This window comes from Salmo trutta, chromosome 13 (assembly GCF_901001165.1).
Source record: "Salmo trutta chromosome 13, fSalTru1.1, whole genome shotgun sequence".
In the NCBI taxonomy this organism is placed as follows: domain Eukaryota; kingdom Metazoa; phylum Chordata; class Actinopteri; order Salmoniformes; family Salmonidae; genus Salmo; species Salmo trutta.
Genome location: NC_042969.1, coordinates 14,316,806 through 14,605,163, shown reverse-complemented (window position 1 = coordinate 14,605,163; position 288,358 = coordinate 14,316,806). Strand labels below are relative to the sequence as shown.

Here is a 288,358-nt window from a genome sequence, read left to right as displayed (position 1 = left end):
TTCATTTTGCATTGTTTTTTTCACTTGTGTTTATTATCTATTTCACTTGCTTTGGCAGTGTAAACATATATTTCCCGTGCCAATAAAGCCCTTCAATTGAAATTGAAGTGGAGAGAGAGAGATAGGAGAGTGAGGGGGTTGATTCGAGACAACAGCAATGAAGAGGAGAATTGACTGAGCAGAATCAATAACGCAGCTATTTTCACCCACACATAAAGAAACTGTTTGACATCAACTGGGAGGACGAGGAGCAGTAGGATGCTACTCACTGAAATTGAGAAAGGCCTTTCTCTTGTGTCGTTCCTGTGTTAGCTGATCAGCACACATGAGCTCATCAAACTCCCGCCTGGACACATGTTTCAGAATGTCCTGTAAAAGGGGAACGGCCATGAGGGGAACACAGATTCAGAGTAAGAGAACGCAAGGCAAGGCTCTGGGTCTGTGGGGATTCTCGTTTTCCGGGTTACACTACATGTGATCTATTTTCTGGGGGAACAGTGAAAGGAGGAGACGGGTTTGTCTAACCTGTACATCCAGGTCCAGTCTGTAGTTGAGGTCTCCACACCAGAAGAGATGTGTGAAGCGCAGGCTCACGTCAAAGGCACTGAGCTGCCGGTCACCCAGGGACAACAGCCTGAGGATGTCCGCAAAGTTCTGGTTCCTCCTGACAGGACCACAAGCACAGGGACATTTAGGGACACACATAGATATGCTGCACGCATACAGTAGAAACATTCACACACTGTACAGCCCAGGCATGTCACGCTGTACACATCAATCTGATGACATCTGTGTTGAAAACCCAGATGTTCTACCAGTCAACCAACACCCAAATGATGTACCAAACAGCTGGACATAGGAAGTGGTTGTGCATACAGTGTCCATACCTGACTACCTTCTCACTGCCAGAGGTCTGATGGCAGTTAACAAAGCCAAAAGAGGTATTGTTGAAGAGGAAGGAGACCCCAACAGCACCCTTATTTCCTGGAAACGGATCCATTTGAAAGGTTAAACAGTGATTAAAAACACATTTCATTCCTCTTAATCATGCTCTGATGTCTTTGGAAGTTGGACACCGCGTGGTTTTCTGAGAGAAGGAGGAGGAGGGTGTGGTGTTATGGGTAACGACCCAAGTAGGGGCCTGGCATCATACCCAGTGTGTTCCCCAGGCCAGTCTTCACACTGGCTGTGTTCACATGGCTGATGCGACTCTCGTGCTCTGGCTTCACAAACACTGCCAGCCTCATGTTCCACAGGGACTGTACTGCCACCTGCAGGACACATCACCACAGTACACTATAACAGAGCAATTCTATTTTTCCTTTATTTCTATTTATTTTTTAAAACCTTTATTTAACTAGGCAAGTCAGTTAAGAACAAATTCTTATTTACAATGACGGCCTAGGAACAGTGGGTTAACTGCCTTGTTTAGGGGCAGAAGGACAGATTTTTACCTTGTCAGCTCAGGGATTCAATCTAGCAACCTTTCGATTACTGGCCAAACGCTCCAATAACTAGGCTACCTGCCGCCCCAATCAAGACATAGGCATAGACATATGTCTACAGTACTGCAGTGTAAACAAGACTAAAGTAATAATAACATATACTGTGTCTTGATTTTTCATGAAAGTATCGTAATCATAGACATTTGTTTTCAGAAGTTGTATTTCTTGTCCAACTCCAGTAAGTATCTGGTAAATGAATGATTACTCATCGTCAACATGTTGTTTTGTTATTTTATAGACATACAGTTTATACACCCTGTTTTATGTACCTCTGGTCGACAACGTGCACATACAGAGAGCATGGGCAAGCAGCACCTGACTTGGAACAGGAGCTCACCGGAGCTGAGTACCAGCACCGCAAAAGTTCTACTGCTTGAGCTCCTGTTCCTCTTCTAGAATGTTAGCTCAAATGTATTGTGCAGTTTCTGCACCTAAATATAAACAGTACCCAAAATGAGTACAGGCACCTATTTCAGTCCAAGTCAAGCACAATGTACAGTAAATGAACACCAATCATTATCACAGGATGAATGGGTGAAAGAAAACGTACATCAAACAAATATCCCATAAGGCAGGGTTCCCCAATTTGGCTCACGGGTGGTTTTATTTGGCCCAGGGGTGGTTTTATTTGGCCCCCAGAAGTTTTCTAAGCAAAGAAAACAGAACAATTTTTTTATCATTTTTTCTTTTCATTGTTGGACATAAAAGACTGGAAAAAAACCAGGAAATCAGCTCCAAGTGATTTTTATTTAAGAAATCTATTTCCAAGTATTCCCATCCATAATAGAGAGACAAGTTACCATACACTAATGTCGGCAAGGTTTGAAATGATTATGTTTTAGTCCAACATTATATCTGTTTGGGCTTTTGTAGTCAATTTGCAGTCTACAAATTATTAGTAATTATGTTCCGGCCCCCCCACCATCCGCTGAAGAAAAATAAAGGCCCTGTGGCTGAATCTAGTTGATGATCCCTGTCATAAGGTGAGTAAGGACATACTGCAGACAGAGTGACTGAAAGCTGGGAGAAAGGGAAAACAAGGTAGAGAGAGAGAGAGAGACAGACGGAGAGATGGCGACAGAGCCGCACATACAGTAGAGAGCGAGAAAGAGAGAGAGAGCGAGAGAGAGAGAGCGAGGCAGAGAGAGAAAACTGAGAGAGATGCCGATAAATGGAGACCAAGAGAGGGAAAACTGATGCTCACCTGTTTGTACTCTAAGTGAGTGTAGCTGTGTAGGGTAGCCTTGACGTGCTCGGTCCACTCCTTCTCCCCTTGAGAGTTCTCCTGGGTACCCAGGGCGTAGATGTCATGAGGCAGCAGAGCTGTGGACTCATCTGGGGTTCGACCCAGACCACAACACGTCACCCAGGACTGCAGACTGCGAGGGGGAGGGGAGCCACCTGAACACACAGGCATTAAGATCATTAGTGAGGGGCTAACATAGACCAACATCTAGTGCTCACGTTTCCAATAAGATAATTATGTCTCTCCAGTGTAATAACCCTGTAATAACTTAGCTAGCCGTAGCTAGCGCTACCAGTGATAGTATTGATGTCACACAGTAATAGTGAAAAACATTGCTCTAGGACAGTGAGGTGCCATAGGGGTCTTAGTTACCCATGTTCCAGCTGCCCACAAACACAGAGATGACGTCAGGTTCACTCAGACGGGAGTGCCTGGTCTTCATCAGCTGTAGCAGCTGGCAGAACGCCTCCCGTTTCTGGAGGGAAGAGAGAGTCAATATAAAAACTACAATGGAATCCAATGGATAGAAACACATACAAATCAGATGGGGCACAAAGTACATGAGGATGGCTGGGATAGATCCCCCCCCCCCGACTGTAATTTGGAGAATTGATTTCCTATAATCTAGAGTCATAATCACTATGCTTAAAGGAATGTGAGTCTTAATCAGTACATTGCTTGTTTTTCTGAAGTCCAGCAACCTTGCCAGCAGGCATACCCAGCTAAGATAGTTAGACAAGCTACTCTAACTTGATTGATAGCCTGAAATGGCTTCTTGGCAGCTAGTTATGAGGTCGGGAGATTGGGAACCTATCTGGGCTAGCTAAAGACAACTTCATAAAATTGCTAGGTGGCTGGTAGTATTACAGAGAAACAACAACAACAACAAAACATTAAAGTCCATATTATTTTGGACAGGACCAATTTAAGAGGGGCCCTGCATACAGCTGAATGTAGAACTTTATTCACCCTTGCACTCTCAAACATGAGCTCCCGTGGTTTGTTGTGATGACTGTCCACAACCATGCACAGCTTGGCTGGGCTGCTCTGGAACTTGACTAGCTGCAGAACTGAAAAATAGGTGAAGCATTTAAGATCACTGAACTTGATCAAACTCAGTCAAGTAACATTAGATGTCGTTGTCGTGCTCCTACTCCGCTCATGTGAGACCGTCTCCACTCCAAATGACCCGGCCTTCCTGTCAAACAGCAGCACTCCTGTGTCCACATCCAATGACACTGTCTGTCTGCCGTAACGCACCATCTTAATCTAGACACAGACAGAAGCACATACACACACACGCAGACAGAAGCACACACACACACACACACACAGAAGCACACACACACAGACACAAACACACACACACACAGAAACACACACACACACACACAGACATAAACACACACACACAGACATAAACACACACACACACACAGACATAAACACACACACACACACAGACATAAACACACACACACACACACACACAGACATAAACACACACACACACACAGACATAAACACACACACACACAGACAGAAACACACACACAGATGATGAAAAATAGGAATCACTGTACCTCAAAGATGATCAAAATATGACAAATCAGCTGGTATGCCTCCTTAAAAGTATGAAGTGGCCCTTGTCGCTCTCTCTCACCTGAAAGGAGTGGACAGGTATGAGCCTGGAATGGCTCTTGGCTACAGGGACTGGGGCAGGGACAGGGGCTGGAGCAGGAGCAGGGGCTGGAGCAGGAGCTGGAGCAGGGGCTGGAGCAAGAGCGGGCTCAGGTGGAGGGGCAGGCTGCACAGCCAGGTTGTGATTGGTCACAGCATCTTGAAGAGCTTTCAGCACCTGCACAGTCAGAGCATAGAGAGCGTCAGATTGTATAGACCAGTGGTCCCCAACCTGTTTCGGTTCCTGTACCGCCAACTGAATTTTCCTCTGCCCTGAGTACCCCTGAAGTACCCCCCCATGTGCATTTTACCAGTCATGAGTCTTCTCAAGTACCCTCTATTGATAAGCCAAGTACGCCCAGGGGTCCTAGTACCCCTGGTTGGGAACCACTGGTCTAGACCACGAAACTAAGACTGATATGTATTGGGGGGGTAGTATGTGAGTACATACCCTCTTCTCCAGGGAGGAGAGCAGGCTGACCAGGACAGAGATCTTACACAGCAGGCTGTCCAACTCCATGTCTGGACCTCTACCCATGTTCTGAAAGGAGGTACATTAATATAGTAAGCAGCTGTGTGCTATGTGGAATACAGATGGACATACACTAAGTGTGCAAAGCATTAGGAACACCTTCCTAATATTGAGTTGCACCCCCTTTTGCCCTCAGAATCTACTTCCGGCGCTGACAGAGATGGCCGCCTCGCTTCGCGTTCCTAGGAACTATGCAGTACTTTGTTTGTTTTATGTGTTACTTCTTACATTGTTACCCCAGGTAATCTTAGGTTTTATTACATACAGTCGGGAGGAACTATTGGATATAAGAGCAACGTCAACTCACCAACATTACGACCAGGAATACGACTTTCCCGAAACAGATCCTCTGTTTGGCCTACCACCCAGGACAACGGATCGGATCCCAGCCGGCGACCCAAAACAACGACGCCGTAGAAGAAAGAGCGGTCTTCTGGTCAGGCTCCGTAGACGGGCACATCACGCACCGCTCTTGAGCATACTACTCGCCAATATCCAGTCTCTTGACAACAAGATAGACGAAATCCGAGCAAGGGTAGCATTCCGGAGAGACATCCAAGACTGTAACGTTCTTTGTTTCAAGGAAACATGGCTCACTCGAGACACGCTATCTGAGTCGGTACAGCCCACCTGGTTTCTTCATGCATCGCGCCGACAGAAACAAGCATCTCTCTGGTAAGAAGAAGGGCGGGGGTGTATGCCTTATGATTAACGAGACGTGGTGTGATCATAACAATATACAGGAACTCAAGTCCTTTTGTTCACCTGACTTAGAATTCCTCACTATCAAATGCCGACCGCATTATCTACCAAGAGAATTCTCTTCGATCATAATCACAGTCGTGTATATCCCCCCCAAGCAGACACATCGACGGCCCTGAAAGAACTTCATTGGACTATGTAAACTGGAAACCACATATCCTGAGGCTGCATTTATTGTAGCTGGGGATTTAAATTAACAAGGCTAATCTGAAAACAAGGCTCCCCAAATTCTATCAGCATATCGATTGTGCTACCAGGGGTAGCAAAACCTGGATCATTGTTATTCTAACTTCCGCGACGCATATAAGGCCCTCCCCCGCCCTCCCATCGGAAAAGCTGACCACGACTCCATTTTGTTGCTCCCAGCCTATAGACAGAACCTAAAACAGGAAGCTCCCGCCCTCAGGTCTGTTCAACGCTGGTCCGACCAATCGGATTCCACGCTTCAAGATTGCTTCGATCACGTGGACTGGGATATGTTCCGCATTGCGTCGAACAACAACATTGACGAATACACTGATTCGGTGTGCGAGTTCATTAACAAGTGCATCGGTGATGTTGTACCCACAGCGTCTATTAAAACATTCCCCAACCAGAAACCGTGGATTGATGGCAGCATTCGCGCAAAACTGAAAGCACGAACCACTGCTTTTAATCAGGGCAAGGTGACCGGAAACATGAGCGAATACAAACAGTGTAGCTATTCCCTCCGCAAGGCAATACAACAAGCTAAGCGTCAGTATAGAGACAAAGTGTCGCAATTCAACGGCTCAGACACAAGAGGTATGTGGCAGGGTCTACAGTCAATCACGGACTACAAAAGAAAAACCAGCCCCGTCGCGGATCACGATGCCTTGCTCCGAGACAGACTGAACAACTTTTTTGCTGGCTTTGAGGACAATACAGTGCCACTGACACGGCCCGCTACCAAAACCTGCGGGCTCTCCTTCACTGTAGCCAACGTGAGTAAAACATTTAAACGTGTTAACCCTCGCAACGCTGCAGGACCAGACGGCGTCCCCGGCCGCGTCCTCAGAGCATGCGCAGACCAGCTGGCTGGTGTGTTTACAGACATATTCAATCAATCCTTATCCCAGTCTGCTGTCCCCACATGCTTCAAGAGGGCCATTGTTTCTGTTCCCAAGAAAGCTAAGGTAACTGAACTAAATGACTACCGCCCATAGCACTCCCTTCCATCATCATGAAGAGCTCCACCCTACCTGACACCCTAGACCCACTCCAATTTGCTTACCGCCACAATAGGTCCACAGACGACGCAATCGCCATCACACTGCACACTGCCCTAACCCATCTGGACAAGAGGAATACCTATGTAAGAATGCTGTTCATCGATTACAGCTCAGCATTTAACACCATAGTACCCTCCAAACTCGTCATTAACTTCTCTAGGATAGGGGGCAGTATTTTGACGTCCGGATGAAATGCGTGCCCAAATTAAACTGCCTGCTACTCAGGTCCAGAAGGTAGGATATGCATATTATTAGTAGATTTGGATAGAAAACACTCTGACGTTTCTAAAACTGTTTGAATGATGTCTGTGAGTATAACAGAACTCATATGGCAGGCAAAAACCTGAGAAAAATCTAACCAGGAAGTGTGGAAATCTGAGGTTTGTAGTTTTTCAAGTGATTCCCTATCCAGTATACAGTGACTTAGGGTTCATTTTGCACTTCCTAAGGCTTCCACTAGATGTCAACAGTCTTTAGAACGTTGTTTCATGCTTCTACTGTGAATATGGAGCGAACAAGAGGGCCTGGAAGTTGATGAGTGAGAAAATGACATGAGCTCAGAGGCGCGCACTCATGTGAGAGTTAGCTGTGTTCCTTTTCTTTTCTGAAGACATTGGAATTGTCCGGTTGGAATATTGCTGAAGATTTATGTTAAAAACGTCCTAAAGATTGATGCTATACATCGTTTGACATATTTCCAAGAACGTAAATATAACTTTTTTTGACTTTTCGTCGTGACATTTGCGCACGCTTCCTGCATTTGGAGTAGTGGACTGAACGCGCGAACAAAAGGAGGTATTTGGACATAAACAAACATTTATTGTGGACCTGGGATTCCTGGGAGTGCATTCTGATGAAGATCATCAAAGGTAAGTGAATATTTATAATATTATTTCTGAGTTTTGTTGACACAAAATGGCGGGTTTGGTTTCGTGTCTGAATGCTGTACTCAGATTATTGCAAAATTTGCTTTCGCCATAAAGCTTTTTTGAAATCTGACACAGTGGTTGCATTAAGGAGAAGTGTATCTATAATTCCTTAAAGAACTGTTGAATATTTTATCAACGTTTATGATGAGTATTTCTGTAAATTGATGTGCTCATTCACCGGAAGTTATGGGAGGCAAAACATTTCTGAACATTACACGCCAATGTAAAATGGGGTTTTTGGATATAAATATGAACTTTATCGAGCAAAACATACATGTATTGTGTAACATGAAGTCCTATGAGTGCCATCTGATGAAGATCATCAAAGGTTAGTGATTCATTTTAGCTGTATTTCTAGTTTTTGTGACGCCTCTCCTTGCTTGGAAAATGGTTGTGTGGTTTTTCTGGTTTAGGTGCTGTCCTAACATAATCTAACGTTATGCTTTCGCCGTAAAGCCTTTTTGAAATCAGACAATGTGGTTTGATTAATGAGAAGTGTATCTTAAAAATGGGATATAATAGTTGTATGTTTGAGAAATTTGAATTATTGTTGTTTTTGTTGTTTTGAATTTGCAGCCCTGCTATTTTACTGGCTGTTGAATAGTGTGTCCCGCAGGTGGGACGCTAGCGTCCCACATAACCCAGAGAGGTTCAGCTCGAGACCCTGGGTCTCAACCCCGCCCTGTGCAACTGGGTCCTGGACTTCCTGACGGGCCGCCCCCAGGTGGTGAGGGTAGGAAACAACATCTCCACCCCGCTGATCCTCAACACTGGGTCCCCACAAGGGTGCGTTCTCAGCCCTCTACTGTACTCCCTGTTCACCCATGACTGCGTGGCCATGCACGCCTCCAACTCAATCATCAAGTTTGCAGACGACACTACAGTGGTAGGCTTGATTACCAACAACGACGAGACGGCCTACAGGGAGGAGGTGAGGGCCCTCGGAGTGTGGTGTCAGGAAAATAACCTCACACTCAATGTCAACAAAACAAAGGAGATGATCATGGACTTCAGGAAACAGCAGAGGGAGCAGCCCCCTATCTACATTGACGGGACAGTAGTGGAGAGGGTGGAGAGTTTTAAGTTCCTCGGCGTACACATCACAGACAAACTGAAATGTCCATCCACACAGACAGCATGGTGAAGAAGGCGCAGCAGCGCCTCTTCAACCTCAGGAGGCTGAAGAAATTTGGCTTGTCACCAAAAACACTCACAAACTTTTACAGATGCAGAATCGAGAGCATACTGTCGGGCTGTATCACCGCCTGGTACGGCAGCTGCTCCGCCCATAACCGGAAGGCTCTCCAGAGGGTAGTGAGGTCTGCACAATGCATCACCGGGTGCAAACTACCTGCCCTCCAGGACACCTACACCACCCGATGTCACAGGAAGGCCAAAAAGATCATTAAGGACAACAACCACCCGAGCCACTGCCTGTTCACCCCGCTATCATCCAGAAGGCGAGGTCAGTACAGGTGCATCAAAGCTGGGACCGAGAGACTGAAAAACAGCTTCTATCTCAAGGCCATCAGACTGTTAAACAGCCATCACTAACATTGAGTGGCTGCTGCCAACATACTGACTCAACTCCAGCCACTTTAATAATGGTAAAATTGATGTAATCAATTTATCACTTGCCACTTTATATTATTTATATTAGATAATGTTTACATAACCTACATTATTCATCTCATATGTATATACTGTATGCTATACCATCTACTGCATCTTGCCATCTTGATGTAATGTATCACCAGCCACTTTAAACAATGTCACTTCATATAATGTTTTCATACCCTGCATTGCTCATCTCATATGTATATACTGTACTCTATACCATCTACTGCATCTTGCCATCTTGATGTAATGTATCACTAGCCACTTTAAACAATGCTGCTTTATATGTTTTCATACCCTACAATACTCATCTCATATGTATATACTGTACCCTATACCATCTACTGCATCTTGCCAATGCCGTTCGGCCATCACTCATTTATATATTTTTATGTACATATTCGTATTCATTCCTTTACACTTATGTGTATAAAGTAGTAGTTGTGAAATTGTTAGGTTATATTACTTGTTAGATATTACTGCATGGTCGAAACTAGAAGCATTTCGCTACACTTGCATTAACACCTGCTAACCATGTGTATGTGACAAATAAATTTGATTTGATTTGAACAGCCTCAATTCGTCAGGGCATGGACTCTACAAGGTGTGGAAAGCGTTCCACAGGGATGCTGGCCCATGTTGACTCCAATGCTTCCCACGGTTGTGTCAAGTTGGCTGGATGTCCTTTGGGTGGTGGATCATTCTTGATACACATGGGAAACTGTTGCGTGTGAAACACCCAGCAACGTTGCAGTTCGTGACACAAACTGGTGCACCTGGCACCAACCACCATACCCCGTTCAAAGGCACTTAAATCTTTTGTCTTTCCCATTCACCCTCTGAATGGCACGCATTCTCCACATGTCATTATGAAAAGAAACTGGAAGCGGTTTGATATTCAAGGTTTTTTACATGATGTATCTAGCATTGAATGGAATAGAATGGAATTAATCCCTGATGTTGAACTAGCCTTTTCTTACTTCCACAACGCATTCCAGGATGTATGCAAAAGGCATGCCCCTTTTAAAACATTCAGGATTAAGGGCAGAGAGAACCCTTGGTTTACTAAGGAACTTACAACAATCATAAGGGAACGAAATGCTATGTGGGCTAAAGCAAGAGGGACTGGTTTGGCAGATGGTTGGATGGCTTTTAAACGTCTTCAAAATATGGGTGTGGCTATGATCCGTAAATTAAAAGCAGACCACTACCTGAAATCTACTTCACAAAATGTAAATAATCCATCCAAATTTTGGCAAGTAGTGAAAGGTTTGGAGTGCAGAAAAGATACACAGCTTCCTAAACAATTGTTGGTCGACACTTATATTGTAACTGAGAGAACCTCCATTCTGAAAGCCTTGAACCAGCATTTTTTAGATGAGGGCAGTTTATTTGAAAAGGTCAAAGGTATAATTGAGCCCCCTATAAATTTACCTGACACCCCTGTGTACTCCTTCACCAGGTTTTCCTTTTCATCCTTCTCTGTTTCAGAAGTGTGTAAAGCCCTGAAAGAAATTGATTTTAAAAAAATCTCCTGGCCCTGATGAACTAGACCCCCGCCTCCTACACCTAGCCGCTGACATCATTGCTCCCCCCTAGCCACTTTTTAACATGTATTTTTAACCTTACGCTTGATATTAAGGAAATCCCCAAGTTATGGAAATCTGCTTTTGTACTGCCTCTCCTGAAAGGTGGAGATCCCTCGCTACTTGACAACTATCGACCCATTTCAAAATTGTCTGTACTATCAAAGGTACTGGAGTCCTTAGTTAGTAGGCAGCTAAATACCTACTTCCAAGAAAACAATATCTTAAATGGAATGCAATCAGGTTTTAGGTCTGGCCACAGCACTGTTTCAGCAACATTGAAGGTTTTAAATGACATCCACTGTGCTCTTGATAAGAAGCTACATTGTGTGTCTGTTTTTATTGATTTGTCGAAGGCTTTTGACACCGTGGACCATGCTGTGTTAGTGCAAAGGTTAAAATGTTGTGGAATTACTGGTCATGCTCTAGATTGGTTTATAAATTACCTATCAAATCGTACACAATGTGTAATGGCGGATGGTTGCAAATCTGAGTCCATAGAGGTGTGCTCAGGTGTTCCGCAAGGTTCTATTTTGGGCCCACTGTTGTTCATTTTGTATATCAACAACATTGGGGATCTTATTGAAACAGCGGATGTTCGTTTTTATGCAGATGATACTGTTCTTTATTCAAGGGGTAGTAGTTTATCTTTAGCTTTTGAAAATGCCCAAAGAGCATTTAACATCATACAACAGAATCTGTATGATTTAAAGCTGATTCTAAATTCGGGTAAAACAAAATGCATGGTATGCCAGGCATGTTACAAATCATATCATTGCTACATTGGCTGGACATAATATAGAGCAAGTTAAAGTGTACAAATATTTGGGTGTGTGGGTTGATGATAAGCTGAGCTTCACTGTGCATGTAGAGAACTTGATAAGGAAGCTCAAGCTGAAAATAGGTTTTTATTACTGGCATAAGGCTTGTTTTTCTTTTGAGGCCAGGAAGGAGCTGGTACGATTTACATTACTGTTGGTTTTAGATTTTAGTGATGTTATATATATGCAGGCCTCAGCCACTACCCTGAGAGCACTTGATTCAGTGTATCATGCAGCCCTCAGGTTCATTACAAATCAGAAACGTCTAACACATCATTGTGATCTCTACAGCGCTGTTGGCTGGACGTCATTGACCTTGCGTAGGCTTAAACACTGGTATAGACTGATTTATAAGGCCATATTGGGTAAAATGCCATTTTATCTCTGGTCTTTTTTAGTTAGGTCAGTAAAATAAGTAGCAATTACGGTCCCATTCTGATTTGTTTCTAACAGTACCAACAAATTAGAACAGGTCATGGTAGAAATCGTTTTAGTAAGTTAGCACTGTGGTCCTGGAATTCTCTTTTGAACATTTTAAAATGTGATGATCTAGTTTCGTTGGCGGAGTTCAAACACTTGATCGATGTATATATTATAGAAGAGTGTAATTGTTTTTAGGCCAGCTGTTTTTAGTCAAGATGTTTGTATTTTTAAATGTAATATGTTTTTGTTGTACTGTATGTGTGTTTAGAGTTTTGTTTAATGTTGCGTGAGTGTATGTAATTTGGTTTGTCTGAAACGTTGTTCCCCTTGCTGCTATTGGACCAGGTCTCTCTTGGAAAAGAGATATTTATCTCAATGAGAATAAACCTGTATAAATAAAGGTATAAATAAAGGTAAAATGTTTAAAAAAATTAAAACATACACAATCCATGTCTCAATGGTCTCAAGGCTGAAACATCCTTCTTTAACCTGTCTCCTGCCCGTCATCTACAATGATTGAAGTGGATTTAACAAGTGACGTCAATAAAAGATCACAGCTTTCACCTGGATTCACTTGGTCAGTCTTGGTCAAGGAAAGAGCAGGTGTCCTTAATGTTTTTTACTCTCAGTGTACTGTGTATTCTACCCCATGAAGGGGAACATAGAGAATTTGTATTTTCAATTGGTGCACTAGAGGGCGTAACAAAGCAGATTTCCATTATTTTTTGGCTTCTTAGTTTGCAGGTCCCCTGTGGACCATAGCAGAGTAGACAGAGGGTTACAGACAAGGTATGACTGACGGGCAGGACAGACAGGACAGACAGGACAGGACAGACAGGGTAGGACAGACATGACAGGACAGACAGGGAAAGATAGACAGGGCAGGACAGACAGGGCAGGACAGACATATAAGGACAGACAAGTTAGGACAGACAGGACAGGTCAAACAGGATATATCACAGAAGGGATGTACCTGTGGCTTGGCGGAGGTTAAAGGGCAGATGGGATGGTCAAACACTTTGGCCAGCGTCTCCAAACTGGACATGATCAGGTCAATCTCACTGTGGATCAGAGAATCCGTTTCATTATCTCCTCATGATAACCAACAAAGCCATCACATCCCAAACACCAGATCACTTTAACTGTAATAACATGGTGAAACCCACCTGTTGAGCCCCTGGCATGCGGTGCCCAGGGTGTGGTGTAGATGGCGTAGGCCTGTTGCTCCTCTACGTAGACCCTCCACATCCAGAGGCAGCTCACTGCGCAGATACTCACTGAGCAGCCCAACCACCTCACCTGCCATGCTGTGAAACCAGGGGACCATAAACACCACTCAAGCAAGTTGAAAAGAGATGCCACAGGAAAGTGCTAAAGTACTTTCATCTCTAAATCCCCAGACCAATATTACACATTTTGTACATCTATATACTCATGGTGTGTGATGGGGACTTCTGTACCTGGATGTGTTGAGCTCCTGTAGCCTGTGGAGGAAGAGGAGGTGTGGGGACGGGGTCACTGGGAGTCCAGCGGGGGGAGCTATACTGACCGAGACTGGGAATGGGCTGGGACTCCACACCAGCCCTGGCTTCTCATCATCACCTGAGCTCTCATCCCCAGGCTCCATGTCCCTCCCCACAGGGTACAGCAGAGGGGTGACCAGACCCTTATGGGGGTGCTGGTACCCCAACACCAGGTCCCCCAGTGTACGGAAACAGTTCACCTGCACCCCCTGAGAAGTCTGTGGGGAAACATACACACAGACATACACTGAGTGTACAAAACATTAAGAACACCTTCCTAATATTGAGTTTCACCCCCTTTTGCCCTCAGAACAGCCTCAATTCATCAGGGCGTGGACTCCACAAGGTGTCAAGTGTTCCACAGGGATGCTGGCCCATGTTGACTCCAATGCTTCCCACAGTTGGGTTAAGTTGGCTGGATGTCCTTTGGGGGGTGTATCATTCTTGATACACACTGGAAACTGTTGAGCGTGAAAGCCCCAGCAGCATTGCAGTTCTTGACACAAACAGATGCCTCACAAATCCTCAACTGGCAGCTTCATTAAATAGTACCCACAAAACACCAGTCTCAATGTCAACAGTGAATTGGCGACTCCGGGATGCTGGCCTTCTAGGCAGCGTTCCTCTGTCCAGTGTCTGTGTTCTTTTTCCCATCTTAATATTTTCTTTATATTGGCCAGTCTGAGATATGGCTTTTTCTTTGCAACTCTGCCTAGAAGCTGCCAGTTGAGGACTTGTGCGGCATCTGTTTCTCAAACTAGACACTCTAATGTACTTGTCTTCTTGCTCAGTTGTGCACCGGGGCCTCCCACTCCTCTTTCTATTCTGGCTAGGGCCAGTTTGCACTGTTCTGTGAAGGGAGTAGTACACAGTGTTGTACGAGATCTTTAGTTTCATGGCAATTTCTCGCATGGAATAGCCTTCATTTCTCAGAACAAGAATAGACTGATGAGTTTCATTAGAAAGTTCTTTGTTTCTGGTCATTTTGAGCCTGTAATCGAACACACAAATGCTGATGCTCCAGATACTCAACTACTCTAAAGAAGGCCGGTTTTATTGCTTCTTTAATTAGAACAACAGTTTTCAGCTGTGCTAACATAATTGCTAAAGTGTTTTCTAATGATCAATTAGCCTTTTAAAATGATAAACTTGGATTAGCTAACACAATGTGGCATTGGAATACAGGGGTGATAGTTGCTGATAATGGGCCTCTGCACGCCTATGTAGATATTCCATTAAAAACAGCCGTTTCCAGCTACAATTGTCATTTACAACATGAACAATGTCTACACTGTATTTCTGATCAATTTGATGTTATTTAATGGACCCCAAAAAAAAAATTCTTTAAAAAACAAGGACATTTATATATTTAAGCATTAAGGCCCGAGGGGATGTGGTATATGCCCAATATACCACCACTAAGGGCTGCTCTTATGCTCGACGCAACGCAGAGTGCCTGGACACAGCCCTTAGCCGTGGTACGTTGGTCATCTATCACAAACACCCGAGGTGCCTTATTGCTATTATAAACTGTTTACCAATGTAATTATAACACTAAAAATAAGTGTTTTGTCATACCTGTGGTATACGGTCTGATATGCCACGACTGTCAGCCAATCAGCATTCAGGGCTCAAACCACCCAGTTTATAAATATATATATATAGAACCTACACAACACAGGTAATCATCTTGTTCTTAAACTGTTTGTAAAAGCTCCTAAAGCTTGGAAGACTGTCTCAAATATGCAGTGCATCTGTTCAGAGTCAGCATATGTTGTTCTAACATTATCCACAAAAGAAAAATGGCTGTGGATGTTTTGAATGTGACTGCATGTCTCCAGAGCTCCTCGTGTCTGGCAGCCAAATGACCTGGATATACTCAGAAGGGGCATTTTGTCACGTCCTGACCAGTAAAAGTGGTTATTTGTTATTGTAGTTTGGTCAGGACGTGGCAGGGGGTGTTTGTTTTATGTGTTTCAGGGTTTTTTAGTTAATGTTCTATGTTAGTATATTTCTATGTTCGTTCTAGTTTTTCTATTTCTATGTTTAGTTTATTGGGTTGACCTTCAATTGGAGGCAGCTATTCCTCGTTGCCTCTAATTGAAGGTCCTATTTAGTAGGGGTGTTTTTCCATGAGTTTTTGTAGGTAGTTATTCCGTGTGTAGCTGTGTGCCTTACAGGACTGTCGTTAGTTTTTCTTGTTTTGTTTAGTGTTCACGTTTATTAAAATAAAAGAAGAAGATGAGCACTGCACCCGTTGCGCCTTGGTCCACTTTTTATGACGCACCTGACAGAACTACCCACCACCAACGGACCAAGCAGCGGGCCCAGGAGGAGCAAGGATCCTGGGCCAGGGAAAGAAGGGAGTGGAGGACGTCATGGACATGGGAGGAGGTAATGGCAGGGGACAAGACCCTGCCATGGAAACAGGTGGAGACAACAAGGGAGGAGCGGCGACAGTATGAAGAGCGAGCCCAACGACGGAAGCACGAGAGGCACCCCCCAAAAAACAATGGGGGGGGGGGGGCACACGGGTAGTTTGGCTGGGCCAAGGTTGAGCCCTAAGCCAACTCCCCGTGCTTATTATGGGGAGCAGCGGATCATGAGAGCGCCGGTCTATGCGGAAGTGCACACGATCTCGCCCATGCGCACACACAGTCCGGTGCGAGCAATCGCAGCCCCTCGCAAGTGCTGTGCTAGAGTTGGCATCCAGCCAGGTAGGAGTATACCTGCGCAGCACATCTGGCCACCAGTGCGTCTCCTAAGCCCCTACCCTGCGCCTGCTCTACGCACGGCAGCCATCAGGCCTCTGCACAGCCCAGTTCGCCCTGTGCCAGAACTCCGCCCGTGCAGGGCTTCTGTGACTACCCAGCCAGGACGGGTGGTGCAGGCTGTGCGCTCCAGACCTCCAGTGCTTGTTCATGGCCTGGTGTATCCAGTTCCTGCTCCTCGTATTAGCTTTAAGGTGCGTGTCCCTAGTCTGGCGCCTCCAAAGCCAGCACCACGCACCAGGCCTCCAGTGCGTCAGCCCAGTCCAGTACGTCCTGTTCCTGCTCCTCGCACTAGCCTTGAGGTGCGTGTCTCCAGTCTGGTACCTCCAGTACCAGCCCGACGCACTAGGCCTCCAGTGCGCCAGCCCAGTCCAGTTCGTCCTGCTCCTGCTCCTCGCACTAGCCCTGTGGTGCGCGTCCCTAGTCTGGTGTCTCCAAAGCCAGCCCCACGCACCAGGCCTTTAGTGCGCAGTCCCCGTCTAGAGCTTCCGGCGACAGTGCCCCGTCTAGAGCTTCCGGCGACAGTGCCCCGTCCAGTGCTTCCGGCGACGTCCCACAGTCCGGAACCGACAGAGACGGCCCACAGTCCGGAACCGACAGAGACGGCCCACAGTCTGGAACCGACAGAGACGGCCCATAGTCCGGAACCGGCGCAGCCAGAGTCGCCCTCCAGTCCGGAACTGGCTCAGCCAGAGTCGCCCTCCAGTCCGGAACCGGCGCAGCCAGACACGCCCTCCAGTCCGGAGTTCCCAGAGTCGCCCTCCAGTCCGAGGTCTCCAGCAATGCGCATCAGCCCGAGGTATCCAGCGATGCGCCTCAGCTCGAGGTCTTCAGTGATGCGCCTTAGCCCTGAGCCTTCAGCTGGGGTGGACAGGTTAGGTTGAGGACTAAGGCCGGAGCCTGAGCAACCTCCATAGTAGGAAAATTGGGGAGGGGGGGGGTGTAGCACAAGAACCGTCGGTGACGGTGGCCACCCTCTCTTCCCTCCCTTTAGTTTGGGATTATTTTGTTTTGGGGTTTATTTTTGTGTTTTTTGTTTGAGGTGCATCCAGGGTCTGCACCTTTGGCGGGTGGTACTGTCACGTCCTGACCATTAAAAGGGGTTATTTGTTATTGTAGTTTGGTCAGGACGTGGCAGGGGGTGTTTGTTTTATGTGTTTCGGGGTTTTTTGGTTAATGTTCTATGTTAGCATATTTCTATGTTCGTTCTAGTTTTTCTATTTCTATGTTTAGTTTATTGGGTTGACCTTCAATTGGCAGCTGTTCCTCGTTGCCTCTAATTGAAGGTCCTATTTAGTAGGGGTGTTTTTCCATGGGTTTTTGTGGGTAGTTGTTCCGTGTGTAGCTGTGTGCCTTACAGGACAGTTTTTTCATCGTTGTTTTTGTTTAAGTGTTTGTTTTGGTTTTCTTCGTACTAAAGAAGATGAGCATACACATTCCCGCTGCATTTTGGTCCACTCCATACGACGAACGTGACACATTTGGAATAGAGGTGCTACTCTCCTAGATCCTGGAGGTGCCAAACAGAAGCCACGGCCCCTCACCTCTGTTTGAATGGCCAGTACAAGAACCACATCAAACACACACCGTCCAGCGGGCTGCAGAAACCCCTACTATCCCCACAGGCCAGGAGATGATGTCACAACCAACCACCCACGTCCTGGTCACTGCCAAGGTTGGCTGCCATGAGTCACAGTGTTCCAGCAGTTTACTAGCCGACCTCTGTGTCCTGAGCCAGTCTACCGTACACACCTGCTGCCCGATATAAACAACACTCCAACAGACAGACGCCTCAGACATGTACAGTAAACACGGAGGGGGAAACACACGTTCACCAGCCATAGACAAACACATTAAGGTACCAGTCAAAGACACAAAGAGTGTTTACACTAAATGCACTCATAAAACCCACAATGCTGCGGGCACAGACCTATTAGATGTCACGGACAAACTCAGACAGAGAGCCAACGGGGCGCTCACTGCAACACCGCAAAACCCAAAAAACATTTTCATGTACGTCTTCATTTTAGAAATGTTTGTTTTCCTCGTGTGGTTTGATTTTTTTGGTGGGGGGCAGACATTACCTGCCCCAGCTGCCAGCGACTTCAAATTATTGATGCATTTTTTCGAGGAGCTCTTGAAAAGTGATTATAAAGTAAATAAGGACTGAATTACACAAGGAGACAAAAATGGCCTCTCTTTTTGCTCAAAATAGCCTTCTCTTTAAAATAACCCTCTCAGAAAAACAAGGAAGCAACCTCAGTAATCCCTACGTGGTAATGGTTTCAAAGCCAACAAGACAATATGCTTATTGGAGACTTTAGTGACTTCAGGGGAAAACAAATGAAGCTGCGATACAGTATGTGGATGAAAGCCCTGATCTGAAAAGAAAGTATTTGAGCTGTTGTCTTTGGACTTGCGCACCTAGTCACGGTGAAGGAATGTACAGGCTGCCTATAACGTTTTAGTTTTTGTGTGTTTTGGTCCTGATAATAATTAGGACCAGACACTGCGGCTCTTGAAATGAGTCGTCCCCAATAGTTACTGTGTCTAATACACACACATATAACTGCCACACACAAACCGATCCCAGCCACCCCTATCCTCTGCCCAGCTAACCCTCAACACACACATCCCTGTCCATGACACATGCACACACACACTCAAAGCACAAACAGACCCAACCCCCTTTGGAGCACTGGTCAATGACCCAGTGCATGGGTAGCGCAGGAATCGCTGACACACACACACACACAATTTCTTCTCTGTGCAGCTGAGGTCATGCTCGGAGCATGTGGCAACATGGCAGAAAGAGATGCCGTTCAAACAACAAGGTCTGTAGTAGAATGAGCCCAGTATGTGAACACAAGATGCTTCCTGTTTCCATTAAAACAGACAACACAACTCTGTTGTCGTAGAGTAACGATAACAACTACAGTATTGTACTACACATTCTTTCTCGATAGTGGTTGCTACAAGAGGATACTGTTGCGCTTGTACATGTAGGCTACAGTATATTAACTTATTTACCAGGCACGTGCACAGATAAGGGTCTACCTGTGCCCGAGAACTTGCGCCTTTGCCCTCCCACTCGCCAAGTGAGTTTTGTCCTTGTCTTGCTTCTTGCTAGCTTGATGATAGTTGTTTGTGCCCTTATGGTACTGTACATAATTAAATAATTTATATATACAGTCCCAGTCAATAGTTTGGACACTCCTACTCATTCAAGGGGTTTTCTTTAATTTGACTATTTTCTACATTGTAGAATAATAGTGAAGACATCAAAACTATGAACAGCTGATGTTGAGATGTGTCTGTTACTTGAACTCCGTGAAGCATTTATTTGGGCTGCAATTTCTGATGCTGGTAACTCTAATGAACTTATCCTCTGCAGCAGAGGTAACTCTGGGTCTTCCTTTCCTGTGGCGGTCCTCATGAGAGCCAGTTTCATCACAGCGCTAGATGGTTTTTGGGACTGCACTTTTCCGGTTTGATTGACCTTCATGTCTTAAAGTGATGATGGACTGTTGTTTCTCTTTGCTTATTTGAGCTGTTCTTGCCATAATATGTACTTGGTCTTTTACCAAATATGGCTATCTTCTGTATACCACCCCTACACAACTGATTGGCTCAAACGTATTAAGGAAAGAAATTCCACAAATAAACATTTAACAAGGCACACCTGTTAATTGAAATGCATTCCAGGTGACTACCGCGTGCAGCTGATTGAGAGAATGCCAAGAGTGTGCAAAGCTGTCAAGGCAAAGGGTGGCTACTTTGACGAATCTCAAATATAAAATATACTTTGATTTGTTTAACACTTTTTTGGTTACTACATGATTCCATAAGTGTTATTTCATAGTTTTGATGTCTTCACTATGATTCTACAATGTAGGACCAAGTTTGGGACACCCTGATCTAGAGTGTTTTCCCAACCCTGGTCCTCCAGTACCCACAACAGAACACCTTTTTCATCAAAGCCCTGAACAAACACACCTCATTCAACTCATTGAGGGCTTGACGATTAGTTGACAGGTTGAATCAGGTGTGTTTGTCCAGGGTTACAATAAAACATGTCCACTGTTACTCGAGGACCAGAGTTGGGAAACACCTCTATACTCTAGCTAACCACCATATACTAAAATATCCACAGCCAGCCATAAATCACATGAGTTAGAAGTTTATGAATATTATATTGTGAAGTTATTACTTAAGAGGATTGAAGATCAATCACAATCAAGATTTTTAAAATCTGATTTACATCAACAAGCAATTCGCTACATCCGCAATAACACCTGCTAAACATGTGTATGTGACCAATCAAATTTGATTCGATTTTGATCAACGATCAGCAGATAGCCCACCCTCTTTTATCAATGTCAATCATGTCTTTAGGAGGCACTGTAACTTGCTTGCTTACAATTTGCGACGAGTGTGTGCTGTTGTAGAAATAAATAGGCCGATGCTCAAAATGTAAATAACAAAATCACAACAGAAGCAGTTAGTATGTTATGAATTTTGAGATATGAATGATGAAATTCATCAGGGCGGTGCCGGTAGGCGCCCTTATTCATTTTGAGCACCTGCCCCCTGACAGGTCTGTGCACGGCCCTGTTAGTTCAGGGATTCTTTAAAGACAGGACAATCTCAACTTTTTCCCACAAATATTTGTCTTAATTTTAATTGTGTTAATATTAACACAGTTTGAAATAAATATTTGTCATAAATTTGCAACTAACTGGATTCATGTCAACTTTGTCAGACACCATAAAAGGCTAATTCCGTTAGCATTTTGGCACATTTTTTTTTTTTTTTTTTACATAAAACAACAATCATGCCTCCTGAGTGGCGCAGTGGTCTAAGGCACTGCGTCGCAGTGCTAGCTGTGTAACTAGAGATTCTGGGTTCGAGTCCAGGCTCTGTCGCAGCCGGCCGCAACCGGGAGACCAATGGGGCGGCGGACAATTGGCCCAGCATCGTCCAAGTTAGGGGAGGGTTTGGCAGGCAGGGATGTCCTTGTCTGATTGCGCACTAGCGACTCCTGTGGCGGGCCGGGCGCAGTGCACGCCGATATGGTTGCAAGGTGTACGGTGTTTCCTCCGACACATTGGTGCGGCTGGCTTCCGGGTTAAGTGGGCATTGTGTCAAGAAGCAGTGCGGCTTGGTTGGGCTGTGTTTCGGAGGACGCACGGCTCTCAACCGTCGCCTCTCCCGAGTCCGTGCGGGAGTTGCAACGATGAGACAAAACTGTAACTACCAATTGGATACCATGAAATTGCGGAGAAAAAGGGAAAACTTTTTTTTAAATAAATAAATACAAACACAAATAAAAAAATTCAACAACATTCATAAAGCAAACATTATCACACAGCAAATACTTCAAAAGTGTGAGCATTTGTTGCAGAACAGCAATTTTTTTTAATGAATATTGACCCCAAAATGTTATTTTGATGGGGTTAGCCATCAGTGATGGATTTAACAAGCCACTGACGGAATTGACAACGATACTCAAAATATTTTCACCCCTAAAAATGAAAGTTCAATACAAACATTTCTAAAACATGGAAAATGATTCATTTGAAAATCCCCAATAAAAGCATGACCATTCTATCAGATCATTCAACATAAATAAATCTGACGGAGTTAACAACTCATTCAAGTCATATACACAGTAGCAATTTCATATTTCCTCAGTTGCTTTATGATTCTAAAACCTTATTAAATCTAACATATTTGAACCAAAATTCATATTATATCTTGGTCTATCTGGCAGATGGAGTTGACAGTTTATGGTTGTGATAATGGTGATTTCAATATTGTTTGTTTAAATCTATCAAAAGGAGAGAACTTTACAGACCGTGAGCAGTCTTGCGGCACTACAATGAGGGGTCCTTATGGTGTAGCTGCCCCTGCTTATTCCTGATTCATTTAGGATTTTAGACATATTGACCAAATCTCCGGACACATCGTTTAGGAATCTGAGACTTGAGAGAAATGTTCTTTAAAGTCCCAGAGGGTTATTGCAAGAAACTACATAAGATAATTGTTCAGTTTATATCTATTATTGACAGTTTATAGAATTCTAAACACTTTTTTGAAGGGTTTAAAATTGGGATCCTTTGCTCCAGACAAAGGCATTTCCAGGCATACTGTAGAGCTGACATGGAAATGAATAATATAGAAAGTATTTAGAAAATTCCCAAAACAGATCTTTTCCCTTATAAAATTCTCCTAAAATATTTTTTAAGCTCAAATACATATATTTTTTGGAACTATAAAAACAAAGTTTCCCTGTCGGACAAGGATTGCCCTGACTTTCAATGTGAGTGGGGTATGGAAACTCCAACATGAACTTTAATGATGGTCACTCACCTGAACAGCTAATAGGCCATATTCATCAGGAAGAATACGATAAGTGTGAACGTGCCGTTGGAACCTGAAAAGGGGAAAATAACACTTATAAAGGTACTATGAACTCCAAGAAGAACCACTACAGCACAATACCACTGCCGTGGGACAGAAATAAACATTCAAAGGCAAAACACGCTTTAAAGTAACAACAAAATAAGGAAGAGCAGATGTGCTGCCCTTGTTAAAAATACTGCAACTTTATAAACAAGACGCCAATTTGTTGATGGTGTGACTCATTTAGGTGGTTATTTTAGCAACTTCACAGTCCACTGCAGTAGCATGAGACTACATGACTACCCACACACCTACTGTTTTTACACACCACTGTTTACACAAGCTACAGCTACACAAACTGTCCTGAGGGGTGTCACTCGCCTGAAACACATGTGGGCTTCATGTTCCACAATAATCACTTGGTAGTAAAATCATACCACTAGTCTTTGTCATGTACCCAATAGATAGCTAACTTTTGCTCTACTACCTCACACGACCTTGAGACACAGGACAGTAAATGCCTGTAACTCCCCCTCTGTTAATAACCCTCTGTTGAAAGCCCCTTGTTGAAAGCTCCTTGTTGAAAGCCCTCTGTTGAAAGCCTTCTGTTGAAAGCCCTTTGTTGAAAGCCCCTTGTTGAAATCCCCTTGTTGAAAGCCCCCTGTTGAAAGCCTTCTGTTGAAAGCCCTTTGTTGAAAGCCCCTTGTTGAAAGCCCTTTGTTGAAAGCCCCTTGTTGAAATCCCCTTGTTGAAAGCCCCTTGTTGAAAGCCCTTTGTTGAAAGCCTTCTGTTGAAAGCCCCTTGTTGAAATCCCTCTGTTGAAAGCCTTCTTTTGAAAGCCCTTTGTTGAAAGCTCCTTGTTGAAAGCTCCTTGTTGAAAGCCCTCTATTGAAAGCCTTCTGTTGAAAGCCCTTTGTTGAAAGCCCCTTGTTGAAATCCCCTTGTTGAAAGCCCCTTGTTGAAAGCCCTTTGTTGAAAGCCTTCTGTTGAAAGCCCTTTGTTGAAAGCCCCTTGTTGAAATCCCTCTGTTGAAAGCCCTTTGTTGAAAGCTCCTTGTTGAAAGCTCTTTGTTGAAAGCCCTCTGTTGAAAGCCTTCTGTTGAAAGCCCTTTGTTGAAAGCCCCTTGTTGAAATCCCTCTGTTGAAAGCCCTTTGTTGAAAGCTCCTTGTTGAAAGCTCTTTGTTGAAAGCCCTCTGTTGAAAGCCTTCTGTTGAAAGCCCTTTGTTGAAAGCCCCTTGTTGAAATCCCCTTGTTGAAAGCCCCTTGTTGAAAGCCCCTTGATGAAAGACACTTGTTGAAACCCCCTTGCTGAAAGCTCTTCGTTGAAAGCCCCTTGTTGAAAGCCCCTTGTTGAAATCCCCTTGTTGAAAGCCCCTTGTTGAAAGCCCCTTGTTGAAAGCCCCCTGTTGAAAGCTTGAACTTGTGATGCCTGGTAGAAAAGCACACGTACAATTCATCTAAAAGGAATGCATATTTCCCAGTAATGAAGTTAGAGAATATGCAAAGAAACAGTAGACCTGTATTTATGTGGAGATTAGATTAGATTTAGACGGTGTCTGAATTACATCTAGACACCGTTGCCCTAGAGAACACAAAAAACAATATATACCTCGGCCTAAACATCAATGCCACACGTAACTGCCACAAAGCTATGAACGATCTGAGAGACAAGGCTAGAAGGGCCTTTTATGCCATCAAAAGGAACATCAAACATCATTAGCGTACAGTAGGCCTGTATTAATGTGGAGAGTGTGGGAGAGTGTGGGAGAGAGGGTGGGAGAGGGGGGGGGCATCAAATTCGACATACCAATTAGGATCTGGCTTCAAATATTTTTCAGTTATAGAACCCATTGCCCTTTATGGTTGTGAGGTCTGGGGTCCGCTCACCAACCAAGAATTCACAAAATAGGACAAACACCAAATTGAGACTCTTGCAGACGCATGCAGAATTCTGCAAAAATATCCTCTGTGTACAACGTAAAATAACAAATAATGCTTGCAGAGCAGAATTAGGCCGATACCCACTAATTATCAAAATCCAGAAGAGACATTAAATTCTACAACCACCTAAAAGGATGTGATTCCCAAACCTTCCATAACAAAGCCATCACCTACAGAGAGATGAACCTGGAGAAGTGTCCCCTAAGCAAGCTGGTCCTAGGGCTCTGTTCACAAACACAAACACACCCCACAGAGCCCCAGGACAGCAACACAATAATTGTTTTATTTAACCTATATTAAACAAGGGAAATACATTAAGAACAAATTCTTATTTACAAGGACCGCCTATTAGACCCAACCAAATCATGAGAAAACAAAAAGATTTGAAAGACTAAACAAAAACACTGAGCAAACTCGAATGCTATTTGGCCTTAAACAGAGAGTACACAGTGGCAGAATACCTGACCATTGTGACTGTCCCAAACGTTGACTATGTACAGACTCAATGAGCATAACCTTGCTATTGAGAAAGGCCGCCGTGTGCAGACCTGGCAGACCCATATCTACTGGGTGAAATACCACAATGTGCCATCACAGCAGCAAGATTTGTGACCTGTTGCCACAAGAAAAGGGCAACCAGTGAAGAACAAACACCATGGTAAATACAACCCATATTTATGTTTATTTATTTTCCCTTTTGTACTTTAACTATTTGCACATTGTTACAACACTGTATATAGACATAATATGACATTTTGAATGTCTTTATTCTTTTGGAACTTCTGTGAGTGTAACTTTTACTGTACATTTTTATTGTTTATTTCACTTTGTTTATTATCTAGTTCACTTGCTTTGGCAATGCTAACATATGTTTCCCATGCCAATAAAGCCCTTGAATTTAATTGAATTGAGAGAGAGGGAGTGAACGAGCGAGGGAGAGAGAGAGAGGGAGTGAGAAAGAAAGATGGAGTGAGCGAGCAGCATGAGCAGCAGTGGGGCTCAGCTTTCAGGAATGTGTCTGGCTCAGGGCTGCTTTGCACAGAGAGCCATGTGGTCACAGCAGCTCCCTCCCTCTTCCAGGGGCCCCAAGGAAGACTGAATGGAGGAGCGAGGAGACGAGAGGAGAGGGGGGCAGGGAGTCCTAACCAGGGTTACACACACACACACACACACTGGCCAGGCTGGGTTGGGCTGTATCAGGACAGGGCAGCCTGACTGTTCTTGGGCTGAGCCACAGCCTTCTCCCTGCCCACCGGCCCAGCTCCGAGTGAGACTGATGGAGATGACAGAGAGACAGGCTGCTGAATACAATACAGACATTGAGACAGTCATTGAGACAGTCTATAAAACTTGGGAATATGAGGTTAGTTCCCCTTCCACTGACTTGTAGGGGAAAGTTACCAGTGTCTGAGCAGGTGTGGGTGTCTGACTGCAAGCACCACTGGGTTCATAATGACCATACACACTCAGAGATGGAAAAGAAGTGTGTGTGTGAGTGTGTGTGTGTGAGTGTGTGTGTGTGTGTGTGTGTGTGTGTGTGTGTGTGTGTGTGTGTGTGTGTGTGTGTGTGAGTGTGTGTGTAAGTGTGTGTGTGTGTGTGTGTGTGTGTGTGTGTGTGTGTGTGTGTGTGTGTGTGTGTGTGTGTGTGTGTGTGTGTGTGTGTACTCACAGCAGACAGAGGGCGTAGGCTCCAGGCACAGACTCACTGTCCCTGACAAGGAAGCTGCCGTCCCTCCCAGCCCGGGCCAGCAGGTCCTCTGCATGCACACGGCTGATGTCACGGTGGTACCACGCCGCCATTGCCATGACATCCGACGGTGTTGTTGTCCACCTGTCAGTCAGTGGAGTGTCTGTCTTTCCAACAGGGTAACCCACAGTAAGGTAGAAGGTCAGAGGCGACACACACAGTCTGTCTCAGACACCTGTGTCATGGCACCATGGGACCCTCCAATCAGGAGCTCACGTTGTGCTGTCCTCTTGAGTGTTCACAGCTTCTCCAGCATCCTGGTCCTAATTAGTAAGGTCAACTCAGGAACAACAACAGCAGCCCTCCTCATTTACTACAGGCACCCCCTCCGGGGTCTTACTGGGTTACGCGTCCTGTTGAGGATTGTTGCCGTTGTAGAGTCAGAGTGAGTAACCCTCCCACAGATTTCTGTGTGTGTCCAGATTCCAGAACTACAGTTGCTTCCTCTTGATGAACTTTGGCCCACCTTGCTGTTAGTTCCCCCTCAGAAAGACACCGTCTCAGTGTGCAGGCTGCTGCCAGCCGGATGTTCGTCTCAGGCAGACAGAGCCCATTGTGGAGGAGAGAGAGAGAGAGAGAGAGAGAGAGAGAGAGAGCGAGAGAGAGAGAGAGAGAGAGAGAGAGAGAGAGAGAGAGAGAGAGAGGAGCAATGGTGCGTAAAGCCAACCACCCCTGGGGGCACTGACAGCAGTGCCTGTAGCCTCACCACAAACACCAGCAATGCTCCTGCCTGCTGTCCCCTCAAAAGCCCTGCATGCAAACAACACAGAAAAGAAGAACCAAAAGCAGTCAGTCAGCCACACAAACAAACCCTGCTGCACAGCCTGCTGTGGTGGATAGAAGTCAGCGCCCAGGCAGCCGTGCAAGAGAAACCAGACAAATTCAAATAATTTCCCAGTTGTTTTGCCATATAAGGGAAAGGGGGAACACCCTACAGAGAGTTCATCTGATGGTTGCAGTTCTCTCTAGATTTCAGTCTCTCTCTCTCCCTCTCTGTTTTCAGACGTAGATTCCAGAGGGTGGGTGGGGGGTGTTGGTGGGGGATGTCCAGGGTCCCTGGTCGGTCCTGTGCTGAGAGTGTTTTGGGGAGGTCCCATCCCCCTGGGGTAGTGTGTTCCGTATCTCTTTGGAGTATCGTCAGAAGAGGATGGGAAGGGGCAGTAGAGGACGAGAGGACTAGCCCTGTTAAAGCACAACGCGGGCAGCACAGACAGAGGAAGTGACTCCCCGCTCCAGATGTGAGTAAGAAGGAAGAGAGAGAGAAAAATCTGACGCAGCAGCCAAAATAATTCCTGCGAGTGACTATACTTCATTAACAAACGCCAGCAGACTCCTTTCTCTGGGCCCACCCCTCCCTCCTCCTCCTCCCCCCTCATTCTCCTCCATCTTTTTCCTGAATTTTCAAAGACCAAACACAGCCCCGCCGTGCACACTGAGGTGGGTTGCTTGGCACAGCCACTGTCTGTCTCACTTGTGCGTTCTTGTCCTCTTTTCCAGACTTTTTTCCATTGTGCTGGCTAGCTTTACCACTCTCTCTTTATCCCTCCACCCGTCTCCTTCTCTTCCCCTCTCTCTTTCTCTTGCCCTCTCTCTCTTTCTCTTCCCCTCTCCTTCTCCTTCCCCTCTCTCTTTCTCCTCCCCCTCTCTCTTTCCCCTGCCCCTTCTCCATGTCACTCTCCCTAACTTCCCTGCCTTCTCTCCCTCCTTTCTCAGCAGAAAAGCAGCCTCCATATGAATTTGATCATCCCTTACTTTCTGAATCTTATTTTTGTCCTCCACAACAATGTCCCTCCTCTACTCCCAGGGTATTGTTTGTGGTCAGTTTTTCGGCTCCAGCTGTGCTGCCTCTTACTACTCAGCAGAAATTGTCCGCCCTCTCAACTCCTCTGTTTATTACAGGCTTAATGCCATCTCACCACTTTCTAAAGGCCATAAACCAGTCATTGTTGTGCCTCCATGTGGCTGTGTCTAATTATTTTAAATATATATTTTTATAACCTTTATTTAACTGGCAAGTCAGTTAAGAAAAAAATATTATTTACAATGACGGCTTAGGAAAGGTGGGTTAGATGTTTAACTTGTCAGCTCGGTGTTCGATCCAGCAACCTTTCGGTTACTGGCCCAATGCTCTAACCACTAGGTTACCTGCTGCCCCTTATAGGTCAGTGACTGCTGAGCCCCGGGTGTTCCCTGGGTGTTTTGTTCTTCCAGCTATGTTGTGTTCCTCAACAGATGCAGTAGGGCCAGATGAGGGTAGTGGTTTAACACCCCTGTCATCCCCATGGCCCCTGCAGACTGTATAGTAAACCACTTTTCCTATCAAATTTGATTGATCATACATTTTCAAGTTGGGACAACCCAGGTTTTGTTTCGAGCTCATTCGTCCTAACAATTTCACTCACATTGGGAGTTGGGTTCATTCAGCACACAATTAGCATTTTGTACAGTAGGTAGTCATTTCAATGACTGTGAAAATTAAGGTTAATTCCCGCAAACACACAGCATGGTCTGACCCTGTCTGGTCCAGTCCTGTCTGGTCCTGTCCAGTCTAGTCCGGTCCTATCCAGTCCTGTCTGGTCCTATCCTTTCTGGTCCTGTCTGGTCCTGTCTGACCATGTCTTATTGTTACCTTGGGCTCATCCATCACCTGTCGCTGTCCGTTCAATTACCTGGGCTAATATGTTTAGGGAAACACTGGATTACACAGGAATCTATGACAACCAACCTGCCCTTTCTGGTAACTTAGTTATCTACTTTCACATTCTATAATGGCTCTAAGTTCTGCACTGATGGAGGAAGCCTGTCTACCATATCAGCTCGACGGATGTATCAGGGCTTGCAAACTAACACAAATTACAGAGGGGAATCCAGCTGCTAGCTACCCAGAAATGTGAGCATACCAGACAAACTAAATAACTTCTATGCTCGCTTCGAGGCAAACAACACTGAACCTTGCATGACAGCACCAGCTATTCCAGACGACTGTGTGATCTCGCTCTCCGACTGTGTGATCTCGCTCTTGCGAATGTAAACATGTTAACATTCGCAAGGCCTCAGGGCCAGACGGAATACCGAGCATGGGCTGACCAGCTGGCAAGTGTCTTCACTGATATTTTCAAACTATCCCTGACCCGGTCTGTAATACCAACTTGTTTTAAGCAGATCACCACTGTACCCGTGCCCAAGAATGCCAAGGTAACCTGCCTAAATGAGTATCGCCCAGTAGTACTCACATATATAACCATGAAATGCTTTGAAAGGCTGGTCATGGCTCACATCAACACCATCATCCCAGACTCCCTGGACCCACTCTAATGTGCATACCACCCCAACAGATCCACAGATGAGTATCTCTTGCACTCCACACTGCCCTCACCCACCTGGACAAAAGGAATACCTATGTAAGAATGTTGTTTATTGACTACAGCTCACCATTCAACACCATAATCCCCTCCAAGCTCATCACCAAGCATAGGACCCTGGGACTGAACACCTCCCTCAAAAGATCCTCAAAAAGATCTTCAGCTGTACCATTAAGAGCATCTTGACTGGCTGCATCGCCGCTTGGTACCGCAACTGCAAGGCACAGATGGTGGTGAGTACAGCCCAGTACATCACTGGGGCCGAGCTCCCTGCCATCTAGGACCTCTATACTAGGCGGTGTCAGAGGAAGGCCCAAAAAAAGACTCCAGCCACCCAAGCCATAGACTGTTCTCTCTGTTACCGCACGGCAAGCGGTACCAGTGCACCAAGTCTGGAACCAACAGAACCCTGAACAGCTTCTACCCCCAAGTGATAAGACTGCTAAACAAGACTGCTAAATAGCTAATCAAATGGCTACCCGGACTGCCTGCATTTCACCTTTTTTGCACTAGCTCTCTTGCAATGACTCTATGCACAAATACGGGACTCTACCCATGCACTCACACGTACTTACACTGACATCCTACAACACACATACACACTCACTACATATGCCTGTAACAGGGTGGAGGTGCCTCTATTTTAGCATTTGCTGTTGTCCTCTGAATTGTAGAAGTGTCTCTGCACTTCCTGTTCCTACAAAACGGTGGTGCATTTCCTGGAGCGGGAATAGGGAAAGACAGCGACAGACTGCTGCTGTCTCCCAAGTTCCACACCAGACCTAGAGTCTTTTATACAGTCTCGGTGTGTTTGTGTTAATGTGCTAGCTGTAAGTATCCGGAGTACACTTGGGTTTGGCTGTGTGGACTTGGAGACAAGTCAGCAATGTCATTCTTGTGTTTTTAATCTATTTGTGTCTATTGCTACATTTAAGGTCTTGCCTGTTTATTGCATGTGCGCTTTAGTCTGTGAAGACCTTTTGATATTTAATCCTTATTGAATACTGTGAGCTTTGCTGTTTTACACTAGGATCTGGTTTGCTGTGTTTTCCACCTGTTTGCTGTGCTGACTAAGATACTTCTTCTGACATTGCATGCAACTACTCAATTATTGCAGTAGCCATTTTGTACTGAAGACTGAGACACACTGTAACTTGCCTTTTTGGTATGATTCCAAGCCCACCCAGTACAGCCCCGTTTGTACGTTTTCACCTGATATCTTTATAATCAAATTATATTTTTGATAATCCTGTGTTGAGTTTCTATACCGGTACGCAGTTCAAGTCTCTATTGATCCTGCCTTATCCTAAAACCTGTGGTGGTTACATTTGGTGTACTAGACATTTCTGTGTAAAATCCCCCACGTTACATGCCCACACACACGTAACATACTGACACCACACACACACAAACACTTTCACACTCACCACATACGCTGCTGCTACTGCATCTATCCTGTTGCCTAGTTACCCCTGCTATTTGTATTTAGCTACCTCAATGACCTCGTACCACTGCACATCAACTCGGTACTGGTACTCCCTGTATACAGCCATGTTATTTTTACTCCTTATTCACTGTGTATTTATTCCTCATGTCACTATTTCTATTTTTTGGATAGATTTTCTACATATTTTTCTTTAACTCTGCATTGTTGGAAAAGGGCCCGTCAGTAAGCATTTCAATCAATCAAGCAATCAATCAAATGTATTTATAAAGCCCTTTTCACATCAGCAGATGTCACAAAGTGCTGTACAGAAAGCCAGCCTAAAACCCCAAACTGCAAGCAATGCAGATGTAGAAGCACATTGTCTAGGAAACACTCCCTAGAAAAGCAGGAATCTAGGAAGAAACCTAGAGAGGAGCCAGACTCTGAGGGGTGGCCAGTCCTCTTCTGGATGTGCCGGGTGGAGATTATAACACAGCAGGGTCAAATAATAATCACAGTGGTTGTAGAGGGTTCATTAGGTCAGTACCTCAGGAGTAAATGTCAGTTGGTTTTTCATATCTGTGCATTCAGAGGTCGAGACAGCAGGTGTACAGAGAGAGAGAGAGAGAGAGAGAGAGAGAGTCGAAAACAGAAGGTCTGGGACAAGGTAGCACGTCCGGTGAACAGGTCAGGGTTCCCTAGCCGCAGGCAGAACAGGAGAAACGGCACGACCAGGTAGACAGGGGACAGCCACGAGTCATCAGACCAGGTAGTCCTGAGGCATGATCCTAGGGCTCAGGTCCTCCGGGAGGGGAGAGATGGATAGAGAGAGAGAGAGAGAGAGAATTAGAGGGAGCATACTTAAATTCACAGAGGACAACAGATAAGACAGGAGAATTACACCAGATATAACAGACTGACCCTAGCACCCCGGAACATAGACTATTTCAGCATAGATACTGGAGACTGAGACTGAGGCAGGGGTGGGTCGGGGGACACTGTGGCCCCGTCCAACGATATCCCCGGACAGGGCCAACCAGGCAGGATATAACCCCACCCACTTTGCCAAAGCACAGCCCCCACACCACTAGAGGGATGTCAACAGACCACCAACTTACTACCCTGAGACAAGGCCGAGTATAGCCCACGAAGATCTCCCCCATAGCACGAACCCGAGGGGGCGCCAACCCGGACAGGAAGATCACGTCAGTGACTCAACCCACTCAAGTGACGCACCCCTCCTAGGGACGGCATGGAAGGGCACTTATAAGCCAGTGACTCAGCCACCGTAATATGGTCAGAGGCAGGGAATTTCAGGGGAAAGACGGGAGCTGGCCAGGCAGAGACAGCAAGGGCGGTTTGTCACTCCAGTGCCTTGCCGTTCACCTTCACACCCCTGGGCCAGACTACACTCAATCCTAGTTCAGTAAAGACTTAAAGGTCGAGACCGAGTCTGCGTCTCTCACATTGATAGGCAGACCATTCCATAAAAATAGAGCTCTATAGGAGAAAGCCCTGCCTCCAGCTGTTTGCTTCGAAATTCTAGGGACAATAAGGAGACCTGCGTCTTGTGACCGTAGCGTACGTGTAGGTATGTAGGGCAGGACCAAATCGGAGAGATGGGTAGGAGCAAGTCCATGTAATGCTTTGTAGGTTAGCAGTAAAACCCTTGAAATCAGCCTTAGCCTTAACAGGAAGTCAATGTAGAGAGGCTAGCACTGGAGTAATATCATCAAATGTTTTGGGGGGTTCTAGTCAAGATTCTAGCAGCCGTGTTTAGCACTAACTGAAGTTTATTTTGTGCTTTATCTGGTTAGCCGGAGAGTAGAGCATTGCAGTAGTCTAATCTAGAAGTGACAAAAGCATGGATTAACTGTTCTGCATCATCCAACTGATGACACTGTTACATCAACACATCTTTGATCTGTTCCAAAGTCAGACTTAATCCATTGGAAATACAAAAAAGAAAAAAGAAAAGAGGAAGCAGGGCAGAGGAAAGGTCAGAAAGAGAAAGGGGGAGAGAGAGAGTGAGGGAGATAGAAGGGGAACCTTGGTTACCAACCAAGTGTTTCTGGATCCAATGGTTATGTTAATACCCATGGTATTTCCCAAGAAATGTGGTCCCTGGAAATGCGTCTGTCCTAGTAGATCTCATAGCACTGTTCTACATAAAGATAGGGACATCACTCTTTTGCCCTGGAATTTCTCCAAGCCTGCTAATCCTAATCTGACCATTTAGTGACCCTATATATCTCATAGCTAATACCTGCCTGCCCATCACCACTGAGAAAGCATGGGAGGACACAGAAACACGTGGACATCATGGCTGACGTACGTTGCTCAGTACTGGTGCTTTAGTTGGGGGTATGACTACACATTGTATTGATATAGATGAGTATAGTGCAATATAAAGTCAATACAGAATCCTACACCACAACTGTTTGAACTGGTCATTTTGATAGATATGATACAATTTTCAAAATGTACATATTTCTGTTTTATCCATACACATTAGTCTCCTTACATATCGATCAGTGCCCTGTCCTTCACTCTCCATCACAGGAGGTTGGTGTAACCTTAATTGATGCCATTCCATTCGCTCTGTTCCAGACATCATTATGAGCCGTCCTGCCCTCAGCAGCCTCCACTGCTCTCCATGTCACTTGTTGTGGCTTTTATGATCCTGCAAGGTGTGATGATTTGGTGTGTTATAACTGGTCTCGGCAGTGGTCTGGGACATTGATTAAGTTACTTTTTGTCGATATATATATATATAAAGTTTTCAACCACATGGAGCGCAAATGGGAGCGAGCTTAGCTGCAAGGGGATTAGATGAAGACATACTTTGTGATCTCCTTCCTTCAGCTGAAATTGGCAGACAAATACCTCGTAAACTCATTATATGACCAAGGGAGAGGCCTGAAAATACAACTTTAGTGTTGGATGTTCCTGGACAAAGCTTTTTTCTGTGTACCTTAATCACTCTTTAACTCTTTTTCTTGGCACCAGCTAAAAATAGGAGATAAATATGAAATACATATTGATTGAATTGATTTCATAATACAATTCTTGTAATGCATGCTTACAACACAAAGTATGGACCGTACAGTACCAAAAACACATTGTGATGGCATCCCAGTCCATCCATTCAGTGCACTTCAATTAACGGTGTCTAAAAGCAGCACTGAGTCCAGTTAAGCCCAGTGTGAATGAGGATAGGCGATTTTCTATACACTTATAGCAACTTAGGCTTTCCTTGCGAAGTGGAGAATCAAGCTGCCATAAGTGCGAGGCGTAAGAGGCTTATCAATAAGACGCAGCCAATGATTTCACACTAACAATGCTATTCTGGCGTCTCAAGTCCAAACGATGTCTCTCATCGATAAAGAAATCACACACTGGATATTACGATATCAATATCTGGACTTGCCCACCTTGCTTTATTGGAATGGAATGGAAGGAACATTTGTCTTAACCTTTCATTACATTTAATTTATCAAGGGTCTTTAAAACTGATACTAGGCACAGAGTATTATCAAAAAAACTGTTGTAGAATAGGGAGGATTTTACCAACTTCTTTGAATGTACAGAACATGTGGTGCCCATTTGAAATATATGAATCTGTCACCTGTATTGGTAGTGGTTGTAGAATGTTTAAAATGGCAGCCTCAGTCAGGTTTAGACATACACAGAGTTAACTCGGGCCGAGCTCATTTTAAGCAGATTTTAACATATTCAAATTGCACTGGCCAATTTCATTTAGGCATTAGCAAAATCTCCTACAGTAGCTTTACTCCTTGTCATTTGGTTAATGCCACTTATGGAGTATACTTCAGATAAACAAGGAAGGATCTTTAAGTGTGTCTATGTACATGAAGTTGTCTTGAATTTGTTAGGACAGCCATGGGGAAGAGGATGGATTTAGAAGTGAAATGTCTTAATCTGAACTCAACTCAGATTAGGGGACCAATGCATTGTTATGGTAATCTAATCTCCCAGTGATTAGCTACACTGGTTTAGATTCATACACTTAGACAAAAGGTGCTATCTAGAACCTAAAAGGGCTAATCGGCTGTCGAAATAGGAGAACCCATTGAAGAACCCTTTTTGGTTCTAGGTAGAACCCTTTTGGGTTCCATGTGGTTTCTACATGGAACCCAAAAGGGTTCTACCTGGAACCAAAAAGGGTTATCCTATGGGGACAGCCGAAGAACCCCTTTGGAACCATTTTTTCTAAAACTGTATTATGATATCAACATCAATAAAATAAATATATTTCCGAAGGTAGTATTCACTTTGCCACAGACCAATAGACACTAAGATACAGGAATGAGGAAGTGTTTGTTCCTCTTATTTAGTGCACACAGAGCAGATGCACTCTAAAAAGAAAAAGGTTCCTGGAAAAGCCCCCCCCCCCCCCCCCCCCCAAGGGAGAAACCTTACCTTAAATTGAGGAGATATTAAACATTTTCAGTTAAGTGCCTGCACCTGTTGATTTCTCAAATTCAAATCCACATTTTTCAGTTTGGCAGTTAGGTTCCTGCAAGAACCCCCAAGAACTAAGAAGGTTCCTCGACTAACCCCAACTCCTATGGGGTTCTTGGAAGTACCTTTTGGGGGCATTTTTCAGTGTCAATAACCCTAATGTTCTTCAAAGAACTTAAAGGATCTTAGGAGAACTATTGTTTGAACCCCTCATTTTTTGTGTGTTCATTGTTCTTCATCATCGTTGAATGATTGACTATACGGCAGATGCATTGTCACAGGCCCACAATGTGGTTACGATTTGGATATATTTGACTGTTTTCACTGCCTAACATTTAGAAGTAGTCCCTTTTCAGGTTTAGAAGAAGTGACTGCTAAATGCTAACCTCCGTTCGTATAAACGGATAGCATAGCTAGCTTAGAGAAATCCGTGATGGTAGTCAAAGTCATTTTTAACTGTAATGCAGTTGATTGGTGACGATGATGTGAACATGTATCGTGGTTGACATCCATACAAGCATTATACTCCAATTTTTACCTCAACATAGTGAGAAATACACACACTGTATAAACAATAGCCTAAATGTAGGCAAATTTTGCTGGGGGGGCAATGAGGCAACTCTTTCACCCACGGCATCTTTTCCCCACACGTTTCCATGGCATATCCATTGTTCTGTTTGAATTCCATTTACCTCTTCACTGTATCTATATCATCACCCTCATATGGAGAGTCATACTGAAATCAATGGAAAAAATAACCTAATCATGCTCACTGAAGGCCCAGTAGAACCCAAAATGAACTTTTTTAGTGGAATAAGCTTCCTTTTTTTGTGTTGTGTGACTTTAATTCATACCTGATTGAAACTCAAGATATAGCTGTTGCTTTTTCTGCCGCAGTGTCTTTCCTGAAGTGCCAGGTGTCTTTCAAAGAGCTGTGCAGTACGTATAAATAGAATCATTCTATTCTTTGCTACAGTAATATGTTCAGTAGTAGAAGGGGTAGTGAGGCCACTGAACATCTCAACCTGCCCTCATGATCCGGCGCCGTAATCCCCAGCAGGTGTCCTTCTGCCTGGTTACATTTAAGAAAATCCCAGCCTTTCTTGCCCATGAACGGCAGCAGGCAGTGGCAGGCCATCTGTTGATAAGCAACTTCTTGCTAAGGTTAGGGTTAAATTTAGGTTAAGAATAAGGGTTATGGAAAGGGTTAAGGTTAGGGCTAGGGTTCAAATCAAATCCAAATCAAATTTTATTGGTCACATACACATGTTTAGCAGATGTTAATGTGAGTGTAGCGAAATGCTTGTGCTCCTAGTTCCGACCATGCAGTAATATCTAACAAGTAATCCAGCAATTTTACAACAACTACCTTTTACACACTAGAGTAAAGGAATGAATAAGAATATGCACATATAAATATATGGATGAGCGATGGCCGAACGGCATAGGCAAGATGCAGTAGATGGTATAGAGTACAGTATATACACTGCTCAAAAAAATAAAGGGAACACTTAAACAACACTATGTAACTCCAAGTCAATCACACTTCTGTGAAATCAAACTGTCCACTTAGGAAGCAACACTGATTGACAATAAATTTCACATGCTGTTGTGCAAATGGAATAGACAACAGGTGGAAATTATAGGCAATTAGCAAGACACCCCCAATAAAGGAGTGCTTCTGCAGGTGGGGACCACAGACCACTTCTCAGTTCCTATGCTTCCTGGCTGATGTTTTGGTCACTTTTGAATGCTGGCGGTGCTTTCACTCTAGTGGTAGCATGAGACGGAGTCTACAACCCACACAAGTGGCTCAGGTAGTGCAGCTCATCCAGGATGGCACATCAATGCGAGCTGTGGCAAGAAGGTTTGCTGTGTCTGTCAGCGTAGTGTCCAGAGCATGGAGGCGCTACCAGGAGACAGGCCAGTACGTCAGGAGACGTGGAGGAGGCCGTAGGAGGGCAACAACCCAGCAGCAGGACCGATACCTCCGCCTTTGTACAAGGAGGAGCAGGAGGAGCACTGCCAGAGCCCTGCAAAATGACCGCCAGCAGGCCACAAATGTGCATGTGTCTGCTCAAACGGTCAGAAACAGACTCCATGAGGGTGGTATGAGGGCCCGACGTCCACAGGTGGGGGTTGTGCTTACAGCCCAACACCGTGCAGGACGTTTGGCATTTGCCAGAGAACACCAAGATTGGCAAATTCGCCACTGGCACCCTGTGCTCTTCACAGATGAAAGCAGGTTCACACTGAGCACGTGGCAGACGTGACAGAGTCTGGAGACGCCGTGGAGAACGTTCTGCTGCCTGCAACATCCTCCAGCATGACCGGTTTGGCGGTGGGTCAGTCATGGTGTGGGGTGGCATTTCTTTGGGGGGCCGCACAGCCCTCCATGTGCTTGCCAGAGGTAGCCTGACTGCCATTAGGTACCGAGATGAGATCCTCAGACCCCTTGTGAGACCATATGCTGGTGCGGTTGGCCCTGGGTTCCTCCTAATGCAAGACAATACTAGACCTCATGTGGATGGAGTGTGTCAGCAGTTCCTGCAAGAGGAAGGCATTGATGCTATGGTCTGGCCCGCCCGTTCCCCAGACCTGAATCCAATTGAGCACATCTGGGACATCATGTCTCGCTCCATCCACCAACGCCACGTTGCACCACAGACTGTCCAGGAGTTGGCGGATGCTTTAGTCTAGGTCTGGGAGGAGATCCCTCAGGAGACCATCCGTCACCTCATCAGGAGCATGCCCAGGTGTTGTAGGGAGGTCATACAGGCACGTGGAGGCCACACACACTACTGAGCCTCATTTTGACTTGTTTTAAGGACATTACATCAAAGTTGGATCAGCCTGTAGTGTGGTCCAAATCCAGACCTCCATGGGTTGATAAATTGGATTTCCATTGATTATTTTTGTGTGATTTTGTTGACAGCACATTCAACTATGTAAAGAAAAAAGTATTTCATAAGATTATTTCATTCATTCAGATCTAGGATGTGTTATTTTAGTGTTCCCTTTATTTTTTGAGCAGTATACATATGAGATGAGTAATGTAGGGTATGTAAACATTATATAAAGTGGAAATGTTTAAAGTGACTAGTGATACATTTATTACATCCAATTTTTAATTATTAAAGTGGCTAGAGATTTGAGTCAGTTTGTTGGCAGCAGCCACTCAATGTTAGTGATGGCTGTTTAACAGTCTGATGGCCTTGAGATAGAAGCTGTTTTTCAGTCTCTCGGTCCCAGCTTTGATGCACCTGTACTGACCTTGCCTTCTCGATGATAACGGGGTGAACAGGCAGTGGCTCGGGTGGTTGTTGTCCTTGATGATCTTTTTGGCCTTCCTGTGACATTGGGTGGTGTAGGTGTCCTGGAGGGCAGGTAGTTTGCCCCCGGTGATGCGTTGTGCAGACCACACTACCCTCTGGAGAGCCTTACGGTTGTGGGCGGAGCAGTTGCCATACCAGGCGGTGATACAGCCCGACAGGATGCTCTTGATTGTGCATCTGTAAAAGTTTGTGAGTGTTTTTGGTGACAAGCCAAATTTCTTCAGCCTCCTGAGGTTGAAGAAGCGCTGCTGCGCCTTCTTCACCACGCTGTCTGTGTGGGTGGACATTTCAGTTTGTCCATGATGTGTACGCCGAGGAACTTAAAACTTTCCACCTTCTCCACTACTGTCCCGTCGATGTGGATAGGGGGCTGCTCCCTCTACTGTTTCCTGAAGTCCATGATCATCTCCTTTGTTTTGTTGACATTGAGTGTGAGGTTATTTTCCTGACACCACACTCCGAGGGCCCTCACCTCCTCCCTATAGAACGTCTCGTTGTTGTTGGTAATCAAGCCTACCACTGCAGTGTTGTCTGCAAACTTGATGATTGAGTTGGAGGCGTGCATGGCCACGCAGTCATGGGTGAACAGGGAGTACAGGAGAGGGCTGACGCACCCTTGTGGGGCCCCAGTGTTGAGGATCAGCGGGGTGGAGATGTTGTTTCCTACCCTCACCACCTGGGGGCGGCCCGTCAGAAAGTCCAGGACCCAGTTGCACAGGGCGGGGTCGAGAACCAGGGTCTCGAGCTTAATGACGAGTTTGGAGTGTACTATGGTGTTAAATGCTGAGCTGTAGTCGATGAACAGCATTCATACATTGGTATTCCTCTTGTCCAGATGGGTTAGGGCAGTGTGCAGTGTGATTGCGATTGCATTGTCTGTAGACCTATTGGAGCGGTAAGCAAATTGGAGTGCGTCTAGGGTGTCAGGTAGGGTGGAGGTGATATGATCCTTGACTAGTCTCTCAAAGCACTTCATTCTGATGGAAGTGAGTGCTACGGGGCGACAGTCGTTTAGCTCAGTTACCTTCGCTTTCTTGGGAACAGGAACAATGGTGGCCCTCTTGAAGCATGTGGGGACAGCAGACTGGGATAGGGATTGATTGAATATGTCCGTAAACACACCAGCCAGCTGGTCTGAGCATGCTCTGAGGACATGGCCGGGGATGCCGTCTGGGCCGGCAGCCTTGCAAGGGTTTACACGTTTAAATGTTTTACTCACGTTGGCTGCGGTGAAGGAGAGCCCGCAGGTTTTGGTAGCGGGCCGTGTCGGTGGAACTGTATTGTCCTCAAAGCGAGCAAAGAAGTTGTTTAGGATAAGGGTTAAGTTTAGGGTTAGGATAAGGGTTAAGGTCAAGGCTAGGGCTTGTAGATAGTTAAAATATTATTGATTGTCTGTATAGCATCTACAGATGGACCAGTGGCGACCCACCTGTTTTGAGCTCTACCTGCTTAGCAAAAAAAAAAAAATACAATTCCAGTCAAAAGTTGGGACACACCTACTCATTCAAGGGTTTTTCTATATTTTTACTATTTTCTACATTGTAGAATAATAGTGAAGACATCAGAACTATGAAATAACACACATGGAATCATGTAGTAAGCAAAAAAAGTGTTAAACAAATCAAAATATATTTTAGATTTTAGATTCTTCCAAGTAGCCGCCCTTTGCCTTGATGACAGCTTTGCACACTCTTGGCATTCTCTCAACCTGCTTCACCTGGAATACTTTTGCAACAATCTTGAAGGAGTTCCCACATATGATGAGCACTTGTTTCCTGCTTTTCCTTCATCTTGCGGTCCAACTCATCCCAAACCATCTCAATTGGTTTGAGGTCGGGTGATTGTGGAGGCCAGGTCATCTGATGCAGCACACCATCACCTGCCTTGGTCAAATAGCCCTTACACAGCCTGGAGGTGCGTTTTGTCCCACTAATCGCAAACTAGATGGGATGGTGTATCGCTGCAGAATGCTGTGGTAGCCATGCTAGTTAAGGGTGCCTTGAATTTTAAATAAATCACTGACAGTGTCACCAGCAAAGCACACCCACACCATCACACCTCCTCCTCCACGCTTCATGGTGGGAAACACACATGCGGAGATCATCCTTTCACCTACTCTGTGTCTCACATAATCACAGCGGTTGGAAACAAAAATCTCAAATTTGGACTCATCAGACCAAAGGACAGATTTCCTCCGGTCTAATGTCCATTGCTCGTGTTTCTTGGTGTTCTTTAGTAGTGGTTTCTTTGCAGCAATTCGACCATGAAGGTCCTCATGAGACCAAGTTACATCATAGCGCTTGATGGTTTTGTCTCCGTGCTGCTGTGTGGTTTGTTGGTGCTTTGTTGCTACTTTGCTACCTGCTAACTTTATGTTTTTACATCAATTTTTTTAATCAAAATCTTCATTTTACACATTTACCAACACCTTACGTTTTTTTTTCCCTCGCTCAACTTTTTTCATTAAACTTTTTCACCCTAGACGCTTTATCTGGACGTGGTTCTACAGGACCTCCACCAGCCAAAGCTAAGTAGTAACATTAACATTAACACTATGCCATCTAATTGCAGTCGCTGTACTCATAATACACATGAAAACTATCACCTTGTGGTGAGGATAGTGCTGCAAGCCCAGCTTCAAATGCAATCGTTAGGCAAGGGTAATTTCATTGTAGGAAAAGACGAAAGAGCGTCTGTGCCACCAGTAAGTACAGATAGTAGAATAAATCCCCGCGCACAGTCCCCGCAGCCGGACAATTTTCTCAAGGCTTCTGGAAGGAAATACGTTTGGAATGCTCAACCGGTGTTGCTCATTCAGCCGACAGAAACTTTCGAAGGCCGAGCCTTCTCTGGTCTCTCCTCCACCCGTTACGGGGTCTGAGACGCCGAAGCCTCCCACCATAAGCTCTGACAAATTGAAAACCCTAGTCATTGGCGACTCCATTACCCGCAGTATTAGACTTAAAAAGAATCATCCAGCAATCATACTCTGTTTACCAGGGGGCAGGGCTACCGGCGTAAAGGTTAATCTGAAGAGGATGCTGGTTAAGGCTAAAACTGGCGAGTGTAGACAGAATAGGGATGTTGTTATCCACGTCGGCACCAATGATGCTTGGATGAAACAGTCCGAGGTCACCAAGCACAACATAGCTTCAGCCTGTAAATTAGCTAGAAAGATGTGTCAGCATTGTGTCTGGTCCCCTCCCAGTTAGGGGGAGTGATGGTGTCGATAGCAGAGTCTCACAACTCAATCGCAGGTTGAAAACTGTTTTCTGCCCCTCCCAAAATGTGTAGATAATTGGCCTTCTTTCTGGGACTCATCCACAAACAGGACCAAGCCTGGCCTGCTGAGGAGTGACGAACTCCATCCTAGCTGGAGGGGTGCACTCATCTTATCTATGAACATAGACAGGGCTCTAACTCCTCTAGCTCCACAATGAGATAGGGTGCAGGCCAGGCAGCAGGCTGTCAGCCAGCCTGCCAGCTTAGTGGAGTCTGCCACTAGCATAGTCAGTGTACTCAGCTCAGCTATCCCCATTGAGACCGTGTCTGTGCCTCGATCTAGGTTGGGCAAAACTAAACATGGCGGTGTTTACTTTAGCAATCTTACTGGAATAAAGACCTCCTCCATTCCTGCCATTATTGAAAGGGATTGTGATATCTCACATCTCAAAATAGGGCTACTTAATGTTAGATCCCTCACTTCCAAGGTTGTTATAGTCAATGAACTAATCACTGATCATAATCTTGATTTGATTCGCCTGACTGAATTTACTGTGTTAAATGAGGCCTCTCCTCCTGGTTACATTAGTGACCATATCCCCCGCACATCCCGCAAAGGCAGAGGTGTCGCTAACATTTACGATAGCAAATGTAAATTTACAAACAAAAAAATGACAGCGTTTTCGTCTTTTGAGCATCTAGTCATGAATTCTATGCAGCCTACTCAATCACTTTATATAGTGTAACGATGTAAGCTGAGAGTCGGGAAGCAAGTTCAGGGAGTGAGTGTTTTAATAAATAAATGAAACAAACACGTAACACAAACAACGCACAGACATGACCCAGGAACAGAAACAATGACGACTGGGGAAGGAGGTCAAGGAGGTGAGTCCAGGTGAGTGTCATTATGTGCAGACGTGCGTAACGATGGTGACAGGTGTGCACCATAACGAGCAGCCTGGTGATCTAGAGGCCAGAGAGGGAGCCCACATGACAGTACCTCCTCCCCGAAGCGCAGCTCCAGCCGCAAGATGCCGACCAAGATGACGATCCTGGGGATCAGGAGCGGACTGGTCACCTCTGCTAAGGCGCGGGAACCAGTCAATCCAGCTGAGGCGCAGGAGCATGGCGACCTAGAGCGCCAGAGAGAGAGCATCCTTGACAGTACCCCCTCCCCGGCGCGTTGGGCTCCAGCCGCAGGACGCCAACCACAGGGACGATCCCGGGGATCCAGAGCGGAGCGGACCGGTCGCCTCCGTTGAGGTGCAGAAACCTGATGAGCTGGCTGAGACCTCCCGGTTGCCTCGGTCGAGGCATGGAAATCTGTTCACCCAGCTGAGGCATAGGAGCCTATCGAGCCCACTGAGGCATGGTAAGCAATCGAACCAGCTGAGGCATGGCAGCCTATTGAACCCACTGAGGCATGGCAGCCTGTCGAGCCAGCTGAGGCATGGCAGCCTATTGAACCCGCTGAGGCATGGCAGCCTGTCGAGCCAGCTGAGGTATGGGAGCCTATCGATCTCGCTGAGGTATGGAAACCCGTCGAACCCGCCGAGGCATGGGAATCCGACAAACCGGCTGAGACCTCCCAGGTAGCTCCGGGCTCCAACACCCGGACCCAACATCACCTCCAACACACACAACAACAACAAACTCCCTGATGCTTCCCTTTGTTGAGTCGTCATTCTGTAACGATGTACGCTGAGAGTCGGGAAGCAAGTTCAGGGAGTGAGTGTTTTAATAAATAAATGAAACAAACAGGTAGCACAAACAACACACAGACATGACCCCAGGAACACAAATAATGATGACTGGGGAAGAAACCAAAGGGAACAACATATAAAGGGCAGGTAGAGAGTCCAGGTGAGTGTCATTATGTGCGTAACGATGTTGACATGGCCGAAGAGGGAGCACACGTGACATATAGCTACTGTTTACAGGCCTCCTGGGCCGTATACAGCGTTCCTCACTGAGTTTCTTGAATTCCTATCGGACCTTCTAGTCATGGCAGATAATATTCCAATTTTTGGTGTCTTTAATATTCACATGGAAAGTCCACAGACACACTCCAAAAGGCTTTCGGAGCCATCATCGACTTAGTGGGTTTTGTCCAACATGTCTCCGGATCTACTCACTGCCACAGTCATACCCTGGACCTAGTTTTGTCCAGTGGGATAAATATTGTGGATTTAACGTTTTTCCTCATAACCACCATCTTATTACGTTTGCAATCGCAACAAATAATCTGCTTAGACCCCAACCAAGGATCATCAAAAGCCGTGTTATAAATTCTCGACAACCCAAAGATTCCTAGATGCCTTTCCAGACTCCCTCCACCTACCCAAGGACGTCGGCAAACAACAATTGGTTAACCACCTAACTGAGGAACTAAATGTAACTTTGCGTAATACCCTAGATGCAGTTTCACCCCTAAAAACCACTAGATGCAGTCGCACCCCCAAGAAACTAGCTCCCTGGTATACAGCAAATACCCAAGCCCTAAAGCAAGCTTCCAGAAAATTGGAGCGGAAGTGGCGCTCCACTAAACTGGAAGTCTTCCGACTAGCTTGGAAAGACAGTACCGTGCAATATCGAAGTGCCCTCTCTGCTGCTTGATCATCCTATTTTTCCAACCTAATTGAGGAGAATAAGAACAATTCAAAATGTATTTTTGATACTGTCGCAAAGCAAACTAAATAGCAGCATTCCCCAAGAGAGGATGGCTTTCAGCAGTGATGAATTCATGATCTTCTTTGATGAAAAGATCATGATCGTTAGAAAGTAAATTATTGAATCTGCATATCTCTCCAAAGCTCAGTTGTCCTGAGTCTGTACCACACTGCCAGGACCTAGGATCAATGGAAACACTCAAGTTTTTTAATCCTATACCTCTTGACACGTTCATGAAAATAGTCATGGCCTCTGAACCTTCAAGCTACATACTGGACCCTATTCCAACTAAACTACTGAAAGAGCTGCTTCCTTTGCTTGACCCTCCTATGTTGAACATAATAAACGGCTTCCTATCCACCAAACTTACTAAAAGGGGCAGTAATAAAGCCTCTCTTGAAAGAGCCAAACCTTGACCCAGAAAATGTAAAAAAAACGATTGGCCTATATCGAATCTCCCATTCCTCTCAAAAATGTTTTTCAAACTGTTGCGTAGCAACTCACCGCCTTCCTTTAGACAAACAATGTATACAAAATGCTTCAGTCTGGTTTTAGACCCCATCATAGCACTGAGACTGCACTCATAAAGGTGTTAAATTACCTTTTAATGGCGTCAGACAAAGGCTCTACATCTGTCCTCGTGCTCCTAGACCTTAGTGCTGGTTTTGACACCATCGATCACCACATTCTCTTGGAGAGATTGGAAATCCTAATTGGTCTAGATGGACAAATTCTGGCCTGGTTTAGATCTTATCTGTCGGAAAGATATCAGTTCGTCTCTGTGGATGGTTTGTCCTCTGGTAAATCAGTTGTAAGTTTCAGTGTTCTTCAAGGGTCCCTTTTAGGACAACTATTGTTTTCACTATATATTTTACCTCTTGGGGATGTCATTCAGAAACATATTGTTAACTTTCACTGCTATGAGGACGATACACAGCTGTACATTTCGATGAAACATGGTGAAGCCCCAAAATTGCCCTCCCTGGAAGCCTGTGTTTCAGACATGTAACCTTAATTTAACTTGGCAAGTCAGTTAAGAACAAATTCTTATTTTCAATGACTGCCTACACCGGCCAAACCTGGACAACGTTGGGCCAATTGTGCACCGCCTGGCCAGTTGTGATACAGCCTGAATTCGAACCAGGGTGTCTATACTGATGCCTCAAGCACTGAGATGCAGTGGATGACGGAAAATGTTTTACTTTTAAACTCGGACAAAACAGAGATGCGAATTCTAGGTTCCAAAAAACAAAGAGATCTTCTGTTGGATCTGACAATTAATCTTGATGGTTTTACTGTCATCTCAAATAAAACTGTGAAGGACCTCGGCGTTACTCTGGACCCTGATCTCTCTTTTGACGAACATATCAAGAATATTTCAAGGACAGCGTTTTTCCAACTTCGTATCATTGCAAAAATCAGAAACCTTTTATCCAAAAATGATGCAGAAAGGTAATGTGTTGATGTAACAGTGTCATCAGTTGGATGATGCAGAACAGTTAATCCATGCTTTTGTCACTTCTAGATTAGACTACTGCAATGCTCTACTCTCCGGCTACCCAGATAAATCACAAAATAAACTTCAGTTAGTGCTAAACACGGCTGCTAGAATCTTGACTAGAAGCAGCAAAAAATATCAAATTACTCCAGTGCTAGCCTCTCTGGCTTCCTGTTAAGGCTCGGGCTGATTTCAAGGTTTTACTGCTAACCTACAAAGCATTACATGAGCTTGCTCCTACCTATCCCTCCGATTTGGTCCTTCCATACATACTTACACATACGCTACGGTCACAAGACGCAGGTCTCCTTACTGTCCCTAGAATTTCTAAGCAAACAGCTGGAGGCAGGGCTTTCTCCTATAGAGCTCCATTTTTATGGAATGGTCTGCCTATCAATGTGAGAGACACAGACTCAGTCCCAACTTTTATGTTTTTAATGAAGACTCATCTCTTCAGTAGGTCATATGATTGAGTGTAGTCTGGCCCAGGGGTGCGAAGGTGAACGGAAAAGCACTGGAGCGACGAACCGCCCTCGCTGTCTCTGCCTGGCCGGTTCCCATCTCTCCACTGGGATTCTCTGTTTCTGACCCTATTATGGGGGCTTAGTCACTGGCTTACTAGTGCTCTTCCATGCCGTCCCTAGGGGGGTGCGTCACTTGAGTGGGTTGAGTCACTGACTTTGGAACCCCCTCGGGTTCGTACCATGGGGGAGATCTTTGTGAGCTATACTCAGCATTGTCTCAGGGTAGTGAGTTGGTGGTTTGTGGATATCCCTATAGTAGTGTGGGGGCTGTGGGTGGGGTTATATCCCACCTGGTTGGCCCTGTCCGGGGTTATCGTTGGACGGGACCACAGTGTAGCTGTGGAGCCAGGCTAGTAACCATCACCCTCTGCCTTCTTCCTGTGGTGTAGCTGTGGAGCCAGGCTAGTAACCATCACCCTCAGTCTTCTTCCTGTGGTGTAGCTGTGGAGCCAGGCTAGTAACCATCATCCTCTGCCTTCTTCCTGTGGTGTAGCTGTGGAGCCAGGCTAGTAACCATCACCCTCTGTCTTCTACCTGTGGGGTAGCTGTGGAGCCAGGCTAGTAACCATCACCCTCTGTCTTCTTCCTGTGGTGGAGCTGTGGAGCAAGGCTAGTAACCATCACCCTCTGTCTTCTTCCTGTGGTGGAGCTGTGGAGCCAGGCTAGTAACCATCACCCTCTGTTTTCTACCTGTGGTGTAGCTGTGGAGCCAGGCTAGTAACCATCACCCTCTGCCTTCTTCCTGTGGTGTAGCTGTGGAGCCAGGCTAGTAACCATCACCCTCTGCCTTCTTCCTGTGGTGTAGCTGTGGAGCCAGGCTAGTAACCATCACCCTCTGCCTTCTTCCTGTGGTGTAGCTGTGGAGCCAGGCTAGTAACCATCACCCTATGCCTTCTTCCTGTGGTGTAGCTGTGTAGCCAGGCTAGTAACCATCACCCTCTGCCTTCTTCCTGTGGTGTAGCTGTGGAGCCAGGCTAGTAACCATCACCCTCTGCCTTCTTCCTGTGGTGTAGCTGTGGAGCCAGGCTAGTAACCATCACCCTCTGCCTTCTACCTGTGGTGTAGCTGTGGAGCCAGGCTAGTAACCATCACCCTCTGCCTTCTTCCTGTGGTGTAGCTGTGGAGCCAGGCTAGTAACCATCACCATCTGCCTTCTTCCTGTGGTGTAGCTGTGTAGCCAGGCTAGTAACCATCATCCTCTGCCTTCTTCCTGTGGTGTAGCTGTGGAGCCAGGCTAGTAACCATCACCCTCTGTCTTCTACCTGTGGTGTAGCTGTGGAGCCAGGCTAGTAACCATCATCCTCTGCCTTCTTCCTGTGGTGTAGCTGTGGAGCCAGGCTAGTAACCATCACCCTCTGCCTTCTTCCTGTGGTGTAGCTGTGGAGCCAGGCTAGTAACCATCACCCTCTGCCTTCTTCCTGTGGTGTAGCTGTGGAGCCAGGCTAGTAACCATCACCCTCTGCCTTCTTCCTGTGGTGTAGCTGTGGAGCCAGGCTAGTAACCATCACCATCTGCCTTCTTCCTGTGGTGTAGCTGTGTAGCCAGGCTAGTAACCATCATCCTCTGCCTTCTTCCTGTGGTGTAGCTGTGGAGCCAGGCTAGTAACCATCAGCCTCTGCCTTCTTCCTGTGGTGTAGCTGTGGAGCCAGGCTAGTAACCATCACCCTCTGCCTTCTTCCTGTGGTGTAGCTGTGTAGCCAGGCTAGTAACCATCACCCTCTGCCTTCTACCTGTGGTGTAGCTGTGGAGCCAGGCTAGTAACCATCACCCTCTGTCTTCTACCTGTGGTGTAGCTGTGGAGCCAGGCTAGTAACCATCACCCTCTGTCTTCTACCTGTGGTGGAGCTGTGGAGCCAGGCTAGTAACCATCACCCTCTGTCTTCTACCTGTGTTGTAGCTGTGGAGCCAGGCTAGTAACCATCACCCTCTGCCTTCTTCCTGTGGTGTAGCTGTGGAGCCAGGCTAGTAACCATCACCCTCTGCCTTCTTCCTGTGGTGTAGCTGTGGAGCCAGGCTAGTAACCATCACCCTCTGCCTTCTTCCTGTGGTGTAGCTGTGGAGCCAGGCTAGTAACCATCACCCTCTGTCTTCTACCTGTGGTGTAGCTGTGGAGCCAGTCTAGTAACCATCACCCTCTGCCTTCTTCCTGTGGTGTAGCTGTGGAGCCAGGCTAGTAACCATCACCCTCTGTCTTCTACCTGTGGTGGAGCTGTGGAGCCAGGCTAGTAACCATCACCCTCTGCCTTCTTCCTGTGGTGTAGCTGTGGAGCCAGGCTAGTAACCATCACCCTCTGCCTTCTTCCTGTGGTGTAGCTGTGGAGCCAGGCTAGTAACCATCACCCTCTGCCTTCTTCCTGTGGTGTAGCTGTGGAGCCAGGCTAGTAACCATCACCCTCTGTCTTCTACCTGTGGTGTAGCTGTGGAGCCAGTCTAGGAACCATCACCCTCTGCCTTCTTCCTGTGGTGTAGCTGTGGAGCCAGGCTAGTAACCATCACCCTCTGTCTTCTACCTGTGGTGTAGCTGTGGAGCCAGTCTAGTAACCATCACCCTCTGCTTTCTTCCTGTGGTATAGCTGTGGAGCCAGGCTAGTAACCATCATCCTCTGCCTTCTTCCTGTGGTGTAGCTAGGCTAGTAACCTTGGACACAGTTCAATGTCAGACAGATTGTAGGAGCTTTGTGTGATCTACTCGATCAAAGGCTTTGGACATATCAGCAAGTAACACCCTCACCATTGTTGTTTTTTTGGAGTCTAGCTGTCAGCCAGGAGTGTGTGGCTTTCACAAGGGCAGTAGTAGTGCTGGACTTTGGTAGGTATGCATACTGATTCGTGCATTCAGATAAAACTGTTGGCATGAGTTTTTTTTATGAAGATCTTCTGGATTTTTCCAAGGCATGACGTTAGAGAGATGGGACTCCAGTCACTCGTTGTACATGGGTTTGACATTTTAGGTATGGGACACACAGGTGTCCTACAACAAGGTGGGACACCTGTGTGTCAGGGTGCTATGGTCAGTCAGTTATATCTCAGTTAAGAACAAATTCTTATTTACAACGACGGCCTACCCCAACCAAATCCGGACGACGCTGGGCCAATTGCGCACCGCCCTATGAGACTCCCAATCACAGCCGGATGTGATGCAGCCTGGATTCAAACCAGCGAAAACTTCAAGAACTTTGTAGTAGCAAAAACCATCAAGCACCATGATGAAACTGGCTGTCATGAGGACTACCACAGCAAAGGAAGACCCAGATTCACTTCTGCTGCAGAGGATAAGTTCATTAGAGTTATCTGCACCTCAGATTGCAGCCCAAATAAATGCTTCACAGAGTTTGAGTAACAGACACATCTCAACATCAACTGTTCAGAGGAGATTTCATGAATTTCTGCAATGAAACCACTAATGAAGGACCAATAAGAAGAAGAGACTTGCTTGGGCCAAGAAACACAAACAATGGACATTAGACCGGTGGAAATCTGTCCTTGATGAGTCCAAATTTGAGAATTTTGGTTCCAACCGTCGTGTATTCGTGACACGCAGAGTAGGTGAACGGATGATCTCCGCATGTGTGATTCCCACCGTGAATCATGGAGGAGGACGTGTGATGGTGTGGGGGTGCTTTGCTAATACACTGTCTGTGTTTTATTTAGAATTGAAGGCACACTTAACCAGCATGACTACCACAGCATTCTGCAGCGATACACCATCCCATCTGGTTTGCGCTTAGTGAGACTATCATTTGTTTTTCAATAGGACAATGACCCAAAACACAACTCCAGGCTGTCTAAGGGCTATTTGACCAAGAAGGAGAGTGATAGAGTGCTGCATCAGATGACCTGGCCTCCACAATCACCCGACATCACCCCAATTGAGAAGTTTTGGGATGAGTTGGACCGCAGAGTGAAGGAAAATCAGCCAACAAGTGCTCAGCATATGTGGGAACTCCTTCAAGGCTGTTGGAAAATCATTCCAGGTGATGCTGGTTGAGAGAATGCCAAGAGTGTGCAAATCTGTCATCAAGGCAAAAGGTGGCTACTTTGAAGAATCTAACATCTAAAATGTATTTAGATTTGTTTAACACTTTTTTGCTTACTACACAATTTCATATGTGTTATTTCGTAGTTAAAATGTCTTCACTATTATTCTACAATGTAGAAAATAGTAAAAATATAGAAAACCCTTGAATGAGTAGGTGTGTCCGAACTTTTGACTGGTACTGTATATTGTGAAGGAAAATGTTATGTTTGTGCTTTTCTAATAACCAATTTGACTGGGTTCATGCAAGTGACTGATTTATCGTGCCTGGGAGGAATCCTCACTATCAGTATAAGCAATTTGCCAGTATGCCCAGAACATTGTTTTGAGAACCAAAAGAGGTGTCTCAGTTTCAAGGTCTCAGCTTGGAGAGAAGAAGTCTCGTGAGGTATTGGTCGGTCACGTGCATGAACCAAACGTTAATGATGAATTAATTATGAATTATGAATCATGTAAATCATGCAAATATAACTTGTCTGTGTAAGCAGTATATAAGAGAACTAACGGGACTGCCCCGGCGGAGCTCCCAACTATTGTGTACTATTGTCACGCCTGCTCCCACTCTTCCCCTCTGGCCCTCGAGGGCGCCAGGCTCCCCAGCATTGTGCACTCCTGCCACCATCAGTACGCACACCTGCCTTCCCCCCGTCACGTGCATCAGCGTATTATTGGACTCACCTGGACTCAATCACCTGTTTATTACCTCCCCTATATTTGTCAGTTCCCCATCTCTGTTCCCCGCTGCTGCATTGATTGTCGTTTGTCATTATGTATCTGTGTTCTGACGTTGTTTCTGTCTTGCTCTTTGTCTGTTCCTAATTAAATGTCAACTCCCCATACCTGCTTCTCGTCTCCGGCATCGGGCCTTACAGAATGCAGCAGCCATCATACGAAGCATCGAGGAGTGCTGACATTCTGGTTGGTGGTGACGTTGGGTCCGGGGCCCAACACCGATGGAACCGGTGGTGCCTAAGCCAGCTCGTCGGTCACCACCGGTTGGCTCGGAAGGGGCCACCCCACATCAGGCCTCAGCCGGATCATCAGATTTTTATGCCCAGCTGGCTCGTCAGGCTGGTACGCCTCCGATGGATCATCGGGCTCCCATGCCTCAGCCGGATCGTCAGGCTCCTATGCCTCACCCGGCTCGCCAGGCTCTCACGCCTCTGTCGGTTCGTCTGGGTTTCACACCCAGACGGCTTGTCCTGCGCCCGTGCCTCGGCCTGCCCGTCAGGATCGCCCAGGTGGGACGCCGGGTGGTGCTCCTAGAGAGCTCCTATTGTCACGCCTGCTCCTGCTCTTCCCCCCTGGCGCTCGAGAGCTCCCCATACCTGCTTCTCGTCTCCGGCGTCAGGGCTTACAACTATGGTGCATTAAGTTTGTTGGAACCTTTCTAGCTTGCTGATAATAAAGAATTATTAATTTAATATTGACTTCATGTGTCCCTGGTGGTAATTTCCACGACAATATAGTATATGTATACATATTTTTGTTGTTGTTGCCTGTTTGCATTGTTATTTTGGCATAAATACGTGTCACATATTAGTTTGCAAACAATGTAGAAAAAAAACAAACATCATTGAGTTAATAAAGCCCCATACAAACATGGTCTCTTTCTTTCTTGAGTAAAGCAGCTCCAAAATGCAGGTTTTTCAGCCTAGCTCAGTGCTTTCTGTGGTGAGGCAGCCAGCGGAAATTCGCGGTGTAGGGGTTGGTAATGTTCTCTTGTTGTGCCGTGATTGGCTCAGTGTTCTGTCACTCATGGGGACTCTATGTCACCGCAAAATCTACAGAGAGAGCTCGAAGATTCAAGCCCCTTGGATGCTGCCATAGTGTTACATTAGAAGTGTCCATCCAAGAAGGCTCAAGGTCATTGGCCACAGATAAAATGATGTCAAATCACGTTATATGTACCGTAGCTTTGATTGGACTGATCATGTCAACATCATACTTTCAAAATCTTAGTTAGCAAGCTAGCAGTCATCATCATGAATCAAGTCTACAATCTACTGGCAAATCGTTTTCAATCCTTGAATTATGAAGAAAAATTATTAAGAAGAATTATCGATATAACATATCGGTGCTCATCAGCCATTGGACATAAGCATTACTCAACAAGTTGGAAATCACAAATTCAACAATGAGTGGTTTGGAAGGAATCAGTGGCTAACTGCAAGCATTGCAAAGCAATCACTAGCCTGCTATTCAGTGGAGTGGGTGTGTGGTGCAAGTCTGGGTTTAAGGGTCTCTTTTCCAAGCTTAAACGGAGAAACATGCAACATTGGCCATGCTGTCAATCCAGCATGACTTCTGCCACTTTCAAAACAACTAGAAACTCGGAACTGGGAAATGTCAGACTTCAGTGAGTTCAAGTCAACTGGGAACTCGGGAAAAAATTAGCTCCATTCGGGACAACAAGTTTCGAACGGTCATCCGACTCGGAATTCCAAGCCGGGAATTCGGGCCTCTTTCTAGATCTCCGACATGAAGATCACTGACGTCATGATTCAACCTTGTTTTTTCCGAGTTTCAAGTTGTCTTGAAAGCACCATAAATCCAGAAAACGCCAGACTTCGATGACAAAGTTTGATGACAAAATTTGCCAAGAAGGACCATGTCACGGCTGTGATAAGGAGCGGACCAAGATGCAGCGTTTGTGTTCCACATATTTATTATATTCGTGAAACGTAATGCAAATACAGAAAACTTGAAATACCAAAACAACAAACCGTGACGCAGCGAGGGAAAAAACACACTAATCAAAGGATAATCACCCACAAACAACATGCAGACACATCCCTACTAAATATGACCTCCAATTAGAGGCAACGAGGACCAGCTGCCTCCAATTGAAGGTCAACCCAATAAACCCCAACCTAGAAATAGACAAACTAGAACTACACCATAGAAAGAGAAAACATAGAACAAACACAAAAACACCCCTTGTCACGCCCTGACCACTCTACCATAGAAAATAACAACTTATATTGGTCAGGACGTGACAGGCCACCTCACCACCTTCCTGTTCAAGTGAGCACAGCACAACAAGGTGAGTCCAAAAGTGTCTTGTATGCTGCTGAATAAATGATGTAATATGCCAGGGAGATATGTACAGTGTAGCTAAGAAAGTAATACTAAGTGCATGTTGTGTAGTAAGCTGTTAGTAGCCCATGTGCCTCACCCTAATAATTTCCTCCCTTTTCCCCTCATAATTTAGCCTACTGTTCTGACTTGGTGGTGTGCATGTAACCTATAGCCTATATTAGAGAAATGTCATCATCAAATATTGTAAGAGCCTTCATTGTCTACCTATACGGCCATTTATTTATCCTACAGTTCTGACTTGGTATACAGGGAGAATACTGTAAGAATGGCCCATGTTCTGAATTCTGTCGCTGTAAATTTCAGAAGTGCAGGACAAATAGTTATATTGAATATGTCCGTCCTAGCTCGTTCATTAATGTCATATTTGAAATTACGGATTGCCTCTTATCTGCTTGTCATCCCCTTACGCCGTAGTTTGTACATCTCAATTGTCAGTAGAAACCACATTTGTTTAAGCAAATGTGGATTAAAGGCAGTTAATGAGTTAATGAGGCTGAACAAACTGTTTTGCTACCAGACAAGGCTTCGCTAATAGCCAGATGTATCAGTGGTAAAGTGTTGAGACTCTTCTGTTGGGACAGCTTTATGTAGGCCCTAACAGTTTGTGGGCACCGTTTGTCACCGTTATAGTGCAGTTAATGTATTGTTTCGTGTTGTGTTGTGTAGTGGCTTTGCTAGCATGGATCTAAAACATTTTGAGGCAGTTTTCCCCACCAACATTTCCGAAAATCACCACTGAGATGGACAATCCATTTAAAGTGTTGCCTTTAAACAAAGCCAGACTGAACAACATTCCACCTTTTAGTGGAATAAACAGACCATTCACATGAGAGATCATTGTTGCTAGTTGGGTTTACTAGCCATCCAGAAATGCCGGTGAGCCATTTGCATGTGGAGACAGAAATGTGCATAATGAAAGAGTTAACATAACATAACCACATGAAAACGTTAATTGGGCAATCTCCACTTGCTACATCCATTTTTGGACTTGTAAATTAATGATATATACACTACATCGCCAAAAGTATGTGAGCACCTGCTCGTCGAACAACTCATTCCAAAATCATGGGCATTAATATGGAGTTGGTCCCCCCCTTTGCTTCTATAACATCTTCCACTCTTATGGGAAGGCTTTCCATTAGATGTTGGAACATTGCGGGGACTTGCTTCCATTCAACCACAAGAGCGTTAGTGAGGTCGGGTACTGATGTTGGGCGATTAGGCCTGGCTCGCATCCCAAAGGTGTTCGATGGGGTTGAAGTCAGGGCTCTGTGTAGGGCAGACAAGTTCTTCCACAACGTTCTCGACAAACCATTTCTGTATGGACCTCGCTTTCTGCACGGGGACATTGTCATGCTGAAACAGGAAAGAGCCCAAACTGTTGCCACAAAGTTGGAAGCATAGAATCGTCTAGGAAGGGGCCTCCCGAGTGGCGCAGTGGTCTAAGGCACTGCATCGCAGTGCTAGCTGTGCCACTAGAGATTCTGGGTTCGAGTCTAGGCTCTGTCCCAGCCGGCTGCGACCAGAAGACTCATTGGTCGGTGCACAATTGGCCCAGCGCCGTCCGGGTTAGGGGAGGGTTTGGCCGGCAGGGATGTCCTTGTCCCATTGCGCACTAGCGAGTCCTGTGGTGGGCTGGGCACAGTGCATGCTGACACGGTCGCCAGGTGTACGGTGTTTCCTCCGACACATTGGTGCGGCCGCCTTCCGGCTAAGGCGGGCATTGTATCAAGAAGCCGTGTTGCTTGGTTGGGTTGGTTTTGGAGGACGCATGGCTCTCGACCTTCGCCTCTCCTGAGTCCGTACGGGACTTGCAATGATGAGACAAGACTACCAATTGGATACCCCGAAAAAGGGGTAAAAAAAATAATATATATATTAAGAATCATCTAGGATGTCATTGTAGGCTGTAGCATTAAGATTTTCCTTCACTGGAACTAAGGGGCCTTGACCGAACCATGAAAAACAGCCCCAGACCAGTATTCCTCCTCCACCAAACTTTACAGTTAGCACTATGTATTTGGGCAGGTAGCGTTCTCCTGGCATCCGCCAAATCCAGAATAGCCATTCAGACTGCCAGATGGTGAAGTGTGATTCATCACTCCAGAGAACACTTTTCCACTGCTCCAGAGTCCAATGGCGGTGAGCTTTACACCACTCCAGCTGACGCTTGGTATTGCGTATGGTGATCTTAGACTTGTGTGCAGCTGCTGGGCCATGGAAATCCATTTTATGAAGCTCCCGACAAACAGTGCTAACGTTGCTTCCAGAGGCAGTTTGGAACTCGACAGTGAGTGTTGCAACTGAAGACAGACCATTTTTACTCACTACATGCTTCAGCACTCGGTGGTCCCGTTCTGTGAGCTTGTGTGGCCTACCACCGGCGTCTGAGCCGTTGTTTCTCCTAGATGTTTCCACTTCACAATAACAGCACTTACAGTTGACCGGGGCAGCTCTAGCAGGGCAGAAATTTGACCAACTTGTCACACCCTAATCTGTTTCACCTGTGTTTCACCTTTGTGCTTGTCTCCACCCCCCACCAGGTGTCTCCTATCTTCCGCCATTATCCCCTGTGTATTTATACCTGCGTTTTCTGTTTGTCTGTTGCCAGTTCCTCTTGTCCCACCAGCGTGTTCCCTTGTTGCATGTGTGCTAGTTTTTCCTAGTCTTCCCAGTTCTGAAATTTTTGCCTGTCCTGATCCTGCCTGCAGTCCTCTACCTGCCTGACTGATTTGGATTACGACTCTTTGCCTGCCATGACCTACCGATTGCCTGCCCGCCTGTACCTGCTTAACTCTGATTTGGATTATGACTCTTTTGCCTGCCCCTTGTACTGTAATAAACTCTGAGACTCGTACTATCCACCTCCTATGTCTACATCTAGGTCTTTGCCAGAGCCATGATAGAACTGACTTGTTGGAAAGGTGGCATCCTATGACAGTGCCACACTGAAAGTCACTGAACTCTTCAACAAGGCTATTCTACTGCATGGCTGTGTGTTCGATTTTATACACCTGTCAGCAACGGGTGTGGCTGAAATAGCCAAATCCACTAATTAGAAGGGGTGTCCACATACTTTGTATATATATTGTACCCATTGATTATTGAAGAATATAACTTATAAATGCCTCATGAGCTTAGTTCAACTGTCGTACCCAATTAGAACCGAAAATATAAGCATGTTTTACTCCAATGTTTGTAAACATTGTGAATGTAAACAAACACTGTACTGTATAGCCTGAAAACATGTTTAAAACTATCATTTGATATATTGGATGGTCAGCCCTTGCATCCATAGATCTGTCTATCAATTTGAGAGGGGTTACATTTGTCCAGGCCCAGCCCTTAGCTTTTTACCAAAACAGAGGAGGGGAGGTTGTTTCCACTGTTGATTTCCCTTTACGTGACAGCTACCATTAGATTCAGACATGTCCACTAAGCGGCTTATTATGAGTCGGAGACAGACAGACAGACAGACAGACAGACAGACAGACAGACAGACAGACAGACAGACAGACAGACAGACAGACAGACAGACAGACAGACAGACAGACAGATACAGACAGACAGACAGGCAGAGAAGCAGATACAGACAGACAGATACAGAGAAACAGATAGGCAATACAGACAGACAGATAAATACAGACAGGCAGGCAGGCCTGGAAGATACAGACAGACAGGCAGGCAGGCAGGCAGGCAGGCAGGCAGGCAGGCAGACAGACAGACATACAGGCAGATACAGGCAGACAGACAGACAGGCAGACACAGACAGACAGGAAGACAGAAAGATACAGACAGACAGACAGACAGACAGACAGACAGACAGACAGACAGACAGACAGACAGACAGACAGACAGACAGACACGTGGCTTGTATGCCTCACATACACACACTGGGGGAGAGAGCAAAGCCAGTTGTGTGGTGGCATCCCCCAATGGTATTGTTATCCTTCTGTACTGACTCATAGTGCAAGCCAAGGCACCACAATGAATACAAGCCCAAAATGGACCCAGACAGGATAACATGCCCACAGACGTGTAGACTGACAAAGGACAAGACCTTTGTCTGGGAGCAGGACCCCGATGTCTTGCTCCCAGACAAACTAAACAACTTCTTTGCTCGCTTTGAGGACAAAACAGAGCCCCTGACACGGCCCGCTACCAAAACCTGCGGACTCTCCTTCACCGCAGCCAACGTGAGTTAAACGGCCTACAGGGAGGAGGTGAGGGCCCTTGGAGTGTGGTTTCAGGAAAACAACCTCACACTCAACGTCAACAAAACAAAGGAGATGATCGTGGACTTCAGGAAACAGCAGAGGGAGCACCCCCCTATCCACATCAACGGGACAGTAGTGGAGAAGGTGGAAAGTTCTAAGTTCCTCGGCGTACACATCACAGACAAACTGAAATGGTCCACCCACACAGATAGTGTGGTGAAGAAGGCGGAACAGAGACTGAAAAACAGCTTCTATCGCAAGGCCATCAGACTGTTAAACAGCCATCACAAACATTGTGTGGCTGCTGCCAACATACTGACTCAAATCTCTAGCCACTTTAATCATTAAAAATTGGATGTAATAAATGTATCACTAGTCACTTTAAAGAATGCCACTTTATATAATGATTACATACTCTACATTACTCATCTCAGATGTATATACTGTACGCCATCGCTCATCCATATATTTAAATGTACATATTATTATTCATTCCTTACACTTGTTTGTATTAGGTAGTTATTGTGAAATTGTTAGATTACTTGTTAGATATTACTGCATGGTCGGAACTAGAAGCACAAGCATTTCGCTACACTCGCATTAACATCTGCTAACCATGTGTATGTGACCAATAAAATTTGATTTGATTTGATCATATTCCCTTTAATCCAACCAAACAGCCCCACTCCTTACACCCACCTATTCAACAACAAGTTACTCAGGATTTAATCCTTTTAAGTCACCTTCTCTGCTTATTTGTAACCCTGTTGTAGCCCAAAAAACGCTGCCAGCTAATGAATTAATAGGATATGGCCTAAAAGTAGCGTCTTATAACGGCAGGGGAAGCCAAGGGGAGGGTGGCGAGGTTGAGAGGTCGAGGTATAAAGGTGGAGGACGGAAGGTAGTAGATGCTAAAACTCGCTACGCAGGCACAGTGTGACGGATTACAGGGACAGCAACACCAGACAACAGACACAGTCAAGACACTGAGGTGAGTACAATGCAAGACCTGCGGACCCTGCTTCACATCAACACCATAGCCTACTGGGGAAAGATGACATCATGCATGGAGGATCATATCGTGCATGACATCTTATCTTGTGAACATCTCAGAAAACTGTATCTGCATCTAATTTATATCTTAAGTGATAACTATCATGCTGATTCTAGGAATGACTGATTAGGAGATGGATGGACGTGCCAATGTAGCCTTTACTGCAAGGTTTGAAAATGGGTTTCAGTGTGAGCAAGCTTTTGTTCCAGCCCTGCTCAGGTTAGGGATGCACTGGAACAAAGACCTACACTCTGAAGCTGCCCAGGGCTGGAATTGCCCACCTTGCTTTGTTGTCATGGAATGGAAGGAACATTTGTCTTAACCTTTCATTACAGATATCATTTATCAAGGGTCTTTAAAACTGATACTAGGCACAGAGTATTATCAAAAAACTGTTGTAGAACAGGGTGGATTTTACCAACTTCTTTGAATGTAGAGGACATGTGATGTGCCCATTTTGAAATATATTCATCTGTCACCTGTATTGACAATGGCAGCCTCGGTCAGAAATAGACAGTGCAGAGAGTTATCTCGGACCGAGCTCATTTTAAGCATATTTACATTGCAGTAGCCAATTTCATTTAGGCATTAGCTAAATCTGGTTGTAAGTAAGAGTAGGAACAAACCACCCACTGTACACAGACGTCAATTTATGATTTACATTTGGTTGAGTTGTCAACTAAACGTGAATTAAATGTGAAATCAACAACAAATGTCACCGTGCCATTGGATTTAGGTTAAAAGTTGGGTGAAAAAAAAGATGAAATTCCCTTGTCTACTTGTTGTAAATCCAATCAGATTTCCACGTTGATTTAAGATCATCCCCAAAAAACATTTTTTGTTGAAATGATGTGGAAACAACATTTATTCAAGCAGTTTTTGCCCAGTGGGTAATTTGTCTTTGATTTGATCTGTCTAATTACCAGCCTAGCTAATCAGATTAAGGGACCAATGCATCATGTTTATCTCCCACTGATTAGTTACACTGGTTTAGACTAATCAAATCAAATACAATTTTTTTTTTTTTCTGCTGAAATAGTCCAGCTTCCACCATATAATTAATTTGCAACCAGGGAGGACTCTTATCTTGTTTGGAAGAGTGTTTCTTGTTATTGTATCCTAATGCAGTTCATTAAACTGTATTTTCTACCTCTACAGACAACCTCATCCAATTAACCACAGACATGGCAAAGTGAGTATCTTTTAAATTCACCAATCACCTACCAACAATGGCTAATTTCTACAGATATATAGAGGCAGCGTTTATTTTCAGAACATACTAAACCATAGACTGTGGCACAGAACAGAGAGACGCTAGATTATGAATATCTATTAGGGCAGCAGGTAGCCAAGCGGTTAAGAGCGAGTAATCCAAACGTCGCTGGTTTGAATCCCAGAGCCGACTAGGTGAAAAATCTGTCGATGTGCCCTTGAGCAAAGCACTTAACCCTAATTGCTCCTGTAAGTCGCTCTGGATAAGAGAGTCTGCCAAATGACTAAAATGTCAATGTAATTACTTTGCTACCTTTAGCACATTGCCTGTGTCATGTAAGGATGGGTGATACTTCTAAGGTTAAGAGGATCCAGAAAGAACCTGATTAGGACGGATCATCTCTGGATTAGATCCGGAATAGAGCAGTTTAGAATTAACAGCATACACGAGCAAAGATGTGAGCAAATAGGCAAGCGATGCATGCTATATTGATTGATAAACTGATATAAGGGATTAGGCGAGGTAAAAAAGGATATTAGGAATATTGAACTGATAGGATTATATTATGAGATACCATATGAAAAAACATTTGTGAGAAAATGTTTATGCTACGCAAGTCATTGTGGAGTCACCCTCAGCAGTGTCTCTATTGTGACCAGATCAAAGGTCAGGTTCCCCTTCAGACAGACCTGTGGTTGCCTCATTGTTACGTGAAGATAGCTGGCTGTACCAGTCACGCCAGTGGCTCCCATGCCACCCTGGGTACTAATCAATCCAGGGCCTCAGTGGGAAGAGGAAGGGATGGAGGGAGGGGGAGTAGAGGCCTTGTCTTTTAATTAAACTGGAGCTGACAGCAGGCCAGTTAGGGTAGGTCACTAAGCAAAGTACTGGGATGGCTCAGTAAGGATAGCAATCACAAAAAGTGCAGTGAGTTTTAAGACTGTAAAGACCCACTGCCACTAGGGACGATAACTAACTAATACTACTAAGTGGAATTAGACGGAGGGCATATGGGAGCAGGCTATGGAAGATTCTAATGATGACAGGGTTTAGGTTAAGACATCATGTGTCCTACAATGGATGGAGGACACAATGAATAGTTATATTGCATGATACAGATTTGTTGAATCCAATCTAGTGTCTAAAGTTCATATCACCCTCTCTCTGTAGGATCTACAAGAAGACCAGCGGCAACGGATCGGTAAGGACCCCCTCTGATATCATAACTGTGAGACACACTGGTCGGGGCCTGCTCTGATGCACTTATCGCATACCAGAGCAGGAATCCATAGGCTTCCTCTAACCGAGCCAATTTACAAACGGCACTGCGATTCCTCAGGCTCCATCAAGATAACTGAGATTAGGCCTATCTATATGGTGTTGATTACAGATAGGAAGTAACCTCTCTCTCTCCCTTTCTCCTTTTCCCAGATTGCTCTCTACCTGGGGAAGAGAGACTTCGTGGACCATGTGGAGACTGTTGATATCGTCGGTGTGTTTATAAAGTTATCTCTGAACATCTTTGCACTTTACTAATCTAAGAGTAGTGTGTGTGTGTGTGTGTGTGTGTGTGTGTGTGTGTGTGTGTGTGTGTGTGTGTGTGTGTGTGTGTGTGTGTGTGTGTGTGTGTGTGTGTGTGTGTGTGTGTGTGTATGTGTGTGTGTTTTTCATACATATATCTTCTCTTGCAGATGGGGTGGTCAAGGTTGACCCCGCTGAACTTGAAGGAAGGAAAGGTAACATTTAGTTGATTTCACTGTGTCTATTGAACTGGGAAAGATGCATGAAGTCAAATTCAGCCCATCAAGGTTCAATCTTGATATCAAAGATCTATCTCTAATCTCGTTGCAGTATGGGTGTATCTAGCATGCTCCTTCCGTTATGGTAGTGACGACCTAGATCTGATCGGGATGAACTACAGAAAAGACATCTGGATAAAGAGGCAGCAGATCTACCCTGTTGTTGGCACCAAACCAGCCAACACCCCTATGCAGGAGGCCCTCCTGAAGAAATGTGAGGACCAAGGCCATGCCTTCACTTTCAATGTGAGTTTCACTGTGTGTTTCCTTCCGTCTCATCCTTCACACGGCATCATACAAAAATATATTATGTCTGTGCATTGCTCACTGTTCAGCCACACAAAGTGTAATCTCGGTCCGTGCTCTTAGCTGGTGTTGCAAAAGACATCAAAGACTTTTGTCACAATGGACATTCCCATTAATGGCCCAGTGCAGTCCAAAACTTGATTTTCCTGTGTTTTATATATATTTTATATATACACTGTGAAGTTGGAATAATACTGTGAAATTGGTAAAATTATGATAATGCCTTTTAGTGTAAGACTCCCTGAAATTTCAGCATGTTTTGGTGGGAGGGAGTTTTGGCCTGCCTGGTGACATCAGCAGTAAATTAAATAAATGAAGTAAATGAGTTAATAGACCAATAAGAAAGACAGTTCCATACCTCTTTGCCAATAACAGATAGTTTTCAGTTTTCCACTCCCTACTAAGACCACTCCCAGACAAGATTAGCAAGATTCTTGCTTGAGAAATTGCTATTTGCTAAGACCATTTTAATTGAAAACAATCACAGTAAGGTACTTAATTGTTACCCAGAAATGATATGATATTGAGATAAAAACGGCTACATTGGACCTTTGAAGGAAATGGACATCCTAGCCTGTTGGTTTGTATCTATCCACACCTGATCACTTCTTACTTCCTGTCCATTTCAGATTGATAACAACCTACCGTGCTCAGTCGGCCTTCAGCCAGCACCAGAGGATGTCGGCAAGGTACGTTTTTCTCCTCCGCTCTCTCTCTAATCTTCTCTCTATTTCTTATTTTTCTTTTTCACCCTCTCGATTTTAACATTTCATCAAAGACAAATCACTCCTTTGTTTCCTACCTCTGCAGGCTTGTGGTGTCGACTATGAGGTGAAAGCCTACATCGCCAATGAGGCAGACGACCCCGATGAGAAAATTAACAAGAAGTGTGTATTAGTGGAATTCCACTACTGTGCATACCATTTGCTGTTGCTAGTAATCAGATGATTGTGTGTTCTGATGGTTTTCTCCCTCTCTTCCTCTCTCCTGTCAGGGACACTTGCCGTCTGATCATCCGGAAGATCCAGTTTGCCCCAGGAACAATACCTGCTGGACCCCAGGCTGACATCAGCAAGAACTTCATGATGTCTGACAAGCTAGTCCACCTGGAGGCCTCTATAGAGAAGGAGGTAGGCCTGTAACCCTTCCATTGATTAGACTTGTATCCTGTCAGCATAGGAGAACGTTGATTACTGTGCTGGTTTTCTATTGATGGATCATTCTGTATGATACCTGTTTATTTGAACATGTTTGCTTTCCTTTGGTGACTTTCAGCTCTATTTCCATGGAGACCCAATCCCTGTAAAAGTCAAAATCAACAATGAAACCGCAAAGGTGGTGAAGAAAATTAAAATAACAAGTGAGTCAACATAAAAGTGGTTGTGATGTGAGTTCTCTGTCCTGATTGGCTTCGTTGGTAGAGCATGGCGCTTGCAACACCAGGATTGTGGGTTTGATTCATGGGGCCACCCATACGTAAAATGTATGCACGCATGACTGTAAGTCGCTTTGGAGAAAAATGTCTGCATATATATATTATTCTCTGTCATGATTGCGTGTGTGTGTGTTTCAACTCTTGTTTCTGACCAACACACATCTTTCTGACCAGTTGACCAGACAACAGAGGTGCTGCTTTACCAAACAGACAAATATACCAAGACTGTTCTGAATGAGGAATTTGCGTAAGTCAAGAACACATTCATTCCATTTCTACTGTAATGTCGAATTACCAAACCTTATGTCTATAACCCAATACTGAAGTCAAACAATAAAGTATATTTTGATTCTCACTGTTGGTGAATCACAATGTCCTGTTTGTGTGGTCGTCCTGCACAGGGAGGAAGTAAAAGGAGAATCCACCCTGGAGAAGACGTTCACGGTGATCCCTCTGCTGTCCAACAACAAAGAGAAGCGTGGTCTGGCCGTGGACGGCAGACTAAAGGATGAAGATACCAACCTGGCTTCTACCACACTGTGAGTCAGTGAGTTACCCAAGACATACACTACCGTTCAAAAGTTTGGGGTCACTTAGAAATGCCTTTGTTTTTGAAAGAAATGCACATTTTTTGACCATTACAATAACATCAAATTGATCAGAAATACAGTGTAGACATTGTTAATGTTGTAAATGACTACTGTAGCTGGAAACGGCAGATTTTTTATGGAATATCTACATAGGCGTACAGAGGCCCATTATCAGCAACCTTCACTCCTGTGTTCCAATGGCACGTTGTGTTAGCTAATCCAAGTTTATCATTTTAAAAAGCTAATTGATCATTAGAAAACACTTTAGCAATTATGTTAGCACAGCTGAAAACTGTTGTTCTAATTAAAGAAGGAATAAAACTGTCCTTCTTTAAACTAGTTGAGTATCTGGAGCATCAGTACTTGTGGGTTCGATTACAGGTTCAAAATGACCAGAAACAAATAATTTTCTTCTGAAACTCGTCAGTATATATTTTTTTTGAGAAATTAAGGCTATTCCATGTGTGAAATTGCCAAGAAACTGAAGATCTCGTACAACGCTGTGTACTGTACTACTCCCTTCACAGAACAGCGCCAACTGGCTCTATCCAGAATAGAAAGAGGAGTGGGAGACCCGGTGCACAACTGAGCAAGAGGACAAGTACATTAGAGTGTCTAGTTTGAGAAACAGATGCTTCACAAGTCCTCAACTGGCAACTTCATTAAATAGTACCCGCAAAACACCAGTCTCAACGTCAACGGTGAAGAGGCTACTCTGGAATGCTGGCCTTCTAGGCAGAGTTCCTCTATCCAGTGTCTGTGTTCTTTTCTTTTTATTGGCCAGTTTTGTAACTCTGCCTAGAAGGCCAGCATCCCGGAGTTGCCTCTTCACTGTTGATATTGAGACTGGTGTTTTGCGGGTACTATTTAATGAAGCTGCCAGTTGAGGACTTGTGAGGCATCTGTTTCTCAAACTATACACTCTAATGTACTTGTCCTCTTGCTCAGCTGTGCACCGGGGCCTCCCACTCCTCTTTCTATTCTGGTTAGCCAGTTTGCTCTGTTCTGTGAAGGGAGTAGTACACAGCATTGTATGAGATCTTCAGCTTCTTGGCAATTTCTCGCATGGCTCGCCTTCAGTCCTCAGAACAAGAATATACTGATGAGTTTCAGAAGAAAGTGCTTTGTTTCTGGCCATTTTGAGCCTGTAATCGAACCCACAAATGCTGATGCTCCAGATACTCAATTAGTCTAAAGAAGGCCAGTTTTATTCCTTCTTTAATCAAAACAACAGTTTTCAGCTGTGCTAACATAATTGCAAAAGTGTTTTCTAATGATCAATTAGACTTTTAAAATGATAAACTTGGATTAGCTAACACAACGTGCCATTGGAACACAGGAGTGATGGTTGTTGATAATGGACCTCTGTACGCCTATGTAGATATTCCATAAAAAAATAATCTGTTTCCAGCTACAATAGTCATTTACAACATTAACAATGTCTACACTGTATGTCAGATGAATTTGATGTTATTTTAATGGACAAAAAATATGCTTTTCTTTCAAAAACAGGGACATTTCTAAGTGACTCCAAACCTTTGAACGGTAGTGTACCTCCACCACACCCCGCTCTCCTTCTGTAGATGATGATAAAAACCCTTTTCTACATCATCATCTATTGTCAAAAAGCCTGAGGTAACCCATCCCTGTCCTGTCCTCCCCTCTCCTAGCATTCGTCCTGGCATGGATAAAGGAATGCAGGGAATCTTAGTCGATTACAAAATCAAGGTGAACCTCTTGGTCTCCAGTGGAGGCCTCTTGGGAGGCCTAACAGCCAGGTAAGAACAGGAGTTGATATATGACATATGCACTTTATTATATGACATATACACAGAGTACACACAGGAAACTGTTGAGCGTGAGAAACACAGCAGCGTTGCAGTACTTTACACAAACCAGTGTGCCTGGCACCTACTACCATACCCCGTTCAAAGGCACTTACATTTTTTGTCTTGCACATTCACCCTCTGAATGGCATACATACACAATCCATATCTCAATTGCTTCAAGGCTTAAAAATCCTTCTTTAACCTGTCTCCTCCCCTTCATCTACACTGATTGAAGTGGATTTAACTAGTGTCATCAATAACAGATTATAGTTTTCACCTGGTCAGTTTAAGTCATGGAAAGAGCAGGTGTTCTTAATGTTTTGTCACTCAGTGTACATGAATGTCAGCATGGTTTTGTTGGAGAAACATGATTATGTTGCCCACTGATAATGCACATTTTGTTTCGCCACAGTGATGTCGGAGTAGAATTACCTTTGGTATTGATGTCTCCCAAACCTGCAGATGTGTAAGTACAACTCTACTACCTGGTTAATCAGTGTGAAATGGGGGATTCATACGTGATGATATTCTGGCATGCGTGCCAATTTCAGTTTTCCATTGAGTCTATAGTTTCTAATTGTTTCCATAAGAATGTTGATCTTATGTGTGTTTGTGCATTTCTTAAACTGCAGCCCAGTGGAGTAAACGCTTCGGTAGTGCAGGTGAGGTCACTCTCAATGTCACGTTTTCGGCCCAATATTCACTTCTTCAAGGGATACAAAAGCATTATTATTTGGTAATAGTGGGAAAGGGTTGAAATAGTTTCAGTTAAAGAAACATTTTCCATTGTCGCTCATTGGATATACTGTCAAGGTATAGAAATAGCTCTTAAAGAAGTGCACAATGTCAACACACTGTATCCTCTTGATATGCTTGTGTATTGTGCTACAGAATGATCATACACTTGGATACATATGCCAATTAGGATGATATAGAGATACCACTGTCATGGCCACGGGAAGATGTTTTGGATTGGGTAATAATAGTTCATAAATATTTTATTTTAATTTAACCAGGCAAGTCAGTTAAGAACAAATTCTTATTTCACAATGACAGACAACCCCGGGCCAATTGCGCACCACCCTATGGGACTCCCGATCACGGCCAGTTGTGATACAGCCCAGGATCGAACCAGGTTCTGTAGTGTCGCCTCTAGCACTGAGATGCAGTGCCTTAGAATGCTGCGCCACTCGGGAGGAGATGCTGCAGCACCCTCAACACCCCTACTTTCCACGGCTATGACTACTGTAGTACAATGCACAAGATATCATGGTTTGATAGTGGACTCAAAAGAGAGAAAAGCTATTGAACAGAACAACCACATATTCAAGCAATTCCTTGTCAGATAGCTGATGTGATGTTGTGTTTGTCCATGTCTCCCCCTCTAGAACGGATATAAAATTTGAGTAGATTCCCCAACAGAAGATGCAGAAGGATGATGAGTAAGAGAAACAGCAACAGACTCGCTGAAAGGCCAACTGACACCAAAGAAACTAAGCACCAATAAGGCCAACTGACACCAAAGAAACTAAGCACCAATAACATATAGCAGAGACCCAAGAAGATCACAACAATATACATTTATTTCTCTCTTCCTTAGACCCTTCGTCAACATTACACCTACTGATGAGGGCACACTGGGATGGCATCATATAGCAGATAGATGAGAGGGCTCTGAGTCCCCTTGAACGAAACACAATTAATTACTAGCCACCATAGGTCCAAAAGTAATTTCTATAGTTTAAATTGTTTTGCTTTTTACAAGTGAACTCTACAATAAAGAGTATATAACAGCTATTTATTTTTTTGCACACATGATGGTATCTCAAAAGGAACTGTAGCAGCATTTGAGTGTTATATGAACAGATGGGCAGCAGTGGGTGGGGAGATGGCTGTGGGGAACCCTGATTGTGGCAGCAGTGGGTGGGGAGATGGCTGTGGGGAACCCTGATTGTGGCAGCAGTGGGTGGGGAGATGGCTGTGGGGAACCCTGATTGTGGCAGCAGTGGGTGGGGAGATGGCTGTGGGGAACCCTGATTGTGGCACTCTACATTGCAGCCATTTAGCAAACACGCCTATCCAGAGCGACTTACAGCAGTGAGTACATACATTTTCATGCTGGTCCACCGTGGGAATCGAACCCTCAACCCTGGCATTGCAAGCGCCATGCTATACCAGCTGAGCTACACAGGACCATGTCTAATGCAACAACAAAAAAATAAAAAGATGTTCACCTCCTACTTCCTGTGTCAAATCTTTATGTGTATCTCCTCACTGTCTTCTGTTAGTTCACCGCTTCTTTCCTCTGATTACGATAAGCAATTCCCCACAGCCATCAAAGCCATTCCAAACACATGACAATCTGCAACCAACAAAGGATGTTGGGCCAATTGCAGAAGTCTTTCAATGCAATAAACTCTTGCATTTTGTCAACCTCAAACAAACAATGTCTGAACACAATCAACCACACCCCCCAAACAATTATCAAGACAGCATGGGGTTTCAAATGGGTCTGAAACAAATGACAAGCACAAGCACAAACCGGAACGCGGTGATTTTATATCTTTCACACTAATTAGGGCCCCTGGGAAACGTGGACCAAAACTATGGTTCCTAGCGTGTCACACATGGACAATGGCTAATGCAGTCACATAGGCCCACAGATGAATAATTCTGAACATTTAAACCATTAGCTATGTGTTACATTTTACAACATAAGATATAACTTGCAACAAAGCAGATTGTAGCACCATCACTTGTCCATTGTTGCTTGCACCGAGGGTCAGGATAAAGAGGAGTCTGTGATGGTAGAAATGACATTTTTGGAAAAAGTGGAGCCCTGCCTTTTGGCTGATCCATTTGTGGTTTCAGGGTGGGTGAAAACAAGAGTTGGATGCTGTGGAATCAGTAAAAGTAACCAAAAGTGCTCTTGTGATAATTGTTTGTGTTTCTGCTGGCTAGAGGGAGCAGGCACTCCGCGTTAAACGAATGGGGACAAGAGATGTGAATTGTTTTGCTCTCAAGAAAAGGGTGCCATTGAAAGGAATGATTACTGGGGTAGCGGTAAATGTACCCAGTGTTTGTGATGCTCGTTGTTTGGTGAGACGTAGACAGGGTGGCACGAGACATTGTCTGTCCTTTTAAGTTTTGATGTTGAGTCTTTGCTTGACAAAGTGATGTTAGGATATATAACTTATCCCATACAAGCTTTTGTGCCGAAAACATTACGTTGTTACAGGTGTCAAGCTTATGGACATGTGGCAGCAGTGTGTAGGAGGGATGTTTCTAGGTGTGAGAAGTGTGCAGAAGGGCATGAGACAAAGTAATGTGTAGCATTGGGTAAAGTAGTGGTATGTGCTAATTGTAATGGTGCCCATGGGGCTGGGGATCAGAAATGTCCCGTGTGAGAGAGGCAGGTTGAGGTTTCCAGGGTTATAGTAGTGCAGAAGTTGCCATATGCTGAGTCAGTGAAGAAAATATAGGAAGATGGCTCAAGGGGAGGGATCCTGAGAGGAGTGGTGTGAGTAGTAGATCTGTACCAGTCCAGAGTGATAGGCCAACAAGTGATATATGCTTCAGTAAGATTGGATTTTTTGCATTTACAGCAATGGTTGTCAACTGTATTGCAGGGACGGAACGTAAGTCTCCGGAAATTGAGGTTGTAGTGGCAGCTGCAGAGATATTTGGGTGTACGAGACTTGACGTCAGAAGAGTTACAGGGTGTGTTGAGTGGTGGTGTCTGTTGGCTGTTGGCCTGATGTAGGACTAGATATAATTAAATAGTGGACTAGGGTGGTGGTTTATTTTGTGAGTGTAGGGTTAGATGATAGGGGATTTGTTGATTTTCCTAAATATTTTTTTTAAGCAAAGTATAAGGTGATACTCCAGTCTAGTAGGTGGCGGTAATGCAAAGTTTATCGGATGCCAACCACCGTTAAACCTTATCAAATAAGAAGACTTGTCCATTGGGCTGCGTTTCAAACTCATAAAAGACACACACTCCTCCACTTACAATCGCCTTATGCCCTTGGGGGAATCCCCGCGGCCATTTTTTTGTTGGTCCAAATGATTAGGCAAGCAAGGGAAGTTGGCAACGTAAGCCGCTCAGCCCTAGTTTTTGATCCAGTTTGCGAGTGTACAATTATGTTCACTCCAGGCCTGAAACTCCCCATAATTCAATTCGCGATGATTGTACATCCGCTAAGAAAAGTTAGCCAAAACTTAAAACCAACGTTAATATGGAGAAGTCACCATACAAGTGTAAGTAAAAATGAATGTAAAATTGTGCTACTAATGCACATGACGACTCAAACACGTATATAAAAGTAATGATGTTTTTGTTTGGTTAGCTTTTGGAAACATCAACTTGCGCACATATCTTTCCCTGACATCACTCTTATACATTGTCCTTTTCCATTTACCTGATATAGTAGGATGGCTAACATTCGATGTCTGCGGATCAAATCAAATCAAATCAAATGGTATTTGTCACATGCGCCGAATACAACAGGTGTAGACCTTACAGTGAAATCCTTACTTACAAGCCCTTAACCAACAATGCTTTAAGAAGTGAAGAAAAAATAAGTGTTAAGTAAACATTTTAAATAAAAGTAACAAATAATTAAACAGAAGCAGTAAAATAACAATAGCGAAGCTATATACAGGGGGTACCGGTACAGAGTCAATGTGCAGGGGCACCGGTTAATTGAGGTAATTGAGGTAATATGTACATGTACGTAGAGTTAAAGTGACTATGCACAGATAATAAACAGAGAGTAGCAGCAGCGTAAAAGCGGGATCTGGGTAGCCTTTCGATTAGGTGTTCAGGAGTCTTATGGCTTGGGGGTAGAAGCTGTTAAGAAGCCTTTTGGAGAACAGTCTATGACTAGGGTGGATGGAGTCTTCCTCTGACACCGCCTGGTATAGAGGTCCTGGATGGCAGGAAGCTTGGCACCAGTGATGTACATGGCCGTACGCACTACCCTTTGTAGTGCCTTGTGGTCGGAGGCCGAGCAGTTGCCATACCAGGCAGTGATGCAACCAGTCAGCATGCTCTCTATGGTGCAGCTGTAGAACCTTTTGAGGATCTGAGGACCCATGCCGAATCTTTTCAGTCTCTTGAGGGGGAATAGGTTTTGTTGTGACCTCTTCACGACTGTCTTAGTGTGTTTAGACCATGATAGTTTGTTGGTGATGTGGACACCAAGGAACTTGAAGCTTTCAACCTGCTCCACTACAGCCCTGTCAATGAGAATGGGGCGTGCTCGGCACTCCTTTTCCTGTTGTCCACAATCATCTCCTTTGTCTTGATCACGTTGAGGGAGCGGTTGTTGTCCTGGCACCACACTGCCAGGTCTCTGACCTCCTCCCTATAGGCTGTCTCATTGTTGTCGGTGATCAGGCCTACCACTGTTGTTCTTGGGCACAGGGACTATGCTGCCCTACCAAGCAAAAAGGCAGTAACTGCTCATAGCGTGGAAATGAGAAAAATGGCTTGTATTTAACTTGGTTTCACAGTAACTTTATGCAGTTACTGCTAACACGACCCCCATTTTCTCCAAAACACAGTACAATAGAGGCAGGATACTTGTCCACATGATTAAGCGTGTATTTAATATAGCGAAACTGACATTAACTCATTTTGTGAGCTCTCTTTTAGCCAAGATATGAAATGCAATCATAATTGACTGTAGCGCATATAAGGCACACAACACTTCCATGATGACTGAAAACACAACCATGGGATGAACGAGTGACACATTTCCAGGCAAGAGAGATCCATTTGAAATTAATTATTTCTTCCCTCGCCCGTTGCCCTGCAAGTGTCAACTCGTCCGACGTCATGAAACGTCATCAGAAGTGTCCACTTAATTTGAGGGCTGAGGGGAAAGGGTGTGTCTTTTAAGTGTTTGGAACGCGCCCCCTGCACTTTTTGGTACTCGTAGTCTGTCCGTCAGGGGGTGCTAGCTCGCGCGTCACAATTTCACATACAGAGCTAGCATACACACAGAACGCAACAAAAGCTAGGCTATCGATATACTACCCTGTGTCTCTTTCCCGTCGAGACAGCATAGGACATTGGCAATATAGCTAGCTGTTATTTATCGTTTAATAAAGATGTCGACCACGACCGGCGGTGGAGAGTTTGGCAACCCCCTGCGGAAATTCAAGCTCGTATTCTTAGGCGAACAAAGTGGTAAGTGGAGGTCTTTTCAGCAGAGCATGTAAGTATTTGTTTTGGTGAGAGTACCGCTAGCTGACGTTAGCCTAGTTGTTAGCTAGCCAGGCCGAAACAGAAAGATTATGCTAAACGACGCCTTATGTTAGTTAGCTATATTTTAGCCAAGGGAACTTGCTTACTAGCTAGCGTTATCCCATTGAATCAGCAAAAATGGGTTGCTTGAGATCATGTTGCCAAAGATGTTGGAGGATAAAGCTAGCTAGCTAATTTAAGTACTAGCTAACGTTAGCTTGGTAATATATCTGGTCATGCATATCCCTTAACTAACTAACGTTAAGATACTGAACTGTCGGTGTCATTCACGAGTTGAAGTTACATTCTTTCCATTTGATGTGAATGTTTTTCTGTTTACTTGATATCTAACTTCAGCTTGTGTGGGTGGAGTCAGTTTGCTAAGCCACGTCTGTCAGAGGGGAGCCAGTTGAGCTAGCTAGCTTGCTAATTCACTGAGCCGTTTATTCAACCTTGGCCATTTCCCGTGACAAACGTCAACATTCAGAGAAATAAACCAGACATATGCTATATTATTTCCTCAAACAAATATTAATTCAGATTTGTATAGCCCCAAAACGGTGTATCGATTTTCCGGGCCATTTTAGCTAGCTAACGTTAGCTAGTTATCGCCTCCATTCGTGGCTCCACCCTTTGCCAGCTCAGCGTGGGTCAGTACTCCAGAACCTAGTTTTTCGATTTATCATGGAAATAAACAATATAATCACATATATTATCACTGTCAGTATTGTGTTTTAAATAGCTAAATGATTTTTTTTTAAAGGTACGTTTTATTTCTTTTCCTCACGAATTACAGTTGTAGAGGATCATGCAGAATTTAGAAAATGTAAATGAAATGTTCTGTCTTTACAGTGGGAAAGACATCGCTTATCACCAGGTTTATGTATGACAGCTTTGACAACACCTATCAGGTACATTATCTTATTTCAAGTACAGTACTGGTAATTCATTGCATGTTTATTTATAGGAACAGTGGGCAGAAAGACAGATTTGTACCTTGTCAGCTCGGGGATTTGAACTTGCAACCATGCGGTTACTAGTCCAACGCTTTAACCACTAGGCTACTCTGCCGCCCCAACTAACATATCAATCAAATTTCAATCAAATGTATTTATAAAGCCCTTCTTACATCAGCTGTTGTACAGAAACCCAGCCTAAAACCCCAAACAGCAAGCAATGCAGGTGTAGAAGCACGGTGGCTAGGAAAAACTCCTTAGAAAGGCAGAAACCTAGAGAGGAACCAGGCTATGAGGGGTGGCCAGTCCTCTTCTGGCTGTGCCGGGTGGAGATTATAACAGAACATGGCCATGATGTTCATAGATGACCAGCAGGGTCAGATAATAATCACAGTGGTTGTAGAGGGTGCAACAGGTCAGCACCTCAGGAGTAAATGTCAGTTGGCTTTTCATAGCCGATCATTCAGAGTATCTCTACTGCACCTGCTGTCTCTAGAGTTTAAAACAGCAGGTCTGGGACAAGGTAGCATGTCCGGTGAACAGGTAATGGTTCCATAGCTGCAGGCAGAACAGTTGAAACTGGAGAAGCAGCACCACCACCAGGTGGACTGGGGACAGCAAGGAGTCATCAGGCCAGGTAGTCCTGAGGCATGGTCCTAGGGCTCAGGTCCTCAGAGAGAGAAAAAAAGGGTAACATTCGTTGGCATCCACACCACTCTGAGCTTTGGGTTGTTTTGCTTGGTGGAAATGTCTGCCTATGAGAGCCATGTTCTATTTTTTGTAACCTGACTATAGCTTGCATACAATCTGCTACAAAACTGTGGGGGGAAACAAGGACACAAGGCCATACTTTTCTTTGGCTTATTGTTGAATGTAGTACAGACATGCAGTTTGTCAGTGATATCTGAGGAGAATGTTTTTTTGTCTTGCAGGCAACAATTGGCATAGACTTTTTATCGAAAACGATGTATCTGGAAGATCGTACGGTAAGTACCACTTGGCTTCTATATAATCTGCATCACTTGAAACCATTTCACATGTCCCTTGAGTTTGTGCCCATATGTAATCATTGCATATCCCCCTCCAAGCCACTGTCAAAAAGGGGCTTAGGTAGTCTCCTTTTTATCTAATCCTGACTAGACTGCTTGTTTAAAGCATGGACGTAGATGCACTATGAGTTGCAGTTTCATTATCAGTTTTCATTTAGCCCATGTTTTCTTTCCTGCCATGATTCTGTTTTTAGTTCCATCATCATACGTTTTTGTCTCTGTCCACCCCTCCCCTCCATCCCCATGGCTGGGTTTCGAACTGTGTCCGCTCCTTGGTTTGTGTGGTTGGCCACAGATTCGGCTCCAGCTGTGGGATACGGCCGGGCAGGAGCGGTTCCGCAGTCTCATCCCCAGCTACATCAGAGACTCAGCTGCTGCTGTGGTGGTTTATGACATAGCAAGTAGGTATCACCTCCCTGCCTTTCCCTCAGTGGACGGAAGGGGAGAACAGGGCAAACAGCATTTCCGCAGCTTGGCAACGTCACTGGACTGTAGTAATGAGTTGAACCCGACTTGCGCTCAGTGAGTAATCAGATCAGAAAATAGCCTCCTGGTGCTTCAGGGCTTCCATTGTCTGAGAATTTTGTGCAACCCTAAAGTCAGTAGATATTATAAATGACATTGTTGGTGCAATGGTTCCAAATAGGAGTGGAGTGGTAGACCTCTCAGTACATCCAGTGGTGATTGTGCTTGTGGAAATGTTGTCCCTAAAGGGGCTTGTCTAAGGAATGGGGGAAATGCTTTCCTTGCTACAAAAGCATTGATTTGGAACATTTGCCATCTATACTAGGTAACTAAAAAGCGTCAACATTGGGAACAGGTCATCTGCTAGCTACATGGGAAAGCTTTTTCCTATTCCAGGATGCATGAGCATTTTCGCCACTGCTGCCTTGATGTTCTCTTTGCAACTATTTTATGTCGTTCCTCTTTTCCATTTTCCCTTTCCGTCTGTCCCGTTTCCTTCTCCTCCGTCCCACTCCCCAGGTCCGACTCCAGCTCTGGGACACTGCTGGACAGGAGCGTTTCCGTAGTCTCATTCCCAGCTACATCCGCGACTCCACCATCGCTGTGGTGGTTTATGACATCACCAGTGAGTTAGAGCTCTGCTCTCATCACTGTAAGGGGGGTAGGGGGGCAGGGTCAACTGGGACATTACATTGGGAAGGATGCTGTCAACACAGTAGCAAACCTCAACAGCTTCTAATGTATGAGTAGTGTTGCTATTATTGGAGGCATTTAGTGTCGCCATGTAGGGACTTTAATGATGCAACTTCATGGAGGTTAGGGAGTTTTCCCTTGTATTAACAGTGGTGTGGGGACTATTATTCCTTTATGTGCTTAAACTTAACTTACCGTTTACTTTTGCTTACTAACACCTGGCTACTGTGCGTTCACTCCTCCACTGAAATCAACTGTACTTTCAATGATGAGCAATGACTGTTCTGATTTGCAAATGTATCTAATGTGTTCATATCCCCTTCACTCGGAGTTCAACCCTCATAAGATATTTAAAGTGATCATGCTCACTCTGTATGCATTCTGAATTGCTACTATTCTTCCCCTCAGACCTCAATTCATTCCAACAAACCTCAAAGTGGATTGATGATGTCAGAACAGAGAGAGGAAGTGATGTCATTATCATGCTTGTGGGAAACAAAACAGACCTGGCTGATAAAAGGTACATGGTGGTGTGTCTGTGTGTGGAGAGCAGTTGCTGGGGTGGTAAATGGCAATGTGGTCCCTGAACTGGATATTGACCTATTTGACAACTGTTGTATGTGTGAACACTGTCTCAACCTGGTTCCTCCTCCCTCGACTGTATTTGGCATCCCATCTTATTTAGATATGAGTATATTGGGCATAACATTCATTTTCAAGTGTTTTCAGTTTTTGATCTATTGAACTTTACTCCATGTTCACCCTGCTTACTATTTGGTTAAACCTTTTTTTTGTTTGTCAAATTTTGGTTTTATCAACATTTTTTTGTTCCCTCTCCCCGGTGTCTCCCCATGTCGCTTTGATTTGGTGTCCACTCCCAACCCCCTGACACCACCCTCCCCTCCTGTCCCTCCCCCTGGGACCATGGCAGACAAGTGTCTGTAGAGACTGCAGAAAGGAAAGCTCGTGAACTCAATGTGATGTACATAGAGACCAGTGCCAAGGCTGGTTATAACGTCAAACAGGTGGGTGTCCAGTTACCACCAGCAGGTGTACAAACAGCCTCCAGAACTGCTCATTATGCTCCCCCCTTAGGAAGAGTCATTTGTCATGTACTACATGGATTAGATGTTTAATGTGGACCAAGTGACTTTGGATTCCCTTTATTGCGTGTCAAGCTGTTTCATCTTTTCTCAGCAAAGCTGCTCCCTCTCCTATCCGTTTGTCTCTCAGAGGCATGACCAAACTAACCCTCTCTCTTTCTAACCAAAAATTCTGAGCTCTCCGTTTTCTCTCCATCTCCCCCTTTCCCTCTCGGCCTGTCCTCTTTCATGTCTGTCTATCCCTCCATCTCGGCTGTGGCCTGAGCAGACAGATCACCACGGAGGAGGGCGAGCAGAGAGCTAAGGAACTGAATGTCATGTTCATTGAAACCAGCGCAAAGACTGGCTACAATGTCAAACAGGTAGAGCTTCTGTTCACTCAGGATAGTCCAGCCCAATCTGCCCTCCTAGACTACTTTCACAACTTCTACTTTTCCCTTCTCTTTTCACTTGAATCCTCGTGGCCTGTCCTCTCTGCATTGTGATTCACCTCAGTGCTCAGGTGTTGTTCATGTCCATTGCTTTAGAACGCTTCGGCATCAATTGTACTGCACTGTCTGGCTCCATGTTGGGTTTTTCTCTTATTTTGCCTCGTTCCACAAAATGTCTGCTTGTGTTTCTCACTGTTTGGCATGGAGCCATCAACAGGCCTATTGAATGGGCATAGAATCTAAATAATCACATGACCATTTTTGACGCAAGTTAACAACTCTTAACGTGTTATTGAGACATCTTCCAAGATGAATGTGTAATAAATATCAGGATCAGTTTTGTCAGATGTGTGTAGCCCCATGTACAAATATACTTTATATATATATATATATATATATATATATATATATATATATATATTACATGAAATTAGCTCTTATAAATATTGACTTACCATCTAGGCCGTCACTGTTATGTGGTCAACATTAACATTATTGATGCACTGTGTGGTACGGCTGTTTTGCTACACTGATTCCTTTCTTGTGATTCCTCAGCTGTTTCGCCGTGTTGCCGCAGCCCTACCTGGGATGGATAACACACCAGAGAAGAGCAAAGAGGACAGTATCTTTTCACAAAAGGGTTATCCCCGAGGCAGAATGGTTTGGAGCGTGTTTGAGCTCAACATGTAATCAACACTCCAGAAATGCTTCAGTGTCTGTAATGTTATCTGTTGCTTATGGTTTTAATTTAGTTAAACTTGCATAATATTCTTCAAATTCCCCCAAAAATGTTTATGATGCATGAAATGACTAATGAAGAATATTCCTTAAGCACCTCCTCTCTCAGTGATCGATATCAAACTGGAGAAGCCGCCGGAGATGGCTGTGACGGAGAGCAGCTGCTCCTGCTAGTAAACACCTAAACCCCCACCTGACCTGCCTCTTCCCCACCAACAGCTTGTCTCTCAGTGGCCACTCTCCCCACCCATGGCTCACTGCCATCGGCTGCTCTTTCGACTCAGTGATTTTTCAGAGTAACTGTGTGGATGTGCTATTACTCTGTATTTAAACAGATCATCTAAAGATAATATTAAAGGTAAAACTGTCAAAAACACAGAATAGGTTAAATGCTGACTATGATCAGATTGTCATCCAACTGCATGGCATTATCTAGGATTGCCGACTGACAACTGCTCCTGGGTTATTACACTTTTTGGAGCATCAGTGCCATCACACTTATTGTTGTAAAGTGATATTGTTTGAGATTATTTAAGTGACTATGAAAGGTCTCAGTCCCTTTTTGCTTCTTTGCTTTTATTTCCAATGGAGAGTCTGGAGTGGGTCAGCTACAGTATTCTATATACGTGATCAACAAAGTGTCTGTTACTGATTCCCATGATTTTTTGAAGTACTTCGTTGCAAAAATGTTCCCCTCTAAACTTGATGAACATTATTTGGAATCATTGTTGGCTCAAATCTATTAATTTAAGCCTAATGAATAAGGGACATTTTTTAAGGGCAAGAACAGCCAAATAACTTCATTTAGGATTACTGTAGTTAGTCGACTGAAGATTTCAATGGCGGCTGGTTTGTTCATTTGGCAGGTTTTCCAGGTGGATGCTTCAGAAAGTACATGTAGCCAACCCGATAGGAAACAAGGGTATGCATTTTTAGAAAAGGGACATAATCCCAAATTCATTGTACTGGAAAATACTAACTTAAATCTACTGATGTACACTTTGAAACTATAGCCGCTCTGTCAGAGGAACTTTCCTCAGTTATCTACCCGCATACTAACATCTCCTTGTGTCTGAGGAGAGAAGGTGTTTAAAGTCCATGTGTGGGGCTATGGAATGAGCAGGTGTCAACCCTTTTACACACTAGATGGAAACATGTCACTTGGCCCATACGAAGTCTCCTACTCACCCTCCAATTGATATATATTGTATTGTTTTCATCACACTTGCAGGAACAGCGTGCTCATCATGCAGGATTTATAGACGGTTAAGAACACAGATGCCTTGCATGTTTGTTCACCAACGTTGTGCACTGAATCGAGTCCCGATATTGTGAAGATCGAGAGGCCTGCTGACGGGCCTCTGGCTTCGGTAGTTGTTTTGTAGAGCAGTTTACATAGTTGATCCTCAGATACAGCTAACGCTTCCTAACACCCTTGCTGTAAAAAAACAAGTGCAGTGAAGATAATTTTTTATTGCTATTGCCTGTGTATCACTGTTTTTTAAATTTATTTAACACAAGCAACCGTAAAATCGCATTGTATACATTGTATACACAATTACAGTTGCTGGCACGCACGTGGAAGTTAGTGTTTTATTTATTTCCATGTCTCTGCTTGGATGCTGAATTTCAAAACAAAAGCCAAGCCTGGTTGTTTCGTCTCAAGTCACCACGGTCACACTGATGATGTTGACTCCCTGCAGTGTGTATAGTCAGTGGATTTAGGTACAGAAAAGGCATCACTCCACCCCTGTCCTTTAACACGTACACACAGTGGCATACACACAAACCAAATAACCACAGTCAAAAATGTCCCATCCTCACCACCACACACCAATAGCTGTAGATTGTTTGAAAATGTAAACATTGTAAAATGTTTAAACAAATGTAGATAAGTATTTAATTACATCGAACAACCTTTAGCTTAATAGTTAATTATATTACCTGTCGCTGACTGAATACTCAGCTCTGTGCTTTTCTGAAGTGTCTGTCCAGTTGAAATATGTCTACTAGTGTTTAGCAACGTTTTTGTGAATAATAATGTACTGTTAGTATTACTCTGCTGTAAAAAAAAAAAAAGGATAGTTAAAGTGTATCACACGAAGTAAAGGTATTTCACCAAAATTGTTCCAAGCTTCTTGCAAATTATTTTTATGAATATTATTATTAATAGGATAAGCCTACCTTTGCATACACATTACTTTAGACATTTTCATTTGTAACTTCGTTCCTACAAAATGAAGAATGTCAGATTTGTTATTTGTCAGTGGTCTTTAAAATATCTTATTTGACCTCTTTCTTTTTTATCCATGTAATATAGTATTACATTTCAAAGGTTATTGGCCCTAATGAATGGAATGTTGCCTTTTGTCATAGATGTATGGGCCTTGTCATGTAATCCACAATGCATTAGTGATAATTGCAACCAACAACGTGACCGTTTCTGTGCCAGGAGGACAGTTTATTTTTGCATAAGATATTGTGCATTTACAATATACAGTATTTAGACTTTGAGAGTGACATATTGGCCAAGCATAAACTATTTATGACTGATAGGATCAGCGTTCTCAGTTTTCGTTTTCACCTGAACGTTATAATTATTCCGAGATATCACCTATGGCTACAACTACTGAGGTGGCTTATTCTAATACCCAGCAATAATTAATTACCAAAATCAAGATTTATCACATTGCGCACGTTACACATTATGAATAATATATCGAAGCAAAAAATTTGACAGAAGTGTACAAATAGCTAAATAAAACTTAATTGAATTAACATGTCTGATTTTAAATATCATTGAAATATATAGATCTATGTAGCCTAAACTATGGCCTATTTATATTTTAATACAGTAATCTCGGTTTTCATTTGAAGCGTCTTTATATCCTTCCCGTGTTATGCAAAGAAATGGCCAACATTGTAGTTGTCACGTTCCTTCTGAAGTTGTCAGCACAAAATACATAAACATCTTGATTATATGTTTTGCGGAAATCTGTGTATGAAGTGTCGCGGAAGGGCAAAAAAGCATCTAACGACGTACTTGGGTGTTCAACGGGTGCTCGGTAAATAACGAGCGTTTTCAAGAACCACTTTAGTAACGATGGTTTTGGGAAACAGCTCGGAGATTTAACGATGCTCCTACCAAGGTTATAACGATTGACGTAGCCTTAATATGATTTTGGGAAACCGGGCCCTGGACTTTATGTACGAATTAAATCTAGGGATACCATCATTCCCAATGTCAGCCAAGTTGAGCTAAAACAAGCTAGGAGTAGTTGTTCTCATTCCAAACCTAGGTGTGCACTGTGTAGACCAGAATAGATTCCAGTAGGATACCTGTGTGAATTCCGGAAGCAGTGACGTGAAGAGTTGTTCTGCATTACTTTCGGCTGGAAGCTGGGTGGGTCAGGAATCCAACACAAAAATCCAGTCTAACTTGATATGATAAATAGTGAGTATATTGGGTTTGATCTCACTGTCATAATAGAATAGCATTTTGGAGGCAGGAGGATCCGACTGGATACACAACATTAATTCAGTGACTTTACTAGCGTTGCCTTTCGCACTTGTTTTACTGCTTGTTAAGTAGTTACCATTTTTCCCGTTCATTCAGAACGTTATTATGTCTCGAATTCTTTCGGGAATTATACCAGACGAGGCAGTCTTCGCAGACTTCAGAAGACAAGCCTTGTCAACGGACAACTGGTACAGTAAATATGACAAGAACGGAATGGAGGTCTGGGTCGAGGTGGCCCCTGTAGCATCATCCCCTCAAGGAAACAAAAACATCCCTAAAGTTCACAAGATAAAGGTGAGGACACTTTGGCTTGACTTATCTGTCGATTTGATACACAGTAGTGTAGCCTAATGTTTTTGCACTGTAACACTAAACAGTATATGGTCATGGATCAGTTGAGTTGTTTGACCAAAATATGTTCTATATATATTATTTTCACCTTTATTTAACCAGGTAGGCCAGTTGAGAACAAGTTCTCATTTACAACTGCGACCTGGCCAAGATAAAGCAAAGCAGTGTGACAAAAACAGCAACACAGAGTTACACATGGGATAAACAAACATACAGTCAATGACACAATAGAAAAATCTGTATACAGTGTGTGCAAATGAAGTAAGGAGGTAAGGCAATAAATAGGCTGATAGTGGTGAAGTAATTACAATTTAGCAATTTACACTGGAGTGATATATGTGCAGATGAGGATGTGCAAGTAGAAATACTGGTGTGCAAAAGAGCAGAAAAACAAATATGGGGATGAGGTAGGTAGTTGGTTGGATGGGCAATTTACAGATGGGCTGTGTACAGCTGCAGCGATCGGTAAGCTGCTCTGACAGCTGACGCTTAAAGTTAGTGGGGGAGATATAAGTCTCCAACTTCAGTGATTTTTGCAATTCGTTCCAGTCAACTATATATAGTCAACTATATTAACAAAATAGGGGCATATCCTGTTTTCTATTATGAATCCCATAGTCTGAATAGAGCAATAGACATTGCATTAAAGGACTAACTTTTACCCATTCCTGTCCTTTGCCTGACTTTTTCCAATGTATCTCTATCGGGGCTCCCCACCCCTGTTCCTGGAGAGCTGCCGTCTTGTAGGTTTTTGATCCAACCCTAATCTAGCGCACCTGATTCTAATAATTAGCCGGTTGATGAGCTGAATACGGTTAGTTACAGCAGGGGTTGGAGCGAAAACCTTTCAGGAGGGTAGCTCTCCAGAAACAGGGTTGAAGAGCCCTGCGCTAAGTAGTCTTTTGACATTTCAATGTCCCTTGGAGACAGCGTAACACAAGTTTTCTGTTACACATTTCCACCACAACCCTTTTTGTTTTTGTGTGGCGGCATTGTTACAAGAACACCTAGGGGTTTCCAGTTTTCCATGACCATTGGTTTATCTGGTGTCATGTTTTATTGTAGTGAGTACTCAACAGATAAGACCTGATCTTGAGATGGAATTAATTTATTGTATTACTTCAATAATCAATTTACTTCAATGCTCTCTTTTGCTGTTTGGATTTCAGTGCAGAATGACCATAAAAGATGTGTCAGCCGCCACCATGTACGACGTCCTTCATGATGGCCTGTATCGCAAAAAGTGGGACCCCACCATGTTGGAGAGCTTTGACATTGCCCGTCTCTCCCCTAACGCTGATGTGGGCTACTACTCATGTGCGTGCCTCTTATTTGCTTGAGTTAAAAGTGCTATTCCACATTCCTCTGTTGTTGTCTCTTTCTTTACAGTGCAAAAACCTGACGGGTCAAATTTACTAAACGTTTGTGGTTCAAAGATGACCACAGGTGAAAATGTGCAGTAAATCTGGTGTAAAGTATTTTATTTACATTCCTTCCACTGTCCCATTGCTTTGAGGAACCCATTTCTCCATGGTGCCCCTCCACTGCGTCTCTGTTTCCATTGCCTCCTCTCTCACTGACTTCCATTACACTATATTGCATTGGTTCCATCAGCAGTTGTAGTGCACTTCTTATTCTGCCCTCAGGAGTTCAGATAAGGCATGAGGGAGCTGCTTTTAGAGTGTATTTGTAGTCAACACGAGAGTGCAGTTGCTGCCATTGTAGGTCTTCGGAATCTTTGGTTACCATGACGGGGGGGGGTGTTTGTAGGAAAGCTCTCAAGTAGTTTTTCATTTGTTGTTGTCCATTTTGGTTTTCAGGGCTATGTCCGAAGCCACTGATGAACAGAGATGTGGTGACGCTGCGTTCGTGGCAGGTGACGGACGACGAGTACGTGATCGTTAACTACTCAGTCAAACACCTGGTACGTATGCCATGCACTTTCACCTCCTCGGTCTGTAGACTCTCTGGCTCTTAGCAACCATCCAGTAGTCTGTCTCCGCTCTACCATTCCTATAGTTCAATGGCAGTTATAGTCCTCATACAGGCCCTTGAAAAAGTATTCAGACTCCTTGGATTTCTTCACATTTTATTGTTACAAAGTGGGATTCAAATGGATTTAATTGTCTTTTTTGTTGTTGTTGACAATATACATAAAATACTTTCATGTCAAAGTTTAAGAAACATTTGAGAAAAAAAAGACTCGAATATAGTCATTGCATAAGTATTCAGCCTCTTTGTTTAGGCAAGCCTAAATTATTTCAGGCGGAACATTTGGCTTAACAAATCACATAAACAGTTACATGGACTCACTCTGTGAAATAATAGGGTTGACGTGATTTTTAAATGATTAAGCATTCCTCTGCCCCCATAAATACTACATCTGTAAGGTCCCTCAGTCAAGTATTGAATATCGAGCACAGATTCAAGTACAAAGACCAGGGAGCTTTTCGAAAGCATCATTAAGAAGGGCAGTGATTGGTAGATGGGTAACAATAGCAAATCAGACATTGAATATGTCTTTAAGCATGGTCAAGTTAATAATTATGCTGTGGATGATGTATTAAACCACCCAGACACAACAAAGATACAGTCGTCCTTCTGAACTGAGCTGCAGCACAGGAAGGAAACTGCTCAGGGATGTTACCATGAGGCCATTGGGGATTTTAAACAGCTACAGAGTTCAATGGCCGTGATGGGAGAGAACTGAAGATGGATCAACAGCACTGTAGTGACTCCACAATAATGACCTAAATGACAGAGTGAAAAGAAGAATACAAATATAGAGAATAAAAAATGTTCCAAGACATGAATCCTGTATGGAACAAGGCACTAAAGTAATACTGCAAACAAACACGGCAAAGGAATACACTTTTTGGCCTAAATGCAAAGCCTACAAGGGCTGATCTCGAAGGGGGCCAGGGCTGGGTCTTTTTTACAAAAACGTCTGTAGAGTCAGAATGGTTTGAGCTACAAAGTATTAAAGCTACAGTATTTCTGAAAAGCTGAGACTCACGAACACGCATATTTTGCTCTATGACCCTCACAAGCTACACAAGTCATTAGAAGCTAAGGGGTTCTTCTACATAGAAGATCATAGGAAATCCCAGGACATAGCGTCTACACTACTGTAATAAACTCACATAGTTGCTGTCACAAACTCAGCACAGTTGTCACTGACTAGTTGGATATTCATTTCCCACTGAGCAAACAATTTCTGTACTTACAACATTCACATACATTTATTTTTATCCAATTTTTGCTTTTGCAGAACTTTTTTTGAATGCAACTGTTCATGTCAAATAGTTGTATGTTCTACCTGTAGACCTGGTTGTCCTGAAAAGAAAATGGTAAAACACTTCAATGTGAAGCTAAATATAAGGGCTGGGCATGCAGATAAATGAATGTCAGAAAAAATGAAAAGCTGAATTTTGCTGGGGTCTCGGGACTGATAGTATTTCAAGCAGATTTAACCCTATGGCAAGACGTCAAAATTGCTGTCTAGCAATGATCCCTAACATCTTGACAGAGCATGAAGAATTTTGAAAACATTAATGGGCAAATATTGCACAATCCAGGTCTGCAATGCTCTTAGAGACTTACCCAAGAAGACTCACAGCTCTAATTATTGCCAACATGTATGGACTCAGGAGCTGAAAACTTATACAAAGACTATATATTATTTATTACATTTTTATGAATCTTAACAAAAATATATAAATTGTTCTTCCACTTTGACATTACAGAGTATCTTGTGTAGATTGTTGCCAGAAAAAAAAGAATTAAATTCATTGTAATCCTACTTTGTAACACAATAAAATCTGAAGAAATCCAAAGGGTCTGAATTATTTTGAAAGACACTGTAGATGAGTCATATAACAGAACCACCTTGTGTATATTTAACAAGATGAGGTGGTTCTAATGTGGATGAAGAAATAATGGTTTTATTGCAATGTAACATTGTTACTAATAGGTACTGAATGTTACATCGGTCTACATACGCCCAGAATCTCAGCTGATTTGGTTCTTATTTCTTCCGTCACAGAAATATCCTCCCAAAAAGGACCTTGTGAGAGCCATCTCCCTCCTGACTGGCTACCTGGTGAAGGCCACAGGACCCAATAGCTGCTCCTTTACCTACCTCTCACAGGCTGACCCCAAAGGTGAGACCCACCGTCCACAGACCATCTTCAGATCCTATGCTTCAGTTGTCTTTTCCTTATTGAAAGATATTTAATACAGGCTATGTTACACTACAGGTACCAAGAGTTGCTGTGAATATTGATTATTTGGTTTATTCTGTATTTCAGGTTCTCTTCCAAAGTGGGTGGTGAACAAAGCGTCTCAGGTTCTGGCTCCCAGGGTATGAATAATATCAGCCAACATTGTTACTAATCTTCCTTCAGCTAAATTCTGTAGCTAAATTCTGTTTGACGACAGAGTTATAACTGGTTTTTAACAGTTATACAATCAGCCAACAATCAGCCAATACCTCTGTGTGTTTGTGCGGGTCACGGTGGTAATTCTTGTCCTGAACTAGGTAGTAAAACTTGCCATCTAAGAATATTGAGTGTGGGTTTCAAGTCTCTTAAATCACCATGGTAACCATAACAACCCACTGGAAGGTCCAGTCCAGCTCTGTTTTTTTTGTTTTTTTTAAGTCTCTCAGGAAGAGAAAATGACTCTCAGCAGCCCTGTAGAACTTGTTCTTCTGGTTTCATAGCATGTGCAGCGTGAAACTATGCAGGGCAAGGTGTGTCTTTGTGTGCGAAACCAAGACTGTGTGTGTGGCTCATAGCTGTGATTGAATGGAAACCTGATGATTAATGATTAACAGCTAGCTGCTCATCTTAAATTGCACCCCACTTACGCTCATTGTAATATCATTACATTATGTACAGTGCCTTCAGAAAGTATTCACACCCCTTGGCTTTTCCACACATGTTGTTACAGTCTAATTTGAAAATGGATTAAATGTACATTTTTTAAGAGTGGTACTCAGTTGATATGTTGTTGGATTTGCCCCACACATAACACTTTGTATTCAGGACATGAAGTTAATTTCTTTGCCATGTTTTTTAGCTGTTTTACTTTAGTGCCTTATTGCAAACAGGATGGCTGTTTTGGAATATTTGTATTCTGTACAGGTTTCCTTCTTTTCACTCTGTCAATTACATTAGTATTGTGGAGTAACTACAATGCTGTTGATCCATCCTCCATAACAATTGAATACTTATTGACTCAAGACATTTCAGCTTTTCACTTTGAATTCATTTGTAAACATTTCTAAAAACATAATTCCACTTTGACATTATGGGGTATTGTGTGTAGGCTAGTGACACAAAATCTCAATTTAATCCATTTTAAATCCAGGCTGTAACACAACAAGTGGAAAAAGTCAAGGGTTTGGGAGGTGTGAATATTTTCTGAAGGACTGTACATGCATATGACTCAGGGCAGAACTGTAAAAAAATGAAGTGAAGGGGAAAAACTAGGCTGAGACTCAGCTCTCGTTCTCTGACGCACTCCTCTCTCCCTGCAGGTTCTGAAGTGTGTGCACAAGGCAGGCCAGAGTTACCCAGAGTGGAAAGAGCAGAACTCTCCAGATCAGAAGCCCTGGTTGTACCCAGAGCAAAGCACCCTGCCCATGATGGACCCGGCCGAGCTGACCGTCCAGCGGGCAGACTCTCTGGAGAACGTAGACGAGAGCTCCCAGCTGGACATTCAGGAGAGTAACAAAGCAGAGGACAGCAGCTGAGCACATCTGTCAGAGGGGATGAAGCCTAGACAAGAGAGGATGGATGGACAAGCTCACGCAGACCTAAAGACTCAAGTCCTCAACCTCTCCATAGCACATGATCCCAATCTTTAAAGTTTTAAGATCCACCCCCAATTTATTTTGTACTTATCCAGTTTTTGCCTTATAAATCACAGTTTATGCCTCTATGGAGGATGCGAGAATGAACTGTTTACATCTGTTTGGCCTTATGGAGCTGAACAACATACCAACGAGTGGAAATTCTGTTTCTTCCCCACTGCCTGAACTGATAATACAGCCAGTTCTTGACAACGAACTGTGCCAACTCCAGACAATGCACTGGCAGAGGTGCTAGAAGGACTTGGTTGTTATGTACAGCTACTTTTAGAAACGGCAGCATCAGGTATTTTATATTACCAGCAATGCTTCATAGTTTTTTATACAATTTGATATGAGGTTTGGAATAATTCAGAAACAAGTTAAAGAAAAGCCAGGATTTGCTGTTTTGATTTCCTGAGTATAAATTCATGTGAAAATATGTATTTGTGTATGATGTTTTTTTACTTTTCTATTTGATGGAATATTTGTTTCTTGAGCTACATTGTATTTCACTATTGTCTTTTTGACTGGAAACCATGAGTACGGATAGACAGAAATTGCCTTGTCATTCTATTGGTATTTATTGAAAGTTTGTGCAATCTGGGAGGGAGACAATGGAATTCATTCCATTGCTGGTTATATACCCTTGGTATGTATGCTTTGGTCTTACTGTAGGCACTGAATATAGGATCCAATGGTGACTTAATTAAATTGAAATATGTTTAGCAAAATATCACACTTAGTATTTTAACAAATGTACACAGTGACTTGTAGGATTTTTTGGTTTGTGATATTACCTGAAGAATCACCATAGATCTTACCCCTTTTAAAGTGTATTTATTTTCATAAAGTTCCTGATAAGTAATGTCATGACAGGGCAAGCAAGGATCCTGAAGTTAGCCTTGCATACAGCTCTTGAACTTGACTTTGAAGACAAATGATTGTAAAGTCGTTTTTTTTTCTTCATAAACCTCAGATAAGGTTCACGTGTATGTGTGTGTAATTACAGTGTTTTGCTGGGACAGCCAGGATGTCTGTGACAGTCAGTCAACCCCCCCAAAACAGAAACTCAAAGTGGAGCAACAAGTTAATCTACTGTGGTGTCACTGGAGCAATACCTGTTTTTCTCAGGAAGGGAGGGTGTTGGGGTTTCAGGGATCATATTGTAGTTGCCTGTGGAGCATGACCTGATTTAACCTACATGACCTGATTTAACCTACATGACCTGACTTAACCTACATGACCTGATTTAGTCTACATTACCTTTTTTTTTTTTTACCTTGTCAGCTCGGGGATTCGATCTAGCAACCTTCCGGTTACTGGCCCAATGCTCTAACCACTAGGCTACCTGCCGCCCCAACCTGATTTAACTAACATGACCTGATTTAGCCCAGATTAAGCTTCTGTAACCATGTAATGATGCTTTCATTGAAAGAGGAAACCAAATGTGTCACAGAATATCAAATAAAGTTATAACAAGGCTTGAGAGTTGATACGTGTTTTATTTAGTGTTTTACGAGAGCATGATCTGTGAAGTGGGTCACAGGACAGAAGATAGACACAGTGAAAACAGGTTCTACTATCCTGACTCCATCTTTAGGGTCATTAATGGACGAGTGATTTATTCACACTATCTAATCTATTTTGACATGTTAAAACAGATGTGGAACTCATTCCGTGCTGACATTTTATAAGTGATGGACCATAAACTACGGCACAGGGAACAATGTGATTTTGTTTAATGTATTGAGCTTCATACAAGGCAAGTATTAATTTATATGAGATTATGGTGTCGCCATAGTTGAATGAAGGATGTTGGCACCTTAATAGTCGACACGTTAGGTCAAATATAATTTAAGTTAGGTAATAATAGTTCTACAGTTTTTTTGTGTAATAGTTAGTCTGGAAAATTTTTATCTTAGATAATCAAAACATTTCATATTAAATGTAATTAATCTTTTACACAGTATCAAGGCATTATCAGGTCCTCAGTCCATTATAACGGTTTTTTGAATATCATTAAACTGTGTATACACACACTGAACAAAAATATAAATGCAACATGCAACAATTTTTTTTTAAACTATGTAATTATAGAATAAGGCTAACGTAAAATGTGGAAAAAGTCAAGGGGTCTGAATACTTTCCGAAGCGTGTATATGTCTATAAACTCAGCAAAAAAAGAAACGTCCCTTTTTCAGGACCCTGTCTTTCAAAGATATTTCATAAAAATCCAAATAACTTCACAGATCTTCATTGTAAAGGGTTTAAACACTGTTTACCATGCTTGTTCAATGAACCATGAACAATTAATGACCATGCACCTGTGGAACGGTCGTTAAGACACTAACAGACGGTAGGCAATTAAGGTCACAATTATGAAAACATAGAACACTAAAGAGGCCTTTCTACTGACTCTGAAAAACACCAAAAGAAAGATGCCCAGGGTCCCTGCTCATCTGCGTGAACGTGCCTTAGGCATGCTGCAAGGAGGCATGAGGACTGCAGATGTGGCCAGGGCAATAAATTGCAATGTCCGTACTGTGAGACGCCTAAGACAGGGAGACAGGACGGACAGCTGATCGTCCTCGCAGTGGTAGACCACGTGTAACAACACCTGCACCGGATCGGTACATCCAAACATCACACCTGCGGGACAGGTACAGGATGGCAACAACTGCTTGAGTTACACCAGGAACGCAGAATCCCTCCATCAGTGTTCAGACTGTCCGCAATAGGCTGAGGCTGGACTGAGGACTTGTAGGCCTGTTGTAAGGCAGGTCCTCACAAGACATCACTGGCAACAACGTCGCCTATGGGCACAAACCCACCGTCGCTGGACCAGACAGGACTGGCAAAAAGTGCTCTTCACTGACGAGTCACGGTTTTGTCTCACCAGGGGTGATGGATGGATTCGCGTTTATTGTCGAAGGAATGAGCGTTACACCAGGGTCTGTACTCGAGCGGGATCGATTTGGAGATGGAGGGTCCATCATGGTCTGGGGTGGTGTGTCACAGCATCATCGGACTGAGCTTGTTGTCATTGCAGGCAATCTCAACACTGTGTGTTACAGGGAAGACATCCTCCTCCCTCATGTGGTACCCTTCCCTGCAGGCTCATTCTGACATGACCCTCCAGCATGACAATGCCACCAGCCATACTGCTCAGGAATGTCAGTGTTCTGCCATGGCCAGCGAAGAGCCCGGATCTCAATCCCATTGAGCACATCTGGGACCTGTTGGATCAGAGGGTGAGGGCTAGGGCCATTCCTCCCAGAAATGTCCGGGAACTTGCAGGTGCCTTGGTGGAAAAGTGGGGTAACATCTCAGCAAGAACTGGCAAATCTGGTGCAGCCCTCTTAATGCAGCTGGTGGCCACACCAGATACTGATTGTTACTGTATGTTACTTTTCATTTTGACCCCCCCCCCTTTGTTCAGGGACACATTCCATTTCTGTTAGTCACATGTCTGTGGAACTTGTTCAGTTTATGTCTCAGTTGTTGAATCTTGTTATGTTCATACAAATATTTACACGTTAAGTTTGCTGAAAATTAACACAGTTGACAGTGAGAGGACGTTTCTTTTTTTGCTGAGATATATATACACACACAATTGGGGTAACCAGTTTAAAACCTAGTATTCAAAACACTCCGGGTCAGAGGTGAGTTAAAGTGATATCTTCCCTTAAGAATGTGTCCCTTTGACATGCACTTCAGTTGACGTAGTTTACTTAGAGTAATGTATACTATTTGCATACCATAATGTTCCAGGTCCCCTGCATATAAAAGAAACACTAAGCATCAACACCAGAGAAAACAGTGTCTTCAGTGCACGACTCACTGTGTAAGTGAGTGAACACCTGATATAACAGCATCCTTTCAGCATCTGAAGCAGTGTGCATCGTTTAGTATGCAGAAGGGGAATGCACTGTCTTTACGTGGTCCTGGGGTGTAAATGTGAATGAATCCAGTTAGTCATGCGGTCGTTCATCCTTGAAACGGAGACTGAAGTCTATGGGAGGAGGACACTAGTGAAGTGCAGGTCTATCCACTAAGGACATCAACTCCTACGAGACGACACTCACATACTCTCTCCCGGGGAACTCTTCTGCCACCTAGTGCACAGTCCTTTCCTTCTGTCTCTGGTAGTCTATGGGAAACAGGAAGTTATATAACAACCGTTATTAAAACTTCACAGGTTGGAGAGGAGAAACTGAGGCAATAATGGCATCAGATACGATTTAGGCACCTTCTAAAATATTAGATGGCGGAGCAGGTGATGGCAACACTTACTGTAGGGAAAGAAGCGCACCCTCATCAGAATCTCTCTGGCAGTCTTCAGAATCTCAACAGCCTGAGAGGAGATGAAATGTTTTCTATGAGTGACAAATGTATGCCCGAAAAGTGTGAACCTTTTTATAAACATAAGTTAGTGCTGCAGTACAAAATGAAGTAATGAGATTTATCAAGAGGTATAGTGTGGTGTGTACCAGAGGAGGCTGGTGGAAGGAGCTATAGGAGGATGAGCTCATTGTAATGGCTGGAATGTTATCAATGGAACAGAGTCAAACACATTGTTGCCATGTGTTTGGTACCATTACATTGATTCCATTCCAGCCATAGTCCTTCCCACCAGCCTCCACTGGTGTGTACATTCTACAGTACATCACTGACCCTCGAGTGCTCTATGTCCTGGAAGTCCACCTCATTGACAGACAGCACCTGATCTCCCTCCTGGAGCTCTGCTCTGTGGGCGTCCGAATCTGGGACCACCTATCATACACACACAGAGAGATGAAGGAGATGCCGACCTTTCGGAGCCTTAGAAGTGTAGGCTAGGTAGATCAGCCCTGCATGGGCAGTAGCACCAGCCTCATCCCCACACACACACACACACACACACACACACACACACACACACACACACACACACACACACACACACACACACACACACACACACACACACACACACACACACACACACACACACACACACCTTGGAGATGAAGATGCCCAGCTGAGAGGCCTTGCCCCCACGGATATTGAAGCCTAACTGTGCCCCTGGAGGTTTCTTCAACACGATGGTGCGTGGCAGGAACTGGGTCAGCTCATTGTTGTAGTCATGATGGTGGATCCGCTACACAGACAGACACAAAGGGAACATCGTTGAAGATCTGTGGTGGCGACGCCCTAGTCTGAACGTTGCCAGTGTTACGACAGGGTATGGATGTCATGTCAGGATCATACCTCCTGCGGGGCTATCCATGCTGGGGGACTCTCGTAGGAAGGCAAAAAGACAACTGGGAGTTGGTAGTCATCATACGGGATCTTTTGGTCCATGGTTTCAAAACCTATTGGTTAAAAAAAAGCATAGGCAGTGATCATTACAGCACGCAATAGTCTCTCCAAAACAATATGTTATGTCTGTTTGGAGGCTGGGGACACTAAATGGCGCTGCATGGTCAATCTGAAGTCTGCACTGGCCGTGCAGCATTTACGGTGATACGGCCTCTGCAGAAGTCAGGGCATTCATACTTCTTGCGCTTCGCGGAGCAGTGCAGAGCTGTTGTGAAGGAAGTTGTCAAGGAAGTGAGTTTGTGTTTATACAGGACCTCCCACCCCCACCTACTGTCAACCAATTTAATTATATACATATATTTTTTTTAACCTTTATTTAACTAGGCATGTCAGTTAAGAACAATTCTTATTTACAATGACAGCCTACCCTGGCCAAACCCTGACGACGCTGGGCCAATTGTGCGCCGCCCTATGGGACTCCCGATCACAGCCGGATGTGATGCAACCTGGATTCGAACCAGGGTCTGCAGTGATGCCTCTTGCACTGAGATGCAGTGCTCAATTTGGCATTGTTACAATGCGTCGCTGCACTGTTAAAACATTTGAGAAGCACACGGCGATGCGATACAGAGCTAAATTTGGCCTCTGCGTACCTCCAGAAGCCTACAATTTCAGATCAAGCATAAATTGGCTCTTAGCGGTTTCAACGAGGAACAATTTTTCCCGTCAAGTGCGCTGCGTTGTTTTGCGTCACTGCTTAATTAGCGATTCAGGATTTTGCTGGGGTGCAACTTACTTTTTTTTTTCGAAAAGGGAGGGGTTAATTTGGTCATGGACAGGCGAGAGGATTTAGAGACCTTACTCTACACTGGCAAGATTACAGATGTACAGGCAATTTGGCTAAATAAGGCAATAAATAATCACAGGAGGTTTGTCTCTGCAATAACAGTATAAGCGAGACAATAACTTATTGAACAGGGACTCGCATCAAATTCCATAAACGTTACTGGCTCAGCCATTAGTACCTGCTTTTTCCATGTTAGCAACCTGTCCTGACATATGTTGTTCGCTAGCTATCACCAGTTAGCTAGCTAGCTTAGGCGGTGATTACAAGCTGTACGCCGTCATTCTGACAAAATAACGCAAGTGTAGCAAGTAAACTACAGATTACTTTAAATGTTACAATGAATCCAAAATATAAACACCGTTATTTTATTAATGTAATCTACTGTTAGCTAGCTACAAATAGCAACAATCTTACCAGGCAAAAAATACAACTTCCCCTTCAAGCCACGCCCTGCTGACGAGTCATGGGTAACTGCATAGAAAATAATACAACTTTATTGTCCATGAAGGATGGAAATGTTTCTTCAGAATCACCTTCCATTGAAAGGGTCACATCATATACATTTAAATCAGTCAGTCCATCATTTTGCATGCACTGGATAGATAAGTACATATACTGATATAATTTAGTTTGCATTTCACAGGCCAACAGCACAAGGAACAAATTAAATGTTTGAACACATTCTTCTTGGCCTTGGGCATTCTGAAGCGCCGGCCAGAGGGAAGTCTCTCGAACTGAGGGTGGTAGAGGTCGCCAATAACAGCCAGTGCCTTCTTTTTGGTTGCCTTGTGTAACAGGCTGCTCAAATGTGCCTTTGGTCGACCAATTACTTTGCTGGCTGTGTTTACTATTCTGGTCAGTTGGGTGCCTGGACGTGGGCGCGTCAACAGAAGTGGGTGTAGAAAGTGAATCAGCTAATTGGAAGATTTGTTTTCACTTAAGACCGTGAGCCAATCGGACCTGGGAAGAGAGCAGACGGACTAGTGTCGAGTGAAGCTAATAGTACAGAAAATGGGAATGAGAGGGTTACAGTGGCGAGGAAAAAGGAAACGAGAAGTAAAGCTATGTTGGAAAATAGGAAGCCACTAGACTATTTTTTTGATCAAGAGTCAGGGTTTTGAATGACTGCTACGTGGGAAATCCGTTTAACGTCTCCAGGAAAATCTGGAATATGTTGGAAGAAAGTGTGGAGTCGGGGAGAGTTACAAGAAGTGGTCTTATTTTGATTTTTTATGTGTCTGCGCAGCAGAAGAAGCATGTGTTAAGACTCAAAAAGATATGGAGTGGAATGTTTCCTGCGTGGATTTTCGTATCAGAGCTGAGGTGGAGGTGAACATGCACCTGATTTCTTGGAGTGCCCTGTTAGGGTGAGGGAGAATGAGGTGGCAAGGGGAAAATTGGAAGGAACGAGAGGCAGGGAAGAAGCAATGGTAGAGCCACCAAGACCAGTGAAGGTTTCTCATCAACCGAGGGATAGTGAAATGCTACATGTTAGAAAGGTGGACTTTGTATTATTTATTGCAATGGTCATAAACTGTACAGCACAAGCGAACAGGCGCAGTGACCTCTGTGCAGAGGCCAGATCAAGGCCAGTGAGCTGGTGGAATTTCCTCAGGAAGAAGAAGAGAGCAACCTCCAAAGTGGAGACTCTAATGTCTAGCCTGCTCAGACCGCACAGTGAGGACAACAGCAGAAAGAATCTGGTTAACTCTACTTCCTCACTCTACTGGAGGTCCCTCTCTGGGAGGTGTTGTTCAGGTTTGTGCGCCTGGACGGCACTGAGCCAGAAGAGGTGGGCGCAGGTCATCCAGGAGTTTCAGAGCAATGCACCCGGCAGACCATAATTCATGTTTCTTTCAATCAACGCCGGAGGTGTGGGGCTAAACCTCACAGCCGCCTCGTGCGTCTTCCTCATGGACCCAGCAACAGAGGACCAGGGTATGGACCGCTGTCACCGCCTCGGCCAGAAGAGAGACGTTGTCATCACTAAGTTCATAGTGAAGGACCCTGTGGAGGAGAACATGGTGAGGATTCAGAAGGAGAATCTGGAGGGGAAGGCTTTCGGCCTCCTCAGCGAGAAGAAGTCTCGCATAGATGATGTCAAAACAAAACGGACTGGCTTCTCCACAGACCGTTTACACATTCTCCAAAATAGGAATATTGTTCTGGAATGTAGTAGAATTTGGCGGGAGAGTTCCTTTGGTCTACTGAGTTCCTTTGGTCTCTCTCCCATACTGCATGGTCAGGGAGACAAGAGTCTCTGCAAGGAATTTACGAAGTGGTTGTAAAGTCGTAAAACTGGTTGAGAGAATGCCAAGAGTGTGCAAAGCTGTCATCAAGGCAAAGGGTGGCTACTTTGAAGAATCTCAAAGATAAAATATATTTTGATTTGTTTAACACTTTTTGTTACTAGATAATTCCATATGTGTTATGTCATAGTTTTGATGCCTTCACTATTATTATACAATGTAGAAAATAGCAAAAATAAAGAAAAACCCTTGAATGAGTAGGTGTGTCCAAACTTTTGACTGGTATTGTATGAGTTTCTTATTTCTTTCGAACATGTTCAAGTGCTCAGTTAAGATGCCGAGACACGCTGTGTGTGTGTCCATAACATATGCTCCAGACATAAGATAGCCTATGTGCTGTTGCACTTCAAGGTGTAGCCTGCATAGGACTGTTGTGGTCTGATGACAATAATTGGAAATATCTCTGTAAAAATATGTATTATGCCTAGATGGGTTAATTAATAAAGTTGGTAAAGGGGTGGTCCCCAGTAGGCAGATGACACCCACATTGAAAATAGATCAATTAGGCTAAACTCCAAAGATCAGCTAGATGAAAGAAATGCATTAGGCCCATCATCCTTTCATACCTTCTGTGCTTTTTGCCTTTGTAGCTTACATGTTCATCTTGGCCAAGAGCACAGGAGAAAATAACTTATGAGACCATTTCCAACAGAAACAAAGTATTACATGTATTCTGTTGAGCTTTTAAAGGTTAAAAGTGTAGGTGATGTTGTTGAAAGGACTTTAAGTCTCATTAACAACTCTGACGTCTGGTCAGTTCCCTCCAGGGTTATTATAGTTTTGTGTTTTCATTTCAGTTATGTTTCAGTTCCCATTTACTAGTTGGAATTTTATCACTGTTGTTTTTACATTATTTAGTTTCAGGTTTAGTTTTAGTGTTAAAGAACAGAAAGTAGCCTATGTGTGAGTTTTTATTTCAGTTAGGTTTCAGATCCGATTTACTAGTTAGATTTTTATCCCAATGTTGTTTTTATATTATTTAGTTTCAGTTTTAGTGTTAATTAAAGAACAGAAAGTATCCTATGTGTGGTAGTCGTGGAGCCATATGTGTGTTGTGTAGGGTTTGTGTTTTTGGAGATGTCACATCTTGCCACTGTGGGGCAGTAATGCATAAAGTGAGCCTCAGGTAGATTAGGTTAGGTTTAAAGGTAGACAGATGACGTAGATGCACAAAGTAAACAGTAGTAGTGGGTCAATTTCCGCAACAACCATATAGCTTTGAAACATGAGGCAACTATTGTAATTAATTGTAATAATTCATAGTTACACTGTAATAACAACATGTACTGTAACTAACTGATGGTAACTGCAGTCTGTATTTACAGGGGTGTAACAACAAGTACTTGTTACCATAGTTGTTACAAATGTTAAAGTTTCCGATAACATCCCAATGCACCATATTCAGCCTGCAAAAACCATGTGATAAGTGTTAGCCAATTGAAAACTGACCACCTCATTGACCAACTCTGCACCAAAGGTTTGTGCAATTCTGGATCCTTGGGATGTCTCTACCCCATTGAAGTTGACACTTCAAATGGTTACGGTAAGGGTTACGGTTAGGGTTTAGGGTAGGGCGTCCCAAGGATCCCGGATAGCACCGAATTATGGTTAAAATTGTGAGATAGTAATTTGTGTTGGCCAAATTGTAATAAGCTTGGTTGAATAATGTTTTATAAATGCACTTAAAATGGTCATAAGACAAACCCTGCAAGAGTTTCACTATTGAGGAACATTCTCACAATTGGATGTGATGCATTGGTGCAATTATTTATTTCTCACATCACGTCAAGATCTTGCCCATCTGCACAAAAGGCACGAAATAATGACAACCTCGAATGTGCCCACATGTTGACATTGACATAATGTAACAGTGTGTAAAGAACTGGGTCAAGAAGGTGAGTGTGCAAAATCCAGACATTAAAGATTGCCACTAGTGTTGTAGGTCAAAAATGTCAAAACAGGATAGAGAAAGTACGCTTTCCATGCAATTTGTTTAGCCTTTTTGGATACATGAATTCTGCATACATGAATTCTGCTGGACGATTTAGCATAGGTAGCTAAGGTTAGCTGTTGTTTTTGTTGGGCCTACCAACTAGGCTAGCTAGCTAGTTTAGAATAGACTTTCTATGCAATCTGTGGAGTTGTTTTGGATTCGTTTCTAACCTTGACTAGCTAGCTAGCTAGCTAAAGCTGGCAAATATGCTAAGGTCGCTACTCGCTAGATACTGTAACTATCAAGCTAGAAACTATCTAGCTAGCTAACGTTAGCTGAGCTCGAAGGTCTTATTTATGTGAGACACACCCAGCATGTTAAAGTTTAGCTAGTTACTTGTGTCAACACACTATGGGCTCTATTTTAACAAACACAATGGTAGATCTAAGCACAGGCAGTAGCGCTATAGGTTCAGGGGTGTGTCTGAAATATTTGAGCTATTTTCACTACCACAATTATCGCTGAACTTGCTGGCGTTGGTGTGCAAAAAGGCTGGGTTTTGATGAATTAACAAGTTGTGGGTGTGTTGAGACTTGGCCCCTCAATCAGAACATGCTCCATGGTAAAGTATTGTATGTGGTTGCTTCAGGTTGTGTATTAAGGGTATTTTATATATTGTCTTGGAATCAACTCCAATTCCAATGTTAGTCCGTTATATTTGTTAAATGGCTTATAGAAACTAAATAACAAAATGTAGACCTATCCCATCTTTGCTAAATAGGTTAATTAATTTGAACCCACCTGCAGTCCACATTGTTCTAAGTAATTGCAATTGTAATTCAATAGCATTCACACTGATATAGGGGCTAGATATTATAGCTGAGCATTTTAGCTGGACATGGACATGCCAAACATTGTCAATAAACAAGATTCAATTAATTATTAATAAGGACTAAAAAGAGAATGGAAAATTCGAATCAAATTCTAAACAAAACAACAACTTGTTTTAAATTGGCTATGTCACACTTACAGGCACCATAATTTCCAGGCAATCCAAGATGGCAGCCAATCAGTCTGTCGTTTGTATGTCTGATCCTTGAGATCTGAGTTTTAACATTGTTTATGTTTTTTGTTGTTGTAATTATCTTTTCATTATAATGTTATTTTCTTTAAACAGGGGTTACACAGACAACCAAACAAAACGCACCACAGACCAAGTACAATCAAATTAATTAGGGTTGAGCAAAACATTATACAAAATGCAGTCATTAAAACATATACAAACATCACAATTATAACATGGGGCATTTATGGGAGGTTTACTACATAGGACCACAATGGAGACTAGATTTTCCAAACTGTATCAGACATTGTTTATGTTTTAATGACATTGATGCTGTCTACAGAAGCAAACACTTTTGATGTGAAGGTTGATGCTGTATATAACATTCTTTTTATATCTCAGTTTCTATTTTACGAAATTTTCTTGTACAAATACATCTGATTGAAAAGGCATTTATTCTGCCTCGGGTCGCTCGTAAACTGTAGCCTACACCTTTTTGGAGTTGGAGCGCGCGCCGAGTCAGGAACGTCTGTCAGCGAGAAATCGCGCAAAATGGTACGCAGCGTCATCTGGATATCTATTCAGCAAAAGTTCAACATTCACCTTCTGCTACCATTTCTGTCAAGCCGTCTACGCATATAGTTTGACGCATACATTAGATAAATCCAATGTATTCACCACACCGAACGCACTGCAACTGCCTCTGCAACACAATGCTGCAAGGCAAACGCAGCGTTTCATTGGAAATTAATGTAATTCTGGTGTACCAAAATACAGTGGGGCTGTCGGAGTGTTCGAAGCATGTGTGAGAAGCGGTTGCCAGATTGGAAAACCTGATGCACCGTCGGTCGTGGGAAAATCTACACAACATCGACTGGTCGTAGCACACCTGTGCTGAAGGACCTCTAATAACCGGCATTATGTATCTGTTACTGTGCCTGCTCTTTGTCGTGTAATCAAACTTGTATGTATGGGAGTAAAATAACTACTAATGGTGTATCTTTATGAAAGCCCATTTATTGCTTCACATCCCAAGCCACAAAAGAGAGAGATGCTTTCCTCATGGATCCTGAGTGGTGCAGCGGTCTACAAGCATCGCAGTGCTAGAGACTTCACTACAGAGCCGGGTTCGACCCTATGGGCAGCCGTACAATTGGCCGGGGTAGGCAGTCATTCTAAATAAAAATGTGTTCTTAACTGTTAAATAAAGGTTAAATAAATGATTCACTCACTAGTCGGGTGAGCGAATTATCGTCGCTTTATGGCCTACAATTTGTAAACACTCCGACGAGACCATCGTGTCAATACTACCAGGAACTTGGTCTCTCTCTGTCACGGTTGTTGTAAGAGACGGACCAAGGCACAGCATGTGTTGAGGTCCACATATTTATTTAACGTGAAACTTCTTCAACAAAACAACTAACAAGCAACAAAACGTGACTACGTGGTGCAACAAGCACAAAACCAAACAATATCCCACAAAACACAGGTGGGAAAAAGACTACCTAAATATGATCCCCAATTAGAGGCAACGAAAACCAGCTGCCTCTAATTGGGAACCATATTAGCACCAACATAGAAATAGATATATTAGATCACCCCCTAGTCACGCCCTGACCTACTACACCATAGAGAGCCCTTGGTTGACACTCTCTGCAATTACATTTGTACCACTCTCAAACGCAACTGGACCTACACATGATGGCATACTTCCAAAATCTCAAACTCTTGAATTACTTTTTTTCTCTGTGAAAAGACTCAGCTCGTTTTATTGACAATGGTGCTGGCTCCACCAAGTCCTCATGCATTGGGCAACTGAGATATATTGTTATGCTTTTATTGTTTATCTCTGGTAATGTGGACCAAGCTCTGGGCCGGTAGATACCATGCAATCTCTACCGACTCCCTAGGATTTTACAAACATAGCGTTGTGTTGGCCTCTTGCATGTTAATGTCAGAAGTCCATTTCCCCAAATAGACACGATGATAATATGGGCCAATACGACAAATGCAGACATAATGGTTTTTATCAGAAACTTGGCTAAAGAAATCTGTGTCAAATAACTTGATTTCTATTGATGGGTCCGCGGTTTTTAGAACAGATCAGACGAGTAAAGGAGGAAGGGTTGCAATCTATGTGAAATCCAAGTTTAACACCTCTGAAATTCTCTCCATTACCAAAGCCAAACATTTTGAATTGCTTGAGGTTAAAGTGAACATATATAAGGACTCCCACATCACTGTAGTCGGCTGCTACAGACCGCCCTCGGCTTTGGGAGACGCACTAAACTCTCTTTCTGATGTCCTGCACAAGCTAAATGACTCTGAATTCATTCTTTTAGATTTGAACTGGAAAATGCTTACATCTGTATCGGACTCTTTTAAAGATCTGTGTGACTCTCTGAATCTTGCTCAATTAATGTGCCTACAAGACCGAATCCCAGAGCACCTAACAAATCAACGCTATTGGACATTATTCTAACGAATACCCCTCACAAATACACATCGACTGGGATATTCAGTAATGATGTCAGTGATCACTGTGCAATTGCTTGCGTTAGAAAATAAATAAATACCAAAGTCAAACCCCATTATATTTTTTAAAATACATTTTAGACAGTTTGGTGAGCAAGCGTGCTTACATGATCTGTACTATAATATTGACACAGTTAAGTCTGATTCCCGATGTTGACCGCTGCCTGGGACTATTTTTATATGAAATTTGTGTCCATTTGTGATAAGCATGCCCCTGTGAAGAAATTTAAAATCAGTGGAAGGGACAATCCTTGGTTTTCAGAAAACAAATTAGAAAGAGAAATATCTCTTGGGCTCAAGCTAGACATACAAATGCTCCTGTTGACTGGGCCTCCTTCAGAGCGTTAAGAAACAAATGCACAGGATTGATCAGGAAGTCCAAATCAGATGACTATTTAAATGCAGTCACAGAGAACCTAAACAACCCCACCAAGTTCTGGAAGCTAATCAAATCAGTGTCAGATTCTAATGTATCCTCTAGCCTTCCTGACCATTTAAAGATGGATTCTAATGAAGTGAAGGATAAAGCAGATATCGTAGGGGTTTTTAACAAGCACTTCATATCTGCTGGTTCAGTTTTTGATAATGGTGGGGCCCAGGCCTCTAATGTAAGCTCTGTTACAGTCAACAATGATATAGGCCCTTATGTGAACCATTTTAACTTTGAGCCTGTGTCTTATGCTGAGGTCTATAAAGCACTAAAGGCTATAGACACTAAAAAGTCTGCAGGTCCAGACAACCTTGACCCCTACCTCTTAAAGATAGCAGCTGGTATTATTACTGAACCTGTGGCTCACATTTTCAACTTGAGTCTTTTGACTAATTCCATACCCAGCCTTTGGAAATCAGCTTATCTCTTCCCACTGCTAAAGGGTGGAGATCCCACAGATGCTAATAACTCCCTATCCTGGCCAAAGTCTATGAATTCCTAGTGAACTCGCAGTTAAACTTCATATTTGAAAAGAACATACTGAGCAGGGTTCAGTCTGGCTTTAGATCAGGGCACAGCACCACAACTGCAGCTATAGCAGTGGCAAATGACATCATAAATGCACTTGATAAAAAGCAACATTGTTGATTTATCAAAGGCATTTGATTCAGTTGACCATTAATTGTTGCAAGCTAGTAACTTTGGTCTCAGTGAAGGGGCAGTAAATTGGTTTAGGAACTATCTTTCTGACAGAACACAATGTGTATGTACTGACAATCACAAGTCTAGCTTTCTTGAGATTAATAGAGGTGTGCCCCATGGTTCCATTTTAGCTCCTGTGTTGTTCTAAACTTTTATTAATGATTTGGGAAATGGGACACAACCAGCAAAGTTACATCTATATGCAGAAGATACAATCATATGCATGTGCTCCTTGTCTGGTTCAGGCTTTTGAAGAGCTCCAGACTGCTTTTCAGTCACACCCTTTATGGTCTCAAACTGGTCATGAATGTACATAAAAACAAAATTCATGACCTTTACCAGAGCTCGCACTCAGTCAGAGAATGTTAGCATTGTCACATCTGGTGGCTTATCCATTGAAAATACCTAGGTATATGGTTGGATAACAAGTTGTCCTTTAAAGTTCATATGGATAATCTTGAGAGGAAGCTTAAATTGAAATTGGGTTTTTATTTTCGTAATAAGGCTTGCTTCCCACTTATAGCTAGAAAGAAGCTTGTTCAGGCCACTTTTCTCTCTGTAATTGATTATGGTGACTTGTTGTATGTGCATGCAACCTCCTCCGTCTTACAGAGACTGGACTCTGTTTATCATGCATCATTGCGCTTTATTACAAATGCCAAGTCACTCACCCACCATGGTGAGTTGGAGCTAACTTTAAATGCGCATAAAGACACATTTGTATGTGTTTATCTACAAAGCCCTTTTGGGTAAACTCCCTCTTTGCCTCTGTAGTCTAGTCTCCTTCACCACCAGCAGTTACCATACCTGGTCTGCTAGGTGGTTGCTACTTTTATAGTCCCCAGGACATTTACAGTATAAGGTAAGACTGCCTTCTCCTCTTGTGCAGCAGAGGCATGAAATAGTCTACAATCCATGATTCATCTAGATATGTTAGTGCCACTGAATGAATTTAAAATGTTGACGGGAGACCTTTACAGAGGAGTGTAAAAGCTTATTTTTTTTTGCCTGGATCATGTTATTGTACTGTAGTATGTTTTAATTCTGTAATGTATTGATTGTTGCTGCCTTCTTGGCCAGGTCTCCCTTGAAAAAGACACTCTGTGTCTCAAATGACTTTTTCTGGTTAAATAAAGGTTAAATAAAAAAATAGAACATTTCCCCCTGTGGGCGTGTAATATTAGAACAACGCAGACACTGGAAGGTTTTACGCACATCCAAAACAGGACCTGCATGGCTAAAATAATGTGGGCCTGCCTACAATGCATAGATAAAAAGGGAATGTCAGCTCACTGTTTTACTCCTCTTAAACGTAATATTTTAATAAAGATTTTGTGATTAAGATTTATTTCCAAGCGGTCTCAGGAGCCAAACCCCTTATCGACAGTCTTGACTATTTTCCGATTGCATTGGGCAGACAAAAAAAGCCTTAATTGAGTGGAGGGGAGGCTATGCTTGGTTTTTAATCAAATAAAACGAAATGGGAGAAAAGCTGTCGTTTTTTTATGTTTCATAAATACGAAGTGTACAGGCCCCAAAAGCACATTAGGCTATGCTTGTTCCATGTGCATATATATTGGCAGAGTGCGTAATGACTGGATAGGCTGCGTTTACGCTGTCAAAATTCATGCCATAACCAACTGCGTTACTGCTAAAACCAGCTTTAGGTTGGTCATAAATATCCCTATCAGCGCTGTCCAAAATGTGCACTTTGGATCATGTTTTTAAGGACACAACTAAACAAATCATACCCTGCCCATCTGAGCGCAAGGAGCTTTTATAAGACAGGTAACTTGCCGAACCTTGCATTACAGTCTCTCTCACACATACACACACTCCCTTTAAAACAGTCTCTCTCACACATACACACACATTCATTGTCCATACCTCTCATTTTTATGGAATAGTCTGCCTACCCATGTGAGAGGCGCAGACTCAGTCTCAACCTTTAAGTCTTTACTGAAGACACATCTCTTCAGTAGGTCCTATGATTAAGTGTAGTCTGGCCCAGGGGTGTGAAGGTGAACGAAAGGCTGGAGCAACGAACCGCCCTTGCTGTCTCTGCCTGGCCGGTTTCCCCTCTCTCCACTGGGATTCTCTGCCTCTACCCCTATTACAAGGGCTGAGTCACTGTCTGGTTTGGCGCCCCCCCTTGGGTTGTGCCGTGGCGGAGATCTTTGTGGGCTATACTCGGCCTTGTCTCGGGATGGTAGGTTGGTGGTTGGAGATATCCCTCCAGTGGTACGGGGGCTGTGCTTTGGCAAAGTGGGTGGGGTTATATCCTACCTGTTTGACCCTGTCCGGGGGTTTCATCAGATGGGGCCACAGTGTCTCCTGACCCCTCCTGTCTCAGTCTCCAGTATTTATGCTGCAGTAGTTTATGTGTCGGGGGGCTAGGGTTAGTCTATCACATCTGGAGTATTTCTCTTGTCTTTTCCGATGTCCTGTGTGAATTTAAATATGCTATCTCTAATTCTCTCTTTCTCTCTTTCTTTCTCTCTCTCAGAGGACCTGAGCCCTAGGACCATGCCTCAGGACTACCTGGCCTGATGGCTCCTTGCTGTCCCCAGTTCACCTGGCCGTGCTGCTGCTCCAGTTCCAACTGTTCTGCCTGCGGCTATGGAACCCTGACCTGTTCACCGGTGGTTCTACCAGTCCCAGACCTGCTGTCCCAGACCTGCTGGAACCCTGACCTGTTCACCGGACGTGCTACCTGTCCCAGACCTGCTGTTTTCAACTCTCTAGAGACAGCAGGAGCGGTAGAGATACTCTCAAAGATTGGCTATGAAAAAGCCAACTGACACTTACTCTTGTGTTACTGACTTGTTACACCCTCGACAACTACTATGATTATTATTATTTGACCATGCTGGTCATTTATGAACATTTGAACATCTTGGCCATGTGCTGTTATAATCTCCACCCGGCACAGCCAGAAGAGGACTGGCCACCCCTCATAGCCTGGTTCCTCTCTAGGTTTCTTCCTAGGTTGTGGCCTTTCTAGGGAGTTTTTCCTAGCCACCGTGCTTCTATACCTGCATTGCTTGCTCTTTGGGGTTTTAGGCTGGGTTTCTGAACAGCACTTTGAGACATCAGCTGATGTAAGAAGGGCTATATAAATACATTTGATTTGATTTGATTACATGGAACCCAAACCGGCTGCGTGCGTGGCTATCGTGCATAAATGTATTTTGTCCCCCTACACCAAACGCGATCATGACACGCAGGTTAAAATATCAAAACAAACTCTGAACCAATGACATTAATTTGGGGACAGGTCAAAAAGCATTAAACATGTATGGCAATGTAGCTAGTTAGCTTGCACTTGCTAGCTAATTTGTCCTATTTAGCTAGCTTGCTGTTGCTAGCTAATTTGTCCTGGGATATAAACATAGAGTTGATATTTTACCTGAAATGCACAAGCTCCGCTATTCCGCCAATTAATCCACACATAAAACGGCCAACCGAATCGTTTCTAGTCATCTCTCCTCCTTCCAGGCTTTTTCATCTTTGAATTTCTATGTTGATTGGCATCTAAACTTTCATAGTATTACCAAGACTACCGGCAAAACAGTTCGTCTTTCAATCACCCACATGGGTATAAAATTTCTTTTTTTTTTTACATTTTAGTCATTTAGCAGACGCTCTTATCCAGAGCGACTTACATAACCAATGAGGATATGGCACGTGGGTACCTGCTTCTATAAACCAATGAGGAGATGGGAGAGGCAGGACTTTCAGCGCGATCTGTGTCAGAAATAGAAAGGACTTCTATTTTAGCCCTTGGCAACACAGACGCTCGTTGGCGCGCATGAGCAGTGTGGGTGCAATAATTGAATAACATGGATTTCTAAATTTATTTTGCGACCCTCGCGCACACAACATGTCCGGTCTGGTCAGCATGTTAGGGCTGGAAGATGCTAGTGCGCCAGTTTTTACATTAAGAAATTGCAAACTAACATGTTTGATGCTAGCGCCGCCTTAACGCCAGCGGAAAATAAAGCCCCATGAGTAACGTTAGATCCTTTTCAATGTAACTAAACACTTGTTAACTTATTAGTGTTAGCAAGCACTATTATCACAGATAGAACAATGAGCCAGATATTTCACCGGGTCTATAACTGTGAAGCATCCGGTTGGCGTTTCCACTCACTACCAAATATGGTAATGAGAGGAACCCCAGTGGCCGGCAGTGGGAGAAGATGGAGCGAGATGGATTTTGACTGACATTATGCTAATTTTCTAATTGATGAAATATTTTATCTCAATGCAGTTTTCTGTTTCCAAAACTATAATCTGTTACGAACAGAGTGGACTAAGTTTTGTAGCTTTTACCCTTTGCCTTTTACAAAATTGGGTTTAGGAGTGCAAGGGCAAATTGAGTTATTGCACACAAGCACTTCACAGAGTACGCATTTCCTAAAGGAAATATGCAAATACATGCTAGAACGTGCCAATAGGATCTCACTAGCTCGTGCTTGACTCATTTGTTCCCATTGGAAACGACTAGCTGTGGCTTATCTTGGGTTAGTTATAAAAATCTTAGCTATTATTTCTAGCTGGATAACACAACAACTAGCTAGGTAGCTAGCTAGGCCCAGAGCCTAGTTTGCTACGTTGCCTTCAAAAAGTATTCATACCCCTTAACTTATTCCACATTTTTTTGTGTTTCAGCCTGAATTCAAAATGGATGAAATATATTTGTTTCTCACCCATCTACACACAATACACCATAATGAAAAAGTGAAAACATGTTTTTAGAAATGTTTGCAAATTTATTGAAAATTAAATACAGAAATATCTCATTTTCATACGTATACACACCCCTGAGTCAATACTTTGTAGAAGCACCATTTTCAGCAATTACAGCTGTGAGTCTTTCTGGCTAAGTTTCTAAGGCTAGATTTTCAAGTAGATTGAAGTCAAAACTGTAACTAGGCCACTCAAGAACATTCAATGTCATCCTGGTAAGCAACTCCAGTGTATATTGGGCCTTGTGTTTTAAATGACAAGTAAGTGCCTCTCAAGATACACTTCATTTAAGTAGCTAAATTCCATTGTACTTATGCAGATATAACATGTAATCTGTGGCGTACTTGTGGGTTTATGCTCTCACTTGGATGGCAAGGAGGTTCAGGTTGTCATAATGGGTAACGTGCACATTAATTATAAGTAATTGTTTTATGGATAACACCCATATGGTCACTCGGCTACACATGCCTCTCCCTAATGTCAATATGCCTTATCCATTGCTGTTTTGGTTAGGGATTATTGTCTTATTTCACTGTAGAGCCTCCAGCCCTGCTCAATATGCCTTGTCCATTGCTGTTTTGGTTAGTGATTATTGTCTTATTTCACTGTAGAGCCTCCAGCCCTGCTCAATATGCCTTGTCCATTGCTGTTTTGGTTAGTGATTATTGTCTTATTTCACTGTAGAGCCTCCAGCCCTGCTCAATATGCCTCAGCTAACCCTCTTGTCCCACCTTCCACACATGTGTTGACCTCACGTGGTTTAATTGATGTCTCTAGAGACAATACCTCTCTCATCGTCACTCAATGCCTAGGTTTACCTGAACTGTATTCACATCCTACCATAACTTTGTCTGAACATTATGCATTGAATCTATTCTACTGCTCCCAGAAACCTGCTCCTTTTACTCTCTTTTCCGAATGTCCTAGACGACCAGTTCTTATAGCCCTTAGCCGTACCCTTATCCTACTCCTACTCTGTTCCTCTGGTGATGTAGAGGATAATCCAGGCCCTGCAGTGCCTAGCTCCACTCCCATTTCCCAGGCCTTCTCATTTGTTGACTTCTGGAACCGTAAAAGCCTTGGTTTCATGCATGTTAACATTAGAAGCCTCCTCCCTAAGTTTGTTTTATTCACTGCTTTAGCACACTCTGCCAACCCGGATGTCCTAGCTGTGTCTGAATCCTGGCTTAGGAAGGCCATCAAAAACCCTGAAATTTCCATGCCTAACTATAACATTTTCCGACAAGATAGAACTGCCAAAGTGGGCGGAGTTGCAATCTACTGCAGAGATAGCCTGCAGAGTTCTGTCTTACTATCCAGGTCTGTGCCCAAACAATTTGAGCTTCTACTTTTAAAAATCCACCTTTCCAGAAACAAGTCTCTCACCGAAGCCACTTGCTATAGACCACCTTCTGCCCCCAGTTGTGCCCTGGACGCCATATGTGAATTGATTGCCCCCCATCTATCTTCAGAGCTCGTGCTGTTAGGTGACCACCCCAGCCATCCTACAATCTAAGCTCGATGTCCTCAATCTCACACAAATTATCAATGACCCTACCAGGTACAACCCCAAATCCGTAAACACAGGCACCCTCATAGATATCATCCTAACCAACCTGCCCTCCAAATACACCTCTGCTGTCTTCAACCAGGATCTCAGCGATCACTGCCTCATTGCTTGTGTCCGTAATGGGTCTGCGGTCAAACGACCACCCCTCATCACTGTCAAACGCTCCCTAAAACACTTCAGCGAGCAGGCCTTTCTAATCGACCTGGCCGAGTATCCTGGAAGGATATTGACCTCATTCCGTCAGTAGAAGATGCCTGGTTATTCTTTAAAAGTGCTTTCCTCACAATCTTAAATAAGCATGCCCCATTCAAAAAAATTAGAACCAGGAACAGATATAGCCTGTGGTTCACTCCAGACCTGACTGCCCTTGACCAGCACAAAAACATCCTGTGGCATACGGCATTAGCATCATATAGCCTCCGCAATATGCAACTTTTCAGGGAAATCAGGAACCAATATACACAGGCAGTTAGGAAAGCAAAAGCTAGCTTTTTCAAACAGAAATTTGCATCCTGCAGCACAAACTCCAAAAAGTTCTGGGACACTGTAAAGTCCATGGAGAATAAGAGCACCTCCTCCCAGCTGCCCACTGCACTGAGGCTAGGAAGCACTGTCACCACCGATAAATTCATAATAATTGAGAATTTCAATAAGCGTTTTTCTACGGCTGGCCATGCTTTCCACTTGGCCACCCCTACCCTGGTCAACAGCCCTGCACCCCCCACAGCAACTTGTCCAAGCCTCCCCCATTTCTCCTTCACCCAAATCCAGATAGCTGATGTTCTGAAAGAGCTGCAAAATCTGGACCCCTACAAATCAGCAGGGCTAGACAATCTCACCCTCTCTTTCTAAAATTATCTGCCGAAATTGTTGCAACCCCTATTACTAGCCTGTTCAAACTCTCTTTCGTATCGTCTGAGATCCCCAAAGATTGGAAATCTGCCGTGGTCATCCCCCTCTTCAAAGGGGAGACACTCTAGACCCAAACTGCTACAGACCTATATCTATCCTACCCTGCCTTTCTAAGGTCTTTGAAAGCCAAGTTAACAAACAGATCACCGACCATTTCGAATCCCACCGTACCTTCTCCGCTATGCAATCTGATTTCCAAGCTGGTCATGGGTGCACCTCAGTCACGCTCAAGGTCCTAAACGATATCATAACCACCATCGATAAGATACAATACTGTGCAGCTGTATTCATCAACCTGGCCAAGGCTTTCGACTCTGTCAATCACCACATTCTTATCGGCAGACTCAACAGCCTTGGTTTCTCAAATGACTGCCTCGCCTGGTTCACCAACTACTTCTCAGACAGAGTTCAGTGTGTCAAATCAGAGGGCCTGTTGTCTGGACCTCTGTCAGTCTCTATGGGGGTGCCACAGGGTTCAATTCTCAGGCCGACTCTTTTCTCTGTATACATCAATGATGTCGCTCTTGCTGCTGGTGATTCTCTGATCCACCTCTAAGCAGACGACACCATTCTGTATACATCTGGCCCTTCTTTGGACACTGTATTAACTAACCTCCAGGCGAGCTTCAATGCCATACAACTCTCCTTCCGTGGCCTCCAACTGCTCTTAAATGCAAGTAAAACTAAATGCATGCTCTTCAACCGATTGCTGCCCGCACCCTCCCCCCCGACAAGCATCACTACTCTGGACAGTTCTGACATATAATATGTGGACAACTACAAATACAAAGATGTCTGGTTAGAATGTAAACTCTCCTTCCAGTCTCACATTAAGCATCTCCAATCCAAAATTACATCTAGAATCGGCTTCCAATTTCGCAACAAAGCAACCTTCACTCATGCTGCCAAACATACGTAAAACTGACTATCCTGCCGATCCTTGACTTCGGCGATGTCATTTACAAAATAGCCTCCAACACTCTACTCAGCAAATTGGATGCAGTCTATCACAGTGCCATCTGTTTTGTCACCAAAGCCCCATATACTACCCACCACTGCGACCTGTATGCTCTCGTTGGCTGGCCCTTGCTTCATGTTAGTCGGCACTTTTTTCTCTATTGTGTTATTGACTGTATGTTTGTTTATTCCATGTGTAACTCGGTGTTGTTTGTGTCGCACTGCTTTGCTTTATCTTGGCCAGGTCAGAGTTGTAAATGAGAACTTGTTCTCAACTAGCCTACCTGGTTAAATAAAGGTGAAATAAAAATACATTTAAAAATATGGTAGACCCCAGTCAGTGAGGTTGATCTAAAGCTGATCTGTTTTTGTAAACTCAACCAAATGAACCCAGATGGTACACTTTTGGGGGGCAAGTGCTAGCAACAACATTGAGTGGATATTTTAAAGAGTGTATATTCACAGGTAGGTAATTACCTAGAGAGTTTTCATCTGTATTTTTCGTAGCTGTTTTACATACCACCACAGTTAGAGGCTGGCACTAAGATATCATTGAATGAGGTGTATTCCGCCATAAGCAAACAACAAAACGCTCACCAAGAGGCAGCGCTCCTAGTAGCCGGGGACTTTAATGCAGGGAAACTTAAATCCGTTTTACCAAATTTCTATCAGCATGTTAAATGTGCAACCAGAGGGAAAAAAACTCTGGACCACCTTTACTGTAACGTGGGTCGTATAAAGGAGACCAAGGCGCAGCGTGTATAGTGCTCATTCTTTTCTTTAATGAAAAAAACACTTCAACAAAACAACAAACGACCGACAACAGTTCCGTAAGGTACACTTGGCAAAACAGAAAACAACTACCCACAAAAACCCAGGAAGAAAAACCAACACTTAAATATGATCTCCAATCAGAGGCAACGAGGACCAACTGCCTCCAATTGGAGATCAACCCCCCTCAAAAAAACATAGAAATAGAAAACCTAGAACACAAACATAGAAATAGAAAACATAGAAAAACACAAAACACCCCCTGTCACGCCCTGACCTACTCTACTATAGAAAATGACATCTTACTAGGGTCATGACGTGACATTTACTCCACACACAGAGATGCATACAAAGCTCTCCCTTGCACTCCATTTGGCAAATCTGACCATAATTCTATTCTCCTGATTCCTGCTTACAAGCAAAAATTAAAGCAGGAAGCACCAGATCAATAAAAAAGTGTTCGGATGAAGCAGATGCTAAGCTACAGGACTGTTTTGCTAGCACAGACTGGAATATGTTCCGGGATTCCTCCGATGGCATTGAGGAGTACACCACATCTGTCATTTGCTTCATCACCCCAACAAATCCACAGATGATGCAATTAATATTACACTCCACACTGCCCTTTCACACCTGGACAAAATAAAAACCTATGTGAGAATGCTATACATTGACTACAGCTCAGCGTTCAACACCTTAATGCCCTCAAAGCTCATCAATAAGCTAAGGACCCTGGGACTAAACACCTCCCTCTGCAACTGGATCCTGGACTTCCTGACGGGCCACCCCCAGGTGGTAAGGATAGGTAAGAACACATCTACCACGCTGATCCTCAACACAGGGGCCCCCCCAGGGGTGCGTGCTCAGTCCCCTCCTGTACTCCCTGTTCATTCATGACTGCATGGCCAGGCACGACTCCAACACCATCATTAAGTTTGCCGATGACACAACAGTGGTAGGCCTGATAACCGACAACGACGAGACAGCCTATAGGGAGGAGGTCAGAGACCCCGCCGTGTGGTGCCAGGACAACAACCTCTCCCTCAACGTGATCAAGACAAAGGAGATGATTGTGGACTACAGGAAAAAGAGGGCCGACTGCAGTGGAGCAGGTTGAAAGCTTCAAGTTCCTTGGTGTCCACATCACCAACAAACTAACATGGTCCAAGCACACCAAGACAGTCGTGAAGAGGGCATGACAAAACCTATTCCCCCTCAGGAGACTGAAAAGATTCGGCATGGGTCCTCAGATCCTCAAAAGGTTCTACAGCTGCACCATCGAGAGCATCCTGACTGGTTGCATCACTGCCTGGTATGGCAACCGCTCGGCCTCTGACCGCGAGGCACTACAGAGGGTCGTGCGAACGGCCCAGTACACCACTGGGGCCAAGCTTCCTGCCATCCAGGACCTCTATACCAGGCGGTGTCAGAGGAAGGCGCTAAAAATTGTCAGACTCCAGCCACCCTAGTCATAGACTGTTCTCTCTGCTACCGCACAGCAAGCGGTACCGGAGCGCCAAGTCTAGGTCCAAGAGGCTTCTAAACAGCTTCTACCCCGAAGCCATAACACTCCCAAACACCTAATCAAATGGCTACCCAGACTATTTGCATTGCCCCCTCCCCCTTTTACACCACTGCTACTCTCTGTTGTCATCGTCTATGCATAGTCACTTTAATAATTCTACCTACATGTACATATTAATTCAACTAACCGGTGCCCCTGCACATTGACTCTGTACCAGTACCCCCCTGTATATAGTCTCGCTATTGTTATTTTACTGCTGCTCTTTAATTACTTGTTACTTTTATTTCTTATTCTTATCCATATTTTTTTAACTGCATTGTTGGTTAGAGGGCTCAAAAGTAAGCATTTCACTCTCAGGTCTACACCTGTTGTATTCGGCACATGTGACTAATAACATTTGAAATTTCAGCCCAAATAAATGCTTCACAGAGTTTGAGTAACAGACACATCTCAACATCAACTGTTCAGAGGAGATTGTGTGAATCAGGCCTTCATGGTTGAATTGCTGCAAAGAAACCACTACTAAAGGACACCAATAAGAAGAAGAGACATGCTTGGGCCAAGAAACACGAGCAATGAACATTAGACCGGTGGAAATCGGTCCTTTGGTCTGAGGAGTCCAAATTTGAGATTTTCGGTTCCAACCGCCATATCTTTGTAGAGTAGGTAGAGTAGGTGAACGGATGATCTCTGCATGTGTGGTTCCTACCGTGAAGCATGGAGGAGGTGTGAGGGTGTGGGGTGCTTTGCTGATGACACTGTTAGTGATTTTTTTTTAAATTCAAGGCATACTTAACCAGCATGGCTACCACAGCATTCTGCAGCAATACGCCATCCCATCTGGTTTGCGCTTAGTGGGACTATCATTTGTTTTTCAACAGGACAGTGACCCAAAACACATTTCCAGGCAGTGTAAGAGCTATTTGACCAAGGAGAGTGATGGAGTGCTGCATCATATGACCTGGCCTCCACAATCCCCCGACTTCCCAGTTGAGATGGTTTAGGATGAGTTGGACCTCAGAGTGAAGGAAAAGCAACCAACAAGTGCTCAGCATATGTGGAATGCTTTTTTCAAGACTGTTGGAAAAACATTCCTCATGAAGCTGGTTGAGAGAATGCCAAGAGTGTGCAAAGCTGTCATCAAGGCAAAGGGTGGCTACTTTGAAGAATCTCAAATATAACATACATTTTGATTTGTTTAACACTTTTTTGGTTACTACATGAGTTCATGTGTTATTTCATAGTTTTGATGTCTTCACTGTTACTCTACAATGTAGAAAATAGTACAAATAAAGAAAAATCCTTGAATGAGTAGGTGTGTCCAAACTTTTGACTGGTATTGTGTATATATAAATATATATATATTTTCAATTCAGATTTTTCAGTGGTTGCAGCACCCTCAGCACACTTACTTCCCACGGCAATGAAACAAGCTGCATATGGGAAGATCATTTGTTACGGATACAGGTATCCTGTGTGAGTATTCTGTGTGTGTTTCTTTTCTCTCCTTCTCCCCTCACAGGTGACAATCATCATTCCCCAATCAGTCACCAATCAGTCACCAACCAAGACACCTGCTCCTTTTCCCTCAACCAATCACATCCCCTTTCCCTTGGTTGAAAAACCCAGTCAGTAGTTATCTCAATAGTTTAATCTCACGCACTGTGTCCCCATTGCACGGTGTCCCCATTGCACTGTGTCCCCATTGCACTGTGTCCCCATTGCACTGTGTCCCTATTGCACTGTGTCCCCATTGCTCTCTCTCTCTCTCTCTGGATTGATCCCTCTTTTGTTTTGCTCCTACATGTCACATTTGTCCGGTTATCCTGTGAGTATTGTTTTGTTGTGTGACTGTTTGTCTGATGGTGGGAAAAGGGGGTTCCAAGACCAGTCGCCCATGGGCCTACATTACCCGTAGGAAAACAGTGTCTAAATACACTAGTTAGAACTGGGCGGACCACCCACTGTATTTTTGGTTAGTTAGATAGCTGTTCTTAAAGCAGGCTCGTCTAGCTCAGGGGTGTTTTTGGATTATTGTTTCTTTCCTTGGGTCCAGCTCAGCCCCTCTTGCCACACCCCATTACCGTGTGTTTAAGCAATAAACCAATAGTGTTTGACGGTAGATTTAAGTTGTCTGTGGTTATTTTGTTCGCGCTGTTCCTTTTCACTATTATAATTTGCATGAGTTATGTTACGGGTCTCGTTTCCATCCCCCCCTAGACTGCAGGGCTGAGTTATGTTACGGGTCTCGTTTCCATCCCCCCCTAGACTGCAGGGCTGAGTTATGTTACGGGTCTCGTTTCCATCCCCCCTAGACTGCAGGGCTGAGTTATGTTACGGGTCTCGTTTCCATCCCCCCTAGACTGCAGGGCTGAGTTATGTTACGGGTCTCGTTTCCATCCCCCCTAGACTGCAGGGCTGAGTTATGTTACGGGTCTCGTTTCCATCCCCCCTAGACTGCAGGGCTGAGTTATGTTACGGGTCTCGTTTCCATCCCCCCTAGACTGCAGGGCTGAGTTATGTTACGGGTCTCGTTTCCATCCCCCCTAGACTGCAGGGCTGAGTTATGTTACGGGTCTCGTTCCATCCCCCCTAGACTGCAGGGCTGAGTTATGTTACGGGTCTCGTTTCCATCCCCCCTAGACTGCAGGGCTGAGTTATGTTACGGGTCTCGTTTCCATCCCCCCTAGACTGCAGGGCTGAGTTATGTTACGGGTCTCGTTTCCATCCCCCCTAGACTGCAGGGCTGAGTTATGTTACGGGTCTCGTTTCCATCCCCCCTAGACTGCAGGGCTGAGTTATGTTACGGGTCTCGTTTCCATCCCCCCTAGACTGCAGGGCTGAGTTATGTTACGGGTCTCGTTTCCATCCCCCCTAGACTGCAGGGCTGAGTTATGTTACGGGTCTCGTTTCCATCCCCCCCTAGACTGCAGGGCTGAGTTATGTTACGGGTCTCGTTTCCATCCCCCCTAGACTGCAGGGCTGAGTTATGTTACGGGTCTCGTTTCCATCCCCCCTAGACTGCAGGGCTGAGTTATGTTACGGGTCTCGTTTCCATCCCCCCTAGACTGCAGGGCTGAGTTATGTTACGGGTCTCGTTTCCATCCCCCCTAGACTGCAGGGCTGAGTTATGTTACGGGTCTCGTTTCCATCCCCTCTAGACTGCAGGGCTGAGTTATGTTACGGGTCTCGTTTCCATCCCCCCCTAGACTGCAGGGCTGAGTTATGTTACGGGTCTCGTTTCCATCCCCCCTAGACTGCAGGGCTGAGTTATGTTACGGGTCTCGTTTCCATCCCCCCTAGACTGCAGGGCTGAGTTATGTTACGGGTCTCGTATCCATCCCCCCTAGACTGCAGGGCTGAGTTATGTTACGGGTCTCGTATCCATCCCCCCTAGACTGCAGGGCTGAGTTATGTTACGGGTCTCGTATCCATCCCCCCTAGACTGCAGGGCTGAGTTATGTTACGGGTCTCGTTTCCATCCCCCCTAGACTGCAGGGCTGAGTTATGTTACGGGTCTCGTTTCCATCCCCCCTAGACTGCAGGGCTGAGTTATGTTACGGGTCTCGTTTCCATCCCCCCTAGACTGCAGGGCTGAGTTATGTTACGGGTCTCGTTTCCATCCCCCCCTAGACTGCAGGGCTGAGTTATGTTACGGGTCTCGTTTCCATCCCCCCCTAGACTGCAGGGCTGAGTTATGTTACGGGTCTCGTTTCCATCCCCCCTAGACTGCAGGGCTGAGTTATGTTACGGGTCTCGTTTCCATCCCCCCCTAGACTGCAGGGCTGAGTTATGTTACGGGTCTCGTTTCCATCCCCCCTAGACTGCAGGGCTGAGTTATGTTACGGGTCTCGTTTCCATCCCCCCTAGACTGCAGGGCTGAGTTATGTTACGGGTCTCGTTTCCATCCCCCCTAGACTGCAGGGCTGAGTTATGTTACGGGTCTCGTTTCCATCCCCCCTAGACTGCAGGGCTGAGTTATGTTACGGGTCTCGTTTCCATCCCCCCTAGACTGCAGGGCTGAGTTATGTTACGGGTCTCGTTTCCACCCCCCCTAGACTGCAGGGCTGAGTTATGTTACGGGTCTCGTTTCCATCCCCCCTAGACTGCAGGGCTGAGTTATGTTACGGGTCTCGTTTCCATCCCCCCTAGACTGCAGGGCTGAGTTATGTTACGGGTCTCGTTTCCATCCCCCCTAGACTGCAGGGCCAAAGGGATTTGTAACATTGTTGTTTAGTTTCTTTGACATTCAGAGAAGAGTTGCCAGCAGTTAAAGGTTACAGTTTCTGTTGTAAGGCCTATTCTGTCTGGGATTGAAAGGTAGGCCTAACTTTTGAAAGTATCATGCTCAGATTCCTAATGAAGTCTCAGGTTTAATAATTTACCAACAGGAAGAGTTTCATTGCAAACAAGACACTGATTTGGCATTGGAGAAATGTGATAAGATGAACACGTAGGCAAATCTCTGTCCATTCTTAGTCTGCCATTTTGGTCATTTGTATGGTATTAAAAAGGATTCTGTTAATACGTAGAATTGCATGACATTTTTATGGAAGTGAATGTTTTCTGCAAATACGAGGATAGATTCATGCAATACCTTTTTACTATAAAGGTGATCTTTCCACTCCTACTCTTTTCCACAGTGGTCTGTGAACCCTCAACCTTCGGGTTCGCAGCCCTGTGCGTCATCAAATGTAGTTAGTTTGCCAGGTAATGCTTACAGGGCCAAGAACAGTTTCGAAAACTGCATATCTAAGGCTCTGGTCTGTCCAAGAAGTGAGGGTAAATGGTAGATCTCTGCTGTCCACTTTGTTTTAATTATTATTTTGGGGTAAACGGGAGGGTCATTTGTTTTTTTTCAAGCGTGGGAGGGTAAGGTCAAATGTATTTTGTTGAAGGGAAGGCCATCCATTTTCACTTCAGAGGTCTGATTTTTCTCCATGTAACCCTTATTATAAATAACGTTCACTACCTAACCACATCATATGTTATAGCAATCTGGTGTCCGACGGTAAAGTTGATGACGTGCGGTGCTGCTCGTGGCATACTCACAGATATTCCCTCTTTATCCCTAAATCTCCCTTTCTTACTCTTTGTTTCTCTCTCCTCCAACATGAAACTGTTGGCTTGCACAACCAAATAATTTATCCACAAACTGTCAGAAACCGTCTCAGGTGAAGCTCATTTGTGTGCTCGTTGTCCTCACCGGACTTGACTTGACTGCAGTTCGGCATCGTAACCGACTTCAGTGGGCAAATGCTCACCTTCGATGGACACTGGCACGCTGGAGAAGTGTGCTCTTCATGGATGAATCCCTGTTTCAACTGTACTGGGCAGATGGCAGACAGCATGTATGGCGTTGTGTGGGCAAGCGGTTTGCTGATGTCAACGTTGTGTACAGATTGCCCCTATGGTGGCAGTCATAAGCTATGGACAACGAACACAATTGCATTTTATCGATGACAATTTGAATGCACAGAGATACCATGACGAGATCCTGAGGCCCATTGTCGTGCCATTCATCCGCCGCCATCACCTCATGTTTCAGCATGATAATGAATGGCCCGATGTCGCAAGGATCTGTACACAATTCCTGGAAGCTGAAAAGGTCCCAGTTCTTCCATGGCCTGCATAATCACCAGACATGTCACCCATTGAGCAGATTTGGGATGCTCCAGATCAACCTGTATGATAGCTTGCTCCAGTTCCCGCCAATATCCAGCAACTTCGCACATCCAATGAAGAGGAGTGGGACAACATTCCACAGCCCACAACCAACAGCCTGATCAACTCTATGCGATGGAGATGTGTTGCACTGCACAAGGCAAATTCTTCTTCTACTTCTGTGGATTTTATATGGCGGTTGGCAACCAACTTTAAGGTGCATTACCGTCACCAACTGGACTGGAGTGTGGACCAGAGACAGTGAAGGTCTAAATCCTACCCAATAATTTTGTCTCCCTAAGGAAACTACGTAAATAAATACTACATTCCCTGAATATTTCTCCAGCAGTTCATTTAATCCTGGCTCTTCAACCCCATTACTCCTCAAATCTAATAACAATCGCTCCCTTTCTTTTACATATTTATGGCACTGAAATACATGTTCCACTGTCTCCATCACCTCCTGACAATGATCACACCTCCCAGTCAGATGTTTCCCCACCACTTTCAATGTACTATTTAGCCTTATGTGTCCCAGTCTCAGCCTTGTCTACAATTTCCTTCCTTCTTTCTTGGCCTGAGAACCTCCCTGCCGTCACCTTTTCCTGGATCTTATACAGGTGTCTTCCCTTACTCTCCCTGTTCCACAAACATGCGTCAAATGGTAGTCACGCCAGATACTGACTGGTTTTCTGATCCACACCCCTACTTTTTTTTAAAGGCACAGTATCAGTGACAAACAGATGCATATCTATATTGCCAGTCATGTGAAATCCATAGATATTTTTTTTTTATAATAATACAATTTTTAAAAATACAAAAAATCCATAGATTTAGGGCCTAATGAATTTATTTCAATTGACTGGTTTCCTTTTATGAAATGTAAAAATCGTTGTAATTGTTGCGTATTGCGTTTATATTTTTGTTCAGTATAGTTTCAGCATAGTTTGTTTTTCTAACAGGTTTATTTATTTTATTTCAGTTTATTGAATCGTTTTTTTAATTATATAGTTTTAGTTTCACTTTTAGTTTACTGTAATGACTGACTCAAGTATGCTTGGTTTCATCAGAGTTCATTGAAATGCAGTAGCACAGCTGTAGACATCCTCAGACAGAAGCCCTGTTTTTCTGACGCTCAAATGATGTAGTTAATAGCATATATTTAGTACATTGATGAGGTGTGTGAAAAACGTCCATGCCTCTACCCCTACACATGTTCATTCTAATTTGACAGACCTGACAATGCTTTCTCTGCAGTTGTAGGCTACCTGCGTTTGAGTGCCTCCCTCCGAATAGGCATACCCCTCCCCCTTGCTACTTTAGGAACTTGCACCCATTCATTCTGATTCATTAACATTCCTGCCACAGATTTCCACAAAAGAACCGGAGTGGACGACAGAACAACAGGCACAGAAAAGAGGTAACGAAATATAGTGGACTGGACTAGAACAAGTTGATGAACAGAACATCACCGGCTGTTACGGTGTTGCAATAGGGATGCACACATTCTATGATCTAAAGGTATGGTGCATCTCATGCCTCCAGCTTTTACTAGCCTACTACATTTTAATGTGTTGTCAAATTAACTCAAATTGACTAATAGATCTACCTATTTCAACTAAATGTTGAATAAAACACATTCAGTCTGTATCAGTATTGAACTGAGATAGTTATCTGTTGTTTTTAAACTTTGGTCAAATGAGGAGAACATGTGAAATGTGCTGTGTAGACTGTGGTTGTGATGCAGTAGGTCACATTCTAACTACCACATTAAAAAAAACTTCTGAATCACATTGCTCATTGCAGGGTTCACCATAGAAATAGCTAAATAGTCGGCGAAGTGATTTCTGTCACTTTTGTATGGCATTTTATTACAATTTTTATGTCATCATGAGTGGGTTTAATTAAGTATTTTAAAAGCATTCCAAAAGTTAAAATCCAGGACAGTCAAGGCACATTTCATTTGATTTCATGTGCTCATATTTAAAAGGGCAACAATCAGGTTTAGATCCAACATCATGGCTTGAAGAAGTCATTACTTAATATGATGAGAACTCTCAAAACATGACATCTATTGTCATGACCAGGATCTTATGGATCATGACCAGGATATTATGGATCATGACCAGGATCTTATGGATCATGACCAGGATATTATGGATCATGACCAGGATATTATGGATCATGACCAGGATATTATGGATCATGACCAGGATCTTATGGATCATGACCAGGATCTTATGGATCATGACCAGGATATTATGGATCATGACCAGGATATTATGGATCATGACCAGGATATTATGGATCATGACCAGGATCTTATGGATCATGACCAGGATCTTATGGATCATGACCAGGATATTATGGATCATGACCAGGATCTTATGGATCATGACAACATTATAAATATTGAAGTGAAAAAGGACAACCATGATTAAATTGCAACAGTCTTCGTAGACAGGTAGTTGATAAAACATGTTGGAATCTTGGCTCAAATAAAATTTTCCCCTTATCTGTTCTGATCAGTAAGCCTCCCTTATTTCCGTGTCGGCTAGTTTACCATGCTTACCTCTGCATGAAACAAAGAATGGTTACTATGTAACTGCCAAGTCCCAGTGCTTGATGTGTGGCAAGGTGTACGTCATGCTTTCTCACACTGGTAACACTGCTGACAACATAACTTAATATTAAATGAGATGTTTCTAACAAATATGGATATTGTTTTAGGACCACACACGTTTCGGAATGTTCTTGATGCTGTTGCCATCTTCCTGTTCATTGTCGGATGTTTTGTATTCTGTTTTTATCCATTCTTATTGTAATGGGGTAATTTAACATCACTAAAGTTCGCATTTAGTTTAGACTGATCAACACAATGTTTAGCATATTCAGATTTTCTCTAATAAACATAAACATAAGGTGTTTAATTTGTGACACTCAAGGGCTGTGTTTAAAACAGGCAGACGAATTCTGATCTTTTTTCCACTAATTGGTCTTTTGATCAATCACATCTGATCTTTTTCAGAGCTGATCTGATTGTTCAAAATACCAATTAGTGAAAAAAGATCCGAATTGGACGGCCGGTGTAAACACAGCTAAGGTGTGAGTTGATGGTCACTCGACTTGAAGCTGAATGTTATGGATTATTCTCATATTTGTTGATAGTGATTGATGCCAGACTGGATGTACACGGACACACTGATTATTCATTGTTGTGTTGTATTGATGACATTCTGTGAACACTGATTCTGTAGCAGCTGACAAAGTCTCTTTTTCAAGCAAGCCCTGGGCAAGAGGTGGTGGATTTAAGGGAGTTCCCCCCCCCACCATCCTGAAATTCAATCCCGTACATACATTTTTAGTCTCTTCAGTTGTAGCCTAGTCATCTTACATGACACAATGGCAAGGCATCTGGTTTCATGCGGTAAAATCTATTCAGATTTCTCTGAGTTTCACTTATTGCCGACTTGCTCAGACATGCTCCTGTGTGATCATAAGGTTCACATGAGTCTGACCGGAGGGCTTTCCGCAGCACAGAATACCTTCACACTGCATGTGCCCCTCTCTATAAAGGCTAACTTGATGGCTTAACAGCTCATGCTTTAAAAAAAACGTTTGATCAATAGATGGTCTAATGTCAATTTGCTTTTACAATGTTGTAGAACGATTTAGAAATTCACTGCCGCAGGTAGAAGAGCTACAAGTCTGTAACTTGAAATGTGTATTTCACCATTTTGTTGTTCTTTGGGAACTGGGGACCCTGCCCTAGTTTCTTATCAACACCCCAGTAAAGAGAATAACAGCATGGATCTGCCTCAACCTGTTCGACCATCTTTTAATTGTAACGGTTGTCATCGGGAATAGAGGACCAAAACGCAGCAGGAATGTGGATGCTCATCTTGTATTTACAAACCAGTCTTGTCACGCTCACACAGGCAAAACAAGAAACAATCTCCCACAACACCAAACCAAACAATTACCCATATATAGGACTCTCAATCAGAGGCAACGAGAAAGCACCTGCCTCCAATTGAGAGTCCAACCCCCCCCCATCAACCTAAACATAGAAATACAACAAACCAGAAAGAACATAGAAATACAAAACATAGACCAAAACCCGGAAATAATAAATCAAACACCCTACTACATAAATCACCACCCCAAACCACATAAACAAAATACCCTCTGCCACGTCCTGACCAAACTACAATAACAAATAACCCTTATACTGGTTAGGACGTGACATTAATCATCTTTATAAAGTAACATTTTAATATTGTGAAGCTTTATGTCTTAGTTTGGTAAGACCAGGATGCCAGTCCCCCATACTAAACCCCCGGTTGAAGTCTCCCCACTGCAACCCCCTAGTGACAATAACCCCCCCCCCCCCCCCCCCCTCCTTCCTCTCCGTCCCGGCTCCCACCCTGTGTATGGATGTGCCTGTCACTGTCAGCTCTCCCATATTGTAATGAGACGGATAGTCTTACGGCGTGACTTCACTCTGAAGCCTCTTACAGAACACCACAGGGTCGGCCATTGTCAGCTCTGTCAGCAGCCAGCCAGGCCGGCCCCCAACATAGAAGCTCTATTCGGGAATGTATTGAACAGGGATGGCTCTAATACTCACATATATTCCCTCTTTATCCCTCACTATCCCGTCCTTACTCTTTTCATCTCTCTCTCCTCCTACACTGTGTAGGTTAAGAGTGGTGAGTCAGCCCTCAGCAGAGCGGAGCCCCTCTCCTCACGTACAGAGCTGCCAGACAAGGTGTTCTCCAGGAGTGTTGCCCCTCCCCCCCACATGCCCCACCGCTCTATCCAGACCCTCTAGGACAGACAGGATCCACACTCCTCTGGACAGGACCTCATTTTTGTTTACTGTGAATGAAGAGATAAGGTGATGTCAGAGGACAGCTGTTGCCGAATATGCTGCAGGGGGGTGTATAGCTGCTACTGGAGGCACCCCAGTGAGAGGAAAGTGAGTACTGTATGCCTAGAATTGTATTGTGTGTAGAATATACTGTAACTATAGGACATTCATTAAGACAGTTACGATTTTTGGCACTAACTTCTCACTATCCTCACCTTTCGTTTATGTACATTTGACACTCACATTTGAGTCAATTAGGAGACACTCTTATCCAGAGCGACCTATAATCAGTGTGTTACTATGTACTGTAACGGTTGTCGTCTGGAATGGAGGACCAAAACGCAGCAGGAATGTGGATGCTCATCTTGTATTTATTTTAAAATTAAGAGAACACCAAAATAACAAGAATGAAAAACGCACGAACAACAAAACAGTCTTGTCATGCTCACACAGGCAAAACGCGAAACAATCTCCCACAACACTACACCAAACAATTACCCATATATAGGACTCTCAATCAGAGGCAACGAGAAAGCACCTGCCTCCAATTGAGAGTCCAACACCCCATTAACCTACACATGGAAATACACCAACCCAGAAAGTACATAGAAGTACAAAACATATAACATAAACCAAAACCCGGAAATAATAAATCAAACGCCCTACTAAATAAACCACCACCCCGAACCACATAAAATAAATACCCTCTGCCACGTCCTGACCAAACTACAATAACAAATAACCCTTATACTGGTCAGGACGTGACAGTAGCTCAAATGTTGTTTTAGTGGCTTCTCTCGGGTCAGAGCTACAGTTGGTCTACAAAGAAATGTTCACACGGCTTTGATATGTGTTGCAATAAAAATCGTCATCGTCACCCAGCAGCAGCAGTCATTGAGACATTGCTAAGGGAAGTCAGCTTTGAATTTGCTTGTGCCTTCTCTAAAGTTCAGTTTCTTGTACCTGCATTAACGTGATTATAATGGATTAACATTCCATTGGACAGCATTCAGTGGAAGCGTGAGGATTTTCCCCCTTTATAAACTCAACGTGGTTGTATAATAGGAAGCCTTCATTCCTAGGCCAGTGAGATGTGGCTGGATGTTATTGGAGAGGCATCCATTCATTCAGACCTGTTGTGTAAATAAGAGCAGGATAATTGGGAGGGAGATTGCGATGTAGAGCATGTGCTTGTGTGCCAGGACTACTTTCTGAACTGAACTCACAGGCTCCCACAGGCTGGGTAAAAGCTTATCTGGGATAGATCAAGTGCGAAAAAAGTACCCAAATGTCATACTGGAGTAAAAGTAACGATACCTTAATAGAAAATGAGTTGAGTAAAAGTTGAAGTCACCCGGTAAAATACTACTTGAGTAAAAGTAAATGTAATTGCTAAAATATACTTAAGTATCAAAAGTAAAAATCATTTCACATTCCTTATATTAAGCAAACCAGACAGCACCATTTCCTTTTTCTTTTGTACAGATATCTTGGGGCACACGCCAACACTCAGATATACTTTACACCACTGGACAGAAGTAAAAAGGGGACAAACCGTTGGTGTGTGTGTGTGTGTGTGTGTGTGTGTGTGTGTGTGTGTATGTGGGGGGGGGTTCTGTTTGGACACAATTAAGGGTTGGTGGATACTGGTGTTTTTGATTCCCTTTATGGATGAATGGAATAGCAGGCGAAACCAAACATGAAGAGGCATTGGAGAGACTCCAACAGCCCTGAGGGAGCTAACCGCTGAGCCCTTCAGACTCACCACACGCGCACACACACACACACACACACACACACACACGCACACGCACACGCACACGCGCACACACACGCCACACGCACACAAACACACACACGCGCACACAAACACACACGCACACGCGCACACACGCACACACGCACACAAACACACATGCACACACAACAAACACACACTTGTTGACCAGCAGTACAATAACACTCAGAATATGTATTTGTAAACCATAGCTAGGGGTTATATATACACAATTATTTTCATTGTTTTTAAATGTACCCCTGAGATCAATCAAATTCACTGGATGCAAGTCCTGCATACAGTTTCTGACTGTTGAAACAACCTGTTTGCATACTTTTTATTTCATCCTGGAAGTTAAATGTCTACCTGACAAAGAAGTTTAGTAATGAGATCTTCCAATGTCAGTAGAAATAAGAAGAGGTTTAGGGCTCCAGGAGTAATTGTTGACTCTCCTTGCTGTAGTGCTCCTGCTGCGGGTTGTCAGTCCTTACCGCTGTGTCCCTCCTCACTCTGTTCTGGATGTACGTCTGTCTGATGGCTTTCAATGACCGCGAGGATGTCAACTGGTGAGCTTGGTCATACACTCTGTGTGCATGTGTGCACATACAGCTGCAGACACAAACGCAAACACACACACACACAAAAACACGCGCACATTGACAGCAATGGACTCAAACCCTGTGATCTGCCCTCTATTCTCCCCTACCAGGAAGGCCTTTTCCATTCTGAAACTGTGGGTGAACTGGTTCATGGTGCTAATCATCATCTCTGCTGTGCTGACCATCTACTGCACCCTATTACTGGTGAGAGACACAATTCACACACCTGTCAATGTATTTACAGTATGTCGTTCACATCAGCTGAGATGTAATGACTGTTCAATTGCAGGTCTTTGCGCTGTTCCAACTTGCCTTGAAAGAGCCTTTGGACTTACACTGTCTGCACAAGGTATTCGGGACATTCTTTATTTCCTAGAATGTTTCCCTTTACATGTTATTTAAGAAGTGCACAGCTATAGTGGCATAACATGAATGGCAATAGCATGGCTGATTAACGATAGTAAGTCACTTCAGGTGTAGCTTGAGTATTGACATGTGTTGACTGCGTTATATTGGGTTGTGGTTTGCTCTGCCCAGTTCTTCCTGTTTTTAGGTGTGGTCTTCATCGCCCTGGGCATCGCTGGAATAAGTCAACAGTGGAAAGAAGAGTGGCACACTGTTCTTCTGTCACTGCAGGTATGGTAAGGGCAATGTACAGCACCATGGAACTGTGTGTTAGGTGTGTGTGTGAGAATGCTCGAGCTAGAGTGAGGTGTGGAGTAAGTCTGTGTGTTTTGGGTCAGCGCTTTGGCAGCAGTATGAAGCTCCATGCTCTGTGTAATACACTGTATGTAACATTGATCTGAAGCTCCATGCTCTGTGTAATACACTGTATGTAACATTGATATGAAGCTCCATGCTCTGTGTAATACACTGTATGTAACATTGATATGAAGCTCCATGCTCTGTGTAATACACTGTATGTAACATTGATCTGAAGCTCCATGCTCTGTGTAATACACTGTATGTAACATTGATCTGAAGCTCCATGCTCTGTGTAATACACTGTATGTAACATTGATATGAAGCTCCATGCTCTGTGTAATACACTGTATGTAACATTGATCTGAAGCTCCATGCTCTGTGTAATACACTGTATGTAACATTGATCTGAAGCTCCATGCTCTGTTTAATACACTGTATGTAACATTGATATGAAGCTCCATGCTCTGTGTAATACACTGTATGTAACATTGATCTGAAGCTCCATGCTCTGTGTAATACACTGTATGTAACATTGATATGAAGCTCCATGCTCTGTGTAATACACTGTATGTAACATTGATCTGAAGCTCCATGCTCTGTGTAATACACTGTATGTAACATTGATATGAAGCTCCATGCTCTGTGTAATACACTGTATGTAACATTGATATGAAGCTCCATGCTCTGTGTAATACACTGTATGTAACATTGATCTGAAGCTCCATGCTCTGTGTAATACACTGTATGTAACATTGATATGAAGCTCCATGCTCTGTGTAATACACTGTATGTAACATTGATATGAAGCTCCATGCTCTGTGTAATACACTGTATGTAACATTGATATGAAGCTCCATGCTCTGTGTAATACACTGTATGTAACATTGATCTGAAGCTCCATGCTCTGTGTAATACACTGTATGTAACATTGATATGAAGCTCCATGCTCTGTGTAATACACTGTATGTAACATTGATCTGAAGCTCCATGCTCTGTGTAATACACTGTATGTAACATTGATATGAAGCTCCATGCTCTGTGTAATACACTGTATGTAACATTGATATGAAGCTCCATGCTCTGTGTAATACACTGTATGTAACATTGATCTGAAGCTCCATGCTCTGTGTAATACACTGTATGTAACATTGATCTGAAGCTCCATGCTCTGTGTAATACACTGTATGTAACATTGATCTGAAGCTCCATGCTCTGTGTAATACACTGTATGTAACATTGATATGAAGCTCCATGCTCTGTGTAATACACTGTATGTAACATTGATATGAAGCTCCATGCTCTGTGTAATACACTGTATGTAACATTGATATGAAGCTCCATGCTCTGTGTAATACACTGTATGTAACATTGATATGAAGCTCCATGCTCTGTGTAATACACTGTATGTAACATTGATCTGAAGCTCCATGCTCTGTGTAATACACTGTATGTAACATTGATCTGAAGCTCCATGCTCTGTGTAATACACTGTATGTAACATTGATCTGAAGCTCCATGCTCTGTGTAATACACTGTATGTAACATTGATCTGAAGCTCCATGCTCTGTGTAATACACTGTATGTAACATTGATATGAAGCTCCATGCTCTGTGTAATACACTGTATGTAACATTGATCTCCCTCAGGCCACGGCTCCATTCCTACAGATGGGAGGGGTTGGAGCCCTGACGCTGGTCAGCAGGCTGGTGTTCCAGGGCTTTCATAGGTCCCGCGGAGTAGGTCAGTGCTGAACTTGTCCAATGGAAATACACAAATGCTCACCGTGACGTCAATAATATGAGATGTACAGTACACACCTATAGATATGATTTCAATATTGATAGAATGTAATTGAGTTCTTTGAACCCTGGAACGATAATACATCCACCAGCTGAATGAACGATTTCAAATCAGTTGACTATCTTCTTTCCTTGCCTTTTTGTATTTACAACAATAGTTAAAGTACGACTGATTCGTTTGTTAACCTGTGTCTGTCAGCCTCTAAGATCCTCATCATGGTAGCGTTTGCTGGCGCGTCAGTGGCAATGTTCCTCAGCCCCCTCCTCATCCAATCCCCTTGTCTGGTGGACGTGAAACGGTTGCCCCCTAAACCTGCCCTCTTTGGTCATCGCGGAGCACCAATGGTGAGGAAGTGCCCACTTTATTGATCATACTGTACATTGGCTCTATGGTCTCAATATTAAAGTGCTAAGCTGGGAAATGCTAAGCACCTAAAGGTGATTGGCTACCGTAGTCATACAGTGGATACGACTTGATTACAGAGCTATAAGACCATCATCCAAAAATGGCTTATGTGTTACACTTTTATTGTTGACATAAATTCCATAATCATCCCTCATCCCTTATGATTCAGTGTATATATATGAACCAGAAGGCTGAAGCTTGAATTGCTGTCCAGTCATGTGATGGCACCACACGGCATGTTGCTCTGCCCCCATTATGTTGCTCCAGTCCTCTCCACTATCGCCACCGTAGGCCCACTCAGCTCAGCTGTGACATATGCAGCATGGCTCAGTGTTCACACAGTGTCAGGGTAGTCACCGGAGTGTTTCTCACCCATCTGTCCTCTCTCTCTGTGTTTTCAGCTGGCCCCAGAGAACACCATGATGTCGTTCAGGAGGAGTGTGGGGTGCAACGTGACCGCCTTTGAGACGGACGTGCAGCTCAGGTACCCGGGGGACTAGGGCGGCTTCCTGTATACATAGACGTGGCAGAGACGGATCAAAAGTGCACTGCTGTTTCAAATTGTTTTCAGTTTAATAATAAGGATGTATGGGATTTATATAGCGCTTTTCAAAGACCCAAAGAGGCAGTTTATTGACGTTTCTTTTTCCTCCAGTAAGGACAGAGTTCCTTACCTGATGCACGACCACAACAGCCATTTCCTGAGGAGGACTACAGATGTTCTACAGAAGTTCCCTGGGAAAGACTTGAACCACAGCACAAACCTCACCTGGGAGGAGCTACAGGAATTAAACGCTGGTGATTGGTTCCTGAAGGTAAGGGTGATTCACCAGCCTCCCTTTTATGTTGTAGTGGGGTGGCAGGTAGCCTTGAGGTTAAAGCATTGGGCCAGTAACCGAGAGGTCGCTGGTTTGAATACCGGAGCCTACAGGATGAGAAATATGCCGATGTGCCCTTGAGCAAGGCAGTTACACTGATTGCTCCAAGGGTGCTGTACAATGGTGACCCTGGCTGTGACCCGAATCCCTGCAGATGTCTCAGGGGTGAGTTGGGATATTAAAGAAACACATTTCTATTACACAGTATAAGCACCCCCCAAATTATTATTAGTTGGAAATCATTTCAGTTTAGTTGAACTGTACCAACTCATTGACTAGGGGCGTCAGGTAGCCTAGTGGTTAGAGCGTTGGGTGAGTAACCAAAAGGTTGCTCGATCAAATCCCCGAGCTGACAAGGTAAAAATCTGTTGTTCTGCCCCTGGACAAGGCAGTTAACCCACTGTTCCTAGGCCGTCATTGTAAATAACAATTTGTTCTTCACTGACTTGCCTAGTTAAATAAAGGTTAAATAAAAAAATAATTGACATAATAACATATGGATATCTCCCTTTCAGACAGATCCTTTCCGTTCAGTGTCCCAGCTCTCAGAACAGGAGAAGAAGACAGCTGGGAACCAGAGTGTTCCCTCCCTTCTGCAGCTGCTTGACCTGGCCAAGACTCATAACACCTCTGTCATCTTTGACTTGAAGAATGACGACAACAATGACACTAATGACACTGTGAACACCATCCTCAACTCTAGCATCCCCCACGACAAGGTTAGGGGAATGTCCATCTGTGTCACCACTTCACCAGTTCTGTGTAGTTATACTCTTATTACAGTTGTTTGACAGTGTAGTTTGTTTCTCTCTTTAGATCCTCTGGCTTCCCCCCAGACATAGGGAGTATGTGAAGAAGGTCGCACCAGGGTTCAAACAGGTTTACAACAATGTGCTTGAGATGAACCGTGATGGAGCAGATCATCTGAATGTCAAGTACAGTGCGCTGAGCGCCACAGAGATCAGGTGAGTAGCCTACCTCAAAGCGCCCACGCTTTTCTCAGAGCTGTGGCCAAATAAACCTTCATTCTAAAACCACATTCTACCTGTCTGTGCTGACAGCTGCAGGTGTACTGGTTTCATAATTACAAGTGTTTATGTTGGCGTGCTGAGACAAGGAAATGGCACTATCTTAGACTGAGACACACACAATGCCTCAGGGGGAATGAGATTCAAATCATGTTTTTGCACAGGTGGATTTTTAATGGCTGAGAGCCCAGTGGGGAAAGTTCCTCATGGGACGATGGGTTGACTTAGTGAAATGAATGGGAAAGTGTTGTCTGAACAAGCATGATGTTTCCTTGAATAGTATGACATCTTACAGTATGATTAACCACTCCTGTCTGTGGTCTTTAACAGGTGTCCTGTTTGCTGAAGTAACTCTAAGCTGAACTCTTACTACTGATTCTGTGTTGCTGATCTGAGCCAGCTCTTTCACCTAATCTTTTAATTCGCTACTGAATTTGTGTTTTTGTGTGAGACAGGGAGCTTCGGAACAGGAACGTGTCGGTGAACCTGTGGGTGGTGAATGAACCATGGCTCTTCTCTTTAATGTGGTGCTCGGGGGCCAGCTCTGTGACCACCAACGCCTGCTCCGTCCTACAGGACAAGAACCAGCCTGACTGGACAATGGTGAGGGACTCACATCAAACCCCATCTTCTTCCCTCTCCCATAGTCACTCCCTCTTCAAAGGTCAAACAGATCACCCCACCCGGACATTGTAATTCTCACAAAGTCAATGTTGCTTTTAAACATTAGTTAACATATACAGTTGAAGTCGGACGTTTACATACACTTAGGTTGGTCGGTAGTTTACATACACTACTTTGTGCATCACACAAGTAATTTTTCCAACAATTGTTTACACACAGATTAATTCACTTATAATTCACTGTATCACAATTCCAGTGGGTCAGAAGTTCACATACACTAAGTTGACTGTGCCTTTAAACAGCTTGGAAAATTCCAGAAAATGATGTCATGGCTTTAGAAGCTTCTGATAGGCTAGTTGACATTATTTGAGTCAATTGGAGGTGTACCTGTGGATGTATTTCAAGGCCTACCTTCAAACTCAGTACCTCTTTGCTTGACATCATGGGAAAATCAAAAGAAATCAGCCAAGACCTCAGGAAAAAAATTGTAGACCTCCACAAGTCTGGTTCATCCTTCGGAGCAATTTCCAAACGCTTGAAGGTACCATGTTCATCTGTACAAACAATACTACGCAAGTATAAACACCATTGGACCACGTAGCCGTCATACCGCTCAGGAAGGAGACGCGTTCTGTCTCCTAGAGATGAACGTACTTTGGTGAAAAAAGTGAAAATCAATCCCAGAACAACAGCAAAGGACCTTGTGAAGATGCTGGATGAAACAGGTACAAAAGTATCTATATCCATAGTAAAACGTGTCCTATATTGACATAACCAGAAAGGCCACTCAGCAAGGAAGAAGCCACTGCTCCAAAACCGCCATAAAAAGGCAGACTACAGTTTGCAACTGCACATGGGGACAAAGATTGTACTTTTTGGACAAATGTCCTCTGGTCTGATGAAACAAACATAGAACTGTTTAGTCATAATGGCCATCGTTATGTTTGGAGGAAAAAGGGGGAGGCTTGCAAGCCGAAGAACACCCTCCCAACCATGAAGCACGAGGGTGGCAGCATCATGTTGTGGGGGTGCTTTGCTGCAGGAGGGACTGGTGCACTTCACAAAATAGATGGCATCATGAGGGAGGAAGATTATGTGGATATATTGAAGCAACATCTCAAGACATCAGTCAGGAAGTTACAGCTTGGTCGCAAATGGGTCTTTCCAAATGGACAATGACCCCAAGCATACTTCCAAAGTTGTGTCAAAATGGCTTAAGGACATCAAAGTCAAGATATTGGAGTGGCCATCACAAAGCCCTGACCTCAATCCTATAGAACATTTGTGGGCAGAACTGAAAAAGTGTGTGCGAGCAAGGTGGCCTACAAACCTGACTCAGTTACACCAGCTCTGTCAGGAGGAATGGGCCAAAATTCACCCAACTTATTGTGGGAAGCTTGTGGAAGGCTACCCGAAACGTTTGACCCAAGTTAAACTATTTAAAGTCAATGCTACCAAATACTAATTGAGTGTATGTAAACTTCTGACCCACTGGGAATGTGATGAAAGAAATAGAAGCTGAAATGTATATGTAAACTTCCGACTTCAACTGTATCATGATATCCATGTGTAGCATTGAACTTGACATTTTCTTACATGTTTTTCATCTTGTGCGCCATCTATGGGTCATATAAATGTATCTACTCGGTTTGCTGGTACGTATTATATGTGTCTGTGTGTTTCAGGGACCTGATACATACAGATGCATATGGATCACAGTGGACCTGGGGTCATTACTCATAATGTTCGCACTCTTCATCTTAAAGAGGTGAGTAGCACACTAGTATTGTTTGTAAAAGACAACGGAAACAGTCTGGAATTTTAGGACTTGATTTGTTCCCTTGAGTTTTCTGCTTTGAAAAAGGTGCTGTCTCAGTCATGCTAAAGATGGGTTTTGTTTGTAGACATTGATGATCAATATAATCAATAGGAAAAAATTCAAATTGATTTCCCTTTTTAGCAATGTTTACAGTAATTCTGTACAGTACTAACTACTAAGATAATTGCTATCTACAATGCCTTCAGAAAGTATTCATACCCCTTTATTTATTCCACATTTTGTTGTGTTACAGCCTGAATTTGATTAAATATATTTTTATCACCCATCTACACACAATACCCCATAATGACAAAACATGTTTTTTTGAAATGTTTGCACATTTATAGAAACTGAAATACAGAAATATCTCATTTACATAAGTATTCACACCCCTAAGTCAATACTTTGTAGAAGCACCTTTGGCATCGATTACAGCTGTGAGTCTTTCTGGGTCTCTAAGAGATTTCCACACCTGGATTGGACAACATTTGCCCAATATTCCTTTCGAAATTCTGTCAAATTGGTTGTTGATCATTGCTAGATAGAATGTTCAGGTCTTGCCAGTAGATTTAAGTCAAAACTTTAACTCGGCCACTCAGGAAAATTCACTTTGTTCTTGGTAAGCAACTCCAGTGTAGTACTGTCCTTGTGTTTTAGGTTATTGTTATGGTGAATTAATCTCCCAGTGTTTGGTGTAAAGCAGGTTTTCTTGTAGGATGTTGCCTGTACTTAGCTCCATTCAGTTTTTTTTATCCTGAAACTCCTCAGTACTTAAAGATTACAAGCATACCATAACATGATGCAGCCACCACTATGCTTGAAAATATGAAGAGTGGTTATCAGTAATATGTTGTATTGGATTTGCCCCAAACGTAACACTTTGTACTCAGGACAAAAAGTGAATTGCTTTGCCACATTTTTGCAGTATTACTTTAGTGCCTTGTTGCAAACAGGATGCATGTTTTGGAATATTTTTATTATGTACAGGCTTCCTTCTTTTCACTCTGTCAATTAGGTTAGTATTGTGGAGTAAATACAATGTTGTTGATCCATCCTCAGTTTTCTCCTATCACTGTTTTAAAGTCACCATTGGCCTCATGGCGAAATCCCTGAGTGGTTTCCTTCCTCTCAGGCAACTGAGTTAGGTGTAATTATTAACTTCACCATGCTCAAAGGGATATTCAATGTCTGCTTTTAAAAAAAAAATCCTGTCTATCAATAGGTGCCCTTCTTTGTGAGGCATTGGAAAACCTCCCTGGTCTTTGTGGTTGAATCTTTGTTTGTAATTCACTGCTTGACTGAGGGACCTTACAGATAATTGTATGTGTGGGGTACAGAGATGAGGTAGTCATTCAAAAATAATTTTAAACACTATTATTGAACACAGATTGAGCGCATGCAACTTATTATGAAACTAGTTAAGTACATGTTGAATACTTATTGGCTCAAGACAGTTCAGCTTGAAATTATTAATTTGTGAAAACAAACAAAAAAATCCGCTTTGACATTATGGGATATTGTGTGTAGGCCAGTGATAAAAAAATCTAAATGTAATCAATTTTAAATTCAGGCTGTAACACAGTCACACAACAAAATGTGGAAAAATGTAAGGGGTGTGAATACTTTCTGAAGGCCCTGTATGTATCTTGAATGATGAATCTTTACAATAGCTATTGCTAACGTTGATATGGACTGATAAATAAGGATTATACCATGCCCTCTTACCATAATACATTTCATTCTTGTGTTGATGGTGTAAATCATTTAATTTGTAGTGTTTCGGTTGCATTAATGACATGCAAAGAAAATAACTGCTGTATTTGTGCTTATGAATGTATAAACTAGGACACAAGGGCATCATAAAGAGACATTCTATAATGAGGAAGTGGAATAATGGTTTGTGTCTGATTATCTCTAGAAGGAAAGAGCACACATGTTCTGCTTTGGAATCAAGAGAGCTATCCTCCTTCTTACCACCTGAATAGTTCAGCCTGGATCCAGAAATCCATCCCACCCCACCCTGTCTGAATGGCTCAGCCTTGAATCAGGAAGTAATTAGGCTAATTGAAAAGACAGTATCTAAAAAAATGTGTGGATCACATGCGTAAAGTACATTTTACATTCATTATGAGAATTTATGAACAAAGGTGTAAATACCACATCCATGTGTTGCCACAAGGATGGCCATTCAAGAAGTCCTTTTCTTGTCGTTTTATTTCAATATATTTTAGATGCTTTTTGTAACCATTTGTAAATAGTGTTTTCCTATAGAAAACATTTATTGGTTCACTGTATATATTAAGTTTAGTCTTTATTTGGAAACTACTGGTGTTGGGTTCACTGATAAATGTCAGCACTATTTCCACTGGGGCTTACATTCTGAATGAGAGATTTACCAAATGATCACAAATCATCTTATATTTTTTTATAAAATCGCATCTGGATTTGACACCTGTGTGTGAACGCCGCAGAGAACGTGTGTGTACGTGCCCGTGCGTGAGTGAGTAGTTGTGTGCGTGAGAGACAGAGCGTGTGTTTCAGAAAAAAAACATGTAATGATTTATTTGTCCGTGTGAATAAAAAAAATTTGGAATGTGTTGGATTCAATTGCTGCAGATGCTGCTCCTTGGCAATATGAACGTCTCTTCTACAACCATTAGATGGCAGGAGTAACCACGTTTTTGTGCGATGGTCAAGTGTCAAACTATTGAATATTTTTGGTTGGCTATTTGAAAAAGTGGGAACTTAAGTAATTGTTCCTAGGTGATACTGATGATAGTAATCGGGTTGGTGGTGGTGGATATGAAGACGAGGATTATGATGATAATAATCATTAATAATAGTAATTCAGTTAATTTGTAAAGCACTTTTCTCACACCAAGGGGCAACAACCATTTTTTTGTTGTTGAAATATTAATACAAATTATTAAAACAATCCAGAACATAGAACACAGGCAACAAACAAAGCTATATACAGGTGTCATCCGATCTGGAGGACATGAGAACAGAATTAGCAGAGATGATTGATGATGATGGAAATGATTTTAGTCTAGAAAAATGATCCCACAAAAACCTGGATGTATTTTTGAATGACAAGGAATTTGTCGGTGCTGGGTTGTCTATAGACCCACATCCCCATGGGAGGGCTACAGACTCATTCCTATACAGTGATCACATGTTTAGGCGAGGGGCCGAGGGCGCTACAGTGACGCATAAACACTTTCACTATTTCAACAGAAATCCCGGGAACTTCACATGAAAGAAATCCTTCTCTTGCCGAGTGCCCTGCTGCTGCTACGGTTAAAGTAACAGTTCAGTGTAGAGCGAATTTGGGAGTGTCTGTTTTGGTGGTTGCGTTTATAACTGCGGGATTACAGTTGCTTTGGTGAAGAGTAACGGTACATCATTCTACGCCGAATTTCAACTTGTTTCTTCTGGTTTGTAAATTAGTTTTCGGCTTGCCTCGAATAGTAGTTCTCAAAATATTTTCTACACCATGGTCCACAAGTATGGTAAGTGCCTACATAATGTTTCTCAGGAGTTTAGAGGAAAAGTTTTAAACTAAAAGTTTATTCGAGACAGTTTTTAGAACGTTTAGGCGTATTTGCTGTCATAGTTGTTAAAGTAATGACAAGTCGAAAATAGCAACTACAATGTAGGTTGTCCGTGGTTTTGGCACTGTGTTGCCAACTATGAAGCCTGAACCGAATGAACTAGTGCATTTTTGGAAGAAACTTGAAATCTTCTAAGCGAAAACAGGAAGTATGTTTCCATGAATTCATATATAGGCTACTGCCATGGAGCACTTTCACACTGCTAAGGGAAGTAATTCTGTTTATTCATAATAAACTTTGTGGTTGTAGTAAGTGAGGGTGGATCATCTCAAGGCTGTTAATTAGGCTACCTACACATCCCACCTGGCTTCAGCAAACAGCTGTGCACCCTCATGCAATGTATACAGCAGGGGTACTCAAATACTATACTGAACAAAATTCAAAACGCCACGTGTAAAGTTTTGGTCCTATGTTTTATGAGCTGAAATAAAAGATCCCATAAATGTTCCATATGCCCAAAAAGCTTATTTATTTTAAATTTTGTGCACAAATTTGTTTAGATCTCTGTTAGTGAGCATTTCTCCTTTGGCAAAAAAATCCATCCACCTGACAGATGTGGCATATCAAGAATCTGATTAAACAGCATGATCATTACAAAGATGCACCTTGTGCTGGGGGCAATAAAAGGCCACTCTAAAATGTGCAGTTTTGTCACACAACACAATGACACAGATGTCTTAAGTTTTGAGGGAGAGTGCAATTGGCATGCTGACTGCAGGTATGTCCGCCAGAGCTGTTGTCAGAGAATTGAATGTTCATTTCTCTACCATAAACCACCTCCTATGTCATTTTGGAGTATTTGGCAGTACGTTCAACCGGCCTCATAACCACAGACCACGTGTAACCACGCCAGGACCTCCACATCGGGCTTCTTCACCTGCGGGATCGTCTGAGACCAGCCACCCGGACACCTGATGAAACTGAGGAGTATTTATGTCTGTAATGAAGCCCTTTTGTGGGCAAAAACTAATTCTGATTGGCTGGGCTTGGCTCCCCAGTGTGCACTTGCTCAGTCATGTGAAATCCATAGATTAGGGCCTAATTAATTTATTTCAATTGACTGATTTCCTTATATAAACTGTAACTGTAACTCAGTAAAATCGTGGAAGTTGTTGCATGTAGCGTTTATATTTTTGTTCAGTATATTTGAGAAGGTCCGGTCACACAAATTTCTTAAGTAGCTAAGGTCCGGATGGATAACGTCATTTATTGGCGTAGTAACAAATCCCCAGCTCGCAACCCATGTGACCCCAAACTGTTCACATCCCTCTTGTTGGCCGAGAGAAAGTTTTGCAATTTTAAAGCTAATTTCTTGCAATTCTACACATTTTCCATGTCCTATGTTTCTTCATATGATACCAGGAGTCAAATCCCGACCAAATTCCCCAAATATCAATATATATTGACCCGCCTATAGAGTATAGCTGCTATACAGTATAGAGTATGGCTGCTATACAGTATAGGGTATTGCTGCTCTACAGTATAGAGTATGGCTGCTATACAGTATAGAGTATGGCTGCTATACAGTATAGGGTATGGCTGCTATACAGTATAGAGTATGGCTGCTATACAGTATAGAGTATGGCTGCTATACAGTATAGAGTATGGCTGCTATACAGTATAGAGTATGGCTGCTATACAGTATAGAGTATGGCTGCTATACAGTATAGAGTATGGCTGCTATACAGAATAGGGTATGGCTGCTATACAGTATAGAGTATGGCTGCTATACAGTATAGAGTATGGCTGCTATACAGTATAGAGTATGGCTGCTATACAGTATAGAGTATGGCTGCTATACAGTATAGAGTATGGCTGCTATACAGTATAGGGTATGGCTGCTATACAGTATAGGGTATGGCTGCTATACAGTATAGGGCATGGCTGCTATACAGTATAGAGTATGGCTGCTATACAGTATAGAGTATGGCTGCTATACAGTATAGAGTATGGCTGCTATACAGTATAGAGTATGGCTGCTATACAGTATAGAGTATGGCTGCTCTACAGTATAGGGTATGGCTGCTATACAGTATAGGGTATGGCTGCTATACAGTATAGAGTATGGCTGCTATACAGTATTGAGTATGGCTGCTATACAGTATAGAGTATGGCTGCTATACAGTATAGAGTATGGCTGCTATACAGTATAGGGTATGGCTGCTATACAGTATAGGGTATGGCTGCTATACAGTATAGAGTATGGCTGCTATACAGTATAGAGTATGGCTGCTATACAGTATAGAGTATGGCTGCTATACAGTATAGGGTATGGCTGCTATACAGTATAGGGTATGGCTGCTATACAGTATTGAGTATGGCTGCTATACAGTATAGAGTATGGCTGCTATACAGTATAGAGTATGGCTGCTATACAGTATAGGGTATGGCTGCTATACAGTATTGAGTATGGCTGCTATACAGTATAGAGTATGGCTGCTATACAGTATAGAGTATGGCTGCTATACAGTATAGGGTATGGCTGCTATACAGTATAGAGTATGGCTGCTATACAGTATAGGGTATGGCTGCTATACAGTATAGGGTATGGCTGCTATACAGTATAGAGTATGGCTGCTATACAGTATAGAGTATGGCTGCTATACAGTATAGACTATGGCTGCTATACAGTATAGAGTATGGCTGCTATACAGTATAGAGTATGGCTGCTATACAGTATAGAGTATGGCTGCTATACAGTATAGAGTATGGCTGCTATACAGTATAGAGTATGGCTGCTCTACAGTATAGGGTATGGCTGCTATACAGTATAGAGTATGGCTGCTATACAGTATATGGTATGGCTGCTATACAGTATAGGGTATGGCTGCTATACAGTATAGAGTATGGCTGCTATACAGTATAGAGTATGGCTGCTATACAGTATAGAGTATGGCTGCTATACAGTATAGAGTATGGCTGCTATACAGTATAGGGTATGGCTGCTATACAGTATAGGGTATGGCTGCTATACAGTATAGGGTATGGCTGCTATACAGTATAGGGTATGGCTGCTATACAGTATAGGGTATTACTATATTCTAGTTCTGATAGTACTCCCCTTTCCTGCACATAGCAGCACCGAAAGTCAGACAAATTCTTGAGCAATGAACAAAACCAACTCGATCCTAAATTGTATAGTAGCCAATCACAAGTGTGCCGCTAAACCCTAATTTTAGGAATTTCCTACTGTTTCATGTACACTTAGACTTGTGTTATGCTAATGGTGGAATAATATCGCCAAATGTTTGAAGGACCATAATGATAATGTGCACTGCACTGCACATCTGATCAGTTTCTTAACTTTGTATCACTCCGACTGGCTCTGTGAGGGTGTTAACATGAAGCATCCATGTTGTCAGACACAGAGAGGGCAGTGGGTCTGCTGAGACAGTACCAGGACAGTCTGACCAGGCCAGAGGAACAGGCCCTGAAGACCAGCGTGGGGAAGGTCTCCGCCATCTTCGGCAGCCAACTGTTTCACGCCCTACTTGGTAAGACAAGGAAAATACACACATGCTTTCACTATTGTTATTTTAGGAATAAAAAAGTCTCAGTCCAGCCCCACAACAATACAAGCACATTCATTTTCAAATCAGCTAGTGCAGTGTTTTCCTAACCCTGGTCCTCCAGTACCCACAACAGAACACCTTTTTCATCACAGCCCTGGACAAACACACCTCATTCAACTCATTGAGGGCTTGACGATTAGTTGACAGGTTGAATCAGGTGTGTTTGTCCAGGGTTACAATAAAAAATGTCCACTGTTGGGGTTACTCGAGGACCAGAGTTGGGAAACACTCAACTAGTGCGTTTGGTTTCAACAAGACGAGCGACGACTCACTAGTTGTTTTTGTGTGGTGGGTTGTTCTTGACCAGAGCTAAAAGACGTAGATGCCAGAGTCAGGTTATGTTCATTTCTGTGGGAAGAGCCTAAACGTTTTTCAGTCAAGTCCCATGAAAGAGGCCTTTCAGTTCAACTCACAAAAGGTTTTTGCTGTATACCCCCCCCCTCTCTCTAATGTACTCGGATGGTAATGAAATCCTATTAAACATGCCCGTGACACTATCTATGGGCTGATCACAAGCCGGCCCTCTCAGAGAGCTCAACGTTTTACCCGAGGCTCACATTTCTTTACCTTGTGAAAGAGTTACACATATTTTCTCAACTTGCACATCAATCAGTGTTTGCACTGTGCCATTGTATCCTGACTTGGTCAGGATCATCTCCTAGAAAGACTTCCTAGATATGGTTCATTCTCAACAGCTGAAACACTGCTTTATGAGCTGTAATAACAGGGTGTTACCAGTACAGAATAGATTTTTGCATTACCATGAATGTGCATGACCTCACCACCTCGACAGTATCATTGCTTAACTGGAACCATCAACTAAACTGACTCTCGAGTGTATTGCAACGATACCAGCAGTTACGGCACCAAATCAGCTCCTGTGAAACGATATTTCACTTTAGTCTTTTTACCCTGCGAAGGAGACAAATTAGTTCCATTTAACCAATGGCTGAGTGGCCCCTCTAATTATCATGGCCACGCCCGAATGATGCTACCCTGTGGGTCTGCTGCTACGGCTGCTCAACCCAGAAATCTGGAGCCTCCGTGGGGGATGGGGGTCCATGGAGCAGGGGGGAGGACTGGAGAAGAGGGTAGACTGAGGAGGCTGTCCACCATGACCAGCGGTCTCTCCAGACGTGGAGGCCTGCCTGCCTGTCCGAACTCGCTGAACAGATACATTGATGATAATGTGCTATTAGCGACACTGTTGCAGCGGTCTATCTAGAAAACGATGGGTTAATCCCAACACAGAAAAGACCAGATATATTGCTCTATCTGTCAGCCTGTTCGTGTGGTCAGTATCTCCAGCATTCAAAGGATGGCTTTGTAAACCACATATAACTATCCCAACAGTTTATGTGTGATTTATTAAAGAGGTTGCCTCCATGTCCAAAGAGCAGGCTGGGGTACAGCGAGGGGGTTTAGGATTCCAAGCATTCCACTCCAAAGAGTCTGGATCCCGGGGCAGGAATGTGCAGCCATAGTCTGGGGCTGGAGGTACTTTAGAGTAGAATACTGTAGAAAAAACAGCTCATGGCTGCCTTTGCCCGTGCCATCCTCACCCTCTGTTTCTCCTGGTTTGAGTTCAGCCTGAGGATACAGCCGAGAGAGTCTGTGGGTGAGAGAGAGAGAGTCTTAGACGCAGGGGCAGAGCGGGGTCAAATGAGGCCCGGGTTTTCTACTCAACATGTGGTTTTAATCATCCGCCCAGGCACCGGGGAGGTGCTGAACGTTTACACAGCTAACGGGAATACGGGGTTATTCAAACATTACTCACTGCATTAGCCTCCCAGATGCTCTCTGTTGTTTTCCTTCAGGGCCGAGGTTTGTTTGCTACTGTCACTACTGTACATTTGTACAGTACCTATTTAAATAGAGGTAGATGGACTTAGGCTACTTGTTGGAGTGGTGAAGGTATTTCTGCACTGGCTGTATATTTGTTGTTGCCAATGTATCGCTAGCGGTATGCTCTGTCACAGTGGGAAAATGTGTAAATGAACAGTATTGGCACTGTGTCAAAAAAGGTATTATGAAAGTGAATGATGACTGGTGTGAAGAAGTGTTCATCAGTTAAGCTGTGGGCAGCATTGTACAGTATTTGAGTATTTGATGTGTGAATGAATGGGAGTGCCCTTGCTTGTGATGCACTGTGGGAAGTTGGAGTACTGAGCGCTTGATTGGATGTTTTGCATGGTTGCACAATCACGAACAAAGGTCGCCTTAACTGCGGACTCATCTCTTTGTTCCCCGACATGCAAACATGCAGGAAGAGGTCGTGGTTAGAGGGGGGGGGGGGGGGGCACACACAAACACCCCCCCACACACACACACAACATTCCCACAACTTAGTCCATAAGTAGTTGAGCAGGATATTATTGTAGGGTAGGAGAGGAGGGAGGTTGGAATTGTACGCCCCTTTACTTCTGACCCAATTTTGTTAGATTCTAATGAGCAGAGTGTCTGTCTGTTGCTCATTGTCATCCCATGGAAAGCACTCCGGGCCACATTATTTTCAGGCGGATTCACCCAGAGCTGGCTATGAGTGGTGAGATGTCTCCAGTACACTTGAATAGGTCTACCGGAAATACGTAGAGGCGGGTCTAACACACACACACACACACACACACACACACACACAAAGCCCACGGTGTCGTTTGTAGAACAGAGAGAAGTAACAGCTGGAGACATTCTAGACTGACTGAGGCTCACATTCTCACCAGGACATCCCAAAACGGGTCCACGGTACAGAGATCTGTGAGAGACGGCCTGTGAAAGAGATAACCAGGATAAAACAGGGTTTGTATTTTCTGTTCCGTGGCCAGGAATTGATGTGGTCTTTGAGGGTTGGAAAATGTTTTGGAAAGCTGGAGAAAGAGGAAGCTGCAGCCTCTGAGGTGTCATCTGACACTGCACCTCTTCATAGCTCTGAACACACTGTTCTCTGTTGATAATGCACCTTTTTAAAGGGTTTGCCGTGTGATAATGGTTTCATATAAGTGGTGGTTAGAGCCAAGTAATTTCACATAAATTTAACAATTTACTCAAGCGATATGCAGTAATATATTTATTTTATTATTTGGTTTTACTATCAGGGCAAGTTATGTTTTTGCATTGTTTGTACAATGTTTACAACAAAGCTAAATACTACATTGTAAAATCATAGGACTAAATAATACTGTGTGTGTGTGTGTGTGTGTGTGTGTGTGTGTGTGTGTGTGTGTGTGTGTGTGTGTGTGTGTGTGTGTGTGTTCGTGCCTCTCAAACCAGCTGGGCAGCAAAAATCTCTGCTTCTACTCCTACACAGTCAGACACTCTTGCACAGTGATGATTCACATGCCCCCTTCTTCCACTTTTGTTCCCACTGTTGGGACACACCGACCACACACACACACACACATTGGTACATACAGTGCCTTCACTCCTTTAGCTCTAGTTCACAGAAATCACATACATATTTGTACACAATACATATTTATACAGAAATACATATTTATACATTTCAAGTTATTGTTGATCTTCTTTCTACACATTGTTTCTGTCCATGTGTCCTGACATTGAAGCGAACAAAGTTGTAGCAGGAGCTCTTATGAGAACAGGGATCTCTTTATGTCAACAGTTCAGCAAGGGGGCCAGTGTGTGACATCAGCAACAATGTCTCCCCGCGTTCTCATCAAGTGGCTGCCAGTCAATAGGTGACCACAGGACACAGCAGCTTAATGACCCGAGAGGTGATGAAGGGAGAGGAGAGGGAGGAGAGAGAGGTGGTAGCAGAGAGGGAGGGAGAAGGATGAGAGGGGAAGGGAGGAGAAGGAGGAGAGGAGGAGAGAGAGGAGGAAGGGGGGAGGAGAGGGAGAGGGGAAGGGAGGAGAGGGAGGAGAGGAGGAGAGATAGGAGGAAGGGGGAGGAGAGGGAGAGGGGAAGGGAGGAGAGGAAGGAGAGGAGGAGAGATAGGAGGAAGGGGGGAGGAGAGGGAGAGGGGAAGGGAGGAGAGGGAGGAGAGGAGGAGAGATAGGAGGAAGGGGGGAGGAGAGGGAGAGGGGAAGGGAGGAGAGGAAGGAGAGGAGGAGAGATAGGAGGAAGGGGGGAGGAGAGGGAGAGGGGAAGGGAGGAGAGGAAGGAGAGGGTGGAGAGGGAGGAGGGAGGAGAGGAAGGGGGGTGTTTAAGAAACTCAATTAAAGAAGGTGGATGAGTTGAGGAAATGAAGGCAATGGTCATGGTAGGAGAGTAAGCAGGATTTGGGAGGGTGAGAAGTTTTGGGCTGGCAGTGAGGGAGGCCTGCAGTACAGAGCTGGCCACCGTGGAACACAGCATGGCCTAGTGGTGATGGAGTGAGAGGAAGTGACACAGAGCAGGAGTTTTTCCTCAGGGGGTCTATGGACATCACAGACAGTCCAACATCTTCATGCCATACCGTGCAGATGGGGTATGTGTGGGGAAATCTCTACTTCTCCCATCTAATTTAGTCTAAACTCAATTCCGTAGGAGGCAGAGTGCTGATCTTTATTAGACCATACAAAGGATGACTTGTTGTTGAAGTTGGGGCAGTTTTGACATTGAGCAGACAGGATTTGAGTCATACAACAACATTTAGAAAAGTTTTAGACAAAAACATAAATGAGAAATAGTGAAGAGATTTCCCACCCATACAGAGAACCACACTGAAGGAAACAAGCAAAACATTTTTGTGGATGGTCATTCAAGTACTCACATCTGAGGGGACAATGGCCTTTATTTCTATAACTTGGTGTTTATTCAATTCCTTGCAGATATCCAAGAATGTTACGAGGTGACCCTGCAACTGAACACAACCCAGAACGCAGTGAAGGAGGCCAGTGCTGAGGATGCGGGGGAGGTGAGAAACTTCGAGAAAGTCCTGCTTCACTTTCTCAGTCAACTTGTACACAATATAAAAATCTGTAAACCAGATTAAAATAAATCCCTTTAAAAATGCTATACACATGTTGCATAATGCACAAAAGATTGTAGTGATCCTTGCTAATATGAGCCAACTCTATTGGTGCTATGCGTAGGGTGTTTACCTTTCACGCCAGCAACACAGATTCGCTCTCCTGTCGCTACACTGGTGTCAGAAGTGGAGAGAGAGAGAAAGTAGTAGTTGTCTGAGAGAGAGACAGACAGAGAGAGAGAGACAGACAGACAGAGAGAGGCAGAAAGAGAGAGAGAGAGACTGAGTGATACTATACATACATATATATATATATATATATATAGAGAGAGAGAGAGTGACAGTGATATGCAGAGAGAGAGAGAAAGTAGTGGTTGTCTGGGAGTGATAGAGGAAGACAGACATCACAGCATTAGTCAGTACAACAGTGGTAACACCATGTGCTCATCAGTGGGCTGCTGATGACGATGTCACATGATGACGATATCACACAGACCTTTCATTACAAGTGTTTGCAATTGCATCACATGGTCACCACCGGTAATATTTATAGACAAGCTCAGGAAGAATAAACACTGAGAAGTTTGTTAGAAAGTAATTCAATTCAAAGCAGGAGAGCATAAAACACAAGCTTTCTAGTAGGGTGTACACTACAGTAAATACAGGCCATTTACTCTAGACAACCGCCTGTGAATCAGGTCCCTATGTATCTACTCTAAAGTACTACCTTGTTGTGATTGATGTTGTAATGGTCCCTGAATGGGAGGTGACGCCTGATTTCATGTCACCTGAATGATTTAATATTGCCTCATAACTTTGTTCCAGCTAAGTCAAAATGTTAATGAAATTGATCCTTGGCTGATTTCTATGCCCCATTAAGGGAACACTTTTTGGCCTGGCTTTTGCACTGGGATTATGAAATACTACGGCCTCGTATTACACAATCTGTGTGTGTGTGTGTGTGTGTGTGTGTGTGTGTGTGTGTGTGTGTGCGTGTGCGTGTGTGTGTGTGCTCGTGCATCTGCTACAACCGCTTTTTCACCTGCTTTAAGTGAAGTGGTTTTTAATGTAATATTGATAGTCCATAATAAATCAATCCAGGACATCCGATAGAAATCTCGTTTACCTGGCATGTTCATTCTGCCAAAATTGGGTCTTATATCCCGTCATGATTTAACCAGCCCCCAAAACAATCAAGTAATGGCAATGTGTTTTTTAAATCCATGCATTAATAGCATTACGTATGGTCAGTCAAATAGGTTTTTTTAAATCCATGCATTAATAGCATTACGTATGGTCAGTCAAATAGGTTTTTTTAAATCCATGCGTTAATAGCATTACGTATGGTCAGTCAAATAGGTTTTTTTAAATCCATGCATTAATAGCATTACGTATGGTCAGTCAAATAGTTTTTTTTAAATCCATGCATTAATAGCATTACGTATGGTCAGTCAAATAGTTTTTTTTAAATCCATGCATTAATAGCATTACGTATGGTCAGTCAAATAGTTTTTTTTAAATCCATGCATTAATAGCATTACGTATGGTCAGTCAAATAGGGTTTTTTAAATCCATGCATTAATAGCATTACGTATGGTCAGTCAAATAGGGAATGTGCAATAAACATGTCAGTAATCGCTTACCATATTGAATTGAATGGACGGGTTAACGCAGAAGGTTGTGTTGTACTGTTCATGGCTGCTACACGTATCTTAGTGTCTGACAAGACATAACTAGGAGCCAAGCCTGGAGAGAGGAACCTGATTCCTTTGTTGAGGGTGTGAATGCTTCTAGAAAGATCTTCAATGTATTTGTTGGCTCTAGGGATTCCTATATGTACCTTCTAGTTTAAACTATTCAACCTTAGTAGTATTGCACTGTCATGAAACAATCCTTTCTCTGACATAATCAGATTTTCATTCATTCAATGAATTACAGTCAGATTTAATGCTCACGTGACAGATATCATTTTGCAAATCCCTCATCTTATTGGCCCATGTCAAACACACACTGTGGTCACGAGTCACATCACGTCAAAGGCTTTAACCAAAGACCTAGTGCCCCACCCACCTTTCCTCTGATACACTCTGGTGCTGCTTACAACTACATCAGCCACACAAGGGCCCCAGCCCTCCCTCCCTCCCTCCCCAGCCTTCCCTCCCTGCATTACAGCTGGTCACCATGCCCAACCCCGGCCCATACTCAACACCAGCCTCATCCCTATCCTCAGACCTATCCCTCAGACCCATCCCTCAGCCCCATCCCTAGCCTCAGCCTCATCACTAGCCTCAGACCCATCCCTCAGACCCATCCCTCAGCCCCACCATAGCCTCAGCCTCATCCCTAGCCTCAGACCTATCCCTTAGCCCCATCCCTCAGACCCACCCCTAGCCTCAGCCTCATCCCTAGGCTCAGCCCCATCCCTCAGCCCAATCCCCAGCCTCAGACCCATCCCTCAGCCCAATCCCCAGCCTCAGACCCATCCCTCAGCCCCATCCCTATCCTCAGCCCCATCCCTAGCCTCAACCCCATCCCTCAGCCCCATCCCTCAGCCCAATCCCCATTCATCAGCCCCATCTCTCAGCCCCATCCCTAGCCTCAGCCCCATCCCTAGCCTCAGCCTGATCCCCAGCCTCAGCCCCATCCCTCAGCCCCATCCCCAGCCCCAGCCCCATTCATCAGCCCCATCTCTCAGCCCCATCCCTAGCCTCAGCCCCATCCCTAGCCTCAGCCTGATCCCCAGCCTCAGCCCCATCCCTCAGCCCCATCCCCAGCCCCAGCCCCAGCCCCATTCATCAGCCCCATCTCTCAGCCCCATCCCTAGCCTCAGCCTGATCCCCAGCCTCAGCCCCATCCCTCAGCCCAATCCCCAGCCCCATCCCTCAGCCCCAACCCTAGCCTCAGCCCCATCCCTAACCTCAGGCCTGGCCAGTGTGGGCTATATAGGGAGTCAGCAGCAGTAGAAGTAGCAGTGGGGACTAGTGAATGGTACAGTTCAGCTCAGTGGCTGGCCAATGACGAGGCCCTAGCAGTAGGGGCCAGTGAATGGGACAGCTCAGCTCAGTGGTTGGCCAGTGAGGAGGCCCTAGCAGTGGGGGCCAATGAATGGGACAGCTCAGCTCAGTGGCTGGCCAGTGAGGAGGCCCTAGCAGTGGGAGCCAGTGAATGGGACAGTTCAGCTCAGTGGTTGGCCAGTGAGGAGGCCCTAGCAGTGGGGGCCAATGAATGGGACTGCTCAGCTCAGTGGCTGGCCTGTGAGGAGGCCCTTATCAGCATTCCAGGCATGGTGTCACCTGAGTGGAGGATGGGAGGGACATTAAATGAGTCTGCAAATCCACTGATTTGGTGCAGTGAGGCAGGTTAGGGGGAGAATAGCTTCTGTAGAGATGGAATGAAGGAAGCTGGCTAAAGAGAGGCCTGATGTAAGAATGGAATATATTAGGTTATCTGACTACGTTTAATATTATAGTAATACCATACTATAATATAGCTGACTAAGATCAATATATGATCATGAGAAGTGAATGCAAAACACAAGTATTATTTAATAACTTTGTAAAATGAATGGATTCACATACAAGGTATACATCTTAAGTTACAAGGCAATACTGACATTAACAAAGCTTAATTCTAGGCATATAGATCCTATGGTTAACTTACAGGACAAAGAGGCCTAGAAGCCTAGGAAATGAAAAAATATCATACAACCATTCTCTAATGGACTGGATACAGGATAAGAGAGAGAACAACAGACCATTCTCTAATGGACTGGATACAGGATAAGAGAGAGAACAACAGACCATTCTCTAATGGACTGGATACAGGATAAGAGAGAGGACAACAGACCATTCTCTAATGGACTGGATACAGGATAAGAGAGAGAACAACAGACCATTCTCTAATGGACTGGATACAGGATAAAAGAGAGGACAACAGACCATTCTCTAATGGACTGGATACAGGATAAGAGAGAGGACAACAGACCATTCTCTAATGGACTGGATACAGGATAAAAGAGAGAGAACAACAGACCATTCTCTAATGGACTGGATACAGGATAAAAGAGAGGACAACAGACCATTCTCTAATGGACTGGATACAGGATAAGAGAGGGGACAACAGACCATTCTCTAATGGACTGGATACAGGATAAGAGAGAGAACAACAGACCATTCTCTAATGGACTGGATACAGGATAAGAGAGAGGACAACAGACCATTCTCTAATGGACTGGATACAGGATAAAAGAGAGAACAACAGACCATTCTCTAATGGACTGGATACAGGATAAAAGAGAGGACAACAGACCATTCTCTAATGGACTGGATACAGGATAAGAGAGGGGACAACAGACCATTCTCTAATGGACTGGATACAGGATAAGAGAGAGAACAACAGACCATTCTCTAATGGACTGGATACAGGATAAGAGAGAGGACAACAGACCATTCTCTAATGGACTGGATACAGGATAAGAGAGAGAACAACAGACCATTCTCTAATGGACTGGATACAGGATAAGAGAGAGGAAAACAGACCATTCTCTAATGGACTGGATACAGGATAAGAGAGAGAACAACAGACCATTCTCTAATGGACTGGATACAGGATAAAAGAGAGGACAACAGACCATTCTCTAATGGACTGGATACAGGATAAGAGAGAGGACAACAGACCATTCTCTAATGGACTGGATACAGGATAAAAGAGAGAGAACAACAGACCATTCTCTAATGGACTGGATACAGGATAAAAGAGAGGACAACAGACCATTCTCTAATGGACTGGATATAGGATAAGAGAGAGAACAACAGACCATTCTCTAATGGACTGGATACAGGATAAGAGAGAGAACAACAGACCATTCTCTAATGGACTGGATACAGGATAAAAGAGAGGACAACAGACCATTCTCTAATGGACTGGATACAGGATAAGAGAGGGGACAACAGACCATTCTCTAATGGACTGGATACAGGATAAGAGAGAGAACAACAGACCATTCTCTAATGGACTGGATACAGGATAAGAGAGAGAACAACAGACCATTCTCTAATGGACTGGATACAGGATAAGAGAGAGAACAGACCATTCTCTAATGGACTGGATACAGGATAAGAGAGAGAACAACAGACCATTCTCTAATGGACTGGATACAGGATAAGAGAGAGAACAACAGACCATTCTCTAATGGACTGGATAAAGGATAAAAGAGAGGACAACAGACCATTCTCTAATGGACTGGATACAGGATAAGAGAGAGAACAACAGACCATTCTCTAATGGACTGGAAAACAGGATAAGAGAGAGAACAACAGACCATTCTCTAATGGACTGGATACAGGATAAGAGAGAGGACAACAGACCATTCTCTAATGGACTGGATACAGGATAAAAGAGAGGACAACAGACCATTCTCTAATGGACTGGATACAGGATAAGAGAGAGAACAACAGACCATTCTCTAATGGACTGGATACAGGATAAGAGAGAGGACAACAGACCATTCTCTAATGGACTGGATACAGGATAAGAGAGAGGACAACAGACCATTCTCTAATGGACTGGATACAGGATAAGAGAGAGAACAACAGACCATTCTCTAATGGACTGGATACAGGATAAGAGAGAGAACAACAGACCATTCTCTAATGGACTGGATACAGGATAAAAGAGAGAACAACAGACCATTCTCTAATGGACTGGATACAGGATAAGAGAGAGAACAACAGACCATTCTCTAATGGACTGGATACAGGATAAAAGAGAGGACAACAGACCATTCTCTAATGGACTGGATACAGGATAAGAGAGAGAACAACAGACCATTCTCTAATGGACTGGATACAGGATAAGAGAGAGGACAACAGACCATTCTCTAATGGACTGGATACAGGATAAGAGAGAGGACAACAGACCATTCTCTAATGGACTGGATACAGGATAAGAGAGAGAACAACAGACCATTCTCTAATGGACTGGATACAGGATAAAAGAGAGGACAACAGACCATTCTCTAATGGACTGGATACAGGATAAGAGAGGGGACAACAGACCATTCTCTAATGGACTGGATACAGGATAAGAGAGAGAACAACAGACCATTCTCTAATGGACTGGATACAGGATAAGAGAGAGGACAACAGACCATTCTCTAATGGACTGGATACAGGATAAGAGAGAGGACAACAGACCATTCTCTAATGGACTGGATACAGGATAAGAGAGAGAACAACAGACCATTCTCTAATGGACTGGATACAGGATAAGAGAGAGAACAACAGACCATTCTCTAATGGACTGGATACAGGATAAGAGAGAGAACAACAGACCATTCTCTAATGGACTGGATACAGGATAAAAGAGAGAACAACAGACCATTCTCTAATGGACTGGATACAGGATAAAAGAGAGGACAACAGACCATTCTCTAATGGACTGGATACAGGATAAGAGAGAGGACAACAGACCATTCTCTAATGGACTGGTTACAGGATAAAAGAGAGGACAACAGACCATTCTCTAATGGACTGGATACAGGATAAAAGAGAGAACAACAGACCATTCTCTAATGGACTGGATACAGGATAAGAGAGAGAACAACATACCATTCTCTAATGGACTGGATACAGGATAAGAGAGAGGACAACAGACCATTCTCTAATGGACTGGATACAGGATAAGAGAGAGAACAACAGACCATTCTCTAATGGACTGGATACAGGATAAGAGAGAGGACAACAGACCATTCTCTAATGGACTGGATACAGGATAAAAGAGAGGACAACAGACCATTCTTTAATGGACTGGATACAGGATAAAAGAGAGAACAACAGACCATTCTCTAATGGACTGGATACAGGATAAGAGAGAGAACAACAGACCATTCTCTAATGGACTGGATACAGGATAAGAGAGAGAACAACAGACCATTCTCTAATGGACTGGATACAGGATAAGAGAGAGAACAACAGACCATTCTCTAATGGACTGGATACAGGATAAGAGAGAGAACAACAGACCATTCTCTAATGGACTGGATACAGGATAAGAGAGAGGACAACAGACCATTCTCTAATGGACTGGATACAGGATAAGAGAGAGGACAACAGACCATTCCATTTCTACCAGATCTGACTTGTTTGTATACAAAATCAACTGGTGACCAGTCCACAGACCAAACCAAAAGTAGTAAAACTAATATATCGAACCAGCCAAGGAAGGGGTCACATATATTTGTGATGACCTGGCAGGGTAGGCTGGTTACCATAGAGACAAGACAGCATTCCTGTCAATTGCGTACAGTATCATCAGAGTTCACTCTGAAGAACTACAAGTAAACACAGAGATCACCCATCCATATACTGTAGATGACATCAAAGTTATCCTCCAGAGAACAAGTTTCAGATAGATACCAGACATGGCAGCAATGGTGTTATTCTAACACACATTTCTGTAGTCAATTCTCTGGTTACTGTTGGAGAGAGAGAGCGATACATTTTGGCCCCTCAGAGGGGGTAAGTGAGTACTGGCCCTTAAATCATTGTTCTTTGTGTCTTCCTTGTGTTCCTGGGCTGTTTGCCATGCAGCCCCAGGTGACAGAGAGCACAAAGAGTTGAATCTAGTTCGGATCTAAAAATGTGATTCCTGATACTGTAAATATGGAATGTCATACTTGTGTGATTTGGTCTATTTCATTACCATGACTGTTCATAGGAATATTTCTAGTGAGTACTGCATGCTGTTTGTTGACTCATGATAAGTAACTCATAGACTCATCTTTCGACCGTGCGTGTGCGTGCAGTGTGTTCATGTGTGCTTGTCTCTGGGCACACTACATGAGTGCGTGTGTGTGTGGGTGCCTGCATTTGTGTGTGTGTGTGTGTCTGTGTGTGTGTGTGTGTGTGTGTGTGTGTCTGTGTGTGTGTGTGTGTGTGTGTGTGTATGCATTTGCCTGTGTGTGATAAGTGACCTGCTAGTGCTGCCGAGGCCGTCCTCCTAGCTGCCACCATTGGACTGAGAGGGCAGGGGGCACCCTTGACCCTGCTGGTGTCAGTTGACCTGCCTGTCAGCACTGCCATGTGGGAACAGAGCCGTCACAGCAAAACTCACTTATCATCTCACTGATAACATATTCAGAAGCATGCAGCGACTCAGCTACATGTTTTGTTAAAGTACCGAACCGCAATGACAGTCTACAAGCATTCATTTGAAATATGATACAGCTGTCTGTATGTCCTGCTTTTTACGGGATGAGGGATGTGTTTAACTCAAGCTCTTGCTCAAGTGGGTGTGGTTGGGGTCAAGTAGCCTGCATGCTTCTGTTAGTGTGGTGTCTACATTACACACATCAGCCTCGTGTTAAGGGTAAGTTCAGGACACGCTTTCACTTCTGCCGGGAGGACAAAGAAGCGCTGGAGCCTTGATCATCAGGATAGTAATCAATCCAATTTTGTCCGGAGCCTTTAGTGACCTTGGCCTAGTCTGAAGGCTGCCCTCTGCTGTCTGTTAAGGGTCTGTGCGGGTTAAACTGTGGCAGTAGCCTCAGCAGCTCACAGGTAGGCAAAGCCTCTGTGTCAGATTTAACGTTGAATAATACATACGTGGTGTGTAAGAATCAATAGCTGCCAACATCCTCGTATCCTTTCATACAGTTACAGTTTTAAGGCTACCAGCCTGTCCTGTATTAGCCTGGAGCATGCACACCAACAAATGAGGGTTCCTCGGGAGAGGGGATGGTTCTATGTGGAACCATACTGACCCAAAGAACCCTTTGAGCCCTTCAATGGATCTTTGCAGTTCAGAAAAGGGTTCTTTCCTCTTTTAGTGATAATGTAGGGGCAGCGGCTCTTTGGAATATTATGGGGTGTGGTTTGCGCACAGTTGTTTTTGTGCGACCGTGAGTGAGCGTGTCATTCCAATAGATCTAATATGTTGTGTTATGCCATTACATGTTAAATATGACTCTGGCAGTGACGATGTCTTGTGAAAGACTCATTGAGCGTCAATTGAGTACTATTGTCTGAATCAGTGGTCCTCGTTTCTCTCCTCAGGGGCCCCAAGCTGGTCCATAGCTAGAACAACTGATTCAACTTGTCAATTAACACAATAATAAAACCTATGGAATTTTAAACAATATACTATGGCTAACCAGGAGAAGTAAGCCGGTCTCATTCTTCAAAAGGTTCTTTGTAGAATCTTTGAGATTGAGAAAGGTTCTGTATAGAAGCATTCCCCATTAAGGTTCTATAAAGAACCATTAAAAGGGTTTTAACGATAGTGGAACCCTTTTTGGAGCTATATAGAACCTGTTGTAATAGTTCTTTATAGAACCTTAGTAAAGGGCTCTTTTATAGCACCATAACGGTTCCATTTAGAACCATATGAGCATGGTTCTTTATAGAACCTTCAAAAAAGGGTTCAGTATAGCGTCAAAAAGGGATCCGATATGGTCACAATCCAAATAACCGTTATTTGACACTATATAGAACCATTTGTTTTTAGTGTGTAGGAATTACTCCTCTCGTGTTTGTCATGTTCAACAGATCTTTGATAGACTGGTCCATCCAGTCCAGTTCATACTCTGGCTTTACTCCATTTGTTCTGCGGGGCCCCGGTGACTGTTTGCACAACAAATATGAGTCAGTCAATGGTCGTTAGCAGAGAGGCAGGTAGAAAGAGTGCCCAGCCGCTACATTACTCATAGCTACCCATAAACGTTGTCCGTAAAAAGGTCCATAAACATTGACTCTTTACTGGTTCTACTGTATTGGACTCTTCTCTGGCAGTGTACACTGTGTGAATATTCATCTAGCAACGCTCATCCAAATTGTTCAAAGGTTTTAAAAACTATTCTAGTAAATGCAGCAGTTGGATATCGGATGAAGATACTCCAAACGTTTTCAATTGTTGTAATCAGATATTGGCTTAATTAACGCAGATAAAACATTTTACTGGCACAGAGTTCAGGGATTTTGGTGGGAATTCAGGTTTTCAATTTATTGTCAAAGATACCTTTTTTTTTTTTTGATTTCACTCATATATAAATGTGCTTATTGTACCAGGTATTTAAAAGTATACATTTTGTGTTAAAATAAAGAAAACGATATGTACCTCCTTTACATAAACATGCATATATGAATAAAGTAACAGAAATGAGTGGAACAGGGCTGCAACCACCAAACACCTGTACTGTCAAGACCTACCTGCTCTGTCTAGGTCTACCTGCACTCACCTGCTCTGTCTGACCTACCTGCACACACCTGCTCTGTCTGACCTACCTGCACTCACCTGCTCTGTCTAGGTCTACCTGCACTCACCTGCTCTGTCTGACCTACCTGCACTCACCTGCTCTGTCTAGGTCTACCTGCACTCACCTGCTCTGTCTGACCTACCTGCACTCACCTGCTCTGTCTAGGTCTACCTGCACTCACCTGCTCTGTCTGACCTACCTGCACTCACCTGCTCTGTCTAGGTCTACCTGCACTCACCTGCTCTGTCTGACCTACCTGCACTCACCTGCTCTGTCTAGGTCTACCTGCACTCTCCTGCTCTGTCTGACCTACCTGCACTCACCTGCTCTGTCTAGGTCTACCTGCACTCACCTGCTCTGTCTGGGTCTACCTGCACTCACCTGCTCTGTCTAGGTCTACCTGCACTCACCTGCTCTGTCTGACCTACCTGCACTCACCTGCTCTGTCTAGGTCTACCTGCACTCACCTGCTCTGTCTGACCTACCTGTACTCACCTGCTCTGTCTAGACCTACCTGTACTCACCTGCTCTGTCTAGGTCTACCTGCACTCACCTGCTCTGTCTAGGTCTACCTGCACTCACCTGCTCAGTCTAGACCTACCTGCACTCACCTGCTCAGTCTAGGCCTGCCTGCACTCACCTGCTCTGTCTAGGCCAACTGGCACTCACCTGTTCTGTCTAGGCCTACCTGCACTCACCTGCTCTGTCTAGGCCAACCGGCACTCACCTGCTCTGTCTAGGCCTACCTGCACTGACCTGCCCTGTCTAGGCCTACCTGCACTCACCTGCTCTGTTTAGACCTTCCTGCACTCACCTGCTCTGTCTAGGCCTACCTGCACTGACCTGCCCTGTCTAGGCCTACCTGCACTCCCCTGCCCTGTCTAGACCTACCTGCACTCACCTGCTCTGTCTAGACCTACCTGCACTCACCTGCTCAGTCTAGGCCTACCTGCACTCACCTGCTCAGTCTAGGCCTACCTGCACTCACCTGCTCAGTCTAGGCCAACCACTAAACACCTGCTCTGTCTAGACCTACCTGCACTCACCTGCCCTGTCTAGACCTACCTGCACTCACCTGCCCTGTCTAGACCTACCTGCACTCACCTGCTCTGTCTAGACCTTCCTGCACTCACCTGCTCTGTCTAGGCCTACCTGCACTCACCTGCTCTGTCTAGACCTACCTGCACTCACCTGCTCTGTCTAGACCTACCTGCACTCACCTGCTCTGTCTAGACCTTCCTGCACTCACCTGCTCTGTCTAGGCCTACCTGCACTCACCTGCTCTGTCTAGACCTACCTGCACTCACCTGCTCTGTCTAGACCTACCTGCACTCACCTGCTCTGTCTAGACCTACCTGCACTCACCTGCTCTGTCTAGACCTACCTGCACTCACCTGCTCTGTCTAGACTGCCTCATTAATTAAAGTGTGTCAATAGCAGGATACCCTCGGTTTAAAGATCAACACTCTTGGCTCTCGATTAATCCGAGCTATACATACTTTTGCGAGAGCAGACATAATATCACTATCTGAGTGTTCATTTTTGGAATCTAATTTTGTAAACATTTCAACAGTATTAAATTAATACTCTATTTCAATTCCACACAAAATGAACTACCATCAAAATAAAGTTATCTTTCTTGTGATGTAAGTGTTGTGACGGTGCATTAAATCCCTGACGAAGGTTTAGCGTTCTTGTAGATTCAACAATAAGACAATGTATTCCATTGATCCCATTTCCACCATTACCGGGATGTGCTTGACAGGTCATTACAAACATTTCCACGGTCATAACGTTAATTGGAAAAAACGTCAGGCACAAGCAAGTATGAAAGAGTTGCAGGAGTCAAATGAAAGCAATCAATCCAGCGACCATTTAAGTGACAAATTGAATTTTCACCCCTCAAACACAGGAAATAGATGGCAGAAAAAGACAGCACCTCGGGTGGGCGGGGCATGCGTGTTGCTATTTTAATCAGGTATTGATCCATTCCGTCCTGTCCTTCCTACAGAACTCTGAGGAGGAGGAGGGAGTGTCGCGGGTACGAGTGACCAGCAGGAGGAACCCTCAGAAGGTGGAGCATGTGTTGGGGCTGGTGAGCCGCTACCACATCGAGACGCCTAAGGTCAGTCATCCTGGGTCACCCATGGGTCAAATGAACGCTCCATAACGTAAAGGAGCCCAAAATGTTTCACCCAATCAGAGTGTCTCTCTCACACTTCTGTCCCAGCTTGCTCAGTGAAGCGTGACATGGGTGCCCTTTCGGTTTTTTTCATTAAGCTCAATGACCTTTTTGAACATTTTAATAATCAGAGAAGGATGTCACAGCTCCTGCATCACACGGAATCACAGGAAAATCCCAGAGACTCAAATCAGTGACATCAGTTGTCATGACCACAGCCTTTTGTACAATTCATCATATTGTTGATATGAGAATATTTTCAATTGTTGTAGATTTTGCTGGTGTGGGTTTCTGAAATTCCACCTCTATTTTGCAATTAGATATTTGTGGAGATGGAGGCTGTAAAATTGCTTAGTTTCGGTTCATTATGTCAAATAAGGAAGTGGCAAGCATGTTGACAGCCGTTTCAACTTCATATGTAAACACTGGGCAGATGATGGGGCCTGGTAGTTCATGGTATTTAGCCTCTTCTAATTTGGTAAACTGTCATACTTTCGATTATCTTTAAAAAAAAAAATGTTTTGAGACAATATGTAAATTATGTAAATCATGAATGTATGATGAATCATCAAAGATCGAAAATATGTCTATAACACAGGAGGTTGGTGGCACCTTAATTGGGGAGGACGGGCTTGCGGTAATGACTGGAGTGGAATAGGTGGAATGGTATCAAATACATCAAACATGGTTTCCATGTGTTTGATGCCATTCCATTTACTCTGTTCCAGCCATTATTGTGAGCCGTCCTCCCCTCAGCAGCCTCCACTGCTCTCTACTGTATGTTAGTGTAATCTGTAGCAGGTCACGTTACCTCAGAATGGAGGGGTGTGACTCACCTGCTGTCACACAGCCCCTGTGTCTGTCTGTCTGTCTGTCTGTCTGTCTGTCTGTCTGTCTGTCTGTCTGTCTGTCTGTCTGTCTGTCTGTCTGTCTGTCTGTCTGTCAGGGAGGGGGAGGGACACCTCCTGTCCATGTTCCCTAGTACAACAGTACAGTACCATGGAAGGCCTTGTTTTCACATGCCTTCCCAATCACAACACGCCCAGCGGCACACGGCAGCATAATACCCACAGGCGCTGGCTTTTCAGCTGAGCCGAGAACTAGTGCATGGAGCGGGGGCGTGAGGAGAGGGGTTCGGGGGGTAGAGGGTAAGGGGCTGCTGCCAGGGTTGAGGCACAGTGGTACAGGATCACTGTGCTCTATGGTAATGTAATATCAGCATAAAAGCACAGTGACAGTACAGTTTGACTCAATGGTGCTCAGTGAATAGCTGGGCTGGATAATATGGAGCTGGGTGGGTAGTGCTGAGTTCCTCTCTCTCTCATGGAGGGAGGGAGCCGAGGAGGCGGCGGGGGAGGGATGAGTGAGCGAGGGAGAAATAGAGGGAGAAAGGGAGCGTGGGGGAGGATGGAGAGAGTTAGGCGGCAGAGAAGCGAGGGCCGGTGCAGTGCAACGCGCAGTCAGAGCTGGAACGGACACCCAGAGCTCAGCCTTCATTGGGTTGCCATGGTAACCACATTCTTCCCCCTGCCTGCATCCCTACAGACAGTTCTGACTCTCTCTCGCTGTCTCTCTCTCTCTCCATTTTTCATTCCTTCTTTTGCATCTCTCTTTTATTCCCAGTCACATTTCCAGCCATACTATACACACACGCATCTGTACATCCTCAAATGATGCTGTATTTAGCATGGATCATGTGATTTAAATACATTGCTTCACTGCAGGAATTAAATGTGTAAATATACGGACGTGATTATGCAGTCTCATGCACACACTTGTCTTTATTCTCTCTATCTCCCTCTGTCTCTCTCTCTCTCTCTCTCTCTCTCTCTTTCTCTCTGTCTCTCTCTGTCCACCACTATACCTTACCTTTCCAACACCCCTCCACCACTATACCTTATCTATCCAACACCCCTCCACCACTATACCTTATCTATCCAACACCCCTCCACCACTACACCTTATCTATCCAACACCCCTCCACCACTATACCTTATCTATCCAACACCCCTCCACCACTATACCTTATCTATCCAACACCCCTCCACCACTACACCTTACCTATCCAACACCCCTCCACCACTATACCTTATCTATCCAACACCCCTCCACCACTATACCTTATCTATCCAACACCCCTCCACCACTATACCTTATCTATCCAACACCCCTCCACCACTATACCTTATCTATCCACCACCCCTCCACCACTATACCTTATCTATCCAACACCCCTCCAAGACTACACCTTATGTATCCAACACCCCTCCACCACTATACCTTATCTATCCAACACCCCTCCACCACTACACCTTATCTATCCAACACCCCTCCAAGACTACACCTTATGTATCCAACACCCCTCCACCACTATACCTTATCTATCCAACACCCCTCCACACCTCCACCACTACACCTTATCTATCCAACACCCCTGCACCACTATATCTTACCTATCCAACACCCCTCCACCACTACACCTTATCTATCCAACACCCCTCCACCACTACACCTTATCTATCCAACACCCCTCCACCACTAGACCTTATCTATCCAAACCCCTCCACCACTACACCTTACCTATCCAACACCCCTCCACCACTATACCTTATCTATCCAACACCCCTCCACCACTATACCTTATCTATCCAACACCCCTCCACCACTAGACCTTATCTATCCAACACCCCTCCACCACTATACCTTATGTATCCAACACCCCTCCACCACTATACCTTATCTATCCAACACCCCTCCACCACTATACCTTATCTATCCAACACCCCTCCACCACTATACCTTATCTATCCAACACCCCTCCACCACTATACCTTATCTATCCAACACCCCTCCACCACTATACCTTATCTATCCAACACCCCTCCACCACTACACCTTATCTATCCAACACCCCTCCACCACTACACCTTATCTATCCAACACCCCTCCACCACTATACCTTATCTATCCAACACCCCTCCACCACTACACCTTATCTATCCAACACCCCTCCACCACTATACTTTATGTATCCAACATCCCTCCACCACTACACCTTACCTATCCAACACCCCTCCACCACTATACCTTATCTATCCAACACCTATCCAACACCCCTCCACCACTACACCTTATCTATCCAACACCCCTCCACCACTATTCCTTATCTATCCAACACCCATCCACCACTACACCTTATGTATCCAACACCCCTCCACCACTATACCTTATCTATCCAACACCCCTCCACCACTATACCTTATCTATCCAACACCCCTCCACTACTACACCTTATCTATCCAACACCCCTCCACCACTATACCTTATATATCCAACACCCCTCCACCACTATACCTTATCTATCCAACACCCCTCCACCACTACACCTTATCTATCCAACACCCCTCCACCACTACACCTTATCTATCCAATACCCCTCCACCACTATACCTTATCTATCCAACACCTATCCAACACTATACCTTATCTATCCAACACCCCTCCACCACTATACCTTATCTATCCAACACCCCTCCACCACTACACCTTATCTATCCAACACCCCTCCACCACTATACCTTATCTATCCAACACCCCTCCACCATTATACCTTATCTATCCAACACCCTCCACCACTACACTTTATCTATCTAACACCCCTCCACCACTATACCTTATCTATCCAACACCCCTCCACCACTACACCTTATCTATCCAACACCCCTCCACCCCTCCACCACTATACCTTACCTATCCACCACCCCTCCACCACTATACCTTACCTATCCACCACCCCTCCACCACTATACCTTATCTATCCAACACCCCTACCTTATCTATCCAACACCCCTCCAACACCCCTCCATCCCTCTATCATCCAACACCCCTTATCTATCCAACACCTATCCAACACCCCTCCACCACTATACCTTATCTATCCAACACCCCTCCACCACTATACCTTATCTATCCAACACCCCTCCACCACTATACCTTATCTATCCAACACCCCTCCACCACTACACCTTATCTATCCACACCCCTCCACCCACTACACCTTATCTATCCAACACCCCTCCACCACTATACCTTATCTATCCAACACCTATCCAACACCCCTCCACCACTACACCTTATCTATCCAACACCCCTCCACCACTATACCTTATCTATCCAACACCCCTCCACCACTACACCTTATCTATCCAACACCCCTCCACCACTAGACCTTATCTATCCAACACCCCTCCACCACTATACCTTATCTATCCAACACCCCTCCACCACTATACCTTATCTATCCAACACCCCTCCACCCCTCCACCACTACACCTTATCTATCCAACACCCCTCCACCACTACACCTTATCTATCCAACACCCCTCCACCACTATACCTTATCTATCCAACACCCCTCCACCACTACACCTTATCTATCCAACACCCCTCCACCACTATACCTTATCTATCCAACACCCCTCTACCACTATACCTTATCTATCCAACACCCCTCCACCACTATACCTTATCTATCCACCACCCTTCCACCACTATACCTTACCTATCCAACACCCCTCCACCACTATACCTTATCTATCCAACACCCCTCCACCACTACACCTTATCTATCCACCACCCCTCCACCACTATACCTTACCTATCCAACACCCCTCCACCACTATACCTTATCTATCCACCACCCCTCCACCACTATACCTTACCTATCCAACACCCCTCCACCACTATACCTTATCTATCCAACACCCCTCCACCACTATACCTTATCTATCCAACACCGCCCTCCACCACTACACCTTATCTATCCAACACCCCTCCACCACTATACCTTACCTATCCAACACCCCTCCACCACTATACCTTATCTATCCAACACCCCTCCACCACTACACCTTATCTATCCACCACCCCTCCACCACTATACCTTACCTATCCAACACCCCTCCACCACTATACCTTATCTATCCACCACCCCTCCACCACTATACCTTACCTATCCAACACCCCTCCACCACCATACCTTATCTATCCAACACCCCTCCACCACTATACCTTATCTATCCAACACCCCTCCACCACTACACCTTATCTATCCAACACCCCTCCACCACTATACATTATCTATCCACCACCCCTCCACCACTATACCTTATCTATCCAACACCCCTCCACCACTACACCTTATCTATCCAACACCCCTCCACCACTATACATTATCTATCCAACACCCCTCCACCCCTCCACCACTATACATTGTCTATCCAACACCCCTCCACCACTATTCCTTACCTATACTATTCTCTTGACTCGCCCTTTTCCTCATGTTTTCTTCCATCTCGCTCTCTCTCTCTTGCTCTTATTCTTACCCCCCTCTCTCTCTTTCTCCTATCCCCTCCCTTTCTCTGGCTCTCTCTCTCCCTCTATCATTATTCTATCAGTGGGATGTGCTGTGTTGGTGGAGCAGCTGTTCTCTGCCACTGGGGCCTATTAATAGGAGTCACAGCCGTGGAGCCTTTGTTTCCTGTCTCTGTGTTTCTGGTAGAGCAAACTGTAGCCTCCTTGGCAGGTTATATTCTGGTTCAGTGCAGAGTCTAGTGTGTGTGTGTGTGTGTGTGTGTGTGTGTGTGTGTGTGTGTGTGTGTGTGTGTGTGTGTGCGCGCCAGAGTTTTGACCATTGATCAATTGTATGTCTTATGTCAATTCCTCTGGATACATACCTATTGACCATGTTGACAATATTTGCTGTATGGTTGTTCTTTTTCAAATTGCTAGGAAGATGATGTCTTGCTATATTGAGATATGATGTCTTGCTATATCCCTTTTCTTCTTCTGATAGTGGATAGTGCTCTGATGTAGACATTCATCATGAGAGAGACAGACCTGTGCCTCTAGCCATCTCCAAGGTTCCCTGCCGTTAATTAAAGGGGAGTTTCACCCTGGCTCTGAAATGGCATATTGTCATTACTATATTAACAACATTATGTTTTATCATAAACATCAACATTATACAAACCAAAATGAAAACACTACATCACAAACAACAAAAACGACCGTCACCAGTTCCGTCAGGTTACAAGGAACAAAACCGAAAACAACTACCCACAAAACCCAAAGGAAAAACAGGCTGCCTAAGTATGGTTCCCAATCAGAGACAACGATAGACAGCTGCCTCTGGTTAGGAACCATACTCGGCCCAACACAAAGAAATACAACACATAGAATGCCCACCCCACACCCTGACCTAACCACATAGAGAAACAAACCCTCTCTCTCAGGTCAGGGCGTGACAGAATCCTAACACCATCCGCTAGTTAGAGGGGGCGTGTCCACAAACTTGAATAATGGCGTTGTTTACTTAGAATGACCAACACACAGTAATCTCAGAACTTCTCTAGGCAAGATATTTTTGAAAACGTTTGTTTTTCACTAATGGTTGTCATCATGCCTGTGTGGTGTTCTGTGCTAATTACAAACAAGTGTGGAAATGACCATTCCAGAGATTCACACCCAATTAACCCAGATTCTGCCAGTTGCTTGTGTTGCGCCTATCACGAATGATGCAGTGACCAAAGATTATCAGAGGAATTTTCAGGCTGAAATGATGGGGAATCCATTTTGACGACAGCGGAGAAGTGATGCGATATACCATCAATTTATTTTCTTCACAACAAAACGAAAGATTCTCAATTAGAGTTAACCTAGTGTTAGCTAGCTTGTTAGCCTAGCTGGGTAAGTTAGCTAGCTAACGTTACAGTCCTGTATTGAACACTGAAAGCCATTAGCTAAATCATGGAGCTATCTTTTGGTATTCCCTGTAGCTCAGTTGGTAGAGCATGGTGTTTGCAACGCCAGGGTTGTGGGTTCGATTCCCAAGGGGGGCCAGTACGAAAAAAATGTAATCTTAAAAAAAGATTACATTTTTTTATTTTTTTTATATTGTATGAAATGTATGCATTCACTACTGTAAGTCGCTCTGGATAAGAGCGTCTGCTAAATGACTAAAATGTAAAATGTAAATGTAATGGTATACACACTGTCAATCAATTTCGCCTATGCCATGGTAGTCAATGTTAGACTGCTAGCTACCTTCAGCAGAGTAAACATGTTCTATCTCTGACTGATGTTAGCTAACGTAAACTAGCTATTGTTACCAAATACGAGTCTCAATTTGGTAGCTATCTATTCCACCTTTATCTATAAAACACAAGCTGACTGCTATTGACAAGAATGATATGTCAAAGTCAATGGGCTGGGGAAGGTTTACAGACAGTACTTTGAGATGAGGAAGGTTTTTTTTGGTTGTGCAGGGTTGTGCTTAGACAGTACATGCATTGTTGTGTATGAGAGGGATTGGGGTGCCATTTCTCCTCAATCTCCCATACACAACAATTCATACTGTGTAAGAACTGTCTTCCTAAGACTTTTCACTCCTTCTTTAGCCCATTCACTTTGTTGACTGATCTTCCCTCTCAAAAGCAGCTCCCAATGTCTCCCTCATTGTCCCTAAACAATACGCTATCTGGTTCCATTCGTTTGACACCTTTACCAACAAAGGCGTGTTGCCCTACGTCCCTTCCGCAAAAAGTGTAAAATGTTAAGAACACAACCATGTCTTTCCAGGAGACGTGCAGTACCAGCACATCTTCTGCAAGAGGACCAAACAGTTGGTGGTTAAGAAGCCCTACACCACTTTCATCAGAGTCTTATCCAGCTGGCCGTTCACTGCAGACCGGACAAGACCATCGCCATAAGCATAAAGAGTCCCAGCTTCCCCAGCCCACCATTGCCAGTGTACCGAAGCCGGAAAAAGGACTTATTCTGCATTTACACAGGTAGCCCAATTCTGATATTTTTTCACAAATTGGAAAAGATCTGATGTGATTAAGACCAATTAGTGGAAAAAAGATCAGAATTGGGCTGACTGTGTAAACGCAGCCAGTGTGGCACAACATAAGACAGTGTTTCCCAAACTCGGTCCTGGAGACCCCAAGGGGTGCATATTTTAGTTTTTGCCCACAGCTGACTCAAATAATCAAAGCTTGATGATCAACTGTGTAGTGCTATGGCAAAAATCTAAATGTGCACCCCTTGGGATCCCCAGGACCGAGTTTGGGAATTCCTGGCCTAAGACCATGTAGAACATAGGGTCTCCAACCCTGTTCCCGGAGAGCTATCCTCCTGTAGGTTTTTGCTCCAACCCCAGTTGTAACTAACCTGGGTCAGTTTATTATTATAATTGGGTAGGTCCTACAGGACGGTATGTCTCCGGGAACAGGGTTGGAGAGCCCTGCTGTAGAACTACCATAAAATAAATATGGATATCTTCTATGAATCTTCGGAATATGTCGGCCCTTATGGATTCATAGAAGATATTTATATAAGTTGTACATGGCTCTGTTGCACCAAACATATGCTTGACATTCAGATTGACAACTGAACAAACATTCTTTTGATATCTACAATACAGGAGTGTACACTATTTAATGCTACCTCAAGAGAACTGGTTATTCAACAACAATGGTATATGGTAAAAGTAACATAAACATTTTTTTTTATGAAGTACAGTAGTACAGTTCAGTGTGTCCAAATGTGTGTCAGGTGCAGAGACACAGAAGTGCAGAGAACTGTAGTTACATATTGTTACACCAGATAATGTGATTCGCCAAAGACTTTCGCAGACATATTGTCTATCCCAAGGCTTCTTTCATTGATCGAGACGGGTGTATGTCCACCCCAAACTACTGCATGTCATGATGACATAGACCTGTCTCGATCAATGTGTGAGAAGACTTGAATTGGACACGATGACGGCGCACGTACAGTGCATTCGGAAAGTATTCAGACCCCTTGACTTTTTCACCATTTTGTTACGTTACAGCCTTATTCTAAAATGGATTAAATCGTTTTTTTCATCAATCTACACACAATACCTCATAATGGCAAAGAAAAATAGGTTTTTAAAAATTGTTGCAAATGTATAAACCCCCCCTGAAATATCACATTTACATAAGTAAATTCAGACCATTTACTCAGTAATTTGTTGAAGTACCTTTGTCAGATATTACAGCCTCAAGTCTTCTTGGGTATGACGCTACAAGCGTGGCACACTTGTATTTGGGGAGTTTCTCCCATTTTTCTCCCATTTTCTCCCATTTTTCTCTGCAGATCCTCTCAAGCTCTGTCAGGTGCTGCACAGCTATTTTCAGCTCTCTCTGGAGATGTTAGATCGGGTTCAAGTCCGGGCTCTGGCTGGGCCACTCAAGGACATTCAGAGACTTGTCCCGAAGCCACTCCTGCGTTGTCTTGGCTGTGTGCTTAGGGTCGTTGTCCTGTTGGAAGGTGAACCTTCGCCCCAGTCTGAGGTCTTGAGTGCTCTGGAGCAGGTTTTCATCAAGGATCTCTGTACTTTGCTCCGTTCATCTTTGCCTCGAACCTGACTAGTCTCCCAGTCCCTGCCGCTGAAAAACATCCCCACAGCATGATGCTGCCACCACCATGCTTCCCTGTAGGGATGGTGCCAGGTTTCCTCCAGACGTGACTCTTGGCATTCAGACCAAAGAATTCAACCTTGCTTTCATCAGACCAAAGAGAATCTTGTTTCTCATGGTCTGAGAATCTTTAGGTACCTTTTGGCAAACTCCAAATGGGCTGTCATGTGCCTTTACTGAGGAGTGGCTTCCATCTGGCCACTCTACAATAAATGCTTGATTGGTGGAGTGCTGCAGAGATGGTTGTCCTTCTACAAGGTTTTCCCATCTCCACAGAGGAACTCTGGAGCTCTTTCAGAGTGACAATTGGGTTCTTGGTCACCTCCCTGACCAAGGCCATTTTCCCCCGATTGCTCAGTTTGGCCAGGCGGCCAGCTCTAGGAAGAGTCTTGGTGGTTCTAAACTTCTTCCATTTAAGAATGATGGAGGCCACTGTGTTCTTAGGGACCTTCCATGCTGCAGACATTCTGTGCAGAAATTTCTAAAAACCTGTTTTCGCTTTGTCATTATAGGGTATTGTGTGTAGATTGATGAGGGGGGGGAAATTATTTAATCCATTTTAGAATAAGGCTCTAACTGGAAAAGTCAAGGGGTATGAATACTTTCCGAATGCACTGTACTGCTGGACGACTTTATGGAGCAAAAAAAGTATTTTCAAAACGGAGCATTTTCTAAATTCAAACTGACCCCTTGCAACTGGACACAGACATTTTATGAGACTCCTGTTTTCCCAAATCGAGGACGAAGACGGCATCGCTAATGTCATGACGTGCCCTTGGGGGGAGGATCATAGGCCCCCCACCTCTCTCTCTTCACAGTTTTATGGCTTAACGACAGGTCGTAAATTCCTTGCAGAAACTCTTCACTGCCATGGAGTATTGAGGGAGAGAACCTATGAAGAACAAAGACACTGTTCCCACCAAGACTCCTACATCCCAAAATTGAAGAATGAAAGAGAAAGTGGTAGGTGGTCGGTGGGAAATCAAAGAACGACCATGTCGAATTTGTTTATTTTTGTGACTTCATGAAAGACAGTATAACCACATTACTGTATCTTTGTTTGTATACACTTCTCAGTTATGGGGTTTGCATCGGAATGTTGTATAGAATAAATTATTAAGTATAAGAATACTTTTGGAAAGATAACCATGTGATTTTAGTTTCCTAAATGAGAATTGTTTTTCATAGTAACTTATGATCAGTCAGTGACCCCGCCCCAAGTGAACACAGACGTTGGGTGGGATGAGGAAACGCTCCCTTTTCTACTCCAATGTAAAAAAAAAACGCGCCAAAATGTACATTAGACCAGAGAGCATGGAGCTGTAGCGACATGTTGAAATGGTTGGGAATTTAAATACAGACCAGAGGACGTAGGGACGCTGTCCATACGTTACAAATGGTTAAGAAGAAAAGCTCGACAAAACTGAAGACTACGCATTCAGTCTGCAGCTGTTTGAGTACATTAGTCTGGTAAATGCGACCGATCGAACGACCAAATGGTACTCTGAATGATCCATTCTGGAGAAGATTTCACTATCGAATGACAATTGGTATGCCTGACGTATCCATTATAACAAGCTACAACTACGAAAGACTTTGATCTCTAGTGGACAAACCAGAGACTTTCTGTCAACTGATTCTCCAGCAAAGGGACCGGCGATCACAGAGAGAGACAAAAAAGACCTACAGTTGTAAATATTTAAATTGCCATTTATTTTCGAATGAGAGGCTGTTCATGTGCAAAGTGTTAGCATTTCCATGTGCCTAGTTATCAGATGTGTGTACGATAGTGGAGTCCTTTGTCTTTCCCACTCTTTATCTGTCCCCACCCCTTTCCACTGTCTACCAAGCCATCATATCTGGCTTAGTCCACTAGGGACTTTTCATTGCATTATGTAGTAACCAATGTATAACCAATCCTGTGTGTGTGTTTATGTAATTCTGTGTCATTATTTAGTTAGTAAATAAATTAAGCCAATTTGTATATCGCTGATTCATCATTTATGCTAGTGTTCGTGCAGATTCCAAGGGTTTTGCGACATTCAGAATATGAATGATGAGGTAATAAATACAGTAATAAGTGTACAGTAACTCTTTAAACAACATTTTCCTGTGGTGCCCTGACTTCCTTGATGTTTGCATGATTAATTTAATCACGTAATAATAATTACACATAGATAACTGATTTGATATAACAGTTGTTACATTAATGAATAGTCCACAGACACGACACTAAGGTTGGTCAAAACGTATCTGTGCTACACCAAACAGTACCTATCCTGTAACTCCCAGTAATAGATAGCAACAATTTTGGTTAAATCACATTATCTGGTGTAACAGTCTGTAGCTAAGAGAACTGGTGATCAGCAGATGATGGGAGAGGTGGTCATGATGAAATTGCTATTCCAAGGAGACATATAGTAAGTTCAGGGAATACTTGTAAAGCTGTGAGAGGAGTGTTTTGATCAAACTGCCATTCAGCTCCTCATGAGTCATGTGCTTGAAATTGAGCATAATGTCTAATCCCTCGAGAGGGATACAGTTCACAGGAAACAGTTCTGCTACAATGGCACACGCAGGCAAAGGAATTCTGTTTCTGTATCTATAATCCAGTCCAGGAAGAAGCCCAGGCACCACACTGTATTATGTGTAAGACAAAAACAAACAAAATTGTACTCTATTGTACAGTTTGAACAACAGTTGAACCATGCCAGCATAACATCAACATTAGGGTAGACTAGTTGAACATACAACAATCTCTAGCCTAATAAAAAGAAATAGGGCATAACCTTCAACCTTTGCACAGTGACCAGACCGTACAGATAAGCCTAGGTACTGTAGGTAGGCAGACAGTATCTACCTACAACCATGTCTATCAGGCATGCTTAGGCAAATATTTTTTATAGTAAAACCAGCTTCAGTTTTAGAGATTTACAATAGTAAATTGTTGTATTATTGTTTATCTTCACTGTTTGCTTGTAAACTTAGCTATCTATGGCTATGCAATAGTTGTTATTTACATCTGTTTGGAATCGTATCTTGCGTCATGCCTATAATTTTCTGATTGAAATGCATCCAAGGTCATAATCATAACAAATGTCAACCTTCGTCAACTTTGTTACATAGCCAACTAGTAAATTACTTACAGTTGCTGATGCGACACGTTTGCTAGCAAGTTACAAATGCGAGGCGAGTGGCGCAGCAGTCTAAGGCACTGCATCTCAGTGCTAGAGGCATCACTACAGACACCCTGGTTCGAATCCAGGCTGTATCACAACTGGCCGTGATTGGGAGTCCCATAGGGCGGTGCACAATTGGCCCAGCGTTGTCTGGGTTTGGCCGGTGTAGGCCGTCATTGTAAATAAGAATTTGTTCTTAACTGACTTGCCTAATTAAATAAAGTTTAAATAACAAGTTAGCAGGTACCAGGCTAACTAGCTAGCCAACTCCAGTCATGTACTAATGTTTGCTGGTAAACCTAGCTTTAGGTGGCTGGTTGTAAAGTTGTAGCTTGCTGTTTAGTAGCTAGCCATACCTATGACTAAAAAGAGAATAGGTTTTACAATCGATACAAAATCTATATATTTGTCATATATATGGCTACTGGTAGTTGTTTAGCTAGCTAAATTAGCAAACAGAAAAATAATTTAATTTCACCCCACTGTAACACAGTAGTATGTTAGCCAGCAATACACAATATGGGTTTCAGTAGATAAACTAAAGTTAGCTCGGTGCTTTGCAAGAAACATAACTTACTTAGCTAGGCATCGTATTTGTTATCTGCCCTCTTGGTGCTGGCATCGGCTGTAGCTGAGCTTCTAACGTAAGCTAAATCCAACCTTTTGTTTCGAATCCTCTGCTATATTCCGGGTGAAACATGTATGCTTGAATATCACCAATTTCAGTTGTGCCCAAAGGATTGTTGTTAGTGTCTGCCTCCTTTTAAATGAAGCCTGCCTTGAGGGAGGGACAGGGGCCAGAGCAACACAAGTTGTAGTCTTTCAGCGAATGGAAAATTGTGTCTGCTTGTATATTTAGCAATGAATCCGCCGATAGCATCATCGCTGAAAGAAGTCCAATGGCTCTATCGAACAAGGACAACCATACCGACACCCACAAAAATGTTTAGTACGGTCAGTAGAACATAGAGCCATCGCGAAATGCCACAAAGCAGGACTACATGTATTTTTAGATTTTAGATGTATTTTTAGATTTTAGGGTGTATCATTCAGTGTGCGAAGCCCTGAACTGCCTTCCTCCTGGGCAATTATGTGTGAAACACATCTCACTGTCCTAGAAATGCCTCAAACAAGCCCAGATTCCCCATGGTGAAATTCCCCTTTAAGATAACAGGAGAGGATACGGGTGGGTTATGGTGTGACTGTTCCTTTAAGACAACAGGAGAGGATCAGGATGGGTTATGGTGTGACTGTTCCTTTAAGTCAACAAGAGAGGATCAGGATGGGTTATGATGTGACTGCTCCTTTAAGACAACAGGAGAGGATCAGGATGGGTTATGGTGTGACTGTTCCTTTAAGTCAGCAGGAGAGGATCAGGATGGGTTTTGGTGTGACTGCTCCATTAAGACAACAGGAGAGGATCAGGATGGGTTTTGGTGTGACTGCTCCTTTAAGACAACAGGAGAGGATCAGGATGGGTTTTGGTGTGACTGCTCCTTTAAGACAACAGGAGAGGATCAGGATGGGTGTTGGTGTGACTGCTCCTTTAAGACAACAGGAGAGGATCAGGATGGGTTATGGTGTGACTGCTCCTTTAAGTCAACAGGAGAGGATACGGATGGGTGTTGGTGTGACTGCTCCTTTAAGACAACAGGAGAGGATCAGGATGGGTTATGATGTGACTGCTCCTTTAAGACAACAGGAGAGGATACGGATGGGTTATGGTGTGACTGCTCCTTTAAGACAGCAGGAGAGGATCAGGATGGGTTATGGTATGACTGCTCCTTTAAGACAACAGGAGAGGATACGGATGGGTTATGGCGTGACTGCTCCTTTAAGACAGCAGGAGAGGATCAGGATGGGTTATGGTATGACTGCTCCTTTAAGACAACAGGAGAGGATACGGATGGGTTATGGTGTGACTGCTCCTTTAAGACTGCCTCAACGTCCTCTCCCCTTACATGGGCATGCATCCTGTCAGGTGACCAGGGAGTAGTCACATTGCTTCTCGGAGAGTGCATAGAAATGACCGAAATGCTCTCTACACATTACACATGCTGTGTGTGCAGGGGGTGGGGGTGTTGCTATGGTGATAATGTGTGTGTGTGTGAGTGTGTGAGTGTGAGTGTGTTGGTTCTTCCAGGTGGGTTTATATAATGGGAGATGTGAGCGATAGGTGACAGTACGCTGACAGGCAGATGTGCTGTGAGGCTGTGAGGTAGGATATGCTGTAGCCCTCCAATAAGCAAGAGGAAAAGTCTCCCCCTTTCATTTGTCAAAGGAGGGTCAAGGGTTACCGATTTAATTTCAGAAGATAAATCACCATATATTGTTGATACAAATCTTCCCAGCAGTCCCTAAGCCTTTAATTGGACACAGTGTTTACCTAAACAAACACAAACATATGCACACACACACACATACATTTGCGCAAAACTGAAAGCGTGATCCACCGCATTTAACCATGGAAAGAGGTCTGGGAATATGACTGAATATAAACAGTGTAGTTATTCCCTCCGCAAGGAAATCAAACAAGCGAAACGCCAGTACAGGGACAAGGTGGAGTCGCAATGCAACGGCTCAGACACAAGACGTATGTGGCAGGTTCTACAGGAAATCACAGACTACAAAAAGAAAAACAGCCACGTCACGGACACTGACGTCATGCTTCCAGACAAACTAAACACCTTCTTTGCCCGCTTTGAGGATAATACAGTGCCACCGTCGCGGCCCACTAACAAGGACTGCCCCCCCCCCCCTCCTTCTCCGTGGCTGAAGTGAGTAAAACATTTAAAAGTGTTAACCATCGCAAGGCTGCTGGCCCAGATGGCATCCCTAGCCGTGTCCTCAGAGCATGCGCAGACCAGCTGGCTGGTGTGTTTATGGACATATTCAATCGCTCCATATCCCAGTCTGTTGTCCCCACATGCTTCAAGATGGCTACCATTGTTCCTGTACCCAAGAAGACAAAGATAACTGAACTAAACGACTACCGCCCCGTAGCACTCACTTCTGTCATCATGAAGTGCTTTGAGAGACTAGTCAAGACTCATATCACCTCCACCTTACCTGACACCCTAGACCCACTTCAGTTTGCATACTGCCCCAATAGGTCCACAGACGACGCAATTGCCATCACACTGCCTTATCCCATCTGGACAAAAGGAATACCTATGTAAGAATACTGTTCATTGACTACAGCTCAGCATTCAACACCATAGTACCCTCCAAGCTCATCATCAAGCTGGAGGCCCTGGGTCTCAACCCCGCCCTGTGCAATTGGGTCCTGGACTTTCTGACGGGCCGCCCCCAGATGGTGAAGGTAGGAAACAGGAAACAACATCTCCACATCTCTGACTCTCAACACTGGGGCCCCACAAGGGTGTGTGCCCCCTCCTGTTCTCCCTGCAATGCACGCCTCCAACTCAATCATCAAGTTTACAGACGACACAACAGTAGTGGGCTTGATTACCAACAACGACAAGACAGCCTACAGGGAGGAGGTGAAGACACTCGGAGTGTGGTCTCAGGAAAACAACCTCTCACTCAACATCAACAAAACAAAGGAGATGATTGTGGACTTCAGGAAACAGCAGAGGGAGCATCCCCCTATCCACATCAAGGGACAGCAGTGGAGAAGGTGGAAAGTTTTAAGTTCCTCAGACAAACTGAAATGGTCCACCCACACAGACTGTGTGGTGAAGAAGGGGCAACAGTGCCTCTTCAATCTCAGGAGGCTGAAGAAATTTGTCTTGTCACCTAAAACCCTGACAAACTTTTACAAATGGACAATCGAGAGCATCCTGTCGGGCTGTATCACAGCCTGGTACGGCAACTGCACCGCCCTCAATCGCAAGGCTCTCCAGAGGGTAGTGAGGTCTGCACAACGCATCACCGGGGGCAAACTACCTGCCCTCCAGGACACCTACAGCACCCGATGTCACAGGAAGGCCAAAAAGATCATCAAGGACAACAACCACCCGAGCCACTGCCTGTTCACCCCGTTATCATCCAGAAGGCGAGGTCAGTACAGGTACATCAAAGCTGGGACAGAGAGACTGAAAAACAGCTTCTATCTCAAGGCCATCAGACTGTTAAACAGCAATCACTAACTCAGAGAGGCTGCTGCCTACATTGAGACCCAGTCACTGGCCACTTTAATAAATGGATCACTAGTCACTTTATACAATGCCAATCTAAATAATGGCACTTTAATAGTATTGACATATCTTACATTACTCATATCACATGTATATACTGTATTTTATTTATATTTACATATCTTACATTACTCATATCATATGTATATACTGTATTTTATATAATCTATTGCACCTTGCCTGTGGCCCTTGGCCATGATTCATCCATATACATACATTTAGATATTCTCATTCACCCCTTTAGATTTGTGTGTATTAGGTAGTTGTTGGGGATCGGTGGATTACTTGTTAGATATTACTGCACTGTCGGAACTAGAAGCACAAGCATTTCGCTACACTCGCATTAACATCTGCTAACCATCTGTATGTGACAAATACAATTGGATTTGATATTGATATAACGAACATTATATCAAAGTAAACTTGGAGTCACGTGATGACGTTGTGAGGTCCTCCCACTACGACTCGTCAGGAAAGCAAGTGGTTTATTAGACTACAGATGAAATAAGTTATGATGAACTTCACAGGGTGGTGAAAGTGCACGGTGATTAGCTTGATGCTCATTTCCAATAAATATCAAGGGTCTTATTCTGGTGACATGATCATCGATGCTTGGCTGCCGTTTGACAAGTAAAAATAATCTCTCTCTTTAGTCCATAATAATCTGATCGTGTAGACTATACGTACACTTTGGCCAACAGCATGCTGTTGCTAGAGCGCGTGTGCCCATACCAGAGTGGGCACACTCACTTCATAACGCAACATTGTTGTGAGAAAACCATCGGTAGAGTTGAAAATGCGATGGAAACCCATTTGACTTTTTTCACCGCAAAAGGTGTTTTTATGTGCCCTACGTCATCACACACAGTCTTTTATCTGTAACAAGTCAATTTGATGGAAACACATCTGGTGGGAAAATGAGCACGTTGTTTTTATGCTGATTTTAGGATATTCACATTACAATCTGTCGCCAATTGGATGGAAACCTAGTTTATGATATCCCTCTCAGCATAAAACATGACATACTGTAAACAATCTTTATAGATGTGTTCCATCTCAGTAGAAACGCTCCTCTGTGTAAGTGTTTTGTAGACATCCTACTTGACTCCTGTAAACTAAGGAGAGTCCTGACCACTGGTTTGACAGTGCAGCTGTGGTAACAACACAGTGAACACATTTAGCTTTTAGAAATGACCCTCTTAGCAGAGGCATCTGTTTCCAGACGCATCTGAGCCCTCGGCGTGTGAGTGGGACTGCACCGGGATATGGACCCACTCTTAGGATACTATACTGCTATACTCACTATTCCCAAGCTTCAAGGACCAGTAAAGCATTTGATCAGAATGACTGTATATACAATGCATCCATGTCAGTCAGTAATAATAACCTTAAAGGCACATCCATGCTACCGTATAAGCTAATATAATGCACACTATGTTGTGTTGGAGACCATTTCATAGAACATCTGGTCTGATTTGCCATTGGTAACCTCCTGTATCCCTGTTCCCCTCTTCCTTCCTCTCCTTCTTCCCCCCCCCCTCTCTCTCTCTCTCACTCCATCTCCCTGTCCTGCTTACACAGAGAGTACTGGTCATTGATTGGTTCTAAGGAGAACTAGCAAAATGTTTTATATTTCATATTATATAATCTTTAAAGGAATAGGATTATTTTCCCCAGAGGTACTACAAACGCCCACATGCACTCGCATACGCACGCATGCACGCACGCACGCATGCACGCACGCACGCACGCACGCACGCACACACACACACACCATATCTGTGTTCATACAGTGCAGGCAATCTCTGTTTCTTTGCTGCTCTCCTCCATCTCTCCTGCCTGTACTGTATCCATCTATTTTCATTCCCTCTGTCATATTGTGCCTTTTATACTGCAAACACCCTCGCTGCATACCGCTGAACGGTAAATATGATGCAGGCGATGGGTAAGAGAGACAGAGACAAGAGAGGCAGAGGGAGGATGGTTCCAACATGTGCTCGGTCATGTGTGCCGTGATGGATATGCTTGCACCGCCTTCAAGCAGCTCCTTCAAGCAGCTCCTTCAAGCAGCGCCTTCAAGCAGCGCCTTCAAGCAGCGCCTTCAAGCACCTCCTTCAAGCAGCGCCTTCAAGCAGCGCCTTCAAGCAGCGCCTTCAAGCAGCGCCTTCAAGCACCTCCTTCAAGCAGCGCCTTCAAGCAGCACCTTCAAGCACCTCCTTCAAGCAGCGCCTTCAAGCAGCGCCTTCAAGCACCTCCTTCAAGCAGCGCCTTCAAGCAGCGCCTTCAAGCAGTGCCTTCAAGCAGCGCCTTCAAGCACCTCCTTCAAGCAGCGCCTTCAAGCAGCGCCTTCAAGCACCTCCTTCAAGCAGCGCCTTCAAGCAGCGGCTTCAAGCACCTCCTTCAAGCACCTCCGTCAAGCAGCGCCTTCAAGCAGTGCCTTCAAGCAGCACCTTCAAGCACCTCCTTCAAGCAGCGCCTTCAAGCAGCGCCTTCAAGCAGCGCCTTCAAGCACCTCCTTCAAGCAGCGCCTGCAAGCAGCGCCTTCAAGCACCTCCTTCAAGCAGCTCCTTCAAGCAGCTCCTTCAAGCAGCGCCTTCAAGCACCTCCTTCAAGCAGCTCCATCAAGCAGCTCCTTCAAGCAGCGCCTTCAAGCAGTGCCTTCAAGCACCTCCTTCAAGCAGCGCCTTCAAGCAGCGCCTTCAAGCAGCGCCTTCAAGCACCTCCTTCAAGCAGCGCCTTCAAGCAGCGCCTTCAAGCACCTCCTTCAAGCAGCGCCTTCAAGCAGTGCCTTTAAGCAGCGCCTTCAAGCAGCGCCTTCAAGCCGTGATTGGCTTTGACAGAAGTTGTGACTGCATCTTCGTAACCGAGATGGGCGCTCTCAGTGGCACCTCTCTCTCTGTTAAAAATGTAAACGTTCCCCCTTCTTTCTGCTCCTCTTGCAGAATCTCCAGAAGTTACAGGAATAGAATATCATGATAATGAAGTGAGTTACTGTTGCATGTAATTAAGTGTGGCTGAGCCTGCTGTTTGTGCCTCCGGGTAGGGCTGCAGTAGCTGTGTACTGGCTGTAAGCACTCACTTAGATACACACATACACACACACACACACACGCACACACACACACACACACACGTCTACTCTTAAGATATGTCCCCAGACACACACCAAGGTGCATACACATACATATATTCTTCATGTACACACTAAGACAGTGATTCCCAACCTGTTTTGGTTACTGTACCCCGAATCACATTTTGCTCTATCCGGAGATCCCACAAAGTACCCCCCCATGTGCACCTTACCAGTAGGCTTATGGTCTCATGAGTCATCTCAAGCACCCCCTGTGGATAGGCCAAGTACCTCCAGGGTACCCCCAGTACCCCCTGTGGATAGGCCAAGTACCTCCAGGGTACCCCCAGTACCCCCTGTGGATAGGCCAAGTACCTCCAGGGTACCCCCAGTACCCCCTGTGGATAGGCCAAGTACCTCTAGGGTACCCCCTGTGGATAGGCCAAGTACCTCCAGGGTACCCCCAGTACCCCCTGTGGATAGGCCAAGTACCTCCAGGGTACCCCTAGTACCCCCTGTGAATAGGCCAAGTACCTCCAGGGTACCCCCAGTACCCCCTGTGGATAGGCCAAGTACCTCCAGGGTACCCCCAGTACCCCCTGTGGATAGGCCAAGTACCTCCAGGGTACCCCCAGTACCCCCTGTGGATAGGCCAAGTACCTCCAGGGTACCCCCAGTACCCCCTGTGGATAAGCCAAGTACCTCCAGGGTACCCCCAGTACCCCCTGTGGATAGGCCAAGTACCTCCAGGGTACCCCCAGTACCCCCTGTGGATAGGCCAAGTACCTCCAGGGTACCCCCAGTACCCCCTGTGGATAAGCCAAGTACCTCCAGGGTACCCCCAGTACCCCCTGTGTATAGGCCAAGTACCTCCAGGGTACCCCCAGTACCCCCTGTGGATAGGCCAAGTACCTCCAGGGTACCCCCAGTACCCCCTGTGGATAGGCCAAGTACCTCCAGGGTACCCCCAGTACCCCCTGTGGATAAGCCAAGTACCTCCAGGGTACCCCCAGTACCCCCTGTGGATAGGCCAAGTACCTCCAGGGTACCCCCAGTACCCCCTGTGGATAGGCCAAGTACCTCCAGGGTACCCCCAGTACCCCCTGTGGATAAGCCAAGTACCTCCAGGGTACCCCCAGTACCCCCTGTGTATAGGCCAAGTACCTCCAGGGTACCCCCAGTACCCCCTGTGGATAGGCCAAGTACCTCCAGGGTACCCCCAGTACCCCCTGTGGATAGGCCAAGTACCTCCAGGGTACCCCCAGTACCCCCTGTGGATAAGCCAAGTACCTCCAGGGTACCCCCAGTACCCCCTGTGAATAGGCCAAGTACCTCCAGGGTACCCCCAGTACCCCCTGTGGATAGGCCAAGTACCTCCAGGGTACCCCCAGTACCCCCTGTGGATAGGCCAAGTACCTCCAAGGGTCCTAGTAGCCCAGTTTGGGAACCAGTGCTCTAAGGTACATAGATAGTTTCTCTCTCTCTCTCTCTCACAACTCAGACACTGTAAATATACCTTCATCCCCCACACACCCAGTTCAATCTCACCACCACATTGAATTAATAATGTACATATGCAGGTCTTTAATACAGATACTGTAACACACACACACACACACTTCAGTTATCCAAAAGACCATGAGCCGTGGTGTCTGTTAGATGGAGCTCTTATCAACACGTACACTTATAAGCTTGCATAAATAGTACACTGGCAGTCATCACTGACTAAAAAACGTAACCACACACATAAATACATGTCCATCCATACTCTCTCTTCCTCGCCGTCTCTCTTCCACATTCTCACTCGCTCTCTTCCTCCACCCACTCGAAGCCCAAGCGTGTAATCTTGTTGGTTGCGTACACATGTGTTGATGTCATCATTGTGAACATGTGAGATATTTCCCCCATGGTTCTTCAGTGTACCATGGAGTCTTAGATGGTCTGAACAGGATTGTTTTCTAATAGGTATACTAGTCTCTCCCTGTCAGTACAGGGCTCTGCTCATCATACTATGTTTGATCTCGGTGTTTAGAAATACGTGATTCAATATTGTTCGAGGCTTGCTGAAAATGGAATACATTGGTATAGGTAGAAGAGGGAGGGATCTATAATATAGTGATTTAGAGGCACCCTTTATTACAAGGCAAAGCCTTATAATGGTAATGGATTTTTGTATCATAACCCCTAGTATTTTTGTTGATAATATATTATTTGTAACAGGATTGTCATGTGAATGTGAGGCGCAACAACACCTGTTTCATTGTTACATTACGTCTAGATGTTCAGCGCCGCAGCATGACATTAGCCCTGAGGGTGTCAATCAATGGCCCAAGAAAACAAAGCTCCTATCATTGAACCAGAGATGACCGTAGATGCCCAGGGACCAGTCCCAGGAACAGGGCTGTAAATTGGAGGCTGTCTATTGGATTTTGGCTGCATTGGAACCAGGGAAAACATGGATTTCGAATAGCAGAGGTTATGATCTGGCCTATCTTTTACCCCCAAAACACATATGAAGGAGACACATGTGACTAGGTAATAGCCCTTTTGTGTGTGAGGAAGTGTCTTTCCTCCCTATGCAGTGAACGGTGTGGTTTACTAGTCAAACGTTTGGACACACCTACTCATTCAAGGGTTTTTCTTTATTTTTATTATTTTCTACATTATAGAATAATAGTGAAGACATCAAAAATTTGCCTTGATGACAGCGTTGCACACTCTTGGCATTCTCTCAACCAGATTCACCTGGAATGCTTTTCCAATAGTCTTGAAGGTTGTTCCCACATATGCTAAGCACTTGTTGACTGCTTTTCCTTCACTCTGCGGTCCAACTCATCTCAATTGGGTTGAAGTCGGGTGATTGTGGAGGCCAGGTCATCTGATGCAGCACTCCATCACTCTCCTTCTTGGTCAAATAGCCCGTACACAGCCTGGAGGTGTGTTGGGTCATTGTCCTGTTGAAAAACAAATTATAGTCCAACTAAGCGCTAAGCGTTCACCTACTCCGCGTCTCACAAAGACACAGTGGTTGGAACCAAAAATGTGATATTTGGACTCATCATACCAAAGGACAGATTTCCACCGGTCTAATGTCCATTGCTCGTGTTTCTTGGCCCAAGCAAGTCTCTTCGTCTTGTTGGTGTCCTTTGGTAGGGGTTTCTTTGCAGCAATTTGACCATGAAGGCCTGATTCACGCAGTCTCCTCTGAACAGTTGATGTTGAGATGTGTCTGTTGCCTTGAACTCTGTGAAGCATTTATTTGGTCTGCAATCTGAGGTGCAGTTAACTCTAATGAACTTATCCTCTGCAGCAACTCTGGGTCTTCATTTCCTGTGGCGATCCTCATGAGAGCCAGTTTCATCATAGTGCGTGATGGGTCTACACTTGAAGAAACTTTAAAAGTTCTTGAAATGTTACGGATTGACTGACCTTCATGTCTTAAAGTAATGATGGATTGTCGTTTCTCTTTGCTTATTTGAGCTGTTCTTGCCATAATATGGACTTGGTCTTTTACCAAATAGGGCTATCTTCTGTATACCACATCTACCTTGTCACAACACAACTGATTGGCTCCAATGCATTAAGAAGGAAAGAAATTCCACAAATGAACAAGGCACACCTGTTAATTGAAGTGCATTCCAGGTGACTACCTCATGAAGCTGGTTGAGAGAATTCTAAAGTGTGCAAAGCTGTCATCAAGGCAAAGGGTGGCTACTTTGAAGAATATATTTTGATTTGTTTAACACTTTTTTGGTTACTACATGATTCCATATGTGTTATTTCATAGTTTTGATGTCTTCACTATTATTCTACAATGTAGAAAATAGTAAAGGTAAAGAAAAAACATTGAATGAATAGGTGTGTCAAAACTGTAGACTGGTACTGTAGATGGCATGGCCCCTTTAAGAACAGCCAGTGAAGCGCTCAGTCCTGTTGCTGCTGCTGCTGATGATGGCAGTGCTGCCAGTTGATTGGCTGTGGCTGTCAGGGCTGAGGTGCTGGAGGGATGCTCTGTCTCCCCCTCTCTGCCTCTCGCTCTTTTCTCTCTCCCTCTCGCTCTCTTTCTCTCCATCTCGCTTGCTCGCCTCCCTCTGTATAATCCACATCTAGGGCAAGCTGATTCAGAGGCAATCCAGTGCTCAGCTCCTCTCTGCAGGCTGAGAAAAGAGAGAGAGAAAGACATAGAAACGCTGCTTCTCAACGCAGGAGGAAAAACAGGAGGAAGAAAACGGGTTTGGAAAAAGGGAAGAGAAGTACCGAGGAAGATTTCATCTGAGGATATCATTTATACCTGTACATATTGTTTATATATATATTTGTACACACGCATATAGATATTTATATACCTATATATCTGTATATATCTGTGTATTTGTGCTTGTCTGTTTATACTAATATTTTTATATGTGTTTGTGTGTGTGTGTAAATATATATAAACAAATTAATATATCTATGAATTTATATACATATCACTGTGAAACAAGAGCGGCGAGAGGAAAATGTACCATCGGGGCTGGTCTCTGATTGTGTGATCGTATACAATATTTTCAATATTCTTTTCTTTTATCTTCTACGTCAAGAGGAAGGAAGACTACGTACTCATTTTTTATTTTCCTGTTGCTACTTCCCCCCCCTCCTCGCTCTTTTTTTTGTCATCTGAGGGGAATGAAGAGAGGAGAGTAACGATTTGGAGAAAAAGGGAAAATCTGTCGAATTGCTGTGATTAGTGTTATTTCCGTCGGTATTAGCGGTCTGCGAGCCGATCGCAGCGTGCTGCGTGTGATCTGAGGAGGCAGCAGAGAGAAAGTGCCACACCACGCCGCTCAGCGCCAGCCCAGCGCCAGCCCAGCGCCAGCCCAGCCAGCATGCACAAACACCACCACTGCTGCAAGTGCCCAGAATGTTACGAGGTGACCCGCATGGCCGCCCTGCGCAGGATGGACGCCCCTCAGTACCAAGAATGGCAGGCCGAGCCCTATGGATACCCGGCCGGGTACGGGTCCGGAGGCGGGCAGACCTTACCCCAGCCTCCAGTCTCAGGAGGAGGAGGAGGAGGAGGCATGGGAGGAGGAGGGGGCACTCTGGGGAGAAGTAAGGGCAAGATGACGTCTGCCGGGGGTCCCGGAGGCCCAAACCCCAAGGGCCAATCCAAGGGCGGCACCAAGGTGAATGGCAACAATTCTGGTGGTCAAGCAGGTTGGTGGCCGGAGTGCACCTGTTCCAACCGGGAGTGGTACGACCAGGTAACTATCTCAACTTCCTCAGCCGGCCTCATGGCCTTCCGTCCCATGCCTCTGGGATTAGGCAGAGAGGCAGTGGGTGAGTGGGGTTTGATATGAGGTTGCTGGGTTGGAACAGACACGAGTGTGTACATCTTTAGAGGTGCTCATCTGTCTTGGTGGAGCCTGTTGTGCTGTGGTGTGGTAGAGAGCAGCCGGCGCTGATGCCTCATATTCTCTCCTTCATCCCAGCCTTCTGCTCTAATACAGATTCTCAGTTCATCTGGTCATTCTCATTCATTCATTTAGGGAGTAGTGGTCTGTTTCCTATACATTGTTCAACTATACAGAACAGGCCGACTATTCTCCATTCACTTCATCATAAGAATGTAATGCCTTACATAAAGGTCAGATGGGATTGAATTTGCTTATTTCTTTTATTTCATCTAAGGCCTACGTTAACATTACAGAGTAAAACAGCCCTGCATTGGTTTTCATCCTACAGCCACGGTGTAGAGGCGATAGAGAGATATGCGTTGAAAGCTAAATGATGCTAAAGCCGGCTCATAACACTGAAATGTAGACAGACATTTTTTCTCCTGCATCGGCCCTTTCCAAAGAAAAACATTTTGCCTGACCCGAACACCCCATATGTGATGCATGTTTCTCACAGATGAACTAATGAAAGGGTTGTCTCTCATCAGGCAGAATTACGGTAGAAAAAGGGAGAGGAGATGGAGAGGAGCGAGGGGAGAGGGAGGGAGGAGAGAGGAGAGAAGGAAGAGCTCCATTAAGATGTCTTATTTCTGTATGCGGCTCGTTATTCCCTTTAAAATGTTCATTTGTCCTGAGATGGAGGGTTGGATAAAATCTGACTGACGAAAGGGAAGAAGCATCCATCCTATTGGGTGAATATGATACGTATCTAGGACCATCTAAACCGGCACGTTTCATATTCTCCATTTAACATTTCCTTCACTTTCCTGGGGCCTCTATCGTCTCAGTCTAGACATATCGCTTTTGACTAAAGCTAGGAAGTCAGTGTGTGTTTGTTTGTGTATTTGAGCAAAGAGCATAGAATGGCAGGAGAGTGAGAGAGTGAGAAACATCATGGGGGTAAAATGGAGGCTGAAATCTCACTGGCAATGTTGGAGAAATTCTACTGAACCCAGAGCACAGATGAACAGCAACCTGACTGATATTACTAGCTAGCCTTCCTCTACAGCAGGGATGGGGGTCACGAAAAAAATCTGAATCCGATGATGAGGGGCCGCAATTCGTATTTTTTTTAAGCTAGTTTGCAAAAATTTTTACACATTTTGTCATGGAGCAGAGAGAATATTTAGCAATTTTATAACTACTTTCATGCACATTTTTTAGTTCCTGCAATTCTACTCATTTTGCCATGGGGGTGGGGAGAAAAATGAGCAGTTTTACAGCTAATTTCTTGCAATTCTACACATTTTGCCATAGGGTGGAGAGACATGTTTGCAGTTTTTACTATGATATCTGAATGAGACTGAGTAACAAAATCAATGGGGGCCCCCCGGGCTCTAATTCGACATTACTACAAGTTTAGATAGCTGTCCACTAGACTAATTTACCAATCTATAAAAATCTAGCTGACATGGGCTAATTAAGTAACTATCAGTGACTGACATAAGAAGAGAGAAGCTGCTGACCCGTAACAGAAAGTTGCCTGCTCTACAACCACGGAGGGAGAGGTTGGAACTGTAACAGAAACAGTGAAGTAGTCCAGGATTTGCTGCACCCTTGACTTAATAGTACCGTGATGATCATCTACAGTATTCTAACCAGTCCTCATCCACCTTTAGCTGCACCCAGAGACCAATCAGACAGGTTTCACTTCTCACACGTTTAAAACCTCACAGCAGTTTTGATTGCGTAAGCATTTTTCGTGGCTACTATTTATTTACCATCATCAGTACAAATGTCCTCCTGCCAACCGCTCGTTCCCAGCGTATATTGAATGTCCCGATTTCAAATGAATTGGAACCAATATCTCATGTGAGATGTTTTCCGGTCGCTCGTTCATTTATGTAGCGGCTTGTTAATTCATGCAAAGGAGGGTGGGTTATTTTACAGCGTGCATCATCGCATTATAGCCACAGCCTTTGATAGATGAAATCAGGGGAGGTAAAAATGATTGGTCCTGCTCCTCTTCTGTCATCCTATCAGAGGATCTTTGGGATGGTTCATACTGTAGCTCAGGCAGTTACACATTATCACACATCTTTGTTAGGAGGTAGTCTGGGTGTACATAGAAACGTTTCAACGTGTGTCAAATACAGCATACGAATCCAAATAGTGATAATCTGCCATGTAACCGGCACAACAGAACCGGAAACACAGAGACAGAATAAGTGGTGATAGTAGAGGTGAAAAAAACGAATGTCGAAAAAAAGAGAGAAATAAGCCAATAAAGGCGGCCGGCATGGAAAGGGGGAGGGGTTATGTGAGAGAGAGAGAGAGAGAGAGAGAGAGAGAGAGAAAAAGAGAAAGAGAGGGGCCTCAGCCTCCTAACAGGCCCTCTCCAGGGTCAGGTTTTACCCCCTCTTTCTCTCTAGTACAGCATCAACATACAGTAGCACCGTCCCCCCCTGCTTGTTGTGGCCGCCCACACCACAGAGCATAGCCTTGGATGGACCCTGTAGCCTCTGTTCTCTTCGGTCCCCACTGGACATCCATGGGCGGGAATATTCCCCCTCTACCACCACCTTTGCAGAACTCACAAGAGGCCAGAAACCAGGTCATGGACATGTGTAATGCTAATATTATACACAGCCACTCAACCACACTGATCTTTCTGATACATGCATTTTTTTTGAAGATTTTTAGGAGACTGAAATAGTCATTAGTAGTCATCTGACATAATCTCTCAAAAGTAATAAATGATTACAGTCGGGTAACCTATTTTCATATCATATATTTGTTCCAAAGGATTTCGATAGACACAAGTGTTCCCCGAAAATGGCCAAGACCTTGTTCCAAACTAACCAAAGTACAGTATATTACCTTCCAATTAACCGCATGTCTGTGTTCACCTCCCTCCCCACCATATCTCCTTTAAAGCAAGATAACGGTCTATTGTCAGGGGGTTGGTTAGGTTAATTATGGATGGATGTTCATGAAGCCAGTTGGGATTAAAAGGAGCATTTCCTTTAAACAAGAGCAGTTGAATTTCCATCTGAGAGATGAGACTCTTGCCTAATGGGGGGGGGGCTTCACTCAGAACGCTCCGTCCCCCCCCCCTCAGGCTCCAATCTGTCTGTGTGTGCTCTCCAGCTCTGTGCCTATGATTAGCTTTAAATGTTAATTGGATTTTACTTTATTTATTACGAGCGAGATATTAAATATTTTCCAAACTGCTCTCCAAATCCCTCATGCACCATTGTGGGTCTATTGTTTACCGGATGATTGGTGCTCTGTGGACGTACAGGATCATTGTAATGCATGGGAATTGGGTGGGCTTACCTCATGAACACTCCCATAGGTGGTCTCCTGTCGAGAGCCTTTAGGGTCGGATCAGAAATGTCCCTTTGCCTCTATAGTTCTGTCTATCGCTGGGTGGTCTTGGCTGTTATTGCCACTCACTGAAGTGTTTGGATCGCTCTTCAGTATCTCCATTTTCGACGATCCAACCACCAGCTGCATCTAGTTGAAAAGGAAAGGAACAGTAATTAACAGATGGGCCAACGTTTGTGCTTTTGATCAAGTCTTTCTTTGATACTTATTAAATCCACATATCGGTGTGTTTGTATGATACCACATTTAATGCAGTATGTGTAGATAAAGCAAGTTGATTTGGTGTGTGTGTTGTTGTGTTTGTACATCCATGTGAAGATTTGGTCCATTTTTGATGTCATTTGCCAGGCCTATAACAGGGGGCCCAGGGGTTATTACAGGAGAAATATTACAGGAGAAATAAATGTCCTAAGCTCAGACCCCTACCGTGACTTAGACAGCCTCCATCTGAACGCAGCAATTCTCATCAGCTCAAGAGGGATTTATCTCTGAGCTGATCTGAAGATGGGGAGCAAGGAGGAGGTGATGTTGACTCGACAGGCTACGGCTACACTAGACTGGGACCGGAGCGTCGTAGCATCCTTATTACAGGAACACGCAATAAGGACCAGATGTATGGCTTTTCGTTGCATGTATGCTGTACAACCTGGCCATTGTTACAGATGATTCCTTCATGGTTGTCTTTTAAGTGTCTTTATCAAGGAGGAGGGGTCATTTGCATATATAGCGTGTAACGTTGCACGCCGGCTATTATTCCTCTCTCAGATGGGGAAGATATGTCCCATCTATATGACATATGTCAGCAGATATCCAGAGTACCGTGTTGTCACTGGGGCCTCGGCAGTGGGCTGCTCTCTGGGCTGGTCTCCATGGAGGAGAGGAGGGGAGGAGAGGAGAGGAGAGGTGATAGGAAAGGAGAGGAGAGGAGGGAGGGGAGGAGAGGCAAGAGGAGATGATAGGAAAGGAGAGGAGAGAAAGAAGATGGGATAGGATGGAAGGGAGATGATAGGAGAGCAGAGGAGAAGAGGGGGTTGGTTAGTTGGTTTTTGCTATTTGTCTGGCCTGAGATGTCACCCCTGGGACATGTAAAGTCAGTAATAGTGCATAACTTTCTAACAGTACATCTGGAAGGTTACTGGAAGCCATAAGAATCAGGAGCAGCTAGGTTCCTGGTGGTAAAGCCTGTCTGTCAGTGAGTGGAGTGGATTGGTGAGGTGCTGCCTCTCCTTTTGACAGAGACAGGGGTGGCAGACAGAGAGTGTTGATCACAGGCCGCCCCAGACAGAGATGGGGTTGGGGTAGATCCCAGAGGGGCCTACCCCCCCCCCCCCCACACACACACACACACATCCTCCATCCTCCCTGACCGTTATCTCTGGTGACTCTAAAAGGCCAGACAGCTTGGCATCCGGAGAATGATGTCATTTGAAATGTAGTGGGTGTCTGTACAAAAGGGGGGTATGAACAGGGAAGAAACAGGGATGGATGGAGGTCTACGCGCTTGTTTCAAAGCAGAGCTCAGTGTGCCTGTTTCTGACTAATCACTGGGGCTGAGTGCTGGGTGGATGCTCAGGGGTTACAGAACTGGATGTTCAAAGTCCGCTTGATATCAGACAGTGTGGGATGTTCTGTGCTTGGTTTGATAGTTATTGGAATACATGTACTGTAGGCCTACACACTTTTGTGTTAATCGTAGCTTCTACGAAATGCATTTGCTACATAGTGCTACGTTATAGGTGAGACTCATGGGATCTCAGCCTTGAACATTTTGATGTGATACAACATAGAACAGTAGGTCAGTCGGTTTGTCTTTGTGCAAATAAAGCTGGATTTGGGTAAACAAATTGGTATTGTATAACCTCCATGCCAAGATGGTCAGCATTGCCCTGCCCTGTGAGACGGGGGAGAGGAGAGGAGAGGAGGGGAGAGGAGGAGAGGAGGGGATAGGAGAGGAGGGGATGGGAGAGGAGAGGAGGGGAGAGGAGAGGAGGGGAGAGGAGGGGATGGGATGTGGTCCAGTGTAACACAGTTACGCCATAATCGTATTAGCTCTGACAATCTGCTAGTCTGGTTAACAGCCACGAGACTTTCTCCCCTGTAAGTAATTGCTATGTTGTCTGACTTTCCTGTCAGCGGCTGGCTGCACACTGATGCTCACTTGCAGTATCAATTGTCATTTTACAATGACTTATTGCCTGTGGATACTGCCTGTCCAATACTGTATTTATCCATCAATATGTCTCCCCTCTTTGTCTCTTTCTATCTCTCCCACACACACAAACACACACACACACACACACACACACACACACACACACACACACACACACACACACACACACACACACACACACCCCTCCATGTAACACACCTTTGCCTAAAACCAAATGTACCAACAAGACACATAAAGGAGAGCAGCACGGTGAATCACTGCAAATGCACTATGAAACAGAGGGCAGAAGGTGTGCTGCAATATTAATGTGCACTTTTACAAAAGTCAAACTTTTTCTATGTTTTTTTTGCAGCTTAATCTCTGAACGGCGGCTAGGTGTGTTGGTCTAACAATGACCCTGGACTGGAGCGGTCTAACCTCACCTCCCATACCTCCTGTAAAACCTGCTGCTTTTTCACATCATTCACAGAGGTGGACCTGCTTTGTTTCAACGTTAGGCTTACTGTAAATATACATATTGTACTCAGCATATAGTACATATGCTTCTCAGATGCAACCAAACCATCATGAAAACATAGCGATCTTGTGGAGTCCTTTATAAAAACATATACTGCAGAATTTGAGTGACATGTTTATTGGGCTGTTTGTACAGTATGTGTACACAGCTGTGTCTACTTTCTATGCTGTTTGTCAGAGCCCCTGCCTGGGCCCAACCCTCTGCCTCTCCCAGCCAGCCAGCCAATCAGCCAGGGACGATAGGAGCGAGGGGAAGGGCTGTTTGTTTGCTTGCCTGCTTTGTTTTATTTCGCTGTTTTTGCTGATCACAGTAGCGACTGGCCTAGAAAACGGGACTGTACTTCCTGATTCAGCAATGGAACCATCGTTCCCTTGTTCTGACAGGAAGACAAAAGAGGAGGAATAGGCCTTTCATTGGGTGATGATGGGGGACATGGTCACACCCCCTACTGCTGTAATCTATGATGAATACTGAAGGATATGTACAGAAAACAGTGCTGTAGGATTTATGTAGGGTGCTTCTACAGTCTTATCCTATTGCTCTTGGCTGGGTATGCTTCAGATCGCAGCACTAAAATCCTGGCCAGAGCGTACTAGAACACCCCCACGCTGCCACGGAATCTGCATGCATCACAATCGATAACGCTGAAGAGTGGGCCTATCCCCAAGCCTTCTGACTCCAATTCTTTTTTTGTGGGTGTCCGTGGGTGCTTTCAACAGCCCTCGCGCTATTGTTCCATGGCTCGCAATTTTAGAAACGCAGCTCTGGCTCCAGTGGACGCGTGTACTGTGTTGTAGCGGCGTGGACCAGGGCCTGCACGTCTAGAATGTTGTAGCAGTACGGTGTCGCTTGGTTCATCTGAGCATTAACGGGACGCTGTTATTCATGCAGTATTGTGAGGCGTTTAGCTGCTGAATGAATACTGGATGCTAAAGCCGAGGAGCTGAAATGCACAGATTTAGATGTCTTCCATTTTCTAGAGAGTTGTGTCTTGTGAAGAGGACATTTGGCGACGCAGACAATGCATCTCTTCCCATATGTAGCGTAGTCACACTGAGTACCATCCCCATAATGCATTATCCAAGCAGCCCTTCAGCCATTTGGTCTGCTGGCCTCTCCATTTTTTTCCTTCAGTTTTTCTTTATTTCTGTCATCCTCCTCCTCTGCCGTCTGTCTTTCTTATACATTGTCAGAATCCAAAGTTCCATTTCAGGGTGTCGACTAGCTACATAGTGAGGGTATGTTGCAGCAGGCTGCTTCAGCTCTGTGCTTCTGTATAATTAGCACAGCTTTTCTCTGCCATTTTAAGAGGATGTGCTCAAGCTGCCGTTTCATTAAAATACAGCCGCTATGCCTTTAAAACAATCACGTCTTTTAATCTTTCAAGTCGCAACTGAATACAGCTTTTTTTCCTTTCGAAAATGAGGCCTTGACCAAATGTAATACATTAAAGGAAATGTTGAAGGTTGATCCGTAGTTGAAATACGTGGATTACTTTTGACAAATCTAACAATGAAACTGTGGATAGATATTTCTGGACCTGCTGTTCATTGCACATCTGTTTAACATAGCGCAATTGGTCTGGAATTATTCCTGTTTTCAACGCCATTCCTGTAGTCCACGTGTCTCTGCAAAATCAGTCAGCTCCTAAAGGGATGGACACAGTACAAGCACCATATAGCCACATATAGATGCATATGTTTGTCTGCCACTGCATTCTCCCTCCATCCCTCTCCTCCCCAGTGAAAAGACAGGATGAGTGAGAGGGTGACTGACGTTATCCAAGCATTTGTCTATGCTAGAGCACAGACCACATAATATCCTTTAACAGGCCCTTGGTTCATTATCAGTCATTATTGCCTAGTGGATATATACTGTGTCTACCCATTGACCTTAATGTGCTCAAGATAGTGTCTCTCTCTCTCTCTCCTCTCTCTCCTCTCTCTCCCCTCCTCTCTCTCTCTCTGGGAAATGGAGACAGATATCCCAGCCTAGAGACAGAGAGGGCGAGAGAGATAAAGACAGAAACAGAGAGCACAACCCAACCCGTTCCTGGTTACAAACAATACAAACAATCCCATCTTAATATCCTACGTCTCATAGCACTGTAGATGGGGTACACCGGCCTTGACATAGCTCATTCTGGATTTATTACATATCTCCCTCTGTTCATCTAGGGTGTCTGTGAATATGCCATATTTGAGTGGAGGTTGGATGTCTGTGTCTTGTCTACACTGTATGATTGTATTGTTGTCCCTCAGGTACGCAGCTCTGTCCCTCATATTTCCTTTCCTCCCCTGGATTTGCATTAGTTCTGCAGTATTGGTGTATTTTACTGTGTTCATTATGACCCCTAAGACACTGTCCTGCCCAGTGTCTCAGGACTACAGAGCTGTACTATGCCTACGTAATATTTCCCTGTACTGTATGGGCCTAAGTGTCATCTCTGCATCTCTCCATCCCCTGACTACTGTAGTACTGTATTTAAGATTTAACACAAGCAGAGTCTGTCCAGATTACGTGCTGGATTACCATGGTATGTTATCAAAGTTTGTAAGTAGTACATGGTCAGCAGGCAGCAGTCCAACGTTGGAGCTGGCAGGGCTCAGCGGGCCACACACAGCAAAACAATAAGAACTTCATTGGGCACTGATGTAATTGTCTTTATGCATCAGTGTAGCACCTCTGCTGCTCACTGCTATTGTGATCTTCTTCATGACTGGCGGCCGAGGCAAGGCACTCGTGGGTAATTGGGTGTGTGGTTGATTTCTAAGTATTGGAAGTATAGAGCGTTGGCACCGTGACTCAGTGTAACATTATCCTGCCATCTTTATACTAACAGAACAGCATCCATTTTGTAGTCATTACTTCAGTGTTATGATGTTTATTGTTCAATATCAAAAAGATGTGGTCGACTGCCAATCCTCAACGTCAACCATGGATATACACTCCCCTACGTGTTTATTTGGACAGTGAAGTTGAAACTTTTAATTTGGCTCTATATTTTGGATTTGAGATCAAATGTTTGATATGAGGCAACAGTACAGAACTTCACTTATGATGTACTCAATTGAGTCAAAAGTTGAGTAAATTGTGACTCTACAAACTTGTTGGATGAATTTGCAGTTTGTTTTGGTTGTGTTTCAGATGATGTTGTGCCCAATAGAAATGAATGGTAAATAATGTATTGTCATTTTGCAGTCACTTTTATTGTGAATATGTTTCTGAACACTTCTACATGAATGTGTATGCTGAACAAATTGTAAATAATGATGAGTGAGAAAGTTACAGAGGCATAAATATAATACCCCCCAAAAATGCTAACCTCCTCTGTTATTGTAATGGTGAGAGGTTAGCATGTTTTGGGGTATGATATAAAATGCTAACCTCCCCTGTTATTGTCATGGTGAGAGGTTAGCATGTTTTGGGGGTATGATATAAAATGCTAACCTCCCCTGTTATTGTAATGGTGAGAGGTTAGCATGTTTTGGGGCTATGATATAAAATGCTAACCTCCCCTGTTATTGTCATGGTGAGAGGTTAGCATGTTTTGGGGCAATGATATAAAATGCTAACCTCCCCTGTTATTGTCATGGTGAGAGGTTAGCATGTTTTGGGGGTATGATATAAAATGCTAACCTCCCCTGTTATTGTCATGGTGAGAGGTTAGCATGTTTTGGGGGCGTGATCTTTGTGCATCTGCAACTTTCTCACTCATCATTATTCACAAATCATTCAGGATTATCTGTAATCATGGTAGCATTCGTAATCATGGTAAACAATATTTATCATTAATTTCTATTGGGCACAACATAATCCGAAGCACAACCAAAACAAACTGCAAATGCATCCAACAAGTTTGTAGAGTCACAAGTTTATGTAGTCAGTGCGTGCTAGGAATATGGGACCAAATACTTTGACTAAATGTAATACACTATAAGTGAATTTATTCAAATACTTATGACACCTTCAATTGGGGGGACTAAATACAGTACAGAAAGTGCTTTCATTTCTAAACGGTAGAACAGATATGTATGAAAATAACCTCACATGAAAGGTGACATTCTGTACTGTCCCCTCATATCAAACATTTGATCTCAAATCCAAAATATAGAGCCAAATTAAAAGTTTCAACTTCACTGTCCAAATAAACACGTAGGGGAGTGTATATCCATGGTTGACGTTGAGGATTGGCAGTCGACCACATCTTTTTGATATTGAACAATAAACATCATAACACTGAAGTAATGACTACAAAATGGATGCTGTTCTGTTAGTATAAAGATGGCAGGATAATGTTACACTGAGTCACGGTGCCAACGCTCTATACTTCCAATACTTAGAAATCAACCACACACCCAATTACCCACGAGTGCCTTGCCTCGGCCGCCAGTCATGAAGAAGATCACAATAGCAGTGAGCAGCAGAGGTGCTACACTGATGCATAAAGACAATTACATCAGTGCCCAATGAAGTTCTTATTGTTTTGCTGTGTGTGGCCCGCTGAGCCCTGCCAGCTCCAACGTTGGACTGCTGCCTGCTGACCATGTACTACTTACAAACTTTGATAACATACCATGGTAATCCAGCACGTAATCTGGACAGACTCTGCTTGTGTTAAATCTTAAATACAGTACTACAGTAGTCAGGGGATGGAGAGATGCAGAGATGACACTTAGGCCCATACAGTACAGGGAAATATTACGTAGGCATAGTACAGCTCTGTAGTCCTGAGACACTGGGCAGGACAGTGTCTTAGGGGTCATAATGAACACAGTAAAATACACCAATACTGCAGAACTAATGCAAATCCAGGGGAGGAAAGGAAATATGAGGGACAGAGCTGCGTACCTGAGGGACAACAATACAATCATACAGTGTAGACAAGACACAGACATCCAACCTCCACTCAAATATGGCATATTCACAGACACCCTAGATGAACAGAGGGAGATATGTAATAAATCCAGAATGAGCTATGTCAAGGCCGGTGTACCCCATCTACAGTGCTATGAGACGTAGGATATTAAGATGGGATTGTTTGTATTGTTTGTAACCAGGAACGGGTTGGGTTGTGCTCTCTGTTTCTGTCTTTATCTCTCTCGCCCTCTCTGTCTCTAGGCTGGGATATCTGTCTCCATTTCCCAGAGAGAGAGAGAGGAGGGGAGAGAGAGGAGAGAGAGGAGAGAGAGAGAGACACTATCTTGAGCACATTAAGGTCAATGGGTAGACACAGTATATATCCACTAGGCAATAATGACTGATAATGAACCAAGGGCCTGTTAAAGGATATTATGTGGTCTGTGCTCTAGCATAGACAAATGCTTGGATAACGTCAGTCACCCTCTCACTCATCCTGTCTTTTCACTGGGGAGGAGAGGGATGGAGGGAGAATGCAGTGGCAGACAAACATATGCATCTATATGTGGCTATATGGTGCTTGTACTGTGTCCATCCCTTTAGGAGCTGACTGATTTTGCAGAGACACGTGGACTACAGGAATGGCGTTGAAAACAGGAATAATTCCAGACCAATTGCGCTATGTTAAACAGATGTGCAATGAACAGCAGGTCCAGAAATATCTATCCACAGTTTCATTGTTAGATTTGTCAAAAGTAATCCACGTATTTCAACTACGGATCAACCTTCAACATTTCCTTTAATGTATTACATTTGGTCAAGGCCTCATTTTCGAAAGGAAAAAAAGCTGTATTCAGTTGCGACTTGAAAGATTAAAAGACGTGATTGTTTTAAAGGCATAGCGGCTGTATTTTAATGAAACGGCAGCTTGAGCACATCCTCTTAAAATGGCAGAGAAAAGCTGTGCTAATTATACAGAAGCACAGAGCTGAAGCAGCCTGCTGCAACATACCCTCACTATGTAGCTAGTCGACACCCTGAAATGGAACTTTGGATTCTGACAATGTATAAGAAAGACAGACGGCAGAGGAGGAGGATGACAGAAATAAAGAAAAACTGAAGGAAAAAAATGGAGAGGCCAGCAGACCAAATGGCTGAAGGGCTGCTTGGATAATGCATTATGGGGATGGTACTCAGTGTGACTACGCTACATATGGGAAGAGATGCATCAACAGCATGAAAATACCCTCAAATAAAAGGTGACGTTATGTACTGCCGCCTCATATAAAAAATATGATCTCAAATCCAAAATGCTGGAGTCAAATAAAAAGTTTTAGCTTCACTCTCCAAATAAATACGTTTTGGATTGTAGTTGAGGTGTGAACATGGATTATTGTAAATCCCAGTGTAGATTTGACTGTCTTTTTTTTACTGTTATTAGAGTTGGTCTGAAGAGCTGGTCTTAGGAGAGACTGCATATATATTCTGTGTATGTTTGCCTATCTGAGTGGTGACTAGTATAAAGACCTAGTTTAATGAGACGTAGCTCAGAGAGGAGTTGTGACTGGGATGACTTGGCTGGACTAGAAAGCCACGCCTCAGATCTTTACGGGCTTATACACGACTACCACCTGGAAACACCACAAGTATGTCGTCTCCCTTTCCAACACTGGCTTTTGTGAGTCTCCTACCAATACAATGGTGGGATCGTGCGGCATGCATGGGCACGTGACATGCGGATGGAATTTGTGGAAATGTTACCTTTATTCTGTCTTTTCTCTCTCGAGTTGAACCTCACTTAAGCAGTAGCCTTGGGTTTTTTTCTCTGGAGGCAGATATTTCAGAGACTGCAGGGGAAAATCCTTGACATGGAGACAGTGTGTAACCATTCTGTATGCTGTTCGTAAGTACTAGTGATGGACACCGAATGGAAAGTCCATATTGAGATCAGTCACATTTTTCCTTTTATCGATATCGTACTCCCCTCCTCAGTAAAACATTGCCACTGTGTGACTGTTCACTGGTTGCCCATTAGACCAGGTGTGAATGTCCTGGGAGCCTAAGATCTACCCAACCAGTCTGAATGCAATGGCTGTCAATCAACGCACCAGGAGCAGGCAATTAAAGGGACAGTGCGACATTTTGGCAATTCATTTTTTCTACTTCCCCAGAGTCAGATGAACTCATGGATACCATTTGTATGTTTCTGCATGCAATTTGAAGGAAGTTGAAGGTATTTTCTGGAGCCATTGCTAACTAGCGTTAGTACAATGACTGGAAGTCTACAGGAACAACTAGCATGCTAGTATCCAAAATGGTATCCTTGAGTTCATCTGACTCTGGGTAAGTAGAAAAAAAGGCTTAGTTACCAAAGTGTCACACTAACCTTTTAAGTTTGCTAAATTGAGAGGGTTTTGTGCATGCAGGAACAGTCATGTTCCTGCATGCAGAAAGGATAAACTGATATCCCTCAAACGATATCAATATCATATCAAATTATCGATATTAGTGCCCACCACTAGTGAATGCAGTATAGGCCTGTTGTCTGTTGGGTATTGAGGGTCAACTGTGGACTGTTTAACCTCAGGCTGATGAAACCCGAGTCCCCCAAAACTCGTGACAAGTGAGGAAAGGGCTGTGATGCTTGAAGAAGCACAAAATAGATATTTGCTTTGTGTTTCATGTTGCATCTGGCATAAACAGAATAAAAGAAGAAGAGCCGTTTTATTATGTGACGTTAGTGATTGCTATTTTCAGAAGGGCTGCTTCGGGATACAGGAAAAGAAAACCTTCGAAATAGCAAAATGCCTCAGCCTGCTCGCTACATTTACACTCGGAGCAGCAAAGCCAGGGCTGGATGGGCTTGAACCTGGGGTTGGTTGCCTGCTCTCTCAGTCGTCTCAGTCTGTCTATTGGCCCATGGTAATGTCACAGAGCTCAGGCTCCTAGCGTTGGTCCCTGAATGTGCAGGGCTATTCGTGTCAATGAATCCCAGAAAATGATCAACGATCAGTTGAATGGCCTGATCATTCATGTGTCTCAATATCACTCTTGCCAGCCTTTTACAAACAAAGATTCACTGAGGGCAACTGCGTGATGTCTAAGCACTGATGTTAAGCACCGTATCTTGGAGATGGCCCTAATTTGTAGTTGAACTGAATGTCATAATATCCTAGTACATATCCCTGTGTTAGAATCAGTAAGGCAGTATGTTGAGCGCTGCCTTCCCACACGTGAAGTCATAAGGTGTCTTAAGCTGGGGCGGAGGAGCTTGAGGAGAGGAGAGGAAGGGAGAGAGAGATGAGACGAGAGGAGCTTGAGGAGAGGAGAGGAAGGGAGAGAGAGATGAGACGAGAGGAGCTGAGGGGGGGATAGGAGTTGAGGAGGGGGGGCAGGGGGAGGGAGGGAGGGAAGAGGAGAAGAGAGGAGTTGAGGAGAGGAGTTGAGGAGAGGAGGGGAGGAGAGGGAAGAGGAGAGGAGTTGAGAAGAAAGAATAGGGGAGGGGAGAGGAGGGGAGCCAGTGTGTTGCCATGGTGCAATCTTAACCAGAGCTGTACATAAGCTCTGCTGCTCAGTTAATTATGGAGAGGGACTGCAATGTTGACGTGCAGGCAGCAAGGCAGGCAGGCAGGCAGTAAGGCAGGCAAGTAGGTAGGGAGTAAGGCGGGCAGACAGGCAGGCAGGCAGTAAGACAGGCAAACAGACAGGTAGTAAGACAGGCAAACAGACAGGTAGTAAGTTAGGCAGGCAGTAAGGTAGGCAGACAGGCAGTAAGGCAGGCAAGCATGCAGCAGGGCAAAGGGCCTTTTTAGCAAAATATGTTTTCATGCCACTTTAGATATGGAGTACATGTAGCTAGTACACACACATACATGTTTTCATATAAAAATATATTTCACAAACATGTAAAATGAAGACGTAGAGTATAAATCCTATAGGCTCCCACTACTATTGCACAGGCAGAGAAGGATGCTGTTTTAGGTAGATAGTGGAGGAATGAGGAGCCATTCTGGTTCTAGTCGTGGTGCTGCTTCCCTCTCCTCTCCTGTGTTACCTAGCGTACCACTTGTGTAACACAGAGAGGTCTTCCAGGCAGCCGAGCCCCAGGGCCTTGCTGTGAATAGGCTGCTGGAGAGGCTGCAGATCATGATCAGACAGTTTAGAAAACCAAATATGGGCTCATGTGGATTAATATTCCCCATTTAAAATTCAAATGATGTAATCAGACAAATCCAAGCGAGGCATATGCTCATTGGAATATCTCTGAGCCTGATGACGTGCCTGGCAGGGATGGGCAGATGGGCCGAGAGAGAGAGAGAGAGAGAGAGAGAGAAGAGGGTGGAAGGGGGGGGGGCCTTGGAAGTGAGAGGAATGATGCAATATCAGGCCGTGCACTTTGAACCCTGGAATGTCATCTCCCGTGAATGCTGTTTCCGCTAGGCAGGCTGACCAGGTAATGCCATGGTTACATGTGGTTGCGCTGCTATTTACAGCGCATTATCAAAACGAAGCCAACGACACCGCAACGCCAGATTGCTCTCTCTTGAGCCCAGGAGATGAAAACTCTCATCCCAGCTAGAATGGCCATAGGGAGTATAGTATTAGCCATCTTTTCATGTCTGTTATAACAGATCCATATTATGTTTCTACACCAAAGTATTTTTATTCATGTTTAGGTCACGACCTCTGTGTTGTGCCAATATAAAGAATTATAAACATCCACTTATTCCTCTCTCCTCTAAGCGTCCTCAAGAGAGAACTAGGTAGCGATGAGCAGCTGGAGTCATGTACCGTATGTAATTACCACAGAGTTGCTTCATGGGAGATATTAAATTACCACGATAAGCTTCTTTGATCTTAGCACACTTAAAGGAATGATCTTGTTTATCGTAACCTTCTTGTATGTACACTGAGTGTACCAAACATTAGGACCACCTTACTTATAATGAGTTGCACCCCCTTTTGCCCTCAGAACAGCCTCAGTTCGGCGTGGACCCTACAAGGCGTCAAAAGCGTTCCACAGGGATGTTGACTCCAATGCTTCCCACAGTTGTGACAAGTTGGCTGGATCATTCTTGATACACTCGGGAAAATGTTGAGCGTGAAAAACTCAGCCTCGTTGCAGTTCTTGACACACTGAAACCGGTGCTCCTGGCACCTACTACCATACCCCGTTCAAAGGCACTTCAATCTTTTGTCTCGCCCCTTCACCCTCAGACTGGCATACATACACAATCCATGTTTCAATTGTCTCAAGGCTTAAAAATCCTTCTTTAACCTGTCTTCTCCCCTTCATCTACACTGATTGAAGTGGATTTAACAAGCGACATCAATAAGGGATCATAGCTTTCACCTGCATTCCCCTGGCCAGTCTATGTTCCACATTTTTTGTACACTCAGTGTATATTAAAATCTTGATTTAAAGCATAGAATATTATTGAATTTGAATGTTTTACTTTTGCCCCATGCTCCAATGTCGTTTCCCTTGGTCTGACTGAAGGAATCTATGAACAAATGCCTTATGATCAGATCTGAGGCCTAGATGCTGAAATGTTCCAACTTTTAAGCCTCTTGTCTGTCTGCTCTGATCAGTGTTTGTGTCATGGGTCCATGCCCAAATGATGGCTGCTCTGAGTGTGCTCTGATCTGTGCTGTGACACGGTCTTCCATGAAGCCTGTGTGTCGTGATCCAACCTGAGGTGTTCTACAGGAGAAGAAGAGACAGGGAAGTCTGGAACCTCAACAGGAGGCAGATTGGCTTGGCAATCCCCAAAGTAATGCAAACGTTTGAAACAAAAGGACATTTCTTTTTTCACCGCCGTTTCATTTGGCAGTAAATACACCAGCATATGGACAAACGTGCTCATGAATGTATTCATAATTGCGCAGTAGAAAGTAGTGTCACACTTTTTGTTGCCTCGCCATTGTCCTACTTTACTGTAATTCTTCATCACTTTCAACACCTACACGCTTTGCCAGCCAAAGTGAACGCGGGCAGAGCCCGGGAGGGCAGGCGGTGAATGGAGCTGCGTGTGGGTGTTCCACAGTCGACCTGCTGAGCTCTGTGGGCCATGATGACTGGAGGGGAGGAAGGGGATGGGGAAGAGGGCTGCTGGGCTGTTTCTAGTACCACGGGGAACTGCCTGGGACCAGCCCCTCCATCCTCTCTCTATCCTGGCCAGGGTCATAGGTGGCTCTGTCATCGGCGTTGGTTGTTTTAACAGTGGCTCTCCAAGGGGGATCTGTGGTGTATGTGCCGACCAATTTATGTTTCATCTGAAAATGTGGTTGGATGCTCCGTATGGAGGGTGTAACGCAATCGCGGCGCCTCCGGAAGCATACAGAAGCCAATTTGAGCCCTGTACCGTATCGCCGTGCGCCTCCCAAATTTTGTAACAATGCGTTTAGCTTTGATTGGTTGACAGTAGGTGGGGGCGGGAGGTCCTGTATAAACACAAACTCACTTCCTTGACAACTTCCTTCACAACAGCTCTGCGCTGCTCCGCGAAGCGCAAGAAGTATGAATGTCCTGACTTCTGCAGAGGTCGTATCACCGTAAATGCTGCACGGCCAGTGCAGACTTCAGATTGACCATCCAGCACCTTTTAGCCTCTCCTGTACAGTGTACTTCTCCCTACCGAACAACTGCCTCTCTCTGTTTCCCTCCCCATCTCCCCATGGCTCGCAGGTTCAGCTTAATGATTCAAATGATGGTCTTTTTTTAAAGAAATTCATTAATCATTTGTTTTGGTGGGTTTTTTTTGGAGCCAAGGGTGTTTTTGTGTTTTAATAGGTGGTACTGTGTATGTTGGTGCTCAGGCAGGGATGGCTTGGAAGCTGTCAGCTAGGCTAATGCCCCGAAAGCAGCACACCAACACAATCAAAGGTCAAAGGTCACACTGTGGTGCCAAAATAAGGCTATAACATCACGAGACACTTAGCATCCCAGAGAAACAGCCCGCGTAAAGGGACTATGTTCAATGACCAGAACACAAAGTCCTTTATTTGGTAATGTAATTGACTATGGATGGCAAAACAATATTATAACACTATAATCGTCAGATAGCTTCAAAATGGCAGCGTAGGGCTGTACACTGTCGCTGGCTCTCACTCAGTACAGGCAGAATCCCAAACAGCACAGAGGAACACGTGTTGCTCTCAGCTTAGCAACAAGGGGTAGCAACCAGCCGAGAGAGGGCTGCCTGCGAGCTAGCAATCTGCAGAGACCTCTGATGTAGACGGCGCAGTCGGGGCGGGATCATACCAAGCATACTGAGGATGATGCGTACATATGACACGTTTTCTCCCCTCCAGATCAGTGGGCCATGTTAATGGATTTGAAAGGTCATCCACCGTTCTCTCCGAATTTCTAGCAATAATAATGTGTATTAATTCGATTTATTTGTCATAATTTCCCGTAACGATGTAATGACGCACATCTTTTTGTGGTCATTGTAAGCAACCCGTCAATCAAGGAGTGACACAGCCTGTTGCAGTCCGGCTGTGGTCAAAAGTAGTGCACTACATAGGGAATAGTGTGCCAATTCCGACAGGTTCCGTGTAATAGCGAGTGGAAATGATTAGAGTAGTGTGGACGGATGGCGGTGGGTCAAGTAACCTGGCACCAGAGGCATCAGGCGGACAGGGAGGTGTGGGGTGGGGGTAGATTAAATTATTAACCCAGATTCTGCTGATTCTCTTACCACACAGCGTAATCCACAGACCAGGCAGCAGCTGCCGCTGCCCTGGGCATCCCACGAAATAAATACTGACAACACATAGACAACCACAATACAACACATGGACAACCCTATTACAAGACATGGATAACCTAAATACAATACATAGACAACCACAATACAACACATGGACAACCCTATTACAACACATGGACAACCCTATTACAACACATGGACAACCCTATTACAACACAGGGACAACCACAATACAACACACGTTTAAATACGAGCTTACATGAACGCATCAACACATACACATTCACGCATACATACACTGCATTGTTGGGATGGGCCCGTCAGTAAGCACCTGTTGTTTACCAAGCATGTGGCAAAAAAGATTGGGTTTGACACACCCAAACACACACTCAGATGTAAGGCTTAGTACACACACACACACACACACACACACACACACACACACACACACACACACACACACACACACACACACACACACACACACACACACACACACACACAGTCCATTCATATACACACCTACTCTATATACCAGCCTAGATACAGTACATGGAGTCATCAGACACACATTCCCATGCCCCAACTTGATTACCACGTAATAACAGGATCATCAATTCTGAAGCATCCACTGGGAGGGGTGAAGTGTGGGGGACCTGTGATAAGTAATACCATTTCAGAGTGTGGCTGTGTCTGCTGGGCTGAAGGTCAGACTAGCCACCTCTCTGAGGCTCATTTGGAGCCGTTCACCGTGACCAAACAGGAAGCTAAGCCTGAGCACACTTTAGTGATATTACATCAAGATGAGGAGGGACTGCTGCTGACAGCTGTGATGAATGATCCTTTCCTAAAACTCTGCCTGCGTGTGCGTGTTATTCTCGCTCTGTGAGAAAGCGAAAGAGCATCATGCCTGTTTGCGTGTCACAATGCCCAATCATTCGCATCAAATCAGTTCTTCCCATGCAAACCATGTTGTTTAATAGACCTGCTTTATGAGTGAAGTAATTAATTTCCTTGTTTAAAAATAAATAAATATACAGTATTTTACCAGGTTAGTTGACTGAGAACACATTCTCATTTACAGCAACAACCTGGGGAATAGTTACAGGGGAGAGGAGGGGGATGAAGGAGCCAATTGGAAGCTAGGGATGATTAGGTGACCATGATGGTATGAGGGCCAGATTGGGAATTTAGCCAGGACACCGGGGTTAACATCCCTACTCTTACGATAAGTGCCATGAGATCTTTAGTGACCACAGAGAGTCAGGACACCCACTTATTGGACCATAGAAAATAGTGACTCCTACTGGCTCTCCAACACTAAGGGAGAATGGAACATTAAGGGGGAATACAATACTAAGGGAGAATGGAACACTTAGGGAGAATGGAACACTTAGAGAGAATGGAACGCTAAGGGGAGAATGGAACACTAAGGGGAGAATGGAACACTTAGGGAGAATGGAACACTTAGAGAGAATGGAACGCTAAGGGGAGAATGGAACACTAAGGGAGAATGGAACACTTAGAGAGAATGGAACGCTAAGGGGAGAATGGAACACTAAGGGAGAATGGAACACTTAGGGAGAATGGAACACTTAGAGAGAATGGAACACTAAGGGGAGAATGGAACACTAAGGGGAGAATGGAACACTAAGGGGAGAATGGAACACTAAGGGGAGAATGGAACACTAAGGAGAGAATGGAACACTAAGGGGAGAATGGAACACTAAGGGGAGAATGGAACACTAAGGGGAGAATGGAACACTAAGGGGAGAATGGAACACTAAGGAGAGAATGGAACACTAAGGGGAGAATGGAACACTAAGGGGAGAATGGAACACTAAGGGGAGAATGGAACACTAAGAGAGAATGGAACACTAATGGAGAATACAACACTAAGGTTCAACAAGAGCAGGTTCTATATACTGTCCATCCGTCTGTCCCTTCTCTCTCTCCTTCTCTCCTTCTCTCGCTCCCTTCCTCCTTCTCTCCCTCCTATCTCCTTCTCTCCTCTCCTCTCCTTCCCTCCTCCTTTCCCCTGGTCCTTCCGATAGTGAGCGGGGCCTCAGCTCAGCGTGAATAAGATGTTGGGTGCATGGTAATTGAATAGGTATTGATTGCACTGCAGCGTGGCACACGAGAGGCCAATGAAGGCCCGAGGAACAGATGAGGCACCACCGACCGACTGACTGTGCCTCTCATCCCACCTTCTGCAGAAAACACACAAACCCAACACGGCTTACAACACACTGACCAGCTCACAGAGACAAGTAATTGTAGATGACGTTGTATTGATACGCTACACGACCAAAAGTATGTGGACACCTGCTTGTCGAACATCTAATTCCAAAATCATGGTCATTAATATGGAGTTGGTCCCCCCTTTGCTGCTTTAACAGCCTCCAGTCTTCTGGGGAAGGCTTTCCACTAGATGTTGGAACATTGCTGCAGGGACTTTCTTACATTCAGCCACAAAAGCATTAGTGAGGTCGGGCACTGAGGTCAGGCACTGATGTTGGGCGATTAGGTATGGCCTACAGTCGGGTTTCCAAATCATCCCAAGGGTGTTCGGTGGGGTTGAGGTCAGGGCTCTGTGCAGGCCAGTCAAGTTGTTCCACACCGATCTCGACAAACCATTTCTGTATGAACCTCGCTTTATGCACGGCATTGTCATGCTGAACCAGGAAAGGGCCTTCCCTAAATGGTTTCAACAAAGTTGGAAGCACAGTATCGTCTAGAATGTCATTGTATGCTGTAGCGTTAATATTTCCCTTCACTGGAACTAAGGGGCTTAGCATGAAAAACAACCCCAGACCATTATTCCTCCTCCACCAAACTTTACAGTTGGCACTATGCATTGGGGACGGTAGTGTTCTCCTGGTATCCACCAAACCCAGATTCATCCGTCAGACTGTCAGATGGTGAAGTGTGATTCATCACTCCAGAGAACGTGTTTCCACCGCTCCAGAGTCCAATAGCACTGAGCTTCACACCACTTGGCATTGCGCATGGTGATCTTAGGCTTGTGTGCGGCAGTTCGGCCATGGAAACCTATTTCATGAAGCTCACGACTGACAGTTCTTGTTGTTACTTTTCTTACAGAGGAAGTTTGGAACTCGGTGGTCCCAACTGAGGAGAGACGATTTTTACGCGTTACGAGCTCTAGCACTCAGTGGTCCCGTTCTGTGCCTACCACTTCGCAGCTGAGCCATTGTTGCTCCTAGACGTTTCCACTTCACAATAACAGCACTTACAGTTGACCGAGGCAGCTCTAGCAGGGCAGAGATTTGACGAACTGACTTGGTGGAAAGGTGGCATCCTATGACGGTACCACAGTGAAAGTCACTGAGCTCTTCAGTAAGGCCATTCTACTGCCAATGTTTGTCTATGGAGATTGCATGGCTGTGTGCTTGATTTTATACACCTGTCAGCAACAGGTGTGACTTTAGTAAACATCAGTAGGTACTAGGCTTGAGCGGTATACAGGATATACCGGATACCAGGGTATTTGGAAATAGCCACGGGATGGTTTTTCAATACCTTCAAGCTATTTATTTGAAATGTTTTAATACATTTGATTACTTGTAGCTACTTTTTAAGGAAATACCTGCAATCAACTTGTGCAATACAAAATCATGGTGGTCCCCAGTCACGTGTCACATCATTATGAAGCTCATGGTTGTCCCCAGTCACGTGTCACATCATTATGAAGCTCATGGTGGTCCCCAGTCACGTGTCACATGGTGTTTGTTTACAAGCACACAACGACAAGAGACCGGAGCCTTGTCACTCACTGTTGTGCAGCATGCGCCAGTTGATCTAATTACAGTATGGAGTTCACTATCATATGTTTTCCTGCTAGATATCTTACAACTATTAAGTTAACTGTTTCAAATGTGCTAAATGCTCTGCAGTTGGGCATTTGATTTGCTAAGTGGTTAGCTTCTTCCAAAATCCAGCATTCGCTTGGTAACAGCAGACAATCCCCTTCTGGATCAAGAGCCTTGCTGCCTAATATTTGTTTTGTGCATGCAGAATACTGTGAGTAGCATTTTGTTGTTACTTGTATACCAGTGGTGGTCGGTACTGTTTAAGATGAGGGAATATATTTTTGTTTATGAGCACAGCATTATTTCTATTACAGCATATTGGATGACTGTCATTCATATTCCATTCACCCAGCTCAATGTAAAATGGATAGGTTTAGGCTACTTACTACATGATACAAACGTTTTCCCTATACCCATCATGTGGATGCTACAACCTAGCCTATGAATGAAAGTTTACAACATAGGTGCACAGGTCGAGACAAATTTGAGTAATCAAGGTGACAGACATTGACACATTCAATACCACTGTGCACAATCTTGCCTGCATCTAGCTGATCTAAGGTGTAATCATTAGTCCAACAGTTCAAACAATATATTGGTCAAATTCAGGTATGTTCCGTTTGCATCTGTTTAAGATATTTTTTCAACAGAATTGGCGGAATTAATACACCCTTGATCACATGCAAACACAGTTCACTTTCATAGCAGCTAGATCATTGTATAATTGCTTCTTGCATCTACGCGCTCTCCTCCGCTCACCTTTTCCCTTTGCTTGTGGACTTCAGTGCACAATGCATCAGCTGTTGGTCTGTGACCAGGCGAAAAACCTTTACAAGCCAAACCTTCATATCATAACCGCTACACACCACTTACATCGTTGTCACCATATTAGCTACCGTCAAGTCAATAACATAGCTAATAGAACTAACGCATTAGTAAACCCTCTACAATCATGCAGTACAGTGTACAGTTAGCACGCAGTTTAGCAGTTAAACCGGCGGGCCCCTGTGGCAATAAATTAATAAAACCAAAAGATTACCTTGACTTGGAAGAGTTCCAGTGTTGGATAGCCATAGCCAGCTAGCTAACATAGCATCCCTCTCTGTTTCAGCCGGGTGAGTAGGCTAAACTAGCTAGCTAGCTGCATTTGCTAGCTAAGTGAAAGGGGGGAAATGAAATATCGCTAGCTCTTTCTCTCTCTCTCTCTCTCTTGCTTCTCCTTTATTTTTAATGAAATGTATTTGTTCAAAGCTGTTCAACTATTGTCTTTCTCTCTCTTTGAGTCAACTACTCACCACATTTTAAATACTGCAGTTCTTGCTAGCTGTAGCTTATGCTTTCACTGCTAGTTTCATTCTCTGATCCTTTGATTGGGTGGACAACATGTCAGTTCAAGCTGCAAGAGCTCTGATAGGTTGGAGGATGTCCTCTGGAAGTTGTCATAATTACTGAGTAAGACTATGGAATTACGAGTCTCATAGGTTTTGTATTGAAGTCAATGTACTCAGAGGAGGACGGAAACTAGCTGTCCTCTGGCTACAGCATGGTGCTACCCTACAGAGTGCTGTTGAGGCTACTGTAGACCTTCAATGCAAAACGGTGTGTTTTAATCAATTATTTGTGACATGAATATATTCAGTATAGTTTCATAATTTTTTCACTATTTTAATGTACTTGTTAGCATTACTAAACATTAGATTACATAGTGTTAGTGAGGTTTGAAAACAGCACCCCCTGTGTTCAGTGCCGGTATTACCGAATATCACGGTATGGCACAAGGTCGGTATGAAGGTATGACAATCTGGATACCGCCCAAGCCTACTAGGTACTGTAGGGAAGGTTAAGATTGACTCTATTGGTCTTGGGCACACAATGTCTATATATTAGTAATCAGCACGAATGAGTGAAGGCAGAGGGAAAGCATCTCCTAATGGTACACATATCTTCAGACAGAACAGCCTCCATTACCCTGTAAGGGATCAGAGGCACTGTCATATTTCACTGGGATGTTGCCATTAGGCTGCCGTACAGGGCTGCCATACAGTATCAGTGTGCTCTGTAAAGGAGGATGGAGATGTCTGCTAAGGAACTGAGGGTTATTGTCTTGTCAGCATCTTGTTGCTATGCACATGCCGAACCCTCCTGTACCCCAGGGAACTCAAGGAGTTAAAAACACCATAGAAATACTGCTGCATGAGGAGGAGCTTGGATTTCATTTGAGGCGTGGCCTCAATATCTATTGCAGTGCCAACATATGACATCATCATATATAGGCTAATATTGTTTGTACTTTATTTTATGATACTGTTTTCACTGGTATTCACATGGAGTTTATATGAAATTAATAGGTATTTTCATGTAATTATTCAGAGAATGAATCGTAACTGGAATGAAAAATCGGGAAGGAATCAGATGAACAATTTAAAGGAGTAGAGCCTCACACTTCATTCACAAAAGAGGATTTTTTTTGAAGTTGTACTCTAGTTGTACTCTAGTTGTACTCTAGGCGTCTGGGCATGTGGGCTCTGATTGGCAGTATTTAGTAGAGATGTGTAACCAACATAACTGACAGTCTCTCCCCAAGTCAGACCATTCCTGCTGGCCCCTCTGCTGTTTCATTCATTCATTGCAGGGGGAGGATTGTAGCTACAGTCCTAATGCGATGTGGACAGACAGGCAGTGTGCAGGTAGGACAGCCAAGCTGATGCTGAGCCCATGGCCACGCATGTGTGACAGAGACGCATAAGCTGCAGTCAGCGTCCTGAGAGGTGAACCAGGGAGAGGCAGCTAAGCGGGCCACGCAGCCAATGCGGGGCGAGCACTGGTTGTCATGGGAACACATTGATTATTTAACAATTTGGACGAAGCCTGTGCCCTACGCTTGCCAAGGTTTAGTGGGAGTCTTTGTAGCTTTGCAGTCCCGAGCCAACTCAGTGCTGTAAGGTGCAGTGCTGTTTTGAGATAATACATGAGGAAACAAGAATCATAGATTAATAGATGGACAGAAGGAAGGAAGGAAGGAAGGAAGGAAGGAAGGATGGATAGATGGTTGAGGGAGGGAGGGAGGGAGGGAGGTAGGAAGGAAGGAAGGAAGGAAGGAAGGAAGGAAGGAAGGAAGGAAGGAAGGAAGGAAGGAAGGAAGGAAGGAAGGAAGGAAGGAAGGAGATGTATGGAGGGAGGGAGGGAGGGAGGGAGGGAGGGAGGGAGGGAGGGAGGGAGGGAGGGAGGGAGGGAGGGAGGGAGGGAGGGCAGAAGGGAGGATGGATGGATGAATGGATGGATGGATGGATGGATGGATGGATGGATGGAAGGAAGGAGGGATGGATGGATCAATAAATCAATAGATAACAATTTGGAGGACACTAATGTGAACAGATGGATGTATACAGATAGACATGAGTGTTTTTGTCTGGTATGTTGGTCATTTGGGATTGGTTGGTTGTAATGGTTGTACAGTCAGTCCTGTTGGGAGAGCAGCCTGAGCAGGACTCCAAGCCTGCCCTGAGTCCTGAGCTGCAGGTGGACAAAAGTGAACAGCGACAGATGGCTGGGAAAACAGCACTTAATGATTACTGTTTGAATTAAAAGGAAATTAAGGGATTTTATGATAATCTTATCCAGATTTGGTTAATTCCCCCATGCAGCTCAGTCACACCCTTATACCACATTTGGACGGTCGCCAACCTTTTTAACCAACGTCCTCCCCTGTTACCCTCTGCCCTTTCACCTCATCCGCCAGCCATCCCCATTTAACCCCCACAATCCCTGATACACACACACACACACACACACACACACACACACACACACACACACACACACACACACACACACACACACACACACACACACACACACACACACACACACACACACACACACACACAGCACTGTACCCTGGTATTGTAAATGTGTGTTTATCTTGACCTCTGTGAGCCTAGCGATCAGACTGTGTAAGCCTCTCTCTCTCTCAAGGACGTGGCCTGTCCAGGGCTCTCTTAGTCCCAGCAGAAAGAACAAGCTGTCTGCTACTGTATCTATGTCATAAAGCTGTGTGCGGCCAGACCCACGCTGTTGCCCTGGCCCCACGGCCCCACGCTGTTGCCCTGGCCCCACGGCCCCACGCTGCTGCCCTGGCCCCACGGCCCCACGTTGATCAGCCCTCTTCTCCTCCAACCCAACTCCCACTTCAGAGACAACACACCAGTCTATGGCGGATTTAGGATTACACACACACAGATTATCTTCCCCTTTCTTTTTGTTTGCTTGTTAAGGGTGATACAGATACTGGGATTACCCACTTCAATCCCAGACAAGGATGCCATTTTTATTTTCAGACGGACAGTCTTGAAACCCTATGAGGTTTATAGTGCTATTATTTTAACATGCAGTGTTTTTTTATCATTGATTAGCCGGCTAGGAAGTAACCTCTCTGCTGCTTATGATAAACTATTTTGTTCCTGCTGTTGTGCTTGTCTTTTGTGGTCCCTTGGCTGTGGCACTGGATTCAGTTCGCTAGCTTAGTCCAGTACAGTGACAGAGCAGAAATAGTCCCCACTGTGGCCCTCAGGCTCCGTCTCTCCACTACCTTACAGACGGCTTGTTCACTGGGACCTATTGTCTGTGGGGGATGAATAGACCTCTTAAAGGCCTGGGTGTCTCCCCACAGTCTATGGTGCTGTGGCACACTGTGCATATCTAAAACACACACACACATACTTCTAAAAGCATGTAAAGGGAGCTGCTGCTACCTTAAACCTTTTGGTTTAGGTCTGATACGAACATTTCTGCCCTGTATTTTTAGGATAAACAGGAAATGCCTAAATGTGTGCAGTACATGAAAGACGTGCACGCACAAGCACTGTCGCGAGCATCTGTTCATCCATATGCAGGTTACAAGCCATGATTGTGCTGAGTGAGGGACGTTTGTGCCGAGTGAGGGACGTTTGTGCCGAGTGAGGGACGTTTGTGCCGAGTGAGGGACGTCACAGCTCGCCAGAGCCATAAAACTATACTGCAGATCTGAGGAAGAGGTCACGTCTACAGTATGTAGCTTTTACACTGGATCTTAAGTGGCGTTTGCGTGATAAGAGAAGTCACCGAGTGAAAATAAAATAACGAAGCTCTGGAACGATAACGAGACAAACTGGGGTTTAGCAGCGTGCATGTTGGATAATGAATGATGCCAATCAAAGGGAGTGAGGCTTAAATACACACACATACACCTCTAATTGTATGTCTGTGTATTTATATACCATGGCCCAGCATCAAAGGATTTATAACTCGAGCTGTGTAATAAATTGTGTGGTTCTTTTCTCTCAGGCTGTGACCTGTTATATTGGCGTGTTGCACCGTGCGTGTGCGTGTTGCGTGTTGCACCGTGCGTGTGAAAGAAGTGCCAGGTAGGAATACAAGAGCCGTGTACATAAGGGAAAAACTTTTTCAAAACTTCTCTCAAGTGAACCTTCGATGCCGTCACTAAGGTGGAGAGACACTACGGAAATAAATGAACGAGCGAGAGTCTGTGCCACGAAAGCAATCAGCCCGTAGCTGCAACGACCCCTTGACGCGTTTAAAGTAGTTAGGTCATATGTAATATCACAGGCCATAGGCTGCCACATCACGCAGCCAAAACATGGAGAATGCATGTGTGCTCATCGTGTGGTGGAAGAAGATTAGAATCAAAGGGGATCAATAGAAGTCGCTCCACATCAAAAAGCCCCAAGAATCTGGCTATGTGTGAATACTGGAGGGAGACAGTGAGGGGAGGCAGGGGGATGTGGAGGTAGTGAGGGACCAGTAGCTCCTTTCTGCTGGACTTCAGGCAGCCTTGGTCCCCTAGCTGCCACAGCAGCAGCATCCCCTTACCCCCACAGCTCAATCAGATCAATAGAGAGAACAGCCAGTGGTCCAGCATTCCAGACTTATCAGGAGAGTCCATTACGCTCTGTGTCCAGTCCAGTCTACTGGTGCTATGTCCTGCTCCTCCTCTGTCTTCTTCTCTACTGAGAGCTGCTAGTCTTTCTGTAACATTTAACTGAGAATTGCATTCACATCAGATCCTTGCGAGGGGACGTTTTCTAAGAAGAAATGATGTTGAAAACTGCCGCCGTGACAGGCATGTCCTTGCAGTGCCCTCTGCTGCACTCTGTTTTGACTGGTGCCCCCTCCACAGGACCAGAACATCTCCTCTGACACAACATGCATGAGATGTTGAGAAATGAACGCCAGCCACTAGGGGGCGTAATGGAGCCTGAACAGCCGGATTGTCTTCCTAAGAGATTTATTTCTGATCAAATCCAGGAATGGGAAAGTTTTTGTGTCTTACTGACCCTATAGACCAGCCATATTCAACAGGAGGACCGCGGTCCGGATCCAGACCCAGAATGAGGTCAATACGGGCCACGGGTCACAATTTCTTTATGAACTCAGTCAGAACCCCTGGTATTATATGAACACACATAAGACACGGCAAAATGTTTAGAATTGCAGGAAATTAGCTTTACATGGTAACTCTCAACTCCGATTTCAGCCTTGTCCAACCTCATCAACAACAAAAAAATGCTTTCAAGTGAGAGGTTGTGGGTGGGGGGGAATTGCTCATAGATATTCATTTTGGATGTGGTTAAACATATTAGATCCCAACACCTTCTCACTAAAGCATACTTACCAGAATTCCACTGTCATGCTCTGATAATAAAATGATGTGCATCGCTAGCATATACGTCTCACATTGGTAAGGCGCCGAGTTCCTGCCATCTATTGCCACTTGCAGTGTAAGTTGGAATCCCCCGTGCAAAAAAAAAACGTTGAAGTGTGGATTTACATTTATTGCGGTATTGTGTTGGGAAGAAAAGTGCAATCATCATCTTGAAAATGAATATTAGGGGCTCAATTCAATCCAACCTGCACTGCAGTATTTACGCAGTAGCTCTTTTTTTGACAGATTGGTCGTGGGTACTGTATAAAAATCTACAACAGGTATGCGTTCACTTTTCAGAATTAGAAGTTTGTGGGCACGGGATGAATATTGTCAATTAAGGATTTGAGAGATATATAAGATATATAACTAGCCCATGTGGGATTAGAATTCGTAACTATTGAACTATGAGCCAACTTTTCTTAACGGACTGCACCACAATTCACTCATAGCCATTAGGAAAAAATACGAGTTGACCACCGTTGTCATTTATTTCTTGTTACGAAGGGAGTGTACATCTAGAAGGGAGTGTACATCTAGAAGGGAGTGTACATCTAGAAGGGAGTGTACATCTAGAAGGGAGTGTACATCTAGAAGGGAGCGTACATCTAGAAGGGAGCGTACATCTAGAAGGGAGCGTACATCTAGAAGGGAGCGTACATCTAGAAGGGAGCGTACATCTAGAAGGGAGCGTACATCTAGAAGGGAGCGTACATCTAGAAGGGAGCGTACATCTAGAAGGGAGTGTACATCTAGAAGGGAGTGTACATCTAGAAGGGAGTGTACATCTAGAAGGGAGTGTACATCTAGAAGGGAGCGTACATCTAGAAGGGAGTGTACATCTAGAAGGGAGTGTACATCTAGAAGGGGAGTGTACATCTAGAAGGGAGTGTACATCTAGAAGGGAGTGTATTTCATACCGAACCCCTCGCTTGAGATGATGTAAACATCATGATGTCAATGATAGAGTTGAACTACTAGGGGCAAAAAGAGCTAGATTTACTTTTGCAACGAACTGTCGAAATGAAGACCAGATTGACGTGTTTCACAATAACTAATAACTTAAACATCTAGATTTCCCTGGAAGAAATTGCAGTGCTAGAGGCGTTACTACAGACCCGGGTTCATTCCCATAGGACGGCGCACAATTGGCCCAGCGTCGTCCGCGTTATGGGAGGCCATCAAAACATAGACGTGGTGTTGGATGCCAGACTTCAAGTTGTCATTTCCAGCGATTTGGAACAGGTAGTGAAAGTAGCGGACAGGACGAGGTGATTGTGATATCCTAGGTGATGGCCCAATGGTCCCAACACACACACAGTTTGTTCAAATGGAGTCTAACACAGGAAGCAGGCAATCATAACACCACTGGTCTGTTTTCCCCACTCCTCATTCTCAGTCCTCACACCTACTGTAGCTCCACCCATCCCCAGCGAGACACACACAACGACTGTTCCCATGGCATTCACTTACTGGCTGCTAGCTGCCACACACACACACTGAGGTAATGTTGTATCTCTTCCTCTATCTTTGCAGGCAAACCCTCCCCCCGTCATCGTCAACGCAGACTCACTGGATGCAGGCCCTTATGTAAGTATCTATTCTGTTGTCTCTCTGTGTGGATGGAGTATCTATTCTGTTGTCTCTCTGTGTGGATGGAGTATCTATTCTGTTGCCGGTCTGTGTGGATGGAGTATCTATTCTGTTGTCTCTCTGTGTGGATGGAGTATCTATTCTGTTGTCTCTCTGTGTGGATGGAGTATCTATTCTGTTGTCTCTCTGTGTGGATGGAGTATATATTCTGTTGTCTCTGTGTGGATGGAGTATCTATTCTGTTGTCTCTCTGTGTGGATGGAGTAAATATTCTGTTGCCTGTGTGGATGGAGTATCTGTTCTGTTGTCTCTCTGTGTGGGTGGAGTATCTATTCTGTTGTCTCTGTGTGGATGGAGTATCTATTCTGTTGCCTGTGTGGATGGAGTATCTATTCTGTTGTCTCTCTGTGTGGATGGAGTATCTATTCTGTTGCCTCTCTGTGTGGATGGAGTATCTATTCTGTTGTCTCTCTGTGTGGATGGAGTATCTAATCTGTTGCCTCTCTGTGTGGATGGAGTATCTATTCTGTTGACTCTGTGTGGATGGAGTGTCTATTCTGTTGCCTCTCTGTGTGGATGGAGTATCTATTCTGTTGACTCTGTGTGGATGGAGTGTCTATTCTGTTGTCTCTCTGTATGGATGAAGTATCTATTCTGTTGCCGGTCTGTGTGGATGGAGTATCTATTCTGTTGTCTCTCTGTGTGGATTGAGTATATATTCTGTTTTCTCTCTGTGTTGATGGAGTATATATTCTGTTGCCTCTCTGTGTGGATGGAGTATGTATTATGTTACCTCTGTGTGGATGCAGTATCAATTATGTTGTCTGTCTGTGTGGATGGAGTATCTATTCTGTTTCCAGTCTGTGTGGCTGGAGTATCTGTTCTGTTGTCTCTCTGTGTGGATGGAGTATCAATTATGTTGTCTGTCTGTGTGGATGAAGTATATATTCTGTTGTCTGTCTGTGTGGATGAAGTATATATTCTGTTGTCTCTCTGTGTGGATGGAGTATCTATTCTGTTGTCTCTCTGTGTGGATGGAGTATATATTCTGTTTTCTCTCTGTGTGGATGGAGTATCTATTCTGTTGTCTCTCTGTGTGGATGGAGTATCTATTCTGTTGTCTCTCTGTGTGGATGGAGTATCTATTCTGTTGCCGGTCTGTGTGGATGGAGTATCTATTCTGTTGTCTCTCTGTGTGGATGGAGTATCTATTCTGTTGCCGGTCTGTGTGGATGGAGTATATATTCTGTTGTCTCTCTGTGTGGATGGAGTGTCTATTCTTTTGCCGGTCTGTGTGGATGGAGTATCTATTCTGTTGTCTCTCTGTGTGGATGGAGTATCTATTCTGTTGTCTCTCTGTGTGGATGGAGTATCTATTCTGTTGTCTCTCTGTGTGGATGGAGTATCTATTCTGTTGTCTCTCTGTGTGGATGGAGTATCTATTCTGTTGTCTCTCTGTGTGGATGGAGTATCTATTCTGTTGTCTCTCTGTGTGGATGGAGTGTCTATTCTTTTGCCGGTCTGTGTGGATGGAGTATCTATTCTGTTGTCTCTCTGTGTGGATGGAGTATCTATTCTGTTGTCTCTCTGTGTGGATGGAGTGTCTATTCTGTTGTCTCTCTGTGTGGATGGAGTATCTATTCTGTTGTCTCTCTGTGTGGATGGAGTATCTATTCTGTTGTCTCTCTGTGTGGATGGAGTATCTATTCTGTTGTCTCTCTGTGTGGATGGAGTATCTATTCTGTTGTCTCTCTGTGTGGATGGAGTATCTATTCTGTTGTCTCTCTGTGTGGATGGAGTGTCTATTCTTTTGCCGGTCTGTGTGGATGGAGTATCTATTCTGTTGTCTCTCTGTGTGGATGGAGTATCTATTCTGTTGTCTCTCTGTGTGGATGGAGTGTCTATTCTGTTGTCTCTCTGTGTGGATGGAGTATCTATTCTGTTGTCTCTCTGTGTGGAGGGAGTATCTATTCTGTTGTCTCTCTGTGTGGATGGAGTATCTATTCTGTTGTCTCTGTGTGGAGGGAGTATCTATTCTATTTTTCTCTCTTTGTAAATGGAGTATCTATTCTGTTGTCTCTCTGTGTGGAGGGAGTATCTATTCTATTTTTCTCTCTTTGTAAATGGATGTGTCTCACAGTTGCGGCATCCTGCTGTGTTCACCATGTGGATCTATTTAATGATTTCTATTGACACTGCCCCTACAGCATGAACATGATGCAGTTATGCATTTAGTATGATAATGCAACATATTTAAATATCATATTTTTGTGTTCATTGTAAAAATATGGATATAATAGCCCAAACCAGCAATGCTATGTTTTATGTACAGGTACAGGGCCTTCAGAAAGTATTCACACCCCTTGACCTTTTCCACATTGTGTTGTGTTACAGCCTGAATTTAAAATTGATTAATTTTAGATTTTTTTTGTCTATGGCCGACACACAATACCCCATAATGTCAAAGTGGAATTATGTTTATTGAAATGTTTACAAATTCGTTAAAACTTGAAATGTCTTGAGTTAATCATTTTTCAACCCCTTTGTTATGGCAAGCCTAAATAAGTTCTGGATTTCACCATGAGGCCAGTGGTGACTTTAAAACAGTGACAGAGTTTAATGGCTGTGATAGGAGAAAACTGAGGATCAACATTGTAGTTTCTCCACATAATAACCTAATTGACAGAGTGGAAAGAAGGAAGCCTGTACAGAATAAAAAAATATTCCAAAACATGCATCCTGTTTGCAACAAGGCGCTGAAGTAATGCTGCAAAAAATGTGGCAAAGCAATTCACTTTTTGTCCTGAATATAAAGTGTAATGTTTGGGGCAAATCCAATACAACACAATACTACTACCACTCTTCATATTTTCAAGTATATGGTATCAAACACATAGAAACCATGTTTGATGAGTTTGATAGCGTTCTATTTGTTCCGTTCCAGCCATTACTATGAGCCCGTCCTCCTCAATTACGGTGCCACCAACCTCCTGTGACAGAGCTTGATGAATGTGTCAGTATCGGTTATTGTGTGTTGATGGGTGAGAAAAAAAAACATTATTTAATTCATTTTGAATTCAGGCTGTAACAACAAAATGTGGAATAAGTCAAGGGGTATGAATACTTTCTGAATGCACTGTAACAGCCATAATAAAGGAAACACCAACATAAAGTGTCTTAATAGGGCATTGGGCCACAACGACACAGAACTGCTTCAATGCAGCTTGGCATAGATTCTACAAGTGTCTGGGACTCTATTGGAGGGATGCGACACTAATCTTCCACAAGAAATTCCATCATTTGGTGTTTTGTTGGTGGTGGTGGAAAACCCGGTCTCAGGTGCCGCTCCAGAATCTCCCATAAATGTTCAATTGGGTTGAGATCTGGTGACTGAGACACACACACACACACATCCTTTAAACCCCCTATGCTCCTTTGAGACCCCTCTTTCAAAGTCACTGAGATCTCTTCTAGCCATGGTAGGCAAAATAATGGCCAGCCCAGAATTTTTATACATGAACCTAAGCATGATGGGATGTTAATTGCTTAATTAACTCAGGAATCACACCTGTGTGGAAGCACCTGCTTTCAATATACTTTGTATCCCTCATTTACTTAAGTGTTTCCTTTATTTTGGCAGTTACCTGTATGTCTGTGTTCAAGTCTATGGTAATTAAAAATGATTATACTGAGATGAAAGATCACAGTCAATGTTCTTTTATCCTTTTCTGTTTTATATTATTTGTACGGTGTTTTCATGTGGGATGATGATGATGATGATGATGATGGTGATGTAAATTACATGTATGTGTTCTGTGTTGACAGGTAAATGGCAGTGATGGGATGTATAAATATGACGAGATCATCTTGGAAAGGGTGAGGTTCACTAAAACCTTTATAACCACTTATTATGTTCACGTCTTGTGATCAGATGTGTTCTTTTTAAAGCCTTTTGTTAAACACATCAGCTTTTCCCGCTAGATGGCAGTAAGCAGCTCTCTTTGGCTTGAAGGTTTCTCAGTACAATAAATGTTGCTTAATACACTGAACAAAAAAATAAACACAACATGTAAAGTGTTGGTCCCATGTTCCATGAGCTGAAATAAAAGATCCCAGAAATGTTCCATACGCACAAAAAGCTTATTTCTCTCAAATGTTGTACACAAATTAGTTGACATTCCTATTAGTGAGCATTTCTCCTTTGCCAAGATAATCCATCCACCTGACAGGTGTGGTATATCAAGAAGCTGATTAAACAGCATGATCATTACACAGGTGCACCTTGTGCTGGGGATAATAAAAGGCCACTTTAAAATGTGCAGTTTTGTCACACAACACAATGCCACATATGTCTCAAGTTTTGAGGGAGAGTGCAATTGGCACTCTGACTGCAGGAATGTCCACCATAGCTGTTGCCAGAGAATTGAATGTTCATTTCTCTACCATCATCTGCCTCCAATGTCATTTTAGAGAATTTGGCAGTATGTTCAACCAGCCTCACAACCGCAGACCATGTGTAACAACGGGGGGTGCTGATGAGTATTTCTGTCTGTAATAAACCCTTTTGTGGGGAAAAACGAATTCTGATTGGCTGAGCCTGGCTCCTCAGTGGGTGGGCCTGGCTGGCTGGCTAGTGGGTAGGCTTATGCCTTCCAAGGCCCACCCATGGCTTAACCCCTGCCCAGTCATGTGAAATCCATAGATTATGGCCTAATGAATTAATTTCAATTGACTGATTTCCTTAAACTGTAACTCAGTAAAAACTTTGAAATTGTTACATTTTGCATTTATATTTTTGTTCAGTATAATATATTATAGAAAACCAAAGCAAATGATTTCTCTATCACATATGACATTTTGAATATCTTACATATAGTAATTCTATACGTAGGAGTGATAAAGATTATGACGTCAGTATACATCAGTCTTTGGAACAGCGGCGTCATCGTCAGACCCCTATATGCCTCACACTGCATCTTTAAGCAGCACACATATTAAATATTTCTTACGTCCTCTCCCCATACACACACACTCTCAGAAACACTGACAGTTGCACTTGTCAGTGGCAGAGTTCAGCCAATAAGTGGAGGGCAGACATCCTGTATATTCCTACTCTCGTTATTCCACCCACAGATAGATGCAGTGCTGTTTTCTCCATCTCCCCCTCTGAGTGGCATTTCTGCATGCAGAGGCTTAAATAAACTAGATCAAATCACACTTTAAAAGGACTGTGGGTGGGTAACAGTTGATGGTCGGGCCCAGTGCCCTCCTTTAGGATTGGGAGAAGCGCACTGGGAGGCCTCAGCCTCCCTCTGTCCTAATTGGTTGCGACCGTTGCTCATTAATTATAGAAAAGAATAAAGTGAAGTCTTTTCTCAGCTGTCTTGTTTGGAGCCTGTCTCTGCAGCTGTCAGATAGAACAGCATGCCTGGCCCCACTGGATCCAAATGGGTGCTTTGTCATGCTGAGGGAGAGGTGGGGGGAGGGAGGGGGGCATAGATATATGGAGAGAAGAAAGGAAAGTTGTGTGCCAAGTCTTTAGAGAAATGAAACTTCCCTGACTCTCATCTTCTCTTCCAGTTATGAATCCATCCGTAAGAAGAAAAAAAAGATTAGACCCACACCATTTGGACTGCTTTGTCTTACATTTAGAATAAAGTGACCTGATCTCAGTATGTACACTGAACAAAAATATAAACGCAACATGCAACACTTTCAAAGATTTTACTGAGTTACAGTTCATATAAGAAAATCAGTCAATTGAAATGAATTCATTAGGCCCTAATCAATGGATTTCACATGACTGGGCAGGGGTTCAGCCATGGGTGGGCCTTGGAAGGCATAAGCCTACCCACTAGGCAGCCAGGCCCACCCACTGAGGAGCCAGGCCCAACCAATCAGAATGAGTTTCTGCCAACAAAGGGGCTTTATTACAGAAGAAATTCTCCTCAGCTCATGAAACATGGGACCAACACTTCTGATGTTGTGTTTATATTTGTGTTCAGTATAGTATAAAGCACACTGAATGGGAGGAAAATGCACACACATGTATGAGAAAGTGCCGTGGTCATCAGCAATGTTGAATTCCCCTGAGCGGTCTGCATAGAGCTCATGTTCCCCTGAGCGGTCTGCATAGATCTCATGTTCCCCTGAGCGGTCTGCATAGAGCTCATGTTCCCCTGAGCGGTCTGCATAGATCTCATGTTCCCCTGAGCGGTCTGCATAGATCTCATGTTCCCCTGAGCGGTCTGCATGGAGCTCATGTTCCCCTGAGCGGTCTGCATAGATCTCATGTTCCCCTGAGCGGTCTGCATAGATCTCATGTTCCCCTGAGCGGTCTGCATGGAGCTCATGTTCCCCTGAGCGGTCTGCATAGATCTCATGTTCCCCTGAGCGGTCTGCATAGATCTCATGTTCCCCTGAGCGGTCTGCATAGATCTCATGTTCCCCTGAGAGGTCTGCATAGATCTCATGTTCCCCTGAGCGGTCTGAACAGAGCTCATGTTCCCCTGAGACTCCTATACCATTAAGAAGCCCCTTATCCCACTGACCTTGAGTCCACACTACTAGAGTGGGACGCAACCCATCACTTATGCAGTAGAGCTGTGCCTGTGTGTGAACGTGTGCACGGCTGAATGCTCATGTGCGTGTTTGTGTGTGTGTGTCTATTGTGTCTCTCTACTGTATGTGTAATCGAGTCAAATCAAGCTCTATTTACACAGCACATTTCCGACATGGAACGCAGCGCAATGTTCTTCACAGGGAAAAAAAACCGAATAAAAAACAATGAAACTAGAAGCTGAAATATTTACTACACAACAAACAAAAGATAAAAAAGAAGATCCCTGCCTCATAACCCTTCTGCAGGGTAACTCTGGCCTGGGCTTCAGCATCGCTGGGGGGATGGACAATCCACACATCCCAGATGACCCAGGGATCTTCATCACCAAGATTATCCCTGGAGGAGCTGCAGCTATGGATGGCAGGCTGGGGTGAGTTAGTCCCCTTCTCTCTTTCCTTCTCTCTCTTTTTCTCTCTCTCTCTGTCACTCTACCATGTCCCGCCTGGCAGCCAGAGCTCTGTGTGTGTGTGTGTGTTTGTATGTGTGTGTGTGTGTCTCTACAGCTCTTTGCCACCGGGCTCTGTTTGTGTTTCCACTAAGTTATGATTCACTGGGAAACCAAAGCCTAAAAAATGTATATGATATTGAGTGCTTTTGGTGTGTGTGTGTGTGTGTGTGTGTGTGTGTGTGTGTGTGTGTGTGCGCGCGCCTTTTTGACTAGTAGTCTGACTAACAGTTGATTCAGTCCGTATTGTTGAGCCTGTGGATTGACTGGGGGTACATGTATTTGATTCAGTCCATATTGTAGAGCCTGTGGATTGACTGGGGTTGCATGTATAGCATGCATGTGTTTTTACAGTACTAACAGCATTGTCAAACATGAACTTTGTTTCCCCTCGTCTCCCCAGGGTGAATGACTGTGTGCTGCGTGTGAACGAGGTGGATGTGTCTGAGGTGGTCCACAGCCGGGCGGTGGAGGCCCTGAAAGAGGCTGGCCCTGTGGTCAGGCTGCTGGTCAGGAGAAGACAGGCCCCTCCTGAGACCATCCTGGAGATCAACCTGCTCAAGGGGCCCAAAGGTCAGCGATATACACTATATACATGAATGAATCCTCATTGTGAGGGACAGGATTTTCTAGGCCCCTATAACTTAACTAAACCCCTGTTTCCTTGGGAAATTCCAGTTCAACTCTGAAATTGGAACATAAATTGAGATTATTTCCGAGAACCTGAATTTAAGTTACTATTCTTCACTTAGCTGTCTAAAAGGAAGTGGAATTGACCCCAACCCCTAGAGATCAGCCTGTGAACCAGTACTGACTGTCCTCTGTGGGCTTCTCACCCCCAGGCCTTGGCTTCAGCATCGCTGGGGGGATCGGCAACCAGCACATCCCTGGAGACAACAGCATCTACATCACAAAGATCATCGAGGGCGGGGCCGCGCAGAAAGACGGACGGCTGCAGACCGGAGACCGCCTGCTAGCTGTAAGAACACATCTACTCTGGTCCTTCCTTCATTAACTGATGTAGCGGAGGTGGTTTGTCTTAAGCTCAGCAGCCTAACACAGTCTTGTTCCATACCCAGTCAATCACACAGATACTGAGCTCTGATGGATGCCCAAGGACACTCTTGATTCTCTTACTGTAATGTTATGATGTACTGTATTGTCCCCGAGGAGAAACTTGACTCGTCAAGTATGCTGCTGCTTCCACATAAGTACATAGAATCAATTGTGACTAGGGGGCAGTTCCACATGATGAAGGCCTACAGTTTATATCTGTTCAGCCTGCGTATAGACACCCTGTAGCCTCCTCGATGGCATCAGCTAGAACTCTGGTATCCTGGAAAATGTCCTGGAGGTCATGCCTATTATCTATCCTGCTGTCTTGGTCATTCTCAAGGTTTAGGCTTTGAGCTGTCAGGTTAGCAAACCATGTGAAAATGCCATCGTGTAGGATTGACTTAATGGAGGATTTATAGAAGAGGAGATGATCTTCTGGTTGACTCCATAGATCCTGAGTCCACGCAGGAAGTGCAAGCGCTGTTGGAGGCCGCTGCTATCGCTCTGCTCCCCGCCGGTGTAGCAGCTCCTCTGGCACGTCACTCAGCAGGCCGCCCGGGGATTGATCTCCATAGTCCCGTAGTGCTAGGAGCTCCTTCCTGGTGTATGTCCATGAAGCCCGATCGCCCTGTGCCAGGTGCGGCGTCGTAGCAGTAGAACATTGCGTGATGCTGAAAATAATCAGCTATGTTAGTAGTAGTCCAGGAATCCTTGCCAGTCACTCGTGCGTTAAATGCAAAATAGTGCGCATTACTTTACCCAGTTTGTGACAAAACAAACAACCAAACAACGTTTGGCAGCAGCAGCACTCGTGTCCATGGCCACTTGCAGAGCAGCGCCAGAGTTCTTTTTTATGTGATCTTTACTCTCCATCCCCACCTACATTCATACCCTGCACACATCAGGACACTGATCTACATTCATACCCTGCACACATCAGGACACTGATCTACATTCATACCCTGCACACATCAGGACACTGATCTACATTCATACCCTGCACACATCAGGACACTGATCTACATTCATACCCTGCACACATCAGGAAACTGATCTACATTCATACCCTGCACACATCAGGAAACTGATCTACATTCATACCCTGCAAACATCAGGAAACTGATTTACATTCATACCCTGCACACATCAGGACACTGATCTACATTCATACCCTGCACACATCAGGACACTGATCTACACTCATACCCTGCACACATCAGGACACTGATCTACACTCACACCCTGCACACATCAGGACACTGATCTACATTCATACCCTGCACACATCAGGACACTGATCTACACTCATACCCTGCACACATCAGGAAACTGATCTACATTCATACCCTGCACACATCAGGACACTGATCTACACTCATACCCTGCACACATCAGGACACTGATCTACATTCATACCCTGCACACATGCCTCTATGTGCCCTTCCCTGGCCGTTTCTCAAGAGAGCCAGGAGACACTCTTCAGCGTTTATGGCCATGTGTGTGACTGATACGGTGCTGCAGACCGGGCTCAAACTTCCCGGCTGCTCCCCGGGCATATTCTGTTCCACACTGGCAGAACATAAATTGGACCGCCTGCCAGGCTGAATGATTGACAACGCTGTTTGAAGAATATGAGATGTGTTTAAGGCTGTTTTACATAAAAACTAAGTAATTAAGGCACTACAACCTTTGTGGGGGGGGAGCTGTGCGGACGGCCGTATTGATCATTTGTGCTGTTTGATTAAAGTGTTTTCCCAAATCCATGATTTTACCTGTAGACACAATGATGCAGACGTGGTGGCTCCCGGAGTAAACAATCTCTATTATAATATAAAGCAGCTCTCTTCAAAACCTTTGACGTATTTTCAAATCAAATCCAATGTTATTTGTCACATGCCCCGAATACAGGTGACTTTACCGTGAAATACTTACTAACGAGCCCTTTCCCTACAATGCAGAGTTAAAAAGTACGAAAATTTGCTAATAAAAATCTAAAATAGTAACACAATAAAAACTATACGGAATCTATATACAAGGAGTACCGGTACCGAGTCAGTCGGGTTGGAGCACGTAAGATGTGGACCATCTCCGTCGGCGCCATCTAATGCTCGCATATCACACACTGTATCTTAGTAGGACACAGCAACAGTAGTGTATGATTGATTTGGGTGTGGCTCAGGCAAACTAAGAGAGGTAGCTATAAGCCTCGGTGTTGTGGACCTGAGGATTTCCCTGTGGTCTGTGTGCTCCAGGTGAACAACATCATCCTGCAGGACGTGCGTCACGAGGAAGCGGTGGCGGCGCTGAAGAACACCTCTGACATGGTCTACCTCAAGGTGGCCAAGCCCGGACCCGTGCACCTCAACGACATGTACGCCCCTCCGGACTACTCCAGCAGTACGTACCTTCTTCTGCTAGCAACTGTAGTCCACTGTAGCTCAAACTGAAACACTGCCACTCTCCTACCCTCATACTGCTTATAATGCATCCAACTACACTTTAATATCCCAGGCCTTGCCTCAATGGTACCAGCACACAGTTTTTGTTAATATTTTTTTTTATGTTTGTACTTTTTACCCCTTTTTCTCCCCAATTCCGTGATATCTAACTGGTAGTTACAGTCTTGCCCCATCGCTGCAACACTCGGGAGAGGCGAAGGTCGAGAGCTGTGCGTCCTCCGAAACACGACCCTGCCAAGCCGCACTGCTTCTTGACACAATGCTCGCTTAACCCGGAAGCCAGCCGCACCAATGTGTCGGAGGAAACAATGTACACCTGGCGACCGTGTCAGCGTGCATACGCCCGGCCCGCCACAGGAGTCGCAAGAGCGCGACGGGACAAGGACATCCCGGCCGGCCAAACCCGTACGACGCTGGGCCGATTGTCCACCGCCTCATGGGTCTCCCAGTCGCGGACGGCTGCGACACAGCCTGGTATCGAACTCATCGCCGGAAGCACTGCGATGCAGTACCTTAGATCGCTGTGCCACTCTGGAGGCCCACAGTTTATTTTAATGGAAGACCACAGGAACCCTGCAGTAATAACACTGGCTCTCTATTCACACCGCTCATTATCATTTCATACCTCAACCTCAAAAACAAACCGGCAACAGTTGTGTGAAGAATGCCCTGTTGATTAGCATTAACTCTAGGTGTACATCATTGTCCCTGTAACAGGGATGATTATAGATTATCTTAGTGAGTGGTAGAGCTGCTTCAGTGTGTTCTCCGCAGCGCAGCTGTGCCCAGACTCCTACATGGTGAGCACACACTGCTACCCACTGCAACAGCTCTGTCTGTCTGTCTCTCTCTCCCACTGAGTGGGGAGGCTTTCTCACATCCCACATGCCTGCTCAGGAGAACCCACAGCCTGGGGCTCTTGCCAGCCACACACATCGATTTACAGAAGAGCCACACACAAATACACACACACACACCTGTACTTGACTATATGTAATTATTACAGGTATACTATATGGCACCAAACAATATGCATGTCAATCAGTGGTTTATTATCGAAGGGCCAGTACAGTAGGACTGTGCATTAAAACAAACAAAAGATAACTAATTTAAATATATTGTGTCCATAAAATGTATGTAGTATGTATGAGCTGGAAGTAGAAGCCTAAGTGTTGTTGTCCATTAGTTTACTCCAATTAGTGGAGGGGTGGTAGGGTTAGGGGAAAATAATAAAGGAAAATACATTAAAAAAAATATATAGTAGCAGTCAAAAGATTGGACACACCTACTATTTCAAGGGTAGTTCTTCATTTTTACTATTTTCTACATTGTAGAATAATAGTGAAGACATCAAAACTATGAAATAACACATATGGAATCATGTAGTAACCAAAAAGTGTTAAACAAATCAAAATCTATTTTATATTTGAGATTCTTCAAAGTAGCCACACTTTGCCTTGATGTCAGATTTGTACACTCTTGGCATTCTTTCAACCAGCTTCACCTGGAATGCTTTTCCAACAGTCTTGAAGGAGTTCCCACATATGCTGAGCACGTTGGCTGCTTTTCCTTCACTCTGCTGTCCAACTCGTTTATTCTAAATAAATCACTTACAGTGTCACCGGCAAAGCACCCCCACACCATCACACCTGCTCCTTCATGATTCACGGTGGGAACCACACATGCGGAGATCATCTCTTCACCAACTCTGCGTCTCACAAAGACACGGCAGTTGGAACCATAAATGTCATATTTGGACTCATCAGATCAAAAGACAGATTTCCTCCGGTCTAATGTCCATTGTTCGTGTTTCTTGGCCCAAGAAAGTCTCTTCTTCTTATTGGTGTCCTTTAGTAGTAGTTTCTTTGCAGCAACTCGACCATGTAGGCCTGATTCACGTAGTCTCCTCTGAACAGTTGATGTTGAGATGTGTCTGTTACTTGAACTATGTGAAGCATTTATTTGGGCTGCAATTTCTGAGGCTGGTAACTCTAATGAACTTATCCTCTGCAGCAGAGGTAACTCTGGGTCTTTCCTGTGGCGGTCCTCATGAGAGCCAGTTTCGTTATAGCACTTGATGGTTTTTGCGACTGCACTTGAAGAAACTTTCAAGTTCTTGAAATGTTCCGTATTGACTGACCTTCATGTCATTTCTCTTTGCTTATTTGAGCTGTTCTTGCCGTAATATGGACGTGGTCTTTTACCAAATAGGGCTATCTTCTGTATACCACTCCTACCTTGTCACAACACAAATGATTGGCTCAAACGCGTTAAAGGACAGACGTTCTGCTAGCGGAACCCCGTTCCGCCTGCGGAACCCCTAGCCAACAGCCAATGGCATCGCACGGCGCGAAATACAAAACCAACTAAAATACCACAATTCAATTTTCTCCAACAATCAACTATTTTACACCATTTTAAAGATAAGACTCTCGTTAATCTAACCACATTGTTCGATTTCAAAAAGGCTTTACAGCGAAAGCAAAACATTAGATTATGTCAGGAGAGTACATAGCCACAAATAATCACACAGCCATTTTCAAAGCAAGCATATATGTCACAAAAATCCAAACCACAGCTAAATGCAGCACTAACTTTTGATGATCTTCATCAGATGACACTCCTAGGACATTATGTTATACAATACATGCATGTTTTGTTCAATCAAGTTCATATTTATATCAAAAAACAGCTTTTTACATTAGCATGTGATGTTCAGAACTAGCATACCCACCGAAACTTCCGGTGAATTTACTAAATTACTCATGATAAACGTTGACAAAATACATAACAATTATTTTAAGAATTATAGATACAGATCTCCTTTATGCAATCGCTATGTCCGATTTTAAAATAGCTTTTCGGCGAAAGCACATTTTGCAATATTCTGAGTACATAGCTCGGCCATCAAGGCTAGCTATTCAGACCCGCCAACGTCGGTCATCCTAAACTCAGAATTACTATTAGAAAAATTGGATTACCTTTGAGGTATTTGGATATAACTATGGATTATTTGGAACCAAAACAACATTTGCTGTTGAAGTAGAAGTCCTGGGAGTGCATTCTGACGAAGAACAGCAGTTTTGTTCGTGCGTTCAGGTCACTATCCGAAGTGTAACGCGCGGGCGCATTTCGTGACCAAAAAAATCAAAATATTCCATTACCGTACTTAGAAGCATGTCAAACGCTGTTTAAAATCAATTTTTATGCTATTTTTGTCGTAAAATAGCGATAATATTCCAACCGGACAACTTTGTATTCATTCAAAGAGAGAAAGAAAAAAATGGCGAGTTCTCGTGACCACGCATCTCCAGTCTCACTGTCCCCAGGCTGACCACTTACAAACTCTGCTCCTATACTTTGCCCAGAGACAGCAGACACCCCATTCCACTTTCTGGCGGCTTTAGAGAGCCAATGGAAGCCTTAGAAAGTGTCATGTAACAGCTCAGATGCTGTAATTTTGATAGAGATGCAACAGAAGGACAACAAATTGTCAGACAGGGCACTTCCTGCATGGAATCTTCTCAGGTTTTTGCCTGCCATATGAGTTCTGTTATACTCACAGACACCATTCAAACAGTTTTAGAAACTTTAGAGTGTTTTCTATCCAAATCTACTAATTATATGCATATTCTAGTTTCTGGGCAGGAGTAGTAACCAGATTAAATCGGGTACGTTTTTTATCCGGCCGTGAAAATACTGCCCCCTATCCCAATTAAGAAGGAAAGAAATTCTACAAATTAACTTTTAACAAGGCATACCTGTTAATTGAAATGCATTCCAGGTGACTACCTCATGAAGCTGGTTGAGAGTATGCCAAGAGCAAAGCTGTCAAAGCTGTCATCAAGGCAAAGGGTGGCTACTTTGAAGAATCTCAAATATAACATATATTTTGATTTGTTTAACACTTTTTTGGTTAATACATGATTCCATATGTTATTTCATAGTTTTGATGTCTTCACTACAATTCTACAATGTAGAAAATAGTAAAAATAAAGATAAACCCTTGACTGAGTAGGTGTGTCCAAACTTTTGACTGGTACTGTATATATTTAAAATAATATACAGTATATATTTACAAAAAATATATATGGGGGATTGGAAATGATGCAGATAACTACATTGATAGAAGCCACAATCTATTTTAAATATTACATTTGATCCACCCCCTCAAAAAAAAGGACTGTGTACAGTGCATTCAGAAAGTATTCAGACCCCTTGACTTTTTCCACTTCCTGTTACGTTACAGCCTTATTCTAAATTTGATGAAATTGTTTCCCTCATCAGTCTACACACAATAACCCATAAGGACAAAGCAAAAATTGGTTTTTAGAAATGTATGCAAATTTATATACAGTATATATAAAAAAAAACGGAAATATTACATTTATATAAGTATTCAGACCCTTTACTCAGTACGTTGTTGAAGCACCTTTGGCAGTGATTACAGCCTCGAATCTTCTTGGGTATGATGCTACAAGCGTGGCACACCTGTATTTGGGGTGTTTCTCCCATTCTTCTCTGCAGAACCTCTCAAGCTCTGTCAGGTTGGATGGGGAGCGTCGCGGCACAATTTTCAGGTATCTCCAGAGATGTTCGATCGGGTTCAAGTCCAGGCTTTGGCTGGGCTACTCAAGGACATTCAGAGACTTGTCCCAAAGCCACTGCTGCGTTGACTTGGCTGTTAGCTTAGGGTCATTGTCCTGTTGGAAGGTGAACCTTCGCCCCAGTCTGAGGTCATGAGTGCTCTGGAGCAGGTTTTCATCAAGGATCTCTCTGTACTTTTCTCCATTAATCTTTCCTTCAATCCTGACTAGTCTCCCAGTAAATGCTGCCGAAAAAGAATTCCCACAGCATGATTCTTCCACCACCATGCTTCACGGTAGGAATGGTGCCAGGTTTCCTACAGATGTGACACTTGGCACTCAGGCCAAAGAGAGTCTTGTGTCTTATGGTCTGAGAGTCTTTAGGTGCCTTTTGGCAAACTCCAAGTGGGCTGTCATGTGCCTTTTACTGAGGAGGGGCTTCCGTCTGGCCCCTCTACCATAAAGGCCTGATTGGTGGAGTGCTGCAGAGATGGTTATCCTTCTGTAAGGTTCTCCCATCTCCACAGAGGAACTCTGGAGCTCTGTCAGAGTTACCATTGGGTTCTTGGTCACCTCCCTGACCAAGGCCTTTCTCCCTTGATTTCTCAGTTTGTCTGGGCAGCCAGCTCTAGGAAGAGTCAAACTTCTTCCATTTAAGAATGATGGAGGCCACTGTGTTCTTGGGGACCTTCAATGCTGCAGACATTTTTTGATACCCTTCCCCAGATCTGTGCCTCGACACAATCCCGTCTCTGAGCTCTATGGACAATTCCTACCTTATATAGACAGGTGTGTGCCTTTCTAAATCATGTTCCATCAATTTAATTTACCACAGGTGGACTCCAATCATGTTGTTGAAACATCTCAAGGATGATCAATGGAAACAGGATGCACCTTAGCTCAATTTCGAGTCTCATAGCTAAGCGTCTGAATACTTTTGTAAATAAGGTTATTCTGTTTTTTAATTTTAATACATTTGCTAAAAACAAATAACCAAAACTGTTTTTGCTTTGTCATTATGCGGTATTGTGTGTAGATTGATGAGGATTTTTTAAAAATACATTTTAGAACAGGCTATAACGTAACAAAATGAGGAAACGGTCAACGGGTCTGAATACTTTCTGAATGCACAGCAGGTTGTTGTTTAGTATGTATGGTTGCCATGGTTTTGGCAGCAGGGGTGTCAAACTCATTCCATGGAGGGCCTAGTGTCTGCAGGTTTTTGTTTTTTCCTTTCAATTAAACCCAGACAACCAGGTGTGGGGAGTTCCTTACTAATTCGTGACCTTAATTCATCCATCAAGCACAAGGGAGGAGCGAAAACCTGCAGACACTCGGCGCTCCGTGGAATGATATTGACACTTGTGTTCTACAGTATAGTCAGATGATCTACAGTTGATTTTTAAAGCCATGGGTTATAAGTACTGTAGCCCCCCATGGGTTATAAGTACTGTAGCCCCCCATGGGTTAAAAGTACTGTAGCCCCCCATGGGTTAAAAGGACTGTAACCCCCCGTGGGTTATAAGGACTGTAAGCCCCCCGTGGGTTATAAGTACTCTAGCCCCCCATGGGTTATAAGGACTGTAGCCCCCCATAGGTTATAAGTACTCTAGCCCCCCATGGGTTATAAGGACTGTAGCCCCCCATGGTTTATAAGTACTGTATCCCCCCATAGGTTATAAGTACTGTAGCCCCCCATGGGTTATAAGTACTGTAGCCCCCCATGGGTTATAAGTACTGTAGCCCCCCATGGGTTATAAATACTGTAGCCCCCATGGGTATAAGTACTGTAGCCCTCCATGGGTTATAAATACTGTAGCCCCCATGGGTTATAAGTACTGTAGCCCCCCCATGGGTTATACCTACTGTAGCCCCCCCATGGGTTGTAAGTACTGTAGCCCCCCCATGGGTTATAAGTACTGTAGCCCCCTATGATGGAATGTAAATATGGGGACTCAGGTATAGACACTACCCACACTGACTAATCTAATGTAGAGAGAATACTGTATTTTATGGGCCATAAACAGGCATCGTCACATGTATGATAGTGGTATGAGTTGATCCCTCCTGGCAAGAGTGCTCCCAGGCCTTCAGTGGACCACTGTTTTAATCATCCCTCCTTTCCATCTACTGGTCTGGCCCTCCCCGCCCTCCCTCCAGCCTTCCCCACCATGGTGGACAACCACGTCAGCCACAACTCAGGCATGGCCTACATGGGAGCTATGGAGCCCAAGCCCGTCTACAGCCAGCCCCCCCAGGTCACGCCCTCCAGGTACTCCCCAGACCCCCGTCACATGCTGGGGGAGGAAGACTTCACCAGGTCAGTACCATTTTTGCATGTTTTCTTATTATCTCATTCTTGTACAGCACATTCATCTTTTTTTACAGAAATATATAATGAAAAATTCACGCAAAAATGTATTATATTGTTTTCACCATGTGAATGTAGGTTTAATAGTATTTTTTACAATCTAGGGTTAGTCACTGTCTCATGACAAAACAGAGCCATCAGAGAGAGCAGTAAAAGGCTTTTTGTCGTGAACTTTAGTATATTCCTTATTTGATTTTGGTGTGGTGACCATTGCTTTACCTGGCATTCCCCGGTGTTGGTGTTGTGGCTTTCTTTGGTGATAAGCACAGTGCCTTCGGAAAGTATTCAGACCCCTTGACTTTTTCCCCAAAAAATTACGGTACAGCCTTATTCTAAAATGTATTTAAAAAAAATCTACACACAATACCCCATAATGACAAAGTGAAACCTGTTTTCTTTGTATTAAAATGTATTAAAAAAAACAGAAGTACCTTATTTACATAAGTATTCAGACCCTTTGGATGAGACTTGGAATTGAGCTCAGGTGCATTGAGCATCCTTGAGATTTTTCTACAACTTGATTGGAGTCCATTTGTGATAAATTAAATTGATTGGACATGATTTGGAAAGGCACACACCTGTCTATATAAGGTACCACAGTTGACAATGCATGTCAGAGCAAAAACCAAGCCATGAGGTCAAAGGAATTTGTCCATAGAGCTCAGAGACAGGATTATGTCAAGGCACAGATCTGGGGAAGGGTATCAACAAATGTCTCCAGCATTGAAGGTCCCCAAGAACACAGTGGCCTCCATCATTCTTAAATGGAAGAAGTTTGGAACCACCAACACTCTTCCTAGAGCTGGCCACCTGGCCAAAGTGAGCAATCTGGGGAGAAGGGCCTTGGTCAAGGAGGTGACCAAGAACCCGATGGTTACTCTGACAGAGCTCCAGAGTTCCTCTGTGGAGATGGGAGAACCTTACAGCAACACTCCACCAATTAGGCCTTTATGGTAGAGTGGCCAGACGGAAGCCACTCCTCAGTAAAATGCACATGACAGCCCACTTGGAGTTTGCCAAAAGGCACCTAAAGACTCTCAGACCATGAGACACAAGATTATCTGGTCTGATGAAACCAATATTGAACTCTTTGGCCTGAATGCCAAGCGTCATGTCTGGAGGAAACCTGGCACCATCCCGACGGTGAAGCATGGTGGTGGCAGCATCATGCTGTGGCGATGTTTTTCAGCGGCAGGGACTGGGAGAGTAGTCAGGATCAAGGCAAAGATGAATAGAATAAAATACAGAGAGATCCTTAAAACCTGCTACAGAGTGCTCGGGGCCTTAGACTGGGGCAAAGGTTCACCTTCCAACAGTACAACGACCCTAAGCACACAGCCAAAACAATGCAGGAGTGCCTTCGGGACAAGTCTCTGAATGTTCTTGAGTGGCCCAGCCAGAGCCTGGACTTGAACCCAATTGAACATCTCTGGAGATACCTGAAAATAGCTGTGCAGTGACGCTCCCCATCCAACGTGACAGAGCTTGAGAGGTTCTGCGGTGAAGGATGGGAGAAACTCCCTAAATACAGGTGTGCCAAGCTTGTAGCGTCATACCCAAAAAGACTTGAGACTGTAATCGCTGCCAAAGGTGCTTCAACAAAGTACTGAGTAAAGGGTCTAATAAATTAGCAAATATTTATAAAAAACTATTTTTGCTTTGTCATTATGGGGTATTGTGTGTAGATTGATGAGAAAGATAACAACATTTTAATCCATTTTAGAATAAGGCTGTAACGTAACAAAATGGTGAAAAAGTCAAGGGGTCTGAATACTTTCTGAAGGCACTGTATGTAGATAGATGTAGTTTAGTGGGACTCCCAACGGTGTGGCAATGTGTTTGTCTCTGGTTGACAAGCTGTGCAAGGAGGGTTCAGTTCTGTCTGAGGTGGCACTGTATTGCCCAAATACCTCAAAGAAGCCCTCTCATCCCATACTCCCTCGTTCTGCCTTACAACCTCTTGGCCAAACAGTGAAACATCATTCACAGAACTTGATTTGAAAGCCCCAGAGGCGCAGAGTCACCTTAATACCCAAGCTATTGTGTGTGTGTGTGAGTGAGAGAGAGAGAGTGCGTGTGCATGTGGGATGTGCGTGGCAATGACTGTATGGTGCGTGTGGGCGTGCAGTTTGCTCTATATATAGGTTGTATTTACAATGATGTTGGTTCTTCACTGGTTGCCCTTTTCTTGTGGCAACAGGTCACAAATCTTGCTGCTGTGATTGCACACTCATATTTCACCCAATAGATATGGGAGTTTATCAAAATTAGATTTGTTTTTGAATTCTTTGTGAGTCTGTGTAATCTGAGGGAAATATGTGTCTCTAATATGGTCATACATTTGGCAGCTCAGTTTCCACCTCATTTTGTGGGCAGTGTGCACATAGTCTGTCTTCTCTTGAGAGCCAGGTCTGCCATCGGCGGCCTTTCTGAATAGCAAGGCTATGCTCACTGAGTCTGTACATAGTCAAAGATTTCCTTAATTTTGCGTCAGTCACTGTGGTCAGGTATTCTGCCACTGTGTACTCTCTGTTTAGGGCCAAATAGCATTCTAGTTTGCTCTGTTTTTTGGTAAATTCTTTCTCTCTCTCTCGACCTCTGAATGCTCAGCTATGAAAAGCCAACTGACATTTACTCCTGAGGTGCTGACCTGTTACACCATCTATAACCACTGTGATTATTATTTGACCCTGCTGGTCATCTATGAATGTTTGAATAGCTGGAAGAACGATCAGGCCTTAATGGTCATGTACTCTTATAATCTCCACCGGGCACAGCCAGAAGAAGACTGGCCACCCCTCAGAGCATGGATCCTCTCTGGGTTTCATCCTAGCTTCCTGCTTTTCTAGGGAGTTTTTCCTAACCACTGTGCTTTTACATCCGCAATGCTTGCTGTTTGGGGTTTTAGGCTGGGTTTCTGTATAAGAACTCTGCTGATGTTAAAAGGTATTATAAATACATTTGATTGATTGTTTTGTTTAGAGGAGACTTCCATTCTAACCTCCACTCAATTATTGCAAATGTTCATAAATACCATTTCACGTGAATTAAGAGTGAAAATACTACGTGCTAATAGCGTTAAATACATTTTATCAGTCATCAAACTGATCATGTATATGAATTAGAAACAGTAACATCCCTCCAGTCCTGAGGCGAGGTCGAGGCAGAGTCGGCTAACTGAGAGTTAAAGATGAGAGAGTCCTACCTGCCCTTCATAGAAACACACGTCTCCACAGGAGTATGACTGACAGAGCCGCTCGCTCCCACATGCTGCTCAATCCCATCTGTCAGGAGCTGAGTTTAACCCAGAGCTGAGTCCCCAGCCAAGGCACTGGCATTGTCCTAGCTGCCCTACTGAAAACCTCTACAGTGGATAGATGGATAGAATTTTAGTGTGTGTCTGTGTGGTTTATGATTGTGTATTTTAAGTCATCTTCCTGTCTCTGTGTCTGTTTAGTTGATTCGTTTTATGTGTTGTCATACACTGAGTGTACAAAACATTAGGAACACCTTACTAATTTGAGTTGCACCCCACCCTTTTGCCCTCAGAACTGCCTCAATTCGTCGGTGCATGGACTCTACAAGGTGTCGAAAGCGTTCCACAGGGATGTTGGCCCATGTTGACTCCAGTGCTTCCCACAGTTGTGTCAAATTGGCTGGATGTCCTTTGGATAGTGGACCATTTTTGATACACACGGGATACTGTTGAGAGTGAAAAACCCAGCAGTTTGTGACACAAACGGTGCTCCTGGCACCTACTACCATATCCTGTTCAAAGGCACTTAAATCTTTTGTCTTGCCCATTCACCCTCTGACTAGCATACATACACAATCCATGTCTCAATTGTCTCAAGGCTTAAAAAGCCTTCTTTAACCAGTCTCCTCCCCTTCATCTACACTGATTGAAGTGGATTTAACAAGTGACATCAATAAGGGATCATAGCTTTCACCTGGTCAGTCTATGTCATGTAAATATAATTAGGTGTACCGCATGGCTCAGTTGCAGCGCCAGGGTTGTGGGTTCGATTCCCATTGGGGACCAGTACAAAAAAAGTATGTAAAATGTATGCACTCACTACTGTAAGTCACTATGGATACGAGCATCTGCTAAATGACTCAAATATAAATGAAGGAGCAGGTGTCCTTAATGTTTTGTACACTTAGTGTATATTCATGTTGCATGTCCACTCCACTGTCTGCACTTCCCTTATCAATCACAATGTCATCATGGAGGCCTTTATGTTGCTGGGTGCATGCCACTGTATTTGTGAGGTCTTGCTGTAGATAGACCGTGGGGGTAAAGTGAACAGACAGTATTGGGAGGAGGGGTAAGTGGAGGCTGTTATCTCACACACACACACACACACACAGCTCTGCAGCACAGGAATGCTTTGCCTGCTGCTGTCCTTATGTAAATATAAACACTGGGTCGTGGTCTTACCATAAATGTACTGGGAAATGAGAGGCTGATCCGGCACGGGGCAGCAAATGAGGAGCGGCAGACGCCGGACATTCCTGCAGCTGTCATGATTCATCTGCACTCTGGGAAAACCAGGCCATGCACCCAGGTCCACCACCCCCCTTCACCCCTCACACAGGCAGCCCACGCTGCCAGCACCAATCAAACACACTGATCTACTCAGACATTCCCTCATAATGTGCTGACTCATAGACACACACGTTACTGCAGGCTCCCTCACGATGCAACTTATACATGCATACCCACCCAGACAACACATAAATCAACACACATGGACCTGGTCTACAAACGCATCCATGGACCTACTCTGTTTTCCAGGGGCTCTGCAGTATGTCACGTCTGCTTCAAACCTAAACAGAGGGACGTTGTCATGGATGACATCATGCCAACAGACTTCCAGTCTAGTCAGAGTAGATCAACGTCCAGATCAATCCAGATTCCCTGCTGCCAGATAGGAGAGAGATGGGGTGGCAAGGTAGCCTAGTGGTTAGAGCGTTGGATAACTGAAAGGTTGCAAGTTCAAATCCCCAAGCTGACAAGGTACAAATCTGTTGTTCTGCCCCTGAACAGGCAGTTAACCCACTGTTCCTAGGCCGTCATTGAAAATAAGAATTTGTTCTTAACTGACTTGCCTAGTTAAATAAAGGTAAAAAATGTAAAAAGACCTCCCTGCAGCCCAGGTGGATTTCCATAGGGTTATATTCTCAGGGTTTGTTGAAGTTTGAGAATTCTTGTGTAAAGCGGAGGCACAGGAGGCTGGTGGCACCTTAATTGGGGAGGGTGGGCTTGTGGTAATGGCTGGAGTGGAATCACTGGAATGGTATCAAATACATCAAACCCAGCCATTATTATGAGCCGTCCTCCCCTCAGCAGCCTCCACTGGTGTGAGGGTGAGTCAGAGAGAGAGATGGGCCGCAATGCGTCACCCTCAGTGGTGCTACAGACCCATTCCCCTCTCCATCTGACACTACTAGCTCACTGGAATCATACGCAGAGATCTTAATATACAGTCGTGGCCAAAAGTTTTGAGAATGACACAAATATTAATTTTCACAAAGTCTGCTGCCTCAGTTTGTATGATGGCAATTTGCATATACTCCAGAATGTTATGAAGAGTGATCAGATGAATTGCAATTAATTGCAAAGTCCCTCTTTGCCATGCAAATGAACTGAATCCCCCAAAAACATTTCCACTGCATTTCAGCCCTGCCACAAAAGGACCAGCTGACATCATGTCAGTGATTCTCTCGTTAACACAGGTGTGAGTGTTGAGGAGGACAAGGCTGGAGATCACTCGGTCATGCTGATGAGTTCGAATAACAGACTGGAAGCTTCAAAAAGAGGGTGGTGCTTGGAATCATTGTTCTTCCTCTGTCTACCATGGTTACCTGCAAGGAAACACGTGCCGTCATCATTGCTTTGCACAAAAAGGGCTTCACACGCAAGGATATTGCTGCCTGTAGGATTGCACCTAAATCAACCATTTATCGGATCATCAAGAACTTCAAGGAGAGCGGTTCAATTGTTGTGAAGAAGGCTTCAGGGCGCCCAAGAAAGTCCAACAAGCGCCAGGACCGTCTTCTAAAGTTTATTCAGCTGCGGGATCGGGACACCACCAGTACAGAGCTTGCTCAGGAATGGCAGCAGGCAGGTGTGAGTGCATCTGCACGTACAGTGAGGCGAAGACTTTTAGAGGATGGCCTGGTGTCAAGAAGGGCAGCAAAGAAGCCACTTCTCTCCAGGACATCAGGGACAGACTGATATTCTGCAAAGGTACAGGGATTGGACTGCTGAGGACTGGGGTAAAGTCATTTTCTCTGATGAATCCCCGTTCCGATTGTTTGGGGCATCCGGAAAAAAGCTTGTCCGGAGAAGACAAGGTGAGAGCTACCATCAGTCCTGTGTCATGCCAACAGTAAAGCATCCTGAGACCATTCATGTGTGGGGTTGCTTCTCAGCCAAGGGAGTGGGCTCACTCATAATTTTGCCTAAGAACACAGCCATCAATAAAGAATGGTACCAACACATCCTCCGAGAGCAACTTCTCCCAACCATCCAGGAACAGTTTGGTGACGAACAATGCCTTTTCCAGCATGATGGAGCACATTGCCATAAGGCAAAAGTGATAACTAAGTGGCTTGGGGAACAAAACATCGATATTTTGGGTCCATGGCCAGGAAACTCCCCAGACCTTAATCCCATTGAGAACTTGTGGTCAATCCTCAAGAGGCGGGTGGACAAACTAAAACCCACAAATTCTGACAAACTCCAAGCATTGATTATGCAAGAATGGGACGCCATCAGTCAGGATGTGGCCCAGAAGTTAATTGACAGCATGCCAGGGCGGATTGCAGAGGTCTTGAAAAAGAAGGGTCAACACTGCAAATATTGACTCTTTGCATCAACTTCATGTAATTGTCAATTAAAGCCTTTGACACTTATGAAATGCTTGTAATTATACTTCAGTATTCCATAGTAATATCTGACAAAAAATATCTAAAGACACTGAGGCAGCAGACTTTATGAAAATGTATATTTGTGTCATTCTCAAAACTTTTGGCCACGACTGTATCACTTTGGTTTCTGTAGGCCAGGGCCCTCCAACCCTGTTCCTGGAGAGCTACCCTCCTGTAGGTTTTCACTACAACCCCAGTAGTAACTAAACTGATTCAGTTTGCCAAACAGCTAATTATTAGAATCAGGTGTGCTAGATTAGGGTTGGAGTGGAAACCTACAGGACTGTAGCTCTCCAGGAACAGGGTTGGAGCCCTGCTATAGGCTATGTGAGTTTTATTAATCCAAGTGAATTAATCCTCGTTGAGATACAATATATTTTTTAAATGAGACCTCGTGAACAGCTCATGTGTGTTTGTCTCAGCTGACCAATACTGCCACCTGAACTGTGTAACTGGGTACTATCAGAGTAAAGAATGCTATGGGCCAGGACTGTTTTCCCAGACACTAGCTACTGTAAACACAACAGGAATCCACAGAGCCTGCAGCAGGTGAGCTAATCAGTAACTTGACATTGTTCTTCACTCGGGATTCTGATCAACCTTTGACCTGATAAGCTTTTAGAGAGGATCACGGGGATTTATACACATTAGCAGCAGGGTCATCGATGGCCACTGGAAACCATTCATAGCACAGATAGGAGTGAGTCTGGACAGAGACAGCTGGAAGGTTAGAAAAAAGTCATCATTGCTCCTTGTAAATAAAAAAAGAAACATTAAAAATTGTTCAGTTGAACTCCAGAGTGAGTCTAAACTGTTAATCATTCATTGCGTCTGGTTTATTCTTAGCTGCTCTGAGAGGCTTGAAATATATTTAACCATCTGTTGCCTAAGCAGTGAGGACTTTCTTTTCAATGTCAAATTAGAACAGTGGTATTCAAAGTCAGGGTCGCGGCCCCACTACTGCAGTGGGGTTGTCAAAATTTTCTTTCTTTATTTATTTGGGAACAAAAAATTAAGAGTACAGATTATTGTATAGGACAATATAAACATTTTTGAGAAAGATCATTTGAAAGATACAACGTTATTGAGTAAATGTATTTATTTATTTATTTTTCTTTTTGATAAGAGATGAAAATTATATTAATTGAGATTTATTTGTTGTCGTTAATAATCTAAATGTACAGATTTAAGGTTGTGTCACTAGATTTGGGGTGGGGTCGCAAGAAATTCCTTGGGGGAAAAATGGGGTACCCAGAAATTCTGGCAGAAAAAAGGGGGTCCCCACTGAAGAAGTTTGAACACCCCTGAGTGGGAGGAAGTAGTGGTACAATCCACTGGAGAATGTGAAGGGGAGAACTAAAAGAGGGACGAGAGAGCAGTCTTTCTGTATACGCCAGCCCTGCACGCAACGGGCTTGTGATCCTGCCAGAGAGAAAGAGAGGGAGCTAATGTTTTCCACTGAGACTTGGTCTCTCTGTGTTCATGGAAAATGGCGGTCCACAGTGTCCACTATTAATCAGCCAAGCAGAGCCAATTACTGGGCTGAGGAGAGGGAGACTGCCAGAGCAGAGCAGCAGAGCAGCACAGCACTGGGGAGGCACGACCTGCTGAACCCCACATCTCCATTCAGAGCATTAGGACTGAGCTGCCTCAGCCTCACAGCCTCAGCCAAAACACTGAGGGGAAGAGGATGGCTGGAGCAGTGATATATAAAGAGAGAGCGACAATGAAAGAGAAGGAGAGAGAGAGACGGGGTGAACGGGAGAGAGAGGCCCATAGACAGGCATAGAGAGTAAAGGTTTTACAGCACCATAACTGTTTACATTCCTGCCGTGGATGACAAGACGAGGGGGAGGAGGTCATATGATAGGGAGTGCTTGATCCCTGTGTTCATAACCTTTGGAATTCACTGCCTAAGCCTTTTTTCTGTTATCAGGATTCCATACACACGTGTGCTGGCACACAAAACAAACTCACACCTTTACTTAGAGACCACCAACACTCAAATAACTTAAGCAAAGCTCCTTGTCACTTTGGTTATTCACATTTTCTCCTCAGTTGTATCCTGCCGTTTTACTGAAAGACAACTTTGGGCCTCGATGTTATTTCCGGGTCCTGACTGTCATCAATTCTTTAAGGATGTGATGTCAGGGGTTTGTAAGTTAAGTTCACGACTTCCTCAGCTTGTTTATTCTATCACAAATTAGCAGGGAGCTGCTGGGAGACTGTCTGCCTAATCTCCAGAGCGCTGGGCTGATGGACAGGAATGCTGGTGTGCTGTTGCTGCGTCTGGGTGGGCTGGCCCAGGACACCACCGTCAGATAAGCGATGAGGGACAGCATGTAGTCTGGAGGTCCTCCCGACAACATCCCACTCCCGTCACCTTTTGCTGTGACACACAGCCCTCTGAGCCACTCAAGGGAAGCCTGGGCGACGTGAGGAGGAAGCTTGGCACGGGGGAGCCTACCCTGGATGTTTCCTGTAGGATGTGGTTCTGTTCTTTAGAGATGTCTCTGGTCTGCTCTGTGTGGGCGGGTGAGGGTTAAGTCTTGTCCTGTTGCTGATGATGAGATGTGGAGTTTGACAGGCCAAAGTGGAGCTGTTTCCCATCACACAACAGCCTGCGATTCCGTCGGTACACAGCGAGACTCAACCTGAGCTCCTCTCACCAGCAAGAGATAGAGAGCGGTGTTAGAGGTATAGCTAACTTCTCCCTGGAGTTAAAGTAATAATGCCTGGGGTTTGAGTAATAATGTGCCACAGTCAGTAGCCGCCATGTTCACGGTGAACATCTCCTCCTCCATGTCGTTTGTGAGAGCTCACCCCGAGCGGCTGAGGAAGCGACTGTCAATCAGGAGCAAACATAGGAACCTCAGGTAACCATGGTGATGCGGGTGTCTGAGTTGGAATGGGAGGGACTTTTCAGAATGAGCACATAGAGCTCCTCTGGATGATCAAATACTTCCTGGTCCGCTTGTACAACGGTCCTCTTGTTTTGCTGCTTGCTGCTATTTTATGAAGTCTTTTAAAGATAATTTCTCATGTGTTATACTCATGTCTGTTTCTCAATTGTGCATGTAAGTGTTATGTCGTTTTTCAAAAAGGTATTCATCCTTTAGAAAGATATATAGAAAAGAGCCGCTGCTAAGCAGAATTGTGGCTGGATGACCGAAAGAAGAGTGTGTGTATGTGGTCAGTATGGGCTTAATGACTCTCTGACTCACCCTCCCATGTGGGAACAAACCTAATGCAGTCATTTGAAAAATACTGCCTTATTCAGACCCAGACCTACTGCACTGCTGCTATTGTTCATCAGGCTTTCACTGCCAAATAAGCTTTAGTCATACAGTATGCTCTAGGTTGAGGCCATGAGCATGAACTTAAATTAAGGGACTCTCAATAGAGGAAATGCATTATATTTGGAGGGTATTGTACCCAGGGGTTGTAACCGGTTCAGGGAACAGAACTAAAAACCGAAAAATAACAGCATTTTTGGGGGAGGAACAGAAACGGAACGGGAAACGAAAGTGATCTCTAGTGTTCTGGAACAGAACTGGTTAATAATGTTATTTTTTGATCCCCAAAATATTCCTAATGTCTAGTATATAATTCTGTCATTTGGTGAAGTTACAATGCTAGTAATAGCCTAAACAGATTCTAAATCACGTCAGCGCTTCAAGCCAAGCCCCCTCCATGTCTACCCCTCTCTCTCTCGCTTTCTCCCCATCAGTGAAATTTCAGTCGCATCTCACACCTTTACTTATCTGACCAATCAAACATGCAAACAACTACTGTAGCTTACACATTCCATAGCAAGCTCCTCTATCTGTACTAATGGGCCAAGTAAATTAATGAGCTATTTGGTAAAAATGTAGATTTCACAGGTTAAAAAAGAACGCAAAGGAACCATTACTTTTTTGGGGGTTCGAACCAGTTCAAAACGTTATTTTCTGGTTGGAACACTGGAATGGAACATAAAAAATAAGGGTTTCTGTTCGGAACGGAACAATTGGAAAATAATTTTGGTTCCAACCCTCTTGAAACAATCCAGAATGTGCTGATATGGGTTTTAGATCAATGTGAGGTATTTATGTAAGTACCATTCAGTCTATGTACCTTTTATTAATGTTAATCAACCTTTGTGAAACCCTTAAACTTACCATGCCTCCTCACATGTTTTACTGGAACAATCAGAGTTGTTTTCAGTCAGGCCCTAAGACTAATGCTAGGAAAGTATATACTGTATGCAGTCTTGGCCCCCATTGATGTAAAAATAGTCTCTTCAGCAACTTAGAGCAAAGCCATTAGGGATTGAGTAGGAATTGTTTTTGTGGACCGCAGGCTGAGTACTGGGAGTGAAGACCACTAATGGGAACCATGCGGAGGGCTCTGCTGAGAGGGGCGACTGTGTGTGTGTCTGTGTAAGCTTCCAGAGCCTCTGCAAAGTGTGTCTTTGCCTTATATCTTAGGCATGTTCTCAGAAGGTTTTTGATGGTCCCTAGCAGTGGTTTGGCCTCTTCAAGATCCTCAGTCCGACACAGTCTGGAATTCAGCCTGCCTGATGATGACTCACAGCAGCTAAAGCTAAAACAGAGCTGCAGCAGGAGCAGTCAAGCATGGGGCTGCTCATTGTGTGTGTGTGAGCACATGAGCGTGAGACGGAACAGTGCCCGAGGGGGCAAATTGTTCATGCAAAGACAGCATGTCTTGGTGGGCCCAGTTGTCCCTTGAAACTCAAAGCATTGTTCGAGGTGAAGTCTGATCATAATCACCACGTTCTTCCTACATGCCTATTGCCAGTGTAGTTCAACCTGTGAGAGTGCCGTCTAAGTATTTCATTTCCTTTTTCAATTTTTTTGGTTCCGTTCGTGGAATGATGTGTATTACTCATTTATATGCTAGGATTTTCTTTCCTGCAAAGGTGTATGAAAGTATTTACTTTGAAACATGTATAGAAAGTGCTTCTCTTCATGCTCTGCGGCAGCATAGTCAAAAGATTGTATACTTACTTCAAAATTAGAGATGTGTGTGTGTCACCTTTTCCAGAATACAAGTTGGCGCCATGTATAAACAGATGTTGGTGTGGGCTGTTTCCTAAACTACCTCCGTCTCCCATTCTATCTTTCGCTCTTCCTTCCCTCTTTCTCGCTCCCTCCCCCTCCCCCTCTTTCTCTCTTCTCATTCTCTCCCTCACTTTCCACTACTAAAACCTACTACCACTAAAACCTCTTGTTAGCTACCTGGGATGCATCCTTAATGGAAGCTTGGGGGGTGTGACCATGGCCACTAAAGTGCTAGGGAAGGTTAATGCCAGGACCAAGTTTCTGGCTAAAATGTCCAAGCTTCTTGATAAGGACTCCATGAGAGTGCTAGCCACTGCCCTTATTCAATACCATTTAGACAGTGCTAGTACTTCCTGGTTTGGAGGCTTATCTAAGCTTCTGAAGGGGAAGCTCCAGATAGCCCAGAATAAGCTGATCATGGTAGTATTGAAGGTGAGTCCATGTACTGACATAGGCAGAGGCTGCTTTCAGGAATCAACTGGCTGCCTGTTCAGGCTAGGGTGTCCCAGATTAGACTGGGTCTGGTTTAATCAGGGTGTCCCAGATTAGACTGGATCTGGTTTAATCAGGGTGTCCCAGATTAGACTGGATCTGGTTTAATCAGGGTGTCCCAGATTAGACAGGGTCTGGTTTACAGGAGGATTTATGGTTCTGCACCCAGATATCTGAATGACTACTTTCCCCATGTTAGGGATGCACACAACCACAGCACCAAATCAGGTGTTGCTAATGTGTGCTTATACAGGTTCAGGAGTAATGCTGGGAAAGGTACTTTCTTGTATATTGGAGCCTCCGAGTGAAATGAGTTTCCTCTGCCCATAAAAATAACGTCCTCTCTGGGCAGCTTTAAAAATAAAGTAAAAAACAGTTTTGTCTTCTGTGCCCATATGAATGTACCCTACGATGTAACTGCAATGATGAGATAGATGTTCTTCTTTGTTTTTATGTTTTATTATCTCGCTGTCATACTGTGTTCAACCATGTCCGATCTTGCCTAGCCATCTTGTCTCAAGAGGACCACAATGTAAATAAGTCCCAGACTGTGTGTTATCCTCCATGATGTGCATCAAGTTTTGTTATTTTTTTCTTATTTTTACGGTCAAATTAATAAACTAAACACTTCTCTCCCTCTTTCTGTCTGTCTCTGCCTCTCTCCTGTTCTCCCAGTCCCACCCCGCGCCCTGACGCTGTTGCTCTGTTTGGCAGGGAGCCGCGGAAGGTGCTGCTGCACAAGGGCTCCACGGGGCTGGGCTTCAACATCGTGGGCGGCGAGGATGGAGAGGGCATTTTTGTCTCCTTCATCCTGGCCGGAGGACCAGCAGACCTGAGCGGAGAGCTCAGAAGGGGAGACCGCATCCTCTCGGTCAGTGGCTTACCGGTGCTGGCAACTAACTAACCAGCCAGCCAACCTGTTGCAGGGTTTATACATTGCTTTAAAATGTATAGCAAGTTGCATAGCGTATACAGTATTAGTGCATTTAAGGTGTTTTAGCACTAAAGATTTACCATCGAAGACTTGCCTTTACCAATAACAATGGAGAGAGGAGTAGACCCAAAGTGGTAACAGAATAAATATGATAAGTTGGGCAGCATGGGATCAAAGTAATCCCAAGAGACCATTGGACCATCTTCCAGTCAAGGTCACAGCTCTCATTTAAACCAATAATCTCTTATAGCTAATGCTTTGTCATCATGGGGGCATGATGACAAAGAAGTACCTTTCTGGAGGGCACATCTGCTCAATGGTCCTCATGGGATTGTGAATCAGCCATTTTCTCTAGTCACAAAACTGTTCATCATGCCAAGGTCATACCTCCACTAATTGAAAACTGATCATCCAGCTGGTGAACCAGGAGATGATTAACAGGATGAGGCTCTCCTCCACATCCTTATGTCAGAGCCAGGTAGTCTTATTCCTTTGTTGGCTCAATAGCTCTGTGAGGAACAGTGCTGGTTGGTCCATTGACCTGTCAATCAAGGCTCCATGGTTGAGGTTCTGCCGTCTGCTGTGTGTCTCAGGTGAATGGGGTGAACCTGCGGAACGCCACCCACGAGCAGGCAGCTGCAGCGCTGAAGAGGGCCGGCCAGACGGTCACCATCATCGCCCAGTACCGACCAGAAGGTAGGAGTTTCTCTGCTCTCTCTCAACCCAAACCTACCTACCCCACACACTTTACATTTTAGTTGCTGTCATCCAAAGCAACTAAAGGTCTGTTTATGTGCAGTAAGGGGGCTGCTGCGCAACCGCACAAACAGCTCCTTCTTTATCTTGATCTTTATGTTGTGGAACAGATGTGCTGAATAATCATCTCAGTCTTACAGAGGACTGCGCTAGATGAGGGGCACACAGGTGATCAAGTTAAGCAAACCAGCCTCTACAGTATTTGTATTTCTTACTTTGAAGCGTAGACCTACTAATGTAAATATTTACAATAAAGCAAAACCAATCTTTCAGAACCATGTGACATGTAAATGTCCCAAGTGTTGAAACTACTGCTGTGGTGTAGGCTAGGCTATGTGCAAGCCCTTACCTGGTCTGTCTTAGTTATCTTGAAGAGAGTCTTGGTTCGCAAATGAGGACAGTAGACTACAGAGCGTCTTGTGATTGGCTGACTGGGCCGAGATTCATGTTCAGGGGCTCCGCTCACATGAATACATTCGCTGTAGAGCCAGGCTGAAGTGGAGACAACTGCACGGCGGGCAACCGGAGGACTGGCTGTTGTCCTTCTTTCCACTGTACTAGGGAAGGAAAACGGAAACAAAACAAACTGGAGTGAGGGCAGGCAGAGGGGCGCGAGGATATACTAGGGAGACGAACGGAAAGGTGGAGGAACTTTTGAACTTCTTCAGCTACACACAAATGTGCATGGGGGATGGGCACGAATTCACAGTCGGCTGGATGTTAGGATCAGATACCACTGGCTGCGAAGTAACACAGCATTGCACTGAACAGAGGTGAGGAAATTAACCGGAGCAGTTGTTGTCCCGCGCGCTCCCATTTACAGGAAAGAGGGTGGAGAGAATACAGTGGAATCAAGAACATTTACTGTAACATTTGTGTCGGCATTCAAGCTTTTGAGGATCGGTTAACGACAGTAACTTGCCATTATATGGGTTTCTGTTGTTGCACAACCAAGTTACGGGGCAAACAAAGTATTATCTTGCCACCAAGCTAAACCTGCGCCGTGGATTAGCTCCTGTTTGCGCCGTTTGGTAAACTCTTAGTTTAACCAGATGCTAGGATCCGTTTGGAATTAGCTAGAATTTAGATTGTATTTGTAGCTAACTAGCTATAGTAGTTAGTTATGTGCCCATAGCTCGCCAGTTTCCACCAAATGCAGTTAGGTAAATTAGCTAGCTACGGTAACGTTAGTTAGTCAAATGATTTGAGGACGTTATCAAGCTAGCTAGCGTGTTAACGTTAGTATTCAACCTTAATATAATAGAGGCTCTCTAAAGGTTTAGTAGCTAGGTAACGTTAGTTATAAATGTTGCATTATAGTGAACGAGTTAGTAAATGACTGTCCAAAGTAGATTGTTAGCAGTCTAACGTTACTCTTGTCAGTGTTATTGATTTAACGATAAGAAATGGCTCATTAGATGACAAACAGGTGGACGCTGAGAGGTGTGGTCAGAGTAGACCGGGCGCAGATAATGTCTGAAGTGTTTCTCGTAGCCGGTTAGGATCATTTAGTTTAGCGTTAATCTGGACGCAACTTTTGACCTCACTTTGACATTAGCTGCATCCTTATAGCCCTGACCAGAATGGAGAAGGTGCGTGGACGTTTCCTGTCATTTCCAGGAAGTGACCTCATCAGGAAACATTTTCAACCACCTGATTGCTATGTCAGGGCGAGGCTTGACCATTTACCTGTCTCATCCGGTCACGTTGACGTAATGTTTACACATTTTTCTGCCTAAAGCAGTGAATGAGTCAGTAGGATTTGATATTGTCATTTTGGCAGTTCTGATGTATTTGTATTTATTATGGATCCCCATTAGCTGCTGACTCTTCCTGGGGTCCAGCAAAATTAAGGCAGTTTATACAATGTCATAGAACAATTCTCATATGCAGGTAACAAACACGAACACAGCCTAATAGCAAAAGCCTAAAGGGCAGGTCATAGGTAAATATGACATTCTTTAGAAGTAGAATCTGGTATGCATGCACACGCTGTAACAACAATTGAAAGGATATGAGCTTTAGGTCTCAGCTCTCCTCTCAGCTTGGACTATGACAGGAATGTAGGAGTCTAAGTTGTAGCTTGTTCTCTCCCATATTCCGGATACCTCCAATAACACACACAACATCAACCTGGATCAAGGATGGTTTAATTACTCTCCACGGGTCTGGCATTTCTGTGGGAAGAAAGGTCAGGCCATGGAGGCCAGAAAAGCTCATTGAATCAGAGTTGGATTCTGGCTCTGGAACCAGTTGGGCTAGTGGCCCAGGCCCGCTAGGCTGATGTGCCTCCATGCACAAGAACAGCAAAGGGTGTCTTTTTACAGTAGATAATTAATATGATGCCCCATCTACCATAGTAAATGTAGCCAGTCTGTTAAATGTTTGATGTACAGGGGTCAAACAATATCTTGAAATAATGTTGTATTTGCCAGAGTGAACTCTTGTTTTATAAAATGCCTCAATACAACAGTGCCTTTTGTAGTATTGTGCCTGTCTACTGTTGTGTCCTTCAGGACAATCTGATCAGTATCTGTTAAAGTCTAGCGCTGGCAATATTTAACCAGACCTAGACGGATGAGTCAAGAGTGCGCTACGATCTGTGGCCAATAACTCAGCTGGCATCCTGAGCTCAGACATGACATGTCCTTAGCCTGGGTCTATTGAGAGGAGAGACCCGGCCCGTTGTAGAGGACAGTCACTCAGTCAGTCAGGAGTAAGTGGAGTGTAAATGCTGCTTCATGCTGGGCTCACTGCCTGGACTCCTCTCTCTCTCTCTCAGGGGCAGGAGCCCGACCGTCCACTCCACAGACCTCTGATGGAAGGCCAGCACTGAAGAATACATGAGCTGAACTCACAGCAGAGAGTAGAGACGGCACCCTTTCATACTTACTGGACTGCCACCAAATGTCACTCTAACTCTCAATCGTAACATGGAGCGGAATGGAGAGGTGCATAGTGTCTCTCACCCCCCCCCCCCCCCCCCCCCCCCCTCCCTCTCTGTCACTGGGGTAGAATGACAGTAGACCTTATCCCTGCCCCGGCGAGGGGTTTCACAGCGACAGGACTAGGCTAAATGTCAACCCCAGCAACTCATTTCATGGATGAGCCCAGGTTTACAGGTTCATGTTACAGTACTGGGAAAAGTAGTCCCAACCTAGACTAACCCAGAGAACATAGCAACATAGCACTGTAAACTTATATTACAAACACATGCCCGGGCTGTTTCATAACAGGATCAAGAGCGGAGCAGGCAGCATCCCCCATCTTCCCCCCCCCCCCCGACAAAAAAATAAAGACAGTACAGCTAATAAGGACAAGCAGTAGGAGATGGCGAGATGCAGAAATGACCCAGTTTCTGTTCTTGTCTCCCTGTACTTCTTCCTTAGGGATCATTCCAAAATGTACTCTCCTATCGTACTTATTCCGATAAGAGTTTGTGCTTTTTGGTAGTGTAGATTTGAAGATTGTCGTTGTTCTCTTATGGTGTTTGGGACTTGGTTATGGACTCAGCTCCATATCAGGTTGCGGTGCGTCAGTCCCCTCTGAAAGCCTGCGTCAGTCCCCTCTGAAAGCCAGGCTAACTGCAGACTACAGCTGTTTTCTGTTGTTACATGTGTTCCCTGTGGAGCCTGGCAGCTGGAGGGGGGCTGCAGGGTGGTCCTGCCCCTCAGTCTCTCTCTCTGGTGGTTAGGACTGAAGGGACGACTGACAACGGATATAGCGCTGCTTACAGACCTTTAGGAGTGAGGGCCCCACCACCCCCACCCACTACACTCTCTCCTCCATTGCTCTGGGGAGCGTTGACTAACGATGTGGTGTGTTGATATTCTTGGAAATAGGACACTAATGTCTGGGTCTCTCCTTCAGTCTTTTTTCTTGTCCCTCCCACCCTCTTATATCCTTGCTTCCGGCAGTGTTCCTTTTTCTCCCCTCCCTTGTCTGAGAGCCAAGTGGACGAGTCTGCCTGGCTGCTTCCGCATAGGCTGCTCTGTGGCTCCTGATAGTGCCCGGGCGTTGCCCCTAGTTACAGGCAGGCAGGCAGGTGGTGTCGGGTTACCTCACCTTGCTGTGCCATCCTCCTGTATCGTTAAGCCGCAGCCAGAGAGAGGGAGCAGGGCGGAGACGACACATCATGCCTCGGGAGTGGTTTCTGTTTGCTTTGAATCCTCTCTACTTCAGGTTTCGGCTGGGGGGGTAGAGTTGAGGCTGGGGACCTACTGCCAGAGAGAATTACCTTTTTTTCACATCTGACAGGGTTTATTTACGGAGAAACTGGAGTAGCCTAAATCATCGTTAGAGGAAAGGTTGTTTCTGAGGTTAGGCTACCTTTAGAACAATGCCGTGCACGATATCTGGACATTGATTTCTGATCATTCTCATATTGGAAAGTGTTTCCATCCAGTCGACTGATTTCTAAGGTGAGTGAAACCCTTACAGGGATGGAAGTCAGACTCATTGCACAACAATATTTTGTTTTAAAGCAACTCTGTTCTAAAAGTATAACCTTTTGAAGTTGACACGTACTAAATGTCCCTTAGTTTGTCGATAGTGGTGACTTCAGAGGCAATGGTATGTGGTAGGTTATCACTCAATGGAATGAATGACATCTTGTCCAGCATGTTACTGTCAATGGAACCTCTGACACAATACTGTTGGAATCAATGTTTTGCTTCCACATATATTTGCTTTATCTTGCCTTATCTCATGTGGTGGGGACTCCAGATACAAACGTTGGTTGCGCCACTCCACTAACGCCATTGTGGTTCTGACGTTTACACGGGTCTCATCACGAGTACTTGTTTTTCGATCAGCGTCTGTTGGTTTTGATCTTGTTGAGTTTGTTTAATGAGGAGGCTTAGGTGGATTCATATATCAGGAAGCAGTGGATTTATACACCATGACAAATGGTCATCCATTCAAACGGGTTGGACTGGCTTTCAAACATGTTGGAGTGGCTAGCTTCCTTTGGAAAAAATCATGTTTGAGTTCCATGTTGAACCTACTTAATTAATCTGCATAATCAATGACCTGACAGGAGATATTAGTGGATGTGTGAGGCAGAGACATGATGAAGCTCCATCTGGTCCTGAGGTAATTAATCAGGCTGAAAAGAGCTGCTACTGAACCACCACTCTCACACTCTGCTCACTCGAGTGCTGAGCCACACATTCAATGGCCAGGAGACGCTAGCAGTCGACTGGGTTCACTTCACATCACTTCATAAAGCAAGATCGTTGCCTCGCTTCAAGTCCTTAGGAAACTATGCAGTAATTTGTTTTTTTTAATGTATTTCTTACATTGTTAGCCCAGAAAATCTTAAGTTTTATTACATACAGCCAGGAAGAACTATTGGATATAAGAGTGACGTCAACTTACCAACATTACGACCAGGAATACGACTTTCCCAAAGCGGATCTTTTGTTCAGACCTCCCCCTGGACATTGGATCTAATCCCAGAGGCCGACCCAAAACAACGTTGTCGCCGCAGGAGAGGCAGACGGAGCGGCCTACTGGTCAGACTTAGAAAGCGAGCACACTATCCAACACTTCCGAGCATATTACTCACAAATGTCCAGTCCCTAGACAACAAGGTGGACGCAATTAGGGCACAAGTTGCCTTCCAGAGAGACATCAGAGATTGTAACATTCTCCGTTTCACAGAAACATGGCTCGCTCGGGATATGTTGTCAGTCGGTACAGCCACCCGGTTTCTTCACGCATCGCGCCGACAGAAACAAACATCTCTCTGGTAAGAAGAAGGACGGGGGTGTATGCCTCATGATTAACGACTCGTGGTGTAATCATAACAACATACAGGAACTCAAGTCCTTTTGTTCACCTGACCTAGAATTCCTTACAATCGAATACCGACCATATTATCTCCCAAGAGAATTATTTTTGATTATAGTCACAGCCATATATATCCCCCCCTTGACAGCCCTGAAAGAACTTCACTGGAATCTATGTGAACTGGAAACCATAAATGCTGAGGCTGCATTTATTGTAGCTGGGGATTTTAACAAAGCTGATTTTGAGAACCATCCTTCCTAAATTCTACCAACACATTGCTTGTAGTACCCGCTCGAGCAAAACACTGGACCACTGCTACTCTAACTTGTGCGATGCCTACAAGGCCCTCCACCGCCCTCCATTCGGCAAATCTGACCATTACTCCATCTTGTTGCTCCCCTCCTATAGGCAGAAACTAAAACAGGAAGTGCCCGTGCTTAGGTCTATCCAACCCTGGTCTGACCAATCGGATTCCATGCTTCAAGATTGCTTTGATCACGTGGACTGGGATATGTTCCAGGTAGCCTCAGACAATAACATCGACGTATACTCTGACTCGGTGAGTGAGTTTATTAGGAAGTGCATTGGAGATGTCGTACCCTCTGGGATGATTTAAACATAACACAATACAAACAGTGTAGTTATTCCCTCCGCAAGGCAATTAAACAAGCAAAGCGTCAGTATAGCGACAAAGTAGAGTCAGAATTCACCGGCTGAAGCACGAGACGTATGTGGCAGTGTCGACAGACAATCACGGATTACAAAAAGAAAACCAGCGTGGACATCGACATCTTACTCCCAGATATATTTAACAACTTCTTTGCACGCTTTGAGGCCATAGAGTGCCACCGACACGGCCCATTACCAAAGACTGTGGGCTCTCCTTGTCCGTGGCCGATGTGAGTAAAACATTTAAACGTGTTAACCCTCGCAAGGCTGCCGGCCCAGACGGCATCCCAAGCCGCGTCCTCAGAGCATGCGCAGACCAGTTGGCTGGTGTGTTTACGGACGTATTCAATAAATCCCTATCCCAGTCTGCTGTCCCCATATGCTTCAAGATGGCCACCATTGTTCCTGTTCCCAAGAAAGCGAAGGTAACTGAACTAAATGACTATCGCCCCGTAGCACTCACTTTTGTCATCATCAAGTGCTTTGAGGCAAGTCAAGGATCATATAACCTCCATTCTACCTGATACCCTAGACCCACTCCAATTTGCTTACTGCCCCAATAGGTCCACAGACGATGCAATCGCCATCACAGTGCCCTAAACCATCTGGACTAGAGGAATACCTATGTAAGATTGCTGTTCATTGACTACAGCTCAGCATTCAACACCATGGTACCCTCCAAACTCATCATTACGACCCCACCCTGTGCAACTGGGTCCTGGACCTTCTGACGGTCCGCCCCCAGGTGGTGAAGTTAGGAAGCATCTCCACTCCGCTGATCCTCAACACTGGGGCCCCACAATGGTGCGTTTTCAGCCCTTTCCTGTACTCCCTGTTTACCCATGACTACGTGGCCATGCACGCCTCCAACTCAATCATCAAGTTTGCAAACGACACTACAGTGGTAGGCTTGATTACCAATGACAAGACAGCCTACAGGGAGGAGGTGAGGGCCTTCGGAGTGTGGTGTCATGAAAACAACCTCACTCAACGTCAACAAAACAAAGGAGATGATCGCGGACTTCATGTAACAGCATAGGGAGCACACCCCCCCCCCCCCCCCCCCGTCCACAACGAAGGGACAGCAGTGGAAAGTGGTAAGTTCCTTGGCGTACACATCACGGACAAACTGAAATGGTCCACCCACACAGACAGCGTGGTGAAGACGGCGCAAGAGCGCCTCTTCAACCTCAGGAGGCTGAAGAAATTTGGCTTGTCACCTAAAACCCTCAAACTTTTACAGATGCACAATCAAGAGCATCCTGTCGGAGTGTATCACCGCCTGGTACGGCAACTGCACCGCCCTCAACCACAAGGCTCTCCAGAGGGTGGTGCGGTCTGCACAAAGCATCACCGGGGGCAAATTACCTGCCCTCTATGACACCTACAGCACCCGATGTCACAGGAAGGCCAAAAAGATCATCAAGGACAACAACCACCCGAGCCACTGCCTGTTCACCCCGCTATCATCCAGAAGGTGAGGTCAGTACAGGTGCATCAAAGCTGGGACTGAGAGACTGGGACTGAGAGACTGGGACCGAGAGACAGAAGCTGTTTTTCAATCTCTCTAAACAGCCATCACAAACATGGAGAGGCTGCTGCCAACATACAGACTCAAATCACTGGCCACTTTAATAAATGGATTTAATAAAGGTATCGCTAGTCACTTTAACTAATGCTACTTTAATAATGTTTACATATCCTACATTACTCATCTCGTGTGTGTATATACTGTGTTTTATACCATCTGTTGCATCTTGCCTATGCCGCACGGCCATCGCAAATCCATATGTACATGCATTCATATGTACATTTTCTTATTCCATCCCCTTACATTGTGTGTGTATAAGGTAGTCGTTGTGAATTTGTTAGATTACTTGTTAGATATTACTGCACTGTCGGAACTAGAAGCACAAGCATTTCGCTACACTCAAAATGAACATCTGCTAACCATGTGTATGTGACCAATAAAATTAGATTTGACATTATTGCAGGCTGTGAGTGTTGTCAACCTTCGAGCTGGAAAGTGGTGCAATGATATTTTTAGGCGCTGTATGTGAGAAAGAAATGGGGAGAAACACGGAAGTGTGAGTGTGTTAGGGTGTTCGGTAATTTTATATTTGAATAACTTAAATATTCATATGAAGTATTCACTTATATCTGTGTTCATGAGTTTCTAGTGGATAGACCATATGGTTCAAGAGAAAATAGCCAAATCAATGTTAAAGCATTTCTGGTAGTTTACTGTTAAACATTGAAAGTTACCAGTATTTTACCCTACCTTTGCAAACCTAATGTGTGTCATTGTGGATATGGACACAGTTTTGCTGTCCCTGCAAGTGCATCAACTGTACATCTGATTGTGTGTGAGATTTAAAGGGGGAGAAACTGTGTGTGTGACATTCTGACTTGACACCATGTGTGTGTGTCCCTGCAGAGTACAGCCGGTTTGAGTCCAAGATCCACGACCTGAGGGAACAGATGATGAACAGCAGCATGAGCTCTGGGTCGGGCTCCCTGCGCACCAGCGAGAAACGCTCCCTCTATGTCAGGTATCAGAACACACACACACACACAGACCTCCCTGCGCACTAGCGAGAAAATCTACGTCAGGTATCAGAACACACACACACACACACACAAACCTCCCTGCGCACCAGCGAGAAACGCTCCCTCTATGTCAGGTATCAGAACACACACACACACACACACACACAAACCTCCCTGCGCACCAGCGAGAAACTCTACGTCAGGTACCAGAACACACACCTCCCAAACTCATCACATTTAGCTCATCACTCACAAATACTACGATTTTTCATAATCACAAAGTAGGTCATCATTAGACTATCAGATGCCAAATATCTGCTCATCTGATTTCATTTGATGAGCAAGCTTTTCTGTTGGATGCCACACATTAACTATTTTACAAATAGCACATCCTATGACTGGCGAAAGTTCTGCCGGTATCATAATGTTATCACGCTGTGGGCATGAAGCCAAACTGTATGGAACTCCAGCCAGTAAGCCAACCAGCCAGTCAGTCAGGAAGAGCAACAGGTGGCAGGCAGGCCTCTCGCTCTCTCTGCTATAATGAGTGCAGCTGCCTGATTCAGGACAGGAAGGGCTCTGGGTGGGTCATGGTGAAAAGGATTAATCTATGATGTAACACTCATGTCCTAAGTACTGGAACCATATTTCAAGTTAAGTGCTGTGTAGCAGCTTCACGTGAGCCCAATATGTAGGCTACAACCCCTGCAATAATATGAACACTTTCAGATCCTATTTGATGGAGATTCTTGACAGAGAAAGAAGCATCTTACTATGAACACAAGCCAGATCAAAATACTTGAAGTGTAATCAGTTCAATGTCCTAAAGGGGGGGGGAAAGGTACATGGAAAAAGTAGGATTCTTCTGCTGTGTGATTTGACCGTTCGTGTTGTCCCCCAGCAAGACTGTAGCTCACTGGGCCACCTGTAGATGGCATAAACCAGGATGACTAATGCTCCATAAGACTCCTGTCAGCCAGGGAGAACCATCTTCTCCTTTCATCTGTGTGGGTGACTAAGCATACAGTTATGGAGGAAAAGGCTGTCTGTTTTAGCCCACTGCAGCAGCCTCTGGAATGTGAGGAGTCCTCTCCAGTGCTCACACACACTCCAACAACACACACACACACACACACACACACCCAGGGTGTGTCTGAATGCCTGTCTGAGGGGAGGCAGTCATGCAACCTGGCAGTGAGACTCAATACCATTACCTGCGGGTAGCTGGTAGCAGGGCTGTCTGAATACTTCAGACCAGGAAACCAGTAGGGAGAACACACTGGTAATAGTATCTCCATACTGGACCTTCAGACCAGGAAACCAGTAGGGAAAACACACTGGTAATAGTATCTCCATACTGGACCTTCAGACCAGGAAACCAGTAGGGAGAACACACTGGTAATAGTAACTCCATACTGGAACTTCAGACCAGGAAACCAGTAGGGAGAACACACTGGTAATAGTAACTCCATACTGGACCTTCAGACCAGGAAACCAGTAGAGAGAACACACTGGTAATAGTATCTCCATACTGGACCTTCAGACCAGGAAACCAGTAGGGAAAACACACTGGTAATAGTAACTCCATACTGGACCTTCAGACCAGGAAACCAGTAGGGAAAACACACTGGACCTTCAGACCAGGAAACCAGTAGGGAGAACACACTGGTAATAGTAACTCCATACTGGACCACATAGTGTCCTGCAGATCCAGGTCAGATTGGTGGCAGCAGTGGAACCTGTAGAGCAGGAATTCCTCCCTGTAAAATAGCAGTGGATGACCTGTCTGACAGAGAACAGACAGAGAACAGACAGCCCGCAGCAGCCTAGCTGTCTTCAATAGAAACTGTGGCAACAAAGAAGCCAGTGTCTGTTTTGCAATAACATTGTCAAGTTTCATCATGAGAAGCAGTGGGTTTTAAACTTGATAACCTGTTACTAGTATGGTGCAGTAATATGTTGTTGAGTGATTGACTCTAACACCCCTCGTCCGTCTGTCCGTCTGTCCGTCCGTCCGTCTGTCCGTCCGTCCGTCTGTCTGTCCGTCCGTCTGTCCGTCTGTCTGTGTGTCTGTCTGTGTGTCTGTCTGTGTGTCTGTCTGTGTGTCTGTCTGTGTGTCTGTCTGTCTGTCTGTGTCTGTCTGTCTGTCTGTGTGTCTGTCTGTCTGTCTGTGTGTCTGTCTGTGTGTCTGTGTAGAGCTCTGTTTGACTACGACCGGACCAGAGACAGCTGTCTGCCCAGCCAGGGCCTGAGCTTCTCCTATGGGGACATCCTGCATGTCATCAACGCCTCCGATGACGAGTGGTGGCAGGCGCGCCTGGTCACACCCCACGGGGAGAGCGAGCAGATCGGGGTCATTCCAAGCAAGAAAAGGTAACCTCAGCACCCCCATTTACTTCCCAAAATGTGCCGCTTTTGTGACTTTCAAAGTGCCTCAGTAAGCGATTTGAAATGGGTCTTTTCTATGCAGGGTGGAGAAGAAGGAGCGAGCGAGGTTAAAAACAGTCAAGTTCCACGCCAGGACGGGCATGATCGAGTCCAACCGGGTGAGTGTGGAGGGTGGCTCTCTGGTTCTCCTGCCTGGCAGTGGGGACCCAGGGAGCTGAACCACTTCCCCCTCCCTGAGGCAGGCAGTGTGGGAACAGGAGCATGTAACAGGGACCAAGCTACTCACTGGAACTAGTGCAGGAAACTAAAGACTCACGATACGTTACATTGCAGACAGGCTACCAACCAGCTCATGCTTAATAATTAAGTAATAAGGCCCGAGGGGGGTGTGATATATGGCCAATATATCACGGCTAAGGGCTGTTCTTGGGCACGACGCAACGCGGAGTGGTATATACCACCATATACCACAAACCCCTGAGGTGCCTTATTGTTATTATAAACTGGTTACCAATGTAATTAGGGCAGTAAAAATAAATGTTTTGTCATACCCATAGTATATAGTTTGATAGACCATGGCTGTCAGCCAATCAGCATTCAGGGCTCGACCCACCCAGTTTATAACGCTTAATAAGAACTGTCCTATCTAAGTGCATTAGTGTTTTTGATATAAAATCTGTGTAAATCAGGCAATGTACGAAACCGCTGGTTCACAAATCTAGGCTCTCGTTGGTCAATTATTGATTGGCTAAGTGTTATGAAATGATCATGTAATATTTTGACCCTGTTATTCACACTCCAGTAATGATATAAGAAAGCAATTTCAGCTTCTATATACCGTTTCTAGGATAAAAATGGAAGTAGCATCTCCCCTTTGCATAAGTGTTCCATTCATTTCACCCTGGTTATCTGCCTTAATTTATTGTTAACATTTTTAGATTTTTGTCAGTTTTTATTTCATTTTGCATGTGTGTTTGGTGTCCTCGTTGAACAAAAACATTCTGTGTTTTTTGTTTCATCCCCCCATCATCATGCACATCTCCAAGCAGTCAATCAAAATAAAGCGCAAAAAAAGCTTCAACCTCTCACACAAGTTCCCGTTTTACAAGAGCAAGGAGAATATTGTGCAGGAGTTGGATTCTGAACGTGAGTACCCAACGTGTGATAAGAGGGTTTTGCTTTTCGCGCTTTTCCTCTCCGCTTCATCTCTCCACTCACCTCTGGGAGCAGACCGTGGCTGTCTTTCCCCTCTCATTCAATCACCCAGAGAGGACCCACACAGACCCAGGCCGGTGGTTTAGGTGTCGGCCTCTCTCTGGTGTCCGTCTGTCTGTCCTCTGGTGGAGACTCCAGGTGTGTTCTGCTGGCTGCCAGGGCATGTGTGTGTCTGGCTGCACTAACACAGTAACAGTGTACTGCTTCTAGAGGCCTTGATACACCCCCACTATTTACTGCTGCCCAGTCAATCCTCATCCACACAGTCACTGACCCACAGAACTAGAATCACATTAACTGGATGGCAGCACTAAAAAGCATTAAGACCAACGGGTCAAAATCCCATTCTTAATGGGACTGACTGTGTCCAATTGAAAAGGGCATTGGATTTCACTGGGAATAGAGTAGCTTTTAGGGAGCACAGTGCCTTGTGTTGGTCCCCCCACCATCTCCCTGCCTCCCAGCGAGCAGCACAGCACACCTCACTTGCTCTCGGCCTGTTCCAGCGCTCACTAACCTCCTCTTCTTCTTCCTGTCTGCCTCTTCTCTCTCTGTTTCTGCTCTCACCTGTCGGGACACTCAGGACTTCCCAGGGTTAAGCGATGACTTTTATGGATCAAAGAGTTTGAGTAAGTGTGTGGTTGGACTGGCACGCTGCAGCTGCTGTCCCCTGAGCGCCGAGCTAAATGCCTGTTCAATGCAGACCCGACTGGCAATGGCTGCAACACACACATGCGCTCTCTCTTGCTTATATATATATACATACACACACACACACACACACACACACACACACACACACACACGCGCACGCACACCCCCTAGGGTAAGACTACAAGCGTTAGACCTCGTCTGACTTCCTCCTCCCCTGTAGGGATTTGACTGTAAAAGTTTAGCAGGGCATTGTCAGAGAGTGATTACTTGGAAGAACCTACCGGACAGGGTTTTTCTATCCTGTTTTCCCCTGTTAGCCAGCCAAGCTGACTGCCCAGTGCCCATGCATCCTGGTTAACTTCCCCAGCCGAGCTGACTGCCCAGTGCCCATGCATCCTGGTTAACTTCCCCAGCCGAGCTGACTGCCCAGTGCCCATGCATCCTTGTTAACAGGCTAACCTCCACTGTTTTCTTTTGCTTGTCCCTGACGTTGTATGTGTCGTCACAGATTCAGGCCCCTCCGTAGGAAACGTAGGCAAGGGACCGCAGGGTCAATTGGGACTTTGTGAAAGGAAACACTTCATTTCCTATTGCTGCCACCTCCAACCACTTCCCCCTATAGAGAGTGATGTCACTCTGAACAAGGCTGTTGTTTTCTTTGGGGTTAAGCAGTGGGACAATGGGGATTTGTTTTTTCTTCTTGATGTCTCAGACCGGTGGTGAACATATATCTTTTTTTTCTCACCAAAATGATTGTGGCTACTACAACCACTGACGGGTTTAAACTTTCCCCACCCTAAACATGTTCCTCTCCTTGCAGAATGCCTGACGTCAAACACCAGCGACAGTGAAAGCAGCTCAAGTAGGCAACCGTGTTTTTCTTGAAAAGAAAATGTTAATGCCTTGTTTCTAAGACAATCTACCGAAATGAAAAGCATGCTGCACGTCATTACGCCCGTATCCAGAACTTATTTCAGTCCTCTGTGCTGTAGTTAGCTGGCATTCCACTGAGGTGGTACCAGGCACTTAGTAGGAAACCCTTCTCTTATGTGCTGTTATGGAAAATGTGACTGCATGAAAAGACTACTTTAAACTACTCTGGTCATCCATTGTCATATTATAATAAAGATGGCACCTGTTTTCTTCCTTTCTGCTATTCAGAGGGCCAGGAAGACACCATTCTCTCATACGAGCCAGTGATTCGACAGGAGAGTAAGTATAATATACGTGTATATATTTGTTCTCTGTGTTGGAGACCGTTCATGCTTATGTTTATTCCAGTGTTTGCAGACATTAGTTCTGACCTGCTTCCTCTCCTCTCGTTTGCAGTTCATTACACGAGGCCTGTGATCATCTTAGGCCCAATGAAAGACCGAGTTAACGATGATCTGATTTCAGAGTTCTCTCACAAGTTTGGCTCCTGCGTTCCTCGTGAGTAGACCACTCCGCAACGTGCATCACATTATCACAGCAGTGTATGGAAGCGCTGTGTTTTAGTGACCACTCTCTGTCTAACCGCCATTTGAACTGGTCCCTCTCTCTGTGCAGACACGACACGTCCGCAGCGGGAGAACGAGATGGACGGCCAGGACTACCACTTTGTGGGCTCGCGGGAGCAGATGGAGAAGGACATTCAGGATAATAAGTTCATTGAGGCGGGCCAGTTCAACGAGAACCTCTATGGGACCAGCATCTTGTCTGTCAGAGCAGTGGCCGAGAGGGTATGGAGGCACACACACACACACACACACACACACCATAAATGTACAGCATACAGGGATGCAAACTCGTCACTTTTCTGCGATATTCGCCGGTTTGATCTCAAAATAGGTAATCCACATGAATCGTGTAGATCCGTATTCAAAATAAAATAAGTATCCGTGATTGAGATATAAAAGAGACTCCCAGATCTTGACTTCTTCCTGTGTGATCACTAAATAAATGTGACTTCCCCTCCCCATTACTATCTCTGCTGATAGCTACTTTATTGAGGAACAATGTACTTGCCTTTTGATATGTGGTTGTCCCACCTAGCTATCTCAAGATGAATGCACTGACTTTAAGTCGCTCTGGATAAGAGCGTCTGCTAAATGACTCACATTTACATTACATTTTTACAATTGTTTCTCAAATAAATGAATGACTGAGCACAGCATCCCTACGCGTCCTACAAGTAGAATATCAAACCAAGTTCAGAGCCTGATGTCCGATATGTCATCAGAATGAATCTTGGTTACCCAGAAGTAAAATCCTCACGCGAAAGTTTGGCATTTAGTCGGTCCACGAGAGTTTATATCAGAATGCTTCATCCAGTCTCACCGGTGACTTCTGTGATCAGCCTGCTTCTCAGCTGCTTCTCTCTGTCCATTCTGTCTGCACATCTCCATCAGGTTGACATGTTATTTAGCCGTGATGGCGAGCTGGGGGTGTGCAGACGGTGATGAGGCTTCTGTTAAATTTGTTTAGTTATTGGAGCGGCTCGCAGCGCGAGCGATGTGGACACGTACCTTTAAATTCGCCCGTTCGAGCAAGCAGGCCAGTCTGCTAGGCTTTGCTGTCACGCAGCCATAGAGGAAAAACAGAGCACAGTGACAGTAATGCTTGGCCTTTATATCACTGAAAGTTTCTAGGCCAAACCACTCAGAAGTTATGCTCCATATTAACGGAGCTACCTTCTCCCCTTTCTACTGCTAATTGGCGCGCATTTTACGTAAGGAACCATGTCGCGGGCTATTTTTGGTTTGATAACAAACACCCTTGTTTAGTTATATTACCTGGCTAGCTAGCTAGCTAGCAACATGGTACCTTGGCTATGCACAAATTTGGATGGCACAGGACAAACAGAAAAGCGATAGCCTACTCAAAAAGATGCTTCAAAGGTAGCAAATTATATGCTTAATCAATTTAATTTTAAGCAAAATCTGGTATCACAATACTACTTGGTATTGTGGTACTTGGCCTGGGATCACATCGTTAGTAAAATGCTGGTATTGTGATAACCCCACTTTGAAAATAGGGAAATTCTTACAGCGTTTCTGCATGTTTCTGTGTGGAAAAATGTTCACCTTTTTTGGGTCCTCACAAGTTTGCAGCAAGGGTTAATTTCTGATTCATTCTTAATGGATGTAGAGCCTGATAGAGTATGTGGTATTTTCATACTTACCTGTTCGTTTTCTCTTTCCTCTTCCTGCAGGGAAAACATTGTATCCTGGACGTGTCTGGGAACGCTATAAAGCGACTGCAACAAGCACAACTTTATTCGATCGCAATTTTCATCAAACCAAAATCCATTGAAGCTCTTATGTAAGTGTGTGTTCTTGGAACTAATACTGTTAAAAGCATTGCACTTAACTGTTAACTCCATACAACAATCACTTCCTGTACTGCACAATCATGTCTTGTGTTGCAGGGACATGAATAAGAGACAGACTTACGAGCAAGCTAATAAAGTCTTTGATAAAGCAATTAAGCTTGAACAAGAGTTTGGAGAATTTTTCACAGGTAAGTCCACTAGTTATTACATTTTTTTTCACAGATGCTAAATATTTTAGATGAGCTTGTATTGTAGTGCGAGTAGGAACCTTAATGCATTGATGCACTCATGATATTTGTGTGCGTCTCCCTCTCTCTCTCTCCAGCCATTGTACAGGGTGATTCGCTAGAGGAGATCTACAACAAAATCAAGATGATCATCGAGGAACAGTCGGGCCCCTACATCTGGATACCTTCTTCAGAGAAGCTCTGAGCTCCCCAGCTGTAACCCTCTGTCGGCGCAGAGCCCCCCCCCCCCCCCCCCCCACACCCCGCCCATCCCCCGAAGAGCTCCTCCCTCCCCCTTTTTTGCAGATATGTTTCATATCAAGTTTTAGTGTCATCATTATGTTAATCTCAAATGAAAACAAGTCTTATCACCATTTCTGTGACTGTGCACACCCCTGCATGAGTTTCTCAGCAAATCCATTCAAGACTGGAAATGCCATTTCAAATGAATTTGTCATTTTAAAACAAAACAAGGGAAAAGCAAAATGAATCGTTCTTTGTGAAATGGGACTGACAGTTGAAGATCAGAATGTTTTACAGACGACGCTGGAGTGAGGAGGAGTTAGGGATTCAGGAGAAGTTGCAGGGGAACGGAGACCAATCATACAAGTTGGAACACTTTGTAAATGTTCATCAAATCACATTTTAAAAAAGACACGCAAGATGAGAAGCAAAGACCACTTAGGTTTTTTTTTTTCTACAAGGACTGGATAATATCAAACCCAGCTGATGGTACTGTTGGAGTTATCGCTCTTTGTAATTACTGAAGAAATTGGTGGAGAAGCCTACAGACTGGTGATCTACCAGCTTGCTGTTTGATCAGCTGCCAGTTGTTGGTGCTGCAGCTGATACAGACCTCTTGGGAGGCAGAACCAATGGAAGAAATTAGTTATGAATCTCTACATTTATATAATGAAATCACAAGGTAAATTATCAAATCCTACTGCGATTTTACTACATATTAAAAACTACACGTTTTACACTTCACTAGAATTGTCTACTTGGAGGGCTGTTAGATATTTTTTTTTGGAGGGGGGATTTTTTTGGCTTGTGGTTTTTAGCTGCTCTGTGTAAAGGATGGGGGTAGAGAAGTGTAACAGGGCTCTCTGCAAAACACCAAACTGCCTTACATCAAATACAAATTGTTATATTACTACCTGTACTTTGAGGGAAGCTATAAATAATTGACAATGAAAAAAACAGATCGAACTTTTTATTTTAAATGTTCACTTTTTCTGCGTTGTCTCCTGACTTCCAGGAGGCCTAACTTGTGAGTGCAATAGACGAATGCATCGCACTTCTGTGGATTTCTATCTTCCCCCTGTATTCTTTTGACCCTTTTTCCTGTTGTAATTTAAGAATTGATTGGATTCCAATTTAGGCAGCCATAGCTCCCTGACCCACGTTGAGCAGCAGATCACCCTATTACACTCTCTACCTTCCAAGAGGAGTGTCTCTTCTGATTGAATGGTCACATGGTACTGTCCTGAATATGCCATCATGAAGGTGGCCTTAAACGGGTAGAACAAGACAATACTTGTATTGGATGTCCTAACAAAGAGGCAATTTAACCTGCTTTTGGATTGTCCTCTTTCCCCCCCCACCCAAAATAACACTAAAGAGGGGTTTTGATTAAAACCTACATTGCATTCGGAAAGTATTCAGACTTCTTTCACATTTTGTTACATTACAGCCTTATTCTAAAATGGATTAAATACTTTTTTTTTCTCAACACACAATATCCCATAATGACAAAGCGAAAACAGGTTTTTAGAAAGTTGTGCAAATGTATTAGAAATAAGAAACAGAAATGCCTTACTTACATAAGTATTCAGACCCTTTGCTATGAGACTTGAAATTGAGCTCAGGTGCATCCTGTTTCCATTGATCATCCTTGATGTTTCTACAACTTGATTAGAATCCACCTGTGGTAAATTCAATTGATTGGACGTGATTTGGAAAGGCACAAACCTGTGTATATGTGTGTGTGTATGTATATATATATATATATGTGTGTGTATATACGTACATACATAAGGTCCCACAGTTGACAGTGCATGTCAGCGCAAAAACCAAGCCATGAGGTTGAAAGAATTGTCTGTAGAGCTCAGAGACAGGATTGTGTCGAGGCACAGATCTGGGGAAGGGTACCAAAACATTTCTGCAGCATTGAAGGTCCACAAGAACACAGTGGCCTCCATTCATAAATGGAAGAAGTTTAGAACCAACAAGACTCTTCCTAGAGCTGGCCGCCCGGCCAAACTGAGCAATCGTGGGAGAAGCGTCTTGTTGGTTCCAATTATTATTAATTCCATTTATGAATGGAGGCCACTGTGTTCTTGGGGACCTTCAATGCTGCAGAAATGTTTTGGTACCCTTCCCCAGATCTGTGCCTCATTATTGTGTGTAGATTTAAGGTCAGGGAGGTGACCAAGGACCCAATGGTCACTCTGACAGAGCTCCAGAGTTCCTCTGTGGAGATGGAAGAACCTTCCAGAAGGACAACCATCTCTGTAGCACTCCACTAACCAGGCCTTTATGGTAGAGTGGCCAGACGGAAGCCACTCCTCAGTAAAAGGCACATGACAGCCCACTTGGAGTTTTCCAAAAGACACCTAAAGACTGACTGAGAAACAAGATTCTCTGGTCTGATGAAACCAAGATTGAATTATTTGGCTTGAATGCCAAGCATCACATCTAAAGGAAACCTGGCACCATCTCTACGGTGAAGCATGGTGGTGGCAGCATCATGCTTTTGGGATGTTTTTCAGCGGTAGGGACTGGGAGACTAGTCAGGATCGAGGGAAAGATGAATGGAGCAGAGTACAGAGAGATCCTTGATGAAAACCTGCTCCAGAGCACTCAGGACCTCAGACTGGGGCGAAGGTTCACCTTCCAACTGGACAACGACCCTAAGCACACAGCCAAGACAATGCAGAAGTGGCTTCGGGACAAGTCTCTGAATGGCCCGGCCAGAGCCCGGACTTGAACCCGATCGAACATCTCTGGCAAGACCTAAAAATAGCTGTGCAGTGACGCTTCCCATCCAACCTGACAGAGCTTGAGAGGATCTGCAGAGAAGAATGGGAGAAACTCCCCAAATACGGAGTGCCAAGCTTGTAGCGTCATACCCAAGACGAATCGAGGCTGTAATCGCTGCCAAAGGTGCTTCAACAAAGTACTGAGTAAAGGTTCTGAATACTTATGTAAATGTGATATTTCAGTTTTATTTTTTATACATTTGCTAACATTAAAACAACTTTTGCTTTGTCATTATGGGGTTATTGTGTGTAGATTTAAGTATTTAATCAATTTTAGAATAAGGCTGTGACTTAACAAAATGTAGAAAAAGTCAAGGGGTCTGAATACTTTCCGAATACACTGTATATGCGCTGTGTATCTAAAGTTTTTAAATCATTTTTGAATTAGTTCTGGGCATGTGTTGAACCACTGTGTTATGAACCCAATGGCATGTCTGGGGCGAGCTAGGTCAGCTCAGGAATCTAACACACAGATTTAATTTCCCCTGTGACTGAAACACCATGTTTGAAAGGAGACATGGAGAGTTCAAAGCTGTTAAATGTGAATGAGAGTAATTGACTGAACGATCTGAGCGATTTTTAAAGGCATTTGCATTTAATAAGCGAATGTAATATGTCTATCTTATGATGCGGTGAAGCTTTGTGAAGACCACTTCTGTGGTAAACCCTTGCCTGAGTTGGCTGTATGGATTCAACAGGATTGAAATGACCTGCCCCATCTCCCTTTGCGGATCTTGGCACTGTGTTTGTGTACATGTGAGGGGACTTGTTGAAGAATAAGGAATGCTGTGGCCCCCTACCCTGTGAACATTTTTGATTTTCCACCTTTTTTTGGTAGAGGGGAAAGAGTTTTCTCAGATGCCTGAGAGCCAGACCATCTTCTATATGCCCACAGGAAGTTGTCACCTAGCGCTCTGGGTCCCCTACTTCCCCCTAAAGCACCTGTACCTGAAGGCATTTTCTGAACAGGTGTGCCCACCTGCCAGGCGCCACTGCTAAACCAGCTGTCATTACCTGTGTCAAAACCAGAGTTCAGGGAATAACCGAAGGGAACAGAGCCATTTATAAACTGCATACAGACTGTTTCAAAGGGTGTGGTAGCTGTCAAATGTAAATATGCCCCCAGCAGATCCCCCTCACCTGTGCTTCATGCATGTGTGAAACAAACTGGGGCAAAACATGTTTTATAGATCACAAATGTCAGGTAAGTAAACTGAGCTATTCTGAGATATAATTTCCATACAAATGTGCTGTAATGTTGGTATTTCTCTATAGACAAATCTTCAGCTGCCTATTGGAAAAATGTTTGTCAGTTGGGAATGTAATTCCCTCAAGTAGGGCCTGTCTACATGTTATTTCTTGTGGAAAATGGTGTCTGGGTGTATAGATTAAAACAATTATGTAAAAAATGAAGATGAGACCCAGGCAGCAACCTACAAGGTGATATTCCAGAAACCATGAGGTGCATTGATCATTATCTCATTTAGAAGTTTTAGAACTGCTCCTCAGCTGTGTTTCAACTAAACACCAGACTGTTAACGTCTGGTATTTATACCTCTCGGTCAGCCATGTCAATAAAGCCCAAAGAACTAGATTTAATTGTATTATTTCTATTGCGGTTGCGGTAGAACAAGATTGAACCGAAATGCCTCTGTGTTTGTATAATTGATGAGGGTCTTTGTTCCAGTGAGAGAGACATGAGCTCTGGGGGGGTGGGGTCGGTCAGGTTATGGTTTGTCCTTTTGGGTGATGAGTTGTTTGACAGCACACCTGTGCAGTAAGTGCTTGCGAACCCTTTGATTGTACAGTAGTTTCCTTCCTGTCACACCACAGGTGGTAGAGCCTATCAGGACGCTGGGCCGAACGGTCTTCCCTGTCCTAGTCATGAGGGAACAGTCCTGCAGCCTATTTTGTTTGGGGTTTTGTTTTGGACTGGACAAGAGTTTATTTGTTTGAAAATAATAAAATATGTGACTCGGTTATGATTTTGATGTTTTATTTGAGTCCACTGGTATTGGCAGTTTAAGATGATTTGTTTAAATAAGACAAATACAATTTTACATATATTACATTCATATGAATTTTACATGCGAGAGGCATAAAATAAAGTCCATTCATGTACAGAAGTACCAAAACATTAACTAGAAACAGTTATCTGAACTCTCCATAGGGAAATATTGGGGGAGGGCAGGATGCAACTGACATCCTGGAGGAGCTGACTAAACTGGAGACCAGTCAGTCATACAAGAACCAGTGAGACATCATACAGTAAACTACCATCCCAGCTACCACATTAATAATATCAGGTACCAGACAGTAAAAGAGCTCTGCAAAGCTCTACCAGCTCAAATCACTCCTCCATGATGAGGTTCTTCTTGGCTTTGTCCAGACTATCCAGGACCTGTGTACAGATCTGACACCTGTGGACAAACAATACTGGATATTAGCAATATAAGAAACAAATGACTACGTCTATATCTCTTTTCATTTACAGGTATACAACCAAACTTTTCTTAAGGCATCTTATCAGTAATAATAATTTGTTCTTAACTGACTTTCCTAGTTAAATAAAGATTGCATTATTTATTTTTAAATCAGTATTCCATGGGCCAAGGCCTCTCATTTGACGCTCCACTGCTGTCCAGTCAGTCAGTCAGTCAGTCAGTCAGTCAGTCAGTCAGTCAGTCAGTCAGTCGTACCTGTGTCTGGTAGCTCTCCTGCAGGGAGCCCAGGTGGCGGAGGAAGCTCATGCCCAGGCCACACCACCCCTCAGGGTACTCGGCCAGGCTGTAAAGCAGGATGCCTGTGTTCCAGGCGCAGGTCAGCTGCCACAAGATCTCCATCTCAGGGAAGTCCTCAGGCTGGAGAGGAGACAAAACACATTCATGCTGCCGCAGTCCACCTGTCTAGAAGCACCTGTGATGATAACCTACATGGCCTCAGAGTCCAGGTATGCATATGAATGGGCTTTTAATGTCTATAGTCAGTCTGGGAATAACACAATGTCAGAAAATATAGGATTTTATACACGACAACACGTGTTAGAGTTGTTGAGGAAGACTCAAATGTGATTTTGATGTATATTGATTTAAAGGTCAAATTTTCCCAAAATCCAGAAACTTCCTAGTGAATCCATACATTGAAACTAGTTCAGTGGAGTTTCCCCATCTCTCTCCCTGTAGTGCTGTGCTGGAACACCGGGGTGGCGGTCCAAACACTGAAAAGACACACCCACGTCCATTTACCCTTGGGGAAATCCCCGTCGCCATCTTGGCGGGTGGTCCAAATGATTAGCCAAGCAACGGAAGTTTGCAACGTAAGCCCCTCAGCTCTCGTTTTAGTCGGTTTTGCAGGTGTACAATTGTGTTCACTCCGGTTCCTGAAACACCTTATAATTCAATTTGCGACGATTGTACATCCGCTAAGAAAAGTCCGCGAAAACGTAAAAACAACATCAATGGAGAAGTCAACATACAAGTGTAAGTAAAAACGAATGCAAATAAGTTAGACATTGTGCTTCTAATGCACATGAAGGCACAATCACGTCTCGTAAAAAGTACATGTTTTTGTTTGGCTATCTTTTGGAAATTGTAGAAATAAATAATTTTCCTTCTTCAGAAGTTCCAGCTATGCGGGCTAACGTTAGTTAGCTAACTATCATACAGTAGGCGTATATTAATAATTATATATAGACATGCACTCATAATTGACTAGCGCATATAAAGCAAATACAAGCTACCTGTGGCTAAAAACACAATCATCGCGGGATGAACGAGTGACGAATTTCCGGCCAAGGCTGGCCCATTTACAAATCATTCCGCCATTTTACAAGAAAAGACTTGGGTCATGGAAGTAGATAGGAATTTTTCAAATATAAAGTCAGAGTGGTAGTCATTTAACGCGCCAAAGAGCTGATACAATTAAATAACCTTAACGAAAAGGAGATGATGAGCAAGCTTGACAGTTTTCTAAAGAAAGATAATCTATCTGAAGAAGAGGAGTCTGTATTCAAGTCTTTACAACTAGAATTAGAACAGCTTTACACGGATCTGGCAAAGGGTGCCTTTGTAAGGTCAAGAACAAAATGGATTGAAGAGGGGGAAAGAAACACTAGTTGCTTTTTTGCACTTGAAAAGAGAAAGTACAAAAGAAAATAACTGCACTCAAAATTAACGATGTTTTATGCAAAGATCCCATTGCAATATCATAATTTGTCAATTCCTTTTATGAAAACCTTTTATGCAATTGACTCAGGTTGTCTTATTTTTGGACTTCTGTAAAGCCTTTGTCACAATTGAACATGAATTTCTCTTTAGGTCTCTTAAACTTTTGGGATTTGGTGAACATTTTATTAAAGTAATTCACATGTTTTACAAAGATATAAATAGTTATGTGCTACTAAACCTTAATACTTCCAAAAGATTCAGTATCAACAGAAGTGTACGACAGGGATGCCCAATTTCCCCATTTTTATTCATTTTGGTTGTGGAACTTCTATCTCTAGATATTCTGAATAATGCAAATTTGTATGGCTTAACCATTTTTAACAAAGAAATCAAAATTTCCCAACTGGCTGATGATACTACTCTTTTCTTAAGAGACAAAGACCAGGTCGCCCATGCCCTTAATGCTATAACTGCATTTTCTATTGCATCAGCATTAATACTGAATGTTTCTATATGTGAAATATTATATTTATTTGACTCTGATGATAAAGAAATAGAAAATATTCCTGTAAAGGACTGTGTTAACTATTTAGGAATACCTCTGTCAAAAATCACTTAGTCAGACAACATTTGAATTTCTCTCCTAAAATTAAGAGAACTAAAAATATATTTAATAATTGGCTATAAAGAGATATTTCTATACTTGGGAGAGTACTTCTGTCCTAGGCAGAGGGACTGTCTCGTTTTGTGTACCCCTCATTATCGTTATGTGTAAATCCTACTACTTGTAAAGAGATCGATAAGACCTTTCTTGACTTCATCTGGAAAAATAAAGTCTCACAAACTAAAAAAATCAGTTCTAACAAAAGAGCTGAAGGTGGTCTAGAAGTGTTGGATTTTGTTGACATAAATAACACTCAAGATAAACTGGTTGAAAAAATGTTTGATCAATACTGATTCAATATGGTATTTCATTCCAAATAATGTGTTTAATAAATTGGGAGGTCTTAAATTTTTACTGAAATGTAATTATATTCCTGAAAGATTACCTGCTAAATTGGCTAGGTTTCACCAACAAGCTTTAATGGCCTGGAAAATATGTTTCCTGCACAATTTTCCCCCACATAAAACTCTTTTGTGGAATAATTCAGACATAACTATAAGGAATAAGTCATTGTTTTACCCCAGCTGGCATGAGAGGAATATTGACTTTGTTCTTGATATTTTCGACAACCAGGGTAATATTCTCACATATGAACAATTTATAACATTGAAAGAGTTTCCAATACCTTTCAGAGAGTTTATTTCTGTGATCAAAGCCGTTCCCAGTGGTCTAACTACATGAATGAAAACTCATCTTAGCTTTGGTAACGATCACAAAGTTTATCCAGAACTCAGATTGGAAGGCGTGGGCTTACTTGAGAAATCTTGTTGTAATAAATTTATAAGACAAATTCTTCATTCACAAAACCAACTTACACCGAGAGGAATGTTTTTCTGGAACATGCTTATTCTTGGCATTGTCTGGAAAAATGCATGGTTAAGGCCTTACAAATATTGTATACCAAACAAAGTTAAGGAAGTGCACTTCAAAATTTTACATAAGATATATCCATGTAATTCTATGATATCCAAATTTGTGGCTGTTGATGATATCTGCGTTTTCTGTGAAAAAGAAGGTGAGAATCTGTCTCACTTGTTCTTTGAATGTAAATGTGTCAGAATTTTGGGAAAACCTTGCAAAATATTTATTTACCATTATGAACACTGCCCATGTTTTTGACATGAAAGATATAATATGTTACTATTGCAATGATAACAAGACCACTGAAATGATTGTAATTTTTTTAATTCTTGTTGCCAAATACTTAATACACAAACAAAATTCTATACCAACATTTTTTTTTTTTAATTAAATTTAACTATTTTATTAAAACATTAACCCTAGTGAACAATAACAAGAATAACATTTTCCTAAATCATTACAATAAGATTTTTTCAGAGTGATTAGAATTGCATTAGAATTGTTTTTATTTTATAAATTTTTTTGTTAGTTTTTTTCCAGTATTTTCTTATTAATACCTGCGTTCTGTTTTGTATGATGTAAGAATGTAAATTGTTGATCTGTATTTGAATAAAAAATTTAAAAAAAACATTAATTCCTCCCTTACCTGGCAAGTGTATACTCCTCAGACGTCATGATACGTCATCAGAAGTGTCCACTTAATTTGAGGGGATAGGGTGTGTCTTTTAAGTGTTTGGACAACGAAAAAATGGGTCACGTGACTCGTTGCTCTGCTCCGTTGACAATGAATTCATTATTCAGAAATCCGCGCAGTGTGGACAAATTCGTTGTATTATTGAAAGCATATGGTCGAATTAACTATTTTTGTCAAAAGTATTACCTGTTTTGAGTAATTGAATGTGTACTTAGAAACGTCACGGTATTCCCTTATAGGAGCTCGTGAGGGACGAGCTGATGTGAATGTTGATAGAATTAGGTATACACAGTGGCGATTTTAGCATGTAAATCTTGGTGGGGTGGAAAAAAAAAAGTGGGATGCATGCCAGCAAAGCCACTACACAACACAAAACAATACATTAATTGCACTATAATGGTGACAAACGGTGCCCACAAACTGTTAGGGCCTACACAAAGCTGTCCCAACAGCAGAGCCCCAACAGCAGTCCCAACACCTTACCACTTCTACACCTAGATATCAGCGGAGCCTTGTCTGGCAGTGAAACAGTTCATTCAGCCTCATTTACTGCCATTTAAAAAAACATAGCAGATATGGCTGACTTGCTTAAACAAATGTGGCTTCTACTGACAATTGAGATGTACAAACTATGACATAAGGGGAAAACAAGCGGATAAGAGGCAATCCGTAATTTCGATTAAGACATTGATGAGCGAGCTAGGACCGACGTAGTCAATATATGTATTTGTTCAACACTTTTGAAATGTACAGCGACAGCATTCAGAACATGGGCCGTTCTTACAGTGTTCTCCATGTACACCAAGTCAGAACCGTAAAATAAATAAAGAGGGCATATAAGCAGACAATGAAAGCTCTTACAATATTTGATGATTACATTTCTCAAAAACTGGTTATAGGCTACATGTGCACCACCAAGTCAGAACAGAAGGCGAAATTAAGATGTGAAAATAAACCAAATTATTAGGGTGGGGTACATGGGCTACTAACAGTTTACTACACAACATACACTCAGTATTACTTTCTTAGCTACAGTAGCTGGCATATTAGATAATTTATGCAGTAGCATACAATACATTTTTGGACTCACCTTGTTGTGATGTGCTCACTTGAACAGGAAGGTGGCACAGCGGTCCATTGGGGGCAAATTTTGTCATCAAACTTTGTCATCAAAGTCTGGCATTCTTTGGATTTATGGTGCTTTCAAGACAACTGGGAACTCGGAGAAAAAAAAGGTCAAATCATGATGACGTCAGTGATCTTCAGGTCGTAGCACTAGAAAGAGGCCAGAGTTCCCGATTTACAATTCAGAGTTGGATGAAAGTTCAAAACGTATTTTCCCAGTCGTAGCTCATTTTTCCCCGAGTTCTCAGTTGTCTTGAACTCACGAAAGTCAGATTTTGCCGTTCCGAGTTAACAGTTGTTTTGAGCGCGGCACAAATCATGCTTCATTGACAACATGGCCAATGTTGAATGTTTATCATTTTAAACTAGGAAAAGAGACCCTTAATCTTAGACTTGGGACCACACTGCCACTCTGCTGAATAGCAGGCTAATGATTGCTTTGCAATGCTTGCAGTTAGCCACTGATTCCTTCCAAACCACTCATTGTTGAATTTACGATTTCCAACTTGTTGTGTAATGTTAATGGCCGATGAGCACCGATACGTTTTATCCATAATTTCTCTTCATTATTTCTCTTCATATGACAAGGATTTAAAAAGGATTTGCCAGTAGATTTGTCGACTTGATTCATGATGATGACTGCTAGCTAAGTATGATATTGACCTCAGTCCAATCAAAGCTACTGTAGATATAACGTGATTTAATGTCATTTTATCTGTGACCAATGACCTTGAGCCTTCTTGGATGGCTACTTCTAATATAACTATACGGCAGCCCCAAGGGGCTAGCATTTTCAAGCTCTACCCTTAGACTTGGTGGTAACGTAGTGTCTCCATGAGTGACAGAACACTGAGCCAATCACGGCGCAGCGCTCCATATTTTCTGCTGGCTTGCCTCACCACCACAGAAAGCACTGAGGTAGGCTGAAACACCTGCATTTTGGAGCTCCCTTACTCAAGAAAAAAAAAAAGAGTCCATGTTTGTATTTGGCTTTATTAACTCAATTATACATTGTTTGCAAACTGATATGTGACACGTATTAATGCCAATATAACATGCAAAACAGGCAAGCCCCCTCCAAATAAATATATATATATTTTTGTTGTTGCTAAAAATGTGGCGCTCAAAATAGCCCCACCTGCCGAAGGATACTAAACCGAAGGATACTAAAAAATACAGATGTTGCTACTGGATCCATGGACTGGATCTGGCGCTGTGCCAAAATACAAATAGTCGTTTGAGAAGAGAAAGCGACAAAGCAAGCGTGCGGAGGTATGTAGCCTAGCCTGATTCTTGAAGTTCGAGGTGTTCTTATTGTGTTATTACCATTGCACCATATCGTGTAGACATAGGCCTTGGTGCTCTACAGGTTAGCGTATGTGCCCTATGTATATATGACGAGGGGAGAAACATTGCGATAAATTAACATAGGCTACCAAACATTCTTAATATTGAGTTGCAACTCCCCCCTCCCCCTGTCTGTCAAGAAAGAGCAGATGTTCTTAATGTTTTGAACACTCAGTGTTTTGGGCTAATATGAAAACATAAAATCCACTAACGTCCCGTTCATAGAGGTTTATGATAAGCGATCATTCTATAAAGTAAAATTTAGCTACTTACCCGGTAGGGAACTGTCCATTTGGCCCAGCTGTCTCCAACATGTAAACATGTTTTCAGGACATCAGGGTTTATGTGGGCAGCAATATCCCTGTCGTCACAAAAGCAAACTAACAGCAACTCATCATCACGTTTCTCCATTTATGTAAGAATTGCAGTCACATATTCGAATAATCTGCAGCACCAAGATTCCTCATTCGCGGCTTTGGAGCTCAATTGCCACAACTGCACCACCAGTCTTTGCCCTTACGAAAAAGATTACAGTATAACTGCAGTATGCTGCAAATACTGCGTCCAAAATAACAGTACTTTTGCAGTGTTATTGCAGTTAGAGTGCAGTTTAACTGCAATTACAGCGTGCAAAATACCACAGTCAAATGCAGTTGCTGCACTTTTACTGCAGTTTCAAAACTGCAATGCTTTTTGTAAGGGTGGTGATCCTGGGGATGGGTTGGGGCTGTGGTCTAGCTACTGCTATGGTGGCTAGATGTCTGAAGCTCAATTTGCCTCAATTCTTCTTCTGAATACTCAGGCTCAAATAATTATGGTTCAATAACACCTGGGCGCCCCTCCAGTAGTTTTCTTCATCACTCGCACGTTTTCATCGTCAGACATATTTGTAGGTTGTTGTTTACTTTGTATAATGTGCAGTGGTGAAAAAAGTATCCAATTGTCATACTTGAGTAAAAGTAAAGATACCTTCATAGAAAATGACTCAAGTAAAAGTGAAAGTCACCTAGTAAAATACTACTTGAGTAAAAGTCTAAAAGTATTTGGTTTTAAATATACTTAAGTATCAAAAGTAAATGTAATTTCTAAAATGTACTTAAGTCTGATAAGTAAAAGTAGACATAATTTCAAATTCCTTCTATTAAGCAAACCAACTTCTTGTTTTTTTAATTTACTGACTAGGGGCACGCTCCAACACTCAGACATAATTTACAAACGAAGCATTTGTGTTTAGTGAATCCGCCAGATCAGGTAGTAGGGATGACCAGGGATATTATCTTGATAAGTGTGTAAGTTGGACCATTTTCCTGTCCTGCTAAGCATTCAAAATGTAACGAGTACTTTTGGGTGTCAGGGAAAATGTATGGAGTAAAAAGTACATTATTTTCTTTAGGAATGTAGTGAAGTAAAAGTAAAAGTTGTCAAAAATATGAATAGTGAAGTACAGCTACCAAAGAGATCTACTGAAATAGTACTTGAAAGTATTTTTACACCACTTATAATGTGTAAAGTTGTCTTCACTTTTCTGTCGATCTGCGAATTAGGGCATTATGTGCCGTTTCTACGTAGCGTTGATTCCCCCGAGAGTGCACATGGACAGTTGTTACCCATCTCCACTGCTGTGGCAGTCGGCTACATAAAATAATGATATAAAATAATCACACGTCGTAGGTGGAAATGTACACATTTCCTGACTCAAAGCTGAAAAATAGCTAATTCGGCCATACGCTTTATAAAAACAATGAATTTGTCCAAACTTCGCAGATTTCTGAATCATGAATTGACTGACAATGGAGCGGAGCGAGGCCTGCAGCCAGCAACGTCACGAGTCACGTGACAGCACTACAGAGAGGGAGAGGGCAAACTCCACTGAACTAGTTTAAATGTATGGAATCACTTGGGAGTTTCTGGATTTTGGGTAAACTTGTCCTTTTTAGGCACTTGTCCATCCATTGTTTTAATGTATCAATTTCAAGGTGGTGTAATGGAAAATCTGCATGGCAGTGGTTCGAGTAGCAACTGCATATGAAAATGTGCCTGTGCACATAAAGCTTGGTAATGCTTCAATAACATTCAATAAAGCTCTTAGTTTAACAGCAGAGTGATGGCTTGTTCAACAGCGGAGTGATGGCTTGTACAGCACATTGCCATTCAAATTGGCAGGAAGGGGATGGTGAATGGAAGCATCTGCTAATTGAAGTGGTGCTGAAAGCCCATTGATAAAAACAAACAGGAGATGCTTTCAAGGCAGCAGCAGTGGGCGGAGGGGGGCGAAGGGATGAGGGGTGGTAATGACAGTGCGGGGGTGCTGGGTGAGGGGGCGTGATTGGTGCTGACTCACTGCGGCTGTGATGATGGACAGGCCATCCTCATATTAGCCCTCATATCCTCCTCCAGCACACGGGCCTCCGCCTTCGACAAGCTGCTCGTCAGCGACAGCTGGATCAGGCTGTGCACACGCTGGCTGAGAGGGGAAGAGCGAGAGAGAGAGAGAGCAACCTATGCACGGACACACTGGAGCTCTGTCACAGCAAATATCTGACTGGATCTTATACCAGTATCTGATGGACCTGTTTAGTGGACCAATTGTAAATTGTGAGGCGTTTTTTTGTTATTTTTTTATTTTTTTTGTGATGGAATGGCAGATGAGATGGGCACACCTGCAGCGGGCCAGGTCTGCTTGTGGTCATTTCCTGTACAGAGACAGAGCAATCCTCAAGGCCTTCTTACACAGCAGAGGGAAGTGGGCAGGAGGGTCCATAACAGAAGAAACTCATCACAACAAACAACGCCTGGATGAGAACAAGTCATGTAAGGAGAGGGTCAGCTACGGTGTGTCCTCTTCACCTGCCATCGTCGCCAACATCTTGGTCTCAATGTTATCCAGCTCCAGCACTGTCTCCAGCACGGTCTCCACCTTGGGGTCGTTGAGTTTGGCATGAGCCTCAAGCTCATACAACAGCCGCAAGATGTCTGTTCGTGTCTTTGGACAAGTTCCCTGGGAGTGCATGTCAGATGATGTCAGAATATTCTCCTTGCACAACGTAATCCAACATCATGCCAGAACTAAGCATAGCATGGAATGGAAAGAGGAGGGATAATTAGAGGCTTTAAGAGTCTTCCGGACCTCCCAGCGGATCTTCAGGGCTTGTGTCAGCTGCTCGGTCTAAACATGAAGACACAGTGACATTGTCATTCAGTATTCATCATCGCCACATGGTGGCCGCTACCAGTAACAGCAGGATTTAAAATAACCACCTACGCCGGCACTGATAACACGGTTAGTCACCTCTCCTCTTTGTTGGTCTTGGTAAATTTCCATCCATGTGGATGGAGAGGGAGCTAAATGTGGACGACAGGCAGAGAGAGATTGAGGGAGAGTGGGTGGCACCTGGTCAGAGTGTGGAGACTTCCTACAGAGCTCCGCAGGCAGCAGCAGCTATCAACAGGCACGTCTTCTAGTCCATCTACTCAGCCCGTTCCAGGGGGCAGAACTGGGACAGCTAGGGTTACCACACACACACACACACACATACATACATACATACATACATACATACATACATACATACATACATACATACATACATACATACATACATACATACATACATACATACATACATACAGTACCAGTCAAAAGTTTTAACACACCTACTCATTCAAGGGTTTTTCTTTATTTTTACTATTTTCTACATTGTAGAATAATAGTGAAGACACATATGGAATCATGTAGTAACCAAAAAAATGTTAAACAACTCAAAATATATTTTATATTTGAGATTCTTCAAAGTAGCCACCCTTTGCCTTGATGACAGCTTTGCACACTCTTGGCATTCTCTCTACCAGCTTCATGAGATAGTCACCTGGAATGCATTTCAATGAACAGGTGTGCCTTGTTAAAAGTTAATTTGTGGAATTTCTTTCCTTCTTAATGCGTTTGAGCCAATCAGTTGTGTTGTGACAAGGTAGGGGTGGTATAAGGAAGATAGCCATATTTGGTTAACCTCTCTGGCGCCCCACCCGCGGGACACACTATTATTCAACAGCCAGTGAAATAGCAGGGCGGCAAATTCAAAACAACAAAAATCTCATAATTCAATTTTTTCAAACATACAACTATTATATCCCATTTTAAAGATACACTTCTCGTTTATCCAACCACATTGTCCGATTTCAAAAAGGCTTTACGGCGAAAGCATAACATTAGATTATGTTAGGACAGCGCCGAGACAAGAAAAACCACACAGCCATTTCCCAAGCAAGGAGAGGTGTCATAAAAACCAGAAATACAGCTAAAATGAATCACTAACCTTTGATGATCTTCATCAGATGACACTCCCAGGACTCAATGTTACACAATACATGTATGTTTTGTTCGATAAAGTTCATATTTATATCCAAAAACCCCATTTTACATTGGCGCATGATGTTCAGGAATGTTTTGCCTCCCAAAACTTCCTGTGAATGAGCACATCAATTTACAAAAATACTCATCATAAATGTTGCTAAAATTTACAACAGTTATTGAAAGAATTATAGATACACTTCTCCTTAACTTTTTAAGGTATAGGGGGCAGTATTTTCATTTTCGGATGAAAAGCGTGCCCAGAGTAAACTGCGTAATACTCGGGCCCAGAGTCAAATATTTGCATATTATTAGTATATTTGGATAGAAAACACTCCGAGGTTTCTAAAACTGTTTGAATGATGTCTGTGAGTATAACAGAACTCATATGGCAGGCAAAAACCTGAGAAAAATACAACCAGGAAGTGGGAAATCTAATCCCTATCGAAACTACAGTGTCTGTGGGGTCACGTTGCACTTCCTAAGGCTTCCATTGGCTGTCAACAGCCTTTAGAAACGTGTTTCATCCTTCTCCTGTTACTGGGCAGAAAATAGGAGCTCAGTCAATGAGTGGACTGCCTGGACCAGTGAGTTGTTTACTGCGCGGGCACATTTGGCACGCCGCTCCTTCTTTTTCCTCTGTAATGAATACGCTATTGTCCGGTTGGAATATTATTGACGTTTTATGTTAAAAAGACCCTAAGGATTAATTGTAAACAACGTTTGACATGTTTCTACGAACGGTAATGGAACTATTTGACTTTTTGTGTCTGGATTTACGCTCGCGCGTTATGCCTTTGGATAGTGATCTGAACGCACAAACAAAACGGAGGTATTTGGACATAAATATGGAGTATTTCGAACAAAAATAACATTTCTTGTGGAAGTAGGAGTCCTGGGAGTGCATTCTGACGAAGATCAGCAAAGGTAAGAGAATATTTATAATACTAATTCTGATTCCATATGTGTTATTTCATAGTTTTGATATCTTCATGTTTGGGGGAGTGAGGATATAATGACTGACCCAGTTGTTTTGTACTGAAGCTGCAGGGCTTTATGTTTCTTTATCTATGGCAACCCTCATTCCCTGTGGGTTATATTGATCTACACCTGCACAGATACAGACCTACTCTCCCAGTGATGCTAATAAGAGGACTTGTCTGGTAACACAGAGAAATCCCTCATCCTGTCAGAGCTGTTCTCACACTGCAGCGCAGAGTTCCAAACTAAGACACACATGGGCACACACAAGCACGTCGGCGCAAACACACACACAGGAATAAAACGAGACAAAATGCACAGTGCACTATGATGCTTTCACGGTGCCACTGTAACTCGTAAAATAGCAAGATGATCCAGATAAATGTACAACATTAAGATAGATAACAGCATATCTCCAGATAATGTTCTGCTGCTTCACAGCCATGCTAGTGAACCTCTCTCTGTTTTCTGCTGCTCCACAGCCATGCTAGTGAACCAGTTGGCCTCCCTTTGCTTCCTACTGCTCCACAGCCATGCTAGTGAACCAGTTGGCCTCCCTTTTTTTTCTGCTGCTCCACAGCCATGCTAGTGAACCAGTTGGCCTCCCTTTGTTTTCTGCTGCTCCACAGCCATGTTAGTGAACCAGTTGGCCTCCCTTTGTTTTCTGCTGCTCCACAGCCATGTTAGTGAACCAGTTGGCCTCCCTTTGTTTTCTGCTGCTCCACAGCCATGTTAGTGAACCAGTTGGCCTCCCTTTGTTTTCTGCTGCTCCACAGCCATGCTAGTGAACCAGTTGGCCTCCCTTTGTTTTCTGCTGCTCCACAGCCATGCTAGTGAACCAGTTGGCCTCCCTCTTTGTGCTGCTGCTCCACAGCCATGCTAGGCCCAGGGATGAGCTGTGATACTTTCTACATTTCTGTGCTGGTGACAACAAACACTGGTTGTGGTGAAAACCAAGCATTGCACAGCAGATAAAAATAGAATCGGTGCTAAAGCATTACCTCAGGCAACTCTTTTATTAAGAGAAAAATGTAGCTGTGGGATTGTTATACATTGTACTCACCCATTTTCAGATTTGACAGCAGAACATCCAGATTTGCATGTCTATATGTAGAGGACCTGACGGCACTACCTACTGCTGTCCCCCACCCATTCAGCAGCGATGGTATTAATGCTGTTTTAGGTTCTCTGTTGTATGCCTCTCCTCCATGTTCTCAGTTGTCAGTCCATGGGACTTCATGTCCCAGTTCTCATCAATGTGTTGGCTCGTTGCAGGGATGTATGACAGTGTGTTCATAGACATCCAACAGTTTGTTGTTAACACCACTTATGGTGTTTGAGAGCTTGCACCTTGTACTTTCAGAGCAATCATTGTACAATTTCTCCACCATGGCCTCTTGTAGTCTGGTTCTAGATATGCCATTAGGGTATTGAAGCCGACATCCTCTACCATTGACAATGGCTGCATATCAACTGCAATCATTTCTGTAATCAGTGATGTGCTTTTCTCACTCCGTCCCTTATCGCACTGGTGCCAGCAACGGGTTGGGTCTCGCTGTGCCTCCCTTTCACGTTTGCGCCTGTACTGCCACTGTAGCTCAATCCCACCTCGCAAAGTTTGCATTTCATCACCTTCTTCTCATTTAACTTCTCAAAGTATTTCCCTACAGGACTTCGCTGCTGTCGCTGCCCTGTCTCACACTCTGCCATTTTTCCAACTGTTAACGAAGAGGACGCACAGAGCGCTTTATACCTTTGGCAAATAATTTGAAAGATGCACATCTCCTATTTACAGAATTTTTGCATTATTTGTTTAAAAAATGTTTTGCCTTTATGATGATGGTCGGGACCTGTTAGTGGAAGTTAGATTTTTGGCACTGATTTTCATAAAAAAATAAACGTTAACAATCCCAAATGTATTTAAATGTCACACTCCTGGTAGAAATTAAGCATTTTAACACCATTGTATAATTCATCAGGTTTAACGATATCTCATCAATCTCGCCTTGTCTCCTCACTGGCTTCTATTGTTGATGGCACCAGTCGAACCAAATGCCTTTAAAAGACAACGATGATGAGGACTGGGGACCTAGTTTCTTTCACCTACTAACACTGTACTGAGAGGCACATATTTCACAGGAGAAATTAGAAGATGTAGGTCAGTGGATCTGGGAGACAGTGAAACCTCACTGAAACCTTACACAGCACCATGTGTCATCAAATCACATTTTATTTGTCACATACACGTGTTTAGCAGATGTTATTGCGGGTGTAGCGAAATGCTTGCATTCTTTATAATGCATTTATGGTGGGAGACTGGTGACACAGATGGCCATAATCAACTGTCATTGTAGGTTATCTCATGTTTATGATAGCATAATGTATATATTACCATTCACATAAAGTGTTCCGATCTTGCTGGACAAGAGTTCACTGATTTTGTGTGTTAGTAACTGTCCTGAGAGCAGTGACGACCTGAGCTTCATCTTTTGAGTTTTCACGCAAACTCTCCAGAGCCTTCGTGGCTGTGTCCTGTTGTTCATGATGATGATGGGTATGTTCTCCTTCAAGAATTGTCATCATTATCATCACCATAATCACCAACATTATCACCATACTTCCCAGAGGTAGGTCAGTAATGGGGACCCACCTCCAGAGCGATCTGAGCAGCCAGACTGATGGTGGTTGGAGTCAGCGTTCTCAGCCACCATCAGTCTGTCCTCGCTAGTCACAGGACCTTGAGCCAGAGTCCCGATGGCCTTCACTGCCCCTGAAGCTGATAGAAACAGGTTTTCAGACTGAGCAGTACAGAGGGCCTGGGTACATGTAGTCAATCCCAAAACTCCCAAACTCACCACACATGTAATATGCTGTAACCTTCCTCCACATTGTTATCCAGGACAGCAATCTTGTAAACACTGAACTGAGTGAAGATGCTGTTTGGATCACGACTCTCTGCCTCCTTTATGGCTTCTTTGGCCTGACACACACGCACACTCAGGAATGCACAAAGTACACACAGAAAGATTACTATACATTATAAACTGGGAGGTTCGAGCCTTGAATGCTGATTGGCTGAAAGCCATGGTCTATCAAACAAGTTTATAATAGCAATAAGGCACCCCGGGGGTTTGTGATATATGGCCAATATACCACCGCTAAGGGCTGTGTCCTAGCACTCCCTTGCGTCGTGCCTAAGAACGGCCCTTAGCCGTGGTATATTGACCCATATACCACACCCACTCTGGCCTTATTGCTTATTTATATCATGGCATTGTTAAATACTCGTTTCTGATTGACTTGAAGGGCATTCTAGAATGTGCATTATTTCCCTATAATGTACGGTATATTTGCACGGTAGAATTCAATGGCTATAGTTCATTCTTACATGTTCTATGTTTGAGATGCTTTTGAAAGCAAAAGTCGAATTGAAAACATTATTGGTATTGTTGAATTCGATTCTCATAATGGCAAGCTAGGACTGACTGATGGTTTGGTTATGTGAACTAGCGAGTCTGTTTGTTTGGTTACCACGGCAACCACTGCAGCAACTCCGTGGAAGGTTATTTCCACTACGCTACCACGTTGTGGAAAGCACCTTCCACGTCGTGAATGTTTTTCTATAGAAACGCATTGCCCCTCGTTGATGATCTCTTAGGTAACCATTACAACATGCTGTGTGTATGTGTTGTCACAGTATTGAGTCACCTTGTCCAGCAGGTGCAGGAAGCTTAGCCAGGTTGGGCTCCATCTGTAGAAACTCATAGAGTAGTAATACCACCCCAGAGCCTCTGAGAAGTTAGCCTGGAACAGGAAAATTACTTATATCACAACACAAACAGACTATGACATATCACTTTTTTTCAGCAGTTTTACTGTACCCAAAGTTATTTGAGGCTTCCAGAGGAACCTCTGACTCCAGCAGCTATGTCACTCCTGAGTGGAGACAGCAATATGAAATGGTAATGCATTATATAGTACTGTAAATGGAGTTCTTGGAGTCCTTAAATTGATATAAAACTCACACCTAAGCCATTCAAGAGCAGAAAGAGAGAGAAGCAGGGTAATGTTCTACTCACCAGCTCTTATGTGATCATCCAGAGCCCCACATCTGAGTAGAATTCTGATCTCGAGCTAGAGGCCAGAGGGATTCACACTTTCCTGTCAAATTGCAAAGTATTAATAGAAAGCAAAAGAATCTAGCTTAATATTAAAGAGTATAAACAAGAGCCCTACTCTAGATAGTCAGTGACAAGGAGCCTCAGGACCTTGGACTAAGGGAAAGCATTCAGCAACTTACTGTACTGCACTGTAATTAAGGTCTAATTAGAAACATTGGAACTGTTGCTGTTTCTAATAATCAGGAAGTACTAGTGAAAGAACTATAAATTGTATAAATTGCAGTACTCTCTTACTTGCACTTCAGCACCAGAGGACTATTTTATATGAATCTTCCCTATATCATAACTCTGTCTGGAAAACTGTGTAGATATTTATCATATACTGTAATTAAAATAAGTAATGTATTTCAGATGTTGAACTTCTGTAATGCCTCCTTTTATGTGCAGTAATATAATTGATTTACAGTCAATGCTATTTATCTCAACCAAAGGGAACTGGCCTCACATTTTTACAGATTGTAGGACAATCCACTTCAAAGTTATAGCATGAGAGAGATAGTTATCTTGACCCAGTGCCAGTACATCAGTAAGTTAAAGCTATATGTGAACAGAAAACACATTTCCTCTTATAGCTGGGTAATACATATTTTCTGCCTAACACAGGTGTGTGAAAATGTCACTTTTAGTTCAAAATAATCCTAACATTGTTGTATGTGTTGGATTAACAACTGATCGGCAATTGCGATAGAGCTTTGATAACTTCCAATTTAATAAACTAAACATAGCCATTAATAATTGCATAATAACACAAGGCTACAACAGCAATACATTGAAGTTATAGGCTATTTATTTGATCAGTTTGCCAGCTCCAGGTAGGATACACAAGTGGCACAAATTGATTTGCAATGACTCCAGTGATATTGTCATTTCAACATATTTATTGTATCAAATGGTAGCCTACAGTAGCCTACAATGGAATATAAATTAATAGGTTACTTGATGGCCAACAGATGCACATGTATCATTCTCCACGTTTAAGGTCAGTTTCATTGAGGACATTCCACCATAACAGAAGCACGAGAGGGAGTTCCATAACTTCCATTAGAAATGTCCACTTGCCTGATAGTCAGCAGCAGCAGGTCACAGTGGAATACTTTTATTTTTTTTAAGAGAAACGGCAACATATAAGTAGCCCAAAAACCTGCAACTAATACATTTTCACCCGCGACAGCATTTTCAAAGTAGCCCAATTTCATGAAAACCGCGAACATGGCAACCCTGCTCCTGTGAGCCTGATGATCCAATAGAGGGCGCTATGCGCAAACATATCCCGTCAGTGAATCGTCTCACATGAAATAAACAGCTGCGCTGTAAGGCATACGTCTGTGTTACTGTAATTACACTAAAACTCTCCGAATTCTTTTATCTTTACAGATGGCCAGCAAGACACGAAGAACTTTGCTAGATTGAAAAAAAGAACCCAGCTAGCTGATAACTACATAAGTCTTGCTATCAAAGTAAGCTTGAATATGTCAAACTATAACCTATGATGACTACAGTAGATAAGAGAGCTGATAATCTTCTTACATTTTTGTCATAACACTCTGCCATAATACTGAATTCACATAATGTATTCCATAACATTATTTGACCAGAGTTTGAAGACATTATACAGCCAACTTACATCCCGTGGCGATGGAGGGTCAGACATCAACACATCGAAAGGAGATGTGGAGAAGGACCTGGTTTGAGTTATGTCTAATCAAGAGTCAGTAAAATAGAGATGGATTCACAATCCAACACCTACAACAATGTTAGGCTTATTTCTTAACTAAAAGTGACATTTTACATCAGGTGTGTGAAAATGTCACTTACTTAAAAAATAATCCTTGTTGTACGTCATCTTTAAAAATATATATATATATTATTGAATATTTAAAATATACAATATACTTGCAGTGAAGCCACTCAACAACTACATCACATTAGTCATATAACAGCCTCCCATCCAGAGCAACACACAGAAGCAACAAGGTTCAACGCCCTGCTCAAGGGCACGTCGACAGATCTCCCACAAGGTCAAAAACAGGGACCCGAACCAGCGATCCATCAGCCATCGGCCCAAGCTCCCAACCGCCAGGCCACCAGCCCTCCAAGATCCTCCTCACAGTTCCCCAAGAGGTGCCCCTCAACCATCCAAGACCCTCCCCTTGAATTTTTTTAATAAATTAATTCCCCACCCCCCAAGACCGCCCCCCAATGCACCAACAAAATGAACAAAAGAGAAAGACAAAGGGAAAACAGAAAACAACAATGCAAAAAACAAAAGACATCAAGGACAACAAAAATCATAACAGCAAGGCCAACTGAATATGTTTGACTGCATGTATGGCACTATTTACATGTGTGTCCGTGTAACCCCTATTACTAGCCTGTTCAACCTCTCTTTCGTGTCGTCTGAGATTCCCATAGATTGGAAAGCAGCTGCTGTGCTGTCGTTTTCATTGACCTGGCCAAAGCTTTCGACTCTGTCAATCACCACATCCTCATCGGCAGGCTCAATAGCCTTGGTTTCTCTAATGATTGCATCGCCTGGTTCACCAACTACTTCTCTGATAGAGTTCAGTGTGTCAAATCGGAGGGCCTGTTGTCCGGACCTCTGGCAGTCTCTATAGGGGTGCCACAGGGTTCAATTCTTGGGCCAACTCTTTTCTCTGTATACATCAATGATGTCGCTCTTGCTGCTGGTGAGTCTCTGATCCACCTCTACGCAGACGACACCATTCTGTATACTTCTGGCCCTTCTTTGGACACTGTTAACAACCCTCCAGACGAGCTTCAATGCCATACAACTCTCCTTCCGTGGCCTCCAACTGCTCCTAAATACAAGTAAAACTAAATGCATGCTCTTCAACCAATCGCTGCCTGCACCTGCCCGCCTGTCCTGCATCACTACTCTGGACGGTTCTGACTTAGAATATGTGGACAACTACACATACCTAGGTGTCTGGTTAGACTGGAAACTCTCCTTCCAGACTCACATCAAACATCTCCAATCCAAAGTTAAATCAAGAATTGGCTTCCTATTTCGCAACAAAGCATCCTTCACTCATGCTGCCAAACATACCCTCGTAAAACTGACCATCCTACCGATCCTCGACTTTGGCGATGTCATTTACAAAATAGCCTCCAATACCCTACTCAACAAACTGGATGCAGTCTATCACAGTGCCATCCGTTTTGTCACCAAAGCCCCATATACTACCCACCACTGCGACCTGTACGCTCTCGTTGGCTGGCCTTCGTTTCATAATCGTCGCCAAACCCACTGGCTCCAGGTCATCTACAAGACCCTGCTAGGTAAAGTCCCCCCTTATCTCCGCTCACTGGTCACCATAGCAGCACCCACCAGTAGCACGCACTCCCGCAGGTATATCTCTCTGGTCACCCCCAAAGCCAATTCCTCCTTTGGCCGTCTCTCTTTCCAGTTCTCTGCTGCCAATGACTGGAACGAACTACAAAAATCTCTGAAACTCGAAACACTTATCTCCCTCACTAGCTTTAAGCACCAGCTGTCAGAGCAGCTCACAGATCACTGCACCTGTACATAGCCCATCTATAATTTAGCCCAAACAACTACCTCTTCCCCTACTGTATTTATTTATTTTATTTATTTTATTTTGCTCCTTTGCACTCCATTATCTCTATTTCTACTTTGCACTTTCTTCTACTACAAATCTACCATTCCAGTGTTTTACTTGCAATATTGTATTTACTTTGCCACCATGGACTTTTTTAGCCTTTACCTCCCTTATCTCACCTCATTTGCTCACATTGTACATAGACTTATT

At 44.1% G+C, this 288,358-nt stretch overlaps 7 protein-coding genes and 1 long non-coding RNA gene across 31 annotated transcripts in view; 5 read left to right on the top strand and 3 right to left on the bottom strand.

Annotated features, from left to right (window-relative positions):
* LOC115205271 (phosphatidylinositol 3,4,5-trisphosphate 5-phosphatase 2B) overlaps window positions 1-27,763 on the bottom strand; it is a 36,295-nt gene extending 8,532 nt beyond the window's left edge. Inside the window, exons 1-15 of one of the 2 annotated variants that reach the window (XM_029771064.1) lie at window positions 26,661-27,763; window positions 23,018-23,081; window positions 13,812-14,092; window positions 13,518-13,658; window positions 13,325-13,412; window positions 4,883-4,972; window positions 4,415-4,609; window positions 3,906-4,020; window positions 3,721-3,821; window positions 3,124-3,226; window positions 2,710-2,906; window positions 1,154-1,271; window positions 888-984; window positions 526-664; window positions 270-369 (exon numbers count right to left, since the gene is read on the bottom strand). In XM_029771064.1, coding sequence (XP_029626924.1) covers window positions 270-369; window positions 526-664; window positions 888-984; window positions 1,154-1,271; window positions 2,710-2,906; window positions 3,124-3,226; window positions 3,721-3,821; window positions 3,906-4,020; window positions 4,415-4,609; window positions 4,883-4,972; window positions 13,325-13,412; window positions 13,518-13,658; window positions 13,812-14,092; window positions 23,018-23,081; window positions 26,661-26,797 — 1,966 coding nt within the window. In that variant the 5' untranslated portion in view covers window positions 26,798-27,763. The remainder of the gene's footprint in view (window positions 1-269; window positions 370-525; window positions 665-887; window positions 985-1,153; window positions 1,272-2,709; window positions 2,907-3,123; window positions 3,227-3,720; window positions 3,822-3,905; window positions 4,021-4,414; window positions 4,610-4,882; window positions 4,973-13,324; window positions 13,413-13,517; window positions 13,659-13,811; window positions 14,093-23,017; window positions 23,082-26,660) is intronic. The other variant, XM_029771065.1, reaches the window with a different exon arrangement.
* Window positions 27,764-27,768: 5 nt separating this feature from the next.
* LOC115205272 (arrestin-C-like) lies at window positions 27,769-68,330 on the top strand. Of its 2 annotated transcripts, none has more exons than XM_029771067.1 (16): window positions 27,769-27,976; window positions 60,828-60,861; window positions 62,053-62,083; window positions 62,314-62,374; window positions 62,574-62,618; window positions 62,734-62,927; window positions 63,617-63,676; window positions 63,798-63,874; window positions 63,982-64,117; window positions 64,263-64,347; window positions 64,597-64,669; window positions 64,824-64,961; window positions 66,683-66,790; window positions 67,254-67,307; window positions 67,474-67,503; window positions 68,230-68,330. In XM_029771067.1, the coding sequence occupies exons 2-15, from the start codon at window positions 60,854-60,856 to the stop codon at window positions 67,484-67,486; spliced, it is 1,083 nt and encodes a 360-aa protein (XP_029626927.1). In that variant the 5' UTR covers window positions 27,769-27,976; window positions 60,828-60,853; the 3' UTR covers window positions 67,487-67,503; window positions 68,230-68,330. The 2 variants fall into 2 exon arrangements, with proteins under 2 accessions (XP_029626927.1, XP_029626926.1); XM_029771066.1 differs by lacking the exon at window positions 27,769-27,976 and adding an exon at window positions 59,484-59,606.
* A 4,453-nt stretch (window positions 68,331-72,783) lies between these two features.
* On the top strand, window positions 72,784-80,653 carry LOC115205270 (ras-related protein Rab-6B). Of its 5 annotated transcripts, none has more exons than XM_029771062.1 (8): window positions 72,784-73,037; window positions 73,947-74,005; window positions 74,983-75,036; window positions 76,084-76,189; window positions 76,666-76,777; window positions 77,629-77,722; window positions 78,347-78,413; window positions 78,639-80,653. In XM_029771062.1, exons 1-8 carry the CDS (start codon window positions 72,959-72,961, stop codon window positions 78,701-78,703), a joined length of 636 nt encoding a protein of 211 aa, XP_029626922.1. In that variant the 5' UTR covers window positions 72,784-72,958; the 3' UTR covers window positions 78,704-80,653. The 5 variants fall into 5 exon arrangements, 4 of the variants coding, with proteins under 4 accessions (XP_029626922.1, XP_029626921.1, XP_029626920.1 ...); XM_029771061.1 differs by lacking the exon at window positions 77,629-77,722 and adding an exon at window positions 77,189-77,282 and having other exon boundaries at window positions 72,786-73,037; XM_029771060.1 differs by lacking the exon at window positions 76,084-76,189 and adding an exon at window positions 75,395-75,500 and having other exon boundaries at window positions 72,787-73,037.
* A 1,275-nt stretch (window positions 80,654-81,928) lies between these two features.
* Window positions 81,929-89,736, top strand: LOC115205268 (START domain-containing protein 10). The gene is made up of 6 exons (XM_029771058.1): window positions 81,929-82,343; window positions 83,570-83,717; window positions 84,221-84,324; window positions 86,446-86,563; window positions 86,711-86,763; window positions 87,943-89,736. The coding sequence occupies exons 1-6, from the start codon at window positions 82,155-82,157 to the stop codon at window positions 88,156-88,158; spliced, it is 828 nt and encodes a 275-aa protein (XP_029626918.1). The 5' UTR covers window positions 81,929-82,154; the 3' UTR covers window positions 88,159-89,736.
* A 2,099-nt stretch (window positions 89,737-91,835) lies between these two features.
* On the bottom strand, window positions 91,836-94,887 carry LOC115205267 (PDZ domain-containing protein 11). 2 transcript variants are annotated; one of them, XM_029771057.1, is made up of 6 exons: window positions 94,820-94,887; window positions 93,508-93,611; window positions 93,257-93,397; window positions 92,932-93,030; window positions 92,551-92,611; window positions 91,836-92,407 (listed from the first exon to the last, which is right to left on the bottom strand). In XM_029771057.1, the coding sequence occupies exons 2-6, from the start codon at window positions 93,598-93,600 to the stop codon at window positions 92,373-92,375; spliced, it is 429 nt and encodes a 142-aa protein (XP_029626917.1). In that variant the 5' UTR covers window positions 93,601-93,611; window positions 94,820-94,887; the 3' UTR covers window positions 91,836-92,372. The 2 variants fall into 2 exon arrangements, with proteins under 2 accessions (XP_029626917.1, XP_029626916.1); XM_029771056.1 differs by lacking the exon at window positions 94,820-94,887 and adding an exon at window positions 94,584-94,798.
* Window positions 94,888-120,794: 25,907 nt separating this feature from the next.
* Window positions 120,795-136,633, top strand: LOC115205266 (glycerophosphoinositol inositolphosphodiesterase GDPD2). 3 transcript variants are annotated; one of them, XM_029771055.1, is made up of 15 exons: window positions 120,795-121,049; window positions 124,231-124,509; window positions 126,641-126,744; window positions 126,888-126,981; window positions 127,067-127,126; window positions 127,315-127,413; window positions 129,129-129,222; window positions 129,481-129,626; window positions 130,089-130,171; window positions 130,343-130,502; window positions 131,081-131,284; window positions 131,382-131,530; window positions 132,049-132,196; window positions 133,903-133,985; window positions 135,958-136,633. In XM_029771055.1, the coding sequence occupies exons 2-15, from the start codon at window positions 124,432-124,434 to the stop codon at window positions 136,019-136,021; spliced, it is 1,566 nt and encodes a 521-aa protein (XP_029626915.1). In that variant the 5' UTR covers window positions 120,795-121,049; window positions 124,231-124,431; the 3' UTR covers window positions 136,022-136,633. The 3 variants fall into 3 exon arrangements, with proteins under 3 accessions (XP_029626915.1, XP_029626914.1, XP_029626913.1); XM_029771054.1 differs by having other exon boundaries at window positions 120,797-120,948; window positions 135,955-136,633; XM_029771053.1 differs by having other exon boundaries at window positions 120,797-121,049; window positions 135,955-136,633.
* Window positions 136,634-136,734: 101 nt separating this feature from the next.
* On the top strand, window positions 136,735-263,422 carry LOC115205265 (disks large homolog 3). Of its 11 annotated transcripts, none has more exons than XM_029771044.1 (24): window positions 136,735-137,548; window positions 141,019-141,144; window positions 145,989-146,074; window positions 158,392-158,505; window positions 214,574-214,627; window positions 218,456-218,506; window positions 221,498-221,622; window positions 222,101-222,270; window positions 222,540-222,676; window positions 225,006-225,150; window positions 231,932-232,118; window positions 245,336-245,531; window positions 246,188-246,290; window positions 255,250-255,364; window positions 257,559-257,735; window positions 257,833-257,908; window positions 258,800-258,896; window positions 260,440-260,481; window positions 260,781-260,831; window positions 260,949-261,050; window positions 261,168-261,340; window positions 262,813-262,922; window positions 263,029-263,120; window positions 263,258-263,422. In XM_029771044.1, exons 1-24 carry the CDS (start codon window positions 137,533-137,535, stop codon window positions 263,362-263,364), a joined length of 2,652 nt encoding a protein of 883 aa, XP_029626904.1. In that variant the 5' UTR covers window positions 136,735-137,532; the 3' UTR covers window positions 263,365-263,422. The 11 variants fall into 11 exon arrangements, with proteins under 11 accessions (XP_029626904.1, XP_029626903.1, XP_029626906.1 ...); XM_029771043.1 differs by having other exon boundaries at window positions 141,013-141,144; XM_029771046.1 differs by lacking the exons at window positions 136,735-137,548; window positions 141,019-141,144; window positions 145,989-146,074; window positions 158,392-158,505; window positions 258,800-258,896 and adding exons at window positions 182,897-183,720; window positions 259,549-259,594.
* Window positions 263,423-268,182: 4,760 nt separating this feature from the next.
* LOC115205264 (uncharacterized) lies at window positions 268,183-275,428 on the bottom strand. Of its 5 annotated transcripts, none has more exons than XR_003880567.1 (3): window positions 275,331-275,428; window positions 268,900-269,061; window positions 268,183-268,620 (listed from the first exon to the last, which is right to left on the bottom strand). It is a non-coding gene; the product is annotated as an uncharacterized LOC115205264 (long non-coding RNA). The 5 variants fall into 5 exon arrangements; XR_003880570.1 differs by lacking the exon at window positions 275,331-275,428 and adding an exon at window positions 273,676-273,715; XR_003880568.1 differs by lacking the exon at window positions 275,331-275,428 and adding an exon at window positions 269,339-270,079.
* Window positions 275,429-288,358: the final 12,930 nt, after the last annotated feature.

What these genes read in the sequence shown, in the direction of transcription:
- LOC115205270 (XM_029771062.1), top strand. Translation starts at nt 72,959, where the DNA reads ATGTCGACCACGACCGGCGGTGGAGAGTTTGGCAACCCCCTGCGGAAA. An exon ending in CTGGCTACAATGTCAAACAG is followed by an intron (nt 77,723 to 78,346) that starts GTAGAGCTTCTG and finishes GTGATTCCTCAG; the next exon opens with CTGTTTCGCCGTGTTGCCGC. An exon ending in AGAGAAGAGCAAAGAGGACA is followed by an intron (nt 78,414 to 78,638) that starts GTATCTTTTCAC and finishes CTCCTCTCTCAG; the next exon opens with TGATCGATATCAAACTGGAG.
- LOC115205268 (XM_029771058.1), top strand. Translation starts at nt 82,155, where the DNA reads ATGTCTCGAATTCTTTCGGGAATTATACCAGACGAGGCAGTCTTCGCA. An exon ending in CTAAAGTTCACAAGATAAAG is followed by an intron (nt 82,344 to 83,569) that starts GTGAGGACACTT and finishes TTTGGATTTCAG; the next exon opens with TGCAGAATGACCATAAAAGA. An exon ending in CTCACAGGCTGACCCCAAAG is followed by an intron (nt 86,564 to 86,710) that starts GTGAGACCCACC and finishes TCTGTATTTCAG; the next exon opens with GTTCTCTTCCAAAGTGGGTG.
- LOC115205266 (XM_029771054.1), top strand. Translation starts at nt 124,432, where the DNA reads ATGTCAGAGGACAGCTGTTGCCGAATATGCTGCAGGGGGGTGTATAGC. An exon ending in GACCGCGAGGATGTCAACTG is followed by an intron (nt 126,745 to 126,887) that starts GTGAGCTTGGTC and finishes CTCCCCTACCAG; the next exon opens with GAAGGCCTTTTCCATTCTGA. An exon ending in GAGACGGACGTGCAGCTCAG is followed by an intron (nt 130,172 to 130,342) that starts GTACCCGGGGGA and finishes TTTTTCCTCCAG; the next exon opens with TAAGGACAGAGTTCCTTACC.
- LOC115205265 (XM_029771041.1), top strand. Translation starts at nt 183,343, where the DNA reads ATGCACAAACACCACCACTGCTGCAAGTGCCCAGAATGTTACGAGGTG. An exon ending in ACCGGGAGTGGTACGACCAG is followed by an intron (nt 183,721 to 214,573) that starts GTAACTATCTCA and finishes CTATCTTTGCAG; the next exon opens with GCAAACCCTCCCCCCGTCAT. An exon ending in GTTTGGAGAATTTTTCACAG is followed by an intron (nt 263,121 to 263,257) that starts GTAAGTCCACTA and finishes CTCTCTCTCCAG; the next exon opens with CCATTGTACAGGGTGATTCG.
- LOC115205267 (XM_029771056.1), bottom strand. Translation starts at nt 94,617, where the DNA reads ATGTCAGGACAGGTTGCTAACATGGAAAAAGCAG. An exon ending in TGCTAACATGGAAAAAGCAG is followed by an intron (nt 93,612 to 94,583) that starts GTACTAATGGCT and finishes TTTAACCAATAG; the next exon opens with GTTTTGAAACCATGGACCAA. An exon ending in AGGACATAGAGCACTCGAGG is followed by an intron (nt 92,612 to 92,931) that starts GTCAGTGATGTA and finishes ATCTCCTCTCAG; the next exon opens with GCTGTTGAGATTCTGAAGAC.
- LOC115205272 (XM_029771067.1), top strand. An exon ending in GATGAGAAAATTAACAAGAA is followed by an intron (nt 63,875 to 63,981) that starts GTGTGTATTAGT and finishes CTCTCCTGTCAG; the next exon opens with GGACACTTGCCGTCTGATCA. An exon ending in TTGGGAGGCCTAACAGCCAG is followed by an intron (nt 66,791 to 67,253) that starts GTAAGAACAGGA and finishes GTTTCGCCACAG; the next exon opens with TGATGTCGGAGTAGAATTAC.